Genomic DNA, 216,047 nt, shown 5'->3' with positions numbered 1-216,047 from the left:
GTGATGTACAATCCACGAAGAGGGAGTTAAAGTTGAACGGGAGACAGGTGATGAACATTCAAGACTGGAATGATGTGAGAAAACATCCCTTGTTCTGGGCTGAGCAACTATTTTTTCAACATTGTGTATGTTACTTCCCTGCTTTAGAGATGAACTTTTTGCAAAGAGTCTCCAGTTAATGCATCATTCCCTGAAAGATGACCCTGTCCTGTGGTTAATGTATCATTTTTTGCAGTCTGTTTATTGAAGACAGTCAAAAAAGACTAACTGTATATAGTTCAGCTGTGCAGGGGCTTAACCTTAATTTTGTCCCACTGAAATGCATGGGCGCAAAATCACATGCTCATGCTCCACATGTTGTAATCCAAGTTGTTAGATAACCAATGTGTATCCTTTTATGACAGCTCTCAGCTAAAACAGTGCCATGCAGTGTTGAAGTTGCCATGATCTCAGCAGCCTGTTCACCCAGCAGACAGTTTTGATGGGTGAATAATGAAGCTTCAGCCAGCATGGATATTTCTGAGATTTTTACAAAGCATACTAATATTCTTTCTTTTGACTACTATTATTTTTACTTCTGTATCAGTGTATGTTCATAATTCTACACACTGTAACACAGTGTGGTCTTTAAGTTGGTCAGGGTTCCTTTCAGTTATCCTTGTTTGTGCCTTCTTTCTTACCTCTATCTTTCTGTCCCTTCCTAGTGCTGCACTCTCTTTATCTGTGCCTTCTTTTCAATAATTAACACTGGCTTTTTACATAATTCTCTTTTATGAGGTTCTAGAATTAATCCCTCTCCTTCATTTTACTGGATGCTTTGCTGAGTAAAAACAGAACAATCTCCAGTTACTGCAGAATTGATACTGCAGATGTGTGATTTGCTTGAAATTAAGTGCTAAGGGAGAGCCTCAGGTGTTAGTTTAACTGAATAGATTTTGGAATATGATTGTGGTACTCCAAAGTGTGGGTTCAGCTGGGCTGCTGGTTCTGGCTCATTTACCCTTTTTCAGTACACCTGAAGGCCAAGGTGTGAATGCAGTCTGGATCACAAGTTGAAGTGTGTGTGCCTTGTGTATCAGTTCTATATTAGCTCATATTAGAAAGCCATCACGTAGCTGGGTGCCTCTTAGAAGCTGTAGCTCATTGATTATGGTTTTAGGTATCATAGCCTGCTGCCTGTTATTTCTTACCCCATCTCCCACAAAAATTTATGTACTCTGCTTATTGGTATATCAAAGCTGTACTCAGTGCAGCTACCCATCCCCTTGTTGAACACTGATGAGAAACATTCCTTGTTCCCAAAGGCTTCATAAAAATCAAACAGGGCAAATGTGAGATGAGGTGCAGGACAGCTGCTCACCACAGATGAAAGAATAGATGTGAGATAGTTGCACAGTGTGTGTTTGTGTTGAAATAAAGGGTACTCTCAAGTTCCTGGGCAATGCAGTAGAACAGGTGGGATAGAGAGCTGTTTCTGAAGAGGTTTTTTTTTGTAATTTTTGTAATTTATCATCTTGTACAACATAATTCTCAGTACCTATATCAAACTTTTTAACATTTCTGCATATTGCTCAACAGCTTCCAGTGCTTTCAAGTACTTCTAGATTCTTCAGATATCTCCTAGTGTAAATACACGGTTCATGACATGCATTTTCTGAAAGCACAGACCACAGGATCATTATTTCAGAAGGAAAATTTTCAAAACAGATTTGGCCAATATTGAGAAGCATTGAGACATCCAACCTGGCAAGCTGGTATGTGAAGATTTGTTTCAGAATTTTTAAAAGAAGCTTATTAGTTTATTTGAATCCCTCAAATGTCTCCAATCCCTCCTATCTTCTCCTTGATTCCTTCTGGAAGTAGCTTTTTCTTTTAAAGTTTTAAAAGTTCTTTCTAAAAGTTATTTTTGCCTTTGAGCTAGCTGTCATTGTCTTTCCTCTCTCTTTCATAGTATTGTGCCAAATACAGCTAAATTGAACTTGTACAAAAAGATTAATAAACAGCATTTGTGCTCATGTGTCGATTGGAAACTTTGGGGATTAACAAGCTACTTAACTGACCTGAATAGAAATAGTAACACAAATTTGTATTTTGCCTGAGAATACCCTCTTTTTAAATGGAAGCTCTTTTACAAAAATAAAATGAATGTGAGAGTTGTATTTCACTTATTTTATTCCATGATGAGAGATTTCAGGAAGGCTGGAAAGGGAGTCAGGGCTTCATAACACTGGTGGGAGGAGGAGCCCTTCATTCTCATCTTAGCCAGAGCCAGTGCATCTGAGGGCTGCTTTGTGGAGTAGCTGCAGAAGGGATTCTCTCGGGATGAGGAGAGTTGTCTGCAACATTCCTGTTCATTAGACAGTTCCTTCTCCCTGGAAGAATAAAAACATGGAGGTAATTTCCTGGCTGCTATTGGTGTGACTCTCAAAGGCTTTTATTATTTCCTAATGGCAGCAATGCATGGTTTTGGCAGTATGTTAGAAAACATGATCGCGGAGCTGGAGGAAGGGCAGTTTAGTTTTTCTGACTGTCAGCCAGAGGTGTGTGTGTAAGTCATCGGTACACAGAATAACAAAGGAGAGCCATCAGTTGCTCACCCCACAACATCCGCAGCATTTGCAGTCCCCACAGATGGTTCCAAAGATGCCATTCAGCACCTGAATGCCACAGAGCACTGCCTGGATCCCGCTCATCACCAGCAGCAAGGAGAAGAGGGTCAGGTGCCACGGGACAATGTTATCAGGTGATGTACACTTTATCCACAATCCGTGGTCACCAAGGTAATCCCTACATGAGAACAAAACAGTTAGGAAGAAGACCATATTAACTCATAAAGGGGTTTCTCACCACGGAGAGGCTGTCACTGCTGCGACATGGTTCTGCTCACTTCGGTGAATTTCCATTGCCACACTGGTCCTACTTGTCTAGAAATTGACTTCAGCTTAGTTTCTAGGTAAGCTGAAGCAAGTGATTTGGAAAAAACAAGACATCAGAAGGGAGCAATTGGAGACAAGTATGTGTTTGATACAATTGAACCATTTTTAGTGTTTTGGAAAGAAAAGATCTTAGCCAAGCATGTGCCAAATGGGTTTTGTCTGTTACAGTGTTTTGTCAGGGGCATTTTTGCTGCTTTTACTTGATTACAGCATTTTTTTGTGTATGGGGGTGGGTGGGAGACTGTGATCAGGGTAGGTAATCCAGTATCTCAAAGTAGAGTTGAGAACAAGGGAGTACATTGTAATCAAAACAACTGAATTATCAAAACAAATCATGAAATCAGGCATGTCACCTCTTGTCCACTGAGCTGAAAATAACAGCTTTTGCTGTTCTAGATGCCTCATCTAAAGTAAAGGTAATAACTTCCATAATTTTTACCTTCACATTTTGATTTAACTGTAAACTGCTTAACCACTGGCTATATTTCATCTGCATATTCTTAGTGCTGACTTGTGTTTTTGTCAAGTGATTTCTGGACTGCAATCAAAACAATGTTTGAAACAGAGCATATTTCCAAAGACTCAGAATGAGACCAAGGGAGTTGGTTTCTGGCCCTCAGTGGCCTATGAACAAATAATCCTCTACCTGTACTCTTCTTGTTTTCTTTTTTTTCTTTTTTTTTCTTTTCTTTTTTCTTTTTTTTCTCTTTCTTTTTTTTTTTTTTTCAGGTAATTTTTTTTTTTTTTGGTATATTATGTAAGAAATGCTGCCAGGTCACTCTTGACTGAGGCAGACTACATTAAAGGCTCTGAGGTAATGGAGAGTTTACTGCAGCCCTTGCCATTCTGTTCTGATCACACCTGCTCTCCTCAGTAGCACATTGTGCCCTGTTGTTTGTTGAACTTGTCTTGACTTCAGTCTCAGCAGTGGGATAGCTGGGTTTAAGTGATAAATATACATGAAAGTGAACATCTTTGAGTTGCACAGCATGAGGAGCAAGCAGCTTCGAAATGCCATAGCCAAAATAAAATTATACATATATTATATTATATTATATTATATTATATTATATTATATTATATTATATTATGTAATTATTTGAATGCCATTAAATTTCAATATAATCATAGACTCACAGAATGGTTTTGGTTGGAAGGGGTCTGAAAGATCATCTCATTCTGATCCCCCTGCCAAGGTCAGGGACCCGTTCCACCGTCCCAGGTTGTTCCACACCCTGCCCGCCCTGGCCTCAAACACTGCCAGGGATGGGCCATCCACAACTTCTCTGGGCAGCCTGTGCCAGTGCCTCACCACCCTCATAGGGAAGAATTTTTTCCTAATAATTGATCTAAACCTGCTCTTAGTTTAAAGCCATTATCTTGTCCTGTCATTACGTGCTCTTATAAAAAGTCCCTCTCCATCTTTCTTGTAGGCTCCCATCAGGTACTGGAAAGCCACAATCACCCTGAAGCTTCTCTTCTCCAGGCTGAAAAACCCCAATTCTCACAGCCTTTCTTCATAGAAGAGGTGTTCCATCCCTCTGATCATCATTGGTAGCCCCTTTCATCTGTGTCATTAGTGAAAATATGAAATAACACCAGTCCCTTAGGGACACCTCCTGTCACTAATGTCCAAGGATCCTGAGCCACTGACCACCACCCTCCGGATGCAACCATCCAAACACTTTCTTCTCCATCTAGCAGTTCACCCATCAAATCCATCTCTCTCCAATTTGGGGAGCAGGATATTGTGGGGGATTGTGTCCAGATAAATGACTTCTGCTGTTCTTCCATTATCCATTGATGGAGTCACTCCACCATAGAAGGCCCCTGGGTTGGTCAGGCAGGGCTTGCCTTTGGTGAAGACATTCTGCTTGACACAAATCACTTCCCTGTCCTCCATGTGCATCATCAGACCTGCTACGAGGAGCTGATCCATGATCTTCCCAGGCACAGAGGGCAGACTGGCAGGTTGATGGTTCCCAGGCTCCTCCTTTCTACCCTTTTAAAAGAACGGGTGTATTGTTTCCTCTTTTCCAGACACCTGGGGCTCCTCCTGGCTGCCGGGACTTTTCAAATATGGAGCAATTACACCAGCCAATTCCTTCAAGACTCTGAGAGATGTCTCAATGTGTCATTGCTATTCATCAAAGTGGAATTTATCCCCATATGTTGCTTATCATCCCAAGAATAACCTTTCTCTTTATAGGCCCCTTTGAAACTCAGTAGTTTTCATTGTACTTGCTTTTCTTTAAATCCATGCTCTTGAACCTTATGAAGTCTTGCTGTGTGCTGCAAACACTTGTAAGAGCTTGTATAATTTAGACAAGCAATAACATTCTCATTTTTATACAATGGATTTGGAATTTGAATCATCTCACAAACTTAAAACATGTATATCTTTTTTTCTGATTGCCTTGTCTTACCCAGCCTCAAAAGGGTAGGTCCAGCCTCCTTGACTTTGACATTTAGGGCCTTTGTTTAGGGCTACTGCTGACAAAATAAAGCAGTATCCAGCTCCCACAACTCCAACGGCAGCAAATATTATAGAAGAAAACATCTGATGAAGAGAAAAATAATGTTATTTTGGTTCCCTAAATTCAGCTGTTCCCTGAAATGTTCCCTAAATTCAGCTGTTAATAGTCAAATAGTCAACACCTGAACAGCTGAAGCCTATTAGTTTTCATTGCATAGAAAATGTGTATTGGTATTTTAAAGCTTTAGCAGCATTGGCCCTGTGTGCCTGAGGAGGAGAAGGCAGGGCCTGGCAGCAGATGGCACTGCTCCCCTCTGGGGCCTCCTGCTCCTCTGTGGCCAGACCTTCATCTCAGGACACTGCAAGCAAGACTAAAGTCTTGGACCACTCAAGGCATTAAAAAAATCTTCAGTATCCTTTACAAGTCGGCTTTGGTATCTTGGTTATATTTGGACCAAATAATTACAGTTTTCCTTCCCAAGTCTCCCTTTAGGTTTCATATTAGTATACTTTACCTCCTCACAGGTGTAAGCTCTAGTATTACGATTGGAGTGGATGGGAAAGTATGTCTTTATTTTTCTGGTTTCTGTTACAGAATTTTCCATATATACTAATATGTAAGTAAATCATGCAAGAACTAATGCCCTGCTTGAATTCTGAAATACTTGTAGCCATAACAATTTGTAGGTTAAGGTTATGTATTTTGTAGGAATAAAGTGATACAGGTGAAGAGAAAAACCCAATACTTTCATGTCACAGAATCATTTGGGTTGGAGATTACCTCTAATATAATCAAGTACAATGTGATTTTTTGTTCAGACCTCATTGCAAGAGTCTTGTCTTGAGTCCTAGCGTGCATTTTTATGTTGATATATCTGTCAGGGCTAACTTAAAAATTATGATTTTGTAGTAGACATCATAATAATGGATTTCAGCTAAAATACCAAATTTGGTTCTCAGACACGCTGATGCTGATAAGGTCCATAGGACTCTTGGAGTAGAGTGTACTTGGCACTCTGGACACTATCAATACTGCCAGTCAGCTGCACTCCAGCACGCTGTCAGCAGGGAAGGCAGGCTGCTTTGCAAGCAGCACCACACACCTGCAGGTTGGCCCCCACGCAGCCAGTGCTGGCCCTGGTCACTGCCTGTGGCCGGCCCTGGTCACTGCGAGTGCCAGCCCTGGTCACCGCCTGTGGCCCTGGTCACGGCAGGAGGGAGGCCCTGGTCACTGCCTGTGGCCGGCCCTGGTCACTGCCTGTGGTCAGCCCTGGTCACTGCGTGTGGCCGGCCCTGGTCACCTCCTGTGGCTGGCCCTGGTCACCTCCTGTGGCTGGCCCTGGTCACCTCCTGTGGCCGGCCCTGGTCACCTCCTGTGGCCGGCCCTGGTCACTGCCTGTGGCCGGCCCTGGTCACCTCCTGTGGCCCTGGTCACTGCGTGTGGCCGGCCCTGGTCACTGCATGTGGCCCTGGTCACTGCGTGTGGCCGGCCCTGGTCACTGCCTGTGGCCGGCCCTGGTCACCTCCTGTGGCCGGCCCTGGTCACCTCCTGTGGCCGGCCCTGGTCACTGCCTGTGGCCGGCCCTGGTCACCTCCTGTGGCCCTGGTCACTCCCGGCTGAGCAGTAGCAGCACCGCAGTTCTTGGCTGCCTGTGGAGCGGTATGTGCTCTGCAAAACTCAACCAGCTTCTCTTCACTGCTTGCAGAAAATGGATCATGCAGTGTTGTAAAGACAAACAGATGGCTCCATTTCCTCCTTCTCAAGGTTCAACCTGTTTTGTTGGTATTGCGTGAAGACAGCATCAAAGAGAGAATTTAGGGAAAGTTCTTCAGTCAACCTCATAGGCATGAATCTTTTCCTATTTGTTTTTCTCTCTTTCTTTTTAATTCTCAGTGGAAAATCTGTTCCTTTATTTAAAAACTATACTGATCTACTGGATCAAGAGAATTTATTTCAAAAAGACATCTTTTCCTACTAGAAATAATTTTTTTTCTAATTTAATTTTTAAACTAAAATGCTTGAGGTATTTGTTAGTGTCTGAAAGTATTCTTTGGAAGCTTTTCTAGTGTGAAAATCAGTTAGCTATAAATTCAAAGTGGAGCCTCACCCACACTGCTTAAAGTAGGAGGTTGGATTAGGTGATGTCCTGAGGTCTATTCCTTCCTGAAAATCTTCCTGTGAATCTAATGAAACACATCTCATTTTGTCGGCCTGCAGTGAGTTGGGAATGTAGTGCCTAACTGCCAGAGTGATTTTAAAAGTTGCCAACAAAAAATGGTTAAGGAGAGGACTGTTGTACTCTGCAAAACAAAATGTAGATCTTTCAGCAATAAATTTTAATTGTGATAGTAACTATAAGTATCTTGATATCCTTTTGCTATCCTGATAGCAAAAAACAATGAGGCTATACTGTTCTAGTACAGGAGGTAAAACATCAGAGGCATAATACAATTTTTACAGCCTGCTGTTTCTACTTCCCAGCACTCAAACAAATGGCAGGGCTTTTTGTCCCACGCTCAAGATAGCCTCTATCTAGACTCGCAATGGCTGTGAGAGGAAAATACGTATATCAGTAACAATTCAGCTTTTACTTTTTTTGCCATGTTTCCTTTCACTTACCGCAAACCTCTTTCCACAGCTCCGATTACCACAGCATCCACAGCAATCATTATTCTGAAGGCCCAAAAATACCAAGGCAGGGAAGATCATCTATGAATAATAGAAATATAGTTTGAACTGGGATGAATTCAAATTACATCTTCTTTTAAATATAGTAATTCTATGGGTTTGGTTTTTTTTTCCTTATCATTAGTTTAAGTTACTTATTGCCAAAACTTTGGATGGCTTATAACTTATTTGTTTATCCAAGAGGAATTTGCAGTCCTGAGAAAATTCAACAATGCAAGTCATGGCTGTGGATGGGGGAAAATATAAATATCTGAATTTAGACACTTACCAATACACCCGATCCCAAGATCCCTCCAAAGTACCAAACTTCATCTGTAATGTGTGCACTCTCTTCAACTTTTCCTCCGGGGAAAAACAACAAAATGTTAGCAAGGGTGCAGAGCACAGCCAGGGGGATGAGAGTACTTCCCAGGCACTTGGCACAGCCTCCCGTGCACATGCTTCTTTAAAGGAATTGTAAACACAATTGAAGATAAAGTCTCTCAGATGTTCTCAGAACTGATTTATAAAAAGAAGCTTCTGGGTGTACTTTGCAAAATCCAGTTTCTGTTGTGCTGTTAGAGGAATTGAGCCTGTACAATGCTCCTGTCAGTGTTCCTGCAGTCAGTTGAAAATGCACTGTGCTGGTCCTTTATATGTCCTTGCAGCTGTGATGTCAATTTTCTGAATGTCCTTAAATGAAGTTATGTTCAGGGCAGCCTCTCATTTTACTATGACAACCCACAAAATCGGTTAATATTTTACTAAGGTGGCTGACACATTTCATAATCTGGGCTCAGGTCATAGGTTGATATGTGTCTCAGCTCTGGATCATCATTTTTACAACATATGATCTTTCTTCATACTAGAAAACACTTACTTTGCAAGGACTGACAAAAAATGCGTAATGAGTCAGCTGATATGAATAACATATTCATAGTCCAAGTTTTTACATGTTGTGAGACAGTTCTGTAATTGAAACAGTAGAGAACTAACTAATGCAAAAATTAGCCATTTTAGACCAGTAAAGATAGACATCCAGAGACCCAAGAAAGCTCTTGGGTTGCAGCAAGATGAAAAGCACTTATTTATTGAAGTTAGGTAGTTTGACTATGCCTCAGGGCATGCATTTCTTCTCTATTTTGGGGATTAAAAGATTGATTTTATATTTATTCTGTAATTTCATACTCTGCATGATGGAAGACTGCAGGAAAGACTGAATTAGAAATGCTCTAATATTTAATAGCTCTCTTCACCAAATATCAAGTTATATGATGAAGATGAACAAAAACCTGACAGTATTTTACATAGATTTTATTTTGAAATTATGGCATATGCCATGTTTTATGATAACTCACACATTTTTTTACTTTCATAGGAGAATATTTAATAGCACTTAAGCTTATTCAATAAAGAATGGCAAGAAATGATTGTCACTACTGCCAATCATATGTATTTGTTATTATATTAGGAAGATCAGAGGATGATTTTTTTGTGAGGACCAGTCCTGGGAACTGGAGTGTCTGCAGTGCTGAGCAGCCTCATGATTTCTGAGGAAATGACGCTAGTTTACTTTGTAAAATGTTTTATTCAGGTATTTATTAAGACAAATTTTTGAGTGGCTTCTCAAGTTGGCACATAATGCAACAGGAATTAAGTGAACAGGTTCTTGGTATGAAGTGCAGATCTAGCAGAACAGCCTGGACAGTGACAGTGGTTGTTCCTGGTGGACTGGAAGATCCCCATGTCTCCCACTTACAGTGGCTTGGTAACAGGTACTGGGAAAATGTTTCCTGTAGCTGGAATATAAGTCTTAGTTGGCTTTCTCCCCTTCTCTATCTGACTACAATGTGGCTTTTTTTTTTTTGCAGCCAGTGAATCGTGGCTTTGCGGTAAAAAGTTTTAAGTTTTATTGCGTCCAGCACCCTGCCATCCTATTTCACAGCAAGTGGTTCAAAGGCAGATGCTTCCATCAGGTTGTTGCCAGGTGTTCACAGCACTCCTGCACTTTTCCTTCCTCCACTCACTAACATTGCTGGTGCCACTGAAGTCTAGCCAGACCCCTCTGTTCAACACTCATTTATGCATGGAGTTTTTAAACTATTGCCAGCTTTTATGTGAGGAGTTAAGCTGCACATTATTTTTAGCAGTGAAGTGGCATCCAACCTGATCTGGAAAACAGCACTCAGATTGAGTGAAGCATTTTCCCCAGGGAAAAACTGGCTAGCTTGCACACTCAGGTGCTCTGAAAGAGGCTCTTCTTCCATTCCCACCCATGTTTTCCACCTCTGGCCATCTATTTGGGAGGAGTGAACCATTGTCAAACATTAGGCACAATTCTAGTCCTGGAATAAATGCTTCATCCGGGAGACTCTGGTAACTGGGGTGGAACCAGTTTTGAATGTTGTGTCATCCTGTCCTCTTGAGCAGCATGTATATAGAAACTGTAGTATCATAATGGAAGGCACTCCTTTCTGGTGTACTCGAGGAAGGTGTTTCCTTCACTCTTCATCTCCTGAGTCATACAAAGTCCATGCTGTGTAGAAAAGAGAAATGACAAATTTTCCTGTGGAAAATTATAGGAATATCAGGCCACGCAGTTTTGGTAGTTTCAGGAGGATGTAAGCAGTGCTGATACCTTTCAAATTTTGTATTTTGATGTATCTAGTAATTTGGAATTGTAGATAGGTTTGTCTTGGTCAGTTTTTTGTGTCAATTACTGAACTCATTAGACAGTTATGACCTGAGGTTATAAGTCCTTGCTCTTGTGATTTGTGTGGCTGCTTCCATATTCTAAATGTATTTTTGGTACCTGGAGCTTGATAACCTTGTGACAAGTACTGACCCTCCCTTAAATTGAGTCAGGAGGGAGTGGGATGGTACAAATTCATAGGTAGGATGGGATTTACACTAGCCTAGTAGAAAACAAGTCTGCTCAAGCCTCTGCTGTTGCTAGTAAACTTGTGTGTATGCATTTACACATATACATATTTAATAATTTACAAAATATATATGATGACACATAGATGTCAAGCAAGAAATACTGAAGGATGTTCCTGCATCAAATTGCTCTTAACACATGTAACACAATGCATGCTTGGTGTTGTGCAGCTCCATTGAGGGCTGGAGAGAGACTGCTAAACTGTGCACCAAATTTCTTTCTTTCAAGAGAGTGCAAAGGAGAATGAACTGAAAAATGTGTCCCTTCATGTGATCCAAATCTTCATTGCAGTGAAGGATCATGTTAGCACAAGCTGTTCTTTGGAGACCTCTAAAAAGCCCTCCAGCTCTGACAGCTGTGTAGTAAAGGGGTACATCCAGTGGGATGTAATGAGGAAGCAGAACCTGCTCCTCTTGCTGGAGAGTCAGGCACTCCTTCCCTGTGAAATGCATGGATATGCAATGCATGTCAGGGAGAAGCTGAAAACGGGGCTATGTACAAAAGTAAAAGCCACCATTGCACCCATATACACAGCTTTGGCATGGGAGAAATTAATTCCCTCTCCTGTGCCCAGGCTCCTCTGTCAGACCTGGGGGCTGGCGTTGTGTGAGGCACCTGAGAGCAGAGAGGGGAAGATGCCTAAGGAAAGGCTCAGTCTCACGGGTTTCCTCTCGACAGCTTTTCCTGTCCCAGCCCCAGCTGCGGGACTCTCCCAAGCTCTGAGGACAGTCTGTTGATATACACAGTATTTCCCTCATATCTTTTTGACCTTTGTCAAAGCTCAGAGCTTATGGAAAACGCAGCTTGGACTGGGTGGTGTCCTCAGTGACACATGGACATTGCATCACCGTGAATACAGACAAGCCAAGTATGCTGATGACGAGTGTCTAGGAGAAGTGGGCTGGAAGGCGCATTGGAACTACTGTATTCAACTGTACTGTGACTCAGCTTTGTACTTCACTGTTCCATTGTCATGTTCTGTTTTACATGTCCCCACTGCTCATTCACCAACTTTCCCACAAATACCCTTTTTGACATGGGGCGTGTTCTGTAAGGGTTTTAATAAAATTCCATTCCTTCTTTCTCCTGGAGGCATACTCTGAACATGAATCCAAAAGTAACTGTCAGCCAGTAGCAAATGGGCATGTGGGCTCTAAGCAATCTCTGATACTTCTCTAATTTATATTACTTTAAAGTAAGTAAAAATTACATAACTATATGTATGTAATACCTCTCTTTTTCTACTGTTGCATTTCTTGAATCTTGTGATATTTATTTTTGTTCATTTATATGAAAAGTGTGTTGTTATGTATTAATGAAATTGACCTTTTTGTAATCCACAATGTCTGTAAGAGAAAACAAAGGAGCTTCAGAATTGTGGTGGACCATCTAAGCACCACTGAAGTACTTTTAACAATGAGGACAAAAATTCCACCTAAGGTATTTCTAAAAATGAGAAAACAAAGGAATTGTTTCCTTTAGGGTTACCTGTTATTTATTTCTCTGTGGGGCTGTGTGCTCTTTATTGTCTTGTTACAAGTTTTTGCCAAGTCACACAAATTATTATTTACAGCGGTTATACAGCATTTGCAGTTATATTTTCTTCTTGTCAGTATGCCTGCTGAAGTGCACAACTGTCCATCAGGTACCATTATCCTCTTGCTGTAATTTAGTTTTTCTTCTTCCTCTTGACTTTACAAAAGCAAGCAAACAAGCAGTAGACACCTGGGAAATTATACCAGTTGCTTCAAATTTTAGAAACGGATGAATCTGCCTCCTATTTTTACCAGATGCATTTATTCTTTCCCTGCTTTGCAGGGAAGTGTCGCAGGTTGCTATCACTAGGCTTGGTTTTCTGTATCAAAGTGACTATTAGTCAGTCACTTATATGTCTTCAGAGCCCAGTGTTCATCCTGATTCAGTGTGTTTCTGAAGAGTGCAGCAATATACAGTGTGTCTCCATGTGTATTATCCTCACAAAAACCCAGTGCTTTTCCTGCTTTGGTCTGCTTCTAGTTTCATTTTCTAGCAGTCAGGGTACCTGATATTTCACAAGAAAATTTCAGTTGTAAGAAATATTTGTACAAGGACTCTAAATCTTTGAAAATATGAGAAATGGAAATTACTGTTGCTTGAGTGAAATCTTGGCTACAACTCAAAACACATAGTTCCCATCATATTCAAGGAGGGCAGATTTTAATTCTTGTATTTTTGGTTTTGATAGGCTTTTTATGTCTATATTTTGAAATTATCCTATCTCTTTGTCTTTTGCAACAACTAATATCTTTAAGTTTTCACATCACATGCCTGGACCTGGAATTTCCTTCTTTGCTTTTATAAGCACTCAGATTCTTATAGTGTGTGACAAAAGCCATTCAGCTGGCTTAGTCCTCCCACTGTCCTTTCAAGGGGCCTTACAGACAGCCCAGGGTTTTACCAGCCTTTCTGGTGCAAATAAATACCCGACAGGATGCCAGGAGTGCTGCTGTGGCTGCTGAGGCTGTGGGTGCTGCCTTCCTTGTTTGCAAACCACCAGTGCTGGTGCAGGTGGAGATTGCTCCTGTCTTTACTGGGCTGCAAACATCAAATGTACACATAGCCTTAAGGGAAGGTAGGTGCCAGAGATAAAGCCTGCGCATTCTTACCCCTTGCTAGATACCAGTGTAATTGAGATGAACATCCTTTCGTGAATTCATTAACTCAGCTAGGAACCTTATGTGGCCCCAAATGCAAAACAGGAATAATGCCGCAAACTTTCATGGAGTTGCTTTGCTTTCACCCTGGAACAGAATACTTACCTCTCATCTTTCTTTCTAGTCTTGGAGGAGATGGGAGTAGAAGAGAACCAGCTCTTTCTTTCTACAGCTTCTTTGTGATGATAAACAGCTTTCCCATATGCTGGTTTCTGTGGTGATGAGGAGATGTGAGCTCCACATCTGTCAAAGCCAGTCTCTCTGTCAAGTTTCATCCTTGCTGCTTTGTTTCATATTCTCCACTTGTGTTGTTCAGCTGAATTGTTCACGTACTCCATGAAAATGGCATGATTGTGGCTAATTGGCTCTTTGCTCTCTTGCTTCTCCAGAATTCTGTAAGGGATATGTCTGCCTTAAGGCTTGTGTAGGGAGGCAGAATGAAGAACGAAAGGAAGGAAGACTATCTGTTCTGTGGAAGTAGAACTGTTTCCATTTTGGGTCAAATCTGAAAGACTGTTATAGTTTTGAGTGTATTCAAATCTAAGGATTGCTATAGGTCATTCCAAACTGTATGTCTCATGTACTTAGATGCAATTCTGTACCGCTTATGATTGACAGTAAGAATGCTATATACACCATTCTTTTTAATCCATCTGATGAGAGACTGGGATGTGTAATGCCTCATATTTATCTTACTCATAACTACAAACATGCCTCCAGCTGGCTAGTCCACCTCCTGTGCTGATTTCACCCGGACATTTGTTAAGAGTGGGGTCATAGTCCAGGTTTACAACTTATTTCCTCTTCAGTTGTTTTCTTTATTATCCTCATGCTGTAATTCTATTACAGAAAGATTTTCAAGACTGAATAGTATGTTCTCCTATGCTGCTCTGCTCTGATAGCAAGAATCAAGAAATTCTAGAGGAAGCAGCTTGTTAGGTTTTTATGTGTGGAATGCCTAGAACTCACAGCTGTGACTTTTACTCCACTTTTCCAAAATCAATAAAACATTTAGTTTTTACTTAATACATTAAGAACCTAGTTGTATACCTCGAATGTATCCATCGCTCCCTCAAACTTCTGTGGGAAACCTTGCTGTAGAAGAAATGAGGAATTGTCTTACCCAAATCCTTCTTCATGCACAATTTAAATGCTATTATTTTACCCAATATGCTCAAGTTGCTGGTGGCTTGACCCTGGAGTTCCTGGTTATCAGCAATAGGCTCCACAGGCTCATGGAGGGCAATGTGAGACTACATGCTTGTGGCCTTGCCTGCAGTAGTCACTGCAGTAGTGGAGATCTGAGGTGGAGCATTTGCTTTTGCACCGTTGTAGTAATTCACTGATTTCTCAGTTAACAAATGCATTTAAAAACTGAGACAGACCATGCAACGTTAAGTCTAATTTCCAACAAATGTTGTGGAAGTTTGTGTTCTTTTTATGAACTGGTTGAAAATGTGTGAAAACTTGGGGGTTTTGTGAATTGTATGCTGTCTACTGACACGCTGTCTACTGACAGCCCCAAAGACAACTCTCCAAAGAAAAGCCCACAGAGCAAAGACGTGCCATGCTAGTCCTGTTATCAGACCATTAGTGCTTTTTTTTAAACTTGGATTTCTTAATTAGAGTTTCAGAGGGAAGATGGGACAACCTCTACACCTTCTCCCAGCATCTTTCCCCTTCAGTTCTTTCTGTGCTGTTGCAGCTTTGAGAAGCTTGCCCTGTCCCTGTGTCTGGAGAATTCACGGGAGAGGGGTGCATGTTCCATGCTGCTCCCTCACCCTCCACTTCATCCCTTTGCAATCATGAAATCTACAGCAGGCACAGCAACAAAGTGGTTGCTCTGTAAATAGACATCCAGATGGTCTAAGGCAAATGTTTTGTACTAGGCGCTGCTTGTGCCTGGTGATTATGGATTAGTTGCTATTAAATTTGCTAGGCTAGGAGTAGAGTTATACTGCTGGTCACAGTATCCACATTAAGCTTCAAATGAACCTTAGCAATGGAAATCTTGCCTCTGGGCATGCCCTGTCCCTTCTTACAGCATAATTCTTGTCATTGCCACTGTGTAGTGTCTTTTTCGGGTTCTGTTGTTGTGTTGTTACTAAACAAAAGGACATTCTAGCTCTCCCTTCATTTGATTACACCTTCCTATTTTATTTTTCTTTGCAGACCAAGTTTGTCCCAGCTTGAAACCAAATTAGCTGTTACTCCCTCATTGAAAGCCCATATGGTTTTTAGGTGTAGAATATCGTACGCAGAGTTGGAATGTCTTAACTACTTCACAGATGTGTTTTTTATTATAGTCTATAGTTTAAAGTTTCTTTTCTTTTCTGAGACTTACATGGACCATTTCATTTTGTCTACATAGTGAAGACAGGCATGATGTGTGTTTCCAAAAGAATTTGACAGTCTTGATTTCAGAAGTGAAAACAAACTAGAAACAAGTGGTATTTTAAATCAGATCTTTTTGTTTCAAAACAAGTAAAAAACCTTTATTGTCAGGAACAAGTTATATTTGGTGACCTTCACTTGGGTTTTCAAAGTTGACACAAATAATTAATTCCCTTCCACCACTTCAGTTTAAACTCTACCATGAGTGGTGCAAGACTGTCTACTGAAACCTTTTTCCTTAAAGCAGGGAATCTACAGAAGAGAACAACAAGTTTTTCTTGTTGCGTCACTGAGATAATACCAGCTACACTTATTGAGAGGAAAAATTGTTTTACCATAATAGCTTAATAAATGAGGGTCTTTCAGCAGCTTTTGTTAAATTGGTTTTATTTCCATGGCAACTCTTTCTGCTTCGTGGACAACTTTGTGTCAGTAAGGCTGAACAGAGAGGAAGATAGGCCTTTCTGTGCAGTTGTAAGTGGGCAACTACAATAAATTTCCATATCACGAACGGATTGTTGTGTAGGAAATGCAATGTTACAGTTTGATGAGAATCAAATGTCAGCAAAAAATAAGCAGGTAATTGAGAGCGAGCCTGTTGATAATGCGGGTTCATCCAGGCTAAAAGCTCATACAGGATCTCAGCTGCAGGAAGCATAATGCAATGGTCGCTCTCTGTCTCTCTCTTTCTCTCTCTCTCCCCCTCTCTCTCTCTTGCTTTCTCTCTTGAATTTTTAATGTGTTTAGGAGTGTGATAGAGCCAGGTAACTATTAGTCTATTCTGGAAAATAACCTCTTGCTTCTGTTTCAGTTTGATGCTTCTGCATCAAATTTGGTGTTGGCTACCATGTAATTGGAAAACCCAGAGAGACATTTACCAGAATGCTGTTTATTTTTGAGATTTATCATGTAGGGGTTAATGGTTTATTTTGTTTTCTAAAGGGTCAGAAGTAATCCAGTTTGAATGCAAATCACTGGGTTTTGTGAAATTTTTAGAACTGCAAACTCAGGGTTTTTTTGGTTACAAAATTTTTTCTTTTTATTTTTTTTTCAAGCAGCAAAATAAAATTTGGATCTTTTTCACATATATGTTTTCTCACAAAACTATAATGTAGCATGTTTTACAACAATTTATGTGCTTAGTCTTGATTTATTAAACTTTCCTTTTTTTGGTGAATGGTTAAAACTGTGGTCAGAGTTGACTCACCTTGAATAGATTAGTTATCACTTGTGTTAATATTTAATGGTACGGTACCAGGCTGTACCCTGTTCCTTTCAGAACACTCCCATATTGTTTTGACAGATAATGGACCTCCTGTATTTATACCAGGGATCTGGGATGAAGTGTACTCTATGACCTCAAAAGTGCAGTGCTTCTGCTGTGTTTATCTTTATGTAAGGGCTGCCATGGATCGTAACAGTGCAAACATTCAGATTCCAAGAGCCTAATTCTGGCCTTACAGTGATTAGCAAGAAATTAGGAATAATTTGGATTTTTTTTAAAAAGAGATCATTCTAGTTAGTTATCTGTATTTCATAGTGAAAAATATGCTGAGCATTTGAAACTGGCCTGAGATCACGGGTCTGTGGCAGACCTTAGAGTTCACATTTTCTGCTTTTCCTGTCTGTCCCTTAAGCCATCTTTTGTACCATCTCCTCCTGTCACGTGGCCAGAGATCAATTGCACCCCTGAGATGTGGTGCCTTCTGCTGCCGCTTCCCCATGGCCATGGCTCTACCTCCCCAGCTGTGTCCTGGTCATCCCCCGTGTCCCCCCGCACAGCACCATCACCTCTGCAAGTGAGACACTGATGCCAGGAATATTGCAGCCGGTGCCTCTGTTCTACAGAAACAGGGATCTGAAAAGATACCACCACAATATACAGGCTCATCCTCTCTATCACTTTGTTAAGACCCTCCAATTGCTTCCCTTGCTCCCCTTGTTGTGCGTTTGGTGCTTCACCAAGAGCACAGAAAGCACCTTTTTGGTAGTGAGGAGCGCTTTGGCTGCTCCAGGCTGCAGGGCTCCTGTCCTGGCGCGGGCGGCAGAGCTGGGCCTCCTGGTGGCTGGGGGTCAGCAGTGTCCACCTGAGCTTCCACCAGCACCCAGAGGAGCAGGCATGGTGCTGGCATGGTGCCACTGCCCTTTGCAGATGGGCTGATCTGGCTGAACACAAGTGGTTTGAAAAATTTTAATTTCCACCACTGTGCTAGTTTTCATGCTTGTTAGTTCTCTGATCCAGTCTAAGACCACAGGAATGCTAGGGCCAATATCAGGGAATGAGTGTGAACAGGATCTCAGAAGAATACAGGCAGTTTACTGTTGAGGGCTGCGCTGGTGGGCTGGGTTGCATGCAGCTGTTTTTGACAAGAGAAGTCCCTGGTTAGATTAAGTGCAAATAGTTTAATCAAACTCTTTTTGAGGTGTCTGTCTGTTTCAATTTTCCCTCTTGGACTTCTAGCAGTCTGGAGTGATTTTAGGACTCCAGAATGAACTTACATGTATGGTACTAAACGTCTGTTTTAATAGCATTTGTTTTCAAGTTCAATGTGCAGGATATTGCTATTTGTTTGTCAGCTTCTTGGTAGCCAATTCTCACACCATTTAGAGGAGCTGGGAATAAATAACACTACCTTTCTAGAGTGGAGACCAAATTTTTTTTTAACTGGTGAATATGTTCCAAAACCTTAGTATACCTTTACAACCTGGTTGTAGCAAAGTAGGTTCTTTTAGATCATCACCACTATGCGTCATAGTACCACTCCAGGTTGCCCTTAAGTGGCCTGTCAAGATCCACCTTGGCTCATCTGATGGTAGTTACTGTATGATCTTGTGCAAGGGCTTCTCCTCTTGTCACACCCTAGCCTTTTTTGAGTAAAGCTATTGTATACTCTTGAAATATGTATATCAATACTAGCTTAAAACTACCTGACTTGCTACATGAATTGTCATCTTAATACAATGAGGTCTTTATTCCTAGCTTCATCTTTGTATTTTGCTGTTTTTACTGATTTATTAGTCTCTAATTACAATGTAGAGCTCATCCTGTGAATTTGACAACAGCTTTGAAAGTGCTAAGCTTTTTATAGCCTTTTATATGTTCTTTGGCATGGGATAAAATTGCCATTTCTCTAGCATTGAAGAGAAGAAGAAGCTCTGGCTGAATAGCTGTTTCAGATCCATGTTTATGCTTGCAGGTAGAACCAGTTTCTCTCAGATACAGCAGAAATGCACTTTGATTTTGTCAAAACTCCTGGCTTTTCTTAGTTTTTGTCTGTCTTTAAATGAAAATCACTGAAGGACATGGGCTTTTCTATTTCTGACTTCTATTTAGGCAACAGAGTAAGCGACCTGAATTTCAAGATGCTGAAAATCACAATACACTAGTTGAAATCCTCTTGGGATTTGGTGCGTAAACTGCAACCAATTTTCAGCAGGAACAACAATTCAGCAGGAACGTACAAGCTGTATGTCTTTCCAGGAAACACACGTAGCTCTCATGCAGAGATCTTCCTCTGCAATTAGTGCTGTTAGAAACTTGGCTCTGTGCTCCTTCACTGTTTCTGCTCAGTCCCTGTGCTGTGCTGCTCACACAGGAGCATTCTGCCCTTTTTGCCTGATGCTCTCTGGGACAAGCTCAGGTGGTGATTTTCTGTCTGAAGATTTGACTCGACAGATGGCAGATATGTCTGCTCTGCCTTCTCCCTTGTGGAGCGTGGGGAAATCACTGAGGAATTCCCATGCCTGTTCAGCCATGTTATTCTGGAGGCAGCCACTAAGAATGCACTGTGCTCTTTAGATTTAAATGGTGAGAAATCTGCCGCTGAACCTGATGGTGTGTGCTGAGTGGGTATTTTCCTCCTGTTCCACTTGAAAACAGGAAGTCTTCTGAATAGTCTGGTAGACTGTAGAAGTGACACTTCCTTAGTGGTGCTGCATTTAGGTCATATCTGTAATGATGTGGAAACAGGTGTTTTCAGAACTTCTGTTAGTCTTTTAAAAGTAACAAATATGGGAGTTTTAAGGCAAAGGCTTTTTAAAAAGTGATCTCTGTTTTCTTGACTGTTCCAGTAATTATCCCTGATAACAGGCATTTCTGCTAAATGCATAGCAGATGTTACAACATAATAAGAATATTAGGAAAAAACCCTACAAAAAATAATGACCAATATGTTTGGTTCTACATAATATTCTAGGGCATTTGATGCACAGAGAGTTTGTTTCCAAGTTATTTTTCAGTTGGAATGCTTCTACCCAAAAGGTGTAGGTATGATTGAATGTGTAGGTATGCCTCGTAAGTACTATACTTAGAAAAGCAGAGTTGCATTTTTAAATTTTTATTAGATATTTATTTCTGATTAGATATTTCAGCTTTGCCTGCTTATTCTTCCTAATATCCCTAATACTCCTGAAAACTTGTGCATTTCTGTTTTATAGTGAGACTATATAATGATAGTTGGGTTGCAAAGTGTGTAGGAAAAGGGAAGGCTTTTATTAGAAATTATGAGCTGCATTTTCTCAGCAGGCAGGTCAGCACACTCTGCACACCTGCCTCTTACACGCAGTACCCTGTAACACCAAGGGAGAGCATTCCATCTAATCTGGGGCCCACAGGAAAAAGTTCTTAGTCATTCCTTCAGTGGCACACACATTGCCTATTAAGAAGTATTTTTAGAAAGAAGCAGAAGTCTACAGCATGGCTCACAGAGACTATTTTGAAATACCTGGCTACATCCACACCCATGCTTGCAGCCTTTACTTGAGAAAACTTTTTAATTACATCCATGACATCTGTGTCCAGGTTGAGCAACAGAGGACAGACTCAAACATAATGGGCTGCCTGTTGGGCAAGTGAATCAACTATTTTCAAGGAAGGAACGTTCATGTGCTGAGCAGAACTAAAACCCAAACATCCAGGTACACAGCATCTTTGAAAGCAAACATAAAACTTCACAAGATTTTTGTAGACTTAGCAAGATAATTTGGGTTAGCTTGAGGTCAGGATGATGTATGCTGGAAGAGAAGTGCTTGATCTGTCATGACATGGTTTGTAGTGACACCTGCAAAGGCACCTCAGAACTGACACTAATTTCCAGCAGGTGTGAGGATAACTGTGTCAGCCTTGCGGCAGGGAGAGGGAATTCCTTCCATTGGGATGGATTTAGCTGGATGCTTGGGTTTGTTGTTGGCCAGGAGGAGTGAGTCATGCCTTGATCCTGTAAAGAAATGAGGTATATTATGGAGGCTGGAGCAAATCATTGTGTGCAGACGCACATTTTAAAAGTGGAGTGAACATCACTGCTTTTAGAGTACAGATGTAGGAAAAGTTGGGATGCCCAATTCTTGACAACAGATCATTAAAACTCCTCCTCAACATGAGGAAAGTCACAGGCCTTCCTCAGCCTTGGGACTTACTAGACCACATCTTTTTGTCAAACACCTTATCAGTAGGCAGGTCAGGCTGGCTGCGCTGCCTTCTTGTGCTGCCTTCTTTCTCAAGTAGTGAAAGGCTTTGAGAGACGCCCAGCACAGCAGAGCAGCAGCAGCCCAGGGAGCTGTGTCCTGGAGCTCAGGACTAGAGCAACATTTTCCCCACAAAGTAAAAGTTCAGGTGTGGATATATTTGGCAGGATTTACAGGACACTTTGCTTCCACTGATGTCCTCTTGTGAGCAGGCAGACTGGCACTCCAGGCTTTTTATTTTGTTTCAAGATCATATGCTGAAGGTAAAAAAGGGCTTTTCATAACTTTACATATTTCTTATAAACTGTTTTGACTGTTACATGTAAGCAAATTTCAAGCGTGTTATGAAAACCACCCTTCTGTAACTCATCTGCAAGTGAAATCTATTCTGTGTGAAGGAACAAGATTTCCCCTCATGTAGTAATAATGACAGTTTTAGGACTTTCTTACATTGGATTGGGCAAATTGGGTCGCTACTGCAGAACACTGTGCTAATTCATAATGCTTGTATCTTATTCTAAGATTGATTTAGAGAAGTGGGAAAAGACTACCTTGCTTTTGGGAGTTTGTATTATGAAGAAATACATTCACTCTGCTGGTTTTAATATGAATTTCTAATAATGCTTTTTGTTTTGTTTTGTTTAAAGCAGGAAGAAAAAGCTTTTTTTCTTCCCTGTAGTGCGTGAACATTTGGGAAATGCCTCCAAATGAAGAAAGAATCATAGGTTTGACTGTAAACGTTTTGGAGAGCTCTAATGTTAAAGGTATGTCTTTTATATCCAGTAAGAAATTTCAGAGGCATGTATTTGTTTTTCAAGTCTGATCAACTCTGAAAGTAAGATTCAGACACAGAAGAATGAATCCATAAAATTTTTCAGGCACTGTTCAAAAATGTTCAAAATGTTCAAAAGAAGTATTCCTTGACACAGGTGAAAGGCAAGGCTCCAGATCAGGTAAGCTGTACAATGAATTTTCTACTTCTAATTGAAGTGTGATTTTATTGGATTAGAGGTTATTAGTATGAGACCATTTTGAATTCTGTGTTGAAAATATTATGTTTTTCAGGCTACAAAATAAACTTTAAAGAAAATTTCCAGAATGATTTAACTGATTTTTTTAAAGAACTCTATATCTTTTCAGAATTTCTCATTGCTAACTGCACGATGCTGTGAGCAATATGATGAAATTAGTACCTTGAGCTATGTGAATAATGTCTGGATACACAGTGTTTTTTACTGCTTTTTCCTGTGCAGTAGCACGGGCTGTGTTGCAATGTGTGGTAAATCTATTGCAATTGCAGCTTTGCTGCTGCTGCTCTCAGGTGCTGAGGCTGTGCAACTCAGCTTCATTTCACTCAGTCTGTGCTGACAGACAAGGTACCTGGGAAAACAGCCGCCCAGATGTGATGCTAAGGGGTGTTCTCAGCTGGTTATTTTAAAGATATTTTCTCTTCCCTTGCATACTCTGTAGTATGAGGAGGAAATCTGTCTCTGGGGATTCTAACCATGTCTGTGCATATAATGGTTGTCAGACCTCCCTCACAAGTATTTGAAGCATGTCACCATTAAATAATTCAGCTAAAAAAGTTGTTCATTTTTATAACATTAGTCCTGGGATTTTTATAACATTAGTCCATGTGCTACTTAAAAAAAATTAAAAGTAGTTAGAAAAAAGAAAATAACTATTGTTAAAGTAGTAAAGCGGCAAATACCTATTAGAAACAAGTAATCTGTGGATTGTACATCAGCTAAAAAGTAAAGACACGCACTGATATTTTAATCTAATTTTAAGCAAAAGCTGGAAAGTGTTCAATTAAAAAAATTACTGTGTAATGACTGCATGATATTTTCCTCTTGCCTAACAGTAACATAAAAAATTTTGCTTGGACAGTCAGAGAATAGTAAAAAGGAAAAAGAGTTGATTTAAACCTTAGATCTCAGTCACCACGATCAGAGAAGCAAATGAATGCTGCGGCACAGCTTGGAGCTGCCAAGCCTCTGTGTCTTTAGGTGTTGGTGCCTCCTGGCAGCTGTTCTGTTCACAGCTGGCCTCTGTCACATGGGGCAGCACGCGCAGCGCCTGCAGGAGCCCAGCCAGCCTTTCTTCCTTGGGTGAAGGGGAGAAGAGGGAGATTGTCTGCAAACAAAGAGAGCTGCAGCTCTCCCAAAGCTCCTCTGCTTCCCCCAGGACTGTCCAGGCGCAGAGTTTCTGTTCCCAGTGAGAGCTCAGCGTGGCACAGGCGTGTGTGGAGCAGAGCTTGGAGGAAGGACCCTGGAGTGAAGCTCCCCAAACACCCACCACGCCATTCTGCTTCCCAACGAGCTGGCTGTCAGCAGTGATCTTTCTATTTAAGGGTTTTGTTTCATTAGTGCGTTTGAGGGGCAGAAATGAAATATTGGAGGCTGGTGAGATTTGTAGTCAGGTTAAATTCAATAGGATCCATGCTTAGTAAGATCTTGTACCTAAAAATCATCTTAATGCTTTGCATAATGACAGCTTTATAAAAGGAATCGAAGGAAATCCATGATCACAGTGATTACTTATGCAGAGGTAGAAATTACCATGTGTGTAAGTAACAGGCTGTGTTAGTCTGGGTTTGTGTACTTTAGATAGATGTGTTTACTTTAATTTATTGTCAGGATTGTATTTGAACCTAACCAATTATTAGTTATAAAGTTGAAATGTCTATGGATATAGGCATTATATAGCTATTAGTGGACTTTGGCTCCATAAAACTATTAGACGACCTTGGCTCCATGTAGTATTTTGTCTTTCATATGATAACACCTATCATTTCCAAGTGTCTGTCTAAACCTTGGTGTGTCTCGATTGTTTCAGATTATCACAGAAGTATGGAATCAGTTTATTAAAGCCCTCTGGGACCGTTGAGTCCAATGATTCCTCCAGGACTGCCAAGGCCACCCTAACTGTTTCACCCAAGTGCCACATCTACACAGCTTTTTAGTCCCTCTGGGGATGGGGACTCCACCCTAGGGCTGGTCAAACCTTTAGGCTAAGAAATTTTTCCAAGCATCTCATCTAAACCTCCCTTGGCACAACATGAGGCTGGCACATTATGGCTTATACTACCAATATGGAATTGCTCTCCTTAAAGTTCTCCAGTGATGTACTAGTGTGAGACATCTAGCCTAATACAGTCCTTTGCTTTAAGAAAGTGAATATGGATTAGGATCCTATTTTGTCGTATGCCTGTTTGAATATATCCTTTGGTTCCAGTAGGACAGTTCACAATACAGGGCTAAGTTTTGTCTTATAGGTATAAAGTAGTTAATTTTTAACTGACACAGAACTTTTGTGTCTGCTAAGTTTTATTTTCTGTGTTTCAGGCAGTAGGAAATCTAGCTTTGAAAATGTATTGCGACTAGAATTGAGATGAATTACTTTACTGTGGTGGATCCTCAAACTAATGCCTTGAGGCTTGCACTCTATTCAAATACAACTGCATGGGCTTTGGAACGGGTCTGGTTCCAGATAGCTAAGAACTTGGACCACAAGTGGTAAAGTACTTACCAATAAAGCATGTTCTAGTGTCTGTGAAGACTGTTTGAGAAGATGATCAGAGAGTCCAAACTATACTACTCTTACATGACAGGATAGTTAATTCTCAAATTTTTAAAAATATGTATTTTCTATTGATGTTAAGCTCTGCCTGACTAAAGGAACTTGTTTTTGTTTCACACAGCGCCTTCTTAATGCAAAAGAAGAACAGGAATGGACTTGTAGCCTCTTCTGCCTGTTTTCTCATTCTGCAGAGCAGATGTGAAATTCCTGGTGAGGAGAGACTGTGGGATGTGAGGTGGCTGAGTCTGATGGGTGTTGCACACCTTCACTAGCCTCAGCAGGTTGGCCTTTTGTCTGTAGTTCACAGTCTGAGTTCCACCTTGTGCCAAAGTTCCATGCAGAACTACGCAAATGCAATGTTGGTGAAGTTGGTCTTGCAATGCTGTAGCCGTACCTGAGCCTTTTTTCTTTAAGGCAAGGAAAGACAGAAGTGTCTGTCATGACTTCTGAGGTACTGGGACTCCTTATCATCAAGATAAAATGTAAAATGACTCTATTAAGAGTGCAAAGTTATATAGCCCTGACAACTGTGTACCCTCTAACCAATGATGATTACTTTTCTTTTTCCTCTAAGTACAATTTACAACGTTAAGGATGATCTATGAGATTGTTGCAAGATGAGCTTGTAAATTTTAGGTCTTCATTTTATTTTGACGGAAAAGTAGAAATGTCTTCTATTTTAAAGATTACTGTTTTATAATCTTAAATAATTAAAAACAAAATCCAGATTCTGCCTTGGCAACATTCATTCATTCATTCATTCATGATCCTAGTGTTATCAGGATTGAGTTACTAGCAGTAAAATTTAATAGAACCTTGTTGTTAACATTACTAGGCATGTACTTTTCAGACACTTGTCATGGTTTAACCCAGCCAGCACAGAGCTGCTTGCTGACTCTGCCCTCGGTGGGATGGGGGTTAATAGTGAGAAAACTGATGGGTTGAGATAAAGAGTTTAATTATTAAAAATAATAATAATAAATTTAAATGAAAATTTACTGTAAACTAATTTCTGTTGGGATAATATTTTTATTCATTGCACATTAATCATAGGCTGGACTAATCAGCAACCTACTTTAAAAGTCTGCATATGAACGACGCTGTAATGGCTTTGTAATTGTAATGATTTCACCAGACGCATCCTAATTTTCCTTGAGCCCTTTGAAGTCTCTAAGTAGTGCTCCTTTAGTAACCCTATGTCTTCATCTTAGAGCAGAGTGTAATTTATCAAAATCGTGGGAGTCAATGGAGTATAACACATAAAAGCCCAGGATGTTTTGCTTGACAGGCAAGTACTATGTTGACATGGTTGCAGTTTCCTCTGCCTGAGAGTGCCTGCCTTTTTGGAGGGAAGTTCCATCTGATTCAGTGTAGGCACTGGGGAAGGACTGTGGTTTTTAATTTTTTGAGGTTTTTTTTTCTCCTCACCTTTAGAGGAAGCTTCCAGTTTGTTTTGTTTCCTTTGTCTTTGTGCTTATGGAGAGCAGAGATCAGGACTACTTTTCTGTAAAAGAAGAAAGTTGGTTTATTTTCTTTCTTAACTTAACATTTATAAGTTATATATATATATATATATAATATATATATTTTGGAAGAACTCTCTTTTGGAACTAACACCTGAACCAAACCCCACCTGTCCTGCCAAAGCCTCAAGATGTGACTTGGTGGGCATGGTGCCTTAGTTCAGTTCCTCTTCCTGTAAGAGTGCCCTGTGCCTGGCTCTTGTGCCACCAGGAGCTGTTACTGAGCATTGCTGTGTTCCACCAAAGGCAGATGCCTCTCACCTGAAGACGGCATTTCAGGTGCTGCTGTGGGGGACTGGAGAGCTGGAGGCCGCTGAAGGCCGAGGCCCTGAATGGAGCCAGCAGGACCCGTCCGGTCACAGCCTGCTGAGCACCAGAGGGAGCTGCTGGAATCCCTGGGGCAGTCTGTCCTCTGAGCACGGGCAACAGGCGCCACGGGCAGGATCTGACTCCTGGAGGAGATGCCTGCAGGACACAGTGCTGCTCCGCAATGAACACATCTCTCTTTCTGCAGCACGAAATTCCATGCTTTTGTACGCAAATGACACAGCTACTTTTAGCTGTAATTACAGTACAAAGGAATAGAAAAGTCCTAATTCAGGAAATTAGTATTTCCTCATCCTCCAAGCCAATTGCAGTTCGTTAGAAAGGCACCATAATCTGTGCATTTGAAAACCCTTGTGAATGGAGCAGATGCAGTAGAGTGCTGTGTCTAGTACCCCCTGGTAGACATGTCTTGTAGATTTACAGAGCATACAGTCTCAGCTGTGTTGTTCCAGTATGTTACCTTAAAAAAATACTAAGAATTAATTAAATCATAATCAGCATTAAATGTTATTTTCTTCTGCTTTTGTCCCTCAAATGTTACTTAGATGAAAAATAATCCTCTGTGACTAATTAGTTTTTTAATAATGTTTTTTAATTTGTTCTTTTTAATTGTTTTTTTTAAATATTTTTAAAATAATGTTTTGGGAGTTTTCCTAAAAATTCCATCCTACTAAAAATGCGTGCTACTTTTGAATAACATTTTTCAGACCCCTTGGAGGAACATGAGTTAAATAGTTGGTTTTATCATTAACCACCATTTTAAGGAACATCTTGTAGCAAAGATTCTGTGTGCTGAGTGTATTTTGTTAAATGGATTTCAGAATTCCAGTTTGAATGATGATAGCAAAGATTGATGGAAGGATGGGATTGCAGTTTAGGAAATAATTAATTTTTTAAGAGTCTTGTGATCATGTCTGATTTGCTTTTCTGATTGTGATGTCTGATTCAACTGCTACTGATGCTGAAAGATATTGCAAGTAAAGACAACCTGCTGGAATGTTAGTCATGCTAATGTGAAAGACATGTTAAATTTAAACATTCATTTCCCATCCTGCTGCTGTGGAATCAATATGTAGACTGTTCCCAGCCAAAGCAAGAGTTGTGGGATTGTTCAGCAAGTATAATTAAAACATTTAATTGACATGAACTTACGAATGGCTAATTCCAGATGCAAGACTGCATGATCACTGTATGAAGCATATGCTAAGGAAAAAAAACCAGGCAAATAATTTTGTAATTTTCCATTTTCTTTCATTTTTTTTTGAGCTTACAGATCTAAAATAATTGGTATGATAGAGGTAGTCTGGTTTTTTTCTTCTGGATTAGTAGTTCACTACCAACAGGATCACTTTATGAAAAACACAAAGGTAATTAATGACTGACTTTTGCACCACAAGACCCAAAGACATAACACTGGTAATTTTTGTTCCATGTTTCCAATGTCTGTTTTTTGTGGTTGCTGCAGGAGAGGGGAGACATCAGTGACACACTGCGATCTGTAAGACTGTCTGTTCCTTGTACTGTGCTATGCAGACTTTGCATGCCAAACTGATGTCAGTTTTCTGACCCATACAGTCATTACAAACACACAATGTAGAAGAGAGGATGCTTATAGTACAGTGATGCTAATGCCTCATGCTTGTTTAACTTTTGCAAGAACATCACACTTTTAGGGATAGACTAGAAATCTAAAATGCAAACCTGTGGGTAAATAGTACAGTCCAGGTGAAACAAACTTTTGTGGCCATTTTGCAAGGCCAAGGTTTCACCCACAGGCTGTTGCAGAAATAGAAAAAGGATTTGTTTGTCCCATGTCCTACTTTTATCATAATAACATTGTTGGAAGAATTAATGAATGCAGGCTACAGCATGGTTTTTGTATGTCACCAGAAAACAGTGTTTGAAGTGGTTAATTTGATTGTGGTATTGCAAGTCCAGGGTCAGTAATAGCTGTTCTTAAGTAATGTTTATGGGTTCTTCTTTAAAGAGAGGGATTTCTGTACACTCATTTAGTGGTAGCTCTGCCCTGATTGTAAGCTTTTCAGTCTCCAAACTGGTAGGCTAAATGGAAAAGCTACTTTTGTTGCATAGTTGCTGACTCCTTCTTAGGTCAGCATTATTACTAATAAACGAAACGTTTTCTGTATGTGTCAGTGTGTGGTGTTACATAGAGGTGTGAGCACTCACTCCACGCTGACTTCTCTGGTTCAGATCAGATTTCTGTCTCAAAGAGGTGACAGAGATAGCAAGCAAGCACGTGCATGTGTGTTACAGCTGTGTTAGCAGCAATTGCTCTCATAACAGTAGGTAGTTGCTTGTGCTCATAAGTAGTTCATTAGTTCATCTGAGGAGCTGTGATCTAATTAATAAAAGTAATCTGGAGACTTTCTTCTCTCTGTGGCCAGGAGACCATAGGTACCAAGGGCTTCATGAGGAGCAGTTTCCTCTTGTGACTATCCAGGTCGAGTTTGTCAACCAACATAAGCTTAAGAGGTGGTGAGGACAATTACAGCTGCATCACAGTGTTTTTTGTGAATGATTACTGGAAAACATGGGTAATGCACCATTTGAACATTGAGAAATGGACAGCAGCATTGATGGGTCAAAGGGAGTTGGAGCTGTCCTAAGGTCACCAGGAGCTCTGTCTGCACAGCTGGCCAAGACCCTGCCCTTAGTTTGGCCAACAGGTGACCACACATTCCCACCGTGTTGCCAACAATTGTCTGAGCCATCACTGGCCTCCGTGAGCAGCAACCTAGTAAACGCTAAAAGACCAAAGGAGAACAGCTTAAAAGAGAATACAAGTGGGAATTATTAACCTGTGTAAATACATATGTTATGTTGCCCAGTCTTTCCAAATGAGTCTGTGAAGCCCATGCCATTATTTCCTTTGCTGTGTTTCACCTGCAGATGCCATACAGTTACCACATCCTGTCAGTGCTTCCATGAGAGTCACTTTCCTCCATTAACCTTTTTCTGATGGTGGGTGCGACCACCAGAAATTCTGCAAAGAAAAGTTATATTCTGGTTAGACTTTCTGGTGGAAGCTGTATCATAGGGTGTCCAAATGGCAGTGGCACTAGTGAAGCCCCCTTGATTCACACCTGATCAGATCTTTCAATGTAAAAAAATTGTATTTGCATCAAATACCATGCTTTCTTTCTTTCTTTCTTTCTTTCTTTCTTTCTTTCTTTCTTTCTTTCTTTCTTTCTTTCTTTCTTTCTTCTGTTTTCAAGGTCATTGGAAGATATTTTAAATATAGAATTGATTTTAAATACAGGATGTTCTTGATGACTTTTTTTTTTTTTAATGAAGTATTTAGAAAACCATTATTTAAGTTGTAAATAGAACAAATTTACAAGTTTTCAAATATATGACTAGGGCTAGGGTTTTAAATCCATGTCCCACAGGTGATATGTTGGTGTGGTTGTTGAGGCGAGGGGAAGAGTATTGGGTGGTGAGTTTTGGGGAAGGAATGGTTTGGGCTTTTAGCCCAACAAAATAAAGGAAGTTTTCAGTTGAGCGTCTGTCTTCTTCTGCAGAGGAAACTTGCAGAATAATGTTTAGGGTTGTTTTAGTCATTAGCGGTGAAGCACACAATAATGGCCAGCCTATGTTTGTACAATTGGAGGATATTTCTCATAATGAAGGAAGTCTCCAAGGCCAGCATCTACAATACCCAGAGAAGTTACATCACAAAGCCACAGCTGCACCAGCCTGCTCTCTTCCCCTGCTTCACCCCCCACCTTTTATTTTTGCACACATCTCTTGCAAGAATACCATGGTTTTGACTTGGGCTTGTGTATACCATGTTATTTAGCTATTAAACACACCCCACTCCACCTTCAAAAAAGAAACCTGAATGTTTTTTTTAAAGTTTCATTATAGTCTTCTAATATCCTGTACATTCCCAAACTCCATTTGTCTAGCTTCTGGTTTTGCAATGACAAATGCATTGTACTGTGATGATGGCAGCAGCAGCACCACCTGGATCTAGTTTGGGCCTGTGCATTTTCGTTACCTCCTGTCATGTGAGGGCAGTGGGCATGGCAGCTCACACCTTTGTGTTGAGCTGTGTCTGAAGAAAAAGGCTCTGGGCTATTTTAGAAAAATTTGCAAGAGGGAAAAGAGAAAAGATCTTAATTTTTATAGTGCACTTTGTGTCTCTATTTACTATGGAAATTAATGTTACTGGTACATAAAACACCATTTGGAAACCTTGGATATAATCTGTTTCTTTCTTGGCATTTTTCTTTTTGTGTGTGTTCTATACATGGTATTTCAGTGCAAGGACTCTCTTTTATAATCCTTTTTTTAAGCAGTATTTTTCATGAGTGTTTGCTTGGTTTAGCTGTTACCAAACCATTTACTAATTGATTGTTAATCTAAAATCAGCTTGTCTTATAATGGAAAGAATAAGAACAATCCTAAGAAGCTTACCTGTTCCTTTTATTTGTTTTCAAACCTCCTGGTGGAGTTTTCTGTTGTTCCGTCAACAGGATAGCAAAGTCAGAGGTTGCTCTACATACTTCTCATTGCTGTAGAGCTTTTTCTGTTTATACCCAAAACTCTGACTCAATGCTGTTGAAGTCAGCCAAGTCTCTCCCTGGCTTCAGGTTGTTCTGAATCAGCCTATAAACCTAAAATTCAAAGCTGCTTCTAACAAAGAAAACAAAACATCTTTCCTTCAGTTCCTAACAGAACTTGTGTTGTGGTTTAAGCCTGTTGTTCACATCTAATCATGTTCACCAGTGATTATTCCAAGCATCATATGTTTGTGTGAAATCACCTAGTATTCAATATTTCCTTCATTGCATTTGGTTAATCTACAATTAATGCATTTTAAAAGGGCGGTGGTGTTCTGCCATCCCTGCCCTCTCACTCTGCAATTGAGAATGGTGGTTAGGAAGGGTTATAAACGTCATCTAGGTAGCTGGGTAACCCCTGGTATTTAAGGAGGTGAGAATAACACTGATCTTCTTTTAGGTGTGGACAATTGTGAGATAGGTTGAATTGGACAAGTTAAGGAGGATTTTTAAAGTTGAAAATATGTGTTTTGGAAGGTGTGCTAGATGTGTTGGTTATAAGTTGCTCATCCTTGCCCTCCTCTGCATTGTGGCCAACACTTTACTTTATTTTCCCAATGGTGAAACAAGATTTGCTTCAGAGCATCACCTCAGCAAATATGTGGAGTGCCTTCACGGCATTCTAGGTGGAGGCTTTCTGGTAAGTAATAACCTAGTGGCTTCTTTCAAATTTATTTTGGAGGTACTTGGTACTGCTCTTTCTCTACTGGTTACCTGAATTTATTCATCAAATATCTTTGTCAACAGGTGTCTCTGTAGTTGTATATATAAAAAAGAGCTATATTATCCCATAGTTATAATTAATTATTATTGATTTTGTTATCTACAATATTATATCATTTTAAAGCTAAAAAATCATAGGGTCAGGGGCACAGAATCCAAATGCAAAAGTGAAACCAAGCCTCTCAGCAAGTCACAGTTAGCATAAAGGGTTAAATCTTAAATTTTTGTTATATTATTGAACTACTTTCCTTTTAAATGTCCCTAAATAATGAGCATTTAGATATAATTCCTTAATTTCTATTATCTGACATGCTGACAAGTATTTCTCTGACTTAGCTGTTTATTCAGAGGAATTGAGTGGTAGTTGTCAAAGCTTTGCATTTGAGTAACAGGGTGCAAGGACTGAGTGTGTTTATTATAGGATGTCATTAAGCTGAAGTTATTTTCTGTCTTTTCAGTTTTGTGGATCACACTGCAGCATATTTAAGACCTCTAACTCCAGGCTTCCTTTTTCATCTTCTTTTACAAGTCCTCTTAGAAATAGGTTATAGGTCCCTTCCAATTCTTAAGACTCTATGATTTTATGGTCTCAAGGTGTCTGCAAATCACAGGTTGAAAACAATTGCATGCTAAGGTGTTTTGTGTTGTGAGAGGTGCTTATAGCTGTATTACAGTCCCATTGGGACCTAGAGTGGGGTTTGCAAAGACTGGGCTTTACACACAGGATAATACAAATGGAACCAGTGGAACTTCTCCTGCAGTGCGCTTGTACAACTTCTTCTGGACTTGAAGCATTGAGGCTCAGCATTGGGTTTGAGTAAGGGTTGACAAGTATGAGTCTGTTCAACAGGATAGTTATTATTCTAGTCTCATGTTAAGTAAGTCTGTGGCATTTTCAAATAACTCTCTACCATTTCTTTATTTTTTTACCAGAGTACTCTTGGGTGTAGAGTCTTAAGTGGACACTGTTAAGTGCTATTATTGCTGGTGGGAGGATCCTCTTTTTAATCAGCTCCTTCTTGTTCATTCAGCTCCTTCAGTTCATTCTTGATTTTATGCTAAAAACTCTGGATGGTTTATGCTTTTCATGGATAGCTTCTGCTTTGTTACTTTGCATTTCTGTCACTGGGAACTGGTTGTGAAATTTTGGAAAAAAGTAGATGTCTATAATAAGATATTTGTCTGAATTGAGCAAAATTTTATTAGACTTTCTACTGTAGTCAGACTGGTTTTTCACACAGGTAATGATGATTGCTCTTAAGTAACAAGTATATTAGCAGCAGCTGTTTTTCAAATAACTTTATTTTGTAGTCCTCATTGGAATAAAGCTAATGCCTTTTTTTTTTTTGCAAAGCATTTCATTTGCAAATACAGCGTTTAATGAAAAGAGAAAATTTTAAAGCTGAAATACTTTAAATGCAGCAACACCCCAACAGTTTCTTTCTGTGCTTAAGTGCAATATTGCCACAGTGGCAATAGAAGTGTACGTGTCCTGGCGTTGGTGATGTCAGTAGTGAGATGCCTACTGTGTTAAATAGGAGTGAAGCGGAATGACCTGTACAGCTTACTGCCAAGAAGCAACATAAATGAATGCAGTTTGAGTGCTGTATTATATCTGCCCTCTCTGTGCAACCAAAAGGAACAGTGTGGGTTTTTTGCTCCATACCCAGGTACTCATTCCAGCTGCAGTGTTCATTGGGCTTCACGATGACGACTGCTGTGGGTGCTTGGGCCATGAGGGCTGTGGAAAGAGCTGCGCGGTAAGTGAGCCTGTACATCCCAGCCCAGGTAATCCCAAAGACAAGGCCATGGCTGTGCTGAAAGTTCGTGTTTATGTCTGCTCTGCAGATGCTGTCCTCAGTTCTGGCCGCCCTTGTTGGGATCCTTGGCTCTGGGTACTGTATAATCATTTCAGCGCTGGGCTTGTCTCAAGGACCGTATTGTCTTACCCACCCAGAAAGAAACTGGATCTATCCTTTCACTGACTCCTCTGGAGGGTGAGTCGTCTGTTCATGAGGATGTTATCTCTTGCCAATGTACACATGGGCTTTATTCCAGTACCTTTCAGCAATGTTCAGTAACCATATACCAAAATCTATTCATAACTCTATCCTTCCCAATTCAAACTTAACAAATGGCATCAGTTATCCTTGCTGCTAGAGTATAAAATCAAAGCCATAAAAAAAAATAGGTGATTAAATCTATACATCATATACTGTTCATGTCCAGGAACATCTCTAACAAAATATAAAGCTTTAGGACTTTGAAGGATTTACAAACTAGGAATAGAAGTTGTTAAGATATTTGTCTTATCATTTGTAAGAGTCTGTTTTGTCAAATTTGCTTCTGAAGCTGCTTTGCACCAGCATAAAGTGGCACAATGCCCACATTAGTGACAATGGCATAGAATCTCATCAATGAAACTTGAGAAGATTTATAAGAATCTTTGTACACTGCAGGGCAGAGAGGGCAAGAAGCTCCTAACTAACCTTAATTAAGGGTTAGTTTCCTGCAAAAAAAGTCTCAGTGTGCTATTCTCCATTAATGCACATAAATTCTGATGTGGTTCATATCATGGTGGGCATTTAAAGTGGCTGTATGGCTGGCAACCTCAAGGGTGTATCTAGCAACATTTTATGGCTGATGCCAGACTAGAGACAGTTGGAGTACTAAGAAGTCACATAAAGCTCTTTGCAGCAGAGTTTGAATTTTATATTTCACTTGTATCTCTTGTATATCTTGTATTTCACTTGTATCATTCCTCTTTCTTCATCTTTCTGACTGTGACTGAGTGTAGAAGAACTAGTTTAGGTCCTTGCTGAAGGCAAGTGTTGTCGTTCTCAAGGTGTGAGTGAGCAGTAACAGCTGAAATACTGCAGTACCTCACCAAATTTTTCTGTGTTTGGCTCATCCAAGTAAGCATATGAGGGCCCAAGGACAGTGACACAGGAGAGAAAGTGACCCATTTGCCTCAGATCAATGATTGCTGTCTTTAGAAAAAAAGCCCAATCTTGCAAAGCTCATGTGATTGTTTTGAGAAAAACCTTTGCTCTTTCAACTTACTTGAGTTTATGCCTCACTTTAACCAGCAATAGGAAACCCTAACCTGCCTTTATACCTTTATTTTTTTAAAAAAGAAATTAAGACTTAGCAAAAATGTGTGGTTGATATTTCAACATCTTCCTAAACCAAAGAAACCTTGCATGGAGTAAACCATTGCTTTTTCTATTCCCTTAGGAATCTATTTCTAAGGGAACCTAGCCTATTAGGACTCCATAGAGTGAATAGCCTCAATGCAGTTACAGGCTAGACATAATTTGGTTATAGTATATGGTAAGTGTCCTACTCTCACACAATGTTAATATGCTTTTAATTGCTGTGTACAGGTACTTGTTTGAGTATAACAAGTGGTCTGAATGTCAGGAACCTCAAAACATCGTGCAGTGGAACGTCACCCTCTTTTCCATCCTGCTTGTTTTGGGAGGAATAGAATTCATTCTGTGCTTCATACAGATAATCAATGGCATTCTTGGAGGACTGTGTGGGTTGTGCTGCAGTCATGAGGAGGTAAGTAGTTTGCAGATATACCCATGCTTCTCAGATGAACATGTAACTTGTTACTTGTACTACTGTGGAGTTTTACTCAGCAGTTACTTTATAGGTATTCTTAAGCAATAATTCTCTGTATAGCAGTTCCTATAGCCCTGCTGTGATTGGAATTCTCAGGTAGTGTTTGATCACATGCTTTCAGCTGATTCCTCAACTGTCACAGTAATGTTAATCTGCCTAAAAGCTGGGAGCTAGACGGCTTTTGTCTGTCTGATGACACATGCAGTCATCACACTGCGTAGGTGATATAACTGAGATACAGATCTCCTGGCGTTTGTGGTCTTTGCCTAAACCATTGTGGTATTTTGTGGTGCTTGTTCTAGCTCTATTGTATTAGCCTTGGCTTTTGTCCACAGCAGCTCATAAGCTACTGACAATATGCTGCAAATAATGAAAACTGCAGCATCCTGGCCTTGCATAGTGGAAGTAAGATAAGAGAAATAATTAAATTGCAAATAACTAATAAAATCTGCAGACAGATCTGAAAGGTTTTGGAAGGTGGATTTTTTGTTGTGAGTGAGGAAAGGAAATTTTCTCCAACTTTCTTTAAAGCCTTGTTAAATAGTTTGAACATATTCCAAAATTAGTATCAGAGTGCTAGCGTTGGAAAAACCATGGTTTAAAGCATGAACCAGATATAATTTATATCACACACTATAGGTAAGCATGTATTTCACATTTTCAATTGACACAGTTGAGTGCTGGGGCTCTTTCAAAGCTATTGCTGCTTTCTTCCCCCTGTCTACCTTGCTCTAACTCCAGTATAGAAGAGCTATGCTATGGTTTTCTAAATGTGCTCAGGTTAATTTTTGCATTTTTAGTTGGATACAATATTAGCACTGTTTCCATTAATATGTTTCTTTCTTTTTGTTCCTCTCCACAGACATATGTTTGCTAGAAACCTCACCATGTATTGACATCGGTGCATGTGTGTGCTGTAATGAATATACAGTGTATTTTTTTTTAAATATTCCAGGCAAACTGAAATACACATTGTTGTCAAACTGTGCTGTTGCCATGAATTTAACTGACTTGGGGCCTTTGCTGTTGGAGTCATATGCAGGTTTTCCACTAACCTGCCTGAACCGAAAGTAAATGTATCCTGAATATCTTTGGTTCATTTCATCTTGGTACCGGTAACTGCCTTAAAACATGTCACTAAAGTGACTTTATTTATTTTTCTCTTTCTACTGGCACAACAGCTCTGTACTTTGTCCTGTTTTCCCAATAAAGTTGCTCTTTCATTCCAATCTTGGAATGAACCCAAACCAAATCCAGCCTGGCCTGGATAAAAGGTTTTGGTTAGCTGGACCAAAACCAAAGCAGCAGTAAAATGTGGATGACTGAGGGCTTTTAAGGATTTTTCTGAACTTCCCCTGTATTTCACAAATAAAGATTTGTATTAAAAATACCCAGGAGGTGTCAGTGATTCCTTCCCTGCCCATGCTGAAACACTGCTTGCCTGGTCTTGGAGTAAAGGACAGTGGTGGCCTGAGAACATGGATTTAATGCAGTCAGGTTATAACCTGTTTATCCTCTCCAGCAGGCTCTGCCAGAGTAGGAACTGCTTTCTTGCTTGGTTTGGCTCATTGAACTGAAACAGGTGTTTGTTCCTCAATAAGGGTTCACCAACAGCTCTGGGTCAGATACAACAGCAGGTGTGGAGGCTCAGTGCTGGGTCAGGGCTGGCAGGTCTCAGCCAGGGGGCTGAGGGGTCCTGGCACACCTGAGCCCAGCTTAGCACCTCCTGATTGCTCCATCTCAGGCCTGAGATAAAACAAGATGTGGGCATGACTCTTGTTTTGTGCCTCAGCTACCCTCAGGCCTCACAGCGCTCAAGGAATGCAGTCCAAATTCAGGTCAGTAAAGACAGATTAATCTGAAATACCTGACTTTACCAGTTATCAGCCTGAAGGCATTACTGTAAGGTCCTGGGTAAGAACCTCTGAAATATAGTTTGTTGCACATTAGAGTGAATGTTCCACCACAAGTACATCTGAATAATGTGCTACCGACAGCATTGCTGGCAAAGCCAGCATGGTAGCATTGCTGCTGGCAATGGCATTCTTCAAGTGAAAACCAAAATGTTATGTGCTCTTTATTTCAAAGGAATGAGGCTCAGTTTTGGAATTTAGCTGCTCATACTGTCTTTGAAAACAAGCAAGTTAGTTTCTATTCATGGGATAAAAAGAAGTTCCAGTGGGTGTCAGTGCATCCTTAGGCTACGAGGAGGGTGGTCCTTAAAGACAGCCAGAAACTTCAGGTGTATCTCAGGCTGTCTGCGCAGTTAAGTCTGCCCTGTACAAATACATACCTGAAAAAAAGAAGTGAACTGTGAAAGCAAAATTGTCTACGTACATCTACATCAGCAAAAGAATTCTCATATGAAAAGAGTTTGTATCTAGAATCTCAGGATACCTGAATTTTGCAAGACTGTTTATTCATACCTAAATACATAATATTGGATTACTCTAAATACATAGAGGTAATTGAGGGACTTTGATGCCATTTAATGCCATTTCTTTGTAGTGTCTATCCCTGTCCTGTCCTGCTATGGGAGGGAGGAAGGAGAATATGTGCATGCACATATGTATACACACAAAATTCCTTGCAGCTGTGTGATACAGTGTCTGTGTGCGTGAAGATACAGTTCTGAAAAAAAAATATCTGCAAGTTTAAATGGAGTGTGGAAGAAGAGAAAATGGAAAAGAAAGTTCTCAATGGAATAATGTATAATTACCATGCAACTTAAGGATTTTTGCCTTTATTCTTGCATAATGGTTATTTGTTCTTCTGGTAGACACAATAAGTTAAAGAACTGAAACAATTTTGCAATATATAGAATTCCAATATATAGAATGATTAGGCTAGTGTTCAGACCCAAAACTTCAGCACAAATGCATGCAGCACCAATAGATTCCTGTAGCCCTAATGCACAGCATTACTCTCTACATTGTTGTGTAAAAAATGGCCAGCTGGATTATTTTGTTGTCTGGTGCATAAGACAGTGTTTTGAGAGCTTTATCAGTTACACTGTGAAGAAGTGATTGGTTTAGGTTGCATTCATATCAGCTGGCAGCAAAGTCACACAGAGTAAACATGAATTTTCAGTAACAGGCTTGGAATCAATTCATGAATGATGACAGCAATGTAAAAGCAGTGCTTGCAACACTTGGCAAGATGCTTGAGAAACTAGCTTACAGGTTTGCTTAATTCTTAGTATAAAGTAGTTGTTTCCTGTTCTAGTGGCATTGTGTGCCAGAAAAATAACCACACTGAGCTTTGCAGGGCTCAGTTTAAAAGCAAAGTCATGAAGCAGACTGCTGTACTGCAGAACAAATGCTGCTTCAGTCATCCTTTCTCAAGTTAGCTTCTAATCAGAAGAGGTTATAATGGAAATGACATTGAATTTGATTATAAAATAAGATGCTCGCTACAAATCTTGGCCTTTGCTTTTAAGAAAATATTTCAGCCAATTATATGATCTTTAAGTTCTGTACTAAAAACTCATGGGGACTGGATGTGCATGATTTTTATGCAGCTGTTTTCTGTGCTCTCTGTGACATAGTGTTGATGACATGAGTTCTGTCTCTGCCTATGAGTCTGGAAAGGCAGGTTTGCTACTAATTCTGATTAGAGGGAGACCTGAAAAAAGTATCCGTAGTGGTGAGAGAGTAAAACAGGAAATATGAGAAGATCAAGAGTGAGGACTTCAAAATGAAGCCTCCTAGGAAAAGAGTCACAGCAGAGAACAGGTAGAAGAATGGTGTAATTGTGTGAGTACCACCCTGCCCATTTCCTTGTATGATCTCATGTTAAGCGATAGTATGGAATTAGTTACAACATGCAATCCAAACAGCTTTTATGAGAGGATGAGAGGGGCCTCATGTGTGACAAGCCTGAAACAGCTCACAAGGAAACACAAGGAAAATACATTGGGATGTCATTGCTTCTAAAAACAGCCTTCCTGCTTTTGATAGAGGTGCCTTTTTTATTTGTTTTGTGGTGGGGGTTTTTGGGGGGATTTTTTTTTTTGGTTTTTTGAGTAAGGTTTTTTTGGGTTTTTTTTTTTTTTTTGGTGTTTTTTTTTTGTTTGGTTTTTTTTGGTTTTTTTTTTTTTTTTTTTTTTTTTTTTTTTTTTTTTTGTTGGTGTTTTTTTTTTGTAAAGCGTAAGGTCATTCTTGAGTTACTTTTCTGGTGACTCACAGGGGCATAAGACTGAAGGCTTGGGCTGTGCTGCAAGTGTTCAAACTGCCCTGGCTCTGTGTTACTGGGATAGTGTTTAGGTGCTCAGGGGTTGGGGAATGATGACATTGATTATGGGAAAGCTGTCTGACTTTGGCTTTGCACTCTGCAAGCAGCAGGCATTTCAAAACAACAGCCAGACCTTTTGTCCTGCACAAGAAGTCACATGTACATAGGTCAGGCTTGTAGCTGTGCAAGCTCAGCGGTAAGAACAGAATGAAACAATTGGAGAAATAGCAGGATTTAATTCGCAAAGTACTGGAGCCGCATAATGCTGTGGGAAAGAGTAATTGATTAAAAGTGTTAAAATAAGTCTGCCTTGCAGTTTCTAACCAGTGTTATTTGGGCTTCTGTCGTCTCTGCAAGATGGCCCAGACTCAGCCGGCTGCTGCAGGTCATTAACTCATTGGTTCCCCCTTAGGGTCCTCCTAATAAATCTCTGTAGTATAAGGCAAAGTGTGGTCTTCTGTACAGAGAGTGGGCATATTTATCTTCTTACAGCCTCCTTCCCTATGCTGCAGTAAGGTTGAAAAACCTTGCTTCTGTCACAAACTATGTTGAGTTTGTGTGTGGGGAGGAGGACATTTTTGAGCAGTCACTAGGAAATGACAGCTTTGAAGTTCCTTCCTGAGTCTGACTCCTAGACATATTTCATTTGGAAGATCACAAAGGAGGATCTTTTAAAAGGGAAATGACTACATAAAGCCATCTTTAACACAGGATAGTGAGTTTACGCAGTGATATTCATCTGTTGTTCTGCTAACTGTTAAGCACTTCTGTTCCTGGACTCACACCCCAGTCACTGGTTCCTGTGAATATGAATTACTGAATCAAGCTGGGGAGGTCAAAATATATCTTATATTGAAGGTGTTGTAAACTTTTATTAGCTTAGAAGAAGAAAACTTCAAGAGTTCTTGAGAGATGGCTTTGGAGACATGTGGAAACTGTTTGAGTTGCCTGCTGGTACCTCTTGCACTTTGGAGTATTGTTGTGAATGTCCTCCTATACTTTCCAAACGGGAAAGCTCTGCCTGCTGCCAGTTACCAGTTCCCCAACCATGAGTGGTATTTTGAAGGCATCTGTTTCTCAGGTGTGATGGTAAGTGCTCAGTGAATTTTTAATGAATTGCATTCTACTGCAAATAATGTTGGATTACTCTTCAGTAATGTAATTGCTTTAAAAAAAGAGCATATGGATTTCTTCAACAAGAACCACTGCAGGCAGAAAACTTAATCAAACTGAAAAAAATAGTATACTGAATGACAAGTTATGTATGTTATTAAGTGCAAATGATATCAAATGATATTGCAGGGTGTGTTGGGGTTTTTTTCTGCTGTCCTTTTGTTTATATGTAATTTATGCTTGCATTATGGAGGCAAACACGATGTTAATTTAATCACCTGTGGGGGTTGAATTAGAGCTCTTTTACCCAAATGAACTTGAAAGACAAATGAAAGTCCAGGTGAATGTAATCAAAAGTTTGCTTTACTGACTTTTTCTAGAGTGAATGTGTTGGTAAGGAAGGCAGCACTCTGATTTGTGCGCCTGTGTCAGCAAGAAGGCGTTTAACTGATGTGTTTGTATCAATAAAATATCCTTCTTTTCACTGGTATTGATTCTTTTGTTTGTGACCTTGGTTTTATAATTTCAGCTTCACTGGTGTGGCTGTGCCCAAGGTCATAGCACTTTACTGTGATGGTAGAGGCTGTACTCTTTGTCTTTCAAGTACAAGACACAAGTACACCAGCAGCCTACTAAAATCCCTCCAGTTCCATGTATGCCTTGAGTAATTGTGCTGTCCTATGGATCAGCTTTAAAATATCAAGACAGCAGAGGAGATGCAGTCCCTGCCTTCCAAAGGTGAAGGAGACTTTGGCTTAGTATCTGCAGTTATCTCACTGACCTTATGATGTTCTCTTACAGATCCTTCTTTTGGCAGTAATTCTAATAACACTGGAGTGTAGTGTATTCTATCGGTGCTGCCAGAGTGAGAGCTGTAACAAAACCTACAGGGTGAGTCTGTGTTTTATTTCTGTACATCACATTAGCATTTGTTTCCAACGCCTTCCTGCTCCTGCACATCCTGCTGCCCTCTCCACTGCTCTGTTTTCACTTCCTTTCACAGAAGATTCTAAATTGGGTTGCAAGGTCACAGAAAGTGTAGCTTCTTTCATCTGGCGCATAAACAGGATTAAAAAAAATTAGACACATTTCCCCAAATCCTTGTAAAATAAAATAAGAACATAGAACGAAGCACACCAGCTAAATAGCTGCATCCCTTTGCCTGTATTATTTGGAAGTGTTTTATTTCAGAAATTACTCAATACACTCTGGGATGCAGACATATTTAATACACAGCTGCATTCCTCTTGTATTTTGGGAAACAACTTTACAAAAAGGGAAGTTTAAAAACCCCACACAATTAATATATAACTTATAGTTGTAGAACTGTCTTAAACTCTGTCTTAATCTTAATTTTGTATGCGTATTCTTACTATTCTTTACCTGCTATTTTTCTTCCTGAGTTTTGAAGACTGGGAAAATCAAATATGAAATTCAGCCCCAAGGAAGTAGCTAGACAGACTGAATGATCATATTTGCTGTTGACACTATCCTCACAAGGTAATACTTCTCTCTCTCTCTACTTCAGAGTTTTATTTCTATTGTGCTAGCCCTGCTTGGAATTGCTTTCTCAGGATACAGTTGCATCATTTTTACCCTGCATTTGATTCAAGGCCCTTTCTGCAATTCATCAAGTGGATGGAATTATATTTTCAAAGACACTGCTGGGGGGTAAGAAACATTGGTGTAACTCTTCTGGAAGAAGTTGTTTACCAAATCAGTAGTCAGAAACATTCTTCTTACTTCAGTCTGGTGTTTCTCTAATAGGTACCTCACAGATTACCCTGCCTGGTCTAAGTGCACAGAACCTGCTAACATAGTGGAGTGGAATATTATTTTACTCTCGATTTTGATTGCACTCAGCGGACTGCAGTTGATCATCTGTATTCTCAAAGTAGCCGCTGAGTTGAAACGAACACTCTGTGGGACCTATTCTGTTTTTGTGCAGGTAACAGAACATCTGAGGTTTATTTATTCAGCATCTCCTTGTCACTGTAGCTTCAGCAATTTCTCTCAGTTGGAGACCTACCCTTTTATTTATGCATTCTCTATGCTACAGCATATTTTTTCCAGAGAATATGTACTGATAATACATTTGTTTGTTTTGATTCATCCACTAATTTCTTGTGGTATACAGAGGCTGGTGGCTGCTCACTCTGACCTTTTAGACTAGGACTGAGAAGAAACAAAAGTGTTTAGGAAATTTATGTAGATGCCAAGTCCATTACTATTATGTCAGCAGAGGTTGCTGAACACCTTTGTTCTAACATTCAATTGACAGACATTCTTACTAATGTGTGGCTTTCACAGAAATGATGAGAAAGATTAGCACTTTTGTTTTTACTTGCAGGCTGGAATTCTCTGAAAATGGCAAGGAAATTGTTGCTGCTTCTCCCCCATCCCCAGAAAAAGAGAAAAATGGCCTCTCCGTAATCCATAGCGGTAGATTTGAGTGCTACAAAGAAAAATGTTGCCCTCGTCTTAAATCTCTATCCATCAAACTTCTGTGTTTTGGATGAAGTCTATTTGAACTGTCTGACATCTACATTCTTCTTCAACTGTCCTGTTGAGCCTGGCAGGGACACTTAATTTTTTTACCCTCCAACTTGTTGTGAAAGTAGGGATATTTTACTATAATGGAACTGCTTTTGTATTGAAATTACTTTACTGTTTTTTCTTAAGAGGATGCTGTAGAACTGCTTTTGTACTCCCTTGTCATTGCTTAGACCATATGACTGTTTGTGGTTTCAAAAGGGCCTGGTTCAAAGCCAGGATTCTGGATTTGACCATCAAGAAGGGTTAGTGCACTGAGTGAAGCCATGATTTCTAAATGAATGAATTTTAGTTACAGACAGACCATGATGGCAATCATGGAAGGAGGTGGGCAGAGCCTACCCTCATCCTTCCACCTTACAAGTTTGTAACTGCAAAAAGCAATTACTGAAAAAAAGTCTATCAAGTCTTTTTGTGGTAAAAAAGGCACCTGGGCCTGATTGACTTATTGGACACACAGGTCTGAACTCAGCTCTACTAATTGGTACATTTCAATAGCTGCACTGGGTTTCTTTTCACTTTACATTTAGAGGAAATTTTTTTTTTCTTTCAGTCAGGTATGATTGGACTTGAGGGAACCTTGTGAGCACCCAGTGCTGGCTTATTAATATTCTTCCGAGTATCCTGACCTTGCTACAATGAAAGGCTAACATTCCTGACAATGATGATCCAATGAAAAAGAATAACCTGTTTTAAATTAGCAGCTAAAAGGTATTTTTACTGTCTCAGAGAATTATTTTTTCATTCTTAGTGAAAATTCAGGGATTCACAATGAAATGGACAGCTGGCTCATTTGCAGTTGCATGGCCAGCATTTGACTGTATTTAGCATTCGTGGTTTTGGGAGTTTTTTAAAGTTTTTTCTTCTGAGCCCTAAGAGGAAAGAGAAATATGTACTTCAGACTTGCAATAATGCATGTATGCCTATTACATCAGAACTAGTGCAACTCAGGTACATTGTCATCAAATACTAAACACTGTTAGAAATGCAAACCATACAATAAGTGTCAGCTTTGGGTAAATTATTTAGAAAAAATTAGAATATATCAGTCATTTAGTTCTGTTTCAAGACAATGTTGAGTTTTTGCCTTCATATTCCTTTGTCAGATGGTTTTGAATAGCTGATTTCTTCCTGTAGGATTTCAAGAATGCATCTAAAATTTTAATTGCTTAGTTTCTTTTAAGTTGCAAGAAGTATAAAGTAATTAATAATATCTAAAAATGGGGCTAGTCTTTTGGGAGATGGTTCAACCTGGCATGGATTGTCAGGGATGCATGATACAAAGGCATGATGATAAAATGAGGACTGTGTCATTGCACACTTGTTTTTCTTTAGACTTAAATATGTGACATATCATTTATCTTAAATTATAATCCTGCATTTTTATGGATTTGTGGATGTTGTTTGTGAACAGAAGGAAAAGAAAGAAAACTTAAAAAGCAACCTGTACTCCCACCAAACATCTCGGAGAATCTTGCTGATTTCTTGCCTACAAAATCTGGATCTGTCTTTATCATTTTTTGTGTGATTGTGCCTGGTGAATTTACATTTCCACTGTATCACAGACATCTCTTAATTTTGGAGCTTAAATTAAATAAAGAGACATGTAATATAGTTCTTGTTTGGCTTCCTGATCCTGCAACCCTTTTTACCCATAATCCAGAATCTGGCATCTCCATTACCATAACCAGCCTCAGCTGCAACTTGGTGGTTCTGCTTTTAAAGATGCAGTTTATTGATTTGAAATTGTTAAGAATACTAAAGGCTAACAGCGGGCTGTATTTCCAAATTTAACAGCCAGTTTCACACAGGCCTTTTGGATGTAAGGCAAAGTTAACCTTGATCTAATTCCTGATTCAAACCTAAGTATATTGTCTTTAAAAAGCGGTGCTATGAGCTGTCTCTGGTAGCAGAACCAAGATTCCTGCAAAGGATTTTAATTAACTGGCTGGAAATCTAGAGTAACCAATGATCCTGAAGGTGGTGCTTGAGGCAGTGTGACCGTGCAGCTGCAGAACTCAGACCTCGCTGCACAACCGGGAGAAGCGGCCCCAGGGCCAGAACAAGGCTTGCACCGCGCTGGAATGTGCAGAAACCCCTCTTTGCTTTGCGCAAGAGTTCCTGCGCACAAAATGCTGAAATCCCCACGTGAAACACCCCAGGCACAGGAGGAGGAAAGCTGCGGAAATGAGTCCATGAGCTCCCGGCAGAGGGGAGTTAGCGCTGAATCTGCAGTAGGAGTTGAAGCATTGTTTGTCCCCCGCAGCCAGTGCGTTTCGCCAGAGCGTCAGGATTCTGTGTCTGGGACAGTAATGCCATTCATTTAAAAGACTGCAGGTGGAAATCACAGCAGACATTCAGTTTTGTAGTAAAATACCGTGGAGCCCCACCCACACCTTTGCATTTTAGGGTATATTAATATCTGTGCAGGTAAAAGTGACTCTGGCAAAACTACAATTTCCTTATTGTTCCCATTATGGATAGAGGGGTTTTCCACATGGAGCAGCAGAGGATAAACGAAGCTGCACCAGCTCTTTAAATGGTGTTTAACTGCAGAGGTTTACAGGCAACCAGAGCAGCAGCATGGGCAGCAGGCAACAGACACACATCATTCAAATGCAAGGATTGTGAAATGGTGGGGGTTCGATTCAGCCTCGCTGTGTGATCTTATGAATGATATATATATCTTTGATATGCATATCTTATGAATATGAATATATATGTGACATTTTGTCAGAATATTCCATTTGGGGGTTTATTTATTCTTTTCTTTCAAGGAAAATTTTGGAAGTAAAATATTTGCTTTATCTTTTCAATGCAATTTTGGGGATTTCAAAAACAGTCCGAGTATTTCAGCATCCTCAATATGAGAAATTAGGTACTATGGTTTAAAACAATTAAGGAGCGTTAATGACACCAAACTGCACACCCATAATTTAACGAATTAAATAGGGTCTTTTTATTTAGGTCCTGAGAGAAGTTTCTGCTTTTCAGACACCTTCTGAAGATAATAGAGACTTCAGAAACTGAGGTACTTTTGAACTCCTTAAGAATAAAATAAGAGGAGTGTGTTTAGGCATACAGATGATCTGAAAGTTTGGGGGAGGTGCGATTAAAAGCAGGAGTGGAAAATATTGTCAGAAGTTTTTGTTATATTTTTACATTAAAAAACCATTCAGTTCTTTTGGAAATCAAGGAAGAGAAATTTAGAATATTTGGAGGTGTGAGGCAAAGTAAAGCATATACTTTTACCCTCAAATAAATGTGGAGATTTCAAGGGTATTGCTGGTGTTGTTTTATCTCTTCCTCAATCAAATGGAAATCTGAACAAAAATATATCAAAAACCTACATACTCATGAACAACTGATTTATGAAGGAATGACTTTGAATTAAAGTATTTTAATAGGAGGTAAAAGCTTTCTCATTTTTACCTCACCTAATTTACAATTGGGGTATTTGCAACCCCAATAGGCTGATCTTTACACTGCTCTACTTATCTTGATCTGTGGCAAAGGAAAAAAATCCCTACAGAAATAATTTTGATGATGTGACATCAACCTGTGAAACTCCAGAATTTCATCATAGATTTGGGCAGATTTCAAAATCTCAGCTTTGGCTTTGTCATTTAGAGAGAAGTAGAATCCTTAATTTAATCCAGATGTGTAGAAATATGAAGAAATGAAATATTCTGACAGTGACTGATAGGAATAGTGATTAAAATTTGTGAATTATCTTATACCATAGTCCTGGTGAATGAGACTTAGATTTTTATGTCATTAAGGTAAAACTGCTATATTTTAGTTATATTCTGAATATTAGTCTTCTATCCAAAATAATCGTAATTTTTCTGCTCAGTATTAAAATAGCTGCAAAGGATATCCTGCTTATTACAGATAATTTTAAGTTGTCATACAATGGAAACTTGTAATTTTAGTTTAGAATGAATATAATTGTGTCAGTGCTCAGAGCACAGATGACATTTTTAAAGAATTCCCAAGTCTGTAAATCCATTTAAATCTGCTTTCAATTCAGTGGCAAGATTTGCAGTCTACAACAATCTGAATGCTATTTTGTGTGATTGTCGGTTGGCAGAAATAGAAAAAATTTCTTTGCTTTTCTGAACTGATGAAGTTACCAGAATCTTTTGTTTGCTCTTGACACACAGAGACATTGTGCAATTGTTTTTATTGTTTTCACAAAAGCAAACAGGAGCAGGGAGGGGGAGTTAAGGATATGGGGAGTAGCAGAGATAGGAGCATATAAAAGGAAATTGCATGTGTCCATCCTGTGTTTTTTATTTCATGTTTTCCTCAAGGTCCATGAATGCAAAATGAAGCTATTTCTCCTAATCTGCTTGCTGGTTTCTTGCTGTTGCCACGCTGGGGCAGTGGACCGGGAGTACTACATTGGCATTAGAGAGACTGTCTGGAACTACGCACCGGGCAATGCCAACGCCATCTCTGGGCAGCTTTTTGCAGCAGAAGAGTAAGTAAAGCAGTGTTGAGTTCTATTTTACAACTTCATCTAGCTTAGTCACCAGGGCTGTACTGAAAACTTGGTGAAGGCAGTGAAATGAGTCTTGGTGTCAGTGGATTTTCTGTCAAACATATATGGGAATTTTGATTTTTTTTTCCTGGGTTGCTTGAGAATTGCATTCCAATGCTGTGCTAATTCAAAGCCTTGGAATATGCAGTAGAGTGTGAACTTGTTGTAATGAAATATTTACTCAGTAGAGACTAGAATAAGACCCTGAATGTCTAATGGTGTTTAATTTTGAATGTCTAAGGTGCTAGTGCTGAAGAGATGGTTTTTGTTTTTAAATGCAGAACTGACAAATTTAAAAACAAATTATAAATTTAAAACTTTCCTACTGAGCACAGGTTTTCTTTTTAGCTATTCACTGTCGGCAGGGATGGTTTTCACTGGTGCAGAAGCACAGCTGGGTGTTTCACCTGCAGTGGAGGAGCTGGGTTGCTCATTACCAGGCAAAGAGGGTCCTGTGTAGAGTGAGAGCAGTGAGTAGGCTGAAGATTTGTAGGGTGAGGAGGGCGGAAGCATTCTGAGGTCTGAATAATCAATGAAGAAAATCCAGATATAAAAGGCATCAGAAAAATATTTCAGAGAGGAAAACTGTTCATTTCTTCTCTTTTTTCAGTGCCTTAAAAATTATATAGGACTGTATCAAAGCAAAAACAATGATGAGAGAAATCAGAAATTAGAAAGTCAGAAATCTCAAAAATGCAGTTCTCATTTAATCTGTGGATGAGGGATTGCAAGATTTCCTGTGGTTTGTTTCCTTTAGCGAGAGCCTCAGCCATAACCTGCCCCTCAATCAGGTGAGATGAAGCAGTTAGCTTTTCATTTTTTCCACTCACAAACTTTGGGAGCTGCAAGGCACTGCCAGGGACTCAGCAGGCCAGTAACTCTGCCTGGGGGTGGGAGCCGGGCGCGCTGTCGGGGCACGGCAGAGCTGAGTTGCGGTACAGCGAGCCGCTGCTGTTCACCGCACTTTCACTGCTTTGCCCGGGTCTCCGCTGGCAAGCTGCGTGCTGCGTTAGTTTCAGGTTCTCGGTGGTTGTATGCCTGCAATGGAGCCGTCCTTTGTATTGCACTTTTCAGTTTCAGCTGCTCTGATTCTCCTTCTCCACCTGGACGCTTTTTAAAGGTGTGCTCGTGTAGAGATTGGTGTTTATGGGGGCAGGGAAAAACAGTGCAGGAGGAATACTCTACAACTAAATGGCAGCTGTTTAAATGGTCCAAGAAGAGCCGTACCGTACATGTTCAGTTTGGGTTGCAGCTCAAGAGCCTCATGTACTCAGAATTATAGTAACCGAGCCTTTTCTCTCCAAGTGGAGCTCTGGTCTGGCGTTTTAATTACACTTCTGACCTGCACTTGCCAAGGCACCTACAATTCCTTCCCCATGTGCTCAAACAATACTCCACCTTGTAGAAAATGCTTTGCATTTTTGGGCAGTATTAACTTATTTCACCACAAGACTTGCATGTAGTTGTGCACAGTGCTGCAGTTACCTGGTCTTTATTTGAGACTATTAATTAAAAACCACATGACAGATGCATTTATGTATTTTCTTTACAGGCAGGCTGAAGTCTTTCTGAAAAGAGGACCACACAGGATAGGAAGCACTTACAAGAAGGCTATCTACATTCAGTATACTAATCATTTATATGATGTGATAGTTGAAAAACCTTCCTGGCTGGGTTTTTTAGGTCCTATAATTAAGGGAGAAGTTGGAGATTCCATTACTATTCACTTGAAAAACTTTGCTTCCAGAAACTACACGCTGCATCCCCATGGTGTAAGATACACAAAAGAAAATGAAGGTAAGCTTGATTCCATTCTGGACCAGAATTTATCAAAAGTTAATCGTCCCTTTGAGTGTAAGTGGTATTCTTCTATCAGAGAGAAGACTGGTCAAGTAAAAAGAGATTTAAATTAAGACACAATCAATTTAAAATTGGAGCCAAGTTTGAGAAATTTTCAAGAGTAAAATACAAAGCCAAAAGTGGAATTTGTGAAGGAGGCAATTTTAGATCAACATTTTACCTGAAATAAGAATATTTGTGTTTCAAACAAAATAAAGGTGTAAAGGTATATAAGAGATTGAGGTATGGAGGATATATAAAAATTTGATGCTGTGAGGAAGACATTGTTAACAATAATAATGTACTGCTCCAAATTCTTAACACTAAACTTATGTATATAGTATATAAGATACACAAGAATTTCTTAAAATGGGTAAACAGATACTGCTTAATTTGTTTTCACTATAACTAGCATGTGACACACTCTGGCAGATCAAAACAGTGTATTATGTAGCAGTACGTACACTTTTCAGAATTATTTCTGTTGCTATCATTCCAGCAACACCTATATTCCTTCAGGGCATATGCAATGTTTTAGAACAGTTTCCAAGATTAATATTTAACAAATGTTTTACAAATATTTGAATTATTCTCTTTTTTACAGGAAGCACGTATTCCCCTCCAAATAAATTAGGGACTAACTTTAATGGGCCATTAATTGAAGTACTCCTATGAACTTCAAAAGCCAATGAAAAGATTCCTAACGAGAAAGAAAACATCTACTCATCTGATTTAAAAGTTGTGGGGTTTTAACCTGTGTTCAGATGTTCAGTCCATTTTACTGCAGCATGTAATCAACTTTCACATGGCAGGTGCCATCCTAGCACCCCGTTGTGAGTGTGTTGTGCCAATGGTGACTGTGCGGAATTCTGCAGGTGCCTTTTATCCCGACGCCACCAAAGACCTGCAAAAGCGAGATGATGCTGTCGCGCCTGGCGGCCAGTACACTTACACGTGGGATGTGACAGAGGATCAAGGTCCAGCTGAAGCGGATGCAGACTGCATAACCAGGGCTTACCACTCCCACATAGATGCTCCCAGAGACGTTGCCTCAGGGCTTGTTGGGCCTTTAATAATTTGCAGGAAAGGTAAACCATAAATAAATAAGTGAGTAAATAAATACACATGCAAGGTGATTGGTAATTATTATTGATAAATACCAGTGAAAAAATTTCCTGGAAGAGGAGAAGATTACAATTTATTTTGAAATAACTGATTTTGGTCTTCTCAATCAGCTGCCTTCAATAGTGTAGGAAGTAGTCTGATTTTGTGTATGAGAGTGAATATAATTTGCAGAATGCTTTGTTCACAAATCCATATGAGTGAGATGTGCTATGCTAGCAATGTGCAAGGAATTGTAAATACTAATATAAGAAAGAGATTAACATGCAATATTTATTCTCAGTAATTTTATAGAATCTATCAAAAGGGATATTTTGTTTCTTAAGTGTGTCTATAAGTTCATGTATACAGTCAAGGAAAGTGTCAAAACATGAAGTAAACAGGGTCCAGCCCTACTGAGACTAGAGTTAAAACTGACAAAAATATTAATGTTAGTTACCAAGATTTTGAATGTACCCTTTTGTTTTTCAGATACAATGAATAGGGACACTGATCAACACTTTGATGCTGAATTTATCCTTATGTTTTCTGTGGTGGATGAAAATCTCAGTTGGTACCTAGAGGACAATATCAGAACATACTGTTTTGAGCCTTCCAAAGTGGACAAAGATGATGAGGACTTCCAGGAAAGCAATAAAATGCACTGTGAGAGAACACTATATCAATGTTGCTTGTCACTGATCTCGTAAAGTAATATTTTTCTGTCTTGTCTCTTTTAAAGATGAATTGTAGAATTTTTTTTTAATCAGAAATATTTCTTAGAGGATTAAGACAGATTCTTTTAAATAAAAATTTTAAAATTTAAAAGTGATGGCAAGTATTGTACAATCAAATCTTTGGAGTTGTGGTATAAAATTCTTAGGGCCATGAAGATCTTTGCCAATGTAATTTTCCCAGGCAGTGTAAACAGAGTTGTGTTACTTTGTTCTGTTTGTTATTTCTGAGCTCTGTGCTATAATTTCATAGTTTAGAAAAGCAGTTCTTACTGTTAGTGTAAACAAATAAGATACCTCTGGCTCTGGCACATATTCCAGAATCATAGCTATGTAGAGGAAGCATGTACTGGCAGTGATTTTCAAAAGTGTGGAGCCTGCTTTTGAAGCTCTTTCTATTTTGAAGAATAAAGCAATGGTTGTATGATACCTGCATTTGAAGAAAACATCCTAAGGTCTGTGAAATTAACTGTAATAAATTACATTTATTTTAGCAATCAATGGATACATGTATGGATACCTCCCAAACCTCACAATGTGTGTGGAAGATAAGATAAAATGGCATCTTTTTGGCATGGGTAATGAAGCTGATATCCATTCAGCCTACTTTCATGGACAGACTTTAATAGAAAGGCATCATCGAGTTGACACCATCAGCCTCTTCCCAGCCACATTCATTGATGCTGTCATGGTCCCGAGGAGCCCTGGGGAATGGCTGCTCAGCTGCCAAGTGAACGACCACATCGAAGGTACAGTACAAGTTTCAGTGATCAGAATTTTTTACCTTAAGAGTTTACTGAGTCACTTTTGCAGGGCTCTTGACCTGGTGATATGCCAGGCAATATTCTCCTCTAGGTAAAAAAAACTCTCAGAGTAATTGAAATGCCTACAAGTGCATTAGATGGGTTTGAGCCTGTATCCATGGGAATCAAGGGATTCTTTTCCCTAATGGACATCAGCAGCAGCTGGCAGCACTTAGCCCAACTGCATTTTTGCAGGCCTCGCCGTTGGACAAAAAACCAGCATGATGTTTGTCCCCTGCTTGAGATAACTAACCACAATTTTCTGTTTGCCAACAGGAAAGTTGGGGCTCATTCCATCTTTGAAAAGGGGCACAGAATAGGCAGGCTAACTTGCCTGCTGACAAAGACATGTTTTGGAAAGTGCATTCATGAATAAGCAGAGATGTTCTTTTTGCTTCTCTGCATTGTCCTGTGTTTTCAGTTTTAATAGCCATATTAAATACTTAGAAGCTAATTCCAGGCTTTTGAATGATCTATATTCCTGTGAGCAAAGTGATTTATCACAGAAGCGGGAAAGAACACAGAACTGAAAATCATTCTCCAGGATTTGAAAAGTCCAAAATAAAAAGTGTGTAACCTACAGATTCAAAGACACAGAGGTTCCAAGCTTTATCAGATCAAGCAGTATCCTGATACGGCTGAGGCATTCTAGCCAAGACATAAACCCTAAAAATTGGCCTGATTTGTAGCCGTAAAAGGGCTCTCTTCACTATATTATTTATGTCTCCAGCAATCAGATTTGCTAACTGCTTCCCTTAGGATGCAGACTTGGGAGTTCCACAAGTAAGTTGTTTATATTTAGATAGAGGACGGTCAGACTTGGCTGGATGGTTCATGGACAGCACCGTGTCCACTCTACCCTAATCCTCTTTGCCATGCCAGTGGCAGCTTTACAAGCAGAATGCCCTTTACCACGCCTGTCTGCCTGCTGTGGATACCACGGCTGTGTTTCCATATCCTAGCTCAGCTGGCACACCTTCTTTTATAGCATTTATCTTCCATTTTGTGATTTACACATCCATCAGTGGTGGGCGAATTGTCCAGGGAACAGAAGAGCTGTTGGATGCAGGGAAAGAGAAAACAAAATGCAGTTCCTTCTGCCCAGGTTTCTCTACCTCTTTTTTTCCCAGGTGGTATGCAGGCCCTTTTTAAAGTAGAAGATTGTAAGAAATCCACACCAGGTCACAGTGAGAGTACAAAGATAAGACAGTACTTCCTTGCTGCTGAAGAGATCATCTGGAATTATGGCCCATCTGCAGTGAACCATTTTACAGGACAAGAATTAATTGTTGACAGGTAAATGCCTCTAATTAAAGAAGTTTCATTTTCCAAGAAGAATTTATTTAAGCATGCTAAATAAGGTAAGCATATGGCAGAACTGACTTTTAAGAATAATTGCTCATTGTCCTCATCTGTGCTTACGTATTAGTGCTAGAATAAATATCAGACCAAATTAGGTCATTTGTTTTCCCTGTAATCTTACCTTAAATTTTGCTGCTATGTTAGTTGTTTCACTGTGATTAAGGTGAATTATTATGTCATATATAGGCTATGACTCCTTATTATTCAAGATCGTTGATTATCCTGAGTTAGGGAACAAAGCAGGAGATCATGACCATAGCCTTCAATGATGAAACTCATGCTAACAGCATCTCACATAGAAAACAAATTTCAAGAGATAGCTTTGCCCTTTACACTGTGTTTACGTATTCATGACCTGGAGACACGGAATACATTGATTCCTCAAGTTTTTCATCTGCTTGCTCTTCCACAAGCAATGCGGCACAGTTTGAAAATTTCTTGGAAAACACTGAAAGCTCCTTTCTGAAGGAGTAGAAGTGTCGAGTGAATCTTTTCACTTTTTATTTAGATGTTACATATTCTTGGTATTTTTATTTGCTCCTGTTTAATTTTTGTAACTTCTAATTAAAAGAAGGGTAAATTCAAGATTATGAAACATTGACTAGAAATCATCGTTAATGAGTCTCTAAGCAGACTGGCTCTGTAAGGGCAGCTCAGCACAGTGGCTTTTTCTTAATGAGAAGTTAGTGAAGGATAATGGATTCCTGCACATCTTCTAAGTCACTGCATATAAGTGTGTGACCATACCACTGAAAAGAAACCCAAAAGACAAACTCAGCATGCCATAGCTCTGAAAACAGAATTGAGGTCTGACTGCTTTTTTACAACTGAGCATTTTGAGTTGAAGTGCTTGCATCTTTTGCAATTTCTTTTACACAGTGAATCTCACATCTTTTTTGAACAAAGTGAGACAAGAATTGGTGGCTCCTACAAAAAAGCAATTTACAAAGAATATACAGATGGCTCTTTCACTGAACATAAAAAAAGGCTTGCAGAGGAAGCACACCTTGGACTCCTAGGTAAGAAAGTCTAAAATTTTTTTGTGTCAAAGATTTATGAGAGTGAACAGTCACTTCCACTGGTTAGTAAGCAGTGCTCCAACCTCCAAGGAGAAGCCCTTAGCTCTCGCTGCCTCCAGCAGTCACTAGTGCCTGTGGTTTCCCCCAAGGTGTAAAGAAGCTCTTGACGCAACGCTGCCACGGTACCCAGCTTCCCTGCAGGAGCATGCCATGGTCTCCAAAGGTCAGGCTCTTAATTACAAGGCCAGGCTAGGCAGATCTAGTTCTATTGACAACCTTGCTGCTCCTGGCGTGGGTTGGTGCTAATGTTTGTAAATCGCTTTCCAAAGGGATGGAACTGTCCTGAAAGTCACTGGGCCTCCAAGTGAACTGGAATTGGTTGCTGCTGGGCAGTTGTGTGATTCAGGCCACGTGCCAGGGACCTGGCCTGTGGCCACAGAGGCCCAGGGGCATTCCTCGTGCAAGGGAAAAAGGAGCCAGCCACTGCATGCCATAAATTCAGGGTGACCATTTGATAGAAATATCCCATAATTAGACCGTGTACACTTTTCCAGGACCTGTGATCAGGGCTGAAGTGGGCGAGCGCATCAGGGTGACCTTCCGGAACAAGGCCAGGCGCCCGTTCAGCATCCAGCCGCACGGCGTGCGCGTCCGCAGGAGCGGGGCCGGGGCGCGCTTCGGCAGCGGTGAGCGCTGCCCCTGAGCTGCAGGTGAGAAATGAAAGGATGTGCGCTCGGCATCATTCCCAACCCTGATTTCTGTAATAGGTACCGAATCGCCAGCCTCTCATGTGAGTCCCGGCGCCACATTTACATATGAATGGGATGTGCCAGAAGATGTGGGTCCCACCGACCAAGACCCAGACTGCTTAACCTGGCTTTATTACTCAGCTGTGGATGCAGTCAGAGACACCAGCTCTGGCCTTGTGGGGCCTCTCCTAGTGTGCAGGAAAGGAGCTCTGCTTTCTTCTGGGAAACAGGTCAGTCAAAGAAGAAAAATGGAAACATTTGCATTGCCACAGCTGAATCTGCTTTCTCTTCTCAGACTGCACCACCTCCTCTCCACATTACAGTTTCACCAGTGTCCTAAGGGGAATAAACAACGTGAAGAAAGTAGGGTTGGTTTTCAATATGGCTCCAGATAGACAGTCACTGCTATGTGAAAACACCACTGTCATGAGCTGCTACTGGCATTCAAGTCTCAGATAGGCTGAGAATCTCTAGGAAAATGTAGAGATTTTAAAGCTCAAATACAAACTCGGTTCCAGAGGTGGTCGTTGCTGATAGAATGAACATTAGCAGTAGATACTTAGTTACCAGATACAGCAATTACAGAGCTTTGAGATTATCAGAATGCAGTATCAATGTATGCATTTACTCTATTTTGTGACTTGTACTCATAAAATATTGCAACATAGGAGTTTTCCCCCTGACATTTTCTGTTCATTCATTTCTACTTTCCCTTCTACTATTTCTTCCCAACAGAAACATGTGAACATGGAGTTTTTTCTACTTGCCACAGTATTTGATGAGAATCTGAGCTGGTATTTGGATGATAATATTTTGATGTTTACACTAAGTCCTGATAAAATTGACAAAGATGATGAAGACTTCCAAGAGTCTAACAAAATGCACTGTAAGAAAATTATAAGTTAGTGAAATATTAATTTCTGCAGTAAGGTTTTTACTTTAATGGTTTCATGTTTGAGGAAGGAAAGCTGTATAGTGCAGACACCTTTCATTCCTTTCCAGTGGGAAAAAACCCCAAACATTTCAGTGCAATTCAGTTTCAACCAAATGTGGTAGTTTAAAGTACAATGCCAGCTGTTCAAAGTGTTGCATGACAGTTGAGGATTTAGCATGGTTATGTACCACTTTGAGCAGATAGAAAGAAGAATTGGGTCTTCAGCCTGTATGCAACACTATGAGTGCAACCAGTCAGCAAGACAAGACTGACCTCTGCTTTGCAGATGGTGTAGTTGAAAGGAGGTTTTTCACAGAGTTTCAGTGAAATTGAGGCTGGATGGGACCTCTGGAGATCACCTGGTCCGACATCCTGCTCAAGTAGGGCCACCCAGAGCCACTTGCCCAAGACCATGCCCTGATGACTTTTGAATACCTTCAAGGATGGAGACTCCACCATCTCTCTGGGCAGCCTCTGCCAGTGCTTGGTCAGCCTCACAGCGTTTCCTGATCTTTGGAGGGAGTCTCCTGTGTGTCATTTGGTGTCTGTTAGTGTCAGCAGGGCTTCTGTCCCTATCGCTGGGTGCCACTGGGAAGAGCCTGGCTCCATCCTCTTGGCACTCTCCCTGAAGGTGTTTGTACAGGTGGGTGAGATCCCCCAAGCTGCCCCTTCTTCAGGCTGAAGGGTCATCACAGCTCCCTCAGCCTTTCCCTGTAGGAAGAGATGGTTCCTTGTCTCTTCATCATCCTTGTGGCCCTTTGTTGCCCTCTGTCCAGTGTGTTCATGTCTTCCAAACGAGGGAGCCCAGCACTCAGCACAGCCCTGCAGGCGCGGCCTCAGCAGTGCTGAGCAGAGGGCAGGGATCCCCTCCCTCCATCTGCCAGCTAGACTTTGCCTCAGGATGGCTCTTTGCTTCTTTAATAGGGCAGAACTGAGTTTCACACTGATCGTGTTTTAGTACTGCAGAAATGTTTTTCAAGCTCCATGGGAAAGAGATGTTTTTACCCTCAGGCCCTAACTCTGCTAGTAAGACCTAATCTTTAAACATATTTGTTTTATGCATTTTGAAAACAATTCCCCTCAGGCCCTTCCTGTTTACAGAGTCTTGGTGCTGAGCATTCAGTAGTACCTGAGAAGCCCAGGATTTGAAAGTTTTGCAAAGGGCTGTCCAGAAAGGGTTAGTAACTCAAATGAAAAAACCCCTCTGATTGCCTCCACTCTACACCTGCAGGGTGTTGCAGGGTATAAAACAGGATCTTTTATGCATCCTGTATACATGACAAGTAGAAAGCAGGGAAATTTCCAGTCGGCCAAGGTAGTGATATGTGCTGTGGACATTGAAAAGGGAAACTGTTGAAAATTAAACACTGGGGTTTAAAAGTTGTTTTGCTTGAATTGATTCTTTAGTTTTGTTAATGTGATAAAAGTTTTTTATTATTGATATTTCAGTCAGTCTAAGGCATGACATTACATCTGAAGTGTTTATTAGTTAATCTCTATTTCAGAATTAAGTAGTATATTAATCAAGGTGGCTTTTGCTTTCTCAAATCTTCTATAGCCATTAATGGTTATATGTATGGAAATCAGCCTGGTCTGGAGATGTGTAAAGGAAGTGTTGTTTCCTGGCATTTGATGGGCTTGGGTTCAGAAGTTGATGTCCATGGGATATACTTCTCAGAAAACACATTTGTAACTAAAGGAACAAGAAGGGATACAGCAAATCTGTTTCCACATACAGTTCTTACAGCTATTATGAAGCCTGATTCTGAAGGTAAATGTCTTATTTAAAAATCCTGTTACTAATGCAGCAACTGTTACCTATGAATGCTTTGTGCATAGAGACAAGCTTTAAGTAGGTGGTATATTGATCCTGGTGCTAAAACTATGCACAGTTGTGTTTGAAGGGCAGCAAACTGTAAGGACTTATGTTCTTAATGCTAAATCCTTGATTTTCCTAGCTCCTCTGTATGCTGAATTTTATTACTACAAGTAGCCATGCTGCACAAAGATTTTGGACAGCATGAGATAATTGTATTAAATGAGATAATTATATTAAGATATTGCTTATATGAGCAATAATCTGTGTCTCAGTCTCCCCAAGTCTTTGTTTCATTTATGACCCCTAGGAGTTTTTGAGGTGTCCTGCCTGACAGCAGACCACTACACTGGGGGCATGAAACAGAAATACAAAGTGAAAAAATGCCACCGGTGGAATGTAGATTTATCTATGTATTTGCATGAAAAGATTTACTACATTGCTGCAGTGGAAGTTGAATGGGACTATTCTCCTAACAGGACATGGGAATTCGAGCGGCATCAATACCATGAGGAAAGGTACTTCAGAATATACACGGGGAAAAAAATGCAAAACAAAAGTGAAGGAGCAACTCACTTCTCCTCTGAAACTTTTCCTCTTCCAAACATTTCTAGACACACTTTCTTTTCACAAACATATTTTGGGTTCACTCGAATTTCTCCTTCCCCAGCAGTGCTGCCATGTAACTGAGCCAGACAGCATAATGCTTGAGAAATCACACAGATCTTCTGTGGGACAGGTGTAGATTTTAATGGATCCTGGATAACGCACGTGCATGTTATTTACTGATGTTGGTAGTCCTTGACGTGGAAAGCTTAAAATGTTCATTGTCATTTTATCTACGATGACTATGTCCTGATAAACAAGGTCTTTATCTCATGTTTATTTGTAGTCTGAGTAAGGTTCTTTGACCCCTCTCAATTTCATGAGCTTACACAAGATATATTCATGAATGAATTCACTGATCATGAAGCTTCTTGTCTTGGTGTTTTATTTCCAGTATTTGAATCTCAGTGAGAGAGAACTGATTGGATAAACTAATTCATGCCAATTAGCAGAAAAGGCTAAACAAGAATGATGAATTTCTGTGTTCTACCTGAATAACTTGAGTAGCAGATTATAACTGTATTTTGTTACTAACTTAATTGTATTTTCTTCTTTTTTCCTCAGTTTGATAGTACATATTTTGCCCTGTATACCAGTGGACTCTGACATAATTCTAAGCACAAGTAATATGGACTATGCTGTTACCAGACTTTTCCCCCCCATATTGTGTCCACTCCCCATGCAGTTCAGGTTTACAAGTTTTAGGCTTCATTTCAGACGTACACTGAAGTTGCCAAAGGCTCTGTTTTTCAGTGTGCAAGTTGCTGTGTGTCTTCACGCAATTTGTGGCATTTGCCAGGCCAAGCACTCAGCATTTTTTCAAGTACCATAGACTTGATCTATTTATAGTGGGGTTTTTAACCTTCTAAAGGGGAACCTCCCAGCTTAACGTTTTCATGCTGAAGATACTTGCAGTTTATGAGATTACTGTTTCAGTTTATGAGATTACTATTTCTTTTGAGCCAGATTCTTGCTTGATAGTTAATTGACATACCTGCAAAAGATGGTCTAAAATACATGAAGGAATGCATTTCTTTCTTCTTTTGGCAGCCCTGGCAATCCATTTTTAAATAAAGATGACAAATTCATTGGCTCAAAGTACAAAAAAGTAGTATATCGTGAGTACACTGATCAGACATTCAGTACTCCCAAAACCAGAGCAAAGGAGCAGCAGCACCTGGAAATTCAAGGTAAAGTCATCATGTTCAGTTTTAAAAATGCAAAATTGCAGTCACACAAATCAAAAGATACTATTTGAATAATATTGAGTGCAGTTCTACCCACAAAAAATTGCCTCAATCTAAATGGAAAACCTACTTGGAACTGCTACTTTTACTGCAGTGCTTTCCCTGCAAGATAGCATTGCTTGCTCTACAAGGAAAAAAAACCCTTTTGGTTTGCTGCTTGGTCAGAGATTCTAAGTCAGCATAAAACTGGGCAGCAACATCCAAACTGACTTCAGGTTCACAGTAAGTGTTCAGAACTTGAGATGTAGAGGCCTAAATTTAACATCTCAAGTTGGCATGTCATAACGAACATTTTCTTTATACAGTTTTCATCTGACTTATAAGCCAATGTTGTGAATTGGAACACAACAAACTGGCTGTCCGTTCTGATGTTTTGTAAAACCAAGTTAATCTTTCTTTTCAATCCAACAGGGCCACTGCTTGTGTCAAACACTGGAGATAAAATTATAATATTTTTTAAAAACTTAGCATCAAGACCTTATTCTATCCATGCCCATGGAGTGAAAACAGACAGTTCTGTTGTTGCTGTGACTAACCCAGGTATCAAACCACCCTTTTTTATTTCCAGCAGGTAACATCAAGACTTCTGGTAAGGTTTAGCAAGCTTCCAGAAGCAGGATAAACATAATTTTTGTTTGTCTTGCCTCAAGTTCTTAAATTTTTGATGCTGATTGTGACAAATATTTCTATAGTTCAAATGCCCCTCATAATTATTTCTGTGTGTCTTAGCCCTTGACTGATCAGTAATTTTCTGATACAAAAAAAGGCTGCACCTTTCATGAAAGCAAACGGGTTTGGCTCCATAGGGAAAGCATAGCTTATGCCATTACTTCTCAATTTCTTCTGTGATCTTTACAAAATATTCAACCGATGGTTAAGTATGGTGAACAGGACAGTGCAGACACACTCACACACACAAAACCATTGTCAGGAAGAATCATGGATCTGCAGAAGGGGCCATCAGCTAGCCAGTGCAGTAAATGGAGGGAAGGGGAACTTCAAGACAAATATAATAAGCTGTAAATGGAAATAACATCTGCTTCATGATGACCACCTGGGTCAGCACACTGAAAACTTCAAAAATTAATTGATACTTATTTAATTCAGGTGATACAACAATGTATGTTTGGAAAATCCCAGAGAGATCTAGTCCTGGGAAAGGAGATTCACACTGTATTGCGTGGCCATACCATTCAACAGTGGACATCGTTAAGGTATATTATTGATACCAGTTTTGTTTGTGTCTCCAACATAGATATAGTCAACGTAGATGAGTTTGAAAACTTTTCTGCTTTCTCTGCTAAGGTATTTCCCCTATTACCATACCTTTGAATTTATATGCTTCTTGAAGGCAAGTTGAAAGAACATCAGGGCAGAAATTCAATGCTACAGACATTCATGGTTTTCTTCCTGATTGTTCTGCTGTTAGTATAGATCATCTCACATTCCCTTCTTAAAGCTAACACTTCATCGCTTGCTCAATATCTATCGGTCATCTGGGGGAAAACTAAAATGCAACTATGAAACACAACTCTGCCATTTTTTACCAAACATGAATTAGCTTAACATAGTATTTTTAATGGAAATGAATGTATTCTTGCCATTGTCTCAATAAATACAAACAGTGTCAACAAGTATATTTTGAATGGAAATCAAGCTCAAAATTATAAAAATAGTTTGAAAAAAGACCAGTAAATTAATATGGAAGAAATGTTTATAACAAGAGATGAAAATAAAGCAGTCTTCATTGAACTTGATTTCTGCGTAACATGTAACAGTGGAGAAATAACTTTCTTTGACATTGGCTTCTCTTCTTCCCAGATACTGATAGCTGTGAAGATAGTAAAAGGATTCCTGCATGTCATGGAAAGTACTTCTGTTTAGTTATATCTTCCAGTTATGTGGGTTTTCATTTGTCATTTCAGGACACTTATAGTGGATTACTAGGCACACTCCTTGTGTGTCACAGACATTACCTGCCATCATTCCATACTAAAAAGAAACTTCAGTTTGCTCTTCTCTTTATGGTTTTTGATGAAAATGAGTCATGGTACTTGGATGAAAACATTAAAATGTATTCTACCAACCCACACCTTGTTGACAAAGAGGATGAGAGATTCCTTGAAAGTAATAAAATGCATGGTATGTTTCCCTATTTAGTTCATATAGCTCTGGAAATTCTACAAAATTATGTATTTGAAAGTGTATGTATATAAATTCAACTTTCTCAGCCCCTTGAATTTCCAGTTCCAGGACAGAAGGCCTGAAAAACTTTGCTCAAACTTTTTTTGAAAACACTGCTAATGCCAGCGAATGACTTTTTTTTCACAAGTTAAAAAAATCCTTACCAACAACAAAATCCCCTGGTATATTATTATGTTGAAGTTTTAGTAAAGAAAGAATAAAAATGAAATTTTAAGTTCTGATTTGATGTCAGCAAACAATTGCTCTGGATATGTTGGAAACTCTATGTGAATCCTGAAAGCATGTCTTTGTAAAGCTTACTCTTCTACAAAGATTGACAGGAACTGCAGATCTTTAAATAAAGACCTGCAATTCCCACAGCTCTTTAAAAACTGCAACATTAGCAATGATGTACAGCAAAGACATTTTCTTTATTACGTCTTTCTTTCTGGTTTAATGGGGAACATAAACACAGCCATTCATCATGTACCCTCCAAAGCCATTACTTTTATTTGGCATTAGCTTTTAAATCTTTCAATCTGTATTATATTAGAGATAACAATACATGATACACAAAATCTTATTTGTTTTCTCTGTCTTACTTTCCTTCTTTTTAGCCATTAACGGAAAGGTGTTTGGAAATTTGCACGGCCTGACCATGCATGTTGGAGATGATGTCAGCTGGTATCTGATGGGAATGGGCAATGAGATAGACATTCACACAGTACACTTCCACGGCCACAGCTTTGACTACAAGGTATCAGGTCTTTTTCTTGCTGTGTTAAGAATGAGAGGTAAGTCAAATATCAGGGACTGTTATCTGTGGTGAAAAGTCATCTTGCAATATTAAGCAGGGCTTGTACTTTGACCGTAAGGGTTTTATGCCTCAAACCTGTATTTGATCAACATACAGGAGCCAGAGAATATCTGCAGCAGCATTTGCTCACTGGTAACCTCAGAAATTATTTCAATAAGATAGCTGTGAATTTTTCATGGCTGTGGTAAGACAAAAGCTATAGTTTTCCTTCATTTCCACTTAGTTGCTAGTTTATTAAACTTTGGAGCATGAAGTGGATGTACAAAGTGATGTTTCAGCAGAAATGATACACAGAACGTGTGCTTAACACAGTTTAACTGTCGCTTCTTTTTGTCTTGAAGCAAACAGGGGTTTACCGGGCCGATGTCTTTGATCTGTTCCCTGGGACAGCTCAAACTGTGGAAATGACCCCAGAGAACCCTGGAACCTGGCTGTTGCATTGTCATGTTACCGACCACATCCACGCAGGCATGGAAGCGACCTACACCGTACTCCCAAAGGAAGGTAAGAGGCACCGAGCTTGGTAACGTTTGTTATGTTTTAAGATGCACAATGGGGCTCACAGACAGGCCAGCATACTTAGAACCAGTTCAGGTTCCAGCAGTATTCCATGTCTAGAAGCCAAGATGTTGCAGGCAACCTGGTCATACTTCCTTCAGCACTGCTCAGGAAAATGAAGTAGTTAAAGGACTGGATGATAACTGACTATTACTTCAACTTACCATCCATGATATCTACATGACAGATTTTTTTATTTAAAAAGAATTCTTCATGAGACAGAGTATTTCTGTACCCAGTAGTGACAGACTTCATCTCAATCTTTGTTAAAACAAGCAACACTGATAAATACAGATGAATTCATCATCCCCATACAGCTGAAGTACTGAAAAACTAAAATAGTGTTTACTTTCTCAAGGGTATGTTGTAGTTTTACGGACACTATTACCTTGCTCTGGCAATATCACCAGTGAAAAAACTTGAATTTTGAAGAAAAGTTACTGTTTCTAAAAAGCTAATTCAATTTTAAAACCAACATTTTTCGGTACTCAAAAGACAGAGCAAAACAGGTATTGAGAGAAAGAGAACAGTAGAAATAATTCAAAATATGTGATGTATGTATATATATACAACCATGCGATTTACATTTTAGCTATACTAAAAAATACAGAATGCAATGTTAAACAGAAAATCTAATTCTATTTGATAAACCACTGGAATATGAAACAGAACCTAATTCAATTTTATAAACACTAAAACTGAGTATGTTACAGAGTATGTTATGCCAGATGTCCAGACAATAACAAAGCTCATTTAAGAGTATACAGAAAGACATGTAAAAACAGACTTTCAACTTGGATCAGCAGTACATCAGATTTTTTTTATTATTAACCATCTAGACTGCATTGAAATGTAACCCTCATTGCATCTTAAAGTCGTTTTTAAATCTAACTCACAATGTCCAGAACATACTTGAACCCCCTGTGCTCATTTTGGACTCTGCTGGCCGCATGCACAGACTATTCTTTTGATGAAATGTACAATAAAGCTATTTTTCTCCCTCTAGACACGCAGTCTCTGTTCCCAAGATTATTCAATCAGTTCAAGTGTAAAGGCGTGCCAGGCACTCAAGAATGATGAAAGCATTTTACCACAGTGATACTCCAAAGTCTACCTTAATTTCTTGGAAAATATTCTTCTGGACCACTCATCTCTGCACAGTTTGGAAGATTTCACATAATGGCCGTGGCTAAGAAAAGAACCACAGACTAAAACAGCTAAATGAATGTAACAGCTTATAAATATATGTTTCTGTAAATGAAAACAGTATCTTGCAAGCGAAACATATTCTAGGTGATGGCTAATGCATGTTATTTAGCAGATGAGGAACACAGAAGAGCTAATGAAATGTACTTTTTTTTAAAGTTTGCAAATAACCCTGAGTAACAATTTAGGGTATCAGTCATCATACTGTCACATTTTATTAGTATGTCTGTAGTAAATGTTTAGAAAACAGTTCAGTTGTACTATAGAGTCTCTATTTCCTAGCTGCTTTGGCACCAGAATTAGCTTCAAAACAGATGCTTTGCCTCAGGAAACAGCTGTCCTTCTGCAGTTGACATAAGATGTATGTGAAGGGAGGCTCGCAGTACCTTATAAGGAGTTCTACTGTTTGTTTCATTTACTTTTTCATTACACCACACTGTAGCTGAGTGGACAGCAGGTCCACAGGTCATTGTTTTAGGTCAGCAGCTTCCTCTGGCTGCAGTGAAGAAGATGTGGCAGAAAAAATGCTGCAGTTCCATCTTCTGGTAGAAGACTGAGGAAATCCCTTAGCTCCAGTTCCATTGCAACAATTGATAAAGTTTCTGCTCAGAGCAGGGGAGAAAATATTGTTTTGGTATTTTGAGTTTGGAACAAAGAAAAAATCCAAAGCATTAACAATGTAATTATTAATTAAAATAATCAAATTATTTAAATATCGCAACTGGAATGATATTTGAGACATAGCCATTTGTGCGTAAACACAACTATGGGACATCTAAAAAGGAAACTGAAATTATGATTTCAATCAAAAACAAGCCTCTATCTAACAAGACACATCGGGTCTACACGTGGCACTAACACTAATGAAGTCTGATCTAGTATTTCACATGTTTTGCATGAAATGCAAAGCAAGCCCTAGAAATCTTATTAGTACCCTCACTCAACACTATCTGTAAAACTGGATGCTCTGCAAGAAGCTTCTCAGACCAAGCTGTGTAATGGTATGTTCTTATGCAATTACAACACAGTTACTGCATGAAACAAGTATACTGCATGAAAATAAATCCAAAGAAAAACTGCTGGCACCAGAAACTAGGACTTTACAAGAACTGTGCTGCACAATGCAACGCCACAATGCTGTTTTTCTCAGGCATTCCAATAGCATACTTTGAACAGTATATGTGCTTTATTTAATATTCCTAATTTCTCAAAACAATCACACTGGCCCCTCAGCTATACACAATATTATTAATTTCTTACAAATGTGTAATGATAGGACTACAGAACTACTAGGGTGAATTTCTCTACTTTTAGTATTAACATACTGTTTTCTTTAGTCTATGAACTAATCATCAACACACACTTAAGCCTCCCCTGTGTTATCACCAACAGCCTATTACCTAAGAATGATATAGTCATTTAGCCTAGAAAAAAACAATCAGAATTAGTTCTGTTTAGTAGGCTTTTTAAATTGTCTATTCCTTACCTATACAGAAAGAGTATGATTACAACAATTTACCTGTTTTCAATACAAAATTAATGCCCTGATTTTTATGAGGCTACACTGTCTACATTGCAGAACTCTAATGACCAAATAGGCTGTTATTGCTACTGCTACTGCATTAGCTTTAACTGAAGAAAAAGACCCCTTTTTTTTCAAATTATCATCTCAGTAGTCCTTAGTCTGAACAGTTATTAAGAATGTTAGCTGATGAACATAGCCTTCTAGAGTTGAGTCACAACCAGTTGATTTACCTTTGAGTGATGAAATAAGAACGGGGCAGTCATTTCCAGTAAGTCTAGTTCTCTTGCAAAGTTCAGGAAGCAGCTTGTTCCACCACAGAGCCTAATCCACAAAATCCAACAGTAAACGCATAAATGAACAAGGACTGAAATTAAGAGTATGAAAGACCTGCTAAAAATAACCTGAACTAAGCTCAGATGTGTACAAATACAACTCAGTTATTATGAACTCAGTAATTCGTTTATATAATGCTTAGAAATGCAGTGATTTTGCATATGTTGTGTTTTTCAATCTTCAGTGTAACTTTTTTCTGCACTTTATACAGTGTCCCTCATACCTCTATAGAACAAAGTTTAGAAGACAAAAACAGTCACCTAATTAGCAATACCAATTCAGTCAGAGAATTTTTTCTCTCAAAACAGCTTGATGGAAAGTGGTGAATAGCATTGCTCTGTCTCCTGACCTGATGTATCTCATTTCAACAGCTGAATTAGTAAATTAGGTTTTGTGCACAATTTTGTAGGTAAGAATGGAGAGAAGGAAAGGTATTTATTTCCTCCTTTAAAACTGGTAACTATTTTCTTTCACTTGTGTTCAGATGCAGTATAGCAACCTCACATTCTACTCTAATGTGGGAACAATCACAGAAACGATTTCCAGATCTGAATAAAAAGCTCAAATCTGGTTCTGAATAGAGTTCTAGTACACCTGTCTGATAGAGATCACATTTCCTGACTCTGGTCAGCAGAGCTCCATACAATTGATTGAGTTGCTGCGCTGGGAAATGAAAATTACTTCTATTGACTACTTCCTATAGTCCTGGAACACTAGAATAAATTCAGTTCCAACGCTAAAACTGTACAGAGGTGTAATGGGAAAATGGGACACAAAGATACAATCTTCCCACTAGTGTACTGGTACCATTCTGATTGCTAGAAGGTCAGATGTCACTAGAACACAGGAAGAACATATTTAGTGCAATTTTATTCAAGGGACCATGTTCTCTTGTCAGTCAGCTTACTACTAAGATTTCACTTTATAAACATTGACAAACAATTCAGAACATAGTCAGTGAGAAAAAAGAAGCTTTTCATTTACAGCAGAAAAAGAACATATTCTTTTTTCTGAGGCACTGTACCATCTAAAAAGACTATGCTTCAAGTTTACCTCAGTGAGTAAGTGGCAAAAGAAACTGGAGGGAAAAAATATTCCATTACAATTACTGAGGGCTGGGTTAAGGAACTAAAACACCAAGGAAGAGGTGGAATGCAAGCCAAGCAACTTACTTTGCCTGAAAGCTAGGCTATGTGATCCATCCAGAGTCCATCTGTACATAGAGCATTTCAGTTTGGGAAAAACCCCAAATGATAGTGAATACTGTATTGAAAGTAGCCCACCTGAGTGTCACCTTTCAGCTCATGCTGAGCATAGATCACAGCTGCACCAGGACACCTTGTGAGCAGCTGGTCAATGGCTTCCTCGTAGTTGCCCAGACGGGTATTGCAGAGAACACGGACAGCGAGGCCAGCGCTGTCAGCCTCCGTCAGGGGCTCCAAAACAGGCAGCGCTGAAGCTATACTGATTGACTGACTGCATAAAAGAGACTGCAGACAAGAAGTATTGTTTTGATTTAAGACAAACATTGCAAAAAATGCTAACTATAACCTTAGAAGAAAAGCCCTTACTTGCTCGAATACTCCTGAAATAATACTTCCTTTAATAAATATTGCTGAAAATTGGGAAAGCAAGTTTAGAGTAGATGCAAATGTAAATACTGTTATCAACAGAACTCTTCAGTATTTTTTTCTTGCATCATTTCAGTCAACCTTTTATTTTGACTTGGATAGCTTAGGGGGGAAGAAGGAGAGTCTGCTGGATAAAGTAATTCACAGAATCGTGAATATTTGCAAAATGGATTTAAGATGTAAAGCAGTAAGATGTAATACTTGTTTCATACCTGTAGTCTTGAGATGTCTTCATGGTAATCTTTGTCAGATGAACATCCCACTGACATTATGGAAGCTATCCATGGAACAATCAACCCAAAATGACTGCAGGAATTTATCTATATGAGACAGAATTAAGTTGCAATAAGAAGAAACATTTCTGTTAGTGACAGTACCATATGAAGCTCATTGTGAGTAAAGAAAAATTTAATTTCAAATAGTATAATTTAGAAGAGGACCTACCCCTTCTTTCCTGATTTGTGCAATTTAATAACAAATACACTGGAAACTTCTATTTATTTATAACTTCTATTAACGTCTGTATTTCAGCTTTCCTGTTCACAATTCTTTAGAATTCATCATTCACATGATTTCCTCATTTAGTTAGCTTAGTAAAATTGTAAATAATCCACCTGACAAATTCTCACTGTTTTGTTTTAACCCTTATTTCTATGCAGAGCTGACTCCTGTTGGAAGTGTATTTGCAAATGTCCCCAAGGAGCAAGACTGGCCAAAGATAGAAGTACTAATCTGTAACTGCACATCACCTTATTTTATTTCACTCTTGCTTCTTTTAAGAGATAAACTATCTAGAATTAAAATATTAAGCATGGTACTCGGATAGATTGTGGAGTCCTAACACAGCAGTCCTAAAACTTACTCTGTGTGGTTTACAACTTACTAGATCCTCTGTTGTTTTCAATGGCTTAGTCTCAGGAAGTTGCTTCTTTGATATTCTCTGAACATACTGAGAAGTAACCCTTAGTAGGAGCTCCCGAAGTATTTTTTCCTGAGAGGACACTACAAGAAGAGCTTCCCAGAAATCCACCAGGAGCTGGGGAATAGTGTTTTCACTGCTATTACACAGCATCTAAGAACAAAAATTATAGAAGACAGCAAGTTAGACTATGGTGATTATTAGTAGTAAAAGTTAGAAAAAATAGGAGGAACTGTTTTTCACTTTTACTAGAAGCAGAATTTTGATTTCATCTTTTCCCGTGATTCTATGTAATACACTGCTATGCAAAGTAAAAAGTTCATTAGATGATTTTAAGGTAATCAATTCTGACCAACAGATTTGATTTCTTCTTCAAGATTAACTCTACTGCCAGAAATGTCAGTACAACTGTCAGCAAGTATTTACAGTCTGCTAATGAGGAGCATTTTTACATATGCCGAGAGACAAGTAAGTGTCTTGAAAAGAAGTCTCTATAGTCCATTATAACATCTGCTGTGTAGTTCAGCTGGGCATCATGGTAGAACCCACAAGGAAGATGATTTAGGATCTGCTGCGCTAGCAAAAAGAATTCTTACTTGGTTTCCAAATGGTTTTAAACAACAACACTGGCTCTAATTGGAACTTGGTGACTTGCTTTTTTTGATATAGGTCTTTCACAGTAACAGATATACTTAAGACTGCAACACACGTACATTGAAGAACACATCTTTTAAGCCAAGTGTTGCTATTCATTGTAGATAAAGGAAAAACACATTTGTCTAGTCCCAGTTGAGAGAAAGAAAACTTCAGGAACACTAGAAAAGCTATTGGTATTTCTTATAAACTGCAGACATTTACTTTTCTTTCACTGATTTATACAGATCATCAGAACATTACATATCTGTTACATATTTAAGTCGTATTCTTTAGAAGTATGTTTTAATTCTGAAGATTTCTTTAAAAGAAGATTATGGAATTAATTTATCCAGATTCTGTAACATTTCCATGGCCTTATAAAGCTCAATTACTAGGAAGCCACCAAAAGGGTTCTGAGATCAGGGTATTTTCCATTCAAATGACAAGTTAAAAGCAAAGAACTTAATGGGTTGGTTTCTTGTTTTTTTTTTTTTTGCTTTACTTAACCGGTATTTCATTCCATAAGGTACGGTTTCTGACTCTGTAATCATCTATCATGACTAGAATATCTCCACCTGTCATCTCGCTCTTTCTAAAGAAATGCTGAAATGTGAGTGAAGGAGCAGCTGGGCTGCTTTTCTTTCCCACAACAATGTCGCTATGAAAAAAATAGAAGCAAAGACATGATCACAGGCCAACCTTGAAAAAGGTATCTGCTTCTTCTAGTTCAATTTTACTGTTCTCATGTAAAGCCACAGTGGCAGCCACGAGTAAACCAGGCTGCGTCTCCTTGAGGTGAACAGCAAACTCAGTTGGTGTAACAATTCCTTCCTTACGCTGCTGCAGGAGCCGTGGCTGCCCAATGAAGCCGCAAGCCAGTGTTGTCTACAAACATCAACAGATACAAATCAGGTAAAGAATTCAATATATAGATTATTCTACTCAGTATTTCCTCTGGCAGTGAAATTTAGGTGGAAGCAGGGAAGAAAGCAAATCCTTTCTGCAATTCACAGAGTAGCTCTCCAGAGACAGAGATCCAAACTACATCTGGAGCAGCAACTCCAGAAAAACAGGCCTTGTACCTGAACACTGAAAGTAATATTCAGTTGAAAGATGGAGTTAGTGTGTACATAAAATGGATTTCACTAAGTAATCCAAGACATTTGATATACAGGGTGGTTTGAAAAATCACTGGCTGACTTTTCAAGAGTCTACTTTGCAGAAGTGTGATTTTTATTTTGAAAATACCCCTGAAACAATGATCAAAATGTGCTTCACTTTGTGTAACAGGAAGCTATTTTGAGTTGAGTGCTTATGAAGATGAATATAACATATTATTCCCATTTTAAAGACAGTGGCAAAATAATGCCTAAGTAAATTAAATGAATTGCACAAGACATATAAGGCAGACCTAGAAGAAATATTAAGAGTAGCTTTCTGAAAGTGTTTTTTCCTACTTTGAAATAAAATGCTTTTTTAAAGGTGAAGAGCAATAGAACATATTTAACAGATCAGATCAGAAAGAAAGAAAATTCAACCAAAAACACTCAAGCCTAAGCCACCTTATTCTCAAAATAACATCCATACAGCGTGTTTGCTCACAACATGACAATTTCACTTGATCATGCTGCAAAAGCAGGTGGTGCTGAATATAATTTTTGAAACAGCTCCCCACAGTTCCGATCCTGCAACTCAAAACCAGCTAACTTTAAAAACTCTGCAGGACTTTTTCCACCAAAGCACGATATCTAACTTTGAAACAGCTATCCATTTATTTCAAAAGTGTTTAGACTCCCAATATTCCACTGTAAGAAAAAGTCTCTACTACCTTTTAATATTCCACAGTCTTGATCAAACTCAACAAGAAGTAATTTACAGACTGGTCTCACACAATGTGAACATCTGTGGCAGAGACAGCTCCACTAACATTTTGCCCCCAGTGATGAGGAATTATTAATTTCATAACTCTGAAGTAGGTTCTGATCTCGTCTTAATAAGAGTTAAGTGCTTTGATTCCACATAAGATGTGAAACTGTATACAGAAACTTCAGTCTGTAAGAACAATGAACAAATATTCTGTTCAAGAAAAATTTTATAATGGCTGTTTGTATACAGGTGTTTAGATGGGCATATCACATATTAATTTCAGGTGGAGAGGTGAAGAAATGCTACTACACAATCCTCCCATGCAGCTGAAGAGCACTGGCAGAGTTGGTTACATCCCAGTAAAACAACATCTAATTGATCAAGAATAAAGAGCTTCAAAACTTGCTTATTTTGTAAGTTTTTGCCAAGACAAGACTACCCTACCTGTAGGGCAAACTGTACAGTCCCAGTGTATGTCAGCCCTCTGTTCTACTGTTACTGCAGACATTCAGTGGAGCCTACACAGCCTATCAGGAGAAAGACGAGTGACTGGAAGCTTCTTTTACTGTAAAATGCAACTACAAGTCAAACTATTGCCCTGGACTTTGTAAAGCATGAACAGCTCACGCTCTTGGCATACTTTACCTCCTTATAGGAGTGCATTTCATGTTCATACATTGCCAGGTCTCCCATTTTCAGAGCAAAGAAAGCCTTAGTAAGTGTCAGGACCACTGATGGCATCATCTTTTCTACTTTCTGAAGATACTTCACAGCTGTCAAAGGACATATGTTTCTCATGCTGGGACTGCAAAGGATATCAGGCAGCTGCACAGGGTCCGCAAGATACAGTATCTGGAGAACTTTATTTCCTGATTCCTATTGAAATAAAAGCCATTTGACAGTTCAGAACTTTTCAGATGTTCATTTTTCTACGGCATTTGAAAGTACTGCAGTTCTATTGTTTTGGTTTTTGTGGCAGGTTTGTTTGTTTTTTTTAAAAACAGACAAGTTCAGCTTAGCTATCAAATCACAGCACCTTTCCTGCCTCTCTCCTCCCTACTGGTAAAAGTAAAGGATTTCTAACTGGTAGTGATCCAACTCACATTCTGGCATGCTAGGAGAACATCTACCACCAAAATGAATTGTTTTTAGCAATTGGTACAATTTAGCAATGATCAAAGGAAACAGCTTGTTTTGCTACAGAAATGGAAGATGACAGAAATTTGAGGCAGGGCTTTCCTAAACCAGAAGTGTCTCTGTGCAAGTGGGAACCAGATCATAGCAACATGCATCATGATAGCCAAACGTGTAAGACGTTGCTTGAATGCAGTCCAAATCATCACAGGTGCTGCTTGCTATTCAACAACAGTGGGGAAATAAAAATAATGTGAAAAAGAATAACTGTAAAACTAAAAAAGCAGCTCAGCATTTTCAAATGGAAAGTGATTAATGTTTGATACACAATTCTTAAAATCAGAACTAAATTAGCAGATTATAAATAAACCAATTATTTCTACCTTACTTAATTCTTCGTTTGAGTCTTCATTAAGAGAATGAGTTAAGTAAAATATAAATCCTCTCTCGTATGTCTGCATTTCATCACCTTCTGAAACTAGTCTCTTTAAAACTTCACTCATGGATAAACCTGACATTCTGTAGTATGGCAAAGCAAGGTGGTAATCCTTTGTGTCAAACCTGAAGGAAATAAGAGAGGAAGGAAAAAAATAACAAAACAACTAAGGGCAATGCTTTTGCCATCACTCTTTGTAAGAGCTAAAAGTACATCAAACAAAGTCACAGGCACATCAGTTATCTGCATATATTGTTCATATTCAACATAATTCTGTTGAATTCAACATAATTCTGAATAATTCTGTTTAATGACAATAAAGACAACCAGAAAAGAAGACTAGACTAAGCTGGTTTTGTAAAACATAAAGGTTTGTATGACATATGCAATATTAATGTAAGATAGCAAAGAATTATGGATTTTCATTTTAAGGTTACACCACTGGAAACACATGCCTATGCCACTTTGACATCTAAAACATACCTGCTGTAGCAGTCTCCTAAGAAGGCACAACTTTCTCTGAATGCTCTCAGAAGATCTTCCTTCTCATCTGATTTAAGGAAATGAGGGTCCATTATAGCTGCTCTGATCAGTAAGTGAGCCTCACTTAAAAGATGGATGCAGCTCTCAGTTTTAACATTTTCATAAGTTCTACTATATTCTACCTAGAACAGACACAGCATATACTTAGGCTACTGACAAAAATTAAGATTATACAGGAATAATTTTAATGAGGACAGCATCTGTCTGAAATTGGACTATGGGTTTTTCACAAGAAATATATTACACCATATTCAGCAACGACATGCATCAGAGATTAACTAGCAGAACTTATTTTTAGTTAGCAAATAACAAAAGCAGGAGTTGAGCATACCATTTCTCTGTAAAGCTGAATTGTTGAAACAGTATTTATAATATATAAATTCCAACCCGGCTCTGACTCAGAATTTGTTCTGGATTTGATGTGGTCAGTCTTTCTGGAACTAGAGAAAAATGCTGAGTTGTCAGTGTTGAAATAAACACTATGCAACCAAAAAATCCCCACTCATTTTGTAATTCAAATGCATAAATAGGTGTGTCTGCAGACACGTAAGTGCTGGAGAGTTAAGCTGTGAATTAAAGTCATACTGGCTAATAACAGAACAGGGATAGGCATGTTCACACATAAGAGTCATCATCAGAACTGTCCACTACATCTCCTGTGCTTAACACCAGGGAGTACCAGGAATCATGGAATCATCAAATGGCTTGGCTTGGACCTTAAAGATCATCTAGCTCTAACCCTCCCACCATAGGCATGGGATGCCACTCACTGAACAGGTCAGACTACCCAGAGCCTTATCCAACCACACCTTGAACAGTTAAGCAATTTAAATTAGCTGTTTAATCTCCTGTAAGGACTTAGTGCATGGTTGCCCCTGCAGCTCTATCAAAGTGTTTGCCAACACATGGGATAAAGAGGTATCAGAATACTTTTATTCTAAAACTTTGGCTTGGTCTATAAAGCTCTAAGGTTAAAAACACTGTGGGAAAACAGACTCTTTTTGTTCTGTTTTTAAATTTTATTTTAACTGTACAGATGAGAAGATTTTTACATCTTTATTATCAAATGATTGTGCTACGTAGCTTAGTATTTGTCCATTACCTTTTTTACAGAAGGCAAAAAGTGTATCTTCTTCAAATGTCAATTTGATAGAATATTTGAATATTTGAAACAATGCAACTGGCAGAAAATGTGCTTTATACAAGAAAACTACAGTATTTGGAATAGTCGTGTTTCCTTACAGGCTTCTCCTTATCTTCTTCTGAATAATGTCTGCTCTAGACTTTATGAAATACTGGTCAACTAACTCCTCAATCAACTAAAGCTGTCCCACTCTTGTTAATTAACTTAAACTGACTTTAATAAATGTGGTTTCTGAATAACTGCTTAGAACAGCTCCTTAGCTGTTTTATGAAAAGCCTTCAAAACTGGAAAGGGAAATAGCAGTTTCCTTGGAAACTTGTAAAAAGTCAGATATACCTCTGGCTACACACAGGCTACAACTGTAACTTGGGGTGAAGTCTGACCAACTTTTGTCATTGATAACTACAGTGATCCTCACAACTTTCTTGGCAAGAACCCTTAGGCAAAGATAAGACATTTCATTTTGTGCTGTGACGTATTTTGTAACCTGTAGCTATGGCACTCCATATTTTTGGTACTCTACATTTTTTCTCAAGATAAATACTTTGTAAATTCTCATGATAAATTCTTAGTAATGCTATTTTAAGATTTTGTTGATTTCAGGCATTTGTGACTTTATGCTCATTTCTTCTATGTCAGTAAATACAATAGAATTGAAAAAAATAAAAGCTTGATTGCTCTTCTCAGTCACTTAGAAAGCAACTATTTCTCAAGAGTTTTTCAACAGAAGAACCTCTCTTAAATTGCAATATCCACAAGTTCAACACTGTACACAGAGCTCTAAGTACCAGCTCCCTAAAAGATACAAGTCCTTACAGCATCCTTCTTGTAGGCTTTCTTCTTTCAGTAATATCTTCTGTGTCTGCCTTAGTCAAAAGAATTATATGGTTTTTGAAATGACAGATAGCTCTTGGTCCTATAAAAAGCTGCATTCTTAATGTACAGACATCCAGTGTGACAGGTGGACAAGCCTATAAAGGAAAGTGACTCTTTTGTAATTTCACTTGGTACGCACATTGAGTTTTTAAATAAATCAGAAAAAAAAGTAACCTTTGTACAATGATCTGACATTAAAAACATCCACTAGCTTTCCTAACTTTGAGTGCATCATATAAGCAAGAATAAAAATACTCATAAAGGCCTGACAAGAATTATTTAATAATGAGTGGAAAAAAATTTATTTCACTCTTCAAAGCAACTGCACAGTTTCAGCTATGTTTCTCAAAATAATTGAACCTGAAATAGATGCCTAACACAGAAAACTTTATCCTGATTAGTTTGATTTTGGCCGCTGATTATAAAAGCCTCAATCTGAGTTGCTTATAAAAAGCAATTACAGATAGAAGTATTATATTTGCTTGCCTATTGTTACCTTACACAGCGAGTATTATTTTCCCAATTCGTTCTATGCACTTTTCACGTAAAACATATGCTATCATCTATATTGGACTTAAAATTGAAAAATGCAGCCTCATTTGCACAGAAATATTCTAAATTTACAGCTTTAAAAAGATAAAATACTACACTTACAAATTAACATATATAGTGAAACAAGACAACACAGCGTTACATGAGTAACCTGCTTTTTGAAGACACCTCAATTTCTTGTAAGAGGTGGAGACCTACAGTGTGGTGGTCTGGAGGCTCTAGACTGCCCTGGGCTCGTGAGACCCTGAATGAGGCAGCCCTAAACCTGGTTTAAAAACCAGCAGGAAAAACAGTAATGGCAAGTAATAAAAATAACCACCATAACACTTCAAACTCCACACTGGGGCAGGGATACCCATGAGGGAACCGGCCCATGAAGGACCCAACCCACACCAGCACAGGGATGTCCCAGAGGGACTGCAGCCCATGGACAGATCCACGCCAGAGTGGGTGGACACACTGTGGATGGCAATGGAAATCTGTGTAGGACTGCAGCCTTCACACCTCTCCAAAACTCCTACAGACACACAGTGAGGCAGCCTGCTCACTGACTGGAGGAACTATGATGGATGTCAATGCGAGGCACAGTAAAAATGCAGAAAGCTGAGACTAGAGAATGGACAGGACAGATTGTGTCACGTGCTGGTATTACCTATCCAGAGCTGGGAATACATGTTTGGTTCTTGAAAAGTTTATAAAACTTCTGATGTCCTATGGTTTCTTTATATCTGCTGTCTACATGCTCAGAAGAAATCCTTAAATGCTACCTTAGAATATAACTCTATCTTTCCTACTATTTTTATTCATGTATATCACAATCTTTACATTCAATAGATTTTTACTGATAAGCAATTTAAGGAAGGGGAAAAGTTAAGACCTCCAAGGATCAAAAGCCCTCCTTCTAAAAAACATGCCCTAAGTATCTGGTGGCAGACTTGTTTGATCGCCTACACGCCTCTTAGAAAAACTGTTTTATTCAAGGACACCTAAGAGAGAGAAACATTATACAATAAAAGAAAACTCTGTACCCTTTGTTCAATTTTATACAGAAAAGCATGGAATTTAGTTTTAAAAACAAGTGATCTTATTGCTTTTCATGTTTTTGAAAACATTCTATAATGGTCTAAAATTTTACATGGCAACAATAGATTTTGAGACATTTGTAGATCACCAAAATACAACATGCTACTCATTTTGGATGTTATTATATTGGTTCAGCCACCAGAAACAAACAGGATTTTAAACCTTAAGTCAACTAAGTGCCATACCACTACTTCCATTCTATTAGTGAGGTAATGAGAGGTGTACCTTCACAGTCGTGTCAATATATGGATCCTCACTACGAGCTGCTGCTGCACTGCATCGCACTGTGAAGCACTGCAGGTTCTGACTAGAGGAAAAGAAGAAAACACAACAATGAAGAAAAGAAATTAGATTTGCAAAAGTTAGGTAGCCAAGACTACAGTTAATCAGCTCTTTTTCCTTTGAAGAAATGGGCTTAAAAGCCCAAGCAGGAGAGTATGTTGAACTAGCACATGAGCCTGCCCAGAGATTTCCAGGAGGCTATGAAGGACGCATCAGAGGGGAAAAAAATTTTGAAAGGACAGCAGCACAGAGAAACATAGTAAACTACCAGTAAAACCATAAGCACAGTACCTTGTAATGACGTGTAGGAACTGTAGAGTGAGGACTGCCTGCTCTGACTTTTCTGAATATTGGTAAGTAGAAATTAGTTCTACTAACTTCCCAAGAGAGTAGAGATATCCAACATGAGGTAAAGAGAAAAAGCAGAAGAGACTCAGAAGTTTTCTCTTGTTCTCAGTTTCCTCATAGGCTGTTGCAGGAATTCCTAAAGATAGTAATGAGAAAGGCATTTTATGTGCTTCATAAATAAAAACCCGGCAATTCCATTCCAAGCCTGATGCCTAAAGGACAGAATCAAACCTGCCCAAGTTGCAGACTAGTTTTCTTAGTAGCTAGTAAAAAGAAGTTTTATATGAAGCTCAGTGCATATGTCAAAAAATTGTATGACACATAACCTCATTTGGAAGCATTTTCACAAAATATGAATGTAGCACCTAGAGAAGAAATTCTATAGATGTAACAGCATTAGAGAGTCCTAAATTCACCAGAACTAAGCATCCATGGACTGAAAGCTCGATCTTAGACAATTAGTTTTGAGTTGGAACGAATGCTCATCCAGAGCTGCAGCTCACAAAAAAAGTAGGTATTACTTAAGGGAAGGAAAGGCTGGAAATCGCAGAATTTATAGGATGCCACTTTAGTAGGTAACAGCTGTAATCATATTCTACAGACCCTCTTAACAAAGCCTGTAAATCACACAAGAGCATAAGACAGCTGGAGTTAACTGGCAAGTAGTTCATTCTTTTCAGCCAGCTGCAAGTTAAATGAGGCATTGCTACTTCGCAGACAGTAAACCATCTCAAACTGAGTGAGGAGTTAGTAAAAGTCAAGGGCCAACCATATCCTGGGATGCATCAGGCACAGCATTGCTGGTGGGGCAGGGATGGGATTGTCCTGCTCTGCTCTGCACTGGGCAGCATTAGCTTGAGGCAGTTTGGGGCATTAGAATACAAGAAGGATATAAACCTATTAGACAAGAGACTAAGGGAGGGCTAAAAAGATGGTGAAGAGTCTGGAGGGGAGGCCATAGGAGGAGTGGCTGACACTTGGTTTGTTCAGCCTGGAGGAGACGGAGGAGAGATCTGAGAGCATTTTACATGCAGTTGCTGAGGGAATGAAGCTGTGTCAGGGGAGGTTTAGGTTGGCTGTTAGGAAAAGGCTCTTCTCCCAGAGGTTGTCAGGCACTGAAACAGGCTCCCCAGGGCAGTGGTCACGGCCCAAGCCTGCCAGAGCTCAAGGAGCACTTGGAAAATGTTCTCAGGCACTTGGTGGGATTCTTAGGGTTCTCCTGCACAGGCCCAGGAGTTGGATTCTATGATCCTTGTGAGTCCCTTCCAACTCAGGACATTCTATGATTATACAAAATCTGACTGCTAACATACAGCATTAAATTCTTCCATGGATCTTTTGGGGCTTGAGCTAGTAAACCCCTAAAATCTGCATTCATCCCTTCCAATTTTAATTAAGGCCCTTCAGAAAGGTAACCAGTATCTTAGTGATCACTAAGGTTTACTACTCTAATTTCCTCAGCTGGCTGAGTGGCAGTCTAGTATCTTGTAATAATAAGGAGAATTTTATTAATGCAATGTAAAGAGTAACTGGTTTGCAACACAGTGCGTTGAATTGGTATTTTAGTTCAAGTTTTATGTAGAACTTGGGGGAATTAAAATACTTTTTTGTTAACAGAAGCTCAGTTTAAATCATTGAAAAGGGAGAAAAGATCTCAATTTAAAAACAAATCAATGTAAAAACAAATCACACACAGTGTATGAAAGCGGATACACAATGAAGCTCTTTTCTTTCACAAGCCTCCTGTGACACAGTCCATGGTGTATTCATGCATATCCATTTACCTGTCTGGTATACAGGAAGCAGTTGAACAGAGTGCAACTTAGTCTCTTCACAAAACCCAAAAGGCGACTGGTCGGGCGCAAAATGTCTAGGAAAACAGTCCAAAAATCATGGGACGGCAGTGAAAAATTATGATTATATACTTTGGACAAGTAAACAGCACTGGATAAAAGAAGCAAAGCTCATGTTTTAACACTCAACAACAATGCATCCTCCTACTACCAATGCCATTAATAGCAATGCAAAGAAGCACATGGTACAGTTAGATGGAACTCTATTAATAGAGTTCCTGCAACCTAAATCCTCTCTCTTTGCTTGTCTGCAAGATGCATGTCAAAGTTTGACATCACTGAAGAAATCCCACAACTGATTTTGACCTCAATTTAATCTTTTTTTTCATCTTTCTTTTTAGTCCACTGAGCTGTATGGAACACCATGCCATGTCCAACACTATTTTTTTTCTATTATGTGTCATCCTTTTCCCTGCTTTGCTTTGGAATTCACTGTTGGACCCTGGCATCAATTCTTCCTTAGCTTTTGATAGAAATTTTGGTGAAAAAGGAAGACTAAATCAGCTTCATGAGGAGGGGACCTGGAGACGCAGGTGCTGAACTGTTCTCCATGGGATCCTGGGAAAGGCTCAAAGGTGTGCCAGGGGAGGGTTACACTTGATGTGAGGAACCATTTTCTTACCAAGAATGGTGAAACACTGGACAGGCTTCCTAGAGAGATGGCTGATGCCCTAGACCTGTCACTGTTTAAGAGGCGTTTGGACTGTGCCCTTAACAATATACTTTAAGAGTGGCTCCCTCCTGAAGTGGTCAGGCAATTGCACTAGATGATTGTTGCAGATCCCTTCCAACTGAAATATTCCAAGATACTAAAAAATGGACTTTCCTCGGTATCCCAGGATTTCCTCAGTTCAAAAGAAACACCTAAACTTACAAAAACCCCAGAAGTCAAAACATCAGGAGTTTCCTTTCAAAAAGACAAAATACACAATGCAGTTTATTTTTTTGTAGTAAATTAACCCATAAAAGGGAAAACACATCTGTAATACCTGAAAAGCAGATACTGCACTTGGAAGTGCTTTGTGTCTTCTGCAGGTAACTCTGTAGATTCCAGTATGACAGGTATCTCACACAGCTTACTTTGTTCCCCAAGCAGTTCCACTGGCTTCTGACATATGATGAACTCATCTAATTCAAGCTGTGAAGGATGTGTTGAAGGACTTTCATCTTTCACACCTGAGCAATGAAAATGCTATCTTAATTGTTCAAACCACTCCAACCACAGCAGTAAGAAAATAGTGTGACAATATTGATTAAATACTCCAATTACAGCTACCCTGCTAGCATTGCCTACCTCAAACAACCAGATTCTGAAAACAGCCACACTAGAAGATGGGAACAATTCCTATTTAAGCCTTAACAGTCTGAATACTTAAGAGTCAAGATTTCTGGGAAAAAAAACCCTAACAGGTAAACTGCTCACTAGAAGGTGAGTCAACGGCAACCAGTGCCACAAATGACTGGTCATCAAAAAATGCTCACTTTTTGCTGAAGAGGTTTTGAGAAGGCAAATGCAGCTATCACAGGAAGCTGTGTTATCTTTAGCTCACTTAAGTCCTGGAAAGCAAACCCTAGTAATACTCAGAAGGTAACTAGAACTTTTCTATGTGGTTTTCAGTAATTAAAAAAAAAAAACAGGGGGAGAACACCATTATCTGAGAAAAGACCCATCTTCACTCAGTGAAGAACACTGCATTTATATTGTCCCTATCTGAAAAGACTTATTTACCTATAAATATTTTCTAGGCACAGTTTCCATTTCTAAATGACTCTCCTTTTAAGTTTCCTCAATTATAAAGAAAGGACCTTCCTAAGGTTTGTTGGTGTTGATCTGATACATATGTTTGGAAAAGTGGGAACTGATAATTGATTACATATGGATTGATATCCTGCAATATACAGGAATGAAACCTCCTGAGTACATCTATTTCTGGGATTTCTATAATTCTAAGACAAGCTCCTGAATAAGATAAAGGAATGAAAAAGGAGAATTTGCTTGATTATGGCAGGTTGTGATCCTAACAGTTAAAAAAGTATACAGATATCACCACAGAAACATTCTTCATTGTGTAAGCCAGTTACTTAGGCAGTGACACTGATAGAATAATTTTTCTGAACACAGCACACTGAACTACTGCTACTTTAACTTGGCCCATTGTGGCATCCTAAAACAGGGACCTAATTCTGTGTCTGCAGAGGCTGTACTATCTTCTAAAGGTGGAGCACGATGGCATATTTTTTTGAAATGTTACCTCCAACTGCAGGTTGGTACAACTTTTCGTGCTCTAGAATATTCAGCTGATAGTCAGTGATAGGACAATCTGGAAATATTTTCTGAAGGGCCAAGACCTTGTTTGAGACTACTTTCAGAACAACAGGAATCAATTAGCAGATTCTTGGAGATTAAAAAAATTTAAAAATTTATTTCAGCACCTACCTCCATCCATAGCCTTCTCTGGTGCACTGACTCCCTGAGCACACTGCTCTGTCCTGTCTGCACTTTGCTGGACCAGTTGCAGTTTCAGGATTAGAACATCCAGCTCTGTTGTTATGGCTATATGTCTGGCACAAAATGCAACTTCGACAGGAATGAGGTTATCAATGTGCAAAATTAAGGAGCGTTCAAAATCTAACACAGTCAAATTCTGGTTTATGACACGGTATTTCAAACAGAATATGACAAGTTTATTCTTGCAGCCCACAAGTAGATCTCCATTCACAGGACAACATGAAATGCACAGTGGAGGATCTGAAAGTGGCATTTCAACAACTGACATTTGTTCTTTTAAGGCTTCACTGTATGACTCTTCCATCTTGTGACCAACCATCCGGACACACACGCGAGAACTCCCTGCAGACATGCATCTCCAGTTCATATATGCTCTTAGGAAAGTTGCTTTGCTTTTTTCTTCAATTGTCACCAGATAGTCTCCTTAAAAGAAAGCAGTCACACTGATAATCATTTAAAAATAGATTACAGCTTCTGAGCTCATTATCTGCTGTAGTACACTACAAAGAACATCTTCAAGTCTCAACTCTTACAAAAAATTCCAAAAACAGTTTTCACCAATTTTCCTCTAACTGAATACAAAGCACAAGTTTCTTTGCTAGGGGGCACACACTTCACACACTACTAAAAGCAAAGACTGAGAGATGTAGGTTCAGACTAACTCCTGTGTGAATCCTCTCTGTAAGTTGTGATTGCACACAAGGTTCCCCCCACCTCCCCGCCTTCTGATATCCATTAATGAGGAAATGTGTTGTTCTCTACAGACCATGGAAAGCAATGGACCAATAGATTCATGAAAAGCTGTGGAATGGGCTGGAACGACCACCCCACTCCGTGCTCTAAAAACAAAATACAAAAAACAAGAAAAAAAACCCGAAACAAACAACAACAACAACAAAACAAACAATCCCCCCCCGCCCGGCCAAAAAAAAAAAAACCCACAAAAAATCAAGGAACCCTCCCCCCCCCCCCCCCCAAAAAAAAAAGAAAAAAGCAATCAGGGGCAGGTGCACATACCGCAACCGAGGCGGAGGCAGACGATGAAGGGAGCTGCGGCTCCCACCCTCCCTGCAGGCCGGAGCGCTGCCGGCGCTGCGACCGGCCCGCGCTTTCCTACCCGGCCGGCAGGCCAGCCCGCTCCAGCAGGTGCGCCCCACCTCCGCCTCGGAAGTACCCTGAGAAAGAGCCTGAGGGAGACGCGGGCGGGAGGGCCAGGCACTACTTCCGCGGCAGAGCCCGAGCGGCTTTGTTCTCCGCCCGCCTCCCGCAGTCCCCGGCCCCTGGCCCTGCTGGCCCTCCATCCCCACCTGGCGGAGCCCCAGGGCCGCTCCACGCACTCAGACCTCACGCGTACCGGTTTCCCCGGCCGAGCACTCACGGACCCAGCGATGGCGGGGACTGACCTGCCGAGCTGTGCGCCATGCGCAGCACCGGACCCAGTGTGGCGAAGGAGCCCAGGGCCTCGCAGCGGCCCTGTTCGCGCAAGGTGAACACGTCCACCCTGCAGCTCGCCGCCGTGCTGGCCACGAACAGCACGTCTTGGCCGCAGCAGAAGTGAGCCGGTTCTTGCTTGCAAGGCACTACTCGCTGCGACCCGAACGGGTGCAGATTGTAAAGCTGCACCATGGTCCCGAGAAGCTCCGCCGCGGCAGCGGAGCGGGCACCCGCAGCCTGCCGGGGCGGCGCCCAGCACTTCCGCGGGGGGCAGAGCCGCCTCCGCGCGGCGCTGCGCGGGGCGGGCTCGGGCGGCCGTGCGGCTGCCTCAGCACGGGTACTCTCGCACGAGCTTCCGAATGGCCTTGGCGTGACAGCTGCTGGGTGAGCACCCCCGGCAATCCTCCGTCATGGCAGAGCAGCGCCGTACACTGGTGGAGCTGTCGAGTGGAAAGAGAAACTGCGAGTGATCCATGAGGAGTGTGAGACTAGGAACGGTGGCTCATGAATGGAAGACCTTGCTGACGGGTGTTTGGTCGGTGGTTTGTATGCAGAGCAGCTTTCACCTGGGCACGGCTTGGAGCTGCTACTGCCAGCAGGAGCGTACCTAATGCATTAGGCTACTAAAACCTGGGTTCTTCCTTCTCCCATGGTCAAAAGCAGACTTTTTTCGTACTTAAATACACCAATTCTTTAACAGCCAACAAACCTCCCCAAACAAAAGCGTAGTTATTTCACAGAATATTCCCACAAGGATCACTCTTAGCTAAATGGTCCATACGAGGACTGAAACCATAACCTTGGTGTTGTTAGCACCATGCCGTAACCGGCTGGGTCAGCACTTTCTGCACAAGTCAAATGTCCTATGATAGAGATGCTTCCATGTGTCTCTGAAGCTCTATTCATGTGACCATACTAGTAAAGAATATGAGATTTTTTTTTACTATGCTAATGTAGGAAGCTAAAAATTACTATGTACTTTTAAAGCAGGTAACAGATCCACTACCAAAACCTGCAATCTCAAATTGTCCTTCATGAATGTGCACATTAATAGTGAAGAAGAAAAAAAAGCAGCAGTATAATGTTTGAAACTTTATTTGGAAGCACATTTGAAAACAAACAGGGTTTTGCGATTTTTTTTTGTTTTGGTAAACAGATTTTTCCAGGCTTTAGTTTTCTCAATATTCGTCTCCTTCTTCAGCCTCTGCTTCTATTGAGTCTAGGCCAACTTCTTCATAATCCTTTTCAAGGGCAGCCAGGTCTTCCCGAGCTTCAGAGAATTCTCCTTCCTCCATCCCCTCCCCAACATACCAATGCACAAAGGCACGCTTAGTATACATGAGATCAAATTTGTGGTCAAGCCGAGCCCATGCTTCTGCAATAGCAGTTGTGTTACTCAGCATACACACAGCCCGCTGGACCTTGGCAAGATCAGCACCTGGCACCACAGTTGGAGGCTGGTAGTTAATGCCCACCTTCAAGAAAACAAATGAGAACTTTCCTTAGAAATGCCAAGGCTTAAAGACTCATTTCTGTTAACAAAAATCACCATGATTACAAGTAAATAAAAAAGCTCAATTTTGTACTTTATCAAAATATTGTAGCACGACTGTCATCTCTGAAGACTACACAATCCTTAATCACTTAGATAACGAGTACTTAATAGGCTACATACCTTGAATCCAGTTGGGCACCAATCCACAAACTGAATGGTACGTTTAGTCTTGATAGTGGCAATGGCTGCATTGACATCTTTGGGCACAACATCACCTCTGTATAACATGCAGCAGGCCATGTACTTGCCATGGCGAGGGTCACATTTGACCATCTGGTTGGCTGGTTCAAAGCAAGCATGGGTAATTTCAGCCACAGATAACTGCTCATGATATGCTTTTTCAGCGGAGATGATAGGGGCATATGTTACCAAGGGGAAATGGATTCGTGGGTATGGAACCAGGTTAGTTTGAAATTCTGTCAGATCTACATTGAGGGCTCCATCAAAACGTAGTGAAGCTGTGATGGATGAAACAATCTGCCCAATTAATCGGTTTAAATTGGTGTAAGTAGGACGGCCAATGTCCAGGTTACGACGACATATATCATAAATGGCTTCATTATCTACCATAAAGGCACAGTCTGAATGCTCTAATGTTGTGTGGGTAGTTAGAATTGAGTTGTAGGGTTCCACTACAGCAGTGGAAACTTGTGGTGCTGGATAAATTGCAAACTCCAGTTTAGATTTCTTGCCATAGTCAACAGATAGCCTTTCCATGAGCAGTGATGCAAACCCTGAACCAGTGCCTCCACCAAAACTATGAAAGATAAGGAAGCCTTGCAGCCCTGTGCAGAGGTCAGCCTATAACAAAGGGAAAAAATGGGAGAAAAAAAGTTATTGATGGTTTTGGAGAAATCAGTATTAAAATAATCATTCAAACACATTTGTCATAAGTTTGCTGGTTTTACATTGTTATTATTTAAAAAACAGTGTTCTTGAAAGGTTCTGGTTTAACTGATTGAGTTTTTATTTAAAGGGGGGGATGGGGCACACCAGGAAATAAAAGGTTTATTTTGTTTTGAACAATTAACTATGTACAAAATTGTTAACAAAAAACCAGCAAACGATCAATATAGCTTGCTATAGAGCTGTATCAATTACTTTAAATACTAAATGAATCCTTACCAGTTTGCGAATGCGGTCTAGCACTAAATCAACAATCTCTTTTCCAATGGTATAATGGCCTCTGGCATAATTATTGGCTGCATCTTCTTTCCCAGTAATGAGCTGCTCAGGATGGAATAACTGCCTATACGTGCCTGTACGTACTTCATCTACAAAAAACCCAAAATATCACATCATAAGTTTGATCTGTTCAGTTCTGTGTGTGCTGCCTAGTGACTACACACAAAGCACACGTGTCAAGAGTATAGACAGCATTTCTGACTACACACCGCTTGTCTGACTGGTCGAAGAAATTGGCACAACTTTTGCCCCTTTGTTTCAGGGTAAACATCAGGCACACACAAAGAAGTATTTGTACTCAAGGAACACAGAGATCACTCAGGAAACTACATTACAGGTACAGACACAATACTGGATAGCACTCAAGCAAAACTCCGTATACAGCGCAGCAGTCTGGAAAGATGATCCAGATAAAAAAAAGTTCTCTTGTTTTCCAGATATTGTTACTGGTAGACCATTATTTAATTTCTTTCCAATAACAATAACCACAAATGTCAAAGCAGCATCCCAACACAGTTTTAAAATCTATAGTGTTCTAAACAAACAAAAAAAGACAGTAGGGAATCCATAAAGGATCCTCACTTTTTCACTTAAGATCTTTAATGTTGGGTACATACCAACTACGGTTGGTTCTAGGTCTACAAACACTGCTCTCGGAACATGTTTACCAGCTCCTGTCTCACTGAAGAAAGTGTTAAATGAATCATCTCCACGTCCCATAGTATTATCACTAGGCACTTGACCGTCAGGCTGGATCCCATGTTCAAGACAATACAATTCCCAACATGCATTGCCAATCTGAACACCAGCCTGGCCAACGTGGATGGATATGCATTCACGCTGCAAAGTAAAAAGAGAATGATAATTAGACATGAAGCTACTCGCATGTGGGTAGTATCTTCCATGATCTTTCTCTGCTGCAATATTCCCTGGTTGCCCTTAAGTCATAATTTAGGAGAACAAGTGGTTGGCTGCTGGCAAGGCACTACTCACCGTTACTGACCTGTACTGACTTTGTGAATATGTAAGATCCTAAAGACAACATAGTCCCTATGAACACATGGGTGAATACAATTTCATTATCATTTACAATGCTGCATATATATTCCATCTTTAATATTCAGCCTAGTCTCTTTTTACTCTTCTTTTATTTTTTGGACGACCTCTTTATATAATATCCTCCCAATCTCCTTGACTCGTTACCACACCATGTACTGGGTAACTGTTGCAAGAATCTTTCCTGCACAGGACCATTCAGTACATTTTCCTTTATAATAAGCATACCAGTATCTAGGCCCTAGCAATTAGTACATCTTTTCTTCACACATATTCCTACATGAAATCTTCTTAAGAGTCCCAATCAAATATAATCTGCCCCATTTAAACTAGCTCCTTTGATGCTAAGCAACTGTGCCATGTATGTTTAATCTCCCAATACCTCAACTGCCTTACACGTGAGATGGAAATAAGCTGCTTTTCTAATTTACTGTTAGAGTGTATCTAGAAAAAAGCAGAGGCAGAAAAGAAAAAGCAAGGTGTCTGGGTGCTCTTTCCCTTTTCTTTGGTAGCTTCATCAAATTCCAGCCTCCGCTCCAGTCCCGCAGATCCGCTACGAGACTCGCGGCGCCCGCCGGGCCCCTCACCGCCGCCGGCCACTCCCCCTCCCCTGATTGGCTAGCCCCAGCGACTGGCCCACGGCACGCGCCGGCCGGACCGCCCCTGACGGCCGTCGGCCACACCCCCCCCTCTGATTGGCTATGCCCAGGGAGCGGCTCACGGCGCGCGCCGTCCGGCCCGCCCCTCACCGCCGCCGTCCCTCGAGCACGCGCCGTCCCTGTACGGCTTCACGCGCCAAGGCGGCCCAAAACGGGCATAAAGATCCGGCCGGCGGCCACCATGCCCTGTCCCGCTATCTCCCCGCCGCCTCGACAGAGGTTTCAGTTCGTCCCTCGCCTTTTCGCGCGGGAGGTACCTGCTCCGAACAGAGTTCCTTTGCACATATCTCGTCTTGCTAGCTACGGGTCGGTTTCTATGCCTCGCCTCCTCTAAAGTTAATAAGGTTTCATGCTAATTTCTCATCTTCTCCCCAACCCTTCTGCCTTAGAACTACCACTGGGACTTCAAGCAGAGACTGCCTGCGAGTGCTGCCGCAGCACGCGCAGTCACGAACTCCCCTGAAGTGCCGCAACAGAAGCTGTCCCAAACGCCCTTTCTCCCCCCGCAGCCACAAGGATCCCGTCTCCCAAACGCCCTTTCTCCCCTCGCAGCCGCAAGGATCCCGTCTCCCAAACGCCCTTTCTCCCCCCGCAGCCGCAAGGATCCCGTCTCCCACCATGGTGCCTCGTTAAGGTGACGAACTCCGACTGCGCCACAATACGCCCGCCGCCGCGACCGACCAGCACCAACTGTCAACCGTTAACCGCCTCGAACCCCTCGCCTCGGGTGCTGGCTCCCCATTGGCCATTACCCGCGCGGACGGAGCTCGAGGGAAGGCCTCTGATTGGCCGAGGGTGCTCTTCTCCCGGCGAAGGGGAAGACTGCCACGAGGCGGGGCCGTATGCGGGGGCGCGCGCGGCCCGTGCTCTGCGGGCGGGAAACGGCCGCGGCTGCCGGGGCTCGCTGCCGAGGCCTGCCGGGAGCGTGGAGCGGTGCCATGTGCTGTGTTGTCTTCGTGTGTCGGCGTGCTCTGTACTGCTGTGGCGATAGACAGGTACTACTTCCTGTGGTCTGTCCTGATAGTAAAAGCATACAGATCTGCTTTCCCAAGGGAGATTTATTTGATAGGAAGACAAAACTGAGGTGGTACTGTAATTACAGTGCCACTCTATGAGTAGTGAGCACTACTGCTCACTGACTAGGCAGATTCACTTTGGCACTTCTGGAGATTGTGTCATTAACTCCTTAAACCAGCCAAGGAAGAGGGAGGAGACAGGTGCCTTTTTGCTTATATGCCAGAATGAAATATTAGTAAGGATACCAAATGAAGTGCCAAATAAAAAGATTTATTGCTCTTGAAATATAAAAGTACTAGGGTATTCCAAAGAAATAGGTCAAAATATAACATCTTCGCCCCTTTGAACATTAGTGTTATTTGCAGGTTTTGTAAGACAACAAGGAGGACACCCTTGTTGATTTTCAGGATCTGGAAGACCAATGAGATATGGTCAGAACCTTTTCTAGAAGGTTGTTGTTTATTTTTCTAAAGAATACAGGATGGAAAAATTATTTGAAAATTGTTCAATAATTATTTAGAGCTTAATTATTAACCAAGTATGGCTTGAATTTCTTAAAACTTAAAGCAATCTTAACTATAAATAATGTCACATCCATAGTATAATTGCTACTTGAACAGCTGCCCCAGGAGAATTGCTTATTCCTGTTAGACAGTGTATTGCATACATACTTTGAGTTCTAAGTACCACTTGTCCAAGTAGGTTGTTAAATTAAAATCATGTCTACACTCCTTTTTCAAAGCTGATAAGCTTGGACAATGAAATATCTGTCTTCCTAAAGGGCCATCTTTAGTCCTTTCTCTGGGCTCTATCCAGAAAAAAGATTGAATGAGTATACTTGAATTGCTCTTTTGAAAACCATAGTATTTATTTTTCTTGTACACTTCTAAGATATACTTTTCCTTTTTATTTGCCCTTTCTAGGGAAATATAACGGCATGGTAGTCTCACCATCTGTATCCAGTTCTGCTGCATTTACTCTTGGGAGTTGTTCTGACTCCCCTTCAGAATAGAGCTGCAAATGTTAGTACAAACCTGGCTGGTGCTCTTTATTAGGAACAAGCAGGGAGGGACAGGTTAGTCCCTACTTGTGCATAGTCAGTCAACCTAAGAAGACAGAGGTGGAAAGGGTGCTCTGTCTGGCTTCTGGACTGACATTGTTCCATTGCCAGATACACGAAATTCTGATGCAGCTATCCCACTCTCTAGAGTTTCTGATAAATTTGAGGGAAACTAGTGAAGGAAAGAGCACTTGCAGAGACCTTTTTCCAGTGCAGAGGTTCTTGATATGTTTGTTGGAGTCAGTGTCCCTACTGAACCTTCTGGTGCTTTTAACGTGGAGAGAAATAAACTGGGTTATGATGTGATGGAATTATCATCATTATATACTACTTGACTGTAAAGTCAAGTTACTTACTATGCTTTGCCAAGAAAGGACCATGGAATCTCCAGAACTACCACCTTTGTCCACTCCTGTGTTGGTCTATAGATTGCTTTAACAGTAGTGAAGTCTGAACAGAGGTGGGTATGGGTTCTGCTCTTTTGAACTATCATAAGTTTCTAAAACAGTGAGTGAATAAGCTTTCTTACCTTCAAAATGATTCCTGATCGTCAAGGAAGTTTTTGCAGCTCTTAGCCAAAACACTGACATCTAAACATGCATCTATAAATTCCAAAGTTGACTCTGACGTGCATCTAAAATGCATCTAAATTCCAAAGTTGAGGAATTCACTGTTTCCACATGATAGGTATTTATACTAGTACTGCATTTGATCTGGGTGGTTTCTGTGCCTGAATAGTTACAATGCAATTCTCTCATAGTAAATAACATGGGAAAGTACTTTAGGTATCACCTTGAAGACAAAGCAGACCAATAAACTGCATACCCTCTCCCCAGAGCAGCTTGGGTTCAAGCAGGATTCTTCCAGACAAGATGATGGTTTCCATTATTAATACAAATGAGATGTGAAGCTGCAAGCACAAAACCGCTGAGTGAAAAGCTTAGCATGTCACAGTGTTACAAACTTGGAAATCATTTTATCTTTCTAATGTGAACCTAAAAGCATTTACCAAAATTGGAAAAACTTCTTGGTATGTAACAGCTTGAGAGTTAATACTACCTTCATTTTAGTCTTCTGTTGAGACTAAATTTAGAGTTGTGCAAGTAAGTAAAAATCCTATGCAGAAGCTACAATAAAGCTGTAAGATCTCTGTAGTAATCTGTCTTTGTGTATCAACTGCATTCTTACAAAAGCTTGCCAGATGTGCATTCAAATATTGTTTTTCTTTTAGCTGTTCATTGTAAGACTTTTTTGTCATTTTCACATGCTTTTACCATAAGTCTTCAGTATCTGCGTTGGCAATGTTCAGCTAATTTTTGTGTTTTGTTTATAATTATGGTACTAAAGTGGAGAAGGGATGCATAAAGTTGTGAATTTTTTATTAAAAAAGAAAAAGTTTATGAGCACTGTTAGGAGGTTGTGGGTTTTTTCCCAGAAAATATTTTTCAGATTTAATAGAAGTAATTTATTTTGGCTTGTCACTGGAGGATTTTTGGTTTGCTGCCAAATCAAGAATGGTTCATTCATTCACTATGTTTGGAAAACTGTTATTTCAAATTTGTTTGTGTTAAAGAGTCTGCCTGTTGAAAAGATATCTTTATTGCTACAATAAATTAATGTATCAGACTATGACTGCTAGTCTGTCTAATTGGCTATCAATTCATTCCAGATTAGCAGCCCCCAGTATTCATGTGCTTTGTGAGGTCTGCTTTGAATCCTCTCTAAAGATGCCTTGGTTCTGTGGCCAGATTTCTATATAAACAGTGTTACCTAATTTTAAAGGGTTGCTTCATTAGGCAGAAGTTTTTCATGTCTGTCATGTTTGCCTCACAAAATTGTCCATTTGTATAGTGCACACAGTCTATTATTACATTTTCTTAGTAGTCCTATGAAAGTGCTATTGTATAAATTTTGATTTATCTAGAATGTACTTCAGAGAAAAAGGCTTTTGGTGTTAAATTATGTCTCATTTCATGTGTCTGTTGGGGAAAAAGAGAAGATACCCTGTGTCTGGTCCTGACAAAGCATATTTCATCAGACTGCTATTATTTCTGTGCAGGCTTTGAAGAAAAAGGGTAAAAGGTCATTCTTTTGTTTGTAACTAAGGAAGATATTGTCTTTGAAAGGTGGTTTATTTTTCTCATATTTTAAATAATCTTACTCTCATAGCCCAAATATATCCTTGCTTTAAAACCTTAAGATACATATTTCAATATAAATATGCTCAGCAAGAAGACCAATTCACTTTTAAGGAAGGCTGAGTGTTTATAAAATGTGCAGCATTTAGGTCATGTTAATGTTCTTGCAAATAAAATATTTTGACTGTCACATCATAAATGAGAAATTGTGTTACAAGAATGAATCCTTGAGGATGTTTTTACATCAGTATAATAAATGCATAAAAGGTGCTTTGTAAAGGTGATATTTATCATTCACTATAAATAACTAGATTTAATACATTTCTTTTAATGTTGCTTGGGCTTTTGCACAGCCAAATGCCCTCTCTGTAGGAATGAGCTTCAAGTAGACAACTTGGTGGAATGGTCCCCTAGAAGAGGAAATAGACTCCAGTAATGAAAAGAAGCCTGATCAGGAGTGGATATCTAACTCAAAGGTGTGTTCTATTATGTTTTATTTAGCTTTCATTACGGTTTTGTACAGCATACTCTATAATTGTGTAAATATACTGAACATTATATATGTATGGATACTTTAAGTTATTATTTAGAAGTCTGTCGAGCATGTCTAGCCAGCACAGAGGAAAATGCGTACTAAAATCACACCACAAACAAACTGCAATTCTCTTGCAGCAGGGAAACAAGACAAAAGGAATACCAGTTGTAAATTGATTCTGGTCATGGTTTGGTACATAGGTGTGTGTTAATTAAATAAAACTTCAGGTAAAGAGCTTTGCTTTTTGTTTCAGTTTCTGAAGATAGAGCAGTTTTATAACCACTGAAACTTAGTCAAATCCTAATTTACTTTTGGAAACAAACTCTAAATAAATAATTTCTTAAATCTTACTTAAGCAATATATATTCTGCTCTAGAGGGGAAAACTAAATGGGCATATGTTCAATACAACTCTTGTCAGAAAAAACATTGCAGTATTCATATTTTACTTTGTAGACTTGTTTCTCAAGCTCTGCCACATCATTTTTCTTTGTCTCACTTTCATTTGCTGCCAGAATTTGTATCTTTCTGTTTGTACTTTGACCTTATCATTTTGTGATTGCTTTTCTGAAACATTAAGTTTTTAACATTTAATGAAGAAATTGTTCTTTCAAGTGCTGGTTACAAATTTGTTCCTTAAAAATCTTTTCGTGGAGACATAAGAGCTAATTTCAGACATTATGCTCTACAATAAATCATGATTTTTATTCTTTTTCTTTTTAGCTGGTGCAGTTACTTTCATTCTCTAGTTAGTGGTTCTTTATGTCATCATAGCTAAACCTTACTGAGAAAACTAGAAGCATTCTTCTGCCTCACCTCCCATTCCTTGTTCCTTTTGTTCTCATGTTGGTTCCAAGAGAGATTGTGGTGCCTCCTTATTCCCTGTCATACCTAGCCAAGGGTCCTGCATACCTTATTTGCCTCATATCTGGGGGAAGCCTTTCTCACTTCTTGAGTATTGCTATGGTAGATCACTTGCCTTGGGGCTGTCCATAGCTTAAGCCTTATTCTCTGAAGTTCCAGTACTTTGCTCTTATTTTGCATATACCCTGGAGATAGAGGACTTGCAGACTTTTGACAATGTGAAGTATGTCTGGAAAATTGGTTCTGAATTCTCCTTCCCAAAGCACTCTCGATTACCCTGTAGTTTGTGACTATTAGAAATGCTGAACCCATAGTTTCCTATGGAAATTAGAAGAAAGCCTACTCACAGAATTCAAGATTAGTTCATTGAAAAGCTATTACTGAACAATGATTTGTCTCAATTGATGTGAACTTTATCAAAGCCATCTGTAGGAATGGACTCTAACCAAGTCAAAGTAAGTTCTTTTCATTTCAGATAAATACTTAATTTATTTATCAATTTAATTTGATTTCAGATAAACGCTCTTATGCATACTTTAGTAGAGCTACGGAGGGATAAGTCCAGCTGCTAAATGTCTGGTTGTCAGTTCACAACTTTCTTGTCACTGATAGAAAATTGTTTGAGGTAAGTAGAACTGATGTTATTTTCAATAAACATGTCCTTTTGTGGTGTTTTAGAATGATCTCTCAAAGAAAATGGAGCTTATATGCAGAGGTGAGGATTTTAATGTATTTATTTCCTGTTGTCACCCAAAATGGATTGTTAAATTCAACATTTTTACTTTCTCTTTAGAGAATCAGGGCTTGCATTTATTCATTTGGATGGGTCAGTGGCACAGAAGAAAAGAATGAAAGCAATTTGTTGTTTCCAAAGCAACCAAGCAGGGTCCTGAACTATAATGCCTTTGTCTCTGAAAGTGGGTGGAGTTGGATTAAATGTGACAGCAGCTTTCCTGGTGTTTTTAATGGATCCTGTGGTAATGGGTTGTTCATAATGATATGTCCTAATCTAGGTGAAATTTCTTTGGTGTTTTTCTAAGAGGCAGAAGGAAAACCTGTCTGAGAAAGAATGACGATGAGTATCTGTTTAGAAGACAAATAGAACTTTCCTTCATTTGTTTCCCTAGCGTCTTCTTATTTTAACACTATATATTTTTGCTGTCCATTTATTTACTATAAGTGGAAAGAATACTAGTAATACTACTAACAGAGTGGTATGACATCTTACAGTGTAGCATATGCTATGTTCATTCTTCATATCTCTCTTTCTTTCTGATACTTTTGAATGAGACTTTCTGTTTGTTATGAACTTCAAAAGCCATAAAGTGGAATTTGAGGAACACTATATATTTAATGTAGTACTTGTCTGTTCTAGTCTCTTCTGCTATTACTGAGAATTTATTTATAAATTAAGACATTAGTCTGAGGTTACCTTTTGTGGTCATGGGAAATTGGTAATACTTATATTTAGGAAGTTTTTTTCCTTTCATTAAAGCACTCAGAAATGCAAAATTATTTGTAAAGAATAAAAATGTAAATTATTTTTATTGATAACAAAACGGTTTCCTTAGCAAAACTGATTTATGTGTTGTGTCATTGTACCAGATTAAGGGTTTTCTATTCACTTCCTGCCTTCCCCTGTTCACTCCTCTGGTCTAATTCCCAAATTTTTTTGGCAGTTGGAAACTGTAACAAAATCTGCACTTGAAAGAAACAGAGTAAATTAAAACAATAGTTTAGCTTTAGACTTTGGCATCCATCACTGCCAATCGAAAAGAAAAAGTACAAGCTTGGACATCAGGTCATGGATAGTAACAGTACAAAGACAAAACCTATTTATTTAATAAATGAAAGAAATTAAGTATGAGTAAGAGTACGGAGAAGTTGCCATGAAAGAATTTTTTTCATGAATCACAATGCATCTTCACAAATATTGTCTGTGTATGGACTGCATTGATCCATTCACTTGGAAGGGACCTACACTACCATAATGCCATCATGTCTGACTGTTTGGGGTTTTTTTCCCAACAATTCTCTGAATACTTGTAGAAAGTGCAAAATGATTTTAATCTTCTGTGAAGATAATGAATGAGGTATAATGAATTCATCATATTGCAGCAAGCAGTTGTAAGAAAATAAGCTAAGCATTGCTAACACCAAGTCATCTACAGTCTAGGTATATCTAACAACCCAGGGCCAAATATAATTGCTGCCTTTAGAGACCACTGAACAGCAACTTGTCATGCTGCTGGTAGCCATCCTGCGATGGTAACCATCCCAAGTGGCAGTGGTTGACTGCTTATGTTTGATGGAGGAGCAGGGGGCCCACATGATCCTCTGTGATCTCACTTTTGAATAAACAGTGCCAAATGAGAGTCATTCATGCATTAGCATTCCTTGAAGTGCACTAGCAGCAGTAATAGGATTTAAGAAGCAGAAATACTAGCGGAGTAATCAGTTTTTCAAATTCTGTGGATTTATTGTAGAACTGTAGCTTGGACAGCTGTATTCCTTCTCTGAGAGGTATAATACCACAGTGCAAGGGAGGAATATTTATCCAACTAGATTACTTTCTCCCTCCCCCCTCTTTTATAATTGTTTGCTTATTTAAATACAATCATAGATGCAGAATTCTCAGCTTTAGGAAGAAATATGAACCTTTAATGGGAGAATATCACAAGTATACAGCTGTTTCTCTTGGGCTCAGGTGTTTTTAATATTTTCCAATGTAAAATACAGTATCCTTTGTATGAGATGATACTGCAGAAAGGTACAGAAGTACTGTAATTCACTTTTTCTGTGCTGGACTGATGAGAGAAGAGTGAATGTGGTACACTTCAGCCTTTCTTGACTACAGCAGAAATAGAATGGAAGATACTTCTGCATGATAAGGGCTAGGTCTTTCCTCCAGACATCATGTTGTTCTTATATAGTCAGATTAATAATAGAACAATTTGCCGTATATAGCTTGCCAGGAATGTTCATCTTGCAGTGACAAATACATAATTTATTGCTCTTTTGCTTACTACCATAGGTTGGAGAAACAAGACCTGTTTGGCTTTTATCTTATTTTGCAGCTTGATGTCTCTGGGTGTGTGTAGGCATCAGAGGTTCTTAGAATCTAAAACAAGTCATTAAGAAGAATTCTTAGACAACCTGCAGTATGTGGGTGACATGACAAGGCGAGACTTTGCACGAGACATTGCACGAGACTTGCTTATAAGAGACAGAACATTATTAGAGTTGATGTAGATTTAAGTATCTATTTTCTGAGAACTAGTAGTACTGTCGTACCTGTAGGTAGATGAAACATGCTGGGAAAATGCAGAGCACAGTCCTGGCATTTCACAGATCCTCACATTTAATGTTACATCAAAAGTATAAGTAGTAACAGCTACACTATCATTTTGTGTTCGGCAAAATTTCTTGTTTATCTAACATGGTGATTATTGTATATACTAATGAAAGCATACGTGGGCATTCTTAACAGTCCACTTTACTGTTAAGTAACTGCCTGTGTCCAGGTGATTTAGATTTTGCCATCAGGTACTGAAGCAGTTAGTATATGCAGTGTTTGTTTCAGAATTAAAATAACAGGATTGTTTTGATGTCTCCTAGATTCCTGACAAACTCTGTGTTTAAGGCATTTACCTGAAGTTCCTGTTTGTTATGAACATATAACCAGAAGTTCTAAAGTCTTTCTTTATAGTGGAATACTTAAAGAGTATAAGGAAGGGAGTAATTAATCTGCAGGCAGTATTTGTTGAAGATTATTTTGATGGTACAATATCTGCTTTGTGATGCTATATGCATACTACTATGTTTTGAAGGGAGGTTATTTAACTTATTCACTTCTGCTACTAATAGCTTGGAATCCCACTGTAGAAGACCAGCGTTTTGAGAGGTGTTGCATGCTGGGTCAGATGTTATTAGTAAGGTCAGTTAAAAGATTATCCCAACAGTTTTCTGGTTATGAATAAATAAATCTTTTCCAAGAAGCTTTACAGTATTTTAAAACTAATTGTGCCATCACAGTTTCACCAGTAAAACTAAATTGTGAAGTGACTGTTGAAGTGTGCTTTGGATTGTAAGATTTTAATATTAGAAATTAAATGTCTCGAGCTATTTGGAGTGACTCAGATGGGGTAGTATTGCTGTTGCTTAGCCTGGCTATTACAGTTCATTATCTTGAAGGTATGTAGAACGCTTTTGTCATTGTCATAGCAGCTTGTTTAGCTGTGGAAGAGTAGCTAGCCTGCCTCATAAATATTCCATCACAAAAATACTACTTCAAAAATTGAAGCCAAGCTCTCTTCTAATAAAAGTAGCAAAGAAGATATAGATATCCTTCCAATAAATATTTAAAACAAAAAAGCACAGAAAAATTAAAAGGCCTCATCTTTTCCTCCAACTGCTTTACAACTCCATTCTCTGTGTTTACAAATTAATAACTAAATAATGCAACTGTACTTAGGATACTCAGCCCCTAGCATTTTTCCCAGAATACCTAAACTTCTCATCCTAAACTTTTATTTAGAGAAAAATAACATCTTTATTTCAGTGATGTGGGTGGGTGGTTTGTTTTATGGGGTTTTTTTGGTTTATTGTGAAGGATTCAGTAGAAGAAAATATCCTGAAAATTCAGAACAGGGAAGAGGGAACTTGCAGCAGGAGCCTTTGCTACCAAAAAGGCTTCAGCAAGTGAAATAAAACAAAAAATATTTAACAAAGTTAAGGCTCTGATTGATTTATAGCTTGATCCTATGGTATTTTGCATAAATAACATATTCAATATTTTGCATAATACTTCAGGTTACATGTCCCATGTTAATTTTCAGTTTTGCTGTCTTTGTGCTCAAAATATAAATGCTTCAAATAAGTTATAAAAATGAATTTGCTCCTAAATGTTAATTTAGAAGCATGCAAACTCCTGAAATTTTTCCAGAGTTCATTTCTTCAAAATGTTGCTTGTTAGTACAATGCTTTACAAAAAACCCCTCAAAACCAAAATGTGTATTCATGCATTCTAACTGATGTCATACCAAGGCTGACCTAGAACAGAGGCTGGATGGAGTTAAAGAACAGAGTAGGAATTTATTAAAAGGCCTGAATGGATACACCTTGGGCAGCCCAGGAGCCCAGCCAGAGCTACATCCAAGATGAACCCAAAATGGTCACCAAAAAATGGACCACCAGTCACAAGGTCTCTCACTTTTATAAGTTCTGGTCCATTAGCATATTGGAGTTAATTGTCCAATTATAGCTTTAGGTTATGAAGTCCCATCCTTCTTGTTTTTCTCTTTTCAGCCCATGTTGTTTATGCTTTTGGGCCTGAAATTTGGGTGGCTGTCCTTGGTCCCAAGCTAGGAAAGGAATTGTCTTGTCTACCTACTCTGTGAAGAGAGCTCACCATCCCTTAATATGAAACTCTGAACTATACACTAAAGCAGTACAGAAGCTGAAAAATATAAAAGCTAAAACCTAAGGCATCATTATTTGCAAGCGTTTAATCTCATTTTAGAGGTGAAAAGGTAATAAAAGGTTAATAATGCGTCTTCTCCTTCAGACAAACCCTCTCTAAATCAATTAGTTTCATGTTTCTATCTTAGTATTGCCTGATAAACAAAGAGATCATCTGGACCGATTGTTTCAGAAAAGGTGGTCAGTGACACTTCATAAAAATTCTTACTTTTGCAGGCTATGTCCAAAGATGGTATTTAATTCAAAATTTTAAAAGTACTTTTTACTATTTCTGAATAATATACAGGTGCAGGAGGGAGTTCCTCTGATAATTACTTCCCAGGACTTAGTAAAAAGGCAGTACTTAAATTTGTGAAACACTTACTTTTAATATTTTACTTAACAGAACTCCAATGATTTTTGTGAAAATTTTTTTTGATGGAATGCTAGAATCATAGGCATGTATTGCAATATGCTATCTAGTAATTTCAATAGACACTTTGAACAATAAGACCATGCTAGATGCAAAGTAGAATCTGATCCACTCGTGTGTCAGTGAATGAGGTAGTCCTTGCAAAATAAATTAAAACAAATTATTTTATAGCTGCCAGCTTTCTAACAGTTTTCCTTTACTGCTTTTCCACTTGCAGTGAAAAAATGACGTTTTTCACTTCCATACATATGTCTCAATGCATGCCGCTTGACTTATGGAGGAAGGACTTGGTAAACTACACCCATTCAGGTACCACAGAGTAAAAAACAGCGCTGAAGAATCTCAGTTGAGCATTAGCTGAATATTTATGTCTGTTCCTCTCTTTCTGTTTGATTCTTGTCTTCTGATAATGTGTTTACCTAACACATATTTGGCTCCCTTCACTGCGATGCTCAGACTTTGAACTGGAGTCATAGATTGCTATATCTATGTCCTGTTTAGATTTGGGAAGTGTACTTGACAGCAGAGAAATGGAGTCCGTAAAGCCTTTCATCTCTTACGTCTGAAAATATCAACCTGCTGATAATAAGAATGAATTGCAAACATAGGAAGTGGAAAAGGACTGAGAAATAAAGGGAAGATATCTACTATCTGAAGCAAATGGGCTAATGAAAGGAGTGAAAAAGGAAGTAAAAACAAGCAAACTATCAAAACTGATGCCATTTTTGGAGAGCCAGGACCTTAGCTATGGAGAAGGGCATACTTCAAGTCTGTTAGAGGAAGAATTACAAGGACACAAACGATGGAAGCATGAACCCCAGTATCTGATTGCCACTGGAAAGCTGAAAACGAACAAGAAAACAGCTAAACCTGATTGAAGTTGGGTTTTGAGAGCCACTTTTTGGGGTTTTTTGTGGTTTTTTTTTTTTGGTTTGGCATAGAGTTTATGTAAGTTAAACTTTGTGTTTTGCTGTTACAGATTTTGATATTTAGAGATAAGCTGGGAAAATAATTTGAAATTATGAAAGAGGATTTGGCCTCTTTTTTGTTATGTCCATTTTGCAAGTAAGAATTTCACAGGCAAGCGTACTGTTTCTATGGCTTGTCAAGCTACATCATTACTTATGTGAACATATGCTGACATTTTGTAAAAGAGCTTAGTATGATTATGAAAACAACTAAAACCAATTACTAGTATTTTTTTGATCTATTAGATTATTATTTCCAAGTTCCAAAGCTATATATAACTTACTGAAGGTAGTACTGAGCTTTATGGTCTCTCCCAAGAAAGCCATATTAATATATCTGAGAGAAAAGATGTAAAACTTGAGCACAGAAAAGTCCCGTCTGATTTGATGGAGCTGTTCAGTAAGCAAGTGGTTGAACACCTTGGTGTTCTGACTATTTGGGATTTTTCTTCTGCTTTTCATGATGTGTAAGTAGTCTTTGGCTTTTGGCATTCTCTTTTGTGAAGTTTGAATGGTATGTTTTAGGAGTAAGCTTTTGGAATTACTTTTAATTCCAAAGACTGAGTTAGTAGCCTGTCATTCTGATTTTGACTGCGTTTTGTTTGCTTGTTTGGGGGTTTTTGTTCCTTTTTTTTTTCTTACCTTATACATAAAACAAAGATGTATATGGAAAAAATGCTTCTTAAGCTTTTAAGAGTTGCTCTGAGCTGTCACCATTTAAGGAAAACCTTAGATTATATGCTTCATAATGGCAAATGAAGTTCCAATATTTGAGTTGCAATCTAAGTAATGCTGTGATTCTTCTGAATAATGATGTTTAGAGTATAGTGCTGTTTTGAGTACGTTCAGATTAGAGCAGAAAACTGCTTGATGTATCAAGTGATGCTATTGCAAGGGAAAAAACGGATTTTTGCTTTCCTGCAAAAGCTGCCTACAGCAACTGTGAAGGAAATAGTGGCAAATAATGACATAAAGGTCATTTTATTGAAAATAAGCTGCATAGAATTTGGTATAGATGTCATACCTTTCCTGAGGCCATGGTTAAACACTTGATCATAGTGAGTTACAGAGGCTACAGCAGAATTCTTTTCACAGGTGATGTTTCTTCACTAACTGTATTTGTTAATCCAAAACATGCTGGTTTTCATCTTACTCAGCATCTCTCCTTATCTTATTGTATTAATGTAACAAAACATACGTGCTAAACCAAATTTTCAGGCAGGTAATAAGTATCATACTTTTACACTTTCTTGGTTCTCTCCAACTAAGCTTAAAAAGAAGTAATGTCCCTACTCTCCAGTATGAATACAGACAAGGGGAGGACAATGTAGACTTGGCTTTAAAAGAGTATGCTACCATTTTCCATAGAGTAGTCTTTGAGTATGCAGAACTCTCCAATATTTGTTTGATAAAGTATACTTTTGTCATTACAGACTGTAACTAGTAATCCCTCCTGCTTTCACAGAACTTCAAATTTATATGTTAAAAACAAACAAAACAAACAAACAAAAAAAAAAACACAGCAAAAGAAAAACCCATACAGGAAAGGGCTAGTTACAGCCTGCAGTTCAGATACTATGTTCTTTTAAGTAGCTACAAGCTACTTTGGTTTGGACCTCATCTTGTAGCATTTTTTCTAAATGGTGAACAACTAAATCATAGAGGAATTAAGTAGTGAAAACAAGTTAAAATATTCCAACCCTTATACTCATGTCTTCTGCTTTACCAGCAAATGGTGAGAGCTTGTTGATTGTTTATTTTATCTCTAGGCTCAAGATTTAGCACCATCACCAACCAAAATCCTCCTTTACTAGGAAATAAGGAATTTATATTTTCTTAGTGTTTCTGGATTTGTGAAAGGTACAGCTGTCCAAAAACACTAATTTTGCTCTGTTTAGACTTTTGACTAAAGGATAGAAAACCTTAGTACAGATGACAGGCAATCTTTCTGTCATCAGCATGCTTTATTTTTACTGCTTTTCCATGTGTCTTGGAGAACATGTAGCCTGAGTGTGGCAAAAAAAGCACTTCCTTTACTGTCTTTATACATGGAAAGAGTAGTTTTCCTTACCAGGATAGGTACAGTTACTTAAGCAGCTATGTAATCTTTCTAATCAACTAGTATCACAGTTGTTTTTATGACTAAGTTCAGTGTACAGGGCTTACATTAGGGATAGTGTTTCTTCAGTCACTTGAAAGAAGGATGCCTTCTTCCCAAACTTCAAGTTACTAATGTAAATGCCCTAAACAACTCCCTAGCAAATGACTAAGTACTTCTAAATAATTATGAACTAAAAGATGGACGTTTGCTAATGAGAGCTTGAGTAACATCAGCAAAGCTTAAGGGATATTTATACCTGTTGAATATTTTAGTTAGACTGCTTTAAAGCTCCTTTTTTTAATTGCTCAAGAGTTTAGGGAAGACAGAAATGCATGACAACTTTTTATTTTTATATCAAGTGCAACATTGCAAGGAACAGATAAAACTCAGTTTACTAGTCCCATAGTATACAGAACTGAAAAACGCATTCTGCCATGCTGCAGGCACTGTGCGTAAGAACCTGGTCAAAATTTCAGTGCAATTGTGACTGGAAGAGCAAAGCAGTGCTATTACTGTTACATGTATGTATCCCAGTGTCATTAATACATTTATGGTAAAGCAGAATGGCTACCACTCCAGTGTATGAGCAATCCCATGAATTAGATTTTACATCTAAAACAGCAAGCAAAGGAATCAATGCTAATCACCTAATGAGGTGAGGTAACAAACCCAGTTTAAAGAATATGTTGAGCCAATTGATCAAAACAGAAGAAATTTTAAGCTGAAAATACCTGGCTTTATCTAGTATGGAGAATTGGAAATTGGGCAGTAATAGGTGGCCCAAGGATTCTGCTTCCTAGCTTTTGCTCAGTTTTCATCTGTAGCACTGCAGAGGCCTTCAGCCAAGAAGTTTTTCCTCAAGCTACTAGCAAGTGTAACTGACCACCATCTATACCTTTCTAGCTGTTAGTTCTGGAACAAGTCCTTGCATCACCACTGTTTGAGACAGGCACTTCTACTGAAGGTAGGTATCAAGTTTCTTCTTGATGTTGTCAAAGGAATCCACTCCCATATAGTCAGCTTGGCCCTGTTCCCACCGTTCCTTGCGTTCTTCTGAAGATTCAGTTGGTAATAGTGGTGATACTGATACGTGGGACACTGCCTCTGTAACTTCTGCCTAAAAGGAAAGGTAGAGTAAAAATATAGAAATACTTTGTGCAGCTAAAGCGCGCAACAAGCCATAGAATGGGACAACAAAGTTGATGTTATCATGCGCAGTAGCAAGCATTGCCAATGGGTAGGGATTGTGCAGCTTTCCTAGCAAAATAACAAAGCAGAGTTACAGATGTTAGCAAGGGGAAAAAAAAAAAGAAAATTTTCAGTTCTTCATACCTCTCTACAGAAGCCACAAGAGAAAGCCAGAGTATAGACCAAGCCCGATAGCTGCAAATAGTTTGTTAGAAAGATGCAAGATTACCAAGAGAAGCACATCTGAAGATGTCAATAACTTTGGTCTTAGAAAGGCTGAGAACTTAAACTGTTTCATGTACTAAGCTATGACTAAGAAGTCCACAGTCAGATGCAGGCTGCTAAACTCTGTGAATGACAACTACAGTCAGAAGCATTACTTTGGTTGTCCTAGGCAATGTGATTCACCATGCAAGATCTGTATGTACATATTTGCATGCTGAAGTGGGGTTCTTCTCCTTGAGAACCTTATTAGCTGCAACACAGAGGACTTAGATCCTTCTCTGTATAAATTAAAGAAGTTACTACATCAAAGAAGTTACTACAGTGTAAGACCTGGTGCTACATTAACTATGTACACAGTTTGTTTTAGGCAAGCATACAGCCATGTCCAAGACCTGTCTAGCATGCTTCTCTTTTATAGTATTATTTATTCCAAGCTTAAAAGGACAAAACTAAAATACCCTGCATCCCACAAACTAAACCACACCCATGCTTTGAGATGGACAGAGGGAAGGGAAATTGATGCAATGGTAAATAACCTGTCATCCATACTTAGGTATGGATGCGCAAGATTATTAGAACACGTACCATATTTACCCCTGGATTAATTTCTTTAACAATTCCATGCTGTTCTAGTAATGGTAAAACATCAGCTATGTAGGTATCCCACCACATGTTGAGGAATTGTGGGTGAACTATTTTAGGGTCATCCATGTTGCCCTTTATGCTTTTTGTTCTGGAGTCATATGTATAGTTCCACGGCTTTGTGCTTCCCAGGAAATGCACTACCTTAGTATTTGCACCAAACCTGTTGGGCAGAAAAATTTTAGAAGTCAGTTTGTACATATGTCTAGAAAACGAGTTTAGACAGTCAGACATAACTTTTTTTAACCTGTTATTTCTGTATTTGTCCAGAAAACAGAAATATGAATATTTAGGTGATTAAGTGCTAAATTATCATACTGCCAATGCCTATTGGGACTGAAAGCATTGTGAAACAATGGAAAAAATGCAAGCTGAATTCTACATTGCACTAGTCAGAATACAGCCAAAACCTAGTGGTCTGGGCTATTTAAATACTTACAGACAACTCAAGTCTTTAGGGTCATGTCCATAGCTCAGGGGAGAGCAGTCTCAAGCAGCCGTTGCAATCGGAACTGGTTTTAAAAGTGAAAAAGATTCTACTCCAAAGTCAGCAAGCCAGAGAGTTAAGCATTACAAGTATTATGTAGAGAACAGTCAGTGTTAAGAGTTACCCTTTCAGTTTATAGCCCTGTAGAAATGGATCATTGGATGGCTCTGCTGCAAGGAGACCATGTCCTTGAAACACAGCAACTTTGTAGAACCAAGGCATTTCAGAACACTCCTGATCTTGGTGCGGCAGGGTCTTGCTTAGACAACCCTTACTTCCTAAATAACCTTAGGGCAACCATGCGTGGGTTTGTTAGTGGGTTGTTTTTGTTTCTTTTTGAAACCATTTAAACTACTTTCAATATGGACTTCTCCCTTTGTCCCAGCTGTTATCAGTATGTTCTTCTGTATTAAAAGTAAAGATGAGATGCACCTCTTCTCAAGTAAAGAACTAAACACTGAAAGAGACAACATTCATGTCATTCTCCTATAGTTCCAGAGCTGGGTTTTAGCTTGATTCAGTTTGTGAACAAGCAATACTAGTCTGTCTGCTAACAGTGACTATGTCACCTAGTTCAGTTTGTATCACATTAGGCTTTCTTGTCAACATCATATGACTGAAATGGAGAGTAACATCAAGTAGCTTGGCTTATGTTTTATTAAGCAGATGCTGGTCATTTTAACCAGGACTCAGGTGTTAAAGAGTTTTGTGTATGGAGACAATACGGGTGTGTTTCAAAAGCCATAGAATATTCAAACCAAGTATGCATTTGCATGGGGTTGTAGGTTTCATACTATTTTAAGGTCCTTGACTATATTTCAAGGTTCATGTTCAATGTTTTCAATACAACTGAACTTACTGCAGAATGAAGACTTGTGTGTGCATGAAAGGCCAAGTATTTGCTTTAACTGCATGAAAAAAAGTGTCTTCAAGAGGTCAGTTACTGGGCTTTAACTTGAAACCCCAAAAGTCAAGATTTAGCATAAGGGGACTACCTTAGTTTTATTAGCTGTCAGTACTAAACCTGAGTTTTCTTTATCTTGGGCTGCTGCTGTTCTAAGGAAACATATTGTTCAAAAATCAAGAGAATAGAATGCATAAGAAGTATCACAACATTTGTTGCAAATAGAGAAGTATACTCTTGGTATCCTGTCTACTTGCAGTCAGAACAACAGATGCCAAGCTTCTACAATGTTTTTAGCATCTGCTTTCTAGATACTTTCTGGACCTGCAATACTTTATTTGGGCATTTAAGCTCAACTGTTAGGAAGCTTTATGTCTACACTGGCCTCAGCAACTAATCTGTCTTTCCACATCTCCCAGAAAAGTCCTTCATCAATGTTTTGAAGTCAGAGAGCATTTGTCATGAATTGGCATTTTCCTTTGGAAAAAGGATTACTGAGACTGCTGTGAAATCTAGTCTCACTGTACAAAGCTGCAAAAAACTTAGCTATTACTGTCAGTAGGTTTAAATTTCACTATATTCTAACTGTTGATTATCAAGAGTGTAGCTGCTGATCTAACCAAGGGAACTTGTTCCACCTATTGAGCAGGGAGTGTTGCTTACAAGGGCTGCACTTCCAGCATTCTATTTTTGAAGGTCTGATGAACTCAGTTAAGCAATTGATTCAATCAGTTAAAGATATTTTTTGTCAAGAACTCCCAGATCCAATTAGTGTTCTGTGGCAACTAAGTAATTTGTAAAATTAAGGTGACGTGACTGACAGCCAGCCATGGAAACATCTACTTTACAATAGATGTTAGTTTATCAAATGCTATCCAGCTACTTAGTCATTCTGAGGCTTGCATATATTTCTTTAAATAAGTGTTCCACTTTTAGCATGACAAGATTCCAAATAGTATTCTGATCACAAGACATAGTTTGATCTTGAGCCAGCAAGGCCTGCTAATGCCAGCTGCTGCTTTAGACACTAGTAACCTGATGTCATTCAGAGATCAGATTGTTTTTATGCACTTGGCACTTTCCCTTTTCCTTGCCTCCAACTTCTGTAGCTCATAATAGATAAAGAGTTTCTGTGTAACACTTCAGTTTCCCTTCTTTCCCCCCTCACCCCACCCCCTTTCTCCTGGATTGTTATAACACTTTGAACAACCCTGCCTCTGACATACAATTTACTCACATGCCACACTAACACTGCTAGCTAGCAAGGATACAGGCTTTGTCACAGAGGAAATATGCAATGATATGTGGTTGGTTGTATTCTTTGTTCCATCTTGCTGTTACTTAAGGAACTGACAGAGGTCTAGAAAGACTGTTAGGAGAGAATTCTACTTGATACAAATCTTTGTTCACCACACTTATTTGAATGGTATAGGTTGATCAGATGAAACTGTAACTACTGTTTGTTAAATACCCTAAGTAACTGGAGTGAAGAAAGGGCAAGTTATCTAAGTGGGAAGGATACCACTAGTGACATGCTGAAGGTCAGCTCAAGTTGATTAAAGAGCCTATTGCCATTGGTTGGAACTTGTCTAGACTGTATCCTGTACTGGAGGAGTGGTTTTTTCTTTTGCAAATGACCTGTCAAATGTGCTTACTCAACTTCAGTGTTATTACCAGGGATGAGTGGTTTAAGCTGCAGATACAGCTGAATTTGATTTTCATCAATTCAATTTTTTTTTTTTTTAAGAGAAGAAATTACGGTATTTTGAGTGGCAGGAACAGTCTACTTCTAAAAAACCTGTGTAAGCTCACATCATGCCTGTTCATTCTGTTACAAGAAATTAGTTTATGTAAGCTCTGAAGGTCTTCTTGAAGTTTTCAACTTACGCTTTAAATGCTGGAAGGTAGGAATATACAGAAGTGCTGCTCAAATTATAAATAAATGGTAGATGTTTGCTCATGTCTGTTGTTGCCCAGCTGCTGAAGAAGGTGTTTAATAGCCCCTGATCTGCACCTAAAAGAGAAAGCATTAATAGGCTATGAGCATCAGACAGCTATTTGAAGATCTTTTTCAGTCACTTTACTAAGCAGGAATTGGTAATGCAGTTATCATGTCCTGTCGAAGTCTGGCACTGAGCACTACAGTCCTATTTGTGAACAACCCTGTAAACCTTCTGCCCTTTGAATATTCCAAAAGCGCAGAGAATGAAATAGTATATATGGGGTTACTTTTGTTAAAGATAGGAAGCTGCTCACAAACTCTGCCATTTAGTTTCTTTTACAGCTTAAGTTCAATCTGTATAACACAGCAATAACACCCCACAATAAAACAGTACAACTGAGCACTGCTCAGCTGTAGCTCAGAAGATCAAATGGCAGCAATAAGTTTTATTACTTATGCTTACAGATGCATGACCAACATCATCTCACTGACAGAGTTAGGGTATCAGTGGCCTGTTAGACCTGCAGTGCCAGATGCATCTACCTCCACACTGATCTGATAAGAAAAGCACATGTAGTCTTGTTGACAATTACAGGAAAACTCCATCAAATTCCTTAACAGATAACAGGTGTTTCTAATTCTGTACTAAAAAGCTCCTGACTAACCACTAAATGAGGATAACAATCTGTGTTGAGAAGGGTCATGTCTTAGTTTGCAAGTAGAGGTTGTTACAAGGTTAAGTGAATCTGAAGTTGTTTGCTATCTCAGTAGTAGATTAGCTAAAAAATAAATATAGCCTTCAGGCCAGAGTAGACTAGTTTATAAGCAGCAACTGAGAAGTAAAAACCTATTTATCTACATCCATTAATTCTTTATCACAATGAATACAATTAGTCTTTAAATGGTAATAATCCCTCTTATCAAGGAGATTGAAGGGAGTCCTCTGACTTTCACTTGCTGTATTCTTTCACCTATCACTGCATGCACAAGTAGCATTACTAAGGGGTAGGTAAGTGGATAGCTTAGTTAGCAGACAATGTTTCATTTTAATCTTTCATTTTCTTAAGCACCGTCTCTGCTGACTCAGGAAAAGATTTTTATTGGCCTCTGCTGACTCAGGAAAAGATTTTTATTTACTGCCTTTTTAATAGGGCAGTATTAAGGTTTATACCATCAAGTGCCATTTGAGCAGAATTTGCTTTTTGCAGCTGAAGTATCTAGACGCTGGGCATAAACTTAGATGTACGGACAGTACACTGACAAATATAAATTCTAGGTATCCTGTTACAGCTGTCAGCATACATGCAGATTGCAGAATGAGAAACAGCCAGAGACTCAGTCCAGCAATTTCAAATCTCTGACTTGCCTCTCAATCTGTAAAGGAAGGAAAGCACTTCTGAAAAACTGATATCCATCATAAGAGAACCGAGGGGGCAGCAATCATGTATTTAACTTACTCTACAGGACTTTTTCTTGCTCAGATTGGTTTACATCCTTGGCCTTTTTCCAGATTGCATGCATTTGTGCCAAAGCAGACAATGAAAGCAGTATCTAGCTGTCCTAATTCAGACTTCAACAGGAGTATTGTTATATAAACAGGATCTCACACGCAGGGTGAAAAATCAGGCAGTACTTAATATTAACTACATATTTACAGATACATATCAATGTACAATACAGCAAGACTATTTTGGATCCCAGGCTAAAGAGCAAGAGGATTGTCTAAGCAACAGCAACATTCTTAAGGTAGCAGGACTACCAGATTTCTTCCAAAACCCAACTTTTCTTTCCTATCCACAACTTTTAGATTGTATCTAGAGTAGTTGCATGACATATTCTTTGTTATCTACAAACGTGAAGTTTAGACAGAGAGAGTAGACGTCTACATATGTAGCCATCATTCTTCCATTTCTGGACAACAGTAATGGAGGCAGCAGTCTAGAAAATATTCTAGAAGGTCTTCTATGCCTTAGTTACTCCTACTGCACACAAGGCACTTGCAGCTTGACTTCAACTACACATAGTTTGGTAGGTTGTTAAGTTTGCATCCGTGTGTCCTATTAGAAGCAGTGACCATTCATAGGTTTCTCTTACTAAGTTTCCTAGGCCCTTTTATTACTCTCTAGGTCAATTTAATTTTCAATTCCCTTTCTCCCTACGAAGTTCCTGAGCTCAGCAGTAGCTTATACAGATGGTCTAGGTCTCCATGGCATCATTACTCAGACCAGTGCTACCATTAATAAAAACTAAGATTTGGAAGCTGAAGTACAAATTACAGTTCTAGAAATTTGATAACAAAACAACTAGCCCACTGTTTTTGCTGTTAAGTGCTGCAACAATTGCTTTGCATTTAGGACAGAGGAAGTTTCACCATTGCGTGGCTTTAGCATTCATGTCAGAAAGCATATTGTAAAAAGAGGTCTATTCATTTGGGGGTTTTTTGATTGGTTGCTTTTGGGGGGGGTTGGGGGTTTTTTTCGGGGGGGGGGTAGGACAGGGTGTTCAGTTGGTTTTGGGGGGTTTTGTTTGTTTTAATGCAACAATTCAGAACTATGCTACAGATTTTGCTATAGCTGGTGATCAGTTTGCACCTTTGACCTTTATTACATGGCAGTATTAATTTTCATTAGGTAGCATTGAGCATGCAACTGCTCAATGTTCTTTAGAAGAATCCCTACAGTAACAAGGATTATTCTGCAGACTAGGAGTGACATCTAAATATTTTGCTTTTCACAAAGTACTGAGAGGTAAGACCATAAAATGAAACTCTCAGATAAAAGATAAAAGATAATGTTGACTTATTTACATCGTTTTCTATATTTTTTTCAGTTAGACTTTGCTTTCTACCACAGTAGTTACATAATGAAATTAAGTGACAGGAGACAGTGAAGCTTTTAACTACAGCTGTCTCCAAGGGACATAAGCTTTTCCTGCAACAGTAACAGATTAAGTAGACTTACAGGGCAGCACAACTTGGTTTCTCAAGCTGAAACCTGGTACAGTGGCGGATCCCAAGTAACCTATGGTAGGAAGCAACCAAGGCTACTACATGCACTACTACATGCACCCTATAATGACAGGAAGCCATCACATAGCATACAAAGAGGTTTCTGTATCTTCAAATGTTTGATTTTCTGAAGCTGTTCTCAAGTTGACCAGTACTATTTTTTCTATAGCAGCTTGAGTTAGTATAGAACATCCAAGCCTTGAAGCCTTGAATGTTAGGGATGTCTGAAGCATAGTACTGGAGTTTCATTTCTCGTTATATGATTCTACACCTGTTTGTCTGGAGGCCAAACTCAGTTTTTATTTCATTAAGCCTGAAAAAAGTAATTTTACTACATACTGTAATGATTTCTGAGAAGGATAGAATTTTTGCATGGTTACATTGAGAATTCTATCATACAGAATCCCCATGAGATGTATGTGGTTACTGAGCCATCCCGAATACTGTTAGACCATTTTGGTTTAACTTACACTGAAATACAAATTAATACATACCATCAAAGCTGCCTTTCTCTGTGGCAAACTGTAACAGCTGACTGTATGTTTCAATGGAAGGTCGGTAAACAAAAACTCCTGAATTAAAACAGTCGGGCCAGCCTGGATCTGGTGCGGCAGATAGCTCTTCTCTCTCAAAAAGCTCATCTATATTTGACAAAACCTAATTGTAAAGGAGTTTAAAAAAATGCTTTTAGGTTAGGAATTGTGGTATCATGTTTTTCATGGATTTTGGCAAATACACTAAGACACAAAAGGAAGTTATTTTATCAGTGTTCATGTTACAGAAGACAATACTTGACATAAATAGTCCCCACAGACTTCATAACAGTTAATTTAGTTTAAAAGGCACACACATTCTTACTGTTACTAGTCCATCTATTACCCCTACTCTTAAAAAAAAAAAACCACAGGAAAAAGTCCAACAACCCTGATACTAGGACTTTGAGAAGTACCACGAGACACAGCCACTTACCATTGTGTCTGCATCCATGAAAACACATTTTGAAAACTGTGTCAGTTCCCAGCAGTGAAGCTTTGTTAGTGTGACGCCCAACTCGGGTCTTTTCATTAACGCCAAGTGTGCTGAATCCCCACTATCCAAGACATTTACCAATATGACTTCATCAAAGACTTTTTCCAGCACTCTCCTGGGGAAGAGTCAATTGGCAAGATTTAGTTCTAGCGTTACTCCAACAGCAGACCACACAACAGATTCCGTAAAGAGAAGTGGAATAACAGGAAACCTGGCAACATTTCTTGTTGAAAAGTAGTAAGAGTTGACTGCATATTTTGGAACACACAAGTACACCTGTCTGCCATAAAGTTTGTAATGTGCACATTTTGGGGAACAAAGAAGTCTTCTGGGTTTTTTTTTCTTCCACAAAGTTTTAGTTGGCATTGCTATCTAGTTCAGTAAGTCATACACTAAGTTGTTTTTTTTCATCCAGACTCTAATATCTAGCAACTTAAAAACCTACTCTGAGCAGACAATTAAGAAATGGGAAGCTGTTAGCCTAGCTTGAGCAGGACAGTAGTTGAATTTGAAGCAGCTTAGACCAATTTTATGCAATATTTACACTGTTCTAGATTTGTGACATTTGAGACATCTGCCTAGACCTAGTTACTAAAACTTTCTTTATCCCATGAAGTCTTTTCAACACTAACTTAGTTATGGCTGTGGGTACAAAATGTTTTGAACCAGTATCATATTCACTAAAGAGTGACAAACTTTCAGGCAGTGTAGTGAAATTTAGTGAAATTGGTAGATATCCAACCTTTGCTTTACCATCAATAGAGAATTACCATTAGTTCAAGAGATTAAGGTGTTTGTGCTGCTTAAAACAGGAAACATCAGTAAAGTCTTACTGTTCTTCAGCATATCTTGAATGCTTAGCAATTGCCAGTACAATTTAAGCCCCACAGAGCTTTTAAATGAATTTTGGAACTCTGCCTTGCAAGGCAGTCTTTATACTGACAGTTGGTGGGTCACTGCTTCTGAACTTCAGGCATATTTGTTAGTGGAGACAGGGTGAGAAATGCAAGTTCCAATTATACCATTAGGTACATAAGTATCACCGGTCTAAGGGCGCAGTACTAGGTGGCTTTCACTACCACATAGGCACATTTAAGGTTCATCTTAGAAGAGCACACTCACCTAGTAGGCTGAAATGGATGTTCCTATATGCAACATTTTAAAAGCGATACAACCGTTTAGCTGCCAGGAGACTCCAGGGAAAGTCACTGCATTTTTTAAATTGAGTCACCTCTCTATTGTGTCTATATACTGATAACGCTTTTCAGAATTACTTCCCATGTAGGGAATCTTGACTTATTATCTGTACTTCCCATAGTTATTAACTGTTTCGCTGTTTGCTTTTTTTTACCCTCTTACATTTGGAAAGAATCCAGTCCACTCCATAGTGAGACTATTCTAAGGAGGCTGTAGGAAGCAGTTGCCTCTTCCTTTCATTTGATGTACTGTGCTGACCTTGTTAGATGCCTCTGTTCAGCTGCTGATTTGACATACTTGGTGCTACCTCAGTTCTGCTCGCTTCTCCCATGATAAAACTTGAAGTGTCCACTAGATTTCAATAGAGCTTGTGTTATATTATGTCAATTGGGAATATTTCTGCAAAACAAACAAACACTAATTTCCTGCCCCCACCTCCACATGCATACACATAGCACTAACAAATGCGTGGGCAATATTACATTGTCGGACAATTCTAAGCAGGACTACAGAAGAGCAAAGATCTAGCAGAAATATCAGTATCAAGTCATGCTTTAGAGCTCTAACTGCAGACTATTTAACTCATCCTAGGGAAGAAAAAAAAAAACCACACCAAAACATAAACAGTTCCATGTTTGAAGAACTTACAGAACTCCAGATAAGTTGAGTTCTGCTGAAATTAGCTGTTCAGCTTCCAGAGCTTTGAAAGGTTACTATTAAGAAAGTTAACTTCCATTTTTCAATCTGCACATCAGCAGGAAATGTTGCAGTCTGAAGCATGTAAGTGACCTTACCTCATAAGATCTGAGACCTGAGGAGTTATGAGTGCAGTCAGCTTCCTTGTTGTTCTATACTGTTGCAAGGATGAACCAAGTACCAGTGCTCCTTTCACATAGGAGTCATTTGTGGCTAGAGTCACAAAAGACTGGTCTGAAAGAAATGAATGTGGTCAAGTTAGCACAATCCACTACTTTATTCTGAGACAGATACATTAGAAACCTAGTATTGTTAGGTAATCTTGCTGTGAGACCTCTAAGATGTGTCCTTTAATTCTGTGTACAGGGCCTTCCTACGTGACTCAATGAAGTAGATTGTTTGCATAGCTACATTTGCTATTGGTGACTTGACACATGGCAAAATGCAGTAAAATGACCCACAAAATCAAGACTGTTTTAAGAGAGCACCAGTTCAAATTTGCCCACAGGTTAAATAAGTCATGCCAAAAGTAGAGACAATCCAAAATTCTAAAGAGCTCTACTTGGGCCACTAATATGCTATTATACAAAAAGTGTTTGGAGTCTGTGGGCTTGCTTTTGGCCTAAAGTTAGTGGATGTAGAGTTTCTCTAGGTACAGCTCTCAACCCTGAAGCTAAAGCAGGATAAAACTGGCAATTCATTTTCAAATGAAAGTAAGCATTGAATTATATCTTAGACAACAGTTTTAAGTTTTGCTAGCTCAGGATTTTGCAGATGAGTTGTTCTGCAACCCATGGTAGCAGCTGTGTCACAAGAATGCAAAATTTACATGGGAAGTAACTAGTAATGCAAAATGCAATTTAGAACTTGCAGGAATAATTTTTACTCTTTGAGAAAAAAGAGGTACTATAATCTCCTGCTCCAGCCGTATCTTAAATATAGATTAAGACAGATTCTTTTACCCTATAGTACTTATTGAAACCATATTATATAAGCTTTACCTTCTTTCATGTTGTTTTAAACTGCCAGAGGGGGACTCATAAAAGCAACCAAGTAACTTATAAAAGCTCTTCAGTTCACTGTTAGCTATTTTAATGTAGACCTCCTTTCAAAGTTATATCACTTTACAAAGCATGGTCTTTCCCACCAATCCATTTTCACTCTATCAACAAAACAGTTTCTTCATAAGAACTTCAAGAGTCAAATTTATTTTAGCAACTTTGATTTCTTTTCATTACAAAAGGTGTTAACTAGGTTAGATCAGAGTGAGAGTTCTTAAAGGGCTCTTAAAGGCTCACTGTCAAGCCTAGTAGCAAGATTAAAATACTGACTCCTTTCAGAAAAATTGTTGTTTGGGCACAACGCCTAAACTCACAAAGCAGTCATCATCAATATCCTTTTAACTTAATACTCCCTTAACAGTTGACAACAGACAATCACGTACCATAATTGCCTATAAGCTCTGCAAACCTGGTCTGCAAGATCTATAGACCAGCTACAAAAACTTCTATTTTGCTTAGCAGCAAAACCAACTAGTCCCAAGGGATTTAGATTATAGTGGTCAATTACAAAGATAAAAAAAGCTTCTATAATGCCAGGAATAAAGATATTTTGTTTCAATTCACTTTTAGCTGCCTATTTGTACTAGTTCATATGCAGCAAATCTGCAGAACAACTTGATGTTTCTTTAAAGGGCAAGAGTGTAATATTTTAAGTTGTATAAACAGCCTCCTAATGGGACAGGGTTTTTCACTAGGTAATTGGCATGTTACCATTCAATACGTGGAAGTCTGACACTATGCTCTCAACAGCTCACTAAAAATCCAGTGTAGACAAAGTGGGATTGTGCCCAATATTCATCTGAATGTTGTTTGGGTTTTTTCCCCTAGCAGTGTAGCACTAATTCTTAAAGTGACCTTGCCACTGAAAGACAGATCTTTTCTTCATTGACCTGTTAGCAAGTACACTTCTACTCCGTCTCATCTTCTTGAAACTGAATATTCACACACACACACACTAAGGTCTTTAAGGAAATAAAGTCAATTTAATGATGCAGCCCCCTACTGTGTCCCAGCTCTAGGAGGAAACTTTACAACTGCTTGACAGGAGGTTAATTTTGCCAACCTGGAGACCATCTAAGTCAGCATAACTTTCCAAAGTTTCAAATAAACTATGTTTTATTCTATATCTAAAGTTTCTATTGTATCTACTCTATATCATCCTGTGTTCAATATCATCTACATATCATACCTAAGTGTTCTATTCCATACAATTTCTAAGTACATGAGCACATGCTACAATTTGGGCAAGACCAGTTGCTGCTTACTATGGAAGTTATAGCTGCAAAAGACTAGTCCATTCTACCAAAACATCAAGTATTTCAGCTGTGTGGGTCTCCCTTCTCATCCTTTTCCCCTTCTCTGTCAACACTTTCTTCACAGAATCTTGTGTTTACACAGCAGCCACTGCTAGGCCTGAAACATAATGAACTCTTGGTGAGAGTACATTCTCAAAACCACATAGAATGAGAGGCAGTTGCCCAGCTTCCTAATTGACTTACCCAGACAAAACCATGCTACTCCAGAGAACTCTTTGGCTGCCCAGTTCATAGTCTATAATATCTCTTTGCAAGAGTTTTTGTGCTAGCCCTTACACACCCACTAGCATCCTGGAAGTCTGAGCTGGAAGCGATCTTTCATTTCATGGCATGCAGAGGTTACTGGAGTGCTTGCCCCAGATCATTTAGAAACTCTCCTGGAAGATTTGTCCTAGGCATAGCCAGAGTTCACAGGTGCTTGCCTTTTCTCCTATTCTCTGAGGTAGGTGCTAGTATATCTCATTTGTTTTTTGAGTACAGGATTCCTAGAGAGACAGGAGCATCTTATCAAGACATGCATCGGAGGGCACACTTCCTGCAGGCTTCCAGACCCGAAAATGAAACCGACTTTGCTGACAACTTTAGGTGAAAATCGGGGAAAAAAAGAAAAACCCCCAAAAAAACCCCAAACAAAGCAAACAAACAAAAAACCCCAAACAACAACAAAAACAAAAAATACCGGAAGAAAGAAGTAACACGTACACGGAGAGCCGTAAGTACTCACTGCAAAGTATCAAAAGCACATAGATCACAAGCTCTCTCGGCGTTTTAGGAGAGGGCTGGATTTTCACCGCTGTACCCCTACAGTGGCCTCTCCGGCCCATCCTGCTCCCCGCCACGCGGGCGACATCCCTCCCGTTAGGGGACGGAGCGTGGGGCAGAGCACGGAGCGAGGGGCGGAAAGAGCCGGCACCGTCCGCGTCCTCTCAAACCGCACAGCGGTGCCCGGGGGGCCGGCTCCGAACCCCCCGCGGGCAGCCCCTGCCCCCACCAGGCGAAGCCAGCCAGCTCGCCGCCAGGACGGCTGCCTAAAAATAGGCACGGCTGCCTAAAATAGGCGCGGCCGCGGCGATCCCGCCGCGCCGATCCCGCGGCCGCGTGGCGGCACCGCGAGCGCGGCCCGCGGCCCTCGCGAAGAGCGGCGCGAGCCGGGCGGGCGGGCGCGCACTGACCTGCCATGGTTCCCGAGCGCGGGTCGGTGCGGGAGACGCGGCGGCCGCGGTCGGGGCCGCGCTGAGGCCGCCCCTTATATAGGGGCGGGGCCAGCAGCGGCGCGTCCGTGGCGGCCGGAGGACGCCCCGCCCCGAGGAATCCCCGCGGCGCCGCGGGCGGAGCCCCCGCCATGGCCTCCCGCGGCGGCCGCACGTCACCCCCCTCCTTCCGGGGCCGACGCCGCGTCCTCTCCGGGAGGCCTCAGGCCCCCCGCGCGCCCGCTCCCGTGCCTCTCGGGTAGAGCGGAGCTGGAAAATGCTGAAAATCCTCCGCCGCGCGAATAGAGGGGACCGCCGTGTCAGGGTGCTGTGGCTCAGGCCGGGAGCGGCGGTGGTACACAGGAGGAGCGTTGCTTCTGTGGCCGCTAAGCCCTGGGGGAAGAAGGACTAAAATTGCTGGGGAGAGCCTGGTCCCGTCGCCTTGGCACTGCAGGTGTTAGTACAGGTGGATGGGATCCGCCGAGCTGCCTCTTCTTCAAGGCTGAACGGTTTCAGCTCTCTCAGCCTTTCCTCCTAGGAGAGATGGTTTCTTGTCTCTTCATCATCCTTGTGGCGCTTTGTTGCCCTCTGTCCAGTGTGTTCATGTCTTCCGAACCGGGGAGCCCAGCACTCAGCACAGCCCTGCAGGTGTGGCCTCAGCAGTGCTGAGCAGAGGGCAGGGATCCCCTCCATTTGCCTCGTGCAATCCGGGTTACCACTCACCTTTTCAGGAAGGGCACATTTAGGCTCGTGTTTAATTTCGTGTCCCCCAGGATGCCCAGATCCTTTCCTGTGGTCTGTTACCTTCCTCAAGACAATGAAATATGACTGCTTTTTGATCACGATAAATGGAGGGAAGTCAGTTAGTAAGGGGATTTCTTTCTGACTCGAAATGGCAAATAAGCCATGAACGGATTAAAATCTCAAATGCAAACTCATGAACAAAGAGCCCTCCAACTCCTAATTTCCCCAGTATGGGAGATCATATTTGAGCTGAGAAAATTTTCGTAGACCTGTTTTGAAATCAAATTATGTACTTCTAAAAATATGAACCAAAATCAAGGAAGCGTTCCTTGACCAGCCACAAAATAACAACCCCAAACCAAAATATGCCTTTAGAGCATACCATTAATTTGTAATTCATGCATTGTATGCATTAAAGCATGTGAATCAGAATTTTAGGCAATGCTAGTAATGTTGTACATGTACAGGGATTACTAATATTTTATTTTTTTATGCAACCCTGTTTTCAGTTATCTTTGGCTTTGACAAACTTTCCCTATGATGGTACTAGGCATGGTTTGTGTCTGTCTCAGATGAAAGTTTTGAGAAGTTTTTAGCCAGCACATTTCAGCTGTGTCTAGCTTGTTGCTTTGCCAAGTTTTGAGAGAAAACAATAGAATAGCCACTGTTGGTGACTGCCCTCCCCCCTTCCCTTGCTTCCTTTGTGTTATGTTAGAGTGGAGCAAAAGAGCATAATTCCTTCTGGTTTCCACATTAAACAATCAGAAAAAAATCCCTGGGATTGCCAGTGTTCAGCTTGATAGTGTGACAGAGAAGTGCAGCATCCACCCCTATGCTAACATTTGTTTGCACATGCACTTTTGCAATTTTTCTAATGTTCATGGTTGAACAAGCTGTAAATTTTATGGTTCCCTTGTGTGACTCAATTGCATGTACATCTGTGCCTTTGTACTGACTGTTTTTACTTTCTCCATAACCTGTAGGGAAAAGTCACAAGAAGAACCTGGGAAACAAGTCTCCCATTGGCTTCCAGTACAAATGGAAGAAAAGATCATGTGACATGAGTATAGAAGGAAGAAAGCTCACAGAAAAGAGAAGAATGCTCAGGAAAACCTCTCGTGAGGTTACGGCTAGGATAGGCTGAACAAAAAAACCAGCTAGGCCTCAGCTTCTATGGAAGGGAATAAATTTAAGAGTAGGTAAAAGATAGGTAAGATATGAGGATGGCAACTAACCAGGGAAACTGTTACTTGTCAGCACACAATAAGACTTGATAAAAAAATAATGAGGAGGGAGAAGGAATAGATTTTGCTGGATTAAGAGACAGCATTCTGAAAGAATGGACAAAGTGCTGCTTAGCAGCTCATTGGGTGAATACTGGCACGCTGAACAAGGTGCAAGTCTTATGGAAAATGATCCTGTTATCGTGCAATTAAAAAATTCGATCACCATGCATGTCACAGAAGTCCAGTTACCCTTATACATTATAGAATGTCCTATTTTTAATGACTAATAGTGCTATTTTAATAGGAACTTGTTTATAATGTAATTTTTAAAGCATTTCGAAACACCAAGTACTAAGAAGTAGCTTTGAAATATAGTTAGGATTTACATAGCAGTAACAGAAACTGCTATCCCTGTAACAGGACTGTTTAGTGTAAACTTCTAAAGTACATGATTAGCCACTTAAATTGATTACAATTATAATTTTGCAAGTGTGCACAGTGAGTCCAACCATTAAGTTAATAAAATATTGTAGAGCAGGTTTCAGAATTAAACATTATTTCTGCCTCTGCAAAATCCAGGGGAAAAAAATTTTAAAGGCAACCCCAAAGAGTCAATATGATATATCCAGTCCAAGTTTGAAGTAGTAGAATTCAGTTTTTACAACATCAAAATGGTAATCTGTCCGATTAGGAAAGAGGTCTCAATGGTGTGAAGTGCATAGATAGGTGAAAAGAATGTAGCCCAATTCAAGACTATATTGAGAGATTTCATTTCATTTTCGTCCAGCCATCTCTGTCTTGTCCTGAAGTTGTCACAAATTTCCCTGATGACAAAAACGGTACTGGGTCATCCCCTCCTCTTTTTGAAGCCCTTCTCATTTTGACCTTACTGTGAAGTTAGACTGAAAGTTATTGAGTACTTAGAATAGTCTGCATAGAATTTTAAAATGTGTCACAATTTTTCCCCAGTGCTAGGATTTCAATGTAATGTAGCTTACTCCAATAGGACTGAAAAGGCTTTCATGTTTCTATTTGAATAATCAAAATATTATGTTGTCACTATAACTTATTTCAGCTTTTCACATTCTGCTTTCCTAACAGATATCCTCTTTGCCCATCCCAAAGCCAATTATAGTTCTGACCTTATTTTCTTAAAAAAAAAAAAAAATCCACCTGCTAGATAAATGTGGTAGTCTTCTAAAAAGCTAGGCTGTGTAATTTGCTTGGTTCACGTTATTTATGCATTTCAGTGAACAGATGTTTAGTGGATTGAGGAATTCTTATAATTTCTTCTACTTGCACAATAAAATAAACATTCCCATAAGCAGGGAAGTGAGTAGATCTCAGTTTCTCTTGTATTGTCTTTTGGGTGGATTCTCAGTGATCTGCAATGCAAGCAAGCTACAGTAGAAACTGCTCTCCTGGTTGCATGATTTACTTGGCATCTATTAAGAAGAAAATTGGTGCATTAAAGAAATAGTTACTTCTCTCACCAGTCTTTACAAGACTGTTAAAAAGTTCTAATGCTGAGACCTCCTGCTGCTTTCCTATACTTAATGAAAAGGTTAAAGTATCACTGAGGAGCACAGAACCACATACAACTGGTTTATAAGCCTCCTTTCCTTTGGCAAATAGGCTAAACAGGGCAGATGTATGTGTGTTTTTCTCCTAACTTGCCCTCTGCTTCATCTTTGCCTTTTCTCCTTTTCTAGTGATTCTTTTGGGATGGGAGGCTACAAGACCTACTGATCACGACATGTGGCTGAGAGCAGAAAGCACGGGTTTATTACCACTTCCACTCGTCATTTGCCATGGTGATAAATTCAGGCAAGACAGCTATGTATTTCTCTTGTTTTGCTCTCTTTACCACTTGACTTGAAACAGTAAAACACTCTCTTGCACTATATTTTACAGAGGAGTTGCAATAATGTATCTGAATTCTAGCTGTATTCTACCTCAGTTGGTAACAATAACTTATAATTGCTTACCTCCACAGACCAGAGTTTTAAACTCTCTCAAAATAGAAAAATTCTAGTATGTCACCTGAACATGCATGTTCTTCCTTACACAGGAATTGCTAAAACTTATAAAAGTTAAAAAACTAGCGGATGATAGAATTCCTAGAGATGTAAAGTTCTCAAGAAATTTTAACAGGGAAGCAGTGGCAATACTTCTATCAAGTTACTTTGACATACAGCAATGCTTCTGTTCCATGCTAGATTTTTGTTGAATTTCAAGCTAGTACTTCCTCCAGGCTAGACCAAGCAATTAACTTTAGGGTGAGTCATAAGCAAAAAAAAAAAAAAAAAAAAAAAAAAAAAATCAGGGTGATATACTGGGAATGGCATTTATGATTTTATGATTAATAATAAGTGAATGCACTTACTCCCTTTTGAAAAACCTTAGTATCACCAAGTTGAGATGCTTGGACCTCTTCCCTAGCTAATGTGTAATAGCATCAGGACTAGACTAGACTAGAATAGTTCATTTGGAAAGGATCAACACTGATCATCTAGTTCAATTGCCTTACCACTTCAGGGCTGAAACATTGTTAAAATATAGCATTAAGGGCACAATCCAAGTGCCTCTTAACACCAACATACCTGGGCATCAACCATCTTTTAGGAAGCTGGTTGCAGTGTTTCACCACTCTCTTGGTAAAGAAATGCTTCCTTAATAATGTCTAGTCTGAATGTCCCCTGGAAAAGCTTTGAGCCATTCTCAGGCATTCTGTCCCCAGCTTCCAGGGAGAAGAGCCCAGCAGCTTCCCCTCCACACCCCTTCCTCAGGAACTTGCAGGGAGCAATGAGGTTGCTCCTCAGTCTCTTCTTTGAACTAGACAGAGCCAGAGTCTTTGTGTAGGATTAGACTATTACTATAGAGATGATGCACTAACAGTAATGCACATCAATTATAGTTGTCAAAAATCTACATAAGTATTAATTCCCCATCTTTGAGCATTTAACCATTACTACATTCATTTTTTTACTGAAGTGATCATAGGTCTCATTTAGATTAAATGGGCAGAGAGTTTGCAGTTTCTGCTAGCATGAAGCAACAGAAACATTGCTTGGGACGTCATTTTAATTGACCTCAAAGAAATTGTTTCAGCATGACTCCATCAGTTTGGGTAACACTGGTCCTTCTTACACTGATTCCTCAGGACTCCACAGAACATCAGCAGTATAGATCTGTGGTGTAACAAGTTCCGCACCTGACCTCACTGACATCAGAGCTGAATGACATGAACCTAGAGGTACAGATTCCTGGGTTCTTGACCTAAGAATGCCAGTGTGCTCAAGGGTTAGGTAGTAAGGTCTTCTTTAAATAGAGTTTTATCTTAGGATGTGCAGGTTTGCATTAGAAAAAGGCCATTAGACTAGGATATAAGATGATGATCAGAAGTCCTTGTTGTCAAACCCATCATAGCACGATATGGTCCATAGGCATGAAATCCCATCTCTCTGCTAAATCCAATGTCAGAGGTGCTGAAGGACAGAGGTTTTGTTAAAGTACTAAAAAATACTTAGGCTGGGCATAAAAAATGTATTTGGTGAACTGTTAAAGGAGTGCTGAGTCATACTTATGAGTGCCTCAATCCCATTAATTGTGTGCTGTAGTGCTGTAAAGTTCACTTAAGAGATAAAGAATTGTTTTTCTGTTGAAATTCTGTAGAAAACAACTTCTTGCCCTGTCATGTTGGCTGTGCTGGGTATGTTTGCTATCTTAGGTGCATCATTCCAAGAAAATGTCTACATGTTAAAAGGTTAATCCTTAATTTTACACTCTTTCATAGTTACAATAGCTGTCAAATATAGCTGCCTTGCAGTATATGAAATGGGTTTCTTAAAAATATTTTGGGACTATGTTAGGAAGCTGGACGTAAGTAGTTTGACAATGCCTTCTGTTATTAATTGATCCATGTGTATCAGGTGTGGTTCAATGATGATTTTCCAGCAGCATAGTTCATACAGGCCATAGCATTATTTATCCTGTGCAAACATTGAAACAACACTCATGCTTTTCTCACTATACAGTCCGGTTATTTTTCATTGTCTTTTATCAGGATTTTCATCAATGTTTCCCCACAGCTTCCAGATTGTTCACAATGCAGATGCAGCAGTTCTGTTCACTGGGCTGGGCAACAGCAATCACATTACCCATGCCCTGCGTTCTTTACATTAGTTGCTCATAGGAAGAAAAATTTAATAGTACAAACTGGGGATGGAAGGACAATGATGGTTGTTCTAAAGTCCATGGCTGACACAATAAGAAGGCCTAAGCTCTGTTTGCTTTTCTCTGACACTTTTGCTAGTGACTGTTTATATTTTGATGCAGCTATTGCCTATGAAGGTCAGTTTGGTAGAGCAGTGTACGCTCATATAGTTCTTTTGGGTGACACTTAAGATACAAAGCAGGGGGATTTGAGTGCATTTTGAACCTTAGAGTTTTTCAGTACTATTTTTGTGGCTGAATTTTTATTTTCCATGAATATTTAAATTTTTTAGAAGCCCTGCAATGCTTGTGACTAAAGCATCTTAGGTATGAAGCAAACTTCAGTGGTTAACTTTAACATTTTGTTTGCACTAAATCAAGGCTACAGAGCTTTCTCTGTATTCCCCAGTATCTTCTGGAGAAGCCCTGATTAAAATGAAATTTTCAGTGTTTCAGGAAAAGTTTAAGGCATACATTTTGTTATTTAAGGGATCCCATATCGTCTTCTAATAGGCAATATCAAGGGATGTTCTGAATATTTTAGATCCCATAGGGATGACTGCTATGAAGTTACTGGATTTTATTCCTGTACTCTCTAATTTAAAAGGAATAAAAATTTTGTAGTAGAAATCCCCAGCCAGTATTTTTCTTTTAAATGCTTTTTTGGGTGGGTTTTTTTTTTTTTTTTCTTTTTAAAAAGCTATTGTACAGAATTATTTGTGGCATGATTCTTGCTTTAAAAAAATACTAAAAACATCCCACTTTGTAGATAAGTTGAAAATTGTTTTATTTAAAGGTTTAATGGGTATAATGGTCCAGCTGAGAGACCATTGCATTTAGCATATAGTTATCAAGCACTTAACATCAATAAAGGTTATGTTCAAGAAGCCCATTTAGATAAAGCACAGAGTCATTTATGTCAATATATGTTGAGAAAATGTGTTTCATTGAGAAAAAGGTACAGCAAAGAGTAAACCTCTCTTTATGTAGCCAGTAACAATTACAAAAAGCATAGTAGAAAATGTTTTGGTTCCATTATCTTCTTCATCCCTGGAACATTTAATGTCTTTAAGTTCACTTAAAATAATGCATTTCTTCTCTCTAGGATCTTAGGTATATGTGGAGCAATTGTTAGTCTTCAAATATTATATGGAAACTTGTAATGACACCCTTCTGTGATTACTTGTATTAGAGATGACAGAGCTTTGTTCTGAAGTAATAGAAATGAAGGGGAAAGCACTGCATTCTCCTAAAATTACTATTTATACACTGTTTTTCTGTTTTGTATTGCTTTTTAACTGCACTTGGAGAGATAAGACAGATCAAAGCTATGCGCTGGTCCAGATGAGAAGTGAAAGAAGAGCAAAAGAGCAAGAAATGAAGCAGCAGCAGGAGTAGCAATTGGGGACATCTGTGATAGGTGAAAGGATTGGGAGATGTCAGTAAGAGTGCTCTTACGCACTGCAGAGTCATGCTGGAGAATGTGGCCATTAAACTATTAAGATGATAAATGGAGATGGACATCACCATAAACTGTATATTGAAGTAGGGGTCTTCCAATTTTTAATCTAGCTTTTTATGAGCTGCTTATATGAAGCAACTCTCATAGGGAAATGTCTATAATCTTGTTTTGTTGCTCATCACATCTTTCAAAGACCTGTGTCTTCACAGCTAATCATGGCTGGTACAAAGAGAATTTTAGTGCCAGTTGCAGCATATGGGGGAGCAAGCTGTGGAATTCCCCTTACTTCAATATGATGTCTGTGACATTGAAATGTGACCGTGGACAATACAGCAGGACATAAGAAACAGAAATCACAGGTAGAGGTCTTTACTAGATCAGCTGATTTAGTAGAAGAAAGTAGACAAGCTATTGGACACAAGACATTCTTTAGTCTCAGTAGTAGCCTTACTCGTTTTATGGCATATCACAATAAACCTCCCCTTAACTTCTCTGTTAATAAGGCAAACTACCTGTTTCTCTTCCTTAACACTCTCCAGTGTTACTTACTCCTCCTTTACTTCAAAGTCTCTGCTCTCTTATCTTTCAGAGATGATCTAGCTGATATATACCTAGCTAAACTCTGAGAAATTGCCTTCAAATTGTCTATAGGTCAGCTAATTTTATTTAGGTCTGCCACATCATTTTTGAACCCAATGAAAACCTCTGAATGTTTTAAAAAGTTTGTCTTATTTTTTCTTTTCTTTATTTTTTCTTCTTGTTTTTTCTTTTTTTTTTTCAGCTACTGATTTGATGCAGCATAATGCCTCTTGTCCCAGTCCTGTAAGTGTTCCAGGGCAGGTTGGATGGGGCCCTAAGCAACCTGTTCTAGTGGTTGACATCCTGCCCATGGTGGAAGCGAGGCAGGGGTTGGAACCAGATGATCTTTCAGATCCCTCCTACCTAAGCCATTCTATGATTATCTGCAAATCTAACAATTAGTTTTTTAGGGACGAGAACATGAATGAAGAAAAACCTGAATGCATACTGGATCCACCATACTGAAAAGAGCAATGACATGAGTTTTACTGATTTAAGAGCTGTTATATTTCTCTGTTATATCTCTCTGTTTCTCTTCAAAGCCTTACAATTCCTTACCATATAAGGAAGCAGGCCAGAAATGCTGATCTTCATAGCCCCTAATATAGGAATGTCTTACTCTGCACATTGTGAAGTCAGAAACATTTCCAGGGCCATGTAGCTTTTGTAACAGATCTTGGTATCACTTTCTGGTCTAAGTGCATTTCTCACCTTTTGTCTCCTTACGCATATTCATTGATACTTAGACCTTTGGCTGTATGCTGGTGAGCTTAGTGGGACTGAAGCTTATGTTTTTTGCCTTCCATCATGCAGTCTTCTGAAGTATTCTGGGATATAAGAGGAGTAATTAATGCAATTTCTACAGCTTTGTTTTTCTCCTTTGCAGCAACAAGGTTATTGACCATCCCCGGTTTTCTAAAGCTCAGTACTGTTTATTAAATCACACTATTTATAGGAGTAAACCTCCTGTAAAAGAATAAACCTTTATTAACATTTGACCAGGCAGGCTCTCAGTATTTGTACAGATCATCTGTCACCAACTCCTGGCAGCAACTAGGTGACCCTAGTTCGGTTCTCAAGTACATTATGAGTAAACCTGGACAAGCAAACACATGTGCTCATGTGAGGTTGTTTCCAGCCCTTCTTGGTTGCCAGACCATTTCTATCAGATCAAACCAGTAAAGTGGGCATAAGGCATAAGTCATATAGATTTCCAATGTTGTTTTTCTTCTATCTGCTTTTCTCAACTTTCTGTTGGGACTCCACTGCAGGATTTGTACTTCTTTGAAAATTCATTTCACTCAACTGAGTCTGCTAAGAATACATTCAGTGACCAACACTTATGATAAATGTATCCTTTATATTATCAAACCAGAAGTGTTTCCTTATTTTGAGGTCTCTTGGAATCTGTTATATTGCTGTGCTGCAGTTTTGAATGACTCAGGATGTTAGGACATTGAACCATGAAAATTTTTATAATTGGTTTAAAAGTGGCCTCAGTTTTAATCACAGGGAGACATAGTCTCACTCTACATTTGCCCTTACAGTTTCAGCTGAAACTCTCATTTAGATTTCTTAGTGTTCCTTTTCAGAATAGACAGAGAACAAAACCAGCAGATAATATTTGCTGTAGGCTGTCACCTAGCTCCCTGACTTCTTTTATTATGGAATGGAAGAGAGTAGCCAGACCAAATAACGATGTAGCTCAGCTGAACTACATGGGCAGAGACTTAGTTGCTGGGCTTGCAGTGGGGCAAAAACCATTCTCTCTGCATCTATATAGTGAGGGAGAATGCAGAAAAAGTTGTAAAGAAAAGGATTGTAAAGGACAGGAAAGCTTGAAAGAAAAAAGGAAAAGGGCAGAGCATAAATGAGAATAAGTGAAATTGAAAGGCAAAAAAGGCTGAAAAGAATTTCAGCTCTGAAGAGTTTTTAGAATCAGAAGAAACCTGCAAAAATAAAAACCATGTTTCTTCTGGGTTCTTGGCAAGGAGATGACAATGATCTAGTGAAGCGGGGAGAGAAAATCAGAGACTTTGGCTGAAAATCAGGGACAGTAAGTGAGATGAATTTTTAAAAGGCTTCAATGCTGAGAGAATAAGAAAGCTACAAATTCTTTGGGGAAGAAGTTTGAAGACATGTTAAGAGTGCTTTCTTAGGTATGGCTATTTGGCAGTATTTCTTGAAACCTGCCCTGAAGACTTGTGGAAAACAAGAAGAGCATTAGCTGAGCCTCCTTATAGCAAGACTTTGCTAGGAACCCATTGGACTGCAATATGTAAGAGGGAGTTACAGTCAGCAGTTTCGCTTGGACTGGCATACAGCCACTACGGCTGCACGATACTTTACATCCCACTTTGCTTCCATTAGATTTTTCTGCTCTATCTTTCCTTAACAGAGTTGCTTCTCATTTTCCAGTAAAGGAATGGAATTAGTTGAAACAATTCTTGGTGGTCTATATACAGCACTTCTTACATTACACTTGCTTTTAAGACGATGCTAAAAACCCTCAGTACTTAGATAACATTACCTTTCTTGTGCTAATGGCTGAGATAACAAGAAACAAGTATGCCTCTTATTTGTCTCTAAGTAAATCTTTAAACATCTGAAAATTGTTCTTAGATTTTCCTAAGTGTTCATTTGCTCAGCCAAGCTATGGGTCTGAAAACTGACATGCACAGGCATAGTCACTTTTAAAATCATGCTTTCACTGAGAACTGAATCTTTCCTTTGTCATTTTGTTAAAGAGGCTATCCTGTGTCAATAATATCCTCATAAGTCTCATTTCAATGCCTCTAAAACGGTAAGAATTCAGGAAAAAAGTGCTTTCAAGCCACCCTGTAGTTACATACATGGTATAAAATGTATCCCATGCAGAGGGGTAACTTCTGTCCATCTGTGTGGAGGCAAAGGAGATGATTCAGTTCTGGACAGCACATTTGACCACTCCAGAACTTCCCCAGCCATTGTTCATTGTAAGAATTGAAACATGTTCTTTGAGAAATTTAGAATTTTAGTCTTTTGTTCAAACTTTATTCCTTGTGTATTGGATTTGGTATGCAACATTGACAGATTCCATTAGCTGGTTTCAGATGACATCAGTTGTCAAAGCTTCATTTGTGTTGAAGCCCATGCAAGATTTTGATGTTGAACTAAAAAGCTGTAGAACATGACTGTAGAACATGAAGGTGATGTCACAAGCTCCTACCAGAATCTATCCTCATAAATCTCATTTCAATGACCAAAGATTCGAGTGCAACTATGTTTAAGAATGGACAGAGAAAGCACTGTTAATGAGGATGAATTATCTTTGTAACCCTTCTTGTTATGTTGCTGTGTGATGTTTTTGTCAAAAAGATTTTCCTTTTGCTTTGAAAAGCATTCAGCTGTTCTTGCTTTTCTTTTAAATACTGACCGTTGTCATGTTTATTGTGAAAGATTTGGTTAAATTATTTGATACAACTTAAGGATGTTAGATTTGGTTAAAATGCTGCACAGAAGAGTAGCTGTGCTTAAACCATATGCTGTTCTGTATTTTCATTCTTGGCTTTCTGTGCATAATGTTAAGATTTCGGGGAAAATGTAACTCAATTAACAGTAATGCATTTCTCAAAGTTTTATTCATGATTTATGAAGTTAAGTTGCATATGCTGTATTCAGACTGACAAGTAAAAGGCAGAAGAGGCTACCTTAATCCTCAAGAAATCTTGTATGATACCGAAAAAAAAAAAAAAAAAAAAGAGGTGTCAGGTCTCAATTTACCTCACCATGCCCAGGAACTTGCTCTTCTCCTTGATTTGTGGCTGTAGAGGACCAGACCTAAGCATGGTTTGTCTCAAAAATTGCTATAAGAAAGGTGACCAGAGGAGAGGGTCCTGCAGAGGTGGAGCAGTGTGTTCTGAGCCAGCTTCCTCCTCCACCCTAATAAGAGTGGTCAGTTCTGTCCCCTTGCCCCCAGCTCACTCCCTTGAGGGCTCAAAGGCCTGGCTGCGCATGTGAGAATTGTGTGAAAAATCGAGTTTGCCTAAGAGGCGTGCATCATATTAACTATAAAAGGGAGCGGATCGGGCCCACTTGCTCCTCTTGTCTCTTTTTCCCTCCCTTCTCTTTTTCTTTCTCTTCCATTGTCTTGCAATCTCAGCTTAGGACTGTTCACACAGCAGGAGCACTCTAGGATCTAAGGACTGATGAAATTCTTTGTTTTGTTCCCATGCTTTTCCTGAGCAAAGTACAGCTATCATATTCTATGCTGTACTAAACTCTTGTTCGTGTGGGGGAGCTTGTGGAAGTGTTATGGTTTGGGAGACAGCACCTTTGCTTAATGGTGTCTTGTGGCTTGCTAGTCATCACCTTTGGGTATTAGTGGTGTGGCTTTTGAGCCAGCATCTTTGTAGAGTTTGTTGAGGGAGTTAAGAACCTATTGAAGTGAACTCTACAAATTCAGGGGTTTGTTAGCCACACCTTTTGAGCCTAAGCAGTGAGCTGGTTGGCAGTTATGGTGACTAAAACGCAGACTGTAGAACATGAGGTCACAAGCTGCTACCAGAAACATTTCACAGTGGAAATAACTATGCAATAGCAATTTGAAGTCTAATTTATAGGGATTTATATTAAATTTTGCAATTTTGCAATTTTTTTTCAGTTAGGCAAATGGGTTAGGATAACCAAGATCTGACGTGAAGCTTTGGGATGTAAAAAGGGAAGAGAATTTTGCTAGCTTGTTGCAAATTTCTGCGGATACCTTTGCAACTTTTAAACTACTTTCTCCCTGCCTTGTTTCTAGTTATTAACTTGCAAGAACTCTTCTGGCACATATGGAAGACACTGAAAGGTGCTTCCTCTCTTTTCTTCCCCTCCCATTAGATCAACTCAAAGCTAAATGAGTACAATACTCCTTGCCAAGATTCATAATACTGAACATAACTACTGAAAACCTTACCCAGCAGTGCTTTTTCCACCATCAGTAGGATTATTCCGAGGGGGAAGTGATTTTACTTTTCTGTTATCAATTTCCCAACATCACAGAGTTGTTCAGACCACAGAACTGTAATCTGCAATCAATTACAAAATTCTTTACTGGTTACAATTTAGTTCTGGTAATTTGTAATTATGGGATTAGTGGTGACCTTCAGGTTGTTGCCTTTTACAATAGTCTTAGGAGGAAAGAAACATTCAGGATTGAATGTTACTGCATTTAAATTAGACACTTCTATTGCCATTTTTCTTCTCTTTCTTTTTTTCCCCTCTTCTCCCATTTTTTCCATTCACATGCATATTTTGGTTATGTAGGTTCCTTGATCAGACCTATCAGACCTCGTGAATTAAGCCTAAAGGTTGCCAGTTTTGGAGAAGGTTTAGCCTAATTTTCATCCATTGGCATTTTTTCAGCATGTTTAAATTCCAAACTATATGCTGATACATTTACATTTCTGGTAAATATAACCTGGATCTATTTCTGGGCATGATGAATAGGCAGTAGAAGGATAGCTGATCTACCTTTTTTTTTCCTTGTATGCATGTGAATGTCTGTCAACTCTATATGGATTTTCAGTATGCAAGACACATTTGGAGTATTATAGGGAATGGGAGCATGTGTGTGTGTTGAACCAGAGGGAGTTCTGGTTCAAGATGATTATTTCTGCATTCAGAGCAGTCAGAGGGACACTTGAGTTCTGAATTAATTCCTAAGTTATGTGCATCCTTACTAGAGGAAAAATTAATCAGTGTGGGCCGAGATCTCCCTAATGAGGCCAGTGATGACAGATCCACGTGTGAATGGGAACAAGCTGCAGAATTGAGTACCTCATGCCATCCTGGGGCCAGTTAAGAGTGGTGAGGTTGACAAGATGCAAAGATGTTCGGTGCCACCGTATTTAGGGCGGTGGCTGCTGCAGAGCGCCTTGGTGCTCTGCCAGATGTGCTCCAAGTGTCTATCCTGGGCTCCTGTGTTGGGGCTGAGAAGGAGAGTATATTTTTCCACGTTACTGGAAATTCTGACTTCGGCTACTGTGTGTGCAGTAGCCTTTTGTTCTGTGCCACCCTCACCTGCCAGGGTGTTTGCACTGCAATGACCTGCCTTGTTTGAAACATCCATCTTGTGCATTGCTGGGCTCCTCCCAAACCTAAGCACGGGCTGGGCTCTTCTGCTCGTTAACGCTGCAGATAAGAAGGCTGTACGTGTGCAGCACAGAGGATCTTACCCGTGAACACGAACTCTGCAGCGCCGTGCATGCGCAATTAAAAAGCAGTAATAAAACTACTCAAACATAAAAACACCCAGCAAAAATGCGTGCACGTAAGCGGCAGGACTCAAAAGAGCAAAGCGACGAGCGACGACTCGCAGAGCGGCGCACGCGCAGCACAGGGAGTTACTGCGCATGCGCACATGGCGGGGGGAGCTGCGTCTGGTGCAGCTCGCTGTCTCCACCTGCTGGCTGACAGGAGGTGATGCTGACTCGGGAGAGCCGCGGCGTGCAGGGAGCGGCCGCAGCTGCGCACGCGCAGTGCCCCGGGACCGCCGCGCGCACGGCGCGGCTTCTTCCGCACGGTGCCGCCGCCTCACGCTGTAACAAACGTGCCGTACCGCAGCCGGGACCTCACACTTTCCCTAGGTGCCGCCGCCTCGCGCTGTAACAAACGTGCCGTACCGCAGCCGGGACCTCACACCTTCCCTGGGTGCCGCTGCCTCACGCTGTAACAAACGTGCCGTACCGCAGCCGGGACCTCGCGCTTTCCCTGGGTGCCACCGCCTCATGCTCGTCCTGCCTTTGTGGGGCCACAGTGCCCTGAGTGCAAGTCGCACAGCTGTGGCGCTGCTGCCGCCAGGCATTCGTAGTCTCCTGTTGCAAAGCTAAAGGCTGAGAGGGGATGCTGTCAGTAATACAGAAAATACTACTGTGGGCATACAATTCATCTGAATACCTCTGAAGAGACTGTGCTACCTCTTAGCTAGACACTCCCACCCAAATAGTTGACTTTAAAAAGAAAAGCAGACAGCATGTCTTTTGTTTCTCCTGGTTGCTGAGGACTGTTACCTCCCGTTGAGACTCTTGAGACCCTGTAGCTTCTTTTGTATGTTGGCAACTCTGCTTTAATTTGTTCTCTACCCCTGTAATAAAGGTGGAGTATGCACGACTGTACACACCATCTCCTGATCTAGTTGGATGTTATGGGGAATGCTAAGAAGGTGACAGATCAATTGTTGTTTTAAAAACAAAGGCAATTCTTTGGGATGATTCCAGAGTACAAATCTCACACTCAGTTGTTGCTTTATTGCCACTGAGGGTGGTTGCTTTCAAGTTGATGAACACTGGTTGACTGTCTTACTTTGTTTGAACAGCCATGTTTATTTCATCCACCTCCAAAGCTTGCGAAGAAACTAAAACAGTGTTTGGAAATTGTTTAGAATAAAGCTGGTGTTCCAAGAGTGGAGGAGTAAGCACTCAGGAGTCATTTAAGGAATCAGCTTTCCTCAGCATGAGAGGAACCAGCCATGGGCACTGCTGTGTAATATGGAGGACATGCAACCACTGCATCTCTCTGAACACACCCTCCAGTGTTTTGCAAGCCAGTGAGCTGTTTTACTTTTGTGTGTAAATATTTTGGCAACAGGGACTCTCATATCTATGTGTGTGGCTGGGTGCTTCCCTGTGCATATTTAGGTATATCAAAGAAAACTGCCTGTACTTGTGACTGGGACCATTCTGAGAAGTTCTTTCCTTGCTGCCCTTCACAGGAGGCTATTACTTGAGAAGTGCTTATGGAGCACTTTCGCTGCTCAAGAAATCCCAGGAAGAACAAGCTGCCCAGCTGTCAGTGCCCCAGAAACGCTGAGACCCTTGTGCCTGACCAGTCTGTCGGCATCCTGGTACGGGGACCCTTCGTTAAGCAGTCCTGCTGGATTGGAGGGAAGTCTGACTGACATTGACGGAAATCGGCCAAGAACGTAATGGAGACTCCTCAGCAGGTCTTCCCACTTTATTACCCCTCAGTAGGACTTCTTATTTGAATATGTTACCTGCTGCTGGCAATTGCTAGCATCCATGGAGTTCCACTTTGGAATTTTATGGAACAGTTTATGGAACTATACTCTTTATAAATATAAAATTGTGACAGGTTAAGGTTCAGGGATTCTTGGTGATGGTATCTGTCAGTGATAGTATTTGAAGGCAAAAGCTTATTCAAAGCACTATCCAGACAAGCTGTAGTTCCCAATAAAAATATTCAGCAGGCAGAGAGTGCATTTCTAACCCAACAGGCATTCCTACAGGGGAGAAGACAGCCCATTGACTGGTCCCAGCAGTTATGATGGAGCCTTCACTAACTTTTTCTCCATTGGCTTACTTTTATAGTATTTCTTTATATTTAGGTGAAGCTTGAGTGACTCTACTCATGCATATATTTGTTACTGATTGGTGTAGAATCCTCTCACTTCACTTTCAATGATACAGCAAAAAATGTGTAGAGCTCATGTCCAATGAGAGGTTGTTGTAATTTGGAGGCAGTTAACTTTGGGATGGAGGTGTGCATTAATATTACAATTAGGCTATAATGAACCACGTTCATCTGAGGAAAGTGATTTTGCCATGTTGCTGGCTTAGCAGCAAGACACCTCTCTCACAGCTGCTATGCAGTTAATCAGGTTCAAAGTACCATCAAGTTGCTGCCAGGGATTTTGGCAGAGTCTGGTCGAGGTATCTCCATTCCACTGCACACCTCCTTAGCAGGTGCTTATGGTTGTATGGGGAATCATCATGGAGCATGCCAACCCAGCTCCATCCTGGGAACAGCACCTGTATTTTACCCTAAAATTTCTGTCCCATTATAACTCCTGTTAGGATACAAACTTAGTTTCCTCTGATTTTACCCCCAGTAATCTTTCCATACATACACTGCTCCACTCTCCAGAGGATTATTGTGAGCAGATGTAAGCTCTGCCGTCCCTTTGGACTGACAAAGACAGAGGTTTTGTCCCAAGTTCCTTTTGAACCTGTCCTGCACCTGTTACAAGTTCTCAGTCTCCTGCAATTTTGTGGGTCAGTCACATGTAAAACAGCACAGCTGGCTGGCATGCTTTGCTTATGAGGGGAGACAAGAGAAGAATCCCTCTGCTCACACCAGACCTGCAGCTGCCAAACCTCACCAAAGCACCTGAGGAGCCCCCAGGGACTGATGGTACAGAAGGGAGGTGATGGAGGACAGCACAGCAGGCAGCCTGCCCTCCATCTGGCTGTGAAGAAGGCAGGGCTGGGAACTGTCAGCAACATCCCAGCAGGTCTGGCTGATGGTGCCACCCTGAGGGCTTCCCCTGCCTTTGGGCAGTCCCAGCTGCTGCAGCTCACTTGACAGAGACTCATTGTCTATACTGTGCTTGGCTGCACTGGAGATGATGAAGCCGAGGACAGCAATGGTTGCCTTCACATCCCCTGACTGCAGATGGGAAGGAGGGCGAGCTCTGTCACCTTGGGAAGGCATCTGCAGAGTCATTGCTGCCCGTCTCTGGAGCATGGCTCCATCGGGGGATCGTGGTAAGGACAGCAGTGCTCACGTAACTGTGCACCTGAGGACAGCTTCAGGACCTTGTCATACTGTGGGAGAGCAGAGCTTCACAGTAAATACCAGCTAACATACTTACTACCAGTGTTAACACTAACAATTCTTACCCAAATATTAATACTAATAACACTTACTATGCATATTATTAATGCTAGTAGAGGCTGGTAGTGTTCTTAATGCTGAGGCTTGTGTGAAGAACAGAGAATTAATTAATGATGCTGATTATGCTATTGTGGTGTTGAAATACTTGGCCTGCACTGTGGTAGCCCCACACTAAGCTTGATAGCCTCCCCAGCAGGTCCCAAAACACCTGGATGCAGATCAGCTTAAGCTTCACTGATGTGATAAACAGAGTTCACTCTTTAAAATTTTTAAAATTTTAATAAAGGATAAAAGGACAAAATAATCCAGCACTGGGATGCTTTTAGCACACAGCCAAAGAGCACAGAGGTAGCTTAAAATCATGTTCACTATATATTGTTACATTGCTGAGGTTACATGCATATTCATTAACTTACACATTATTCATCCAGGAACTCTCTTGTTTAGTTTTAACCTCTGACTTGTCTGCAGAACGTTCTGTAAATGAGGTCTACACATTTTATTTCTTCCTGTAGTTTTATCCTGTTGCTTCGCACTCCCTGATAATACCGATAAGAGTCGATAAATGCTTCCTGGATGCTTAAGCTCTTTTTGTCACTATTATCACTTGGTAGGGGCAGTCTGCAGTTATAATAAACAGAATAATTGCTTTACACCATTTTCTGAGTTAGTTACATAGAAGTACTTTAGTTTCTATTTCAACATTTTGCTAAAGCCTACGATATATTTATCAGGCTACTATTCATATGAAATATACAGTGCATACATAAACTGGCATATTACACTATACAAAGCAGTTAAAAGTAAGTATAAGTTTTACCATATCAAAATACTTGTAATGCAAAAAGCTAATCTATGAATGTGAAAGCCAATATTGTTTTATCATCTATAACATCCGACGACGAGGGTGAGCAGCGGGCCCGCAGCAGGCGGAGGGCGGGCAGGGGGACGCGGGCACTTAACTTTGGCCAGGGTGCTGATCTCGGCCAGTCGGGGCAGGCCAAGTCCCCGCAGAAGCGGAAGCACTGCGGTAGAAGAGGCACCCAGAGCCCGCAGCGGGCGCTGCACGCCCTCCCCGCTCCCGAGCCCTCTCCTCACCAAATCGCCGCCGCTCCCTAGTCCGCCCTGCTGCCGCAAAGACGACCCGGAACCCCTCCCGGGCTACACTCCTCTCCGCCTCCTGCCCCGAGTGCCGATGGGGCGCTCCGGTAGGGGCTCTGCGGGGGTCTTTTCGCCGGGACCTGGGCACGAGAGAAGGCCGGAGAAGGGGACGGGGGTTTGGCGAGCGCCGCCGCCGCCGCCGCCGCCGCCGCCGCCGCCGCCGCCGCCGCCGCCGCCGCCGCCGCCGCCGCCGCCGCCGCCGCCGCCGCCTGCGAGCCCTTCGGGCAGCCCGAGCTCCGCCCCACGCTCCCACGGGCCTCAGCCTGACGGCTCCTAAGCCTGCCAATCACGGCCCGCCTTTCTCCGTCCGCCCTGTCCAATCACAGCCGCCCTTTCAAACCGGAAGCGGTCTCGCCGATCTCAGCCCGCTCAGTCGCGGCTCGCCGCCTCAGACTGGCCCCGCTCGCCCGTACGTCTGAGGCGCCGCTCCCGCCACCGCCGCTTTGGGAGCCGGCGGAGCAGCGTCCCCGCTGCCGCTGCCTCGGCAGGCGCTGTTGCGGACGGGAAGGGCGGCCGGGAGCTTCCAGTTCAGGTCCTGGTCGGGATCAGGTTCTGGTCCAGGGAAGCGGGCAGGCGGCGGGCAGCGGGCGGACGCGGCCACAGCAATGGCGGCGGCGGGAGCAGCGCTTGAGGGGACCGCGGGGAGTCACGGAGCCGAGCGCGGCGGGAATTTGCGGGCTGGGATTGGTGGAGCCGGCAGGCGCCGCCTCGGGTTGTGATTGGCTGGCTGTCCGCCCGTGGGGCATAAATAGCGGGCGTTGGGGCGGCAATGGCTTCAGTTCGGCGGTGAAGCTGGGAGCGACGGGAGCTGCGGATGCGCGGTCCGAGGAGCGGCGCTGCGCCAGGACGGGACCCCCGCGGCAGCTGATCCGGGGAGCGCTGGTGAGCACGGACGCGACGCCTGCGGCCGTATCTGGGGCCAGCCGTGTCCAGTTCTTTCTGCCGCGCCCTGCGTGGCTCGGGTAGCCGGCAGCTGGTGTGGGGCCTGGAGTGGCGCGGTGCGGGGGGGGGGCACTGCCTGCTGTCACTGGGGGCTGGAAAGTAGCCGTTTCGCGGTTTCTGGATTTAAAGAAATGTTCAGAATACGAGGAATAAAGCTTGCTTTTTGTATTTTTATTACTTTATTTTGTTTTTACTTGTAATGCTTTTTTTCTTAATTGTGTTATTTTATTATTGCCCGTTTTAATACATCTTTTTGGTTTGATTTGTTTTCTTTACTAGATATCTCATGTTAATTCGGTAAGGGTTGTGGGACTGGGGCTGAAGCACCAGTTGTGAGAGCAGTGGGGACATAAAACCCCAGGGTGTGGAATAATGATTTTGGCATGAGCCAGGCCCAAAACAACGTGGAGTGGTGGAAATGCTGAGGCTAGATAAATGCCATGGGAGGAAGGCATGGAGCTGCAGCACTGGGCCTGCAGGTTATGCCTGGGGGTTCCCAGCCCCTGCCCTGTGGTACCAACAAGGGGCTGAGGGTGTGGGGGCTCAGAGGGTTCTAGGGCCCAAGAACCAGCCCAAGAGTGCCTTTTGGGATGGGGGGGGGGGCAGGAGTCCAGTGGCTATTGCCAGCCCCTGGAGCTGCCTGAGGGGAGGTGAGGAGGCCTTTGTGCAGGTGCTGGGCTGAGAGCCAGGGTGAGGGGGAGGGTGGATGTTGAGCTTCAGGCCTCCAGTGTCCCCAGAGTTGGGATGCCACTTAGGGTTGCCACTTAGGGCTGGGTGGGTGGATGGGACAGCTTCTAGAGATACTGAAATTGTAATGATGGCAGTAACTGATTTGTGGCCTTATCAACAGCCCCAAGGTGCAGTGAGAAGCATGAGCAGCTTTTAGCTGCAGCCAGTAGGAAGCTGAGGAGCTGGAGCTGCGGCAGCAGACCTGGAGGAGACAGAAATATGGTAGGGTTTGGTGTAAAACCCCCGTGGGGCTGGGATAGGGATTGCGGAGCGGGGAGGTGAACTGCATGGTTGGAATTGAAATTGCTGTAAGGGCTGTGATCAGAGCTCAAGAACGAGAGCTAAAAGAAAGATCCTGTCCTGAGAAGCACAAGTAGTATTGTGTGGCACTACTGTGAAGATTTAGAGCAGAAAGTGCAAAAGAAGAGCTGGCAGTTAAATAAAGCTTGCGGAACTGGAGCTGAAATCACTGGGGACGGGGTGGGGACTGCAGTGCTGCAGAAAGAGTCACTGCTACAAGAGATACTCACTGTGGATCTGAGGACTAATCGCAGAATGGGACACAGCTGGAAGAAGAGAGCTGGCAGTAAAATAAAGCTTGTGGGGAAAGAGCTAAAAGGGCTGAGATCACTGGGCCTGGTCTTGTCATTGTGCGACTGGAATTGCGGCAAAACACATCGCAGCAACCTTAGGGCTGGTACCTGAGACTGTAGCGTTCTTGCGCCGAGATCACTGTAGGCCCGTGACATGGGTGCAGGGGCTGGGTAGTGCCGCTAATAGTAGAACCGGATGTGCGGGGTGGCGAAAGGGAGGCTGGAAGCTTGCGCCTGAAAACCCCGTCGATGGCAGAATATTGCCTGCGCCTGTGATGGCACCTCTTGGGGCGCACTGTGGGGCTGGGAAGTGGACTGCGGGGCTGGCAACGTCAATGGAAATGGCAAAGGCACTAGACCTGTGAACGGGGCTGTGGGCATCCAGGAGAACTTACGCAGGGGGTGGCAAAGTGACTGGGGACTGCTCGCTGGGGGCTAAAATCACTGCAGGGCTAGCATATGGATGGTGGGGTGGGCTTTCGGAGGCTGGTGCGGGAGCTGAATTGTTTCCAAGCTGGAGCCAAGAGCCAGATGCTGGCATTTGAAGCTGGAAAAACACAGAGCTGGAGCTGCAAGAAGAGAGCTGGCAGTAAAATAAAGCTTGTGGGGAAAGAGCTAAAAGGGCTGAGATCACTGGGCCTGGTCTTGTCATTGTGCGACTGGAATTGCGGCTTAACACATCGCAGCAACCTTAGGGCTGGTACCTGAGACTGTAGCGTTCTTGCGCCAAGATCACTGTAGGCCCGTGACATGGGTGCAGGGGCTGGGTATTGCCGCTAATAGTAGAACCGGATGTGCGGGGTGGCGAAAGGGAGGCTGGAAGCTTGCGCCTGAAAACCCCGTCGATGGCAGAATATTGCCTGCGCCTGTGATGGCACCTCTTGGGGCGCACTGTGGGGCTGGGAAGTGGACTGCGGGGCTGGCAACGTCAATGGAAATGGCAAAGGCACTAGACCTGTGAACGGGGCTGTGGGCATCCAGGAGAACTTACGCAGGGGGTGGCAAAGTGACTGGGGACTGCTCGCTGGGGGCTAAAATCACTGCAGGGCTAGCATATGGATGGTGGGGTGGGCTTTCGGAGGCTGGTGCGGGAGCTGAATTGTTTCCAAGCTGGAGCCAAGAGCCAGATGCTGGCATTTGAAGCTGGAAAAACACAGAGCTGGAGCTGCAAGAAGAGAGCTGGCAGTAAAATAAAGCTTGTGGGGAAAGAGCTAAAAGGGCTGAGATCACTGGGCCTGGTCTTGTCATTGTGCGACTGGAATTGCGGCAAAACACATCGCAGCAACCTTAGGGCTGGTACCTGAAACTGTAGCGTTCTTGCGCCGAGATCACTGTAGGCCCGTGACATGGGTGCAGGGGCTGGGTATTGCCGCTAATAGTAGAACCGGATGTGCGGGGTGGCGAAAGGGAGGCTGGAAGCTTGCGCCTGAAAACCCCGTCGATGGCAGAATATTGCCTGCGCCTGTGATGGCACCTCTTGGGGCGCACTGTGGGGCTGGGAAGTGGACTGCGGGGCTGGCAACGTCAATGGAAATGGCAAAGGCACTAGACCTGTGAACGGGGCTGTGGGCATCCAGGAGAACTTACGCAGGGGGTGGCAAAGTGACTGGGGACTGCTCGCTGGGGGCTAAAATCACTGCAGGGCTAGCATATGGATGGTGGGGTGGGCTTTCGGAGGCTGGTGCGGGAGCTGAATTGTTTCCAAGCTGGAGCCAAGAGCCAGATGCTGGCATTTGAAGCTGGAAAAACACAGAGCTGGAGCTGCAAGAAGAGAGCTGGCAGTAAAATAAAGCTTGTGGGGAAAGAGCTAAAAGGGCTGAGATCACTGGGCCTGGTCTTGTCATTGTGCGACTGGAATTGCGGCTTAACACATCGCAGCAACCTTAGGGCTGGTACCTGAGACTGTAGCGTTCTTGCGCCGAGATCACTGTAGGCCCGTGACATGGGTGCAGGGGCTGGGTATTGCCGCTAATAGTAGAACCGGATGTGCGGGGTGGCGAAAGGGAGGCTGGAAGCTTGCGCCTGAAAACCCCGTCGATGGCAGAATATTGCCTGCGCCTGTGATGGCACCTCTTGGGGCGCACTGTGGGGCTGGGAAGTGGACTGCGGGGCTGGCAACGTCAATGGAAATGGCAAAGGCACTAGACCTGTGAACGGGGCTGTGGGCATCCAGGAGAACTTACGCAGGGGGTGGCAAAGTGACTGGGGACTGCTCGCTGGGGGCTAAAATCACTGCAGGGCTAGCATATGGATGGTGGGGTGGGCTTTCGGAGGCTGGTGCGGGAGCTGAATTGTTTCCAAGCTGGAGCCAAGAGCCAGATGCTGGCATTTGAAGCTGGAAAAACACAGAGCTGGAGCTGCAAGAAGAGAGCTGGCAGTAAAATAAAGCTTGTGGGGAAAGAGCTAAAAGGGCTGAGATCACTGGGCCTGGTCTTGTCATTGTGCGACTGGAATTGCGGCTTAACACATCGCAGCAACCTTAGGGCTGGTACCTGAAACTGTAGCGTTCTTGCGCCGAGATCACTGTAGGCCCGTGACATGGGTGCAGGGGCTGGGTATTGCCGCTAATAGTAGAACCGGATGTGCGGGGTGGCGAAAGGGAGGCTGGAAGCTTGCGCCTGAAAACCCCGTCGATGGCAGAATATTGCCTGCGCCTGTGATGGCACCTCTTGGGGCGCACTGTGGGGCTGGGAAGTGGACTGCGGGGCTGGCAACGTCAATGGAAATGGCAAAGGCACTAGACCTGTGAACGGGGCTGTGGGCATCCAGGAGAACTTACGCAGGGGGTGGCAAAGTGACTGGGGACTGCTCGCTGGGGGCTAAAATCACTGCAGGGCTAGCATATGGATGGTGGGGTGGGCTTTCGGAGGCTGGTGCGGGAGCTGAATTGTTTCCAAGCTGGAGCCAAGAGCCAGATGCTGGCATTTGAAGCTGGAAAAACACAGAGCTGGAGCTGCAAGAAGAGAGCTGGCAGTAAAATAAAGCTTGTGGGGAAAGAGCTAAAAGGGCTGAGATCACTGGGCCTGGTCTTGTCATTGTGCGACTGGAATTGCGGCTTAACACATCGCAGCAACCTTAGGGCTGGTACCTGAGACTGTAGCGTTCTTGCGCCGAGATCACTGTAGGCCCATGACATGGGTGCAGGGGCTGGGTATTGCCGCTAATAGTAGAACCGGATGTGCGGGGTGGCGAAAGGGAGGCTGGAAGCTTGCGCCTGAAAACCCCGTCGATGGCAGAATATTGCCTGCGCCTGTGATGGCACCTCTTGGGGCGCACTGTGGATCCAGTATATCCCAGGTACGTTCTAGGTATAGTTCTAGGTACAGTTCTAGGTTTCTGAGGTGGTCCTGAGTCAGTGCTGAGATTGTGCTGAGTGAGTGCTGAGATGGTCCTGAGTCTGTGTTGATTGTTTGCTGAGATGGTGCTGAATGGGTGCTGAGATGGTGCGGATTGGTTGCTGAAATGGTCCTTAGTGGGTGCTGATTGGTTGCTGAGATGGTCCTGATTGGGGGCGGATTGGTTGCTGAGATGCTCCTGAGTCGATGCTGATTGGTTTCTGCGATGGTCCTGAGTCGCGGCGGATTGGTTGCTGAGATGGTGCTGAGTGGGTTCAGATTGGTTGCTGAGATGGTGCTGAGATGGTGCTGATTGGTCGTTGAGATTGTTTGAGTGGGTGCTGAATTGGTGCTGATTGGTTTCTGGGATGATGCTGAGTGGGTGCTGAGATGGTCCTGAGATGGTGCTGAGTGGATGCTGCGATGGTACTGATTGGGTTTTGATTGGTTGCAGAGATGGTCCTGAGTCGTTGCTCAGATGGTGCTTATTGGTTGCTGAAATGGTGCTGAATGGGTGCTGAGATGGTGCTGAGTCGGTGCTGATTGGTGGTGAGATGGTGCTGAGCGGATGCTGATTGGTTGCCGACATGGTGCTGAGATGGTGCTGAGTGGGTGGTGTAAAGGTCCTGAGATGGTGCAGATTGGTTGCTAAGATGGCCCTGAGTGGGTGCTGAAATGGTGCTGATTGGTTGCAGCGATGGTCCTGAGTGGGTTCTGATTGGTTGCTGCGATGATTCTGAGTGGGTCCTGATTGGTTGCTGATATTGTTATGAGTGGGTGCTGATTTGTTGCTCCGATGGTGCTGAGGGAGTGCTGATTGGTTGCTGAGATGGTGCTGATTGGGTGCTGAGATGGTGCTGTGATGGTGCTGAGTGGATGCTGCGATGGTCCTGATTGGGTGCTGATTGGTTGCTCAGATGGTGCTTTGGGGGTGCTGATTGGTTGCTGAAATGGTCCTGAGTAGGTGATGATTGGTTGCTAAGATGGTGCTGAGTGGGTGCTGATTGGTTGCTCAGATGGTGCTGGGTGGGTGCTGATTGGTTGCTGAGATTGTTAAGAGTGGGTGCTGATTGGTTGCTGAGATGGTGCTGATTGGTGGTGAGATGGTGCTGAGTAGGTGCAGATTGGTTGCTACAATGGTCCTGAGTGGTTGCTGATTGGTTGCTGTGATGGTGCTGAGTGGGTCCTGATTGGTTGTGGAGATTGTTATGAGTGGGTCCTGATTGGTTGCTCAGATGATTCTTTGGGGGTGCTGATTGGTTGCTGAGATGGTCCTGAGTGGGTGCTGATTGGTTGCTGCGATGATTCTGAGTGGGTCCTGATTGGTTGTTGAGTTTGTTATGAGTGGGTCCTGATTGGTTGCTGATATTGTTATGAGTGGGTGCTGATTTGTTGCTCCGATGGTGCTGAGGGTGTGCTGATTGGTTGCTGAGATGGTGCTGATTGGGTGCTGAGATGGTGCTGAGTGGATGCTGCAATGGTCCTGATTGGGTGCTGATTGGTTGCTCAGATGGTGCTTTGGGAATGCTGATTGGTTGCTGAAATGGTCCTGAGTAGGTGATGATTGGTTGCTAAGATGGTGCTGGGTGGGTGCTGATTGGTTGCTCAGATGGTGCTGGGTGGGTGCTGATTGGTTGCTGAGATTGTTTGGGTGGGTGCTGATTGGTTGCTGAGATTGTTAAGAGTGGGTGCTGATTGGTTGCTGAGATGGTGCTGAGATGGTGGTGAGATGGTGCTGAGTAGGTGCAGATTGGTTGCTGCAATGGTCCTGAGTGGTTGCTGATTGGTTGCTGTGATGGTGCTGAGTGGGTCCTGATTGGTTGTGGAGATTGTTATGAGTGGGTCCTGATTGGTTGCTGAGATTGTTATGAGTGGGTGCTGATTGGTTGCTCAGATGATTCTTTGGGGGTGGTGATTGGTTGCTGAGATGGTGCTAAGTGGGTGCTGATTGGTTGCTGCGATGGTGCAGATTGGTTGCTGAGATGGTGCTGAGATGTGTCTGATTGGTTTCTGGGATGGTGCTGAGTAGGTGTAGATTGGTTGCTGAGATGGTGCTGATTGGTTGCTGAGATGGTGCTGTGATGGTGCTGAGTGGATGCTGCGATGGTCCTGATTGGGTGCTGATTGGTTGCTCAGATGGTGCTTTGGGGGTGCTGATTGGTTGCTGAAATGGTCCTGAGTAGGTGATGATTGGTTGCTAAGATGGTGCTGGGTGGGTGCTGATTGGTTGCTCAGATGGTGCTGGGTGGGTGCTGATTGGTTGCTGAGATTGTTAAGAGTGGGTGCTGATTGGTTGCTGAGATGGTGCTGAGATGGTGCTGATTGGTGGTGAGATGGTGCTGAGTAGGTGCAGATTGGTTGCTGCAATGGTCCTGAGTGGTTGCTGATTGGTTGCTGTGATGGTGCTGAGTGGGTCCGGATTGGTTGTGGAGATTGTTATGAGTGGGTCCTGATTGGTTGCTGAGATTGTTATGAGTGGGTGCTGATTGGTTGCTCAGATGATTCTTTGGGGGTGGTGATTGGTTGCTGCGATGGTGCAGATTGGTTGCTGAGATGGTGCTGAGTGGGTGGTGCGAAGGTCCTGAGATGGTGCAGATTGGTTGCTGAGATTGTTATGAGTGGGTCCTGATTGGTTGCTGAGATTGTTATGAGTGGGTGTTGATTGGTTGCTCAGATGGTGCTTTGGTGGTGCTCATTGGTTGGTGAGATGGTCCTGATTATGTGCTGATTGGTTGCTGAGATGGTGCTGGGTGGGTGCTGATTGATTGCTGAGATAGTGCTAGATGGATGCTGGGATGGTCCTGAGGGGGTGCTGCTTGGTTGCTGAAATGGTCCTGAGATGGTGCTGAGTTGGCGCTGTTTGGTTGCTGGGACGATGCTGAGTGGTTGCTGATTGGTTGCTGGGATGGCCCTGAGTGGGTGCTGAGATGGTTCTGAGTGGGTGGTGCGAAGGTCCTGAGATGGTGCAGATTGGTTGCTAAGATGGCCCTGAGTGGGTGCTGAGATGGTGCTGAATTGGTGCTGATTGGTTACTGAGATGGTCCTGATTGGGGGCGGATTGGTTGCTGAGATGCTCCTGAGTCGATGCTGATTGGTTTCTGCGATGGTCCTGAGTCGCGGCGGATTGGTTGCTGAGATGGTCCTGATTCGCGGCGGATTGGTTGCTGAGATGGTGCTGAGTGGGTTCAGATTGGTTGCTGAGATGGTGCTGAGATGGTGCTGATTGGTCGTTGAGATTGTTTGAGTGGGTGCTGAATTGGTGCTGATTGGTTTCTGGGATGATGCTGAGTGGGTGCTGAGATGGTCCTGAGATAGTGCTGAGTTGATGCTGCGATGGTACTGATTGGGTTTTGATTGGTTGCAGAGATGGTCCTGAGTCGTTGCTCAGATGGTGCTTATTGGTTGCTGAAATGGTGCTGAATGGGTGCTGAGATGGTGCTGAGTCGGTGCTGATTGGTGGTGAGATGGTGCTGAGCGGATGCTGATTGGTTGCCGACATGGTGCTGAGATGGTGCTGAGTGGGTGGTGTGAAGGTCCTGAGATGGTGCAGATTGGTTGCTGAGATGGCCCTGAGTGGGTGCTGAAATGGTGCTGATTGGTTGCAGCGATGGTCCTGAGTGGGGGCTGATTGGTTGCTGCGATGATGCTGAGTGGGTCCTGATTTGTTGTTGAGTTTGTTATGAGTGGGTGCTGATTTGTTGCTCCGATGGTGCTGAGGGAGTGCTGATTGGTTGCTGAGATGGTGCTGATTGGGTGCTGAGATGGTGCTGTGATGGTGCTGAGTGGATGCTGCGATGGTCCTGATTGGGTGCTGATTGGTTGCTCAGATGGTGCTTTGGGGGTGCTGATTGGTTGCTGAAATGGTCCTGAGTAGGTGATGATTGGTTGCTAAGATGGTGCTGGGTGGGTGCTGATTGGTTGCTCAGATGGTGCTGGGTGGGTGCTGATTGGTTGCTGAGATTGTTTGGGTGGGTGCTGATTGGTTGCTGAGATTGTTAAGACTGGGTGCTGATTGGTTGCTGAGATGGTGCTGAGATGGTGCTGAGATGTGTCTGATTGGTTTCTGGGATGGTGCTGAGTAGGTGTAGATTGGTTGCTGAGATGGTGCTGAGTGGGTGGTGCGAAGGTCCTGAGATGGTGCAGATTGGTTGCTGAGATTGTTATGAGTGGGTCCTAATTGGTTGCTGAGATTGTTATGAGTGGGTGTTGATTGGTTGCTCAGATGGTGCTTTGGGGGTGCTGATTGGTTGCTGAAATGGTCCTGATTATGTGATGATTGGTTGCTAAGATGGTGCTGGGTGGGTGCTGATTGGTTGCTGAGATTGTTTGGGTGGGTGCTGATTGGTTGCTGAGATTGTTAAGAGTGGGTGGGGATTGGTTGCTGAGATGGTGCTGAGATGGTGCTGATTGGTGGTGAGATGGTGCTGAGTAGGTGCAGATTGGTTGCTGCAATGGTCCTGAGTGGTTGCTGATTGGTTGCTGTGATGGTGCTGAGTGGGTCCTGATTGGTTGTGGAGATTGTTATGAGTGGGTCCTGATTGGTTGCTGAGATTGTTATGAGTGGGTGCTGATTGGTTGCTCAGATGATTCTTTGGGGGTGGTGATTGGTTGCTGAGATGGTGCTAAGTGGGTGCTGATTGGTTGCTGCGATGGTGCAGATTGGTTGCTGAGATGGTGCTGAGATGTGTCAGTTTGGTTTCTGGGATGGTGCTGAGTAGGTGTAGATTGGTTGCTGAGATGGTGCTGATTGGTTGCTGAGATGGTGCTGTGATGGTGCTGAGTGGATGCTGCGATGGTCCTGATTGGGTGCTGATTGGTTGCTCAGATGGTGCTTTGGGGGTGCTGATTGGTTGCTGAAATGGTCCTGAGTAGGTGATGATTGGTTGCTAAGATGGTGCTGGGTGGGTGCTGATTGGTTGCTCAGATGGTCCTGATTATGTGCTGATTGGTTGCTGAGATGGTGCTGGGTGGGTGCTGATTGGTTGCTGAGATAGTGCTAGATGGATGCTGGGATGGTCCTGAGGGGGTGCTGCTTGGTTGCTGAAATGGTCCTGAGATGGTGCTGAGTTGGCGCTGTTTGGTTGCTGGGACGATGCTGAGTGGTTGCTGATTGGTTGCTGGGATGGCCCTGAGTGGGTGCTGAGATGGTTCTGAGTGGGTGGTGCGAAGGTCCTGAGATGGTGCAGATTGGTTGCTAAGATGGCCCTGAGTGGGTGCTGAGATGGTGCTGAATTGGTGCTGATTGGTTACTGAGATGGTCCTGAGTGGGTGCTGAGATGGTGCTGAGTGGATGCTCTGATGGTCCTGATTGGGTGCTGATTGGTTGCTGATATTGTTCTGAGTGGGTCCTGATTGGTTGCTGAGAATGTTATGAGTGGATGCAGATTGGTTGCTGAGATGGTGCTGAGTGGGTGCTGATTGGTTGCTAAGATGGCCCTGATTGGTTGCTGAGATGGTGCTGAATGGGTGCTGATTGGTTGCTGAGATGGCCCTGAGTGGGTGCTGAGATGGTGCTGAGTCGGTGCTGATTGGTGGTGAGAAGGTGCTGAGCGGGTGCTGATTGGTTGCCGAGATGGTGCTGAGTGGGTGGTGTGAAGGTCCTGAGATGGTGCTGATTGGTTGCTGAGAGGGTCCTGATTGGGTGCTGATTGGTTGCTGAGACGGTGCTGAGAGGTTGGTGCGAAGGTCCTGAGATGGTGCAGATTGGTTGCTAAGATGGCCTTGAGTGGGTGCTGAGATGGTGCTGAATGGGTGCTGATTGGTGCTGAGATGATGCTGAATGGGTGCTGATTGGTGCTGAGATGATACTGAGTGGGTGCTAATTGGTTTCTGAGATTGTCCTGAGTTGGTGCTGATTGGTTGCTGAGATGGTGACCATCTCAGACACCAATAAGCACCCACTCAGCACCAAATAAAGACAATCTTAGGAACCAATCCGCACCCACTCAGGACCATTGCAGCAACCAGTCAACACCATCTCAGCAACCAATCAGCCCCCACTCAGAACTATATCAGCACCCACTCAGCACAATCTCAGCACTGACTCAGCACCATCTGTGCACCCATTCAGCACCATCTCAGCAACCAATCAGCACCATCTCAGGATCTTTGCACCACCCACTCAGAACCATCTCAGCAACCAATCACCACCCAATCAGGCACATCTCAGCAACCAATCAGCACCCATTCAGCACCATCTCAGCAACCAATCAGGGCCATCTTAGCAACCAATCAGCACCCACTCGGCACCATCTCAGCAACCAATCTACACCTACTCAGCACCATCTCACCACCAATCAGACACATCTCAGCACCATCTCAGCAACCAATCAGGACCATCGCAGCATCCACTCAGCACCATCACAGCACCATCTCAGCAACCAATCAGCACCATCTCAGCAACCAATCTACACCTACTCAGCACCATCCCAGAAACCAATCAGACACATCTCAGCACCATCTCAGCAACCAATCTGCACCATCGCAGCAACCAATCAGCACCCACTTAGCACCATCTCAGCAACCAATCACCACCCCCAAAGAATCATCTGAGCAACCAATCAGCACCCACTCATAACAATCTCAGCAACCAATCAGGACCCACTCATAACAATCTCCACAACCAATCAGGACCCACTCAGCACCATCACAGCAACCAATCAGCAACCACTCAGGACCATTGCAGCAACCAATCTGCACCTACTCAGCACCATCTCAGCACCATCTCAGCAACCAATCAGCACCCACTCTTAACAATCTCAGCAACCAATCAGCACCCACCCAAACAATCTCAGCAACCAATCAGCACCCACCCAGCACCATCTGAGCAACCAATCAGCACCCACCCAGCACGATCTTAGCAACCAATCATCACCTACTCAGGACCATTTCAGCAACCAATCAGCACCCCCAAAGCACCATCTGAGCAACCAATCAGCACCCAATCAGGACCATCGCAGCAACCAATCAGCACCCACTTAGCACCATCTCAGCAACCAATCAGCACACCCTCAGCACCATCGGAGCAACAAATCAGCACCCACTCATAACAATATCAGCAACCAATCAGGACCCACTCATAACAAACTCAACAACCAATCAGGACCCACTCAGCACCATCACAGCAACCAATCAGCAACCACTCAGGACCATTGTAGCAACCAATCTGCACCTACTCAGCACCATCTCACCACCAATCAGCACCATCTCAGCACCATCTCAGCAACCAATCAGCACCCACTCTTAACAATCTCAGCAACCAATCAGGACCCACTCATAACAAACTCAACAACCAATCAGGACCCACTCAGCATCATCGCAGCAACCAATCAGCACCCACTCAGGACCATCGCTGCAACCAATCAGCACCATTTCAGCACCCACTCAGGACCATCGCTGCAACCAATCTGCACCATCTCAGGACCTTCACACCACCCACTCAGCACCATCTCAGCACCATGTCGGCAACCAATCAGCATCCGCTCAGCACCATCTCACCACCAATCAGCACCGACTCAGCACCATCTCAGCACCCATTCAGCACCATTTCAGCAACCAATAAGCACCATCTGAGCAACGACTCAGGACCATCTCTGCAACCAATCAAAACCCAATCAGTACCATCGCAGCATCCACTCAGCACCATCTCAGGACCATCTCAGCACCCACTCAGCATCATCCCAGAAACCAATCAGCACCAATTCAGCACCCACTCAAACAATCTCAACGACCAATCAGCACCATCTCAGCACCATCTCAGCAACCAATCTGAACCCACTCAGCACCATCTCAGCAACCAATCCGCCGCGACTCAGGACCATCGCAGAAACCAATCAGCATCGACTCAGGAGCATCTCAGCAACCAATCCGCCCCCAATCAGGACCATCTCAGTAACCAATCAGCACCAATTCAGCACCATCTCAGCACCCACTCAGGGCCATCCCAGCAACCAATCAGCAACCACTCAGCATCGTCCCAGCAACCAAACAGCGCCAACTCAGCACCATCTCAGGACCATTTCAGCAACCATGCAGCACCCCCTCAGGACCATCCCAGCATCCATCTAGCACTATCTCAGCAACCAATCAGCACCCACCCAGCACCATCTCAGCAACCAATCACCACATAATCAGGACCATCTCACCAACCAATGAGCACCACCAAAGCACCATCTGAGCAACCAATCAACACCCACTCATAACAATCTCAGCAACCAATCAGGACCCACTCATAACAATCTCAGCAACCAATCTGCACCATCTCAGGACCTTCGCACCACCCACTCAGCACCATCTCAGCAACCAATCTACACCTACTCAGCACCATCCCAGAAAACAATCAGACACATCTCAGCACCATCTCAGCAACCAATCTGCACCATCGCAGCAACCAATCAGCACCCACTTAGAACCATCTCAGCAACCAATCACCACCCCCAAAGAATCATCTGAGCAACCAATCAGCACCCACTCATAACAATCTCAGCAACCAATCAGGACCCACTCATAACAATCTCCACAACCAATCAGGACCCACTCAGCACCATCACAGCAACCAATCAGCAACCACTCAGGACCATTGCAGCAACCAATCTGCACCTACTCAGCACCATCTCAGCACCATCTCAGCAACCAATCAGCACCCACTCTTAACAATCTCAGCAACCAATCAGCACCCACCCAAACAATCTCAGCAACCAATCAGCACCCACCCAGCACCATCTGAGCAACCAATCAGCACCCACCCAGCACCATCTTAGCAACCAATCATCACCTACTCAGGACCATTTCAGCAACCAATCAGCACCCCCAAAGCACCATCTGAGCAACCAATCAGCACCCAATCAGGACCATCGCAGCATCCACTCAGCACCATCACAGCACCATCTCAGCACCCAATCAGCACCATCTCAGCAACCAATCAGCACACCCTCAGCACCATCGGAGCAACAAATCAGCACCCACTCATAACAATATCAGCAACCAATCAGGACCCACTCATAACAAACTCAACAACCAATCAGGACCCACTCAGCACCATCACAGCAACCAATCAGCAACCACTCAGGACAACTGTAGCAACCAATCTGCACCTACTCAGCACCATCTCACCACCAATCAGCACCATCTCAGCACCATCTCAGCAACCAATCAGCACCCACTCTTAACAATCTCAGCAACCAATCAGCACCCACCCAAACAATCTCAGCAACCAATCAGCACCCACCCAGCACCATCTGAGCAACCAATCAGCACCCACCCAGCACCATCTTAGCAACCAATCATCACCTACTCAGGACCATTTCAGAAACCAATCAGCACCCCCAAAGCACCATCTGAGCAACCAATCAGCACCCAATCAGGACCATCGCAGCATCCACTCAGCACCATCACAGCACCATCTCAGCACCCAATCAGCACCATCTCAGCAACCAATCACCACTCCCTCAGCACCATCGGAGCAACAAATCAGCACCCACTCATAACAAACTCAGCAACCAATCAGGACCCACTCAGCATCATCGCAGCAACCAATCAGCACCCACTCAGGACCATCGCTGCAACCAATCAGCACCATTTCAGCACCCACTCAGGGCCATCTCAGCAACCAATCTGCACCATCTCAGGACCTTCACACCACCCACTCAGCACCATCTCAGCACCATGTCGGCAACCAATCAGCATCCGCTCAGCACCATCTCACCACCAGTCAGCACCGACTCAGCACCATCTCAGCAACCATTCAGCACCATCTCAGCAACCAATCAGCACCATCTCAGGATCTTTGCACCACCCACTCAGAACCATCTCAGCACCATCTCAGCAACCAATCAGCACCCAATCAGGAACATCTCAGCAACCAATCAGCACCCATTCAGTACCATCTCAGCAACCAATCAGGGCCATCTTAGCAACCAATCAGCACCCACTCGGCACCATCTCAGCAACCAATCTACACCTACTCAGCACCATCTCACCACCAATCAGACACATATCAGCACCATCTCAGCAACCAATCAGGACCATCGCAGCAACCAATCAGCACCCACTTAGCACCATCTCAGCAACCAATCAGCACCCCCAAAGAATCATCTGAGCAACCAATCAGCACCCACTCATAACAATCTCCACAACCAATCAGGACCCACTCAGCACCATCACAGCAACCAATCAGCAACCAATCAGGGCCATCTCAGCAACCAATCAGCACCCACTCAGAACCATCTCAGCAACCAATCTGCATCCACTCATAACATTCTCAGCAACCAATCAGGACCCACTCATAACAATATCAGCAACCAATCAGCACCCAATCAGGACCATGGCAGCATCCACTCAGCACCCACTCAGGGCCATCTTAGCAACCAATCTGCACCATCTCAGGACCTTCGCACCACCCACTCAGCACCATCTCAGCAACCAATCTACACCTACTCAGCACCATCCCAGAAAACAATCAGACACATCTCAGCACCATCTCAGCAACCAATCTGCACCATCGCAGCAACCAATCAGCACCCACTTAGAACCATCTCAGCAACCAATCACCACCCCCAAAGAATCATCTGAGCAACCAATCAGCACCCACTCATAACAATCTCAGCAACCAATCAGGACCCACTCATAACAATCTCCACAACCAATCAGGACCCACTCAGCACCATCACAGCAACCAATCAGCAACCACTCAGGACCATTGCAGCAACCAATCTGCACCTACTCAGCACCATCTCAGCACCATCTCAGCAACCAATCAGCACCCACTCTTAACAATCTCAGCAACCAATCAGCACCCACCCAAACAATCTCAGCAACCAATCAGCACCCACCCAGCACCATCTGAGCAACCAATCAGCACCCACCCAGCACCATCTTAGCAACCAATCATCACCTACTCAGGACCATTTCAGCAACCAATCAGCACCCCCAAAGCACCATCTGAGCAACCAATCAGCACCCAATCAGGACCATCGCAGCATCCACTCAGCACCATCACAGCACCATCTCAGCACCCAATCAGCACCATCTCAGCAACCAATCAGCACACCCTCAGCACCATCGGAGCAACAAATCAGCACCCACTCATAACAATATCAGCAACCAATCAGGACCCACTCATAACAAACTCAACAACCAATCAGGACCCACTCAGCACCATCACAGCAACCAATCAGCAACCACTCAGGACAACTGTAGCAACCAATCTGCACCTACTCAGCACCATCTCACCACCAATCAGCACCATCTCAGCACCATCTCAGCAACCAATCAGCACCCACTCTTAACAATCTCAGCAACCAATCAGCACCCACCCAAACAATCTCAGCAACCAATCAGCACCCACCCAGCACCATCTGAGCAACCAATCAGCACCCACCCAGCACCATCTTAGCAACCAATCATCACCTACTCAGGACCATTTCAGAAACCAATCAGCACCCCCAAAGCACCATCTGAGCAACCAATCAGCACCTAATCAGGACCATCGCAGCATCCACTCAGCACCATCACAGCACCATCTCAGCACCCAATCAGCACCATCTCAGCAACCAATCACCACTCCCTCAGCACCATCGGAGCAACAAATCAGCACCCACTCATAACAAACTCAGCAACCAATCAGGACCCACTCAGCATCATCGCAGCAACCAATCAGCACCCACTCAGGACCATCGCTGCAACCAATCAGCACCATTTCAGCACCCACTCAGGGCCATCTCAGCAACCAATCTGCACCATCTCAGGACCTTCACACCACCCACTCAGCACCATCTCAGCACCATGTCGGCAACCAATCAGCATCCGCTCAGCACCATCTCACCACCAGTCAGCACCGACTCAGCACCATCTCAGCAACCATTCAGCACCATCTCAGCAACCAATCAGCACCATCTCAGGATCTTTGCACCACCCACTCAGAACCATCTCAGCACCATCTCAGCAACCAATCAGCACCCAATCAGGAACATCTCAGCAACCAATCAGCACCCATTCAGTACCATCTCAGCAACCAATCAGGGCCATCTTAGCAACCAATCAGCACCCACTCGGCACCATCTCAGCAACCAATCTACACCTACTCAGCACCATCTCACCACCAATCAGACACATATCAGCACCATCTCAGCAACCAATCAGGACCATCGCAGCAACCAATCAGCACCCACTTAGCACCATCTCAGCAACCAATCAGCACCCCCAAAGAATCATCTGAGCAACCAATCAGCACCCACTCATAACAATCTCCACAACCAATCAGGACCCACTCAGCACCATCACAGCAACCAATCAGCAACCAATCAGGGCCATCTCAGCAACCAATCAGCACCCACTCAGAACCATCTCAGCAACCAATCTGCATCCACTCATAACATTCTCAGCAACCAATCAGGACCCACTCATAACAATATCAGCAACCAATCAGCACCCAATCAGGACCATGGCAGCATCCACTCAGCACCCACTCAGGGCCATCTTAGCAACCAATCTGCACCATCACAGGACCTTCGCACCACCCACTCAGAACCATCTCAGCACCCACTCAGGGCCATCCCAGCAACCAATCAGCAACCACTCAGCATCGTCCCAGCAACCAAACAGCGCCAACTCAGCACCATCTCAGGACCATTTCAGCAACCAAGCAGCACCCCCTCAGGACCATCCCAGCATCCATCTAGCACTATCTCAGCAACCAATCAGCACGCACCCAGCACCATCTCAGCAACCAATCAGCACATAATCAGGACCATCTCACCAACCAATGAGCACCACCAAAGCACCATCTGAGCAACCAATCAACACCCACTCATAACAATCTCAGCAACCAATCAGGACCCACTCATAACAATCTCAGCAACCAATCTGCACCATCTCAGGACCTTCGCACCACCCAGTCAGCACCATCTCAGCAACCAATCTACACCTACTCAGCACCATCCCAGAAACCAATCAGACACATCTCAGCACCATCTCAGCAACCAATCTGCACCATCGCAGCAACCAATCAGCACCCACTTAGCACCATCTCAGCAACCAATCACCACCCCCAAAGAATCATCTGAGCAACCAATCAGCACCCACTCATAACAATCTCAGCAACCAATCAGGACCCACTCATAACAATCTCCACAACCAATCAGGACCCACTCAGCACCATCACAGCAACCAATCAGCAACCACTCAGGACCATTGCAGCAACCAATCTGCACCTACTCAGCACCATCTCACCACCAATCAGCACCATCTCAGCACCATCTCAGCAACCAATCAGCACCCACTCTTAACAATCTCAGCAACCAATCAGCACCCACCCAAACAATCTCAGCAAACAATCAGCACCCACCCAGCACCATCTGAGCAACCAATCAGCACCCACCCAGCACCATCTTAGCAACCAATCATCACCTACTCAGGACCATTTCAGCAACCAATCAGCACCCCCAAAGCACCATCTGAGCAACCAATCAGCACCCAATCAGGACCATCGCAGCATCCACTCAGCACCATCACAGCACCATCTCAGCACCCAATCAGCACCATCTCAGCAACCAATCAGCACTCCCTCAGCACCATCGGAGCAACAAATCAGCACCCACTCATAACAATATCAGCAACCAATCAGGACCCACTCATAACAAACTCAACAACCAATCAGGACCCACTCAGCATCATCGCAGCAACCAATCAGAACCCACTCAGGACCATCGCTGCAACCAATCAGCACCATTTCAGCACCCACTCAGGGCCATCTCAGCAACCAATCTGCACCATCTCAGGACCTTCACACCACCCACTCAGCACCATCTCAGCACCATGTTGGCAACCAATCAGCATCCGCTCAGCACCATCTCACCACCAATCAGCACCGACTCAGCACCATCTCAGCACCCATTCAGCACCATTTCAGCAACCAATAAGCACCATCTGAGCAACGACTCAGGACCATCTCTGCAACCAATCAAAACCCAATCAGTACCATCGCAGCATCCACTCAGCACTATCTCAGGACCATCTCAGCACCCACTCAGCATCATCCCAGAAACCAATCAGCACCAATTCAGCACCCACTCAAACAATCTCAACGACCAATCAGCACCATCTCAGCACCATCTCAGCAACCAATCTGAACCCACTCAGCACCATCTCAGCAACCAATCCGCCGCGACTCAGGACCATCGCAGAAACCAATCAGCATCGACTCAGGAGCATCTCAGCAACCAATCCGCCCCCAATCAGGACCATCTCAGCAACCAATCAGCACCCACTAAGGACCATTTCAGCAACCAATCCGCACCATCTCAGCACCCATTCAGCACCATCTCAGCAAACAATCAACACAGACTCAGGACCATCTCAGCACTCACTCAGCACAATCTCAGCACTGACTCAGGACCACCTCAGAAACCTAGAACTGTACCTAGAACTATACCTAGAACGTACCTGGGATATACTGGATCCACAGTGCGCCCCAAGAGGTGCCATCACAGGCGCAGGCAATATTCTGCCATCGACGGGGTTTTCAGGCGCAAGCTTCCAGCCTCCCTTTCGCCACCCCGCACATCCGGTTCTACTATTAGCGGCAATACCCAGCCCCTGCACCCATGTCACGGGCCTACAGTGATCTCGGCGCAAGAACGCTACAGTCTCAGGTACCAGCCCTAAGGTTGCTGCGATGTGTTTTGCCGCAATTCCAGTCGCACAATGACAAGACCAGGCCCAGTGATCTCAGCCCTTTTAGCTCTTTCCCCACAAGCTTTATTTTACTGCCAGCTCTCTTCTTGCAGCTCCAGCTCTGTGTTTTTCCAGCTTCAAATGCCAGCATCTGGCTCTTGGCTCCAGCTTGGAAACAATTCAGCTCCCGCACCAGCCTCCGAAAGCCCACCCCACCATCCATATGCTAGCCCTGCAGTGATTTTAGCCCCCAGCGAGCAGTCCCCAGTCACTTTGCCACCCCCTGCGTAAGTTCTCCTGGATGCCCACAGCCCCATTCACAGGTCTAGTGCCTTTGCCATTTCCATTGACGTTGCCAGCCCCGCAGTCCACTTCCCAGCCCCACAGTGCGCCCCAAGAGGTGCCATCACAGGCACAGACAATATTCTGCCATCGACGGGGTTTTCAGGCGCAAGCTTCCAGCCTCCCTTTCGCCACCCCGCACATCCGGTTCTACGATTAGCGGCAATACCCAGCCCCTGCACCCATGTCACGGGCCTACAGTGATCTCGGCGCAAGAACGCTACAGTCTCAGGTACCAGCCCTAAGGTTGCAGCGATGTGTTAAGCCGCAATTCCAGTTGCACCATGACAAGACCAGGCCCAGTGATCTCAGCCCTTTTAGCTCTTTCCCCACAAGCTTTATTTTACTGCCAGCTCTCTTCTTGCAGCTCCAGCTCTGTGTTTTTCCAGCTTCAAATGCCAGCATCTGGCTCTTGGCTCCAGCTTGGAAACAATTCAGCTCCCGCACCAGCCTCCGAAAGCCCACCCCACCATCCATATGCTAGCCCTGCAGTGATTTTAGCCCCCAGCGAGCAGTCCCCAGTCACTTTGCCACCCCCTGCGTAAGTTCTCCTGGATGCCCACAGCCCCGTTCACAGGTCTAGTGCCTTTGCCGTTTCCATTGACGTTGCCAGCCCCGCAGTCCACTTCCCAGCCCCACAGTGCACCCCAAGAGGTGCCATCACAGGCGCAGACAATATTCTGCCATCGACGGGGTTTTCAGGCGCAAGCTTCCAGCCTCCCTTTCGCCACCCCGCACATCCGGTTCTACTATTAGCGGCAATACCCAGCCCCTGCACCCATGTCACGGGCCTACAGTGATCTCGGCGCAAGAACGCTACAGTCTCAGGTACCAGCCCTAAGGTTGCTGCGATGTGCTTTGCCGCAATTCCAGTCGCACAATGACAAGACCAGGCCCAGTGATCTCAGCCCTTTTAGCTCTTTCCCCACAAGCTTTATTTTACTGCCAGCTCTCTTCTTGCAGCTCCAGCTCTGTGTTTTTCCAGCTTCAAATGCCAGCATCTGGCTCTTGGCTCCAGCTTGGAAACAATTCAGCTCCCGCACCAGCCTCCGAAAGCCCACCCCACCATCCATATGCTAGCCCTGCAGTGATTTTAGCCCCCAGCGAGCAGTCCCCAGTCACTTTGCCACCCCCTGCGTAAGTTCTCCTGGATGCCCACAGCCCCGTTCACAGGTCTAGTGCCTTTGCCATTTCCATTGACGTTGCCAGCCCCGCAGTCCACTTCCCAGCCCCACAGTACGCCCCAAGAGGTGCCATCACAGGCGCAGGCAATATTCTGCCATCGACGGGGTTTTCAGGCGCAAGCTTCCAGCCTCCCTTTCGCCACCCCGCACATCCGGTTCTACTATTAGCGGCACTACCCAGCCCCTGCACCCATGTCACGGGCCTACAGTGATCTCGGCGCAAGAACGCTACAGTTTCAGGTACCAGCCCTAAGGTTGCTGCGATGTGTTTTGCCGCAATTCCAGTCGCACAATGACAAGACCAGGCCCAGTGATCTCAGCCCTTTTAGCTCTTTCCCCACAAGCTTTATTTTACTGCCAGCTCTCTTCTTGCAGCTCCAGCTCTGTGTTTTTCCAGCTTCAAATGTCAGCATCTGGCTCTTGGCTCCAGCTTGGAAACAATTCAGCTCCCGCACCAGCCTCCGAAAGCCCACCCCACCATCCATATGCTAGCCCTGCAGTGATTTTAGCCCCCAGCGAGCAGTCCCCAGTCACTTTGCCACCCCCTGCGTAAGTTCTCCTGGATGCCCACAGCCCCGTTCACAGGTCTAGTGCCTTTGCCGTTTCCATTGACGTTGCCAGCCCCGCAGTCCACTTCCCAGCCCCACAGTGCGCCCCAAGAGGTGCCATCACAGGCGCAGGCAATATTCTGCCATCGACGGGGTTTTCAGGCGCAAGCTTCCAGCCTCCCTTTCGCCACCCCGCACATCCGGTTCTACTATTAGCGGCACTACCCAGCCCCTGCACCCATGTCACGGGCCTACAGTGATCTCGGCGCAAGAACGCTACAGTTTCAGGTACCAGCCCTAAGGTTGCTGCGATGTGTTTTGCCGCAATTCCAGTCGCACAATGACAAGACCAGGCCCAGTGATCTCAGCCCTTTTAGCTCTTTCCCCACAAGCTTTATTTTACTGCCAGCTCTCTTCTTGCAGCTCCAGCTCTGTGTTTTTCCAGCTTCAAATGCCAGCATCTGGCTCTTGGCTCCAGCTTGGAAACAATTCAGCTCCCGCACCAGCCTCCGAAAGCCCACCCCACCATCCATATGCTAGCCCTGCAGTGATTTTAGCCCCCAGCGAGCAGTCCCCAGTCACTTTGCCACCCCCTGCGTAAGTTCTCCTGGATGCCCACAGCCCCGTTCACAGGTCTAGTGCCTTTGCCATTTCCATTGACGTTGCCAGCCCCGCAGTCCACTTCCCAGCCCCACAGTGCGCCCCAAGAGGTGCCATCACAGGCGCAGGCAATATTCTGCCATCGACGGGGTTTTCAGGCGCAAGCTTCCAGCCTCCCTTTCGCCACCCCGCACATCCGGTTCTACTATTAGCGGCAATACCCAGCCCCTGCACCCATGTCACGGGCCTACAGTGATCTCGGCGCAAGAACGCTACAGTTTCAGGTACCAGCCCTAAGGTTGCTGCGATGTGTTTTGCCGCAATTCCAGTCGCACAATGACAAGAACAGGCCCAGTGATCTCAGCCCTTTTAGCTCTTTCCCCACAAGCTTTATTTTACTGCCAGCTCTCTTCTTGCAGCTCCAGCTCTGTGTTTTTCCAGCTTCAAATGCCAGCATCTGGCTCTTGGCTCCAGCTTGGAAACAATTCAGCTCCCGCACCAGCCTCCGAAAGCCCACCCCACCATCCATATGCTAGCCCTGCAGTGATTTTAGCCCCCAGCGAGCAGTCCCCAGTCACTTTGCCACCCCCTGCGTAAGTTCTCCTGGATGCCCACAGCCCCGTTCACAGGTCTAGTGCCTTTGCCATTTCCATTGACGTTGCCAGCCCCGCAGTCCACTTCCCAGCCCCACAGTGCGCCCCAAGAGGTGCCATCACAGGCGCAGGCAATATTCTGCCATCGACGGGGTTTTCAGGCGCAAGCTTCCAGCCTCCCTTTCGCCACCCCGCACATCCGGTTCTACTATTAGCGGCAATACCCAGCCCCTGCACCCATGTCACGGGCCTACAGTGATCTCGGCGCAAGAACGCTACAGTCTCAGGTACCAGCCCTAAGGTTGCTGCGATGTGTTTTGCCGCAATTCCAGTCGCACAATGACAAGACCAGGCCCAGTGATCTCAGCCCTTTTAGCTCTTTCCCCACAAGCTTTATTTTACTGCCAGCTCTCTTCTTGCAGCTCCAGCTCTGTGTTTTTCCAGCTTCAAATGCCAGCATCTGGCTCTTGGCTCCAGCTTGGAAACAATTCAGCTCCCGCACCAGCCTCCGAAAGCCCACCCCACCATCCATATGCTAGCCCTGCAGTGATTTTAGCCCCCAGCGAGCAGTCCCCAGTCACTTTGCCACCCCCTGCGTAAGTTCTCCTGGATGCCCACAGCCCCGTTCACAGGTCTAGTGCCTTTGCCGTTTCCATTGACGTTGCCAGCCCCGCAGTCCACTTCCCAGCCCCACAGTGCGCCCCAAGAGGTGCCATCACAGGCGCAGGCAATATTCTGCCATCGACGGGGTTTTCAGGCGCAAGCTTCCAGCCTCCCTTTCGCCACCCCGCACATCCGGTTCTACTATTAGCGGCACTACCCAGCCCCTGCACCCATGTCACGGGCCTACAGTGATCTCGGCGCAAGAACGCTACAGTCTCAGGTACCAGCCCTAAGGTTGCTGCGATGTGTTAAGCCGCAATTCCAGTCGCACAATGACAAGACCAGGCCCAGTGATCTCAGCCCTTTTAGCTCTTTCCCCACAAGCTTTATTTTACTGCCAGCTCTCTTCTTCCAGCTGTGTCCCATTCTGCGATTAGTCCTCAGATCCACAGTGAGTATCTCTTGTAGCAGTGACTCTTTCTGCAGCACTGCAGTCCCCACCCCGTCCCCAGTGATTTCAGCTCCAGTCCCACAAGCTTTATTTAACTGCCAGCTCTTCTTTTGCACTTTCTGCTCTAAATCTTCACAGTAGTGCCACACAATACTACTTGTGCTTCTCAGGACAGGATCTTTCTTTTAGCTCTCGTTCTTGAGCTCTGATCACAGCCCTTACAGCAATTTCAATTCCAACCATGCAGTTCACCTCCCCGCTCCGCAATCCCTATCCCAGCCCCACGGGGGTTTTACACCAAACCCTACCATATTTCTGTCTCCTCCAGGTCTGCTGCCGCAGCTCCAGCTCCTCAGCTTCCTACTGGCTGCAGCTAAAAGCTGCTCATGCTTCTCACTGCACCTTGGGGCTGTTGATAAGGCCACAAATCAGTTACTGCCATCATTACAATTTCAGTATCTCTAGAAGCTGTCCCATCCACCCACCCAGCCCTAAGTGGCAACCCTAAGTGGCATCCCAACTCTGGGGACACTGGAGGCCTGAAGCTCAACATCCACCCTCCCCCTCACCCTGGCTCTCAGCCCAGCACCTGCACAAAGGCCTCCTCACCTCCCCTCAGGCAGCTCCAGGGGCTGGCAATAGCCACTGGACTCCTGCCCCCCCCCCATCCCAAAAGGCACTCTTGGGCTGGTTCTTGGGCCCTAGAACCCTCTGAGCCCCCACACCCTCAGCCCCTTGTTGGTACCACAGGGCAGGGGCTGGGAACCCCCAGGCATAACCTGCAGGCCCAGTGCTGCAGCTCCATGCCTTCCTCCCATGGCATTTATCTAGCCTCAGCATTTCCACCACTCCACGTTGTTTTGGGCCTGGCTCATGCCAAAATCATTATTCCACACCCTGGGGTTTTATGTCCCCACTGCTCTCACAACTGGTGCTTCAGCCCCAGTCCCACAACCCTTACCGAATTAACATGAGATATCTAGTAAAGAAAACAAATCAAACCAAAAAGATGTATTAAAATGGGCAATAATAAAATAACACAATTAAGAAAAAAAACATTACAAGTAAAAACAAAATAAAGTAATAAAAATACAAAAAGCAAGCTTTATTCCTCGTATTCTGAACATTTCTTTAAATCCAGAAACCGCGAAACGGCTACTTTCCAGCCCCCAGTGACAGCAGGCAGTGCCCCCCCCCCCGCACCGCGCCACTCCAGGCCCCACACCAGCCGCCGGCTACCCGAGCCACGCAGGGCGCGGCAGAAAGAACTGGACACGGCCGGCCCCAGATACGGCCGCAGGCGTCGCGTCCGTGCTCACCAGCGCTCCCCGGATCAGCTGCCGCGGGGGTCCCGTCCTGGCGCAGCGCCGCTCCTCGGACCGCGCATCCGCAGCTCCCGTCGCTCCCAGCTTCACCGCCGAACTGAAGCCATTGCCGCCCCAACGCCCGCTATTTATGCCCCACGGGCGGACAGCCAGCCAATCACAACCCGAGGCGGCGCCTGCCGGCTCCACCAATCCCAGCCCGCAAATTCCCGCCGCGCTCGGCTCCGTGACTCCCCGCGGTCCCCTCAAGCGCTGCTCCCGCCGCCGCCATTGCTGTGGCCGCGTCCGCCCGCTGCCCGCCGCCTGCCCGCTTCCCTGGACCAGAACCTGATCCCGACCAGGACCTGAACTGGAAGCTCCCGGCCGCCCTTCCCGTCCGCAACAGCGCCTGCCGAGGCAGCGGCAGCGGGGACGCTGCTCCGCCGGCTCCCAAAGCGGCGGTGGCGGGAGCGGCGCCTCAGACGTACGGGCGAGCGGGGCCAGTCTGAGGCGGCGAGCCGCGACTGAGCGGGCTGAGATCGGCGAGACCGCTTCCGGTTTGAAAGGGCGGCTGTGATTGGACAGGGCGGACGGAGAAAGGCGGGCCGTGATTGGCAGGCTTAGGAGCCGTCAGGCTGAGGCCCGTGGGAGCGTGGGGCGGAGCTCGGGCTGCCCGAAGGGCTCGCAGGCGGCGGCGGCGGCGGCGGCGGCGGCGGCGGCGGCGGCGGCGGCGGCGGCGGCGGCGGCGGCGGCGGCGGCGCTCGCCAAACCCCCGTCCCCTTCTCCGGCCTTCTCTCGTGCCCAGGTCCCGGCGAAAAGACCCCCGCAGAGCCCCTACCGGAGCGCCCCATCGGCACTCGGGGCAGGAGGCGGAGAGGAGTGTAGCCCGGGAGGGGTTCCGGGTCGTCTTTGCGGCAGCAGGGCGGACTAGGGAGCGGCGGCGATTTGGTGAGGAGAGGGCTCGGGAGCGGGGAGGGCGTGCAGCGCCCGCTGCGGGCTCTGGGTGCCTCTTCTACCGCAGTGCTTCCGCTTCTGCGGGGACTTGGCCTGCCCCGACTGGCCGAGATCAGCACCCTGGCCAAAGTTAAGTGCCCGCGTCCCCCTGCCCGCCCTCCGCCTGCTGCGGGCCCGCTGCTCACCCTCGTCGTCGGATGTTATAGATGATAAAACAATATTGGCTTTCACATTCATAGATTAGCTTTTTGCATTACAAGTATTTTGATATGGTAAAACTTATACTTACTTTTAACTGCTTTGTATAGTGTAATATGCCAGTTTATGTATGCACTGTATATTTCATATGAATAGTAGCCTGATAAATATATCGTAGGCTTTAGCAAAATGTTGAAATAGAAACTAAAGTACTTCTATGTAACTAACTCAGAAAATGGTGTAAAGCAATTATTCTGTTTATTATAACTGCAGACTGCCCCTACCAAGTGATAATAGTGACAAAAAGAGCTTAAGCATCCAGGAAGCATTTATCGACTCTTATCGGTATTATCAGGGAGTGCGAAGCAACAGGATAAAACTACAGGAAGAAATAAAATGTGTAGACCTCATTTACAGAACGTTCTGCAGACAAGTCAGAGGTTAAAACCAAACAAGAGAGTTCCTGGAACATCAAAAAGTCAAAGGAATGTTTGAATAATGTGTAAGTTAATGAATATGCATGTAACCTCAGCAATGTAACAGTATATAGTGAACATGTTTTTAAGCTACCTCTGTGCTCTTTGGCTGTGTGCTAAAAGCATCCCAGTGCTGGATTATTTTGTCCTTTTATCCTTTAATAAACTTTTAAAAATTTTAAAGAATGAACTCTGTTTATCACATCAGTGAAGCTTAAGCTGATCTGCATCCAGGTGTTTTGGGACCTGCTGGGGCAGGCCACCGAGGTAAGTGTGGGGCTACTGCAGTGGAGGCCAAGTATTTCAACACAATAGCATAATCAGCAACGTTAATTAATTTTGTGTTCCTCATGCAAGCCTCAGCCTTAAGAACTCTACCAGCCTCTAATAGGATTAATAATACGCATAGTAAGTGTTACTAGTATTAATATTTAGGTAAGGATTGTTAGTGTTAACACTGGTACTAAGTATGTTAGCTGGTATTTACTGTGAAGCTCTGCTCTCCCACAGTATGACAAGGTCCTGAAGCTGTTCTCAGGTGCACAGTTAGGTGAGCACTGCTGTCCTTACCACGGTCCCCCGATGGAGCCATGCTCCAGAGACGGGCAGCAATGAATCTGCAGGTGCCTTCCCAAGGTGACAGAGCTCGCCCTCCTTCCCATCTGCAGTCAGGGGATGTGAAGGCAACCATTGCTGTCCTCGGCTTCATCATCTCCAGTGCAGCCAAGCACAGCATAGACAATGTGTCTCTGTCAAGTGAGCTGCAGCAGCTGGGACTGCCCAAAGGCAGGGGAAGCCCTCAGGGTGGCACCATCAGCCAGACCTGCTGGGGTGTTGCTTACAGTTCCCAGCCCTGCCTTCTTCACACCCAGATGGAGGGCAGGCTGCCTGCTGTGCTGTCCTCCATCACCTCCCTTCTGTACATTCCGTCCCTGGGGGCTCCTCAGGTGCTTTGGTGAGGTTTGGCAGCTGCAGGTCTGGTGTGAGCAGAGGGATTCTTCTCTTGTCTCCCCTCATAAGCAAAGCATGCCAGCCAGCTGTGCTGTTTTACATGTCACTGACCCACAAAATTGCAGGAGACTGAGGACTCGTAACAGGTGCAGGACAGGTTCAAAAGGAACTTGGGACAAAACCTCTGTCTTTGTCAGTCCAAAGGGACAGCAGAGCTCACATCTGCTCACAATAATCCTCTGGAGAGCGGAGCAATGTTTGTATGGAAAGATGACTGGGGGTAAAATCAGTGGAAACCGAGTTACATTTGTATCCTAACAGGATACAAATGTAGGATACAAATATCCTACATTTGTCCCCTATAATGGGACAGAAATTTTAGGGTAAAATACAGGAAAACAGTAGTCTTTTGCATCTGCATATCAGCTGTTGAAATTTTGGGTTCAATTTCTTGAATCACAAATGTCATAGGATTCCTCCCAGATGGCAGCTGCCATGAAGTATGGCTCTTCTTGGTCTTGAGTTTCAGGGGCTGCTTCCAAAGTGACCTACAGACATTGGAATGAAATCATTATTTACTGTGTAAAGGAATCGCTCTCCAAAGCATCAGCCAGGGTCTAAATGTGCCATTCTGCCTTTTAAAAGTACCAACATCACAGGATTTTTCTCAGATTAAAGCTTCCATGGAGTCGGATCTCTCAAGCCTGGCCCTTGAGAATTGTGGGCCTCCTGTGAACTGGTCTTGCCAGAAGGGCTTGCTGAGTTTTCCACTGTGTGGAAAAGAGATCCCATTTGGAGCCTGAAGCCTCGTGTTTCCTGTAGGATTTCCACTCCTAGAATTGCACACTTTGAAGGATTTCTTATAGCTGAAGTTTTCTGGGAGCTAGGACTCTGGCTGGATTTGGGTCTCTGGACTCTCAGGTGAAGTGACCTTGAGACACTAGGGCATGCAGATTTCCTTGCTGTTGAAGAGCTATTGTTCGCACCCAGGAGCCATGGTCTGAATGGGGGTGTCACCTCTTAAATTTGCAAATGTAACAGGATTTCTTCTAAATGAATGGTGCTAAGAACATAAGGTCTGGCTGGCTTTCGACTTAGAGGCGCCTCCTCTAAATTGGTCTTCAGATGCTAGGTTGGAAAGTGTTCCTACATATGCCAAATAGCCCTTGCTATGCAGTTAATAAGCTTCAAAGTACCATGGAGTAGCTGCCCCTGCAAAGATTTTGGCAGAGCCTGGTTGTGGTGCCCCATTCCACTCCACCCCCCTTAGCAGGTCCTTATGGTTGTATGGGGAATCATTGTGGAGCATGCCAACCCAGCTCCATCCTGGGAACAGCACCTGTATTTTACCCTAAAATTTCTGTCCCATTATAGCTCCTGTTAGGATACAAATGTAACTCGGTTTCCACTGATTTTACCCCCAGTCATCTTTCCATACAAACATTGCTCCGCTCTCCAGAGGATTATTGTGAGCAGATGTGAGCTCTGCTGTCCCTTTGGACTGACAAAGACAGAGGTTTTGTCCCAAGTTCCTTTTGAACCTGTCCTGCACCTGTTACGAGTCCTCAGTCTCCTGCAATTTTGTGGGTCAGTGACATGTAAAACAGCACAGCTGGCTGGCATGCTTTGCTTATGAGGGGAGACAAGAGAAGAATCCCTCTGCTCACACCAGACCTGCAGCTGCCAAACCTCACCAAAGCACCTGAGGAGCCCCCAGGGACGGAATGTACAGAAGGGAGGTGATGGAGGACAGCACAGCAGGCAGCCTGCCCTCCATCTGGGTGTGAAGAAGGCAGGGCTGGGAACTGTAAGCAACATCCCAGCAGGTCTGGCTGATGGTGCCACCCTGAGGGCTTCCCCTGCCTTTGGGCAGTCCCAGCTGCTGCAGCTCACTTGACAGAGACACATTGTCTATGCTGTGCTTGGCTGCACTGGAGATGATGAAGCCGAGGACAGCAATGGTTGCCTTCACATCCCCTGACTGCAGATGGGAAGGAGGGCGAGCTCTGTCACCTTGGGAAGGCACCTGCAGATTCATTGCTGCCCGTCTCTGGAGCATGGCTCCATCGGGGGATCGTGGTAAGGACAGCAGTGCTCACCTAACTGTGCACCTGAGAACAGCTTCAGGACCTTGTCATACTGTGGGAGAGCAGAGCTTCACAGTAAATACCAGCTAACATACTTAGTACCAGTGTTAACACTAACAATCCTTACCTAAATATTAATACTAGTAACACTTACTATGCGTATTATTAATCCTATTAGAGGCTGGTAGAGTTCTTAAGGCTGAGGCTTGCATGAGGAACACAAAATTAATTAACGTTGCTGATTATGCTATTGTGTTGAAATACTTGGCCTCCACTGCAGTAGCCCCACACTTACCTCGATGGCCTGCCCCAGCAGGTCCCAAAACACCTGGATGCAGATCAGCTTAAGCTTCACTGATGTGATAAACAGAGCTCATTCTTTAAAATTTTTAAAAGTTTATTAAAGGATAAAAGGACAAAATAATCCAGCACTGGGATGCTTTTAGCACACAGCCAAAGAGCACAGAGGTAGCTTAAAAACATGTTCACTATATACTGTTACATTGCTGAGGTTACATGCATATTCATTAACTTACACATTATTCAAACATTCCTTTGACTTTTTGATGTTCCAGGAACTCTCTTGTTTGGTTTTAACCTCTGACTTGTCTGCAGAACGTTCTGTAAATGAGGTCTACACATTTTATTTCTTCCTGTAGTTTTATCCTGTTGCTTCGCACTCCCTGATAATACCGATAAGAGTCGATAAATGCTTCCTGGATGCTTAAGCTCTTTTTGTCACTATTATCACTTGGTAGGGGCAGTCTGCAGTTATAATAAACAGAATAATTGCTTTACACCATTTTCTGAGTTAGTTACATAGAAGTACTTTAGTTTCTATTTCAACATTTTGCTAAAGCCTACGATATATTTATCAGGCTACTATTCATATGAAATATACAGTGCATACATAAACTGGCATATTACACTATACAAAGCAGTTAAAAGTAAGTATAAGTTTTACCATATCAAAATACTTGTAATGCAAAAAGCTAATCTATGAATGTGAAAGCCAATATTGTTTTATCATCTATAACATCCGACGACGAGGGTGAGCAGCGGGCCCGCAGCAGGCGGAGGGCGGGCAGGGGGACGCGGGCACTTAACTTTGGCCAGGGTGCTGATCTCGGCCAGTCGGGGCAGGCCAAGTCCCCGCAGAAGCGGAAGCACTGCGGTAGAAGAGGCACCCAGAGCCCGCAGCGGGCGCTGCACGCCCTCCCCGCTCCCGAGCCCTCTCCTCACCAAATCGCCGCCGCTCCCTAGTCCGCCCTGCTGCCGCAAAGACGACCCGGAACCCCTCCCGGGCTACACTCCTCTCCGCCTCCTGCCCCGAGTGCCGATGGGGCGCTCCGGTAGGGGCTCTGCGGGGGTCTTTTCGCCGGGACCTGGGCACGAGAGAAGGCCGGAGAAGGGGACGGGGGTTTGGCGAGCGCCGCCGCCGCCGCCGCCGCCGCCGCCGCCGCCGCCGCCGCCGCCGCCGCCGCCGCCGCCGCCGCCGCCTGCGAGCCCTTCGGGCAGCCCGAGCTCCGCCCCACGCTCCCACGGGCCTCAGCCTGACGGCTCCTAAGCCTGCCAATCACGGCCCGCCTTTCTCCGTCCGCCCTGTCCAATCACAGCCGCCCTTTCAAACCGGAAGCGGTCTCGCCGATCTCAGCCCGCTCAGTCGCGGCTCGCCGCCTCAGACTGGCCCCGCTCGCCCGTACGTCTGAGGCGCCGCTCCCGCCACCGCCGCTTTGGGAGCCGGCGGAGCAGCGTCCCCGCTGCCGCTGCCTCGGCAGGCGCTGTTGCGGACGGGAAGGGCGGCCGGGAGCTTCCAGTTCAGGTCCTGGTCGGGATCAGGTTCTGGTCCAGGGAAGCGGGCAGGCGGCGGGCAGCGGGCGGACGCGGCCACAGCAATGGCGGCGGCGGGAGCAGCGCTTGAGGGGACCGCGGGGAGTCACGGAGCCGAGCGCGGCGGGAATTTGCGGGCTGGGATTGGTGGAGCCGGCAGGCGCCGCCTCGGGTTGTGATTGGCTGGCTGTCCGCCCGTGGGGCATAAATAGCGGGCGTTGGGGCGGCAATGGCTTCAGTTCGGCGGTGAAGCTGGGAGCGACGGGAGCTGCGGATGCGCGGTCCGAGGAGCGGCGCTGCGCCAGGACGGGACCCCCGCGGCAGCTGATCCGGGGAGCGCTGGTGAGCACGGACGCGACGCCTGCGGCCGTATCTGGGGCCAGCCGTGTCCAGTTCTTTCTGCCGCGCCCTGCGTGGCTCGGGTAGCCGGCGGCTGGTGTGGGGCCTGGAGTGGCGCGGTGCGGGGGGGGGGCACTGCCTGCTGTCACTGGGGGCTGGAAAGTAGCCGTTTCGCGGTTTCTGGATTTAAAGAAATGTTCAGAATACGAGGAATAAAGCTTGCTTTTTGTATTTTTATTACTTTATTTTGTTTTTACTTGTAATGCTTTTTTTCTTAATTGTGTTATTTTATTATTGCCCGTTTTAATACATCTTTTTGGTTTGATTTGTTTTCTTTACTAGATATCTCATGTTAATTCGGTAAGGGTTGTGGGACTGGGGCTGAAGCACCAGTTGTGAGAGCAGTGGGGACATAAAACCCCAGGGTGTGGAATAATGATTTTGGCATGAGCCAGGCCCAAAACAACGTGGAGTGGTGGAAATGCTGAGGCTAGATAAATGCCATGGGAGGAAGGCATGGAGCTGCAGCACTGGGCCTGCAGGTTATGCCTGGGGGTTCCCAGCCCCTGCCCTGTGGTACCAACAAGGGGCTGAGGGTGTGGGGGCTCAGAGGGTTCTAGGGCCCAAGAACCAGCCCAAGAGTGCCTTTTGGGATGGGGGGGGGGCAGGAGTCCAGTGGCTATTGCCAGCCCCTGGAGCTGCCTGAGGGGAGGTGAGGAGGCCTTTGTGCAGGTGCTGGGCTGAGAGCCAGGGTGAGGGGGAGGGTGGATGTTGAGCTTCAGGCCTCCAGTGTCCCCAGAGTTGGGATGCCACTTAGGGTTGCCACTTAGGGCTGGGTGGGTGGATGGGACAGCTTCTAGAGATACTGAAATTGTAATGATGGCAGTAACTGATTTGTGGCCTTATCAACAGCCCCAAGGTGCAGTGAGAAGCATGAGCAGCTTTTAGCTGCAGCCAGTAGGAAGCTGAGGAGCTGGAGCTGCGGCAGCAGACCTGGAGGAGACAGAAATATGGTAGGGTTTGGTGTAAAACCCCCGTGGGGCTGGGATAGGGATTGCGGAGCGGGGAGGTGAACTGCATGGTTGGAATTGAAATTGCTGTAAGGGCTGTGATCAGAGCTCAAGAACGAGAGCTAAAAGAAAGATCCTGTCCTGAGAAGCACAAGTAGTATTGTGTGGCACTACTGTGAAGATTTAGAGCAGAAAGTGCAAAAGAAGAGCTGGCAGTTAAATAAAGCTTGTGGGACTGGAGCTGAAATCACTGGGGACGGGGTGGGGACTGCAGTGCTGCAGAAAGAGTCACTGCTACAAGAGATACTCACTGTGGATCTGAGGACTAATCGCAGAATGGGACACAGCTGGAAGAAGAGAGCTGGCAGTAAAATAAAGCTTGTGGGGAAAGAGCTAAAAGGGCTGAGATCACTGGGCCTGGTCTTGTCATTGTGCGACTGGAATTGCGGCAAAACACATCGCAGCAACCTTAGGGCTGGTACCTGAGACTGTAGCGTTCTTGCGCCGAGATCACTGTAGGCCCGTGACATGGGTGCAGGGGCTGGGTAGTGCCGCTAATAGTAGAACCGGATGTGCGGGGTGGCGAAAGGGAGGCTGGAAGCTTGCGCCTGAAAACCCCGTCGATGGCAGAATATTGCCTGCGCCTGTGATGGCACCTCTTGGGGCGCACTGTGGGGCTGGGAAGTGGACTGCGGGGCTGGCAACGTCAATGGAAATGGCAAAGGCACTAGACCTGTGAACGGGGCTGTGGGCATCCAGGAGAACTTACGCAGGGGGTGGCAAAGTGACTGGGGACTGCTCGCTGGGGGCTAAAATCACTGCAGGGCTAGCATATGGATGGTGGGGTGGGCTTTCGGAGGCTGGTGCGGGAGCTGAATTGTTTCCAAGCTGGAGCCAAGAGCCAGATGCTGGCATTTGAAGCTGGAAAAACACAGAGCTGGAGCTGCAAGAAGAGAGCTGGCAGTAAAATAAAGCTTGTGGGGAAAGAGCTAAAAGGGCTGAGATCACTGGGCCTGGTCTTGTCATTGTGCGACTGGAATTGCGGCAAAACACATCGCAGCAACCTTAGGGCTGGTACCTGAGACTGTAGCGTTCTTGCGCCGAGATCACTGTAGGCCCGTGACATGGGTGCAGGGGCTGGGTATTGCCGCTAATAGTAGAACCGGATGTGCGGGGTGGCGAAAGGGAGGCTGGAAGCTTGCGCCTGAAAACCCCGTCGATGGCAGAATATTGCCTGCGCCTGTGATGGCACCTCTTGGGGCGCACTGTGGGGCTGGGAAGTGGACTGCGGGGCTGGCAACGTCAATGGAAATGGCAAAGGCACTAGACCTGTGAACGGGGCTGTGGGCATCCAGGAGAACTTACGCAGGGGGTGGCAAAGTGACTGGGGACTGCTCGCTGGGGGCTAAAATCACTGCAGGGCTAGCATATGGATGGTGGGGTGGGCTTTCGGAGGCTGGTGCGGGAGCTGAATTGTTTCCAAGCTGGAGCCAAGAGCCAGATGCTGGCATTTGAAGCTGGAAAAACACAGAGCTGGAGCTGCAAGAAGAGAGCTGGCAGTAAAATAAAGCTTGTGGGGAAAGAGCTAAAAGGGCTGAGATCACTGGGCCTGGTCTTGTCATTGTGCGACTGGAATTGCGGCTTAACACATCGCAGCAACCTTAGGGCTGGTACCTGAGACTGTAGCGTTCTTGCGCCAAGATCACTGTAGGCCCGTGACATGGGTGCAGGGGCTGGGTATTGCCGCTAATAGTAGAACCGGATGTGCGGGGTGGCGAAAGGGAGGCTGGAAGCTTGCGCCTGAAAACCCCGTCGATGGCAGAATATTGCCTGCGCCTGTGATGGCACCTCTTGGGGCGCACTGTGGGGCTGGGAAGTGGACTGCGGGGCTGGCAACGTCAATGGAAATGGCAAAGGCACTAGACCTGTGAACGGGGCTGTGGGCATCCAGGAGAACTTACGCAGGGGGTGGCAAAGTGACTGGGGACTGCTCGCTGGGGGCTAAAATCACTGCAGGGCTAGCATATGGATGGTGGGGTGGGCTTTCGGAGGCTGGTGCGGGAGCTGAATTGTTTCCAAGCTGGAGCCAAGAGCCAGATGCTGGCATTTGAAGCTGGAAAAACACAGAGCTGGAGCTGCAAGAAGAGAGCTGGCAGTAAAATAAAGCTTGTGGGGAAAGAGCTAAAAGGGCTGAGATCACTGGGCCTGGTCTTGTCATTGTGCGACTGGAATTGCGGCAAAACACATCGCAGCAACCTTAGGGCTGGTACCTGAAACTGTAGCGTTCTTGCGCCGAGATCACTGTAGGCCCATGACATGGGTGCAGGGGCTGGGTATTGCCGCTAATAGTAGAACCGGATGTGCGGGGTGGCGAAAGGGAGGCTGGAAGCTTGCGCCTGAAAACCCCGTCGATGGCAGAATATTGCCTGCGCCTGTGATGGCACCTCTTGGGGCGCACTGTGGGGCTGGGAAGTGGACTGCGGGGCTGGCAACGTCAATGGAAATGGCAAAGGCACTAGACCTGTGAACGGGGCTGTGGGCATCCAGGAGAACTTACGCAGGGGGTGGCAAAGTGACTGGGGACTGCTCGCTGGGGGCTAAAATCACTGCAGGGCTAGCATATGGATGGTGGGGTGGGCTTTCGGAGGCTGGTGCGGGAGCTGAATTGTTTCCAAGCTGGAGCCAAGAGCCAGATGCTGGCATTTGAAGCTGGAAAAACACAGAGCTGGAGCTGCAAGAAGAGAGCTGGCAGTAAAATAAAGCTTGTGGGGAAAGAGCTAAAAGGGCTGAGATCACTGGGCCTGGTCTTGTCATTGTGCGACTGGAATTGCGGCTTAACACATCGCAGCAACCTTAGGGCTGGTACCTGAGACTGTAGCGTTCTTGCGCCGAGATCACTGTAGGCCCGTGACATGGGTGCAGGGGCTGGGTATTGCCGCTAATAGTAGAACCGGATGTGCGGGGTGGCGAAAGGGAGGCTGGAAGCTTGCGCCTGAAAACCCCGTCGATGGCAGAATATTGCCTGCGCCTGTGATGGCACCTCTTGGGGCGCACTGTGGGGCTGGGAAGTGGACTGCGGGGCTGGCAACGTCAATGGAAATGGCAAAGGCACTAGACCTGTGAACGGGGCTGTGGGCATCCAGGAGAACTTACGCAGGGGGTGGCAAAGTGACTGGGGACTGCTCGCTGGGGGCTAAAATCACTGCAGGGCTAGCATATGGATGGTGGGGTGGGCTTTCGGAGGCTGGTGCGGGAGCTGAATTGTTTCCAAGCTGGAGCCAAGAGCCAGATGCTGGCATTTGAAGCTGGAAAAACACAGAGCTGGAGCTGCAAGAAGAGAGCTGGCAGTAAAATAAAGCTTGTGGGGAAAGAGCTAAAAGGGCTGAGATCACTGGGCCTGGTCTTGTCATTGTGCGACTGGAATTGCGGCAAAACACATCGCAGCAACCTTAGGGCTGGTACCTGAAACTGTAGCGTTCTTGCGCCGAGATCACTGTAGGCCCGTGACATGGGTGCAGGGGCTGGGTATTGCCGCTAATAGTAGAACCGGATGTGCGGGGTGGCGAAAGGGAGGCTGGAAGCTTGCGCCTGAAAACCCCGTCGATGGCAGAATATTGCCTGCGCCTGTGATGGCACCTCTTGGGGCGCACTGTGGGGCTGGGAAGTGGACTGCGGGGCTGGCAACGTCAATGGAAATGGCAAAGGCACTAGACCTGTGAACGGGGCTGTGGGCATCCAGGAGAACTTACGCAGGGGGTGGCAAAGTGACTGGGGACTGCTCGCTGGGGGCTAAAATCACTGCAGGGCTAGCATATGGATGGTGGGGTGGGCTTTCGGAGGCTGGTGCGGGAGCTGAATTGTTTCCAAGCTGGAGCCAAGAGCCAGATGCTGGCATTTGAAGCTGGAAAAACACAGAGCTGGAGCTGCAAGAAGAGAGCTGGCAGTAAAATAAAGCTTGTGGGGAAAGAGCTAAAAGGGCTGAGATCACTGGGCCTGGTCTTGTCATTGTGCGACTGGAATTGCGGCTTAACACATCGCAGCAACCTTAGGGCTGGTACCTGAGACTGTAGCGTTCTTGCGCCGAGATCACTGTAGGCCCATGACATGGGTGCAGGGGCTGGGTATTGCCGCTAATAGTAGAACCGGATGTGCGGGGTGGCGAAAGGGAGGCTGGAAGCTTGCGCCTGAAAACCCCGTCGATGGCAGAATATTGCCTGCGCCTGTGATGGCACCTCTTGGGGCGCACTGTGGATCCAGTATATCCCAGGTACGTTCTAGGTATAGTTCTAGGTACAGTTCTAGGTTTCTGAGGTGGTCCTGAGTCAGTGCTGAGATTGTGCTGAGTGAGTGCTGAGATGGTCCTGAGTCTGTGTTGATTGTTTGCTGAGATGGTGCTGAATGGGTGCTGAGATGGTGCGGATTGGTTGCTGAAATGGTCCTTAGTGGGTGCTGATTGGTTGCTGAGATGGTCCTGATTGGGGGCGGATTGGTTGCTGAGATGCTCCTGAGTCGATGCTGATTGGTTTCTGCGATGGTCCTGAGTCGCGGCGGATTGGTTGCTGAGATGGTGCTGAGTGGGTTCAGATTGGTTGCTGAGATGGTGCTGAGATGGTGCTGATTGGTCGTTGAGATTGTTTGAGTGGGTGCTGAATTGGTGCTGATTGGTTTCTGGGATGATGCTGAGTGGGTGCTGAGATGGTCCTGAGATGGTGCTGAGTGGATGCTGCGATGGTACTGATTGGGTTTTGATTGGTTGCAGAGATGGTCCTGAGTCGTTGCTCAGATGGTGCTTATTGGTTGCTGAAATGGTTCTGAATGGGTGCTGAGATGGTGCTGAGTCGGTGCTGATTGGTGGTGAGATGGTGCTGAGCGGATGCTGATTGGTTGCCGACATGGTGCTGAGATGGTGCTGAGTGGGTGGTGTAAAGGTCCTGAGATGGTGCAGATTGGTTGCTAAGATGGCCCTGAGTGGGTGCTGAAATGGTGCTGATTGGTTGCAGCGATGGTCCTGAGTGGGTTCTGATTGGTTGCTGCGATGATGCTGAGTGGGTCCTGATTGGTTGCTGATATTGTTATGAGTGGGTGCTGATTTGTTGCTCCGATGGTGCTGAGGGAGTGCTGATTGGTTGCTGAGATGGTGCTGATTGGGTGCTGAGATGGTGCTGTGATGGTGCTGAGTGGATGCTGCGATGGTCCTGATTGGGTGCTGATTGGTTGCTCAGATGGTGCTTTGGGGGTGCTGATTGGTTGCTGAAATGGTCCTGAGTAGGTGATGATTGGTTGCTAAGATGGTGCTGAGTGGGTGCTGATTGGTTGCTCAGATGGTGCTGGGTGGGTGCTGATTGGTTGCTGAGATTGTTAAGAGTGGGTGCTGATTGGTTGCTGAGATGGTGCTGATTGGTGGTGAGATGGTGCTGAGTAGGTGCAGATTGGTTGCTACAATGGTCCTGAGTGGTTGCTGATTGGTTGCTGTGATGGTGCTGAGTGGGTCCTGATTGGTTGTGGAGATTGTTATGAGTGGGTCCTGATTGGTTGCTCAGATGATTCTTTGGGGGTGCTGATTGGTTGCTGAGATGGTCCTGAGTGGGTGCTGATTGGTTGCTGCGATGATTCTGAGTGGGTCCTGATTGGTTGTTGAGTTTGTTATGAGTGGGTCCTGATTGGTTGCTGATATTGTTATGAGTGGGTGCTGATTTGTTGCTCCGATGGTGCTGAGGGTGTGCTGATTGGTTGCTGAGATGGTGCTGATTGGGTGCTGAGATGGTGCTGAGTGGATGCTGCAATGGTCCTGATTGGGTGCTGATTGGTTGCTCAGATGGTGCTTTGGGAATGCTGATTGGTTGCTGAAATGGTCCTGAGTAGGTGATGATTGGTTGCTAAGATGGTGCTGGGTGGGTGCTGATTGGTTGCTCAGATGGTGCTGGGTGGGTGCTGATTGGTTGCTGAGATTGTTTGGGTGGGTGCTGATTGGTTGCTGAGATTGTTAAGAGTGGGTGCTGATTGGTTGCTGAGATGGTGCTGAGATGGTGGTGAGATGGTGCTGAGTAGGTGCAGATTGGTTGCTGCAATGGTCCTGAGTGGTTGCTGATTGGTTGCTGTGATGGTGCTGAGTGGGTCCTGATTGGTTGTGGAGATTGTTATGAGTGGGTCCTGATTGGTTGCTGAGATTGTTATGAGTGGGTGCTGATTGGTTGCTCAGATGATTCTTTGGGGGTGGTGATTGGTTGCTGAGATGGTGCTAAGTGGGTGCTGATTGGTTGCTGCGATGGTGCAGATTGGTTGCTGAGATGGTGCTGAGATGTGTCTGATTGGTTTCTGGGATGGTGCTGAGTAGGTGTAGATTGGTTGCTGAGATGGTGCTGATTGGTTGCTGAGATGGTGCTGTGATGGTGCTGAGTGGATGCTGCGATGGTCCTGATTGGGTGCTGATTGGTTGCTCAGATGGTGCTTTGGGGGTGCTGATTGGTTGCTGAAATGGTCCTGAGTAGGTGATGATTGGTTGCTAAGATGGTGCTGGGTGGGTGCTGATTGGTTGCTCAGATGGTGCTGGGTGGGTGCTGATTGGTTGCTGAGATTGTTAAGAGTGGGTGCTGATTGGTTGCTGAGATGGTGCTGAGATGGTGCTGATTGGTGGTGAGATGGTGCTGAGTAGGTGCAGATTGGTTGCTGCAATGGTCCTGAGTGGTTGCTGATTGGTTGCTGTGATGGTGCTGAGTGGGTCCGGATTGGTTGTGGAGATTGTTATGAGTGGGTCCTGATTGGTTGCTGAGATTGTTATGAGTGGGTGCTGATTGGTTGCTCAGATGATTCTTTGGGGGTGGTGATTGGTTGCTGCGATGGTGCAGATTGGTTGCTGAGATGGTGCTGAGTGGGTGGTGCGAAGGTCCTGAGATGGTGCAGATTGGTTGCTGAGATTGTTATGAGTGGGTCCTGATTGGTTGCTGAGATTGTTATGAGTGGGTGTTGATTGGTTGCTCAGATGGTGCTTTGGTGGTGCTCATTGGTTGGTGAGATGGTCCTGATTATGTGCTGATTGGTTGCTGAGATGGTGCTGGGTGGGTGCTGATTGATTGCTGAGATAGTGCTAGATGGATGCTGGGATGGTCCTGAGGGGGTGCTGCTTGGTTGCTGAAATGGTCCTGAGATGGTGCTGAGTTGGCGCTGTTTGGTTGCTGGGACGATGCTGAGTGGTTGCTGATTGGTTGCTGGGATGGCCCTGAGTGGGTGCTGAGATGGTTCTGAGTGGGTGGTGCGAAGGTCCTGAGTAGGTGATGATTGGTTGCTAAGATGGCCCTGAGTGGGTGCTGAGATGGTGCTGAATTGGTGCTGATTGGTTACTGAGATGGTCCTGATTGGGGGCGGATTGGTTGCTGAGATGCTCCTGAGTCGATGCTGATTGGTTTCTGCGATGGTCCTGAGTCGCGGCGGATTGGTTGCTGAGATGGTCCTGATTCGCGGCGGATTGGTTGCTGAGATGGTGCTGAGTGGGTTCAGATTGGTTGCTGAGATGGTGCTGAGATGGTGCTGATTGGTCGTTGAGATTGTTTGAGTGGGTGCTGAATTGGTGCTGATTGGTTTCTGGGATGATGCTGAGTGGGTGCTGAGATGGTCCTGAGATAGTGCTGAGTTGATGCTGCGATGGTACTGATTGGGTTTTGATTGGTTGCAGAGATGGTCCTGAGTCGTTGCTCAGATGGTGCTTATTGGTTGCTGAAATGGTGCTGAATGGGTGCTGAGATGGTGCTGAGTCGGTGCTGATTGGTGGTGAGATGGTGCTGAGCGGATGCTGATTGGTTGCCGACATGGTGCTGAGATGGTGCTGAGTGGGTGGTGTGAAGGTCCTGAGATGGTGCAGATTGGTTGCTGAGATGGCCCTGAGTGGGTGCTGAAATGGTGCTGATTGGTTGCAGCGATGGTCCTGAGTGGGGGCTGATTGGTTGCTGCGATGATGCTGAGTGGGTCCTGATTTGTTGTTGAGTTTGTTATGAGTGGGTGCTGATTTGTTGCTCCGATGGTGCTGAGGGAGTGCTGATTGGTTGCTGAGATGGTGCTGATTGGGTGCTGAGATGGTGCTGTGATGGTGCTGAGTGGATGCTGCGATGGTCCTGATTGGGTGCTGATTGGTTGCTCAGATGGTGCTTTGGGGGTGCTGATTGGTTGCTGAAATGGTCCTGAGTAGGTGATGATTGGTTGCTAAGATGGTGCTGGGTGGGTGCTGATTGGTTGCTCAGATGGTGCTGGGTGGGTGCTGATTGGTTGCTGAGATTGTTTGGGTGGGTGCTGATTGGTTGCTGAGATTGTTAAGACTGGGTGCTGATTGGTTGCTGAGATGGTGCTGAGATGGTGCTGAGATGTGTCTGATTGGTTTCTGGGATGGTGCTGAGTAGGTGTAGATTGGTTGCTGAGATGGTGCTGAGTGGGTGGTGCGAAGGTCCTGAGATGGTGCAGATTGGTTGCTGAGATTGTTATGAGTGGGTCCTAATTGGTTGCTGAGATTGTTATGAGTGGGTGTTGATTGGTTGCTCAGATGGTGCTTTGGGGGTGCTGATTGGTTGCTGAAATGGTCCTGATTATGTGATGATTGGTTGCTAAGATGGTGCTGGGTGGGTGCTGATTGGTTGCTGAGATTGTTTGGGTGGGTGCTGATTGGTTGCTGAGATTGTTAAGAGTGGGTGGGGATTGGTTGCTGAGATGGTGCTGAGATGGTGCTGATTGGTGGTGAGATGGTGCTGAGTAGGTGCAGATTGGTTGCTGCAATGGTCCTGAGTGGTTGCTGATTGGTTGCTGTGATGGTGCTGAGTGGGTCCTGATTGGTTGTGGAGATTGTTATGAGTGGGTCCTGATTGGTTGCTGAGATTGTTATGAGTGGGTGCTGATTGGTTGCTCAGATGATTCTTTGGGGGTGGTGATTGGTTGCTGAGATGGTGCTAAGTGGGTGCTGATTGGTTGCTGCGATGGTGCAGATTGGTTGCTGAGATGGTGCTGAGATGTGTCAGTTTGGTTTCTGGGATGGTGCTGAGTAGGTGTAGATTGGTTGCTGAGATGGTGCTGATTGGTTGCTGAGATGGTGCTGTGATGGTGCTGAGTGGATGCTGCGATGGTCCTGATTGGGTGCTGATTGGTTGCTCAGATGGTGCTTTGGGGGTGCTGATTGGTTGCTGAAATGGTCCTGAGTAGGTGATGATTGGTTGCTAAGATGGTGCTGGGTGGGTGCTGATTGGTTGCTCAGATGGTCCTGATTATGTGCTGATTGGTTGCTGAGATGGTGCTGGGTGGGTGCTGATTGGTTGCTGAGATAGTGCTAGATGGATGCTGGGATGGTCCTGAGGGGGTGCTGCTTGGTTGCTGAAATGGTCCTGAGATGGTGCTGAGTTGGCGCTGTTTGGTTGCTGGGACGATGCTGAGTGGTTGCTGATTGGTTGCTGGGATGGCCCTGAGTGGGTGCTGAGATGGTTCTGAGTGGGTGGTGCGAAGGTCCTGAGATGGTGCAGATTGGTTGCTAAGATGGCCCTGAGTGGGTGCTGAGATGGTGCTGAATTGGTGCTGATTGGTTACTGAGATGGTCCTGAGTGGGTGCTGAGATGGTGCTGAGTGGATGCTCTGATGGTCCTGATTGGGTGCTGATTGGTTGCTGATATTGTTCTGAGTGGGTCCTGATTGGTTGCTGAGAATGTTATGAGTGGATGCAGATTGGTTGCTGAGATGGTGCTGAGTGGGTGCTGATTGGTTGCTAAGATGGCCCTGATTGGTTGCTGAGATGGTGCTGAATGGGTGCTGATTGGTTGCTGAGATGGCCCTGAGTGGGTGCTGAGATGGTGCTGAGTCGGTGCTGATTGGTGGTGAGAAGGTGCTGAGCGGGTGCTGATTGGTTGCCGAGATGGTGCTGAGTGGGTGGTGTGAAGGTCCTGAGATGGTGCTGATTGGTTGCTGAGAGGGTCCTGATTGGGTGCTGATTGGTTGCTGAGACGGTGCTGAGAGGTTGGTGCGAAGGTCCTGAGATGGTGCAGATTGGTTGCTAAGATGGCCTTGAGTGGGTGCTGAGATGGTGCTGAATGGGTGCTGATTGGTGCTGAGATGATGCTGAATGGGTGCTGATTGGTGCTGAGATGATACTGAGTGGGTGCTAATTGGTTTCTGAGATTGTCCTGAGTTGGTGCTGATTGGTTGCTGAGATGGTGACCATCTCAGACACCAATAAGCACCCACTCAGCACCAAATAAAGACAATCTTAGGAACCAATCCGCACCCACTCAGGACCATTGCAGCAACCAGTCAACACCATCTCAGCAACCAATCAGCCCCCACTCAGAACTATATCAGCACCCACTCAGCACAATCTCAGCACTGACTCAGCACCATCTGTGCACCCATTCAGCACCATCTCAGCAACCAATCAGCACCATCTCAGGATCTTTGCACCACCCACTCAGAACCATCTCAGCAACCAATCACCACCCAATCAGGCACATCTCAGCAACCAATCAGCACCCATTCAGCACCATCTCAGCAACCAATCAGGGCCATCTTAGCAACCAATCAGCACCCACTCGGCACCATCTCAGCAACCAATCTACACCTACTCAGCACCATCTCACCACCAATCAGACACATCTCAGCACCATCTCAGCAACCAATCAGGACCATCGCAGCATCCACTCAGCACCATCACAGCACCATCTCAGCAACCAATCAGCACCATCTCAGCAACCAATCTACACCTACTCAGCACCATCCCAGAAACCAATCAGACACATCTCAGCACCATCTCAGCAACCAATCTGCACCATCGCAGCAACCAATCAGCACCCACTTAGCACCATCTCAGCAACCAATCACCACCCCCAAAGAATCATCTGAGCAACCAATCAGCACCCACTCATAACAATCTCAGCAACCAATCAGGACCCACTCATAACAATCTCCACAACCAATCAGGACCCACTCAGCACCATCACAGCAACCAATCAGCAACCACTCAGGACCATTGCAGCAACCAATCTGCACCTACTCAGCACCATCTCAGCACCATCTCAGCAACCAATCAGCACCCACTCTTAACAATCTCAGCAACCAATCAGCACCCACCCAAACAATCTCAGCAACCAATCAGCACCCACCCAGCACCATCTGAGCAACCAATCAGCACCCACCCAGCACGATCTTAGCAACCAATCATCACCTACTCAGGACCATTTCAGCAACCAATCAGCACCCCCAAAGCACCATCTGAGCAACCAATCAGCACCCAATCAGGACCATCGCAGCAACCAATCAGCACCCACTTAGCACCATCTCAGCAACCAATCAGCACACCCTCAGCACCATCGGAGCAACAAATCAGCACCCACTCATAACAATATCAGCAACCAATCAGGACCCACTCATAACAAACTCAACAACCAATCAGGACCCACTCAGCACCATCACAGCAACCAATCAGCAACCACTCAGGACCATTGTAGCAACCAATCTGCACCTACTCAGCACCATCTCACCACCAATCAGCACCATCTCAGCACCATCTCAGCAACCAATCAGCACCCACTCTTAACAATCTCAGCAACCAATCAGGACCCACTCATAACAAACTCAACAACCAATCAGGACCCACTCAGCATCATCGCAGCAACCAATCAGCACCCACTCAGGACCATCGCTGCAACCAATCAGCACCATTTCAGCACCCACTCAGGACCATCGCTGCAACCAATCTGCACCATCTCAGGACCTTCACACCACCCACTCAGCACCATCTCAGCACCATGTCGGCAACCAATCAGCATCCGCTCAGCACCATCTCACCACCAATCAGCACCGACTCAGCACCATCTCAGCACCCATTCAGCACCATTTCAGCAACCAATAAGCACCATCTGAGCAACGACTCAGGACCATCTCTGCAACCAATCAAAACCCAATCAGTACCATCGCAGCATCCACTCAGCACCATCTCAGGACCATCTCAGCACCCACTCAGCATCATCCCAGAAACCAATCAGCACCAATTCAGCACCCACTCAAACAATCTCAACGACCAATCAGCACCATCTCAGCACCATCTCAGCAACCAATCTGAACCCACTCAGCACCATCTCAGCAACCAATCCGCCGCGACTCAGGACCATCGCAGAAACCAATCAGCATCGACTCAGGAGCATCTCAGCAACCAATCCGCCCCCAATCAGGACCATCTCAGTAACCAATCAGCACCAATTCAGCACCATCTCAGCACCCACTCAGGGCCATCCCAGCAACCAATCAGCAACCACTCAGCATCGTCCCAGCAACCAAACAGCGCCAACTCAGCACCATCTCAGGACCATTTCAGCAACCATGCAGCACCCCCTCAGGACCATCCCAGCATCCATCTAGCACTATCTCAGCAACCAATCAGCACCCACCCAGCACCATCTCAGCAACCAATCACCACATAATCAGGACCATCTCACCAACCAATGAGCACCACCAAAGCACCATCTGAGCAACCAATCAACACCCACTCATAACAATCTCAGCAACCAATCAGGACCCACTCATAACAATCTCAGCAACCAATCTGCACCATCTCAGGACCTTCGCACCACCCACTCAGCACCATCTCAGCAACCAATCTACACCTACTCAGCACCATCCCAGAAAACAATCAGACACATCTCAGCACCATCTCAGCAACCAATCTGCACCATCGCAGCAACCAATCAGCACCCACTTAGAACCATCTCAGCAACCAATCACCACCCCCAAAGAATCATCTGAGCAACCAATCAGCACCCACTCATAACAATCTCAGCAACCAATCAGGACCCACTCATAACAATCTCCACAACCAATCAGGACCCACTCAGCACCATCACAGCAACCAATCAGCAACCACTCAGGACCATTGCAGCAACCAATCTGCACCTACTCAGCACCATCTCAGCACCATCTCAGCAACCAATCAGCACCCACTCTTAACAATCTCAGCAACCAATCAGCACCCACCCAAACAATCTCAGCAACCAATCAGCACCCACCCAGCACCATCTGAGCAACCAATCAGCACCCACCCAGCACCATCTTAGCAACCAATCATCACCTACTCAGGACCATTTCAGCAACCAATCAGCACCCCCAAAGCACCATCTGAGCAACCAATCAGCACCCAATCAGGACCATCGCAGCATCCACTCAGCACCATCACAGCACCATCTCAGCACCCAATCAGCACCATCTCAGCAACCAATCAGCACACCCTCAGCACCATCGGAGCAACAAATCAGCACCCACTCATAACAATATCAGCAACCAATCAGGACCCACTCATAACAAACTCAACAACCAATCAGGACCCACTCAGCACCATCACAGCAACCAATCAGCAACCACTCAGGACCACTGTAGCAACCAATCTGCACCTACTCAGCACCATCTCACCACCAATCAGCACCATCTCAGCACCATCTCAGCAACCAATCAGCACCCACTCTTAACAATCTCAGCAACCAATCAGCACCCACCCAAACAATCTCAGCAACCAATCAGCACCCACCCAGCACCATCTGAGCAACCAATCAGCACCCACCCAGCACCATCTTAGCAACCAATCATCACCTACTCAGGACCATTTCAGAAACCAATCAGCACCCCCAAAGCACCATCTGAGCAACCAATCAGCACCCAATCAGGACCATCGCAGCATCCACTCAGCACCATCACAGCACCATCTCAGCACCCAATCAGCACCATCTCAGCAACCAATCACCACTCCCTCAGCACCATCGGAGCAACAAATCAGCACCCACTCATAACAAACTCAGCAACCAATCAGGACCCACTCAGCATCATCGCAGCAACCAATCAGCACCCACTCAGGACCATCGCTGCAACCAATCAGCACCATTTCAGCACCCACTCAGGGCCATCTCAGCAACCAATCTGCACCATCTCAGGACCTTCACACCACCCACTCAGCACCATCTCAGCACCATGTCGGCAACCAATCAGCATCCGCTCAGCACCATCTCACCACCAGTCAGCACCGACTCAGCACCATCTCAGCAACCATTCAGCACCATCTCAGCAACCAATCAGCACCATCTCAGGATCTTTGCACCACCCACTCAGAACCATCTCAGCACCATCTCAGCAACCAATCAGCACCCAATCAGGAACATCTCAGCAACCAATCAGCACCCATTCAGTACCATCTCAGCAACCAATCAGGGCCATCTTAGCAACCAATCAGCACCCACTCGGCACCATCTCAGCAACCAATCTACACCTACTCAGCACCATCTCACCACCAATCAGACACATATCAGCACCATCTCAGCAACCAATCAGGACCATCGCAGCAACCAATCAGCACCCACTTAGCACCATCTCAGCAACCAATCAGCACCCCCAAAGAATCATCTGAGCAACCAATCAGCACCCACTCATAACAATCTCCACAACCAATCAGGACCCACTCAGCACCATCACAGCAACCAATCAGCAACCAATCAGGGCCATCTCAGCAACCAATCAGCACCCACTCAGAACCATCTCAGCAACCAATCTGCATCCACTCATAACATTCTCAGCAACCAATCAGGACCCACTCATAACAATATCAGCAACCAATCAGCACCCAATCAGGACCATGGCAGCATCCACTCAGCACCCACTCAGGGCCATCTTAGCAACCAATCTGCACCATCACAGGACCTTCGCACCACCCACTCAGAACCATCTCAGCACCCACTCAGGGCCATCCCAGCAACCAATCAGCAACCACTCAGCATCGTCCCAGCAACCAAACAGCGCCAACTCAGCACCATCTCAGGACCATTTCAGCAACCAAGCAGCACCCCCTCAGGACCATCCCAGCATCCATCTAGCACTATCTCAGCAACCAATCAGCACGCACCCAGCACCATCTCAGCAACCAATCAGCACATAATCAGGACCATCTCACCAACCAATGAGCACCACCAAAGCACCATCTGAGCAACCAATCAACACCCACTCATAACAATCTCAGCAACCAATCAGGACCCACTCATAACAATCTCAGCAACCAATCTGCACCATCTCAGGACCTTCGCACCACCCAGTCAGCACCATCTCAGCAACCAATCTACACCTACTCAGCACCATCCCAGAAACCAATCAGACACATCTCAGCACCATCTCAGCAACCAATCTGCACCATCGCAGCAACCAATCAGCACCCACTTAGCACCATCTCAGCAACCAATCACCACCCCCAAAGAATCATCTGAGCAACCAATCAGCACCCACTCATAACAATCTCAGCAACCAATCAGGACCCACTCATAACAATCTCCACAACCAATCAGGACCCACTCAGCACCATCACAGCAACCAATCAGCAACCACTCAGGACCATTGCAGCAACCAATCTGCACCTACTCAGCACCATCTCACCACCAATCAGCACCATCTCAGCACCATCTCAGCAACCAATCAGCACCCACTCTTAACAATCTCAGCAACCAATCAGCACCCACCCAAACAATCTCAGCAAACAATCAGCACCCACCCAGCACCATCTGAGCAACCAATCAGCACCCACCCAGCACCATCTTAGCAACCAATCATCACCTACTCAGGACCATTTCAGCAACCAATCAGCACCCCCAAAGCACCATCTGAGCAACCAATCAGCACCCAATCAGGACCATCGCAGCATCCACTCAGCACCATCACAGCACCATCTCAGCACCCAATCAGCACCATCTCAGCAACCAATCAGCACTCCCTCAGCACCATCGGAGCAACAAATCAGCACCCACTCATAACAATATCAGCAACCAATCAGGACCCACTCATAACAAACTCAACAACCAATCAGGACCCACTCAGCATCATCGCAGCAACCAATCAGCACCCACTCAGGACCATCGCTGCAACCAATCAGCACCATTTCAGCACCCACTCAGGGCCATCTCAGCAACCAATCTGCACCATCTCAGGACCTTCACACCACCCACTCAGCACCATCTCAGCACCATGTTGGCAACCAATCAGCATCCGCTCAGCACCATCTCACCACCAATCAGCACCGACTCAGCACCATCTCAGCACCCATTCAGCACCATTTCAGCAACCAATAAGCACCATCTGAGCAACGACTCAGGACCATCTCTGCAACCAATCAAAACCCAATCAGTACCATCGCAGCATCCACTCAGCACCATCTCAGGACCATCTCAGCACCCACTCAGCATCATCCCAGAAACCAATCAGCACCAATTCAGCACCCACTCAAACAATCTCAACGACCAATCAGCACCATCTCAGCACCATCTCAGCAACCAATCTGAACCCACTCAGCACCATCTCAGCAACCAATCCGCCGCGACTCAGGACCATCGCAGAAACCAATCAGCATCGACTCAGGAGCATCTCAGCAACCAATCCGCCCCCAATCAGGACCATCTCAGCAACCAATCAGCACCCACTAAGGACCATTTCAGCAACCAATCCGCACCATCTCAGCACCCATTCAGCACCATCTCAGCAAACAATCAACACAGACTCAGGACCATCTCAGCACTCACTCAGCACAATCTCAGCACTGACTCAGGACCACCTCAGAAACCTAGAACTGTACCTAGAACTATACCTAGAACGTACCTGGGATATACTGGATCCACAGTGCGCCCCAAGAGGTGCCATCACAGGCGCAGGCAATATTCTGCCATCGACGGGGTTTTCAGGCGCAAGCTTCCAGCCTCCCTTTCGCCACCCCGCACATCCGGTTCTACTATTAGCGGCAATACCCAGCCCCTGCACCCATGTCACGGGCCTACAGTGATCTCGGCGCAAGAACGCTACAGTCTCAGGTACCAGCCCTAAGGTTGCTGCGATGTGTTTTGCCGCAATTCCAGTCGCACAATGACAAGACCAGGCCCAGTGATCTCAGCCCTTTTAGCTCTTTCCCCACAAGCTTTATTTTACTGCCAGCTCTCTTCTTGCAGCTCCAGCTCTGTGTTTTTCCAGCTTCAAATGCCAGCATCTGGCTCTTGGCTCCAGCTTGGAAACAATTCAGCTCCCGCACCAGCCTCCGAAAGCCCACCCCACCATCCATATGCTAGCCCTGCAGTGATTTTAGCCCCCAGCGAGCAGTCCCCAGTCACTTTGCCACCCCCTGCGTAAGTTCTCCTGGATGCCCACAGCCCCATTCACAGGTCTAGTGCCTTTGCCATTTCCATTGACGTTGCCAGCCCCGCAGTCCACTTCCCAGCCCCACAGTGCGCCCCAAGAGGTGCCATCACAGGCACAGACAATATTCTGCCATCGACGGGGTTTTCAGGCGCAAGCTTCCAGCCTCCCTTTCGCCACCCCGCACATCCGGTTCTACGATTAGCGGCAATACCCAGCCCCTGCACCCATGTCACGGGCCTACAGTGATCTCGGCGCAAGAACGCTACAGTCTCAGGTACCAGCCCTAAGGTTGCAGCGATGTGTTAAGCCGCAATTCCAGTTGCACAATGACAAGAACAGGCCCAGTGATCTCAGCCCTTTTAGCTCTTTCCCCACAAGCTTTATTTTACTGCCAGCTCTCTTCTTGCAGCTCCAGCTCTGTGTTTTTCCAGCTTCAAATGCCAGCATCTGGCTCTTGGCTCCAGCTTGGAAACAATTCAGCTCCCGCACCAGCCTCCGAAAGCCCACCCCACCATCCATATGCTAGCCCTGCAGTGATTTTAGCCCCCAGCGAGCAGTCCCCAGTCACTTTGCCACCCCCTGCGTAAGTTCTCCTGGATGCCCACAGCCCCGTTCACAGGTCTAGTGCCTTTGCCGTTTCCATTGACGTTGCCAGCCCCGCAGTCCACTTCCCAGCCCCACAGTGCACCCCAAGAGGTGCCATCACAGGCGCAGACAATATTCTGCCATCGACGGGGTTTTCAGGCGCAAGCTTCCAGCCTCCCTTTCGCCACCCCGCACATCCGGTTCTACTATTAGCGGCAATACCCAGCCCCTGCACCCATGTCACGGGCCTACAGTGATCTCGGCGCAAGAACGCTACAGTCTCAGGTACCAGCCCTAAGGTTGCTGCGATGTGCTTTGCCGCAATTCCAGTCGCACAATGACAAGACCAGGCCCAGTGATCTCAGCCCTTTTAGCTCTTTCCCCACAAGCTTTATTTTACTGCCAGCTCTCTTCTTGCAGCTCCAGCTCTGTGTTTTTCCAGCTTCAAATGCCAGCATCTGGCTCTTGGCTCCAGCTTGGAAACAATTCAGCTCCCGCACCAGCCTCCGAAAGCCCACCCCACCATCCATATGCTAGCCCTGCAGTGATTTTAGCCCCCAGCGAGCAGTCCCCAGTCACTTTGCCACCCCCTGCGTAAGTTCTCCTGGATGCCCACAGCCCCGTTCACAGGTCTAGTGCCTTTGCCATTTCCATTGACGTTGCCAGCCCCGCAGTCCACTTCCCAGCCCCACAGTGCGCCCCAAGAGGTGCCATCACAGGCGCAGGCAATATTCTGCCATCGACGGGGTTTTCAGGCGCAAGCTTCCAGCCTCCCTTTCGCCACCCCGCACATCCGGTTCTACTATTAGCGGCACTACCCAGCCCCTGCACCCATGTCACGGGCCTACAGTGATCTCGGCGCAAGAACGCTACAGTTTCAGGTACCAGCCCTAAGGTTGCTGCGATGTGTTTTGCCGCAATTCCAGTCGCACAATGACAAGACCAGGCCCAGTGATCTCAGCCCTTTTAGCTCTTTCCCCACAAGCTTTATTTTACTGCCAGCTCTCTTCTTGCAGCTCCAGCTCTGTGTTTTTCCAGCTTCAAATGTCAGCATCTGGCTCTTGGCTCCAGCTTGGAAACAATTCAGCTCCCGCACCAGCCTCCGAAAGCCCACCCCACCATCCATATGCTAGCCCTGCAGTGAATTTAGCCCCCAGCGAGCAGTCCCCAGTCACTTTGCCACCCCCTGCGTAAGTTCTCCTGGATGCCCACAGCCCCGTTCACAGGTCTAGTGCCTTTGCCGTTTCCATTGACGTTGCCAGCCCCGCAGTCCACTTCCCAGCCCCACAGTGCGCCCCAAGAGGTGCCATCACAGGCGCAGGCAATATTCTGCCATCGACGGGGTTTTCAGGCGCAAGCTTCCAGCCTCCCTTTCGCCACCCCGCACATCCGGTTCTACTATTAGCGGCAATACCCAGCCCCTGCACCCATGTCACGGGCCTACAGTGATCTCGGTGCAAGAACGCTACAGTTTCAGGTACCAGCCCTAAGGTTGCTGCAATGTGTTTTGCCGCAATTCCAGTCGCACAATGACAAGAACAGGCCCAGTGATCTCAGCCCTTTTAGCTCTTTCCCCACAAGCTTTATTTTACTGCCAGCTCTCTTCTTGCAGCTCCAGCTCTGTGTTTTTCCAGCTTCAAATGCCAGCATCTGGCTCTTGGCTCCAGCTTGGAAACAATTCAGCTCCCGCACCAGCCTCCGAAAGCCCACCCCACCATCCATATGCTAGCCCTGCAGTGATTTTAGCCCCCAGCGAGCAGTCCCCAGTCACTTTGCCACCCCCTGCGTAAGTTCTCCTGGATGCCCACAGCCCCGTTCACAGGTCTAGTGCCTTTGCCGTTTCCATTGACGTTGCCAGCCCCGCAGTCCACTTCCCAGCCCCACAGTGCGCCCCAAGAGGTGCCATCACAGGCGCAGGCAATATTCTGCCATCGACGGGGTTTTCAGGCGCAAGCTTCCAGCCTCCCTTTCGCCACCCCGCACATCCGGTTCTACTATTAGCGGCAATACCCAGCCCCTGCACCCATGTCACGGGCCTACAGTGATCTCGGCGCAAGAACGCTACAGTCTCAGGTACCAGCCCTAAGGTTGCTGCGATGTGTTTTGCCGCAATTCCAGTCGCACAATGACAAGACCAGGCCCAGTGATCTCAGCCCTTTTAGCTCTTTCCCCACAAGCTTTATTTTACTGCCAGCTCTCTTCTTGCAGCTCCAGCTCTGTGTTTTTCCAGCTTCAAATGCCAGCATCTGGCTCTTGGCTCCAGCTTGGAAACAATTCAGCTCCCGCACCAGCCTCCGAAAGCCCACCCCACCATCCATATGCTAGCCCTGCAGTGATTTTAGCCCCCAGCGAGCAGTCCCCAGTCACTTTGCCACCCCCTGCGTAAGTTCTCCTGGATGCCCACAGCCCCGTTCACAGGTCTAGTGCCTTTGCCGTTTCCATTGACGTTGCCAGCCCCGCAGTCCACTTCCCAGCCCCACAGTGCGCCCCAAGAGGTGCCATCACAGGCGCAGGCAATATTCTGCCATCGACGGGGTTTTCAGGCGCAAGCTTCCAGCCTCCCTTTCGCCACCCCGCACATCCGGTTCTACTATTAGCGGCACTACCCAGCCCCTGCACCCATGTCACGGGCCTACAGTGATCTCGGCGCAAGAACGCTACAGTCTCAGGTACCAGCCCTAAGGTTGCTGCGATGTGTTAAGCCGCAATTCCAGTCGCACAATGACAAGACCAGGCCCAGTGATCTCAGCCCTTTTAGCTCTTTCCCCACAAGCTTTATTTTACTGCCAGCTCTCTTCTTCCAGCTGTGTCCCATTCTGCGATTAGTCCTCAGATCCACAGTGAGTATCTCTTGTAGCAGTGACTCTTTCTGCAGCACTGCAGTCCCCACCCCGTCCCCAGTGATTTCAGCTCCAGTCCCACAAGCTTTATTTAACTGCCAGCTCTTCTTTTGCACTTTCTGCTCTAAATCTTCACAGTAGTGCCACACAATACTACTTGTGCTTCTCAGGACAGGATCTTTCTTTTAGCTCTCGTTCTTGAGCTCTGATCACAGCCCTTACAGCAATTTCAATTCCAACCATGCAGTTCACCTCCCCGCTCCGCAATCCCTATCCCAGCCCCACGGGGGTTTTACACCAAACCCTACCATATTTCTGTCTCCTCCAGGTCTGCTGCCGCAGCTCCAGCTCCTCAGCTTCCTACTGGCTGCAGCTAAAAGCTGCTCATGCTTCTCACTGCACCTTGGGGCTGTTGATAAGGCCACAAATCAGTTACTGCCATCATTACAATTTCAGTATCTCTAGAAGCTGTCCCATCCACCCACCCAGCCCTAAGTGGCAACCCTAAGTGGCATCCCAACTCTGGGGACACTGGAGGCCTGAAGCTCAACATCCACCCTCCCCCTCACCCTGGCTCTCAGCCCAGCACCTGCACAAAGGCCTCCTCACCTCCCCTCAGGCAGCTCCAGGGGCTGGCAATAGCCACTGGACTCCTGCCCCCCCCCCATCCCAAAAGGCACTCTTGGGCTGGTTCTTGGGCCCTAGAACCCTCTGAGCCCCCACACCCTCAGCCCCTTGTTGGTACCACAGGGCAGGGGCTGGGAACCCCCAGGCATAACCTGCAGGCCCAGTGCTGCAGCTCCATGCCTTCCTCCCATGGCATTTATCTAGCCTCAGCATTTCCACCACTCCACGTTGTTTTGGGCCTGGCTCATGCCAAAATCATTATTCCACACCCTGGGGTTTTATGTCCCCACTGCTCTCACAACTGGTGCTTCAGCCCCAGTCCCACAACCCTTACCGAATTAACATGAGATATCTAGTAAAGAAAACAAATCAAACCAAAAAGATGTATTAAAATGGGCAATAATAAAATAACACAATTAAGAAAAAAAACATTACAAGTAAAAACAAAATAAAGTAATAAAAATACAAAAAGCAAGCTTTATTCCTCGTATTCTGAACATTTCTTTAAATCCAGAAACCGCGAAACGGCTACTTTCCAGCCCCCAGTGACAGCAGGCAGTGCCCCCCCCCCCGCACCGCGCCACTCCAGGCCCCACACCAGCCGCCGGCTACCCGAGCCACGCAGGGCGCGGCAGAAAGAACTGGACACGGCCGGCCCCAGATACGGCCGCAGGCGTCGCGTCCGTGCTCACCAGCGCTCCCCGGATCAGCTGCCGCGGGGGTCCCGTCCTGGCGCAGCGCCGCTCCTCGGACCGCGCATCCGCAGCTCCCGTCGCTCCCAGCTTCACCGCCGAACTGAAGCCATTGCCGCCCCAACGCCCGCTATTTATGCCCCACGGGCGGACAGCCAGCCAATCACAACCCGAGGCGGCGCCTGCCGGCTCCACCAATCCCAGCCCGCAAATTCCCGCCGCGCTCGGCTCCGTGACTCCCCGCGGTCCCCTCAAGCGCTGCTCCCGCCGCCGCCATTGCTGTGGCCGCGTCCGCCCGCTGCCCGCCGCCTGCCCGCTTCCCTGGACCAGAACCTGATCCCGACCAGGACCTGAACTGGAAGCTCCCGGCCGCCCTTCCCGTCCGCAACAGCGCCTGCCGAGGCAGCGGCAGCGGGGACGCTGCTCCGCCGGCTCCCAAAGCGGCGGTGGCGGGAGCGGCGCCTCAGACGTACGGGCGAGCGGGGCCAGTCTGAGGCGGCGAGCCGCGACTGAGCGGGCTGAGATCGGCGAGACCGCTTCCGGTTTGAAAGGGCGGCTGTGATTGGACAGGGCGGACGGAGAAAGGCGGGCCGTGATTGGCAGGCTTAGGAGCCGTCAGGCTGAGGCCCGTGGGAGCGTGGGGCGGAGCTCGGGCTGCCCGAAGGGCTCGCAGGCGGCGGCGGCGGCGGCGGCGGCGGCGGCGGCGGCGGCGGCGGCGGCGGCGGCGGCGGCGGCGGCGGCGGCGGCGGCGGCGGCGGCGGCGGCGGCGGCGGCGGCGCTCGCCAAACCCCCGTCCCCTTCTCCGGCCTTCTCTCGTGCCCAGGTCCCGGCGAAAAGACCCCCGCAGAGCCCCTACCGGAGCGCCCCATCGGCACTCGGGGCAGGAGGCGGAGAGGAGTGTAGCCCGGGAGGGGTTCCGGGTCGTCTTTGCGGCAGCAGGGCGGACTAGGGAGCGGCGGCGATTTGGTGAGGAGAGGGCTCGGGAGCGGGGAGGGCGTGCAGCGCCCGCTGCGGGCTCTGGGTGCCTCTTCTACCGCAGTGCTTCCGCTTCTGCGGGGACTTGGCCTGCCCCGACTGGCCGAGATCAGCACCCTGGCCAAAGTTAAGTGCCCGCGTCCCCCTGCCCGCCCTCCGCCTGCTGCGGGCCCGCTGCTCACCCTCGTCGTCGGATGTTATAGATGATAAAACAATATTGGCTTTCACATTCATAGATTAGCTTTTTGCATTACAAGTATTTTGATATGGTAAAACTTATACTTACTTTTAACTGCTTTGTATAGTGTAATATGCCAGTTTATGTATGCACTGTATATTTCATATGAATAGTAGCCTGATAAATATATCGTAGGCTTTAGCAAAATGTTGAAATAGAAACTAAAGTACTTCTATGTAACTAACTCAGAAAATGGTGTAAAGCAATTATTCTGTTTATTATAACTGCAGACTGCCCCTACCAAGTGATAATAGTGACAAAAAGAGCTTAAGCATCCAGGAAGCATTTATCGACTCTTATCGGTATTATCAGGGAGTGCGAAGCAACAGGATAAAACTACAGGAAGAAATAAAATGTGTAGACCTCATTTACAGAACGTTCTGCAGACAAGTCAGAGGTTAAAACCAAACAAGAGAGTTCCTGGAACATCAAAAAGTCAAAGGAATGTTTGAATAATGTGTAAGTTAATGAATATGCATGTAACCTCAGCAATGTAACAGTATATAGTGAACATGTTTTTAAGCTACCTCTGTGCTCTTTGGCTGTGTGCTAAAAGCATCCCAGTGCTGGATTATTTTGTCCTTTTATCCTTTAATAAACTTTTAAAAATTTTAAAGAATGAGCTCTGTTTATCACATCAGTGAAGCTTAAGCTGATCTGCATCCAGGTGTTTTGGGACCTGCTGGGGCAGGCCACCGAGGTAAGTGTGGGGCTACTGCAGTGGAGGCCAAGTATTTCAACACAATAGCATAATCAGCAACGTTAATTAATTTTGTGTTCCTCATGCAAGCCTCAGCCTTAAGAACTCTACCAGCCTCTAATAGGATTAATAATACGCATAGTAAGTGTTACTAGTATTAATATTTAGGTAAGGATTGTTAGTGTTAACACTGGTACTAAGTATGTTAGCTGGTATTTACTGTGAAGCTCTGCTCTCCCACAGTATGACAAGGTCCTGAAGCTGTTCTCAGGTGCACAGTTAGGTGAGCACTGCTGTCCTTACCACGGTCCCCCGATGGAGCCATGCTCCAGAGACGGGCAGCAATGAATCTGCAGGTGCCTTCCCAAGGTGACAGAGCTCGCCCTCCTTCCCATCTGCAGTCAGGGGATGTGAAGGCAACCATTGCTGTCCTCGGCTTCATCATCTCCAGTGCAGCCAAGCACAGCATAGACAATGTGTCTCTGTCAAGTGAGCTGCAGCAGCTGGGACTGCCCAAAGGCAGGGGAAGCCCTCAGGGTGGCACCATCAGCCAGACCTGCTGGGGTGTTGCTTACAGTTCCCAGCCCTGCCTTCTTCACACCCAGATGGAGGGCAGGCTGCCTGCTGTGCTGTCCTCCATCACCTCCCTTCTGTACATTCCGTCCCTGGGGGCTCCTCAGGTGCTTTGGTGAGGTTTGGCAGCTGCAGGTCTGGTGTGAGCAGAGGGATTCTTCTCTTGTCTCCCCTCATAAGCAAAGCATGCCAGCCAGCTGTGCTGTTTTACATGTCACTGACCCACAAAATTGCAGGAGACTGAGGACTCGTAACAGGTGCAGGACAGGTTCAAAAGGAACTTGGGACAAAACCTCTGTCTTTGTCAGTCCAAAGGGACAGCAGAGCTCACATCTGCTCACAATAATCCTCTGGAGAGCGGAGCAATGTTTGTATGGAAAGATGACTGGGGGTAAAATCAGTGGAAACCGAGTTACATTTGTATCCTAACAGGATACAAATGTAGGATACAAATATCCTACATTTGTCCCCTATAATGGGACAGAAATTTTAGGGTAAAATACAGGAAAACAGTAGTCTTTTGCATCTGCATATCAGCTGTTGAAATTTTGGGTTCAATTTCTTGAATCACAAATGTCATAGGATTCCTCCCAGATGGCAGCTGCCATGAAGTATGGCTCTTCTTGGTCTTGAGTTTCAGGGGCTGCTTCCAAAGTGACCTACAGACATTGGAATGAAATCATTATTTACTGTGTAAAGGAATCGCTCTCCAAAGCATCAGCCAGGGTCTAAATGTGCCATTCTGCCTTTTAAAAGTACCAACATCACAGGATTTTTCTCAGATTAAAGCTTCCATGGAGTCGGATCTCTCAAGCCTGGCCCTTGAGAATTGTGGGCCTCCTGTGAACTGGTCTTGCCAGAAGGGCTTGCTGAGTTTTCCACTGTGTGGAAAAGAGATCCCATTTGGAGCCTGAAGCCTCGTGTTTCCTGTAGGATTTCCACTCCTAGAATTGCACACTTTGAAGGATTTCTTATAGCTGAAGTTTTCTGGGAGCTAGGACTCTGGCTGGATTTGGGTCTCTGGACTCTCAGGTGAAGTGACCTTGAGACACTAGGGCATGCAGATTTCCTTGCTGTTGAAGAGCTATTGTTCGCACCCAGGAGCCATGGTCTGAATGGGGGTGTCACCTCTTAAATTTGCAAATGTAACAGGATTTCTTCTAAATGAATGGTGCTAAGAACATAAGGTCTGGCTGGCTTTCGACTTAGAGGCGCCTCCTCTAAATTGGTCTTCAGATGCTAGGTTGGAAAGTGTTCCTACATATGCCAAATAGCCCTTGCTATGCAGTTAATAAGCTTCAAAGTACCATGGAGTAGCTGCCCCTGCAAAGATTTTGGCAGAGCCTGGTTGTGGTGCCCCATTCCACTCCACCCCCCTTAGCAGGTCCTTATGGTTGTATGGGGAATCATTGTGGAGCATGCCAACCCAGCTCCATCCTGGGAACAGCACCTGTATTTTACCCTAAAATTTCTGTCCCATTATAGCTCCTGTTAGGATACAAATGTAACTCGGTTTCCACTGATTTTACCCCCAGTCATCTTTCCATACAAACATTGCTCCGCTCTCCAGAGGATTATTGTGAGCAGATGTGAGCTCTGCTGTCCCTTTGGACTGACAAAGACAGAGGTTTTGTCCCAAGTTCCTTTTGAACCTGTCCTGCACCTGTTACGAGTCCTCAGTCTCCTGCAATTTTGTGGGTCAGTGACATGTAAAACAGCACAGCTGGCTGGCATGCTTTGCTTATGAGGGGAGACAAGAGAAGAATCCCTCTGCTCACACCAGACCTGCAGCTGCCAAACCTCACCAAAGCACCTGAGGAGCCCCCAGGGACGGAATGTACAGAAGGGAGGTGATGGAGGACAGCACAGCAGGCAGCCTGCCCTCCATCTGGGTGTGAAGAAGGCAGGGCTGGGAACTGTAAGCAACATCCCAGCAGGTCTGGCTGATGGTGCCACCCTGAGGGCTTCCCCTGCCTTTGGGCAGTCCCAGCTGCTGCAGCTCACTTGACAGAGACTCATTGTCTATGCTGTGCTTGGCTGCACTGGAGATGATGAAGCCGAGGACAGCAATGGTTGCCTTCACATCCCCTGACTGCAGATGGGAAGGAGGGCGAGCTCTGTCACCTTGGGAAGGCACCTGCAGATTCATTGCTGCCCGTCTCTGGAGCATGGCTCCATCGGGGGATCGTGGTAAGGACAGCAGTGCTCACCTAACTGTGCACCTGAGAACAGCTTCAGGACCTTGTCATACTGTGGGAGAGCAGAGCTTCACAGTAAATACCAGCTAACATACTTAGTACCAGTGTTAACACTAACAATCCTTACCTAAATATTAATACTAGTAACACTTACTATGCGTATTATTAATCCTATTAGAGGCTGGTAGAGTTCTTAAGGCTGAGGCTTGCATGAGGAACACAAAATTAATTAACGTTGCTGATTATGCTATTGTGTTGAAATACTTGGCCTCCACTGCAGTAGCCCCACACTTACCTCGATGGCCTGCCCCAGCAGGTCCCAAAACACCTGGATGCAGATCAGCTTAAGCTTCACTGATGTGATAAACAGAGCTCATTCTTTAAAATTTTTAAAAGTTTATTAAAGGATAAAAGGACAAAATAATCCAGCACTGGGATGCTTTTAGCACACAGCCAAAGAGCACAGAGGTAGCTTAAAAACATGTTCACTATATACTGTTACATTGCTGAGGTTACATGCATATTCATTAACTTACACATTATTCAAACATTCCTTTGACTTTTTGATGTTCCAGGAACTCTCTTGTTTGGTTTTAACCTCTGACTTGTCTGCAGAACGTTCTGTAAATGAGGTCTACACATTTTATTTCTTCCTGTAGTTTTATCCTGTTGCTTCGCACTCCCTGATAATACCGATAAGAGTCGATAAATGCTTCCTGGATGCTTAAGCTCTTTTTGTCACTATTATCACTTGGTAGGGGCAGTCTGCAGTTATAATAAACAGAATAATTGCTTTACACCATTTTCTGAGTTAGTTACATAGAAGTACTTTAGTTTCTATTTCAACATTTTGCTAAAGCCTACGATATATTTATCAGGCTACTATTCATATGAAATATACAGTGCATACATAAACTGGCATATTACACTATACAAAGCAGTTAAAAGTAAGTATAAGTTTTACCATATCAAAATACTTGTAATGCAAAAAGCTAATCTATGAATGTGAAAGCCAATATTGTTTTATCATCTATAACATCCGACGACGAGGGTGAGCAGCGGGCCCGCAGCAGGCGGAGGGCGGGCAGGGAGACGCGGGCACTTAACTTTGGCCAGGGTGCTGATCTCGGCCAGTCGGGGCAGGCCAAGTCCCCGCAGAAGCGGAAGCACTGCGGTAGAAGAGGCACCCAGAGCCCGCAGCGGGCGCTGCACGCCCTCCCCGCTCCCGAGCCCTCTCCTCACCAAATCGCCGCCGCTCCCTAGTCCGCCCTGCTGCCGCAAAGACGACCCGGAACCCCTCCCGGGCTACACTCCTCTCCGCCTCCTGCCCCGAGTGCCGATGGGGCGCTCCGGTAGGGGCTCTGCGGGGGTCTTTTCGCCGGGACCTGGGCACGAGAGAAGGCCGGAGAAGGGGACGGGGGTTTGGCGAGCGCCGCCGCCGCCGCCGCCGCCGCCGCCGCCGCCGCCGCCGCCGCCGCCGCCGCCGCCGCCGCCGCCGCCGCCGCCGCCGCCGCCGCCGCCTGCGAGCCCTTCGGGCAGCCCGAGCTCCGCCCCACGCTCCCACGGGCCTCAGCCTGACGGCTCCTAAGCCTGCCAATCACGGCCCGCCTTTCTCCGTCCGCCCTGTCCAATCACAGCCGCCCTTTCAAACCGGAAGCGGTCTCGCCGATCTCAGCCCGCTCAGTCGCGGCTCGCCGCCTCAGACTGGCCCCGCTCGCCCGTACGTCTGAGGCGCCGCTCCCGCCACCGCCGCTTTGGGAGCCGGCGGAGCAGCGTCCCCGCTGCCGCTGCCTCGGCAGGCGCTGTTGCGGACGGGAAGGGCGGCCGGGAGCTTCCAGTTCAGGTCCTGGTCGGGATCAGGTTCTGGTCCAGGGAAGCGGGCAGGCGGCGGGCAGCGGGCGGACGCGGCCACAGCAATGGCGGCGGCGGGAGCAGCGCTTGAGGGGACCGCGGGGAGTCACGGAGCCGAGCGCGGCGGGAATTTGCGGGCTGGGATTGGTGGAGCCGGCAGGCGCCGCCTCGGGTTGTGATTGGCTGGCTGTCCGCCCGTGGGGCATAAATAGCGGGCGTTGGGGCGGCAATGGCTTCAGTTCGGCGGTGAAGCTGGGAGCGACGGGAGCTGCGGATGCGCGGTCCGAGGAGCGGCGCTGCGCCAGGACGGGACCCCCGCGGCAGCTGATCCGGGGAGCGCTGGTGAGCACGGACGCGACGCCTGCGGCCGTATCTGGGGCCAGCCGTGTCCAGTTCTTTCTGCCGCGCCCTGCGTGGCTCGGGTAGCCGGCAGCTGGTGTGGGGCCTGGAGTGGCGCGGTGCGGGGGGGGGGCACTGCCTGCTGTCACTGGGGGCTGGAAAGTAGCCGTTTCGCGGTTTCTGGATTTAAAGAAATGTTCAGAATACGAGGAATAAAGCTTGCTTTTTGTATTTTTATTACTTTATTTTGTTTTTACTTGTAATGCTTTTTTTCTTAATTGTGTTATTATATTATTGCCCGTTTTAATACATCTTTTTGGTTTGATTTGTTTTCTTTACTAGATATCTCATGTTAATTCGGTAAGGGTTGTGGGACTGGGGCTGAAGCACCAGTTGTGAGAGCAGTGGGGACATAAAACCCCAGGGTGTGGAATAATGATTTTGGCATGAGCCAGGCCCAAAACAACGTGGAGTGGTGGAAATGCTGAGGCTAGATAAATGCCATGGGAGGAAGGCATGGAGCTGCAGCACTGGGCCTGCAGGTTATGCCTGGGGGTTCCCAGCCCCTGCCCTGTGGTACCAACAAGGGGCTGAGGGTGTGGGGGCTCAGAGGGTTCTAGGGCCCAAGAACCAGCCCAAGAGTGCCTTTTGGGATGGGGGGGGGGCAGGAGTCCAGTGGCTATTGCCAGCCCCTGGAGCTGCCTGAGGGGAGGTGAGGAGGCCTTTGTGCAGGTGCTGGGCTGAGAGCCAGGGTGAGGGGGAGGGTGGATGTTGAGCTTCAGGCCTCCAGTGTCCCCAGAGTTGGGATGCCACTTAGGGTTGCCACTTAGGGCTGGGTGGGTGGATGGGACAGCTTCTAGAGATACTGAAATTGTAATGATGGCAGTAACTGATTTGTGGCCTTATCAACAGCCCCAAGGTGCAGTGAGAAGCATGAGCAGCTTTTAGCTGCAGCCAGTAGGAAGCTGAGGAGCTGGAGCTGCGGCAGCAGACCTGGAGGAGACAGAAATATGGTAGGGTTTGGTGTAAAACCCCCGTGGGGCTGGGATAGGGATTGCGGAGCGGGGAGGTGAACTGCATGGTTGGAATTGAAATTGCTGTAAGGGCTGTGATCAGAGCTCAAGAACGAGAGCTAAAAGAAAGATCCTGTCCTGAGAAGCACAAGTAGTATTGTGTGGCACTACTGTGAAGATTTAGAGCAGAAAGTGCAAAAGAAGAGCTGGCAGTTAAATAAAGCTTGCGGAACTGGAGCTGAAATCACTGGGGACGGGGTGGGGACTGCAGTGCTGCAGAAAGAGTCACTGCTACAAGAGATACTCACTGTGGATCTGAGGACTAATCGCAGAATGGGACACAGCTGGAAGAAGAGAGCTGGCAGTAAAATAAAGCTTGTGGGGAAAGAGCTAAAAGGGCTGAGATCACTGGGCCTGGTCTTGTCATTGTGCGACTGGAATTGCGGCAAAACACATCGCAGCAACCTTAGGGCTGGTACCTGAGACTGTAGCGTTCTTGCGCCGAGATCACTGTAGGCCCGTGACATGGGTGCAGGGGCTGGGTAGTGCCGCTAATAGTAGAACCGGATGTGCGGGGTGGCGAAAGGGAGGCTGGAAGCTTGCGCCTGAAAACCCCGTCGATGGCAGAATATTGCCTGCGCCTGTGATGGCACCTCTTGGGGCGCACTGTGGGGCTGGGAAGTGGACTGCGGGGCTGGCAACGTCAATGGAAATGGCAAAGGCACTAGACCTGTGAACGGGGCTGTGGGCATCCAGGAGAACTTACGCAGGGGGTGGCAAAGTGACTGGGGACTGCTCGCTGGGGGCTAAAATCACTGCAGGGCTAGCATATGGATGGTGGGGTGGGCTTTCGGAGGCTGGTGCGGGAGCTGAATTGTTTCCAAGCTGGAGCCAAGAGCCAGATGCTGGCATTTGAAGCTGGAAAAACACAGAGCTGGAGCTGCAAGAAGAGAGCTGGCAGTAAAATAAAGCTTGTGGGGAAAGAGCTAAAAGGGCTGAGATCACTGGGCCTGGTCTTGTCATTGTGCGACTGGAATTGCGGCTTAACACATCGCAGCAACCTTAGGGCTGGTACCTGAGACTGTAGCGTTCTTGCGCCAAGATCACTGTAGGCCCGTGACATGGGTGCAGGGGCTGGGTATTGCCGCTAATAGTAGAACCGGATGTGCGGGGTGGCGAAAGGGAGGCTGGAAGCTTGCGCCTGAAAACCCCGTCGATGGCAGAATATTGCCTGCGCCTGTGATGGCACCTCTTGGGGCGCACTGTGGGGCTGGGAAGTGGACTGCGGGGCTGGCAACGTCAATGGAAATGGCAAAGGCACTAGACCTGTGAACGGGGCTGTGGGCATCCAGGAGAACTTACGCAGGGGGTGGCAAAGTGACTGGGGACTGCTCGCTGGGGGCTAAAATCACTGCAGGGCTAGCATATGGATGGTGGGGTGGGCTTTCGGAGGCTGGTGCGGGAGCTGAATTGTTTCCAAGCTGGAGCCAAGAGCCAGATGCTGGCATTTGAAGCTGGAAAAACACAGAGCTGGAGCTGCAAGAAGAGAGCTGGCAGTAAAATAAAGCTTGTGGGGAAAGAGCTAAAAGGGCTGAGATCACTGGGCCTGGTCTTGTCATTGTGCGACTGGAATTGCGGCAAAACACATCGCAGCAACCTTAGGGCTGGTACCTGAAACTGTAGCGTTCTTGCGCCGAGATCACTGTAGGCCCGTGACATGGGTGCAGGGGCTGGGTATTGCCGCTAATAGTAGAACCGGATGTGCGGGGTGGCGAAAGGGAGGCTGGAAGCTTGCGCCTGAAAACCCCGTCGATGGCAGAATATTGCCTGCGCCTGTGATGGCACCTCTTGGGGCGCACTGTGGGGCTGGGAAGTGGACTGCGGGGCTGGCAACGTCAATGGAAATGGCAAAGGCACTAGACCTGTGAACGGGGCTGTGGGCATCCAGGAGAACTTACGCAGGGGGTGGCAAAGTGACTGGGGACTGCTCGCTGGGGGCTAAAATCACTGCAGGGCTAGCATATGGATGGTGGGGTGGGCTTTCGGAGGCTGGTGCGGGAGCTGAATTGTTTCCAAGCTGGAGCCAAGAGCCAGATGCTGGCATTTGAAGCTGGAAAAACACAGAGCTGGAGCTGCAAGAAGAGAGCTGGCAGTAAAATAAAGCTTGTGGGGAAAGAGCTAAAAGGGCTGAGATCACTGGGCCTGGTCTTGTCATTGTGCGACTGGAATTGCGGCTTAACACATCGCAGCAACCTTAGGGCTGGTACCTGAAACTGTAGCGTTCTTGCGCCGAGATCACTGTAGGCCCGTGACATGGGTGCAGGGGCTGGGTATTGCCGCTAATAGTAGAACCGGATGTGCGGGGTGGCGAAAGGGAGGCTGGAAGCTTGCGCCTGAAAACCCCGTCGATGGCAGAATATTGCCTGCGCCTGTGATGGCACCTCTTGGGGCGCACTGTGGGGCTGGGAAGTGGACTGCGGGGCTGGCAACGTCAATGGAAATGGCAAAGGCACTAGACCTGTGAACGGGGCTGTGGGCATCCAGGAGAACTTACGCAGGGGGTGGCAAAGTGACTGGGGACTGCTCGCTGGGGGCTAAAATCACTGCAGGGCTAGCATATGGATGGTGGGGTGGGCTTTCGGAGGCTGGTGCGGGAGCTGAATTGTTTCCAAGCTGGAGCCAAGAGCCAGATGCTGGCATTTGAAGCTGGAAAAACACAGAGCTGGAGCTGCAAGAAGAGAGCTGGCAGTAAAATAAAGCTTGTGGGGAAAGAGCTAAAAGGGCTGAGATCACTGGGCCTGGTCTTGTCATTGTGCGACTGGAATTGCGGCTTAACACATCGCAGCAACCTTAGGGCTGGTACCTGAAACTGTAGCGTTCTTGCGCCGAGATCACTGTAGGCCCGTGACATGGGTGCAGGGGCTGGGTATTGCCGCTAATAGTAGAACCGGATGTGCGGGGTGGCGAAAGGGAGGCTGGAAGCTTGCGCCTGAAAACCCCGTCGATGGCAGAATATTGCCTGCGCCTGTGATGGCACCTCTTGGGGCGCACTGTGGGGCTGGGAAGTGGACTGCGGGGCTGGCAACGTCAATGGAAATGGCAAAGGCACTAGACCTGTGAACGGGGCTGTGGGCATCCAGGAGAACTTACGCAGGGGGTGGCAAAGTGACTGGGGACTGCTCGCTGGGGGCTAAAATCACTGCAGGGCTAGCATATGGATGGTGGGGTGGGCTTTCGGAGGCTGGTGCGGGAGCTGAATTGTTTCCAAGCTGGAGCCAAGAGCCAGATGCTGGCATTTGAAGCTGGAAAAACACAGAGCTGGAGCTGCAAGAAGAGAGCTGGCAGTAAAATAAAGCTTGTGGGGAAAGAGCTAAAAGGGCTGAGATCACTGGGCCTGGTCTTGTCATTGTGCGACTGGAATTGCGGCTTAACACATCGCAGCAACCTTAGGGCTGGTACCTGAGACTGTAGCGTTCTTGCGCCGAGATCACTGTAGGCCCATGACATGGGTGCAGGGGCTGGGTATTGCCGCTAATAGTAGAACCGGATGTGCGGGGTGGCGAAAGGGAGGCTGGAAGCTTGCGCCTGAAAACCCCGTCGATGGCAGAATATTGCCTGCGCCTGTGATGGCACCTCTTGGGGCGCACTGTGGATCCAGTATATCCCAGGTACGTTCTAGGTATAGTTCTAGGTACAGTTCTAGGTTTCTGAGGTGGTCCTGAGTCAGTGCTGAGATTGTGCTGAGTGAGTGCTGAGATGGTCCTGAGTCTGTGTTGATTGTTTGCTGAGATGGTGCTGAATGGGTGCTGAGATGGTGCGGATTGGTTGCTGAAATGGTCCTTAGTGGGTGCTGATTGGTTGCTGAGATGGTCCTGATTGGGGGCGGATTGGTTGCTGAGATGCTCCTGAGTCGATGCTGATTGGTTTCTGCGATGGTCCTGAGTCGCGGCGGATTGGTTGCTGAGATGGTGCTGAGTGGGTTCAGATTGGTTGCTGAGATGGTGCTGAGATGGTGCTGATTGGTCGTTGAGATTGTTTGAGTGGGTGCTGAATTGGTGCTGATTGGTTTCTGGGATGATGCTGAGTGGGTGCTGAGATGGTCCTGAGATGGTGCTGAGTGGATGCTGCGATGGTACTGATTGGGTTTTGATTGGTTGCAGAGATGGTCCTGAGTCGTTGCTCAGATGGTGCTTATTGGTTGCTGAAATGGTGCTGAATGGGTGCTGAGATGGTGCTGAGTCGGTGCTGATTGGTGGTGAGATGGTGCTGAGCGGATGCTGATTGGTTGCCGACATGGTGCTGAGATGGTGCTGAGTGGGTGGTGTAAAGGTCCTGAGATGGTGCAGATTGGTTGCTAAGATGGCCCTGAGTGGGTGCTGAAATGGTGCTGATTGGTTGCAGCGATGGTCCTGAGTGGGTTCTGATTGGTTGCTGCGATGATTCTGAGTGGGTCCTGATTGGTTGCTGATATTGTTATGAGTGGGTGCTGATTTGTTGCTCCGATGGTGCTGAGGGAGTGCTGATTGGTTGCTGAGATGGTGCTGATTGGGTGCTGAGATGGTGCTGTGATGGTGCTGAGTGGATGCTGCGATGGTCCTGATTGGGTGCTGATTGGTTGCTCAGATGGTGCTTTGGGGGTGCTGATTGGTTGCTGAAATGGTCCTGAGTAGGTGATGATTGGTTGCTAAGATGGTGCTGAGTGGGTGCTGATTGGTTGCTCAGATGGTGCTGGGTGGGTGCTGATTGGTTGCTGAGATTGTTAAGAGTGGGTGCTGATTGGTTGCTGAGATGGTGCTGATTGGTGGTGAGATGGTGCTGAGTAGGTGCAGATTGGTTGCTACAATGGTCCTGAGTGGTTGCTGATTGGTTGCTGTGATGGTGCTGAGTGGGTCCTGATTGGTTGTGGAGATTGTTATGAGTGGGTCCTGATTGGTTGCTCAGATGATTCTTTGGGGGTGCTGATTGGTTGCTGAGATGGTCCTGAGTGGGTGCTGATTGGTTGCTGCGATGATTCTGAGTGGGTCCTGATTGGTTGTTGAGTTTGTTATGAGTGGGTCCTGATTGGTTGCTGATATTGTTATGAGTGGGTGCTGATTTGTTGCTCCGATGGTGCTGAGGGTGTGCTGATTGGTTGCTGAGATGGTGCTGATTGGGTGCTGAGATGGTGCTGAGTGGATGCTGCAATGGTCCTGATTGGGTGCTGATTGGTTGCTCAGATGGTGCTTTGGGAATGCTGATTGGTTGCTGAAATGGTCCTGAGTAGGTGATGATTGGTTGCTAAGATGGTGCTGGGTGGGTGCTGATTGGTTGCTCAGATGGTGCTGGGTGGGTGCTGATTGGTTGCTGAGATTGTTTGGGTGGGTGCTGATTGGTTGCTGAGATTGTTAAGAGTGGGTGCTGATTGGTTGCTGAGATGGTGCTGAGATGGTGGTGAGATGGTGCTGAGTAGGTGCAGATTGGTTGCTGCAATGGTCCTGAGTGGTTGCTGATTGGTTGCTGTGATGGTGCTGAGTGGGTCCTGATTGGTTGTGGAGATTGTTATGAGTGGGTCCTGATTGGTTGCTGAGATTGTTATGAGTGGGTGCTGATTGGTTGCTCAGATGATTCTTTGGGGGTGGTGATTGGTTGCTGAGATGGTGCTAAGTGGGTGCTGATTGGTTGCTGCGATGGTGCAGATTGGTTGCTGAGATGGTGCTGAGATGTGTCTGATTGGTTTCTGGGATGGTGCTGAGTAGGTGTAGATTGGTTGCTGAGATGGTGCTGATTGGTTGCTGAGATGGTGCTGTGATGGTGCTGAGTGGATGCTGCGATGGTCCTGATTGGGTGCTGATTGGTTGCTCAGATGGTGCTTTGGGGGTGCTGATTGGTTGCTGAAATGGTCCTGAGTAGGTGATGATTGGTTGCTAAGATGGTGCTGGGTGGGTGCTGATTGGTTGCTCAGATGGTGCTGGGTGGGTGCTGATTGGTTGCTGAGATTGTTAAGAGTGGGTGCTGATTGGTTGCTGAGATGGTGCTGAGATGGTGCTGATTGGTGGTGAGATGGTGCTGAGTAGGTGCAGATTGGTTGCTGCAATGGTCCTGAGTGGTTGCTGATTGGTTGCTGTGATGGTGCTGAGTGGGTCCGGATTGGTTGTGGAGATTGTTATGAGTGGGTCCTGATTGGTTGCTGAGATTGTTATGAGTGGGTGCTGATTGGTTGCTCAGATGATTCTTTGGGGGTGGTGATTGGTTGCTGCGATGGTGCAGATTGGTTGCTGAGATGGTGCTGAGTGGGTGGTGCGAAGGTCCTGAGATGGTGCAGATTGGTTGCTGAGATTGTTATGAGTGGGTCCTGATTGGTTGCTGAGATTGTTATGAGTGGGTGTTGATTGGTTGCTCAGATGGTGCTTTGGTGGTGCTCATTGGTTGGTGAGATGGTCCTGATTATGTGCTGATTGGTTGCTGAGATGGTGCTGGGTGGGTGCTGATTGATTGCTGAGATAGTGCTAGATGGATGCTGGGATGGTCCTGAGGGGGTGCTGCTTGGTTGCTGAAATGGTCCTGAGATGGTGCTGAGTTGGCGCTGTTTGGTTGCTGGGACGATGCTGAGTGGTTGCTGATTGGTTGCTGGGATGGCCCTGAGTGGGTGCTGAGATGGTTCTGAGTGGGTGGTGCGAAGGTCCTGAGTAGGTGATGATTGGTTGCTAAGATGGCCCTGAGTGGGTGCTGAGATGGTGCTGAATTGGTGCTGATTGGTTACTGAGATGGTCCTGATTGGGGGCGGATTGGTTGCTGAGATGCTCCTGAGTCGATGCTGATTGGTTTCTGCGATGGTCCTGAGTCGCGGCGGATTGGTTGCTGAGATGGTCCTGATTCGCGGCGGATTGGTTGCTGAGATGGTGCTGAGTGGGTTCAGATTGGTTGCTGAGATGGTGCTGAGATGGTGCTGATTGGTCGTTGAGATTGTTTGAGTGGGTGCTGAATTGGTGCTGATTGGTTTCTGGGATGATGCTGAGTGGGTGCTGAGATGGTCCTGAGATAGTGCTGAGTTGATGCTGCGATGGTACTGATTGGGTTTTGATTGGTTGCAGAGATGGTCCTGAGTCGTTGCTCAGATGGTGCTTATTGGTTGCTGAAATGGTGCTGAATGGGTGCTGAGATGGTGCTGAGTCGGTGCTGATTGGTGGTGAGATGGTGCTGAGCGGATGCTGATTGGTTGCCGACATGGTGCTGAGATGGTGCTGAGTGGGTGGTGTGAAGGTCCTGAGATGGTGCAGATTGGTTGCTGAGATGGCCCTGAGTGGGTGCTGAAATGGTGCTGATTGGTTGCAGCGATGGTCCTGAGTGGGGGCTGATTGGTTGCTGCGATGATGCTGAGTGGGTCCTGATTTGTTGTTGAGTTTGTTATGAGTGGGTGCTGATTTGTTGCTCCGATGGTGCTGAGGGAGTGCTGATTGGTTGCTGAGATGGTGCTGATTGGGTGCTGAGATGGTGCTGTGATGGTGCTGAGTGGATGCTGCGATGGTCCTGATTGGGTGCTGATTGGTTGCTCAGATGGTGCTTTGGGGGTGCTGATTGGTTGCTGAAATGGTCCTGAGTAGGTGATGATTGGTTGCTAAGATGGTGCTGGGTGGGTGCTGATTGGTTGCTCAGATGGTGCTGGGTGGGTGCTGATTGGTTGCTGAGATTGTTTGGGTGGGTGCTGATTGGTTGCTGAGATTGTTAAGACTGGGTGCTGATTGGTTGCTGAGATGGTGCTGAGATGGTGCTGAGATGTGTCTGATTGGTTTCTGGGATGGTGCTGAGTAGGTGTAGATTGGTTGCTGAGATGGTGCTGAGTGGGTGGTGCGAAGGTCCTGAGATGGTGCAGATTGGTTGCTGAGATTGTTATGAGTGGGTCCTAATTGGTTGCTGAGATTGTTATGAGTGGGTGTTGATTGGTTGCTCAGATGGTGCTTTGGGGGTGCTGATTGGTTGCTGAAATGGTCCTGATTATGTGATGATTGGTTGCTAAGATGGTGCTGGGTGGGTGCTGATTGGTTGCTGAGATTGTTTGGGTGGGTGCTGATTGGTTGCTGAGATTGTTAAGAGTGGGTGGGGATTGGTTGCTGAGATGGTGCTGAGATGGTGCTGATTGGTGGTGAGATGGTGCTGAGTAGGTGCAGATTGGTTGCTGCAATGGTCCTGAGTGGTTGCTGATTGGTTGCTGTGATGGTGCTGAGTGGGTCCTGATTGGTTGTGGAGATTGTTATGAGTGGGTCCTGATTGGTTGCTGAGATTGTTATGAGTGGGTGCTGATTGGTTGCTCAGATGATTCTTTGGGGGTGGTGATTGGTTGCTGAGATGGTGCTAAGTGGGTGCTGATTGGTTGCTGCGATGGTGCAGATTGGTTGCTGAGATGGTGCTGAGATGTGTCAGTTTGGTTTCTGGGATGGTGCTGAGTAGGTGTAGATTGGTTGCTGAGATGGTGCTGATTGGTTGCTGAGATGGTGCTGTGATGGTGCTGAGTGGATGCTGCGATGGTCCTGATTGGGTGCTGATTGGTTGCTCAGATGGTGCTTTGGGGGTGCTGATTGGTTGCTGAAATGGTCCTGAGTAGGTGATGATTGGTTGCTAAGATGGTGCTGGGTGGGTGCTGATTGGTTGCTCAGATGGTCCTGATTATGTGCTGATTGGTTGCTGAGATGGTGCTGGGTGGGTGCTGATTGGTTGCTGAGATAGTGCTAGATGGATGCTGGGATGGTCCTGAGGGGGTGCTGCTTGGTTGCTGAAATGGTCCTGAGATGGTGCTGAGTTGGCGCTGTTTGGTTGCTGGGACGATGCTGAGTGGTTGCTGATTGGTTGCTGGGATGGCCCTGAGTGGGTGCTGAGATGGTTCTGAGTGGGTGGTGCGAAGGTCCTGAGATGGTGCAGATTGGTTGCTAAGATGGCCCTGAGTGGGTGCTGAGATGGTGCTGAATTGGTGCTGATTGGTTACTGAGATGGTCCTGAGTGGGTGCTGAGATGGTGCTGAGTGGATGCTCTGATGGTCCTGATTGGGTGCTGATTGGTTGCTGATATTGTTCTGAGTGGGTCCTGATTGGTTGCTGAGAATGTTATGAGTGGATGCAGATTGGTTGCTGAGATGGTGCTGAGTGGGTGCTGATTGGTTGCTAAGATGGCCCTGATTGGTTGCTGAGATGGTGCTGAATGGGTGCTGATTGGTTGCTGAGATGGCCCTGAGTGGGTGCTGAGATGGTGCTGAGTCGGTGCTGATTGGTGGTGAGAAGGTGCTGAGCGGGTGCTGATTGGTTGCCGAGATGGTGCTGAGTGGGTGGTGTGAAGGTCCTGAGATGGTGCTGATTGGTTGCTGAGAGGGTCCTGATTGGGTGCTGATTGGTTGCTGAGACGGTGCTGAGAGGTTGGTGCGAAGGTCCTGAGATGGTGCAGATTGGTTGCTAAGATGGCCTTGAGTGGGTGCTGAGATGGTGCTGAATGGGTGCTGATTGGTGCTGAGATGATGCTGAATGGGTGCTGATTGGTGCTGAGATGATACTGAGTGGGTGCTAATTGGTTTCTGAGATTGTCCTGAGTTGGTGCTGATTGGTTGCTGAGATGGTGACCATCTCAGACACCAATAAGCACCCACTCAGCACCAAATAAAGACAATCTTAGGAACCAATCCGCACCCACTCAGGACCATTGCAGCAACCAGTCAACACCATCTCAGCAACCAATCAGCCCCCACTCAGAACTATATCAGCACCCACTCAGCACAATCTCAGCACTGACTCAGCACCATCTGTGCACCCATTCAGCACCATCTCAGCAACCAATCAGCACCATCTCAGGATCTTTGCACCACCCACTCAGAACCATCTCAGCAACCAATCACCACCCAATCAGGCACATCTCAGCAACCAATCAGCACCCATTCAGCACCATCTCAGCAACCAATCAGGGCCATCTTAGCAACCAATCAGCACCCACTCGGCACCATCTCAGCAACCAATCTACACCTACTCAGCACCATCTCACCACCAATCAGACACATCTCAGCACCATCTCAGCAACCAATCAGGACCATCGCAGCATCCACTCAGCACCATCACAGCACCATCTCAGCAACCAATCAGCACCATCTCAGCAACCAATCTACACCTACTCAGCACCATCCCAGAAACCAATCAGACACATCTCAGCACCATCTCAGCAACCAATCTGCACCATCGCAGCAACCAATCAGCACCCACTTAGCACCATCTCAGCAACCAATCACCACCCCCAAAGAATCATCTGAGCAACCAATCAGCACCCACTCATAACAATCTCAGCAACCAATCAGGACCCACTCATAACAATCTCCACAACCAATCAGGACCCACTCAGCACCATCACAGCAACCAATCAGCAACCACTCAGGACCATTGCAGCAACCAATCTGCACCTACTCAGCACCATCTCAGCACCATCTCAGCAACCAATCAGCACCCACTCTTAACAATCTCAGCAACCAATCAGCACCCACCCAAACAATCTCAGCAACCAATCAGCACCCACCCAGCACCATCTGAGCAACCAATCAGCACCCACCCAGCACGATCTTAGCAACCAATCATCACCTACTCAGGACCATTTCAGCAACCAATCAGCACCCCCAAAGCACCATCTGAGCAACCAATCAGCACCCAATCAGGACCATCGCAGCAACCAATCAGCACCCACTTAGCACCATCTCAGCAACCAATCAGCACACCCTCAGCACCATCGGAGCAACAAATCAGCACCCACTCATAACAATATCAGCAACCAATCAGGACCCACTCATAACAAACTCAACAACCAATCAGGACCCACTCAGCACCATCACAGCAACCAATCAGCAACCACTCAGGACCATTGTAGCAACCAATCTGCACCTACTCAGCACCATCTCACCACCAATCAGCACCATCTCAGCACCATCTCAGCAACCAATCAGCACCCACTCTTAACAATCTCAGCAACCAATCAGGACCCACTCATAACAAACTCAACAACCAATCAGGACCCACTCAGCATCATCGCAGCAACCAATCAGCACCCACTCAGGACCATCGCTGCAACCAATCAGCACCATTTCAGCACCCACTCAGGACCATCGCTGCAACCAATCTGCACCATCTCAGGACCTTCACACCACCCACTCAGCACCATCTCAGCACCATGTCGGCAACCAATCAGCATCCGCTCAGCACCATCTCACCACCAATCAGCACCGACTCAGCACCATCTCAGCACCCATTCAGCACCATTTCAGCAACCAATAAGCACCATCTGAGCAACGACTCAGGACCATCTCTGCAACCAATCAAAACCCAATCAGTACCATCGCAGCATCCACTCAGCACCATCTCAGGACCATCTCAGCACCCACTCAGCATCATCCCAGAAACCAATCAGCACCAATTCAGCACCCACTCAAACAATCTCAACGACCAATCAGCACCATCTCAGCACCATCTCAGCAACCAATCTGAACCCACTCAGCACCATCTCAGCAACCAATCCGCCGCGACTCAGGACCATCGCAGAAACCAATCAGCATCGACTCAGGAGCATCTCAGCAACCAATCCGCCCCCAATCAGGACCATCTCAGTAACCAATCAGCACCAATTCAGCACCATCTCAGCACCCACTCAGGGCCATCCCAGCAACCAATCAGCAACCACTCAGCATCGTCCCAGCAACCAAACAGCGCCAACTCAGCACCATCTCAGGACCATTTCAGCAACCATGCAGCACCCCCTCAGGACCATCCCAGCATCCATCTAGCACTATCTCAGCAACCAATCAGCACCCACCCAGCACCATCTCAGCAACCAATCACCACATAATCAGGACCATCTCACCAACCAATGAGCACCACCAAAGCACCATCTGAGCAACCAATCAACACCCACTCATAACAATCTCAGCAACCAATCAGGACCCACTCATAACAATCTCAGCAACCAATCTGCACCATCTCAGGACCTTCGCACCACCCACTCAGCACCATCTCAGCAACCAATCTACACCTACTCAGCACCATCCCAGAAAACAATCAGACACATCTCAGCACCATCTCAGCAACCAATCTGCACCATCGCAGCAACCAATCAGCACCCACTTAGAACCATCTCAGCAACCAATCACCACCCCCAAAGAATCATCTGAGCAACCAATCAGCACCCACTCATAACAATCTCAGCAACCAATCAGGACCCACTCATAACAATCTCCACAACCAATCAGGACCCACTCAGCACCATCACAGCAACCAATCAGCAACCACTCAGGACCATTGCAGCAACCAATCTGCACCTACTCAGCACCATCTCAGCACCATCTCAGCAACCAATCAGCACCCACTCTTAACAATCTCAGCAACCAATCAGCACCCACCCAAACAATCTCAGCAACCAATCAGCACCCACCCAGCACCATCTGAGCAACCAATCAGCACCCACCCAGCACCATCTTAGCAACCAATCATCACCTACTCAGGACCATTTCAGCAACCAATCAGCACCCCCAAAGCACCATCTGAGCAACCAATCAGCACCCAATCAGGACCATCGCAGCATCCACTCAGCACCATCACAGCACCATCTCAGCACCCAATCAGCACCATCTCAGCAACCAATCAGCACACCCTCAGCACCATCGGAGCAACAAATCAGCACCCACTCATAACAATATCAGCAACCAATCAGGACCCACTCATAACAAACTCAACAACCAATCAGGACCCACTCAGCACCATCACAGCAACCAATCAGCAACCACTCAGGACCACTGTAGCAACCAATCTGCACCTACTCAGCACCATCTCACCACCAATCAGCACCATCTCAGCACCATCTCAGCAACCAATCAGCACCCACTCTTAACAATCTCAGCAACCAATCAGCACCCACCCAAACAATCTCAGCAACCAATCAGCACCCACCCAGCACCATCTGAGCAACCAATCAGCACCCACCCAGCACCATCTTAGCAACCAATCATCACCTACTCAGGACCATTTCAGAAACCAATCAGCACCCCCAAAGCACCATCTGAGCAACCAATCAGCACCCAATCAGGACCATCGCAGCATCCACTCAGCACCATCACAGCACCATCTCAGCACCCAATCAGCACCATCTCAGCAACCAATCACCACTCCCTCAGCACCATCGGAGCAACAAATCAGCACCCACTCATAACAAACTCAGCAACCAATCAGGACCCACTCAGCATCATCGCAGCAACCAATCAGCACCCACTCAGGACCATCGCTGCAACCAATCAGCACCATTTCAGCACCCACTCAGGGCCATCTCAGCAACCAATCTGCACCATCTCAGGACCTTCACACCACCCACTCAGCACCATCTCAGCACCATGTCGGCAACCAATCAGCATCCGCTCAGCACCATCTCACCACCAGTCAGCACCGACTCAGCACCATCTCAGCAACCATTCAGCACCATCTCAGCAACCAATCAGCACCATCTCAGGATCTTTGCACCACCCACTCAGAACCATCTCAGCACCATCTCAGCAACCAATCAGCACCCAATCAGGAACATCTCAGCAACCAATCAGCACCCATTCAGTACCATCTCAGCAACCAATCAGGGCCATCTTAGCAACCAATCAGCACCCACTCGGCACCATCTCAGCAGCCAATCTACACCTACTCAGCACCATCTCACCACCAATCAGACACATATCAGCACCATCTCAGCAACCAATCAGGACCATCGCAGCAACCAATCAGCACCCACTTAGCACCATCTCAGCAACCAATCAGCACCCCCAAAGAATCATCTGAGCAACCAATCAGCACCCACTCATAACAATCTCCACAACCAATCAGGACCCACTCAGCACCATCACAGCAACCAATCAGCAACCAATCAGGGCCATCTCAGCAACCAATCAGCACCCACTCAGAACCATCTCAGCAACCAATCTGCATCCACTCATAACATTCTCAGCAACCAATCAGGACCCACTCATAACAATATCAGCAACCAATCAGCACCCAATCAGGACCATGGCAGCATCCACTCAGCACCCACTCAGGGCCATCTTAGCAACCAATCTGCACCATCACAGGACCTTCGCACCACCCACTCAGAACCATCTCAGCACCCACTCAGGGCCATCCCAGCAACCAATCAGCAACCACTCAGCATCGTCCCAGCAACCAAACAGCGCCAACTCAGCACCATCTCAGGACCATTTCAGCAACCAAGCAGCACCCCCTCAGGACCATCCCAGCATCCATCTAGCACTATCTCAGCAACCAATCAGCACGCACCCAGCACCATCTCAGCAACCAATCAGCACATAATCAGGACCATCTCACCAACCAATGAGCACCACCAAAGCACCATCTGAGCAACCAATCAACACCCACTCATAACAATCTCAGCAACCAATCAGGACCCACTCATAACAATCTCAGCAACCAATCTGCACCATCTCAGGACCTTCGCACCACCCAGTCAGCACCATCTCAGCAACCAATCTACACCTACTCAGCACCATCCCAGAAACCAATCAGACACATCTCAGCACCATCTCAGCAACCAATCTGCACCATCGCAGCAACCAATCAGCACCCACTTAGCACCATCTCAGCAACCAATCACCACCCCCAAAGAATCATCTGAGCAACCAATCAGCACCCACTCATAACAATCTCAGCAACCAATCAGGACCCACTCATAACAATCTCCACAACCAATCAGGACCCACTCAGCACCATCACAGCAACCAATCAGCAACCACTCAGGACCATTGCAGCAACCAATCTGCACCTACTCAGCACCATCTCACCACCAATCAGCACCATCTCAGCACCATCTCAGCAACCAATCAGCACCCACTCTTAACAATCTCAGCAACCAATCAGCACCCACCCAAACAATCTCAGCAAACAATCAGCACCCACCCAGCACCATCTGAGCAACCAATCAGCACCCACCCAGCACCATCTTAGCAACCAATCATCACCTACTCAGGACCATTTCAGCAACCAATCAGCACCCCCAAAGCACCATCTGAGCAACCAATCAGCACCCAATCAGGACCATCGCAGCATCCACTCAGCACCATCA

General features: G+C 44.8%; 11 protein-coding genes and 5 long non-coding RNA genes across 26 annotated transcripts; 7 read left to right on the top strand and 9 right to left on the bottom strand.

Moving 5' to 3' along the window:
- Nucleotides 1-2,154: 2,154 nt before the first annotated feature.
- Nucleotides 2,155-8,737, bottom strand: TM4SF4 (transmembrane 4 L six family member 4). Its single transcript, XM_059479203.1, has 5 exons — nt 8,370-8,737; nt 8,033-8,122; nt 5,363-5,496; nt 2,598-2,787; nt 2,155-2,372 (listed from the first exon to the last, which is right to left on the bottom strand). Exons 1-5 carry the CDS (start codon nt 8,538-8,540, stop codon nt 2,355-2,357), a joined length of 603 nt encoding a protein of 200 aa, XP_059335186.1. The 5' UTR covers nt 8,541-8,737; the 3' UTR covers nt 2,155-2,354.
- Nucleotides 8,738-31,999: 23,262 nt separating this feature from the next.
- Nucleotides 32,000-37,292, top strand: TM4SF1 (transmembrane 4 L six family member 1). Its single transcript, XM_059479202.1, has 5 exons — nt 32,000-32,229; nt 33,983-34,072; nt 34,161-34,309; nt 35,699-35,879; nt 36,805-37,292. The coding sequence occupies exons 1-5, from the start codon at nt 32,053-32,055 to the stop codon at nt 36,817-36,819; spliced, it is 612 nt and encodes a 203-aa protein (XP_059335185.1). The 5' UTR covers nt 32,000-32,052; the 3' UTR covers nt 36,820-37,292.
- Nucleotides 37,293-40,880: 3,588 nt separating this feature from the next.
- On the top strand, nt 40,881-45,455 carry TM4SF18 (transmembrane 4 L six family member 18). Its single transcript, XM_059479504.1, has 5 exons — nt 40,881-41,264; nt 42,090-42,179; nt 42,817-42,959; nt 43,056-43,236; nt 43,639-45,455. Exons 1-5 carry the CDS (start codon nt 41,088-41,090, stop codon nt 43,651-43,653), a joined length of 606 nt encoding a protein of 201 aa, XP_059335487.1. The 5' UTR covers nt 40,881-41,087; the 3' UTR covers nt 43,654-45,455.
- Nucleotides 45,456-48,134: 2,679 nt separating this feature from the next.
- CP (ceruloplasmin) lies at nt 48,135-67,798 on the top strand. Of its 4 annotated transcripts, XM_059479745.1 has the most exons (20): nt 48,159-48,327; nt 48,998-49,178; nt 49,940-50,184; nt 51,102-51,314; nt 51,820-51,993; nt 52,556-52,810; nt 53,995-54,160; nt 55,106-55,245; nt 55,800-55,931; nt 56,013-56,224; nt 56,730-56,880; nt 58,487-58,699; nt 59,055-59,262; nt 60,401-60,540; nt 61,009-61,137; nt 61,705-61,811; nt 62,523-62,739; nt 63,399-63,538; nt 63,940-64,102; nt 65,163-67,798. In XM_059479745.1, exons 2-20 carry the CDS (start codon nt 49,081-49,083, stop codon nt 65,231-65,233), a joined length of 3,174 nt encoding a protein of 1,057 aa, XP_059335728.1. In that variant the 5' UTR covers nt 48,159-48,327; nt 48,998-49,080; the 3' UTR covers nt 65,234-67,798. The 4 variants fall into 4 exon arrangements, with proteins under 4 accessions (XP_059335727.1, XP_059335729.1, XP_059335730.1 ...); XM_059479744.1 differs by lacking the exon at nt 48,998-49,178 and having other exon boundaries at nt 48,135-48,327; XM_059479747.1 differs by lacking the exon at nt 48,998-49,178 and having other exon boundaries at nt 48,152-48,327; nt 50,135-50,184.
- On the bottom strand, nt 63,461-84,691 carry HPS3 (HPS3 biogenesis of lysosomal organelles complex 2 subunit 1). 2 transcript variants are annotated; one of them, XM_059479749.1, is made up of 17 exons: nt 84,436-84,691; nt 82,961-83,455; nt 81,513-81,699; nt 80,455-80,540; nt 78,614-78,806; nt 78,266-78,347; nt 76,346-76,500; nt 74,717-74,825; nt 74,326-74,507; nt 73,790-73,967; nt 72,918-73,148; nt 71,106-71,291; nt 69,735-69,923; nt 69,064-69,171; nt 68,504-68,710; nt 67,118-67,208; nt 63,461-65,964 (listed from the first exon to the last, which is right to left on the bottom strand). In XM_059479749.1, exons 1-17 carry the CDS (start codon nt 84,656-84,658, stop codon nt 65,837-65,839), a joined length of 3,030 nt encoding a protein of 1,009 aa, XP_059335732.1. In that variant the 5' UTR covers nt 84,659-84,691; the 3' UTR covers nt 63,461-65,836. The 2 variants fall into 2 exon arrangements, with proteins under 2 accessions (XP_059335732.1, XP_059335733.1); XM_059479750.1 differs by having other exon boundaries at nt 82,961-83,452.
- An 877-nt stretch (nt 84,692-85,568) lies between these two features.
- Nucleotides 85,569-89,605, bottom strand: LOC132077593 (tubulin alpha-3 chain). 2 transcript variants are annotated; one of them, XM_059479400.1, is made up of 5 exons: nt 89,539-89,605; nt 87,824-88,046; nt 87,147-87,295; nt 86,142-86,822; nt 85,569-85,941 (listed from the first exon to the last, which is right to left on the bottom strand). In XM_059479400.1, the coding sequence occupies exons 1-5, from the start codon at nt 89,539-89,541 to the stop codon at nt 85,645-85,647; spliced, it is 1,353 nt and encodes a 450-aa protein (XP_059335383.1). In that variant the 5' UTR covers nt 89,542-89,605; the 3' UTR covers nt 85,569-85,644. The 2 variants fall into 2 exon arrangements, with proteins under 2 accessions (XP_059335383.1, XP_059335384.1); XM_059479401.1 differs by lacking the exon at nt 89,539-89,605 and adding an exon at nt 88,645-88,701.
- Nucleotides 89,606-103,825: 14,220 nt separating this feature from the next.
- On the bottom strand, nt 103,826-118,481 carry GYG1 (glycogenin 1). Of its 6 annotated transcripts, none has more exons than XM_059478972.1 (8): nt 118,363-118,481; nt 114,912-115,047; nt 112,861-113,035; nt 112,386-112,548; nt 108,830-108,956; nt 105,495-105,714; nt 104,829-104,879; nt 103,826-104,613 (listed from the first exon to the last, which is right to left on the bottom strand). In XM_059478972.1, the coding sequence occupies exons 1-8, from the start codon at nt 118,367-118,369 to the stop codon at nt 104,452-104,454; spliced, it is 1,041 nt and encodes a 346-aa protein (XP_059334955.1). In that variant the 5' UTR covers nt 118,370-118,481; the 3' UTR covers nt 103,826-104,451. The 6 variants fall into 6 exon arrangements, with proteins under 6 accessions (XP_059334955.1, XP_059334956.1, XP_059334952.1 ...); XM_059478973.1 differs by lacking the exon at nt 118,363-118,481 and adding an exon at nt 117,893-118,118; XM_059478969.1 differs by lacking the exon at nt 118,363-118,481 and adding an exon at nt 117,915-118,118.
- Nucleotides 118,482-136,801: 18,320 nt separating this feature from the next.
- LOC132077583 (uncharacterized) lies at nt 136,802-137,555 on the bottom strand. The gene is made up of 2 exons (XR_009419079.1): nt 137,362-137,555; nt 136,802-136,884 (listed from the first exon to the last, which is right to left on the bottom strand). It is a non-coding gene; the product is annotated as an uncharacterized LOC132077583 (long non-coding RNA).
- A 26,530-nt stretch (nt 137,556-164,085) lies between these two features.
- LOC132077847 (uncharacterized) lies at nt 164,086-165,132 on the top strand. The gene is made up of 2 exons (XR_009419121.1): nt 164,086-164,266; nt 164,744-165,132. It is a non-coding gene; the product is annotated as an uncharacterized LOC132077847 (long non-coding RNA).
- An 18-nt stretch (nt 165,133-165,150) lies between these two features.
- LOC132077626 (COMM domain-containing protein 4-like) lies at nt 165,151-165,905 on the top strand (the record flags this gene model as incomplete). Its single annotated transcript, XM_059479442.1, has 3 exons — nt 165,151-165,213; nt 165,457-165,491; nt 165,590-165,905. Coding segments are annotated over 3 exons (414 nt in total), but the record flags the coding sequence as incomplete, so codon positions are not given.
- A 1,682-nt stretch (nt 165,906-167,587) lies between these two features.
- LOC132077625 (COMM domain-containing protein 4-like) lies at nt 167,588-168,342 on the bottom strand (the record flags this gene model as incomplete). The annotated part of the gene is made up of 3 exons (XM_059479441.1): nt 167,588-167,903; nt 168,002-168,036; nt 168,280-168,342. Coding segments are annotated over 3 exons (414 nt in total), but the record flags the coding sequence as incomplete, so codon positions are not given.
- Nucleotides 168,343-168,360: 18 nt separating this feature from the next.
- LOC132077792 (uncharacterized) lies at nt 168,361-169,420 on the bottom strand. Its single transcript, XR_009419113.1, has 2 exons — nt 169,227-169,420; nt 168,361-168,749 (listed from the first exon to the last, which is right to left on the bottom strand). It is a non-coding gene; the product is annotated as an uncharacterized LOC132077792 (long non-coding RNA).
- Nucleotides 169,421-193,846: 24,426 nt separating this feature from the next.
- LOC132077832 (uncharacterized) lies at nt 193,847-194,896 on the top strand. The gene is made up of 2 exons (XR_009419116.1): nt 193,847-194,030; nt 194,508-194,896. It is a non-coding gene; the product is annotated as an uncharacterized LOC132077832 (long non-coding RNA).
- An 18-nt stretch (nt 194,897-194,914) lies between these two features.
- On the top strand, nt 194,915-195,669 carry LOC132077624 (COMM domain-containing protein 4-like; the record flags this gene model as incomplete). Its single annotated transcript, XM_059479439.1, has 3 exons — nt 194,915-194,977; nt 195,221-195,255; nt 195,354-195,669. Coding segments are annotated over 3 exons (414 nt in total), but the record flags the coding sequence as incomplete, so codon positions are not given.
- A 1,682-nt stretch (nt 195,670-197,351) lies between these two features.
- On the bottom strand, nt 197,352-198,106 carry LOC132077623 (COMM domain-containing protein 4-like; the record flags this gene model as incomplete). The annotated part of the gene is made up of 3 exons (XM_059479438.1): nt 197,352-197,667; nt 197,766-197,800; nt 198,044-198,106. Coding segments are annotated over 3 exons (414 nt in total), but the record flags the coding sequence as incomplete, so codon positions are not given.
- An 18-nt stretch (nt 198,107-198,124) lies between these two features.
- Nucleotides 198,125-199,188, bottom strand: LOC132077513 (uncharacterized). Its single transcript, XR_009419073.1, has 2 exons — nt 198,991-199,188; nt 198,125-198,513 (listed from the first exon to the last, which is right to left on the bottom strand). It is a non-coding gene; the product is annotated as an uncharacterized LOC132077513 (long non-coding RNA).
- Nucleotides 199,189-216,047: the final 16,859 nt, after the last annotated feature.

Source organism: Ammospiza nelsoni, chromosome 10 (assembly GCF_027579445.1).
Source record: "Ammospiza nelsoni isolate bAmmNel1 chromosome 10, bAmmNel1.pri, whole genome shotgun sequence".
Classification (NCBI taxonomy): Eukaryota; Metazoa; Chordata; class Aves; order Passeriformes; family Passerellidae; genus Ammospiza; species Ammospiza nelsoni.
The sequence above is the reverse complement of the archived record's forward strand: the minus strand, read 5'-3'. Positions and strand labels throughout refer to the sequence as shown.

Bases quoted from the DNA above. Each gene is read 5' to 3' on its own strand.
- TM4SF4 (XM_059479203.1), bottom strand. From the start codon at position 8,540: ATGTGCACGGGAGGCTGTGCCAAGTGCCTGGGAAGTACTCTCATCCCC. The intron at 8,123-8,369 runs GTAAGTGTCTAA...TATTATTCATAG, and splicing joins TCTTGGGATCGGGTGTATTG to ATGATCTTCCCTGCCTTGGT. The intron at 2,788-5,362 runs GTAAGACAAGGC...GTTCTCATGTAG, and splicing joins ACCTACCCTTTTGAGGCTGG to GGATTACCTTGGTGACCACG.
- TM4SF1 (XM_059479202.1), top strand. From the start codon at position 32,053: ATGTGTTTTGGAAGGTGTGCTAGATGTGTTGGTTATAAGTTGCTCATC. The intron at 32,230-33,982 runs GTAAGTAATAAC...CTCCATACCCAG, and splicing joins TTCTAGGTGGAGGCTTTCTG to GTACTCATTCCAGCTGCAGT. The intron at 34,073-34,160 runs GTAAGTGAGCCT...TCTGCTCTGCAG, and splicing joins GCTGTGGAAAGAGCTGCGCG to ATGCTGTCCTCAGTTCTGGC.
- TM4SF18 (XM_059479504.1), top strand. From the start codon at position 41,088: ATGGCTTTGGAGACATGTGGAAACTGTTTGAGTTGCCTGCTGGTACCT. The intron at 41,265-42,089 runs GTAAGTGCTCAG...GTTCTCTTACAG, and splicing joins TCTGTTTCTCAGGTGTGATG to ATCCTTCTTTTGGCAGTAAT. The intron at 42,180-42,816 runs GTGAGTCTGTGT...TCTCTACTTCAG, and splicing joins GCTGTAACAAAACCTACAGG to AGTTTTATTTCTATTGTGCT.
- CP (XM_059479744.1), top strand. From the start codon at position 48,173: ATGAAGCTATTTCTCCTAATCTGCTTGCTGGTTTCTTGCTGTTGCCAC. The intron at 60,541-61,008 runs GTAAAGTCATCA...TCAATCCAACAG, and splicing joins GCAGCACCTGGAAATTCAAG to GGCCACTGCTTGTGTCAAAC. The intron at 61,812-62,522 runs GTATATTATTGA...TTGTCATTTCAG, and splicing joins CAACAGTGGACATCGTTAAG to GACACTTATAGTGGATTACT.
- HPS3 (XM_059479749.1), bottom strand. From the start codon at position 84,658: ATGGTGCAGCTTTACAATCTGCACCCGTTCGGGTCGCAGCGAGTAGTG. The intron at 80,541-81,512 runs GTATTACAGATG...CTGTTTTCCTAG, and splicing joins GTGCAGTATCTGCTTTTCAG to ACATTTTGCGCCCGACCAGT. The intron at 78,807-80,454 runs GTAAATGGATAT...TACTATCTTTAG, and splicing joins GCTTCCTGTATACCAGACAG to GAATTCCTGCAACAGCCTAT.
- LOC132077593 (XM_059479400.1), bottom strand. The intron at 86,823-87,146 runs GTAAGGATTCAT...CCTTTGTTATAG, and splicing joins TAGACCGCATTCGCAAACTG to GCTGACCTCTGCACAGGGCT. The intron at 85,942-86,141 runs GTATGTAGCCTA...GTTTTCTTGAAG, and splicing joins GGTGCCCAACTGGATTCAAG to GTGGGCATTAACTACCAGCC.
- GYG1 (XM_059478969.1), bottom strand. From the start codon at position 118,014: ATGGGCCGGAGAGGCCACTGTAGGGGTACAGCGGTGAAAATCCAGCCC. The intron at 115,048-117,914 runs GTGAGTACTTAC...CATTTCTTTCAG, and splicing joins TGTGCTTTTGATACTTTGCA to ACCAGTCTTTTGTGACTCTA. The intron at 104,880-105,494 runs GTACGTGTTCTA...AACTATTTGCAG, and splicing joins TTAATCCAGGGGTAAATATG to CTATCGGGCTTGGTCTATAC.